The 241,289-nt window shown below is 38.4% G+C and overlaps 13 protein-coding genes across 14 annotated transcripts; 5 read left to right on the forward strand and 8 right to left on the reverse strand.

The window, feature by feature from the left end:
• The first annotated feature begins 280 nt into the window (after positions 1-280).
• LOC135476174 (cell division cycle 5-like protein) lies at positions 281-13,903 on the forward strand. Its single transcript, XM_064756108.1, has 20 exons — positions 281-409; positions 1,778-1,881; positions 2,409-2,570; positions 3,089-3,213; positions 3,645-3,741; positions 4,079-4,129; positions 4,622-4,698; positions 5,472-5,575; positions 6,308-6,387; positions 6,543-6,618; positions 6,935-7,099; positions 7,594-7,774; positions 8,236-8,381; positions 8,577-8,757; positions 9,342-9,466; positions 10,244-10,444; positions 10,921-11,118; positions 11,848-11,931; positions 12,084-12,212; positions 12,910-13,903. The coding sequence occupies exons 1-20, from the start codon at positions 365-367 to the stop codon at positions 13,009-13,011; spliced, it is 2,433 nt and encodes an 810-aa protein (XP_064612178.1). The 5' UTR covers positions 281-364; the 3' UTR covers positions 13,012-13,903.
• Positions 13,904-17,391: 3,488 nt separating this feature from the next.
• LOC135461285 (uncharacterized) lies at positions 17,392-27,422 on the reverse strand. 2 transcript variants are annotated; one of them, XM_064738297.1, is made up of 2 exons: positions 27,366-27,422; positions 17,392-20,222 (listed from the first exon to the last, which is right to left on the reverse strand). In XM_064738297.1, exon 2 carries the CDS (start codon positions 19,354-19,356, stop codon positions 17,674-17,676), a length of 1,683 nt encoding a protein of 560 aa, XP_064594367.1. In that variant the 5' UTR covers positions 19,357-20,222; positions 27,366-27,422; the 3' UTR covers positions 17,392-17,673. The 2 variants fall into 2 exon arrangements, with proteins under 2 accessions (XP_064594367.1, XP_064594368.1); XM_064738298.1 differs by lacking the exon at positions 27,366-27,422 and adding an exon at positions 26,445-26,571.
• Positions 27,423-33,528: 6,106 nt separating this feature from the next.
• LOC135461590 (uncharacterized) lies at positions 33,529-40,471 on the forward strand. Its single transcript, XM_064738755.1, has 2 exons — positions 33,529-33,756; positions 39,173-40,471. The coding sequence occupies exon 2, from the start codon at positions 39,173-39,175 to the stop codon at positions 40,292-40,294; it is 1,122 nt and encodes a 373-aa protein (XP_064594825.1). The 5' UTR covers positions 33,529-33,756; the 3' UTR covers positions 40,295-40,471.
• Positions 40,472-56,014: 15,543 nt separating this feature from the next.
• LOC135482098 (uncharacterized) lies at positions 56,015-57,391 on the reverse strand. Its single transcript, XM_064761937.1, has one exon. The coding sequence runs from the start codon at positions 57,088-57,090 to the stop codon at positions 56,065-56,067; it is 1,026 nt and encodes a 341-aa protein (XP_064618007.1). The 5' UTR covers positions 57,091-57,391; the 3' UTR covers positions 56,015-56,064.
• Positions 57,392-58,757: 1,366 nt separating this feature from the next.
• On the reverse strand, positions 58,758-61,111 carry LOC135482099 (zinc finger protein 593-like). The gene is made up of 3 exons (XM_064761938.1): positions 60,870-61,111; positions 59,477-59,539; positions 58,758-59,051 (listed from the first exon to the last, which is right to left on the reverse strand). Exons 1-3 carry the CDS (start codon positions 61,061-61,063, stop codon positions 58,904-58,906), a joined length of 405 nt encoding a protein of 134 aa, XP_064618008.1. The 5' UTR covers positions 61,064-61,111; the 3' UTR covers positions 58,758-58,903.
• A 1,338-nt stretch (positions 61,112-62,449) lies between these two features.
• LOC135476605 (IST1 homolog) lies at positions 62,450-67,223 on the reverse strand. Its single transcript, XM_064756688.1, has 3 exons — positions 66,820-67,223; positions 65,746-66,172; positions 62,450-64,166 (listed from the first exon to the last, which is right to left on the reverse strand). The coding sequence occupies exons 1-3, from the start codon at positions 67,086-67,088 to the stop codon at positions 63,759-63,761; spliced, it is 1,104 nt and encodes a 367-aa protein (XP_064612758.1). The 5' UTR covers positions 67,089-67,223; the 3' UTR covers positions 62,450-63,758.
• Positions 67,224-69,316: 2,093 nt separating this feature from the next.
• On the reverse strand, positions 69,317-76,501 carry LOC135461484 (uncharacterized). Its single transcript, XM_064738610.1, has 10 exons — positions 76,404-76,501; positions 74,587-74,749; positions 73,520-73,688; positions 72,866-72,923; positions 72,527-72,590; positions 71,694-71,849; positions 71,358-71,416; positions 71,090-71,195; positions 70,679-70,738; positions 69,317-69,693 (listed from the first exon to the last, which is right to left on the reverse strand). The coding sequence occupies exons 2-10, from the start codon at positions 74,727-74,729 to the stop codon at positions 69,507-69,509; spliced, it is 1,002 nt and encodes a 333-aa protein (XP_064594680.1). The 5' UTR covers positions 74,730-74,749; positions 76,404-76,501; the 3' UTR covers positions 69,317-69,506.
• A 1,798-nt stretch (positions 76,502-78,299) lies between these two features.
• LOC135480497 (nuclear migration protein nudC-like) lies at positions 78,300-84,832 on the reverse strand. Its single transcript, XM_064760345.1, has 10 exons — positions 84,713-84,832; positions 83,677-83,754; positions 82,694-82,909; positions 81,418-81,489; positions 80,839-80,946; positions 80,506-80,574; positions 79,967-80,092; positions 79,672-79,755; positions 78,816-78,934; positions 78,300-78,496 (listed from the first exon to the last, which is right to left on the reverse strand). Exons 1-10 carry the CDS (start codon positions 84,791-84,793, stop codon positions 78,445-78,447), a joined length of 1,005 nt encoding a protein of 334 aa, XP_064616415.1. The 5' UTR covers positions 84,794-84,832; the 3' UTR covers positions 78,300-78,444.
• Positions 84,833-84,955: 123 nt separating this feature from the next.
• Positions 84,956-91,592, forward strand: LOC135461884 (uncharacterized). The gene is made up of 4 exons (XM_064739155.1): positions 84,956-85,074; positions 86,154-86,812; positions 87,940-88,084; positions 88,755-91,592. Exons 1-4 carry the CDS (start codon positions 84,992-84,994, stop codon positions 88,906-88,908), a joined length of 1,041 nt encoding a protein of 346 aa, XP_064595225.1. The 5' UTR covers positions 84,956-84,991; the 3' UTR covers positions 88,909-91,592.
• A 1-nt stretch (position 91,593) lies between these two features.
• Positions 91,594-105,770, reverse strand: LOC135461885 (midasin-like). Its single transcript, XM_064739156.1, has 22 exons — positions 105,687-105,770; positions 104,962-105,207; positions 104,266-104,403; positions 103,516-103,648; positions 103,132-103,274; positions 102,289-102,459; positions 101,589-101,733; positions 101,139-101,284; positions 100,747-100,860; positions 100,161-100,319; positions 99,602-99,703; positions 98,957-99,073; positions 98,539-98,736; positions 98,197-98,388; positions 95,774-95,857; positions 95,098-95,213; positions 94,101-94,275; positions 93,641-93,714; positions 93,172-93,286; positions 92,827-93,039; positions 92,310-92,357; positions 91,594-91,910 (listed from the first exon to the last, which is right to left on the reverse strand). Exons 2-22 carry the CDS (start codon positions 105,163-105,165, stop codon positions 91,773-91,775), a joined length of 2,925 nt encoding a protein of 974 aa, XP_064595226.1. The 5' UTR covers positions 105,166-105,207; positions 105,687-105,770; the 3' UTR covers positions 91,594-91,772.
• A 1,376-nt stretch (positions 105,771-107,146) lies between these two features.
• On the reverse strand, positions 107,147-213,419 carry LOC135482159 (midasin-like). Its single transcript, XM_064762018.1, is given in 84 exon segments — positions 107,147-107,152; positions 107,281-107,472; positions 107,769-107,856; positions 108,759-108,874; positions 109,306-109,411; positions 109,998-110,103; positions 110,302-110,398; positions 111,299-111,348; positions 111,614-111,764; positions 111,997-112,149; positions 112,378-112,482; positions 112,786-112,895; positions 114,275-114,431; positions 114,727-114,850; positions 115,163-115,257; positions 116,070-116,165; positions 117,109-117,267; positions 117,649-117,731; positions 117,955-118,234; positions 118,579-118,834; positions 119,137-119,333; positions 119,591-119,680; positions 120,229-120,480; positions 121,902-122,093; positions 122,887-123,277; positions 123,507-123,700; positions 124,088-124,210; positions 124,639-124,967; positions 126,988-127,280; positions 138,297-138,451; positions 138,934-139,064; positions 153,977-154,089; positions 154,506-154,650; positions 157,875-158,197; positions 158,433-158,647; positions 158,894-159,166; positions 159,651-159,735; positions 159,923-160,039; positions 161,964-162,135; positions 162,574-162,675; positions 164,419-164,581; positions 184,531-184,659; positions 185,707-185,940; positions 186,225-186,305; positions 186,697-186,804; positions 187,160-187,267; positions 187,679-187,876; positions 188,279-188,401; positions 189,649-189,854; positions 190,669-190,875; positions 191,062-191,234; positions 191,796-191,992; positions 192,563-192,587; positions 193,614-193,882; positions 194,337-194,466; positions 194,772-195,051; positions 195,808-195,955; positions 196,375-196,521; positions 196,797-196,913; positions 197,401-197,432; positions 197,435-197,491; positions 197,684-197,834; positions 197,836-197,863; positions 198,281-198,546; positions 199,154-199,229; positions 200,433-200,618; positions 201,502-201,606; positions 202,441-202,577; positions 203,149-203,249; positions 203,380-203,464; positions 203,743-203,857; positions 204,164-204,224; positions 204,997-205,148; positions 205,931-206,043; positions 206,177-206,354; positions 206,930-207,102; positions 208,209-208,323; positions 208,589-208,824; positions 209,484-209,702; positions 210,846-211,029; positions 211,481-211,588; positions 212,146-212,276; positions 212,830-212,929; positions 213,406-213,419. Coding segments are annotated over 84 exon segments (12,588 nt in total).
• On the forward strand, positions 172,623-184,102 carry LOC135461883 (uncharacterized). The gene is made up of 3 exons (XM_064739154.1): positions 172,623-172,975; positions 173,606-173,689; positions 181,869-184,102. The coding sequence occupies exon 3, from the start codon at positions 181,911-181,913 to the stop codon at positions 183,135-183,137; it is 1,227 nt and encodes a 408-aa protein (XP_064595224.1). The 5' UTR covers positions 172,623-172,975; positions 173,606-173,689; positions 181,869-181,910; the 3' UTR covers positions 183,138-184,102.
• A 2,564-nt stretch (positions 213,420-215,983) lies between the features above and the next one.
• On the forward strand, positions 215,984-232,662 carry LOC135468233 (calcipressin-2-like). Its single transcript, XM_064746370.1, has 4 exons — positions 215,984-216,408; positions 219,911-220,084; positions 229,743-229,914; positions 230,377-232,662. Exons 1-4 carry the CDS (start codon positions 216,229-216,231, stop codon positions 230,505-230,507), a joined length of 657 nt encoding a protein of 218 aa, XP_064602440.1. The 5' UTR covers positions 215,984-216,228; the 3' UTR covers positions 230,508-232,662.
• Positions 232,663-241,289: the final 8,627 nt, after the last annotated feature.

Raw genomic sequence — 241,289 nt, forward strand, 5'->3', positions numbered from 1 at the left:
AGCATGTAGCATAGCCTCAACGATGCGTCTTCACTGGGTCTTAGCAAACCGAAACTACAGAATACCTGAGAGGTAAGCTTTGTCAACAGAACGAAGCACAAACCATGGCGATTGACAGCTGTCTGCTACCAACATATAAAACCAATTCTCGCCTATTATTGTTCTTTTTGCACCTTCTGATCTTTCAAACCACCTCACTGTTTACTCTTCCACAGCGCCATAGGACCACGTGGAAATTTGCTGACTGCAACGAGAAAACGCGAGACCTTTCACCATCGTACATATTGTGTTCGGATGGTAAATGCACGTTTTACGTGCCAGGATAATAGTACACCGTACGACCGACTAGCCACACATATCAAAGATGCCGCGAATCAACATTAAAGGAGGTGTTTGGAGGAACACTGAGGTATGTATCATAATGGCACTGTAATCTTTGTGTTTGTATCTTTTTCACGGTCTTATGTTAAAACTTTGTCTCCATAAGTTTGATAGATTACACAGTGCCCACTTTCCGTGACACAATAACTACATGCTTCACCAGCTGTTCATTGTTTACTGAGACTTTGAAATGTGAAATAATTTTTTCGTAATTACCGACAGTGACTCTAGTCGAGCGTGTGGAGTGTAGTTTTGAGCGAATTGGTCAATTTGATAATCATGTCTCGTGTTTCTTCTCTGCGATTACTCTGACGTTCGCTTTGGCAAAAGTTTGTCTCCAAACCAACGTTGTAGCGTGCTCCATTTAAAAAGCCGCTGCAGTTGCTGCGGCAGTTTCACACTGCGTTTGTGACAAGAAGTATCAGTAAAACTAGATTCCATGGCATTAAGTTTGCAGTCACATATGTTACCCACCATTTTGCCTGTTGAGTTACCACAAGCACAAGAACGACCAGTCATTCCCAATTTTATTTGGGACAGAGATTCATTGGTAGTTCGCAGAAAGACCCACCGTACTGCAGGCCTCGACATATTTGGCAAGGGCAGGTACTTGCATAACTGCATCAGGTTTTCAAATGAAGTGCGTTCTGATGTTGGGTTGTGGCACACTTCGTGGCACAAAGTGCCTTGTGGAATGGACCCACCATGTTTTTGAATTCAGTGATTAAATGTTGAGGCAGGTAAATATTAGAAATTGGTGAAACTAGACCTCATCATTTAACTTCTTGCATCATTTAATTTCTTGCATCTTTTAATTTCTTGCATTGATTAAAAGAGTACAGATCAATACTGGGCCCAGCTGTTCAAAACTGGCGTAAGGCTTAATACCAGATTTAACTTTAGGCGAAGTCTTCAATTCTGCGCTTAGCCTAAATAAAAATTGTGTAACATTATATCAAATATGAACTAAAACGGCTGCTGTTAGACTTTGGAGAACCGCATTTGGTTGCTGAGTTTGACTAAAAAATTAAATATAAAATATGACTTAATACCAGTATTAGCTAATACGCTTTAGAAGAACTGGGCCCTGCAATCTTAAAAACTCCATTTCCTACTCATAGTGATATAAAAATATAAACAATATTTACCCTTCTATGGTCGTGATATTGCAGAAAATGATTTAAATGGGGACCAACATATATATTTCCAGCTAAGCGATCTAATCTTAAGATGTTAACTTTTGAATTTCTTGTACAGAGTAACATACATGTACTATTGATGATGTAGTTTACACTGCTACTTTACCAATGATATAGATGAATGGTTCAGAAGACGCAGATTTCACAGCTGGAAGGTACATTGGGATTGTAATAACAAAAGCTGCATTCTTTTGCAGGATGAGATTCTCAAGGCAGCTGTGATGAAATATGGCAAAAATCAGTGGGCACGAATCGCTTCCCTTCTGCATAGGAAATCCTCCAAACAGTGCAAGGCCAGATGGTAGGATATTCAGTTTTAGCAGCATTTTAAGGTTCTACCATTATGTGTCTGAGTCTGATGCTAAATTTATTCATTTTCATTTATTTGGAGTCTTGAAGTAAAGCATTACTGAAGACCTCTAATCATGGTAACGCATACTAATGTATTGACACATTAAGAACATACTTTTATACAGGGGTGGGAGGTCTGCCAGCAACCTGTGGATGGCCGTGGGTTTCCCCTGGGCTCTGCCAGGTTTCCTCCAGTCATAATGCTGGCTGCTCTCATTGAAGTGAAATATTCTTGAGGATGCCATGAAACACCAATCAATCAAATATTTTTATACAATATGTGCACTTTGACATACACTCATGGTAAAAAGTGGAGAACAGTTACCCTAATTTATCTAATCTTGAAAGAGTGTATGGGAATTTAGGTTGGTCGACTTTACGTCATACACAGTTTATGTGTGGTGTTAAGTCTTTTGTAGAATGACTTGGAGAAATAAACATTGAAATTAAGCTTGATTGTGAATCACCCCTCTGCAGGTATGAATGGTTGGACCCAGGTATCAAGAAAACAGAGTGGAGTCGTGAGGAAGAAGAGAAGCTGCTCCACCTGGCCAAGCTGATGCCTACACAGTGGAGGACCATTGCTCCCATCATAGGCAGAACAGCTGCCCAGTGTCTGGAACATTACGAGTTCCTTCTGTAAGATATCTGCTGATTAATCTCGTGTCAAAAGGAAATAATTCTTCTTGGTTACCATGAATATATCATAATCCTTGTGGTGTGTGAATGCAATATCTGAAGTGATTGGGTTTGATTTTAGGGAACATCTCTTATGCACCTTATTCACAAAATAGACTTTCCTGGATTGATTTTATTTTGTGCTCTAACTCATTTTTTCATTCTTGTCGTACTCCAGTCCTGAATCGAACAATGCCTAGGAGTTTAAAATCAGTAATCTTGAAACCACTTGCTTTGTATAATAGGCATAGACCGATTACTGGTCAGTCCAGTGATAGTATCCAGTGAGACAGAACTATGAATAGGACGGCGTTGTGACCATCCTGCTATAGAAACAATGTTATAATATTATCCAAATAATGTTTAAAGTGGTTGATTAACCTTAATCAAACAGTCTTCTCAAACTTCATACTTAACTGATTATGGGTAAATTAAAATTATTTTGTGAAGTAATGTAACATAGAAATATATTTTTGCAGAGATAAAGCCCAAAACAGAGATCAAGACAATGAAGATGACCCCAGAAAACTTAAACCAGGAGAAATCGACCCCAATCCAGAAACCAAACCTGCTAAACCAGATCCAGTGGATATGGATGAAGATGGTGAGACTTGTTTCAAAACGCATTTATTGTCAAGTCCACTGAATGAGGTGGAGAATGTCATACATGTTCACAAAATTACTCCAAATTAGTTTGGTTCATTGTTTTGCCTTCAACATTGTTTATATATAATGTAAAATTAAGTAACCAAAATAAAGTGGCTGCTGGAGTATCACAAACAGATGTTCTCAGTATACCTAGGAGCACTCAATACTTTGTATAGCGTAGAGGCGAACCAGCACAAAATTAACATGGCTGAAAAATTATTAGCTAGACTTTTAGTTCGCCTGTATAAAGTGCAAAGTGTGGAAGTCATAGTATAATCCATGTGAAGATAGACATTTAAATCTTTTATGTATTGAGCCGAAGGTTTGGATAGAATTCCACCAGCTGGCAGTGTTGAAGTTTGCTGTTTAACCACTTATGTGCTACAGAGCTGGAGATGTTGTCAGAGGCTAGGGCAAGACTGGCTAATACACAGGGCAAAAAAGCAAAGAGAAAGGCCAGAGAAAAACAACTTGAAGAAGCCAGGTATGTAAACTGTAATTGAGTGTTGTCTTTTTTTTTTAAATGTTACTGGCTGAGTGGTTAGTGTGCACAATGGCTTAGTAACCTTCTTACCAAAGTGGTTACTGTGGGTTGAAGTCCAGGTGAAGCTGGCTTCCACTACGGTCCTACGTGGGAATGTCTTCCAGCAACCTGCAGATGATTGTGGGCCTCCTGAGCTCTGTTTCCTTCCACCATAATACTGACCACCGTCGTATAGGTGAAATAAAACACCAGTGACACTGAAATTAAATTTCAGCGATTTATTGGTTGCGATTTAGAGGCTTAATGGTTGATATGTTTTCTCTTCCTCGGTTTTCAGACGATTAGCAGCCTTGCAGAAGAGACGAGAATTGAGAGCTGCTGGCATAGAGTAAGTTTGATTGTACAGTCATGTGTCCTCTGCCACTCATTTGACCTTTTTGTAATTTGAAAGCGGGCCTTCGTCTAGAGGTTAAAGATGCTCGCCTTTCAGTAAGTGGAATGCATAAGGTGGAAGTTCTAACCTGGCGTCCGATACAGAATTTGTAGATCCGCCTCTTCTTGCTGTATGTTGACAACTTTTCAGTGACTATTTGGGCAGTCTAACGCTCACTGAAGACTACTTGACTTCCACCAGTATGGTGTGCTTACCTGAGAAACAACAGTCAAATAAATAAATTTTTGTAATTTTCATAGTGTATATTTATCCACCAGTAATTGACCTTTTACTAATATTTCCAATGAGAATTCTTTCTGATCAGTGCTAAGTGTTGTACTTCATGTGACTTGAATTCATCCAACATTTTCTACTGCCAGTGTTGGAGTATACTGTAATGATGTTTTAGTCATACAGAATTACTGATTTTTTTAATTGATTTTCCAGAATCAAGAAACAGCGTAAGAAAAAACGTGGAGTTGACTACAATGCTGAAATTCCTTTTGAAAAGAAACCTGCTTCAGGTGAGAGTCACATTTGTGTTATATAATAGCCTGATAGGCCAAAGTTTCATTCTTCCTACATACCACTGCACATGTATGTAGTCAAGATTTATCTTAACAATGTATATTCTGTGCTGATGGGTTCTAGGTATGTTGTGTATTGAAGGTTTAGAGAAGTCTAGTTGTTATCAAGAAGATTCAAGTTTCTTATCTATTCCTGTAAGGAATTTATAAGGAAGGCTGGGCTGATAGATGAGACCATAACATACATGTACTTCTTACATCATTGTATCAAGATTTGGGCAAGCGTTCTGAAATGAAAAGCAGTTATCACAAAACTATTTGACCAGAATTTGAAATCAGGGTTTGATGCGTGTTCTTGCCATTTTATTGTTAGTCACCTTAGTTATCATGTCAAGGCCTTGCTGACCAAGTGGTTATTGTGCTAATGTAGCTCAACAGTTGAGGAGCCTCTCACCAATGTGGTAGCTATAAGTTCAAGTCAAGCTCATGCTGTCGTCCGCTCCAGCCACAGGTGGGAAAACCTGCTAACTGGTGGTTGTGGGTTTCCCATGGGCTCTGTCAGCATTTTCCTACTGTAATGCTGGCTACCGTCATATATTTGAATCATTCTTGAATATGGCGTGAAACACAAAATCAAATAGTTATCAACCCCCTCATTTCTTTGATTTTAATTTCAATTTAAACACTAAAGAACAATGACAATAAAACCATTCTTTGAATTTCAAGTAGTCTGTGAGCAGGAGATAATGATGCTTACTATGTATTTTCAGGGTTCTATGATACATCTGAGGAGGTGTACAAACCACTGGAACCAAACTACAAGAGGTTACGACAACAACAACTGGATGGGGAAAGGAGACAGGACAAAGAAGAGGTGCGTTGTGGGTTGGGTTTCAGGCATTTTGTGATGAAGTGGGCAACTATGCCCAAAGACCATGCATCAATAAGTTTCTGATAGGACATAACCTTGTTCATGTTTGGTTTCAGGCATTGTGTGATGAAGTGGGTAACTATGCCCAAAGACCCATGCATCAGTAAGTTTCTGATAGGACATAACCTTGTTTATGTTTGGTTTCAGGCATTTTGTGATGAAGTGGGTAACTATGCCCAAAGACCCATGCATCAATAAGTTTCTGATAGGACATAACCTTGTTTATGTTTGGTTTCGGGCATTTTGTGATGACTTGGTAAACTATGCCCAAAGGCCCAAGCACATGTGAGTTAAATAGGGCATAACCTTGTTTATGTTTTAACAGTATACCTGGTCTTGGGATTCCCTCACATTCACTGTTCCTGGGAACTTGGTGACAGCTCATATGACCTTCTGCCAAGCACTTAATGAAGACCACTTGTCTTACATCAATATGCTGTTCATCAGCATACCGTTTTCCATCAGCATATCATTTCCATCAGCATACCGTTTCCACCATATAAGTGAAAAATTCTTGATTATGGCAATAAACAAAAGTAAAAAAAAAATATATAAATTTAAAAGTACGGAATAGGATTTTTTGTCTTTTTTTGTTTTTTTAGAAATTTTGTACATCCATGTCTCTGTTGGAAATCACTACTTATCTCACAACCATGTCTTGCTATAATCTTCCAGAGAGAGAGGAAAAAGGATAAACAAAGACAAAAAAAGAGGAAAGAAAATGACCTGCCTGGAGCTATCCAAGGCCAAACAAAGTAAGGATCTACCTGTATATATATGAATTGCCACTCTTGTTAAAGTTAAAAGTGGGTCTTCATTTTCTTGTTTTTCCATTTATTGCCTTTTGGTACATTTGTGAAATGTATGTAAATACATGTTACAATAGTTGTTAACCATTTACACCTTCCAGTTTCACAGAGCCTCAAAAGAAAAGATCAAAACTGGTTTTACCAGCTCCGCAGATATCTGACGCTGAGTTAGAAGAGGTGAGATATAATTTTACAGAATTTCACAATTTGGTGCTTACTATACCCTTTATCATTCAGTCATTTTATTGTAATTGTCATGTATCATTTACAGAGGAACAGAAGCACGTACATGTATGCAGTTTCTTGATTTGTTTCTCACTGGCAAGTGCAAATGCCTCCACGACTAAAATAAATTCAGATTGACGCCACAGTATTCTAAAAGCATGACAATTCAGTAGTAGTGTACTAAGTTGTTTCTTGCGTAATCTCACAATAAATGTTTCAATATTTATATTTTTATATATTTAGTTATGTGATATGTCTGGTGTTCCAGGTAGTGAAGGTGGGTCAGGCCAGTGAGTATGCCAGGCAGCAGGCTGAGGGGTCAGGAACTAAGGATGGAGTGTCTCAGGGTCTACTGTCAGACTACTCTGTCACTCCTAATGCTGCTAACCTACGTACACCCAGAACACCTGCCCAACAAGATACCATACTGCAGGTAAGTCTGTCAGATATAAACCCTGGCTACAGTGAAAGGTAAGACTGAGGGGTCACTAACTAAGGATGGGGTGTCTCAGGGTCTACTGTCAGACTGCTCCATCACCCCTTATGCTGCTCACCTATTTACTCAGATAGTTAAACCACTGAATCGCTACAACTGTCAGGCCATTGACCAACTCTCAATGCTTCGGCTACTGCAGGAAGTTTATCCAGTTCCAGACAGAAGTTTTATGGGTTACCCCATGGATTCTGGTGTCCTGCACCCATGGACCTGACCACTGTCATGATACAAGTGATGAATACAGTGCAGGGTTTAACACCAGTCAAATAAATAAATAATTTTTTTTTTAAAAAGTAAAATGTTGCATTTTTCATCACTTACATCTGTCCACCTGAATTTTTCTGAAGAGTGTACATCAGTATATCTGTGAACTAGTCAGTCATGTTTAATGAAGCGTTCATCTAATCACCATTCTGCTGTTGTTCTCTCAGGAAGCTCAGAACATCATGGCCCTGACTAATGTGGACACACCTCTGAAAGGAGGCCTGAACACCCCACTACACAACAGTGACTTCTCCAGTATCACACCTAGACACCAACCCTCGCAGACCCCCAACACAGTGCTAGGTACACCCTTCAGAACTCCTGGGGGATCCTCGGGTGAAGGAGATGGTAAGTGCTGCAGAATCCTTTAAAGGCTGCTTGAACAGTTATCCTGATAAACAACTGTCACCAGCTTGAGCTGACCAATCAGCGAACAGTTCTTAAGAGAAGCACTATATGATTGGTTAGTCAAAGTGTAGTTTCCACATAATTTATGCTCTATACATGCATATTTAACACTTGTGAATATAAAAGAGCTGGTGTAAGCACAATTACCTGTGTTAATCAGAATTAAAGTTTTAACATAGTTCTGACCACCTGGCAGGCTCTGATCATAAGGGCCTGATTTATGGGCTGTGTATGAAAGTTAGTTCAAATTTAAAACCCTGGATTTGTCACTGTCACTGTGTCATATTATAAAGCAGTAAGACATGTGACAGGATTGCATTTCAATTAGAATGCCTCTATACATTATGGTTTAATATCATTGTCGTGTGATAATTTGTTTTGTAAACTGTCTATATTATCAGGTATGACCCCACGTGGTGGTCTGACCCCAGCCCAGGCTATGGCCCCAAGTGCAATGGGTCCAGGCCGTACACCCAGTGTCAGGGATAACCTCAACATCAATGCTGACCAGGACTTTGAGGCTATGCACATGGACAAGTATTATCAGGTACAGCAGTGATAGATAGAAAATAGATGGCTAGTAAATACATATGTTTGTATTCAACATTGAATATCTGACTGAAGTGAAAAATTATTGAGTATGGCGATTAATAAAAATCAATTAGTCAGTCAGTTTATAATCAGAAACAAGTAGTTAGCAGTGTGTGCAAGTAAATAACAGTAGGTTATTATTGTTCCCCAGAGAGACATGAAGGAGCAGCTGCGGCAGGGCCTGGCAGGGTTACCTGCCCCTAAGAATGACTATGAGATCGTGTTACCTGAGGACGAGAATCAGGACATGGAGGAAAATATGGAGCAGGAGGAGTTTTTGGAGGATCAGGCTGATATAGACGACAGGGCCGAATCAGATAGGGCAGCAAAACGTGAGCCTCGGGCCTAAGACATGGGTTTTCTACATTCTCCTGCTTTTGCTATCCATGGGGCATTGGTGACAATAAAGCAGTGGGCGACGCTCATATCACCTGTTTACAGTCTAACATTAGCTAAGACCAATTGTCTTCCACCAATATGATGTTCATATCTGTACATCCCATGTTGTTTTTATTTTGTAATCAGTAATGTGCCAGAGGTCATTATTTTCCTCTGAGGACTGACAAAAGCTGAGTTTCTTTCACCCATAAACTTACCGCCTTTGTGTAAGTGAAAAATTCCTGAATATGGCTTTAAACAACAATGAAACAAATAAATAAAACAAAAGTGCACGTCCCAGGGTTCCTCCACAGTTTGTTGTCTGTGGAAGTTTAAGTGAGGAAACAGAGATGTACACGTTCATTGGCTGACTTGGCCAGCCCTTGATAAGAAATGTAATATTGTTTGTTTTTGTGTTTTTCATATTTCTGCATTTTCGTGGCTTGTTTAAGTTGTGTATTTGACAGAGGTATGGTATGCTTTTGGACTATATCTTATTATTGTCTTGACATATCGTATGTTTACTTCTTGTCCCTAGGCCTAAAGGAGTTGAAGCTGAGATCCCAGCCTGTTCAGAGAGATCTGCCTAGGCCCCTGGATGTTAACATGGCTAACTTGAGACCCCTTAATTCTGGAGACGCCCCCCTTACAGAGCTGCAGAGGGTGAGTGCTGCTTCAGTAACATTTGTCCTAACAGATGGGTCATTCAGATGACTTTGTCCTATTTGCAGAGCATTGAAAATGGTCAAGTGATAAGAAATTAACACCCAGATATTTTTAAATAAATATGTTGTGTTGTCCCCTTTCCTTTTACCATAACGCTGACCGCTGTTGTGTAAGTGAAATATTGTATCACATATAAGTACCAGTGAGATACATAAATCAAAGGCCATACTGTTTGTGCTGAGCTCCGAAAAGTACAGCAAGTTTCCAGCACTGATTCTGTGCTTCTGTTGAAATAGAAATACATGGAAACTTTGGCATGAGTTTGTAACACTTAACTGAATACATTTATTGTCCACCAAAGACTTAAAAATGATACCTGTTTTTGTATAATGTAACTGAGTGTGACATCTTTCACATGATGCTTCATTGGCATCAGCTCACATGGACTCACCCTGCCACAAGAAGACACAGTTTATGTACAAACACCTAATAACGCCTCGTCATCATCATGACAGAAATATTCCAAACTCTGGATTAAAACCCCAAGCCTACATACATGCATTCATGCAAGTGTATCCATCAGGTGCAATTTTTCATGTGTAATACATGTTGTCATGCCTTTCATTGCCATAACTGTGTTACACTAACAATGTGTTACATAACTTTGTTACACTAACAGTGTGTTACATAACTGTGCTACACTTCATTGAATACACATACTATCCCTCTACAAACCTAGACGAGTCAGTGAGAATGTGATGCTGGTTTCTGCAGGCTGAGGAGTTGATAAAACGTGAGATGATCGTGATGCAGAGGTATGACTCGGTGTACAGCCCGACCCTGGCTCAGATGGGCATTGCCCCTGGCAGTAAGAAGTCCCAGCCTAGTCAGAAGACGGTCATCAACCAGGCGCAGCACCTGGCTTACTTGGAGCAGCACCCCTATGAAAAGTTCACAGAGGACGATCTCAAAGAGGTAAGCAAGGTATCAAACATTTACCGTGATGAATTGTTTAAAGACTACTTTCCATCACAGCACAAACCTTTGTTTTTTCTGGTGGCATTTTACATTTTGGTTACATAACTGCTGGCTTCATAATGATTCATTTATTTGATTGATGTCTTACGCCGTACTCTTCATAATAAATTATCATGCAGAAAGGCTAGTCTCATTTATATGCTCTAATTTCTCCACCCCTAAGCTTTAAGCTAAACTCAAGTGAAAATATGAGCAAAACAAATATTTATAGTTTGGAACCTAAAATCCCATTCAAGGTATTCATTTTGCCTGATTCTGAGAGTTTTGTTCAACTTAGAATGGTGTGTTGAGATTTGTTCGAAAGGTAGGATGATGGAAAAGTGTTATAACAATAAAAGGCACTTTTGGGGTGGGGGGGGGGGGACCTTTGCTGTGAACCCAGCACTGGTATCTGTTGTTGCTGCTGTCTGCAGGCTGATGAACTGTTGCGTGAGGAGATGGAAGTTGTGAAGCGAGGCATGGCTCATGGGGACCTGACCCTGGAGAATTACTCACAGGTCTGGCAAGAGTGCTACTCCCAGGTCCTCTACCTCCCCTCCCAGAATCGTTACACCCGTGCTAACCTTGCCAGCAAGAAGGATAGGATAGAGTCCCTTGAGAAGAGACTGGAGGTGAGTAATGTCAGTGTACTTAAAAGAACTTAAAAGAAAACTGTAGCGTGCAACCATGCACATTGAAACAAAAAAAAAAGCAAGAAAAGTAGAGATGAAGTAATTTTGTCAGATAAGTATACTGTATAGGGAAATTTGTTTTGGTTGTCAAATCAAATTTTGATCTGAAATGTTTTCTTGGATCATTCAGGTTTCCCATGAAAGCATTTTTCAGGCTTGGTTTCAATTCAAAGTCTAGTGCTCAGTTTGAATGCTCTAAATCTGAGTTTTTACAACAAAACGCTGGAACCCAAAAGTATATATATAATTATGTATTTAGTATACTGTATTATGATGTGGAGAAAGGTCAAGTAACTATACATTCCTGTATAAGAAAGTATGAGGTGCGGATCACCGAGGAATGTACAGTTACAAGGTCTTTCTGCTACTTAAACGTTTGCATTAGTGTTACATAATAAATGATTTCCGTGTTAAGCAGTGGGAGGGAGTGGGGATGATAGCACATGGGCTATGTTTTAGTTCCAGTTCTTTATGTATGGTGACATGGCCAAAATATGCTCGGCTAGGCAATTCAGATCTGCCAGAGGAATTTGGAAAAGTACGGCTGCTGTACTTTCCTGAGGGAGAAATGACAGTTTCTGAATAGAGTTTCGTCACCACAAGCGTTTAATATGTTAGATATCTGTATGTGTGTGTGTGCTTCAATTTGGCTTTCTTTTTCATTCACAGACCAACAGAACATTTATGACCAAAGATGCCAAGCAGGCTGCTAAACTTGAAAAGAAGCTAAAAATTTTACTGGGTGGTTATCAAGTAAGTAGATAATGTCAAGAAATATTTAGTTTTGTCTATTTAGTCTTTAAATAAGTCAGCTGAGTTGCAGATTTTGAAATGTTTTGGATGTAAGGAGGTGCTGATATTAGTAGTGTTCTTCAGTAAATAATGTGCTGTGTTTCATTGGACAGTCGAGGGCATCTGGGCTGGCCAAACAGTTACATGACCTGTATGAACAGATCGAACAGACGTTTGTAGAGCAGAAGACTTTTGAGAACCTGAGGCAGCATGAGATAGGAGCTATTCCCAAGAGAATGGAGGTGAGAGAAACTCCAGGCCTTTCCTGTTTGGTTACGTGAATGAAGCACCTGGTATCATCTGTGAACCTCGGTGCTTATTTGTGTCCAGCAAGGACCTTACAGGGATACAGAATCAATTCTGATCCGCTGATGTGAGAGATAGGCAAGTCCAGGCTATGCCTAGACTCAGCTGAATTTTAGGAATGGCAGATTTATTTAAGTGTGACCAAGGCTGGAGGGTTTAACCCAGGAAACGCTGTCCCTACTGTCAGCCAATCAGCGTCGGTTCTGTATCCCTTTTACCAGGCACAAGATGTTTCCACCTTTCCATACCCACCATCATAAGACCTGATCACTGTGAATCTTTCAAATTTGACTACTATGAATTGGTGTCCATAAACTTGATCATAGTAAAAGCTGTGAATGCTCTTTTTTTTTTTCGATTACTGCGAAATCTGTCAATATAACTGCCCTGTAGAAGTCCTTTGCCGTGATTATACTGTTGGACTTGAATACTGTGACTGCTGTATCAGACTTGGTTACTGCAAAAGCTGTCTCGGGTAAGACGACTGAATGCTGTGTTGATAACAGGAGAATCGTGTTTAACTGTTTTATGTTCTTACAGTTAATAAATTAGAATTTAGTTAAATGTGGACCGTGGAGAACTCTTTATCATTAGGAAATTGGTTATTAACCTTTCCTTTCCTTCTTTCCACAGTCGCTGACAGAAGATGTGCAAAGACAGACAGACAGAGAACGAGAGTTACAGAAGAAGTTTGCTGAACTACAGCATAAGAAGGACCAGCTGAAAGAACACTAGTATTAAATGAAACAATTTTTTTGTCTTCTCTTTGTAGATCACATTGTTGTTGATGACAAGCCCCAAAAAAAAGTCATTCATGAATCACAATTCTCTGTTGTGATGTTCTGCTTAGTGCTTTGCCACAGACTAGAAAAGCTCGGACTTCCTGTCATGCTGATATGTTCGGTCTTGTCAGTGGTGTTTCTACTTCCTTGGATAATCGTGACTTTTTCACCTGAAGCATGTATTGTGGAAGTTGACAGTAAATTCTGCCATTTTCAACTGATTGGGAAACATAAACAACATACACAATTTCATGTCTGAAGGGATGGCATTTTTTTTTTCAATGTAAGTGTGGTGTGTTTATGAATTTCACTGGTTGTTATAAACCAGATCTTTCTCAGCAGTCAGCAATATGCGTGGCATAAGACAGAGCCAGTGACCACCTCATGCAGAACCCTTTTTCCCAGATTTAGGTTCCTCATTGTTAAATTGACTGTTTCATGTAAATACAGAAATCAGCAGAATTTATCAATAAAAATCAAACATTTGTGGAAGACAACTCGTCAAGCCATCATTTCTTTTATCGGGTTTTCACCCACAACTGGAAATACAGATCCACTTTTCCCAGTGCCGTGTTCTGTGCTCTGATTTGTCTAGCAGATATTTATACCAAACTTCTGACTTGATGAGCTGATGGTGGGAGATTGTGAATTGTTCTTTGACTACATACATGTGGGTGAAGTTAAGAAGTACCTATCGCCATGAACAGCTTTCATGATCTGTGTCAGTAGGCAGGCCTGCATTGAATACTTCGTAGATGTATCATGTAAGTCATACTGATAACGCAGAGTACTGTTTTGTGTGGACGTCTGATTCATATATTTTAAATAAACCTCGAAAAACTGAACATTTCGCCTTGGTCTTAATTTGTATGTATTTAGTGTTGTTAGTTTCTTCAGTGAATGCATCTATTCAGCGATTTCAGCTTGGACCTTAAAGCCCAAATTTTTAAGTGATTCAACGTAAAGATATAGCGAATGCTCGCTTCGGTGTTTGTATTCAAATTCCAGTGAAAGACTACTTGCGTTCTCTGGGATTTCAGATGGAAAAATTAAAGAACTTTTCCATTGATAAAGTGAACAGTTGTCATGTGATGAAGTATAATGACGTAATATGAGCGACAGGATAATTGTACATTTTTTCCTGTTTTCCACTTCAGAATGTATTGCCTTAGGTATTCTTGTGGACGCATGGCCACATTCAAACACTTTTCTGTTAAAACTGGATGCCTTAAAACCATGCCAAATGACATGCACCCACCCACGTCTTGTTTCACCAGAGACGTTTCTGTAAAGAAATTCCAGGCCTGTTTAGTCGACCCTCTTGGAGAAGTTTGAAATCACTGAAATCTTTGTTTACCACGAAGACATATCGTTTTACATACTTAAAGCAACGATTTCCACCTGACTTCTTACAAAAGAATGCGGTTAATAACCTGGCTGAGTTTTTTTTTTCATTGCTAAATACAATTACTATCTTGTCAAGCGACAGTTAGGCCCTTGACTAATGAGGTGTTTGAACCCAGCTCTCGCTGTTCGAGAGGTTTGCTAGGTATATGACCAAGCTGGGCGGTTTACTCCGGTTTTCCTCCGCCCCAAAAGCTGACTAAAAACCAAAGTGAAATATTCTTGAGCATGGCGTTAAACGCGAATCAGCCTGGGAGCAGGATGTGCTGGATTGGTTAGAGGCGCTTGCCTGTCAGTCGGGGTTCAAATCCGGCTCAGGAATTTGTGGATTACCCACCTTTCGCCTGTGTTTAGGCCTTGGTGAGAGTAAGTGCTTGACAATGTCTGTTTCCATTTGCGCGGTCCAACATTAGTTGAAGACCTCCACTTCCTCCACTGTGGCTTGCGTATCTGTACCTCAGCATAGGTGGTGAAAAATCGCAAATATCTGGCCAAAGGGTGTGGGCGCATCGGTTTCCTCCAGTACAGTTCTAGGGCTAGCCCTAGACTTCTGCTAGGTTTCTTTCAGCCATTAAACTAATGGCTAAACCAGTCGTATGACAGTAAAATCTTAAGTATTGCATTAAGTAGCAATCAAATAGACATGTCAATAAGTAGGTCTATAGATGTCTATTATTGAAGGTCTTTAATTGAAAGCCTTTGGTGTGAGCACCTTTCCAACATTGATACTAGTATTCTGGCAATATATTCACTTTCCCACACGTTACCTGTTCCATACGTACTGGTACATCATCTGTTTTAGCTAAATTGTTTTGAGTCGCACAGAGCTGTGGAAAGACGGTCCTGTTGTTCTTGATCTTGTTGCTTTGGGTGTTCTTCTTGATCTTGTTCGTGTATTTTGTCCTTCTGGAACATGTAAGCGCCAGCAGCGACATTCCCCAGTCTGGATTATTAGAACAGAACTGTCAGTTAAAAGAGACTGATGTACTTGCAATAGGCGCCTTTGATTTTGACCACGTCGCGGTAATTTTTTTTCTTGCTGCATGATTTATGACAGTTTCTTATCTGGATGATACTCATCAGTGTAACAAATTTTATGTCATGCATAAAATTACAGCCTTCATCATAAATATGCCATCAATTTTGAGATAATCTTGAATGTGGATGAGGATTTATGGCTTGCTACAGCTTAAGAGGGTTATTAATACTGGTTAATGAGGATTAGATTTGTGATTGTGTGACATAATATGTAGGTAATGTGATCAGAACCGAGCTGTATAGTACCTCTTGCCTCGCTCTGACGACATGCTGTTTACATAATAAGTGGCAACAGCTGTTGATCGTATTATAGACCGTCAAGTTTCTGTTAAAGCACTGTCCAGTACCGCCCGTAGGCGATAGGAACATGTATATGTACATGAGTTTTCGACTGTATCAGGATAATGGCCAATGACCACGGATACGACACCGAAACACAAACGCAGTAACGTTACTTTCAATATTTCGTCCCCACTAGAAGTGGCATACATAAGGAAAAGAATATCGGATAGTCCACGAAGAAACAATAAGCATCTTATAAATTCGCAAATATTCTAGTGTTGACTTACATCACCTTGGGTTTTGCACATTACATGAAAATTTCAGTATCATATATGCATGTATTGATTGACATCAATCCACGGTGTGTCTTTGATGCAATACATTTTAGGCTATTGCTATTGTTTAAATGCCATTTTATCTAAAATTATCATGCTCTTTGTCGAATATCTGTTGAATGAAAGACTGTCAAAATATCAAACTCTTACGTTTGAAACGTTTTGAATAATTGCATATTTATTATACAGAGTGGCATCACGTCGTAGATGTGGACCATTTCATGCATATACGCCTACTTTTAAATGTGTTGCTGTTTTAACACTGTTTCGCCCATAGTGCTGAAATGTTCATAAAAGGTGTGTGATATCCATGTGTGTGAAATACAAAGACTCACGTTTGAAACATTTAGAACAATTGCATTTTTAAGACCGTTGTTTTATGGTCCACGCGATATACACGTATAGTCAAAACCCCATATGACACGTGGTAACAAAACTGCTGACAAACTATAAATGGTATGTCATTTTAGTAAACAGGATAAAAATATACGAATAATAAAAGCGTATATGATAAAGATTTAAATACCAAAAAAAAAAAAAATTCTCGTAACGTTTGCCGTAAATGGGGTGGTTAGAATGTCCTAAGCTGATGAGACATATGAGAAAGGTTTACGAACAAATCGATTTGAGAAATTTTTGAAAGTAGAACAATTTGTGCTCAACAAAGTGGATTTTACTAATATCATTTTAACTGCATGCGCCGCGCTTGATATAAACAATCATGTTGTTTTAAATGGCATGGCGTGAAAAGCTAGCGGTTTTTGGTTTCAAGTGGCGAATGTCTATATAAATTGAAAAAAAAATGATCATGAATAAACTTACAGACCGGAGATTGGAGTTTTTTCTTGACGGATTCATTTGGCCTATTTTTTGAAATCCTTCCGATATTTCACCGACAACGATCACGTCGTGACACAGGCTGTTGATCAAGCCAGCGAATTTAAACCATGTACACTTCATCAATAATGAGACATGTTTTCACGCCTAATGGCGACTCGGATCCAAGCTGTACATGCCATTCCTCTCTTGCGAGCACTTCGTTCGCTGTAAATGAAAAATACACTAATGAACATCGGACGTGATAGTTCAATATTTCTCGCCCGAACATGCCGGATCCAAGCTGTGTATAAACATATCATTCTCATCTGTTACCACCTGTTTGCTTTACGGCCATACAGAACACTGCCAGACCTTCCCACGTACGGCCGGAGAGGAAGCCAGCATGAGCTGGACTTGAACTCACAGCGACCGCATTGGTGAGAGGCTTCTGGGTCATTGCGCCGTGCTTGCGTGTTAATCACCTCAGCCACGGAGGCCCTCTAACGTCAGTAAGGTTTATTTAAGAAAACACGCGATCCCGTTTAAAGGCCTCGTGCTTGTAAAATTATGCTTTTTAATGGAAATATGCATATAATAAATATACTATCGCATTCTTCAGGAACAGTCGCATGCAATGCATGTAAACTATTGAATAATAAAGTATTTACTTCTCTTGTTTTTCAGTTTACATAGGATATGATGAAAAATTGTCCACATAAGCACTGTATGACATACAATTACGATGGCGGTGATCCATGAGTTAGTTTTAATTCAATAATTTTCCCTTTGTGATCACGGAAACAGTTTTTCACCCAGTTTCCAGTCTGGCGAAATTTGATTTTACGGTCAGGTGAAAATGACCTCTCTGTCGATTTTTCCCGCGCGAGAACAAGAGACAAATTTCGACTGTGTCTGTTTTTCTCCCTTGATGTTGGTCGAGATGTGGACCGTGAGGTACATTCGGAATTAGACACTTCTTGATCCTGGTCCGTTTGACCATACACCCCGAAGCCTTCGAACTGTTTCGTAAGCGGAACGATTCCAGACGTCCATCCACATTCTGACTCGCCATCCACATTGTCGAAGACACTTGGTAGACGAATAGCGTTGACGGCGTTGAATGCTGAAAGGTTGACGTCTGCCAGCTCGGTCAATGAGTTCTGGTTTCCGGTGTCATCATAGTCTTTGTTGTGGTGTACGGTATTTTCATTGGTTTCCACTTTGTCGTCTGCTCTTCCGTTCACGACCTTTTCCGTAATGGCATTGTCAACTTTGTTCGTCGGGAAAGACTGAAACGTAGCAGACTGAAATTTTAACTTTCCAAAATATTGTTCTGGTGAAGAGTTAGTTGTCTCTCTGTAGGACAAAAGACTCTCTTCTTTCCTGGACTCGGGATCTTTTTCTACAGGTTTGGCATCGTCTGCTTTCGGGTTATATCTCGCTGCTATAGAAGCTAATGTGTCCATTTTCTTACTGTACCGCCAATCTTTCCGATTCCTACGTCCTTTATCCGTCATTCCAAGCGGTGACACAGATAAAGAACGGTCCTTTGCTTCCCGGATTTTCGCTGACCTCATGTAGCGCCGTGCCGCTATGGGAGAACGCCTGGAGCTGATTCCAGTATTACGCTCCGACTGTGCGGACACGACACCACGACCCACGTGTTTACCGTCCGTATGAGCTACCGTGAAGGGACGAGGACGCGAAATTGACACTTGACAATTGGATCGAGATCTTGGTTTTGGGCGTCCCTCATCCTGGGTGTCCAGAAACTTCACCACTTGTTTGATATTTAGCTTATCTGGGTCGTACTCAGACATTGGGGTGCAGCTTCTTGGAGGAGGTTTAACTCTTACCATGATTTTGGGGTTTTCGTCTTGAGCGGACTTCGTTGTGTTAGGTCTTTGGCTATTTGCAGATCTCGCCTCCCGACTACTTCCACTCTGGAATGATGTTCTACGTGGCCTCTTCCAACCCGACCATTCTAAGTTCAGCTTGGGCTTCGGCAGGACTTTGGTCGAATTTTCGGCCATTTTAGTTATGGTGGATAGGTTGGTCACAGGCCATACTGGAAGAGACGACGTTCTTGGTGTCTCACTGTTTTGTTGATCACTTTCGGAAACATCATTTTTGGACGTTGCATCTCCGTTAGTCGAACGGTGGGAAACCGACGAAGACCTGGCGAGTTTCTCTCTGCTATATCCATGTGAGGAGGACGGCTTTAGGCGAAATGTCTGTTTTCTGGGGCCTATTGCCTCAGACACTGTCACATAAGGCATAGTTTTGCTCCGGGTCACAGCTAAAATCGGGAAAGATCTGGAAAATCTGTTCGAGTCCATCCCATCTTGATTCGTCTTAGTGGTCAGTGGGAACCCAATGCGGATCACTCTGGGCTGCCAATGGTTCTGGACCACATTCATCTTCTACATATAACTCAGCCAGACAGCCCTTACACCAAGACCTTCATCCGGGTCTTCGTTAAACTTACATCATCATCGTAAAATACACCATAGTCTATGTAAAACTTGTCGTTGTTGTTGTTGTTGAAAACCTGTATTGTATTCAGTGTAAAACAATGAATCATCGGCTGTGAACTGAACACACATTGGAGTACACGTATGACCGAAGCCTCGACGCTGTACTACCAAACGTCATGTGTGGCAGCAAACTCCGCACCATGTGACACTTTAGTATCCTCACAGATTTCGTTTTAGGGCACTCACGGGAGGTATTCAGATCTCAACTGTTTTCTGTGAATACCGTTGCAGACGTTTGTGCTTCGCGAACTGGGTTGATTTTTTAATACATACACCCTGCAGCTGTGTGCCTTTCTGCATTCACGTCACCCAAATCATGTTAAAATATCTGAGGCAGAGTAGTTTTTGGGACATAAAAAGCTATAAACTCAATGTCTAATGACTGTTATTCCAGCATGTCACTCTTTCCCACTGGTGCACGATTGGTGCAGATTGAAGATCCACGATGCTGGCTCAATCAATGATATTGGTCCTCTCTTGGGATGAATTTGTCTAGCTGCAATTCGCCTGTAACTTAATTTCTTCTCGTACTTCCTGAAATTTCCTCAACCATTATGGACGATGTACTGTTGCAGTTTGATGATGATTCACACACCCAAACTGTTTATGGACTCTAGAAGATCACCGGCTGATTACAGGATTCGTATATAGACCTAGTACGACTCCCAGACTGACGCGAAAATGGAGTCCCTCGCTGTTACAGAACTCCGTGTGCGTGCACGGGAGAAAGTTAGACCACCTTCGGTTACCTGTCAGGAAGCAGAAAAATAAGGAGGTTAGCATAAACACAAAGCCGATTTACCTTCAAGATCAGGACTAATCTGTTTTGAGCAGTCCAAGTGGTGGACACAGTTGAGCGATAAAGGGCTTTTTGGTGAACTAAAGAATACCCGCCAGAGAAGCAGAGAAAGGCGTTTTTGTTCACATGTTTATACCTCAGTGCTGTTCACTTCAGAACGTTTTGTTAACATATTAACCACTGCCGAGTTAACAGGTAGTTCATAGCGGACCTACCGTAAATAAATGCCCAACTTTCCTTTATGTATGTGCCATTCTGTATTTTGTTCGTGCTGGGGTTCTGTCACATGCCATATTGCATACCTATCTGCTTACTATTTAAGAGTGCTTTTTTTAACTATTTAGTTTGCCTAAGCTAGCAGTAGAAGGCAATGTCACTTTGACATATGTATTTTCCAGTTCCTAATAACAGGCAGATTCACTTGCAGGGAGGTCCGTTTCTACGACGTATTAACTGCAACGGAATCGTAAAAGTTAACAGTTAGTTTAACACAGATTGCATTCCGATTCAGGATTGTGTTCCATAAAGACTGCAGTGGTAGGGAAGTCCGGAATTATAACTTCTGTTCTTCCAAGGATCCAAATTTTACTTACATAAAATACCATATGCAACATGATAACTATACTGTGCATATTTCACAGTAAAATAAATTGAGATTATTACACAAATACGAGTCAATAACACAGTATTTATGGTTTTACTTACTTCACTGTCTAACAAAGCCTTTTTTTAGTTGAAACTTAAATAATGATAAAAATACAGATTGCTTTACTGTTGTTAACAGTGATATGCGTTAACGCTTAAGATTAACACTTTTGCTTCACCTAATAAGCAAAACACGTTGCAACAAGCATTTCCTGTTACATTGACTTTCAGCGGTATGGTATCCTATCAGTTCTACGTTGGGAAAATGTCTTACCACGATACAAGGAAATAGTTTTCATGGTAAATGACGCGTCTTACATGACGTCCTTACCCAAAATCAAGTTATGTAAATTCTCATGCTTATTCTCCATGGATATATAATGGACATAATGTGACGCTTTTATGACATTACAACATGCATGGCCGATGACTGCACCATGAGAAGACAACCTACCAGTGTTGTATTGTGTTTGTTATGACAACGCAGGCTAGCGTAAATTTTCTCTGTCTGTTCTGGATGACCTACGAGATCAGAAGAACCTGAATTATATATGGTGCATATGTCTGCACATATCCTTAATTCATGTTGTTTCATACGTCAAATCGACGTACGCATGTTTAATCTTGTCCGCATCATTACACAATGCTCAGCGCCACCGCGATGAGTAAAAGATATTCCCGTTATTTTGTTTTCCCTACCTCTATTCGGGATTCACTCGACTACGTATAGGGTATGTCCTCTATCGCTTTTGAAACTCTTCGTTGTGGATTCCCAGGACTTCGTGCCGCATTTCCTATCCCTTTCATAATTATGCTGGATTCAGGACATCTTGTCCTGTTTCTTGTCACTGTTTAGGACCTTAGCTGGGGTGGGTTTTTTTTTTTTTTTTTTGGTTTAAATTTCAGTGCATATTCTCGTGCCAGTATATTTCGTCGCTGGCCTGACTCCTGAATCCGGCTATAACAAATGGCAATTTTCATTAGTTGCGTCAACCACAATCACAATTTTACACGACTTGGATATAAACAATCATTTCTTGAGTAGACGAGAGCAAAAAAACAAAAAAGAAAACTGAAAAATTTGTAAAAAAATTTATGAAATTACCTCGACTATTTTAAACAGGCAACAGAAACTAAACATGATGCCGGAAAATCCTGAGCCCAACTGACCTGTAAGGTCTGGAGTTCGATCCAGCTGCCCTTAGTTCGAATGCGGATTTATACATTGCCGGTTTAAACAAAGTACCTTATAAACGAAGAACGGCTGTTTCCGCGTTTCCCCACCTTTCGTCAATACACGAACCTGACCAAAAGGTGAACAATTCTTTACTAGGGCTCAGAATGCGTTTCAAATGAAAAAATCCACATAATTTTCTTGTTAGAGCATGTTGCCTATATATATAAGCCTGCTATAACTGTTCATATGATCTGTTCATGATAAGTAATATGCCACTGTCCCCTGAGAGCGTGTTAATAAATCAGCCAGTTACATCGTCTGTACTGTCCATATAACAAATGTACAGTGTAAATGGTTAACCACGTTATGACGGATATTTAAACACGATGATGGATCGAAACATTTCGCTTTTTGACAGTCTGAATTTGCCATTTATCTTCGATATCCTGAAATAGCTGTGTCTATAGACATTGAAGTCGGAAGAATATTAAAACCTTTGTGATCAAAAACGACAAAGATTGATCAGCGTATTTGAAGTAAGAGGACTTTCGTGGTGATAAGTTATATATATGTGCTGGGTGTGTTTGTATTGCGGACCTGGCTGAGGGCTTGGTCAATGAAGACTATCGAACTGGATGATATGTATGATTGATTATTGAATTGTGCTATAGTATGTATATGGGTTATTTTCGTGAGGTTTATTAGGTCTATCTAAGGACACATAAATCACTCAACCCTTCGGGTGTCTTCTGTGAATAGGCAACATAAAAGCGACTTTTCACACGCCTTATTAGTTGCATTATTTTGCTATCAAATTCAATGTCAAACAGGTCGTAAGGGCGCATGCAACTGAGGTGGTAACAAGATAAGGACAGATAAAAAAAAATAACTGTGATATGAAACGATTATGAGCTTAACAGGCATGCTTCGGTTAACCGATATGTGCAAATTGTACAAAATAGTTCTTGCGACAAGATATACGCAAAAAGCATTAAAATACTTCTGAAAGTAGAAACGATGAATGTATAACCAGTGTTTAATGTTATTCATCGCTAAAAATTGCTTTAACAGATTATAATTGCTTGTAACATATTTATATAAGATTTTATTTTTAAAAGCAAGAATATTGAAATAATGCTGTATTATTATTATTAAAGAATTATATCGTTTGACATTTACTGTGCATCTAGGTTCTGTAAATACTGAATTATTCCTGAAAACACGTTTTGCTTCATTTAAAAATACTGAATAAGTTAAATTAACGGTATTGGGGAAATCCTGAACTTTAAATACATTGCTGAACGTCGCCATAACTGAGCTGTCTGATGAATTGTCTCAAATATAGCATTTTATTAATGAGGGCGTTCGAATCCAAGTATCGGTTGTTTGGCTGCGGCTTGAAGTCATAAGAATCTCATGTGTGTCTGTATGGTGGCGTACGGTGACCTCCAATGTAGGGCCCTGACGTGTTTTCTATACCCATATATAAAGCTAACTCTTTTTTGTTGACTTATTGAGACTTATATACTCAAACAATTTTCACTTACATAACAGCGGTCAAGTTCATTGGTGAAGGAAAATAGGAAGAGACTGCCCTTCGGGAAATGTGCAAAACCTGAGTTACAACCCCATGCCAACCAACGTGAGCTTGATTGATGTACGCCACTTCAGTGGTCAAAAATGGACTTTCGTCAGACGACATCAGATGATTCATTTAACATGAAAGGTGAAAATGGTTCTCAGTTTAAAGTATAATGATTGTTTCACCGAAAGATGGAATAATATACAATTATTGCATGTTTCAGAATGAAACATCGTGATTTGTCGGCTCGACACAGGTGATGTACAACGAGCATCATCTGTCGAGAGCCGACAAATAACAATATTCCACTCTGAAACATGCAATAATTGTTTTGTTATACAGGATAACCCATCACTCAAGATTTTAATTACGTTTCCATACGTGAATTGGTTAGGGTAGGGAAGTATTTGAAAAGACTCTGAAACATGCAATGATTGTGTTACTAGTATTATACCGGATAACTAATCATTCCGGATATTATTTACGTTTTTGACGTGAATGGGTTAGGATTGAGAAGTATTTGAACAGACTCTGAAACATGCAGTAATTGTGTCACTAGTATTATACCGGATAACTAATCATTCCGGATATTATGTACGTTTTTGACGTGAATGGGTTAGGGTAGGGAAGTATTTGAACACACTCTGAAACATGCAGTAATTGTGTCACTAGTATTATACCGGATAACTAATCATTCCGGATATTATTTACGTTTTTGACGTGAATGGGTTAGGGTAGGGAAGTATTTGAAAAGACTCTGAAACATGCAGTAATTGTGTCACTAGTATTATACCGGATAACTAATCATTCCGGATATTATTTACGTTTTTGACGTGAATGGGTTAGGGTAGGGAAGTATTTGAACAGACTCTGAAACATGCAATAATTGTGTTACTAGTATTATACCGGATAACTAATCATTCCGGATATTATTTACGTTTCCATACGTGAATGGGTTAGGGTAGGGAAGTATTTGAACAGACTCTGAAACATGCAATAATTGTGTCACTAGTATTATACCGGATAACTAATCATTCCGGATATTATTTACGTTTTTGACGTGAATGGGTTAGGGTAGGGAAGTATTTGAACAGACTCTGAAACATGCAGTAATTGTGTTACTAGTATTATACCGGATAACTAATCATTCCGGATATTATTTACGTTTTTGACGTGAATGGGTTAGGGTAGGGAAGTATTTGAACAGACTCTGAAACATGCAATGATTGTGTTACTAGTATTATACCGGATAACTAATCATTCCGGATATTATTTACGTTTTTGACGTGAATGGGTTAGGGTAGGGAAGTATTTGAACAGACTCTGAAACATGCAATGATTGTGTTACTAGTATTATACCGGATAACTAATCATTCCGGATATTATTTACGTTTTTGACGTGAATGGGTTAGGGTAGGGAAGTATTTGAACACACTCTGAAACATGCAGTAATTGTGTCACTAGTATTATACCGGATAACTAATCATTCCGGATATTATTTACGTTTTTGACGTGAATGGGTTAGGGTAGGGAAGTATTTGAACAGACTCTGAAACATGCAGTAATTGTGTCACTAGTATTATACCGGATAACTAATCATTCCGGATATTATTTACGTTTTTGACGTGAATGGGTTAGGGTAGGGAAGTATTTGAACAGACTCTGAAACATGCAATAATTGTGTTACTAGTATTATACCGGATAACTAATCATTCCGGATATTATTTACGTTTTTGACGTGAATGGGTTAGGGTAGGGAAGTATTTGAACAGACTCTGAAACATGCAGTAATTGTGTCACTAGTATTATACCGGATAACTAATCATTCCGGATATTATTTACGTTTCCATACGTGAATTGGTTAGGGTAGGGAAGTATTTGAACAGACTCTGAAACATGCAATGATTGTGTTACTAGTATTATACCGGACAACTAATCATTCCGGATATTATTTACGTTTTTGACGTGAATGGGTTAGGATTGAGAGAGTATTGCTCGTCAACTCAGTGTCATGACTTTGTAGGGTGGCATGTTAACAGACTCTCGGTGACTTGTCAAAAACAATGACTGTTAAACGCTTTCTTCACACGATTACGGGTGGAATGGTCATATTACCATAATGTTAAACGCTTTCTTCACACGATTAAGGGTGGAATGATCATATTACCATAATGTTGAACGCTTTCTTCACACGATTAAGGGTGGAATGGTCATATTACCATAATGTTGAAGGCTTTCTTCAAACGATTAAGGGTGGAATGGTCATATTACCATAGTGTTGAACGCTTTCTTCAAACGATTAAGGGTGGAATGGTCATATTACCATAGTGTTGAACGCTTTCTTCACACGATTAAGGTTGGAATGGTCATATTACCATAATGTTGACCGCTTTCTTCACACGATTATGGGTGGAATGGTCATATTACCATAGTGTTGAACGCTTTCTTCACACGATTAAGGGTGGAATGGTCATATTACCATAGTGTTGAACGCTTTCTTCACACGATTAAGGGTGGAATGGTCATATTACCATAATGTTGAACGCTTTCTTCACACGATTATGGGTGGAATTGTTATTTTACCAAGATGTTGAACCTGTACAGATAAAACGAGAATGTACATTTTGGCATAAAGCGCATGGTCTGTAATCCTGTATATGCATGTACCGAGGGAGCGCTGTGTCACGAGCAGAAATTTACAAGGCTGTAAGTTTCCAGCGAGCAAAGACAGGGATCGGAAATGAAATAGACCAGTTGGAGACACCTACCTTTCATTATCACAGGTTATTTTCCCCGTCGAGCGTCAGTGTAGTGTCACTCCACAGACTGCAGATGATCAAACTTCTATAGTATTATATATCACAACTAACTCGTCTAGCCTGTGCCCTAAACCGTTCCGCAAGCCAACAGCGTGTAAACCATAAGGTTGTCGTATTACTACGCCATGCTGGCATTAGTCGCCTCGATAGGATTGGCCTAGATCGAATAGTCTGTTACCCAAGCAAATCTCTGTACACCTAACAATACCATCACAAACCACTACACAGCAATATTGGTCAACTGCGACTATATATGTACCATAAATTATATAAGTCTACTGGCGTTTTATCGATGGTAGGCCCTATATAGCTTTAGTATTTGTTTATATATAATATATTGCGAAGTCATAATCTGTGTATGAGACAGTGTCAAAGGTGGCACACGGCTAAGTCCTACCAAGTTTACTGCTAAGTTATTGTATATCTTTTTGTTGCAATAGGTGTATGAAGAGCTTATGTCACAGATTTAACTAAACGGTTTACCAGATGACAAAGTACACCAATCTACACACAAAGAAATAGCATGCTTCAAAATAAGTGTTTTTACACAAAATGGCAGCAGCCGGGTACGAACTCAGACCTGGGAAACATAGCTGAGGTTGGCGGAACTACTTGTATAATATCCAAGACTGGTTTATGCGTCAAGTAGGCTTATTTGTCTCTCACTTCACCGTAGTCACTGCAAAGTTTCAGTCTATACAGCAATACATATTATGCACAGTCGGTTCAAGGCCCAGTCATTCATAACGTCGATCCATTTTCTAACGGTACAGTTCTCAAGCAAAGCAAACTAATGCTGTACTTCTGACAATACTCTGTAGATGACATGAAATACACGTTTGATATACTGCAAGCGATATAGGTGCCTACCTGTTTTGTCATGTCGATCTCGTTGGCCTGCTTGATGCATTACACAAGTAATTGCACAAATATGAAGTGTAGAGCAGCGCAACAGCACACGCTGGTTGACCGCTAGGCTCCTGTCTACCAGTTGACAGACTGGGATCATGTCACCTATGCGCGGCATGCGCGGCAACCAGCCGCAGGAAAAGGCATGCCCTTAATATTCTCTTGTGGTGATTAGTTATTGAACTCCGAGCATTGAAAGCGCGCACACCTTTCACAAACTAGACTGAAGAGAAAAACGTCAATAAACTTGACGATTTATTAAACCATGGTGACATGGGTAAATAATGTCGACAAAGTTGAAGCGGAACTAGTAACCCTGATACAGTTTTACGTGTTTAACAAACAAATATTGCACGTACTGGCTATCTATTATGTCTTTGACACAGGACGTGAAAGTCTTCTGATGGGAACTTAGATTGACCCTTGTTTTCCCTGTGCTTTTTTTTTTGGGGGGGGGGGGGGGAGGGGGGAGTTACACACGTATGGACCAGAACTAATATGAGCACGCGTAGGCGTGCAAGTTTCATTCATACCGTAAACTATGGAAACCATGATACTGAAAGGTCCACTTTGGGCTAGAAATGAATTGCAGGCGCCATACAATACTCAAGCTCTTCAGCAACTGAGTTCTGTCGCCATAAAATTGATCAGTTCCCCTAATAATTGATGATCGATACATTGTAATATTACACTGTTTGTACGTTATACCAAGCATAGACTCTCACTGGAATGAAAAAGGTCTCCCAAAATAAAGGAATCTGTAGAAAGACTGATTGGCCTACCATGGTAGTTAATCATCATGTAACCCAGAAGGCTCTCTCAGCTAAACGGTTAATGATCCAATGAAGTGGAATTAATTTGTGGGCGAGACACACAGAACAATGCCTGCTATTGGACTGCAACTTCATGACTGAGGACCAGACCATCGTGATCATTGTATGGTGATGGCGACTGAGAATATGTTCATGAATTAACACATCCATTAAACGAACAGAAATGTTCTCCTATATGATTTTCGTCACAGAGGATTTGTATGTACCACTCAGCCTGGTGTACTGTTCCACTTTATTGGTCGTTAACGTCGTGCACTGTTAGGGAGAATATTTCGCGGAAGATTCGTTGCGACTATTGATGGTTCTGTATGGAAACATAGCTACGTCTAATTACGCAAATAAGGCAAAGAACCCTTTTATGGAAGGACCAACTGTAATCGGTTACAGTAATAAGGACTAAATAAGGCGTCCTGGATGGCTATATATACCTGTATTCCATAAATTTATGGTACAGCTGAGATAGTTACTAACAGCAGACAACGACTGCATATGGTTCTTTGGTTATAGAGCTTAAATCAGAACCCTTTCAATGTATCTAAAATGGTTCTGTCTCACGCCATAGAACCCTCTATAGGTTCCATGTTGAACGTTTTTTTTTTCAAATGAGTGTGACAAAGAATTTTTCATTTATACGACGTCGGTCAAGGTTTTGGTTCATCATAATTAAGCTTTTTTAGACGTCAAGTTATCCAGGTCTTTGAAAACTTATGGTCAATAGTTGATGTAGCACATGTGCACTACGAGAGAGCATTGCATGCCGCAGATAGTTATCGAAGTACTATAATTGCGGTGTGAAGAAGTAAAAAACCATCAGTTTACCGTGGTACAGAAAACCAGAACTGCCTGTCATCATGACAGAAATCAGCCAACAAGACATTTGGTCAGTTCAGAATCTTGTTTCAGATGATCGCCATCAGCTGTTGTTACAACAAGCTTTTGAGAAAATTAATTCCAAAGCAATCCTTTAAAACATCCAAAAGTTTCTATCACCTTTACATATACAGATTCCTTTATTTTGGGAGACCTTTTTCATTCCAGTGAGAGTCTATGCTTGGTATAACGTACAAACAGTGTAATATTACAATGTATCGATCATCAATTATTAGGGGAACTGATCAATTTTATGCGACAGAACTCAGTTGCTGAAGAGCTTGAGTATTGTATGCGCCTGCAATTCATTTCTAGCCCAAAAGTGGACCTTTCAGTATCATGGTTTCCATAGTTTACGGTATGAATGAAACTTGCACGCCTACGCGTGCTCATATTAGTTCTGGTCCATACGTGTGTAACTCCCCCCTCCCCCCCCCCCAAAAAAAAGCACAGGGAAAACAAGGGTCAATCTAAGTTCCCATCATATATTTGTGTATATTTATGTATATTTAAGCAATTATTTAACACTGTATATTGCTGATTTAAACAAATAAACTCAAGAGTATTTAGCCTGTACGACGGTATTAATTTATGATGTCAACCTGACGGGAAGAGCCCAACGGAAAGCAACGAACGTCAGCAACTAACTGTGAACTCTCTTCGAACTCGGGTAGGCTTGCATGTAAATTTACTGCAAGTTCTATTCGTAGTAAATTGGTATTTATGGATATTTCCATTCCTCTTACGCGGAGCGTCAAGCTTGCCGATTTTAAAGTCTAAGATATGCTCGACTTTGAACTTCGAATCAACCCCTTAAAGGGCAGACTCTCTGTATCAATATATACGTGCTACAACACCCGGTAATGTGGAACCTTTTTCCGTCTAGTAATTTGAACCTTAGTCCTGTCGTTCCTGCATATACAATGACGTTTTGTGGGTAATGTGGTAATTGTATTACTCCTTATTGAAAGAGAACAATGGTCAGCACAGTTTCTTCTCAAGCCGACATTTCGGGAGGTTGCACACTCCCATTTCACTGACCATTTCACATGTTTAGCCGCAAGAGTTCTCCCCCCTTACAACATTGACTTACAGATTTACTGGGGAGTAGTCTCTAATACTTCGGGACTAGGTAGACTATACCTAATGGAAGATCAGAAGCATAGAAAAAAAATAATAAATAAGTAATTAAAAGCAACCGAGGTCCCCAAAATACATACCATTCTTACTTGATCTCTCGAGCTTTTCATAACCGTCAAACTTGTCTCCCGGATCGGCCACAGTTGTGGTCAGTGTCATGGTATTTGCGTTTATTAGAACACCAGGCACTTCGTACGGCTGCTGAAATGTGCATGTACAGCGGTGGTGAAATTCTGACATAAGAAACAAAACGTTGCTTGAATTTGAAAGGTAACGGTGTAATGCGTGTGAGTGAGTGAGTGAGTGAGTGCTTGGGGTTTAACGTCGTACTTGAAGGATAAGAAACATAAAAATGAAAGAAAAATCAAATGAAAGAGCGTCAAAACTTATTTGCAAATATGATCGTTAATATTTTGTTGGATTTTTATTTCAAGAGAAAAAGGGTATTTGAAAATATTTTTCTATGGCGGGTATTTGGGACCAACTTTTTGTATTTATCGTTGTTGCATAATAATGTTCTAAATAAGGATGTGATGCCTGTCTAATAAATTTATTGAATGTAAATTTGTTGTTTATATCGAAAAATATGCATTTAACCTAAACAAGGAAAATATTTATGAACATATTAAACTATAAATATGATCAAATTGAGCTTTAATACATTTGTTAGCTGAAAAGAACAAATTCTAGTGCAAAAATATTTATTAAACCTGTGTTACATCCTCATTTATGACATTATTAAACAAAGACTATAAATACCAAATGGTGGCTCCAAATACCACCATGCAAAAATTATTTTTTAGTCTCTTTTCTCCTCAAGGAAAAAACGGAACAAATATTGAAAAATAACTTTTCACACTCTTTCATCTGAACTTTATGTTTTCTCCACCTTTAACAATTTTTCAGTCATATGACGACGGAGGAATCCTTAGAGTGTATGTAATGTGCCTCCTTGTTGCAGGACGGATTTCCACCGCTTTTTTATCTAGTGCTGTTTTTCCGAGACGACTTCCCGAAGTTAAGTAAGCCACCCGAGCCATTACACTGATACGGCTCAGGTTTGACCGTGGATGTACCGCTCCCGAAGCGGACTCTCTACCAACTGTGCCAACGGGGCCGGTGCAATGCGTTTGTCCTTGGTCAGTATTAGCCTATACAGTAACTATATGGGCATTATTAATGTGAAGAATATTCGCTATATTGGTTTCGTCGATGCAGCCAAAAAGAGCCGCCCAACACAGCAACTGAATATCGAAGAAACAGAAAGAGTTCGGTCGAAGCGGAATTTGATACATTATCTAATGTGGTCAATCAATAAAAACTGGACAATGGGGTTTTAAAGGGATCCATTGCCCAAAACTACCATGAAACGGTTCAATTTTAACGGTTTAATTGTTATGCCGTTAATCCATAGGCAAGCAATGAATCAATCAGACAGTCAAAGCAATACTAACAACTATACACTCATTTTAGCACATGCACACGTAATGCTAAGCTTACACTAATGAAGGAAATACATTCTAGCAACAGACTTTCTGTTAACATCAACAGATTAACCTTGTGAGTGCACCTACAGTAAACATAGGGCTTGTACACCTTAGCACTAGAATAGTTTATGGCTAGATAAAACAATAGCTTCGGAGAAACAGCATTCCCGCCATGATATTCCTCGTTTTCAAGAGCGGCCGTACAGACGTAGGTTAAACTTCTTACACATTGGTCTTGTTTATCATAAAGGCGTAAGCTGTAACGGGCGTAACTACGTTCGAAACTACCATCTGACACAATTCGTTTCCATGTAGTGTTGTGGTAAGACTGGTGTTAAAACATCACCTAGTGTTACACCATATGTAAAGAAGGTGTGTGTTATCATTGGCAGTCGACGAAATCAAACATAACTTAGACGTCTGGCATAGCGTTTAAATCCAATATGTGCGTGGTTATATGATGTGATGCTGTGCGCGTCATGAATGGAGGATGATAGCTGCGCGTCGCTGCAGGCCTCAGTTATCAATCAGTGTAAGGGGCCTCCGTGGCTCAGTTGCTCAGCGCGCTAGCAGAGCGTGGTGACCCATTAGTCTCTCACCAATGCGGTCGCTGTGAGTTCAAGTCCAGTTCATGTTGGCTTCCTCTCCGGCCGTACGTCCGGAAGGTCTCCCAGCAATCTGCGAATGGTCGTGGTGGTCGCCGTCGTATAAGTGAAATATTCTTGAGTACGGCGTAATACACCAATCAAATAAATAAATGAATAAATAAATAAATAAATCAGTGTACTTAGTATGCATACATGCACCAAGTTGGACTGGAAATGAATGCTTATATTGGTTTGATCGCTGAAGAATGAACGCTGATTTTTACGTGAAAAGTGTTAAAACTTAATACCATTTGCATAAATCCTACGGGATACATATCTACTCTGACCAGTGAAGTAAAACCCTTCAGGGGTGTAGCAATTTTCAATCTCATAACAAAATTTTACGTCGCGTTCCAACATTTTTTGACACTATTACATTCACAAACATACAACCTCTTCTCCATTTTTGTAATAAGGAATTATTAACAGTGGGGGAGGGGGAGGGGCAATTATGGACAGGCTAACATGTAGTAAGTGTAAAAGATCTTGAGATCTTAGCCTTACATAATGAACAAAGGGCTTTTTTATATGCTGTGGAGCACGTGATGGGTTAATTTATTCGATAGGCCTACGTATTTCAAATAACTCATAAGATCGAATGTCAACCGTACGGTTGCCTATAAATTATTTTCCACTGTAGATTTTTTTTTGCTACCAGTGTCAAATTCATTTCTACCTTCGTTGTGGTGTGGAAGCAAATGGATCAATTAGGTTAGATATAAATACATATGTATTCATTGGCCAGCACATAATCCAGATCATTTTGTTGTGTTCAAGTTAATGAAATGAATAGAGCCAATATTTTCGCTTCATTGATTAAAATGTTCTTCTTCATAAGGACTATATAAACAGGTGATCCTGTTGTACGCCGTCAGCTTTGTGTGCTCCCCGGTCGTCTTTGTGCAGAGAACACATATTGACAGGTTTCTATCAAATGGTCATGAAAACATCGGTGTATGTTTAAGTGTACCACTTGAAAGGATTTTCTGTACACCTATAATAACAGTACGGAATAAGGTTATTGTTTGACTGGCAATCAGAGCTTGGGGCGGGATCATGCGGTGCGTGTAATGCCTACCCTTGCATAAAAGCCGGAGTTGTTAGGGTAGCGGGTTCCATTAGTATAAGTGCAGTTATACGAGTCTCTTAATGCCATAAGTTGTATACAGGCGTTGTAATATGTAGCCTACATACACTGTAGATATACACGGACAAGGTAAAAACCCAGGTGCATTAGTGTAGATCTTATACAGCATATCCGGGATGATTCAGAGTCAGTATAGCAGTGGCTGTACCTGCCGTGTGCGCTTGGTCATCGCGTGGTTTTCCTAACTCCTGTCTTTGGAGACAAAAAGCACTGTCTTTAGAGCTTAAGGTAAGGCTTTGTTACCTACATATACACATAGTTGTCATGTTTAATATACTAAATCTTTAATGTACTCAGCATTGAATAACAAACTTATTTGCTTGACTTATTGCTTGATTGATATATACAAAGATCACTTAATTAGCTATTTTCCCAGTGTTATCTAACTTACATGTATTAGCTTTTAATTTACATGTATACGGCCAAGGTGTGACTGTAGCTTAGCATGGACACAGTTAGAACTAGCAGGCCACTGCTGACAGTAAGGCGAGAGAAATAGTTTATTCTAAGCCCATGCCCATCGTCCAAGCCATCCGGACCAAGCTAACACTTCAGGGTAATGTCTGACAAGCTTGACTTTGACGACCCAGTTATTTACGTTATCTCCACAAAATGGCTGTGGATTCAAATCATCCAGTACTTTTGCTTGACAACACAAATGTCTGGACATGCCTAAGCTAAACGACGTGCTAAATGTCACCAATGTGTTTGGCACTGATTATGAGATTAATGGATTGTTGCTTAAGCCTTGCAGGCCTATTGGCGATGTGAGTGTGGAAAGAGTCCAGAGGCAGCATTACTTATTCCACAAAATACACCTAGTCTGTGGAAAGAAAATCTAGTAAAACATCGTGGGTATTAATCTTTGTCACCTGACTAAAATCATTTTTGGCAAAGATTTCCCCGAGGTCTTATCTCGGATTGGCACTAGGCCACAGTTTATATAGTTTACCCGCAGGTAGCAGCGAGTAATTTATATTTCACCGTTAGGTCCTGGTGATTTAAGGTGGTCATATTTTTGTAGGCATGTATCATGGCTCTATTTTCATATCCAGATGAGCTTAACGTTACCACAATTCATCGTAAATCTAAGCTTTAATTCCAATATTCTTAGCACTTGCCAAGTATTTGAGGGGTGTTCAATGCTGTACAGGAAGAATAAATAAAATTGTATCCTGGCTGTACCGAATTTAGACAGATTTGTTTATATGGGCAATTCTTACTTTGTTAAAATATCTATTTCATACAGTATCCTCCTTTTCGGACTGACCTGCCTCTGTAAAAGACAGTCGTCACATCTGTCAACCGAGTGAAATTTCTTTTCATGTATTAATGACCTGTATCATTTCCAATGAAGTAACTTTGTTTGTTATTTTTCAATGGCAGCACAGTTGGGGTATATTTATTCATTTATTTGATTGATGTTTCACACCATGCTCAAGCATATTTCACTCATACGACAACGGCTAGCATTATGGTGAGAGGAAACCGGGCAGAACCCGACCATCCGCAGGTTGCTGGCAGACCTCTCCACGTACGTAGTTGGTTAAACAACGGTATGTGATAATTGATAATGTGTATATGATACACCATATCCCACAGCGACTGGTCTGAACATGCCGGTACGGAGCTGTCAGATAACACCTACTGGTGCGCGGTGACATACCAGCACTCGCTAGTTTCTTGATAGGTGTTCTGTGATTGACACCAGCGAGTCGCTCAGCGTCGCATGTGGTAGAGTGATAAATCAGTGATGTTTACATCGTTCTCAGGATATAACTAAGTGAATATTATCTATAAACTTAATGACGTTAACAAAGTTAAAAACATTTGTGAAATTCAGAGTCACGGAGTGTTTTGAGAACACACATCTAGCCAGTCTACAGTCCAAATAGGTGCTGACGCGTTGATCTTCTTTGATACATAAAAACACACATTGGAGTATATAACGTTCGTAGGAGACCACCTGTTGTCCACCAATATGGTGTGCATACTTGTAAGTCACATGCGAGAAAGTTCCTCAGAAATTTGCCTAAAAAGTGGTGGTTTTACCCAGACACTGCAGTTTCCGCAAACCACAATCCTGAACGCCATCACACATGTGAAAAATTCATAGCGTATACTTGGCGTTAAACAAACAGATAAATTAATTGAATTATTTTTCACTGTTATATATATCCCACATTCGAACCTCTAATCAGAACAAGGGAGTGCCAGTATCAGAGAGTATAAGACGTATGCCACATATTTAATTAAAACTGGTGCAACCAATGTATCCAGGATACCAGAATATTAATTTATGTATTTATTTGATGGGTGTTTTACGCCGTACTCAAGAATATTTCACTTATAGGATGGCGACTAGCATTATGGTGGGAGGAAACCGGGCAGAGCCCGGCGGAAACCCACGACCATCCGCAGGTTGATGCCAGACCTTCCCACGCACCAGAAATCTGTCTGTATTATGCCCTACATACAGACTATTCGCGAATCTTCAGTGACTGCATAGTTTTGATTCACTATACGATTGTAATCAATCGAATGTACCAAAAATTCTTTACTGCGGATATTAGAGGTCTATATTTCCTTGTGCTCTTTACTTCAAGGATAATTCAATATCATATTTCGGAAAACCGCATTTTAACAATATACTGTTAATAACTGAGTGGGCATGTATAGACGCCCCATACCACAGTGGTCACAGGTACAAAACTGACTATATCATCCTTCGTGAGATGGTCAATAGTGAGTATAGACGGATGACAAAGGACGGATAGAAAACCCTACGGTCTGTTGACTTTGCATTGGTCCATGTACAGTACTGTTATATTCGCCAGAGCGAGGTTTAATATGGGCGAGGTTTAACATTGGACGTGGTTATTCCTTTTACGTAGAATCATCATGACAGAACACGTCAAGTCGTACAGGATGTTAAGGCTTGATTTATTGCACTCCACACTAATGTGTCCAAGTCAAAATGATATTATTACCGGTATATCCATACAGATGCGTAGGCAAAATAGACTGTGGTACTGCTAAAGCATGGAGAGTTTGTTAATGATCGGGCCTATGTATTTCAATCTTGGCCGAGGGGTTAGCACCCTAGAGCGGGACAATGACACACGAGTTTAAAACCAATTCGGTTGCTGCGAGGTCAAATCCAGCTCATGCTGGCTTCCTCTCCGGCAGTATGTGGAAAAGTCTGGCAGAAACCTGGTGATGGTCGTTGTTTTCCCCCGGACTCTGCAAGGTTTCCTCCAACCATAATGCTGGCCGCCGCCATATAAGTGAAATATTCTGGAGTTAAGGCGGAAAACACCAATAAATGAATATATGCAATCTCTGGCATCCTCAGGTAAACGCAAGCAAGCAGCTGGCCATGTGGTTACATCTGAAAAGAAAAGAAAAAAACACCATATTAAATAAATATAGTTTAAATAGATGTACCACATATCGGTTTAACTATTCATGTTTATATTGTGTTTTAATTTAACCAGTTTAATATCTCGAAGTTAGTCAATGAATTTTCATTGAATCCACCTAAAATTAATGAGCAAAACCCTGTTCTCATAATTAAACAGTTCTGCAGGTAAGCAGACATACTGGCTGGTAAAGGTTTTGGTTGGAATTATTTTACAATTATGTTTAATAAGGGTTTTAGTGTACTGTTTAGGTTATAAGCAATTTCGCTATAACCAGTATTTACACAACTTATTTGCACAACGTATCGTGCTGAACGATCACGGTGTTGTCAATGTGCCATTAAACATAAAACCCGGCGTACATTCCGCACTCATAAAACATTTGCACGTAGGCTAAAATCAAAGGTCAGAATCTGTAAAATGGCACGCGTATTTAATGACTTCTCCACCAATGGACGTTGTGTAAGCACGCCACATTAGGTCAGCCAAGTTAAGTGCCACAGGGAATGTTGCTTGAAAAGAAATGTGAAGCTATGAAGTAATGGTCTCACACCCGTTCTTGCACCTGTGTGACAGGCCCAGGTGGACTTTCATTTTAAGTGACTCACGAGAAAGGGATCGTAAGAGCACAACACCAATCTGTCAACCTCTGGAAATCCGATAACAGTACTAAGAGTCTTAACCTCCTCCCCCCCCCCCCATCCATCCCCCCCCCCCTCCAACCACCACCACCACCACCATAATCTACGGTCGGTAAAACCGTTGTGTAATAAGAATGTAACTAAAACTTTTCTTGTTGGCAGTGGATAAATTTATGATGTTTGAGTGACCAGATAGATAAAGCGTCCGGCGCTTACCGACGTTCAATGTCGGATATTACACATAAGGTTCGTGTCTTTCATTGGCCAGGACACGTGAGGTGCAGATTCAGACTAAGCCTTGGGCATTTGTAGATTACTTTGCTCTCCTGGTGCGTGGGACCTTGGGTACAATGCGCTGTTTGCAATCTAACGTGCACTGAAGATGGCTGGTTTATTCCATAAAGCTGACCAACATGTATGATATAAGTGGAAAATTGTTGTGCATGCCTTAAAACAATAATGAAATTTTTTTTAAAAATCATATATCTAAAGCTGGTACCTTTTGTAGTATTGGCATTTCTGTGCTCGGTATTGGGCATAATGGTACAGGTCAAGTATATCGTCCAATGTTATTATATTGTGTGACAAGGTGAAACATCATCTCTGGTTTCCTTTACATGGCATTTAGTGAAACAAGATACAACACAACTATACCGGCCTTCTACACGAAATATTGTTGAAATCGATAATAAAACCCCAATAAAGAATCAAATCAAATCAACTTGTTTCACTTTCATCTCAATCTCAGTCCACAGATCCTTTTCCCGCCGAAAAAAACCCAGAAAGCGTCACTTACGAAATAAATTCAGAAGTACACTTACGATGCTTTTCTGACATTCGCAGCCGTTATCAATCTCATCTTCGGATATTCACCACGATCATCATCCACCAAACTCTGGGAGTTTTCTTACCATTGTCTAACTAACTCCAGGCAATAAAAAGTTGCCAGACCAAAATACTTCCCTCCTTTTAACGCCATTTTGTTTCAGAGGTTTGTATCGCCAGCGTCAACGAACTCCTTTGAGCAGAGTTGTCTCCACCATTCGTCCCTTATATGTTATATTAAGAACTATCACCCCTGCACCATTTCGTTTGGAGATATGCAACCACCATCTACCGTTTATACCCATCCCTCTCCACTCCACACCTGAGGTAAAATTGCATCCATCAATCACCGCCTTCGTGGAGATTTGAACCCGCCCTCCATCACATGATGAAAGATTTGTACAATGCCGACGAGGGAAAGACAAAAAAAAAACCTAAATAAAACTCGTAATTTTAAGTTAACCCAAAGTAGAGTTCATAGTGTGATAGTTGATATTTGATCACACAGTGTGATAACTGATATCTGATCACACAGTGTGATAGTTGATATTTGATCACACAGCTAGATAACATATAAGTACGCCCTTGTCACATTTTACCTCATCCATGTTCTATCCTTATTACGTTGACATTTTACTCTAGCCATGGTATTATGAGTGTAAACTTCTAGTATAACATCAATGTTTTGCTTTAAACATTTACTGACTTCGTATATTTTTACCATGTCACTCAATGATATATTTGTATTATACACAGATGACGGCCGACAGCGGAGTATCAACCAGTCGTCCTCACACCCCGACATCCGGTTTTCGCGAGAGAGTCAATTCCTCCGCCTCTTCCATTCTCAGTGTTGATGACATTGTCAAGTGGGCAGAGCGCACGCGCGTGTCAAGTTGCAGGCAGAGCCGACAGAGCACGGTAGAGGTTGTCCAGTCGTTCATGTTCCGGGACCCCAAGAGGATCACACGACCCCAGACCTGTAAGGAGAGAAGGCTTAACCTTAGAGAACGTCCTCTGACGGCCCGCAGTTTGTGTAGTGAACCACCGGCCCCTGTCACAACACCAGTCGCCTTTTCCACGTTAGACGACGAAGGCACCGATGAAGAAAACGACGGTAACAACACATCCAAGGCATGGATCTCTCAGCAGTGCTGCGAGCTCTTAGGACCCAGCGTCTGTCAGCAATGTGCCAAAAATCTGCGCGTCCAGAAACAACGTCAGAGGTACGAGCGTGGTTTTCGGAGTTTGAGAGCCTCGGAGAAGAACTTCACGACAGCTGTCCTCATGAAGAAAAACATGCCTCATTTGACATTATCTCAGATCCAGGACAAAGTGGCCGGTGGGAAGGTGTCACAACAACAACTACGGCGACTGCACGAAGTCCGCGAAAGCCCGGAAGAGATTGAGAAGCGGAGACTAGAAAAGGAAATGAGGGAGAAAGAACTGTTGAGCCAAAGAAAGCCGAAAGGCAACTACAGTCTTCGTGAAATGAATCGGCGCTTGGCAGAAGGAGATACCGGTTTTCGGAAAAAAAGACACGGTCGACCATCGATCACAGAGACGTTGTTTCCCTCGTTCGTGAGTCCGAGAAAGGTGAAATATGACGAACCCATGTTTCGAGTGTATTACGAACCTCCATTGGTCGCCAAACATCGACAAAAATCCGAACCCACATTTTTCGCTGGGTCAAACTTTGACTACAAGCTTCCAGACAGATTACCAGACAAACTAATTTTTACAAAACTTGCCAAAGAACCTGAACCTGTTGAAACGGAGACAACGTCAACGGTTCCACAAGCCGAACCGTTAGACTATGAAGCCACATTCATTGATAGTGTGGATAATTTGATTAAAGAACATTTGGAAAGGGCCTAAAGCAGAACAGAACAGAACTACCTGACTTGATGGTTTGCACAAAATGTCATTCTTTACACTCCGTATTCTCACAAACCATGGTACGGTAAAACGTTTACAATACACGTAACACTTACTTAAAAAACCTATCTCTGAATCAGTTGAAACAAACTTTAGCAATAAAATTTGTTTATATTCGAAACCTTATTGCGGATTTTCTGCTTTGTCTGAGTGAAATTAGCGGATTCGTGAATTCTTTTTTCCCTCTTCTCCCTCTCCGGAACTTCGTCAGTTTGTTCCATAATGTTTTCATTTCTAAGTGGTTTCATCTAGGGTACATTCCGGATTAATTGCTCTGGATCAAGACGTCAAAACAGACATTCGTTAACCAGAAGTCATCAATGCTCCGAGTCAGTAATCTCAAGACCAATTTCTGGATGGCGATGGTAAAAATACACTCATTTCCAACCAATTGCAGTTGGATTAAATGGTATGAGCTCCTGTCTTTTGCAGCTTTATGTCATGAAGTTTATCGGGTACTTGCTAAAGGAGAAAAAAAAACCCTAAAAACATGACACTATAGGCTGAAAAGAGCACATTTGGTGGTGCTTGCTGCATAATTTTGCCATTTTTTCTCGCCATACACGTAAAGCCTGAAAACGGCAAAGCTGGCATAAATCGCTGAGTCCATCGCGTCCTCCATCTTTAACATCCTATAATTTATGCTGGGGGTGTCTGGCCTCTCAGCCAGTGAGAGTCGTTAAAACTGTCGGCTTGTAAATTCGGAACCTACGTCTAACATTCCGGTTTCCCGATCGCCAAGCCGAAAACGAACTGTACTGTTCGCTACATTCTGGGAAGTTGAGTTCTCCGGAAATATACGAACTGCACTTCGGCAGTTTCCGACAGAAATTCTTCTCCTAACACAGAAGACTTCAGGACTAGTTCTTAGGCAAAAAAGAGTCGCCCACAGCGGATTTTGGCGCTGACTTTATTTATAAATTATCAACTTTAGGTATGTCTTAGAATTTTTATGGTATGCACCTGCGAGAAAGAGCATCCTCTATTCGAATGGTATTTGATTCAAATTTAAATTTTCTTCTCTTGTAAGGTTTAAACAATGTAAAACATCAGCCTGCAACGTAAGGATGTACAAAGAAGGGCATTCAATCCAATATAATCCCGCAAAATCTCGCACTGTTTCCTGTCTGCTTTTTCTTTATCGTTGTTTTTGAAAACAGGCATGTATTTTTGCCTCAAATCGAGGATTCATGTTCGTGTTGTGGTAGCCCTTATGATCAGTTAGTTTTATATTAAACATTTATATCGTTCAATATCTGTCATTCTGTGACAAGTCGTCCGCCGCCCATTCAGATATTTCCATTTTCAATAATCTAAATCTTGCAGTTTTTGTTATTGTCCTTCAGAACTTTGTACCATCATCCATCATCCATCTATCATCATCCTCTTAGCTGGTAGAAATCATCTCAGTAAAAACGCTTCTTGTTATCATTCGCCAAAATTCCCTGGAACTATCATCTCCTATAACCACTGAGACCTGTAATCGTTAACATCAGCTCGTTGATCATCGCACACATCGCTACCCACGCAATACACATAATCCATTGACAAAAATCAGTCTCTTCGGAGGATTATACACACACTAGCACAACGTCTAACTCAGATCATGTTGGTGCCATGTGTTCAACCTAGGAGAAACGGAACAGACTCAACTTTACGGGTTTAACGTATACATACCAATGCCACTCCATGCCTTTGGCTGTTGCTCTATTTTTGTCAAGCATCGATGTCCCCCCTACTAACAAGCAAACGTCGTATTATTGTGACGTCATAACATTGTGCAAACGGCATCCGATTGAGCATGTCCCTTATATCCAAGGCGATATTTAAACTTCGACACAAAAAAGATCATGATATGTTTAAACTTTTTTGTAGTCCTCAACGGTTTGCGCTATAGATCATCCATCACGTTCACGGTCATGTATAGGCTAGACATCATCCATCAACTTCTCCGTCATGTAAAGGCTATATATCGTCCATCACCTTCTCCGTTATGTATAGGCTATACATCACCCACCACCTTCTCCGTCATGTATACGCTATACATCACCCACCACCTTCTCCGTCATGTAAAGGCTATATATCGTCCACCACCTTCTCCGTCATATATAGGCTATACATCATCCACCACCTTCTCGGCCATGTGTAAGCTATACACCATCCATCACTTTCTCCGTCATGTATAAGCTATACATCATCCACCATTTTCTCCGTCATGTATAGGCTATACATCATCCATCACCTTCTCCGTCATGTATAGGCTATACATCATCCATCACCTTTTCCGCCCTTGTACGTGTATAATCCGCCCCATTCTCTGTGATCGGATCCGCCTATGTATATAACCCAACACATTCATGGAGCCGCCCGAGTACGTCTATAATCCACCACCTTCTGGGTCATCCACCACATTCTCTATCATTCCCCATGTTTTCGAACATCTACATTCTTGGTCATCCACCACATTCTCGAATCTGCCTTTGCATGTCTATCATCAGCCACCTTCTCGGTCATCCACCACCATCTCGGTCATCCACCACAATCTCATCCACCACATTCCTAGTCCTCCATCACAGTATCGTCCACCACATTCTTGGTCAATCAACACAATATCGTCCACCACATTCTTGGTCATCCACCACAATCTCATCCACCACCTTCTCGGTCATCCACCACAATCTCATCCACCACCTTCTCCGTCATTCACCACAATCTCATCCACCACCTTCTCCGTCATTCACCACATTCTCGGTCACCCACCACAATCTCGTCCACCACATTCTTTGTCATCCACCACAAGCTCATCCACCACCTTCTCAGTCATCCACCACAATCTCGTCCACCACCTTCTTGGTCATCCACCACAATCTCATCCACCACCTTCTCGGTCATCCACCACAATCTCGTCCACCACCTTCTTGGTCATCCACCACAATCTCGTCCACCACCTTCTCCGTCATCCACCACCTGCTTCGTCATTCACCACATTCTCGGTCATCCACCACAATCTCATCCACCACATTCTTGGCCATCTACTACAATCTCGTCCACCACATTCTTGGCCATCCACCACAATCTCACCCACCACCTTCTCAATCATCCACCACAATCTCATCCACCACCTTCTCCGTCATCCACCACCTTCTCTGTCATCCACCGCCTTCTCCGTCATTCACCACATTCTCGGTCACCCACTACAATCTCATCCACCACCTTCTCCGTCATCCACCACCTTCTCCGTCATCCACCGCCTTCTCCGTCATTCACCACATTCTCGGTTATCCACTACAATTTTATCCACTACATTCTCGGATCCCACTGAATTTACCTACCACTGTGCCACAGTTGTTAACAAACTGAAGTTTCCTCTGCTAATCTCTGCTCATAATTTAGTGCATGATTTACAAGCTTATCTTACCAACCATAATCTACCTCCTTTGAGGTTTTATCCCCCTTTGAAGTCCGTTTTTTTTTTCATGTACCATCTCCCTCTGAAGTCTTTACCCACCATTTACCCAGCACCTCTGAAGTTAATACCCACCATTCACGACCTCGCCGGAGAATGTGCATACCACTGTGGCGCAATCGTTGACAAACCATGTTGCAATGCTCCGCCGCCTTTCACTGTTGTGCTGGTTGATGACAAACATTCTACCTTGACAAAGCTATAACGTCAACTCATTGTGACGTCATTGCTCTGTCCGATGAACGATTCCTAGCCTGGAACGTCCCATTGGTAATCTCCGTCTAACTATGCTTGACGTAACGTTGTCTGCACTTTCGAAATACTGGGGCCAGAGCCTATCAAATATTTGATCATTTCAGTCTAACGAAATGCCATTTACGTCTTCTTATATAGTAGATTAGCACTAAATTCACTAGGTAAAGAAGGACCAGTACAACTGTACACATTTTCATTCTCTATATTCCTGAGCTTTCAAGGTACTATTGACCCTATTATCAAAGATGTGGCTACTGCAATTTACGATTATACACTTCATTTATACAAACTAGCTAAAAAGTGTTGACATTGACACACACATAGAAAACATAGAAAAAAAAAACATATATAAAGTGAGCACTGTTCTATATACAAACACGTGTCATAAACAGTACAACGTGAGTATAAAGTGCACAGGCTTACACGGTGAACAGTTTTAATGGGACGGGAGCCACATTTTTGTTTAGGTTTGGCCTGAGTTTAGAGATATACAAAGACTCTTTCACTTGCACTTGCTGAATGTTATAGACCTAAAGCAAGTGTCCCTTAAGATGCTTTATTTTCTAAATGAGAATTTCTAGATATGATTCGGAAATATTAATAACGATATTGAGTAAGGTGCACTACAAAATCAGCTACGGCAACACAAAACCGGTGATTGTAGCCAAACCATTTGCAAGATCTGTTGATCCTCATCTAATGGTACAAAATGACTTAACCACGCTTTGTGATCTACACAATGAATACGTAAACACTGTGTGCACATTTATACTGACACGTCTGTAATCAATATTTGTAGCTCGTTTTACCAGAAGATTATGGCTGTAGTGCTTTACTGGTAGCTGTTGTAAATCAATAAATATACCTACCATTATGGCCGGGTACTGCCAGGCTAAGTTAGCATTCATTTATGCATAGACGGAAATAATTCGTCGGTACCTGTTATGGGATAAATGTTAAAGCGACACTTTTTCTTGGACTGTCGTGCTCGTGCGGATAATTCTGAATTCCGAGATAAAGAGGGCATCATATATACAATACATATTGGTGCTGAAACAGTCTTCCAGCAAACCCACGGATGGTCGGGTGTTTCCCCCGATCTCTGCCTGGTTTCCTCCCACCATAATGCTGGCCGCCCTCGTATAAGTGAAATATTCTTGAGTACGTCGTAAAACACCAATGAAATAAATACATAAATAAATATTGGTGCTGAAATTCGCAGCGCAAGAGCTAGTGATACAAAGCTCATTTTTATCTGATAAACCAACACTCTGGTGGTATAATGAAAATACCATAGTAATATCTCATATGATCGTGATGTATCTGGGAAGATTTACTGGTTTCCCCTTGGTTTCCTCTCGGAAGTATATATATATATATATATATATATATATATATATATATATATATATATATATATATATATATATATATATATATATATATATATATATATATATATATCCATTGTCTCTTCCATGCATTTATATGCCAGTATTGCTGATGTGTTGCCATCCTTGCATCCGCTGAGTTGCCATCCGCTGTGTTGCCATCCGGTTTGTTGCCATCCGGTTTGTTGGCATCAAAGAGTAAAATGTTAGAATGCTACATATAAAATGAAAACAAATGTGAGAAAAACAGACAATCAATCAGAACGATTCCTTTAGAGCTATTTGTCTTACCTATAACTGCGAACATTCTGGCCCTAAATAAACGATGAAATACCAAAGAACTATCTTAGTTTCTGGAGTTACTTCCATTCTTAGAGGTAATTATGAAGGAACACACTTTACTCGGCATTAGGGAGCTCGCCGTGCTTTCCTGTATACAAAGGGAGCTATTGCCCAGACATGTTTGATTGCCGGAATGGAAATGAAAGACTTTTCGTCCAAAGCGCTTACAGACAACTTTGCTATAGTCATAGTATTACTATAACTGAGAAACAGCAGACTTCGATATGTATATACTGTAGAATTAAGGTTTACCCGAGACAAGTCAATGCGTTTGTGTATAGGCCTATGATTTGAGTACCCTTCAAAAACGCTGTCATATTAAGCCTAATAAAATTAAAACTCATTATGTATAACTATACAAGAATATTGGTATAAAAATACACAGACTTGAAAAAAATAACAAATGAATGGAAAATATATAAACAGAAAGAAAATTCTTTCCAAGGCGTTCTTATTTTAATTTTTTTAAATTCACTGTATGTTTATTCTGATATCTCCTTGCACATTATACGGCACAACAATTTGTCAAAGCTTACCATGCGGTAGTAGGCCTATGTTCTTAAGTTATCCATATTGGTTCGTATTGGTAGTAGCGTTACTAATAACTGTCAGTAAATAGGTTGGTATCGCGTGTAGATAAGATGGGTCGAGTACTAAACGCTACTCGCTGGGGGCATGTGAATGATTTATAATGTCAATAAAGGAGTCGAGCGACAGCGTAATCCATTCCGACGCCTTATCGAGACACGGGTGTATAGATGGACAGCGCAAACGTATTAAATCAACCCGAATACAACCCGAGGTCGCTGAAGGTAAATACAGTAAGATGTATAATGTATGATAAAGTGATATTATCTACATATATAATATAAATAGGATGTAATAAAACGTATAATAGGGTAAGGGTAATGAGATAATGTGTTTAAAGTCTCAGATTACAGAGAAGGTATTACATGGTATAGAAGAGAAAGTTAGCCCAAATTAGGAAACGAAAGCAGCACTCATATTAAAATATTAAAAAGGGTGATAGCTATCTAAGTATATTGTTGGTGATTATGGATCATACACTAGCATAAATGTAAGTAAACTATGACCGGGAAAGTCAATCCACCAGTCCAGCTATAAATCATTTTCAGGTATTGCAGCTTGCAGCAAGGACAGTTTATATTCGTATAACTGGAATAATGCAATCAAAGGGATAGAGCCCTCCAGTTTTTCATGGGGTACTGAAGACGGGGGAGAAATCGCTTGTTCTACCATGGAGACGTGGATGGGTGGAGGAAACTGGTTATTGGAGGAAACCAAAATCCTTCACACAGGGTAACCAGCTATAGCTGGATTCGAGCCTGCGGTCACATTGATCAAAGTCTGATGGGATTCAGTTGGAACAACGTTTTAGTGGAATCCACCATTGACAGCTCGTTTGCATTGAAAGATATATCACGAATAGCATATGCACAACTCAATATGTGTGGTGGATGGGGGAAATCGCTGTGACCAGAGTAAACCACCAACCCTCAGCAGGTATCTGACTAAATTAAAGCCGCAAGAGCTGGACTCCAACAGGCGAAATCATCGATTGCTCCCGAGTCTGATAGTCACAGAGATAGCGCTTTGACCAACTTAGCCAGCAGCTCATCAAAATAACGCTTGTGTCTAATTTTTGGAGACAAAGTGATCAGAAGGATCTTTCCTCCAAAATTACGTTCTCTAACCCCATTTCAGAAGATATGTCTCTTCAGGTTTGTGGTAAACTTGATTCAATCAATACTGACAGGGAAATAAAATTGTGCAAGTAATTATTTGACATTACATCACGCTTGTGGCAAACACACACTTTAAACATTTCTTCTAAGACATCACAAAGGGAAATCATACATATAATTACTTGTTCACTCTTGAGAGTTGTGTCGTTATGACATACAACAAACAACACTGCACGCGAAGATGTTGTCAAGCCGTTTTGGAACAAAGCCATTTATTTATAGACGATCTGTGCTGTTGTCATTTCTGGGTACAGACTTCCTTCATTATCCAATAAATAAAAGAAACAAGAAACATAACGACTTTAAACCCAATTGAGTTGAGATAATGGGACAAAATAATAGGCTTTCCCGATAAAATTCAGTAGATTATCCAATGGCTTCAAGACATCAGGCAATATTGCACCAGTAGAAATGAGATCCTGAAATTTCCGTGGCAAGACAAAAGCCGTAAATCGAAGAAGATCTTAAAACAATATTTACTTAAAACAAGTAGTTATGAAACCACGCAGCACCTTTTTTTAAAAATTTTCATTGTTTATCGTCATTAAGCGTGGCTTTATTACTCAAATCTGAAATCTCCTGGACTGCTTTGCGGGGCAAAAATGACTATAACACACTGTATAATTGTTCAAGTACACAGACTTAGTTGTTCCACTGCACATGGTGAGTTGTTCCAATATACACGCATAGTTCTTCCAGTACACACCCACAGTTTTTCCACTATACATGCATGCTTTAGTGTAGCCCACTTCAACATTACGTCAAGTCTCTGAATCATATTCATATATTGTATCGGAAACACTGAAGCGTACAGACCTTTGACTCGAATGAGTTGATGCAGATCCAAACAGACGATAGTCTTTACGACGTTTCACCTCAACCGGATGTTTATTTTTTGTTATACACGTTTTCAGGCTGCTAATTCCGTCGAATGAAACGTCTTTTATGTTCTTACCCGCCGGACGTTTGTCATCGGGCTCTTTTGCTGGTGTCAATTTTATGTCTTTTTCGAATTTTTCCCGAATACGTTTCAGGATGGATTTCCCGCTCGATTTCTTGGAACTAGCCGAACTGGTCTCTCTGTCACTACACCATGGTTTCTGTGTTACGTCCGAGTTGACCTTTCTGTCGCCACACAATGGTTTTTGTGTCACGTCCGGGTTGGCCTTTCTATCACACAATGGTTTTTGTGTGACGTCCACGCGGGACACGGCACTTGTTGCTTTCTTTTGTTTGGAGTCTTTTATTATAGATTTTAACTCCATTGCATCTTCGTAAACGCTATTTGCCACGCCATTAGGAGGTGCCTTACTTTCAAGCTTGTAATTTGAAACAGAGCGAGTAAACGACAATGATCTACGTACTGGTACACCGTTACTAATGAGTTCTGGCTTCAAGTCACATGATTTGTCCACGTGGTAATTATCCGGATGATTCCGCTTTATGTAATCCAAGCGTTCGTAAGCGAATCTGTGACGCTGGCTCAATGTCGGTGACGTCATAACGGCAGTCGTAATTTCCAAACAAGTAAGATCAACGGCATTGACACGTGGTGGCATCGTAGCCTGTGTCACCTGCAAACTGGCCAACGCCGCGGCATTTGCCGAACGTGGTTGTCCCAAAATTCTTCTTCCAGATAGCTGTCTTCGTTTGGCCTGTTCTCTCCCGACAGCGCTGTTAGAGCGGGACAAAGCTGGAAGAAGTCCCACACTAGAATGATTCATCCTGTGTTGTAGCAACCGCTCAAATTCCGTCTTTCTCTGGAAAACACTTCGCCATGAGAACTGAGAAGCTGAAGAGCCATCGAAGACAGGAACAACATCTGTTAGCGATTTTCCACGGCGAATGGTCCGAGCATTGACGGCCGGTACTTCGGACAGCCTCTCCATGTCTTCCTTAACAACCCAATAGAAACTATATTGATCACAACTTTTACCCGTCAATTAGCTGGAGAACGCTAAAATACATCCCGCGCCCGTATACGTGAAAAATTGCGCCAATAAAAATAGGTCTTGATGCTGATATGGGTGGATGGAGTGGTTAGACCATCTGTGGTGGTTCTCCTGTTATAATAACTTTACACGCTAATATTACCCTTAGTCACCTATAGCCACTGTTGTCTTCCACGTTGTTTTACGTTATACCCTATACCCTCACGACGACGAACGAGAACTTTAGCTGCTTAAAGCCTCATACATGTTTTACGGGTTTCAAATGGGGACAATGGGGCCATAAATAATTTCTCTGACATTCCAGTAAGATCACTGGAACGTCAGCGGATGGCTATAACTCCATGCTGAAGACGTCCTGGGTTTAATGCCCACAGTCAAACATACAATTGCTAAGACCGAAATAGCTTTCTCTATATATTTATTGTCGATGCAGTGTTGATTTTGCCTCTGTAAAATGAACGAGGACGATGAAAGGATGGGGACAGGAAGTAAGAAGGGAAACTTTCATCTGGCAGAAACGATTTCTGTTTTTCATGGCGGTGTGTTCTGACCTTTGACGCTATGACAACCAACATCTCCACATTAAATAGTTTGCATTTTAACAAAACCTCGCCAAATAATTCACCTTACTCTGTAAGTGTCATGAAAGTAAAACTATAGATATATGAATATGTGCATATAGTTTAACAGTTTTCGTACACAGAAATGTTCATATATCATCTAATACGGGATCATGCTGCGCAGTAAAATCTGACTTTAAGTAAACATATCCCTGTATGATGATAAATAATTAGGTCTAACAGAATTATACACGCTCCTTCAATTATAGTCCGAATAATAGTAGGACGATGCTAATTAGACAATGTCAATATCTTTTCTCTGTTGCCTTTGTCAATACGCTGGGACGGCTAACATCGGTCATTGTGTATATCCGATTCAACCAGGCTGACCTGTAATCAAATGTGCTGGTCAATACAGCGGTCTCTAACTGGGTCAAAGAGACCGATGCTCTTTGCAAATTATAGGTCATCGATTGACTTACGCTATTGTCTATGTATACACCACAAATTATTCCGGTTTACACAAAAGACGCAGAAAAATGTATTTTGGTATCGACCAAAACTCATGTTCTCTTTATATCATAAATATTCATGTCCTCTTTGTGATATAAATATTCATGCATGCATCAGCGGAGAGTCGCTACTTCTGCTTTCTGTAAGCTTCGACCTAGCATTTGCTATTCACATCATTACAAGATCATGCATTTTATATATATGTTTTTAATTATGCCATACAACACGATTATTCTTTAATCTAGGCGCGAAAACAGACATTCTTACTAGCTGTCAACCAAAATGGACGCTCTGGGTCAAAAATCCCAAGGTCAGTTCCCAAAGCAACTTTCAACACGAATCACAAAAGAAGAAAAGAAAGGAAGTGTATAAATTACGAAATTTGAACTGATTACTGAAAATAGAAGCAGTCAACAGTTTTCATTGGTGAGGGAAAGGTTCGAGGAATATTCTAGGCGAATGAAATGAATCAGCGTACCGGTAGATAAATATTGTGCGTGCTAGTTCATCTTGTCGATGATCAAAATATGTTTTGATCTTTGATTGCAAAAGATTTTGTATCCAACGTGACGATCTAATTCCATACAGTGAATTTATTCGGCCCTTAGCCATATATTGATAGGAGTATTTATTTATTTATTTATTTGATTGGTGTTTTACGCCGTACTCAAGAATATTTCACTTATACGACAGCGGCCAGCATTATGGTGGGTGGAAACCGGGCACAGCCCGGGGGAAACCCACGACCATCCGCAGGTTGCTGTCAGACCTTCCCACGTACGGCCGGAGAGGAAGCCAGCATGAACTGGACTTGAACTCACAGCGACCGCATTGGTGAGAGACTCCTGGGTCATTACGCTGCGCTAGCGCGCTAACCGACTGAGCCACGGAGGCCCCTTTGATAGGAGTAAAACGTTACTTAAATAAATACAACACTATACGCAATCCCTAAGTTGTTAACGGTTTTCATCTTCAGTCATGCAGTAAATAAATGAGAATGTTTACACCTTACTATGTCTCTATCACGTTTTAAAACCAGATAAACATTTGATTGGATTTATTTACCTGGCTTATTACGCCTTACTCAAGAATATTTCACTTATACGACGTCGGCCAGCATCATGGTGAGAGAAAACCGAGCAGAGCACTGGGGAAACCCACTACCATCTGCAGGTTGCTGAGAGACCTTCCAGCGTACCATTTGACTTGAATCAACATATCCAATTCCATGTGCCTCGCTAATACCAATCCACAAATATTTACTGTTCTTCATTTTTGGGGCCTCCGTGACCAGAGCGTGCTATAGTGCAGCACAGAGGCACAGAAGCCTCTCACCAATCCGGTCGGAGCGAGCCAAACTCACGTTGCTTCTGTTTGTTTCCTCCGGGCTCTGCCCGCTTTACACCCACCAAATAATGCTAGCCGCCATTGTATATATATATACGTGAAATATTCTGCAGTACGGCGTAAAACACCAATCATAAAAGTAAATAGCAACAGGAGTTCAGGTGAACACAATATACGTATAAAACAACTTCATGGGTATTGATGATAGGTTTTAGTATTAAAGTATAATCCGAAAAGTTCACATGAAACATCATCACGTCTGTATCTATGTAAAAAAAAAATGCATATGGAAAACAATAGGAGATATAGCCCGGACACAAATACGGACTAACAGACATATGTGGGTCCCGACAAATCTTCACCTCTGCATCTGTGCATCCACCAAGAATAAAATTTGAATATGGAAAACCATTAGAGTTGTAATCTGAACACTAGGTTTATGCCAATATAGCTATATACTAGACATCAGGGAAATAGAAATCTGGTTACCATGGCAACCACAGAAATGGACAAACGTTAATCGCGACACATCATCATCTGTGTATCTATATATCCACCAAAAAATTGAAACTCTATGTAGAAAAGAGTTGCTCTAGTGATCTGGTGACCATGGCAAGCGCTGAAACGGACGAATGTGAGTCGCGACACAATGTCATCTATGTATCGACAGTTGCAGTTGCAGGCCCGGAGTATATAATGGTGATCTGGTTACCAAGACAACAGTGGAAATAAACGAACGTGAGTCATGGCACATCACACATCCGTAAATACATGCATGTAGCCACCAAAAATTAAAACTGCACAAGGAAAACAGTTTGATATATAGCCTGGACACAAATACAGACCGACAGACGGACGAAATCGCTATAATATAAAACGGTCCGCCATATAAAAAGTAAATAAATAAATATTCGACTGTTCTTATGACGAGCTCAGATTTATTGTAAATGAACTTGCAAAACGGTTCACATCAACGTGTTGGCAGAAAAATAAGAATTTGTTAGCTTGATGTTCAACGTCACTTTCGACAATAGGCTACTTCAGTCCTATCCCGATTGCGCTTCCTTAACCTGTCTCATTGCGGACATGTCGATACAAAACAAATGGCATTTAAGTCTACACTAAAGCTGACACGGGGCTTATGTCCCGTATTCTAGACTTTTGAACAAGTGGCACCAGAGATTTAACTGACCTATCCCCTATCCCGCCATACAAGGGGGTTACCAAGCTGGTCAGTACCTATTTTAAAGCCACGGACATGCGTACGTTTTACATGCCTGTAAAATTGTCGTTCTCAAATATTTGCTTTTCTTCATAATGAACCCCTAGGTTGAAAAAAAAAACAACAAAAAAAAAAAACAAAAACAAATATAATATCAGCTCACATTGTAGATTTGGAATAGCAAGGTTACCAAAGAGCTTGTCTGTCGGAGGAACATGAACGCAAAACTTCAACTCAATAAAAGTCTTAATATTTACCTTATCACGTATTATAATACACAACAGAGTTCCTGTGCTTTACATGTTTTCAAAACATGAGCTCAATACTGGAGATACAACTTCTAACATTTACCTTAATATTGACTCTACTATACACAAGACACTAAGTCGTTAATTTCATACAAATTACACACGATTAATAATATGCACATAGGTCATTAACTATGGAACATCCGTCTTGTGTTATTGTGTTTTACAAATATGTAAAACTGGAGATCGATACATACAATACTTTTTAAGACACTACCCCTTACAGTTACTTTAACATTGCATGCATTCAGAGTTGTGGTACGATAAAATACACAGAGATGACCATACAAGGCCGGCGTATATCCCGAAGGTATCTGTTGTAGCAGACCAGTCCCAAGGCTTACTCATTTACAGTACAGGCGCTATACTGCTTCGTTGGAGCATCATGAAGAAGACACCAGACATGATGCCATATACAGTAAATATACACATGGACATCGTTTCGACGATGACACTTGGCCAGTAACCACCCCTTACGCTGAGCAGGTTTTATTCCAATCATGAGAGTATGGTGAGATGGTTATCTGATTAGATAGTAACGTTGAAAATGGAATTGCTGTTCTGGGCCGTCTCATGAAGGGTACTTGACGTTATGTTGAGCTTAGCTAGGTGCATTTTACATTTCTACAACACATAACTCGCTCTACACATTTTATTATCATGCAATTTAAACACATTACTTGACAGTGAACGGTAAACATATACCTGGGAAATTGACACAGGTTTGTTAAATTTTTATTTACAGTTTTTTCTTTTATAAATGCAAGATAAATTCAGACACATTTTTAACACGGACAGATTTTTTTTACATAAAAGCACTTTCACTGGTACATGATTTGTGAGGCATATCATATGCAGAATTGTGGGTACAACTGGCGTAAATTGTAAAATCCCCATTTACAGACCGACTTCAACATTCTACATGAACATACGAAATTTTCAAATGGTCGAAATTCCTTTAAAAAGTTTACCATCAAGAGGTCAATTTGAGTCACACGTAGTTTTGGATTCCTGTAAGAAAAAGCCCTACTTCGAAATCAAACGAGTACGTTTACATTATATTTTATAAATCATAAATTGCAGATTATTATAATTTACAACTTATAATTTCCTAAACGAAATTTAAGAGAGCATTATAATAAGTTCTTGCTTGAAGTAATATACATCACGCACGAAAAATAAAATATTTCAGCTTTAAAATGATCTCGAAATAATATTCGAAAGTATTGTATATGCATAAACAAGCAAAAAGTTGCAAGAAAATTGTCGAAGTCGAGTAAACAGATGCATACAAACCCCAAAAAACACTTCTGGGGCCATACTTAGCTCATTCCAATTATAAAGTAAAATTTCAGTAGAAACACACTTCGTTAAGATCCTATCAATAAGTTAAGGACAGAAAACAATGCGTCTAGGACCAGATTGTCAAAATTCATTGAGTTCAATGTTTTCTGAAAACCAACGAAAGACAGTATAACTCGAAACTTGGGGGATACTTATCATCTATCAGCCCTACTTCGAAATCAAACGTGTACGCTCACATTATAATTTATAAATTGCAGTGTATTACGATTTATAACTTATAAGTTCCGAAACGAAATTTTAAGACAGCTCTATAATCAGTTTTTGCTTGAAGTAATATACATCACGCACGAAAAATAAAACGTTTCATCTCTGAAAGGATCTCGAAATAATATTCGAAAGTACTGTACATGCATAAACAAGCAAAAAGATACAAGTTCATGTAGAATTGTTGAAGTCGAGTAAACAGATGCATACAAACATCAACAAACACTTCTGGGGCCATGTTGTAAACCATACTTAGCTCATTCCAATCATAAAGTAAAATTTCAGTAGAAACACACTTCGTTAAGATCCTGTCAATAACTTAAGGACAGAAAACAATGCGTCTAGGACCAGATTGTCACAACTCATTGAGTTCAGTATTTTCTGATAACAGACACCCGATCCAGCAAAACACAGTAAAACTCGAAATCTGGGGGATATTTATCATCTATCGGCGAAAACGAAAACACAGTACAGGGAGAGAAACACAGATGATAAATATCTCACAGCGCACGAAAAAAGGTGACAAAACTTAACAAAATTGTGTCTTTACAGAAATGACGGCCAGCCATAGTACAAAGATCGTGCGAAAATGATCAACTCATCCTGATCACAGTGACACATAACTTAAAAGAAACGAAAGACCAGGAAAACATGAAATACAATTCAGCCAACGGAAACAATCGTAGTCGAAAGTTGTTCGAATAAACAACAGAAATGTATATCATTCCAAAAACGAAAGATTTCTTACATAGAAAAAATGGAAATAACTTGAAATGTAAGTAAGGGCTGCAAGAATATGCGAGAAAATAACATATCCCTTTCCTTATCTGTGATTTCGATTTTCAAGAAAAGCACTTCTTGCCATCCTTTGCAAGGGTTCTTTAAATCTCGGAACACAAATATTGCCGCAACTTTGTAAGTTAGCAAAATATCGTTAACGAAACCAACAAACATAATATTTACATTGGCACGTAAGAGTTAAATAATCAGGAACAAAGGACATTTCTCCTGGACTTCTCTCAGAGGAAACTGGTAACACTGGTTTGTGTGACGGTATACTTGTCTCTGTTTGTCACTAACGTGGACGAGCCGATTCGGGTGGAAATGGGGTCCATGGGAGAAAAGTGTCGATCCCGTGGGCCATTCATCATGTATATTCCCGAGTCAGATTTGATTCGGTAATAGGAGTTGCCACTCTTTCCAGACGTGGAACGTTCCTTATGGTGCCGAAGTCCATCCAGATATGCACAAACCTTTTCCTGGTAAGAATTCTGTTCCAGAGGAATTTGTGGAAGAAATGACTTCTCATCTATCTGACGTTTCCTAGGGAAGTAGTAGTTCTCCATCTCTTCGGGGTTGTCAAACATCCTCGGTTGTTTGTGGTTCGTCGCGAAGTTGTTTCTCTTGTTCAAATAGTCTGTTTTAACGTTTAGGTAATTATTAACCTTGTCCACGTTAAGGAACTTTTCTGTTCTGGCGCGGAAAAAGGCGGATATTGAACTATCAGATTTACACTTGTTGAATTTGAGAGAAGCAGACGACATAGTGCTTGAGACTTCATTCTTCTTCTGGTTTTTGATGATTTTTCTCGCGGGAAAATGCGAAGTGGCTTTGTCATACGACGGTCTAATGGACATGTGGTTCTGAATATCAATCTGATTGGTCACCGCTTTCGGTTTGGTAGAACTGGACATACGAGGAGTCATGCTGGCCGTATTGTAAAACGATATGTTATTCCGCAATGGCTTTTGCTGCTTTTGTTGACATTTTATGGACAAATTTTTCGATAGATCCGCCACTTCTTGTTCGCGACATCGCTGAGAAATGTCGTGCAGCATTTGCTGGTGCTTGCCCAAGCGTCGCTTCTCGAAGCTGTCAGAAAGTTCCAAAATGGCCGCCTTTTCTGGTGTGGGTAAACGACGGTTCCGTGCTCGGATTTCGTTCACATCGTGGATCAAGTTACATTTCTTTCGATCCGAGTCATTCCTTGGCGATGTCGGTGGATCATTGACCGGAATGGTGGTTTGGAACAACTTGGCCACCATTATGCTCGGATTTCATCAATTCTTTCTTTTATCCAGTTGCGTTCGGTGCCTTATCCAATATTTTCCCCAATTTCCAGAGAGTACATATCGGTAGGTTTTCGTGTACATTACACCTCAGCCTGGTAAAAGCGTATAGGTCTTCACTGTTGGATAGCTAAACACAAACTGTCGCCACTACAAACTTTGGCTATGCTGTACGCCAAGATTAACACAGCATTCGTCGGTCAGATTACACGGGATTTAAGAACAAAGTCTTCAAATCTACTTACTTAACGGACCATAGACTAAGTCCTGAACGCTCTATGTGCTAGTTTGCAGCAGGTTTCCGTGTAACTGGAGGTCACACACAACTTAAAGACGCAAGGCCATGCAGGCTTTTACCTTCAAATTAAACAACCAATCTGTTATATATCCACTTATATATATATCTTTGCCTTGACTCTGGCTTATTATACCGGATAAACCCGTAACTTGGTGTTTTCGTGCACCATACATTATATAAAAATAACGCACAAGTAGTTTTACCAACACAAAACATTCACTAGACCATTTTATGATTCACAAATGAACAGCAAAAGTGAAAGGCTAACCCATCTCATTTTTTGGTACCTGACAAAGTGAACACAACATTTTCCTACACAAATACAGTTTTCGCTCTTTATTCGTTTGTTTTTGCATCTTGTTTTATGAAACAAATCTTCAACAAATAAAATTTATTTACGATTTATTTGACTTTATTTTTACACTGTACTCAAGAATATTTCACTTATACGACGGCGGCCAGCATTATGGTGGGAGGAAACCAGGCAGAGCCCAGAGGAAACCGACGACCAGATTCCTGGCAGACCTTCCCACGCAGGGCCGGAGAGGAAGCCAGCATGAGCTGGATCAGAGGAGGTACAAATACAATAAGACGTTCATGTAAAGTTGAAGTTCATTATTCTGGGATAGTCTTCCTTAAGCACATGAACATATCTTAACACATTCTTTTCATCAATTCAAATGACCAAATGACTGGCGTCAAGAATATTTCATTTATATGAGGGCGACAAGGCAGTCAGAGTGCAGGAATTCGCAATGGCGAATACCGAGAGTAAAGCGCCATACTATTCATTTTTTGCTCTGTTCTAATCATGTCATATTATATATCATAATCATCAAGAGCATTGGGCAGTTGGTCAGGTATGCTGGAAGAGAGTCAAGCACATCAGGCTAAAGCTTGTAATCAGTAAATCTGAATAGAAGCAAAAGGAGGCAGATTTTTTAGCATACCTTTAATAAATGTACACCCATATGCAAAGATTAACCTACTTATGATTAACATCGACCAATAGACGTTGTGGGAAAATTCTGAATTGCTTAGTACAGCTACACATTGTCTGCTCTAAATAGAAGTCTTCTTTTTGTCTCGTACCTGTTGTTCTGATGATCTGGGATGGCTGATACAAATTAATTACCCACAATAAAGATTTCAGCATCATTGCTGTACATGTACAAAGCATCAGCATCTAACATTGGAACTGAACATGATCAGTAAATGAGGTGTCTGATATCCCGTACACTGCATCAGTAATATAAACAGACCAGATATTGGGCTGTTTATTCTACATTGTATATTGCACTGCCTAGGTATCCATGAGTCCAGTTGATTCTGCACTGTATATCGTACTGCCTCGGTATCCACGGGTCCTGTTGATTCTGCATTGTATATCGTACTGCCTCGGTATCCATGAGTCCAGTTGATTCTGCATTGTATATTGTACTGCCTAGGTATCCATGAGTCCAGTTGATTCTGCATTGTATATTGTACTGCCTAGGTATCCATGAGTCCTGTTGATTCTGTTGCATCTTTTGATGGCTGTGTTTGAACTTTGACCTTTTTGGGAGCCATGTAGGATCCCATTCCGGCTGCTCTTTCCGCCTCTTCCTGTGTGTAAGGTTCTATCTGCAGAGCCTTTATCCTGCATGAAAGACATTGATTTACTTGTACAAAAAACACAGTAAGTCAAAAACAAACACACATATCACCAAAATTTGGTTATCACGAGCTTATTTTAGGCTGATAAAGATAAAATACTGCTTCAGGATCACACCCAACACAAAATATACAAGGAGACAAGTAGGTAATACTTGTATCTGGGAAGATCTCTATACACAACTGTGCAGGGAGTCATATTTTGGTAAGACTTTACATGGTTTACACATCAGTCAACTTTTCTGTCAAAACATCTTGATTATGACATGTACTGTCCTTTTATAAGTTGAACACTGCAGGATGATTCTCACCATTTCAATGACAACTTATATGGTATCAACAATCTCATACCTGTTATATCAAACCAGTCATATTTATTCTATTAATCATAAATACACAAATTAAACATACCTCCTTTTGTGAGGCTTACTCCTAAAATGACTTTCTAAAGCAGCCTTGCTGATACAGTACTTCCTGGAAAGACAATCATAAACATCAAAACAATGAGCAACTTTTAGACACAGAAATACTATTTTCCACTTGAATTCTTTATACAATTTTCTTGTGTTGCTAACGTCAATGGTAATATATCTTCATACACAATCATTTAAACTTGCAAAACAATGAACCCTCTTTAGGAATCAATCATTTGAAAAAATAATCAAAATTTAAATGAATTATTCATATCAATAAATATTAAATGAATCATCAATATTGATAAAGGAAATACTGATATATATATTAATAACTGAAATATCTATATTGATATCATTAATTGAATTTTCAGTATTGGTTCAATGCTGGTAGTGTGTCCCCGCACCTTTCAACTGCCCTGAAGCAGAAACACTGGGAAACTCCGCTCCCCTAACATGTTTTCTCCACACCACCGCTGTAACTCACTAGGGATGAAATATCTCTCACTCTCTCACCTCAAAAAACAAATGAACTCATGTTCACGATACAGGATGCACTATTGGCAATGGTAACAGGGTATGTCATCTTAATTCCACATGGAATATGGTGATTTACGAATGTTAAAGATGACAACATGGTGATCACTTACTTGTTCACATGAGCGGGTGGTGGCATTTCGTTCCCAGTAAATTATAGCAGCGAACAAGGGAATACATGCTTAGGAAGCAGATTTTCCCCGTGTTTCTACTTCACGTGATGTGCACACTTATAGCGACGCCTAGTCCATCTAGATGAACTAATTAAGCGATAGCCCGTCCTAATTGAAACGAACTTCCAGTTTTGAACCGCATACACGATAGCATTTGCGATAATGGTGCAAACGTTAGTTCAGTAACGGTTGGAGCAGTTGTGCAGCGGTTATGTCTTCATAAATCATAACTTATGAACAAGGTTAAAATTTTGGAGACTGGAGGCGGGGGTTTTCAGCGACATTGTAACTTGTTGATCTGAGTCAGATTCATATATTTATCAGATTTAATTGATGCTAAATGTGGAGTAATTTGCATTATCTACGTCATCGCTTGACACCTCCTTGTTTATGGCCCAAAGCTAGCTGGACGCTCCTACCGTAATGCCCAGCTTCGGTCATATAGACTTCCCACGCGGACAATTTCACCTTAAAAAAAAACGGCTCGAACCCTACCTTAATTAATTTGCTCTCCACCGATTCCCTAAAATGCCCGAAATGCAATGCGTCAAAGCCAGCATTGGTAAAACATCTTTCAGCAGTAATCCAGCCGTTTAAACTTCCGAATGGGACAACTCACATCAACGGCTGCCATGTTTGGAATATTTTTTTCATCTTCTGGCTACCTGGTTTAGTACTTACGCGCAGTGTAGACAGTAGAACTGGCCAGCGCCTGCCTTGTCTAAATCAACGTCCTGATTCAGCAGCCTCTCACTGTTCTCCGGTCGCATGTCCACATGAATTTGGTCTAAGTCCTTGGTTTTTCGCTTAGTGCGATATTTCTCCTTCAACGGTTTGTCACCTTTATGTTGTTTTTTCCTTGCTATTCGTCCCATGTTTGTTCAGAAATCTGAACAACCGAACCAAAATGTGCGTCGAAATAAACCACGTGGCGGAAGTTGTGAAATTTGAAGGTTGCAACCTCACTTTCACAAGATCATTGAAAGGGGGATAACTCTCAATGCCTGACATGAGTCGTCAGTGACACATACCTATCTATATATCTGTTGGTGATGGGGAGTAATACGAAGTATTTTATGCTCTGTGCAAATTTCAACACAAAATTTGAACTTCCAAGTTTCTCGTGTTCATTAGTACTTTTTGTAGCACTTTTGACAAGTAACGACGTACTTTAGTTTCAGAAAGACTAATTTTAATCTATTTCTTTATTACCGGGTATGGGTACATTTTACACATAATAAGGATCTTTGCTTTATCTGTGAGGTCTCCTGTTTGAATTTAGCTCTCTTGGGTTTTGCCAATTGACAGACGTGACATATTGGTTTGTTTTTACTTTAGGCCGCTGAACTTGGGCTGCAAACATTGACAAAGACCATGATCACATTCCCCAAAATGAAATGGTCTAAAAAGAATGGCTTCTTTCGTTTCTAAAGCATATACATCTGAGCCAAGCTTCACAAAGATGTTGCACACGAATGATAATCACACATATAAGACAATGGTACGGTAATAGTGATGTACAAAACATCGCACGAGAAATGTACAATAAAAAAATGCCGTACGCCACCTTGCACAGGTGTAGCTAAGCCCATTTTCTGCAGAGTTGCTTTTCAGGTTTTCCTTTTATTACATGTAGGCCAACATATATATATATATATATATATATATATATATATATATGTCTGACTGCCCTCACTTCAGCATTGATTTTATGTATTTATTTATTTGATTGATGTTTTACGCCATACTCAAGAATATTTCACTTATACGACAGCGGCCAGCATTATGGTGGGAGGAAACCGAGCAGAGCCTGGGGGAAACCCAAAACCATCTGCAGGTTGCTGGCAAACCTTCCCACTTACGGCCGGAGAGGAAGCCAGCATGAGCTGGACTTGAACTCACAGCGACCGCATTGGTGAGAGGCCTCTGGGTCATTAAGCTGCGCTAGCGCGCTAACCAACTGAGCCACGGAGGCCCCCGCTTCAGTACTCAAGTTTTCTGTTTGAATTTAGGTCCCTTGGGTTCTGTTCACCTTTTTTCGTTCTTCAAGATGGTCACTGTGACATCAGTAAAATAACTTTTTATTATGGTAGGAAAGACCAATCAAATAAATACCAATAAAGGTCTCCTGTTTGCATTTATCTCCCTTGAATGCTTGCACACGTTCTTCATAACAATAACCACTAACACATTAATGATCAAATACCTTTCATAACTGCTGAAAAGAGCAATGAAATAAATGAAAATTATGGAGCCACAAATATAATAGCACGTATGTGTCCATTTACTTTATTATGTCAAAAATGAAAATATTTACAGATGCCAAAATTCTCATGTTTAGTGAAACACACTGTCCAGGCACAAACATATTGAACACGAAGAGACAATTCTGCTCACTAAAAGGAATTATATCCTATCTCATAGTACTTCTTTAACTAAAACAACTCTGCAATCAGGATGACATCACACATCAGGATTTATCACAAATAAAACTTAACTAGCAGAACATTATGTTATAATAGAAAATAATTGTGCTTTATAGATCAGAAGTAGGTTGAAGGTTAATTAGCCAGTAGAAGAATATATATATATACATATATGTAGTTTATGCTACCACTACATTCCATTAAACTGTATTGCCATACAATGAATTTTTACATGTAATTCTATTGATACAACTTTATTTGTAACATCGACCATCATTCTCCACTATGGCACTGCATTTTTTGTGTGCTGGTGACTTTGTGAGAAAAATGGCGTAAATGACAGAAACTATGATAGGCATGCACGAATGACGTCTACAGCTATAGTGCCATAATGTTACAGACAGGAAGGTTCACATTTAAAGCAAAAATTTCTATGCGTATCATACGAGAAAATTAATAATAACACCCCAAAAACTTATGAATGCCACGTAAGTGTTTGAATTTGAAAATCTTGTATAGCCTGCTTTTTTCTTTGATATAGAAATTTTGCTGTCCAAATGAAAAACAACCTGAGATATTGGTAAAAGGCTGGCTAAAATGTACTGTACTAGTACCGTAAACTGTTGGCAAGTCCCAGTACATTTTGTCAATATATTTTGTCAATATAACATATGGTAAAAATGAAACAATGTTGCCTGCAATTTTTTACATTCCATTTTATAATTAAGAGGTCATTTAAGAAATGGCCTGTTACTGGTTGTGTTTGGTCTGCTGTTCACCACTGGCAAGCTGCCATGGCTTGCCATGCAGAACGCGTGATCTGGACAAAACAAGGGGAAAATCGCACCCTGTTTAATACAAGAATTGGCTCATCTGCAAAAGACTAAAAAACTATAGATGATGATGCTAACCCATACAGAAAACAATGACCTGACACAAAGTAGGTTTGATTTCGCAATATTCGACATATACAGAGGTAATAAATAATAAATAATCAACTGCTACATGAATTTCGTATGTGTGGAAAATGCCACATTCATTAAGCAGATATTTCTGATTATTTCCAGTTCACAGGAGCACATATTTAATACATATTTTTAAATTATATACATCAATGTTATATAAAAAAGTGATCATTGAACGTTTATTTTCGCTTTTTCAGTTCTTCAAATCTTCTTGTAAGATCATCAAAATCTACGTCCTCGCCTCCAGCAGACGTCGTCCCAACAGAGTTGGGCAATGTGTTGTTAGGTACAGATGGCAGCTCTGGAAAGGTATCATCTGGTTTTGGCACTGTGGGCAGTTTTACTCCTCCTACTGGAGGTTTGAAGGCTGCTCCTGCAGCTGGCTGATTGTTGTACAGGTCATTGTAGGATGGGACAGGGTCGGCTGGGATGTTGGGTGGGGAAGAATATCCACCTGCTGCAATTCCTGGTGGGTATGGGGCATTGTAGCTGGCTGGGCCAGGAGGGTAAGGGGGTTTCTCAGATAAACTACCACCACTTGGAGCTGATGAGGGCAGGGGTGGAGGCACTTTACCCGCAGGAAATCCCTACAACAAGAAAATATTCACACAAAATGTATCTTCTGATCAGAAAAAAGTATCACTTACCTAATTTGTTTATATGAGAGACTGGATTCTTTTCCACATTTCAGTTACCAGTATTGAAATTTTATATTTTTCTAGATACACCTGTAATGTTTTAATCTGCAGTTATATTAGTTCAAAATTAACGCTGTCAGAAAGCTTAATGTAAAGTGGTCTTTCTATTCACAAAATGGTCAAAGGCTTGTATGATTTATAATTATTCAGTCGTAGGTTTCCCCAGCACTCTAGCTGGTTTCCTCCCACCATAACGCTGGCTGCTGTCGTATAAGTGAAATATTCTTCAGTATGGTGTAAAACACCGATAAAATAAATAACTCAATCCATAACTATCACAGACTTCTTTTTAGTATTTATATACAATAAACAAACTTTCTTGACTTTTTTTGTGACAGCAATTCAAAAAAGAGCGATGAGACCTTTAATGTAGAATGTACGTAACACTGAGAAGAACGAAAACAACAGGCTGATCAAAAATGATTCCAACGTTTCATGAAAATAAAAATGGGGCTGAAGAGGCTGGGAAATGAGAAAAGCATATTTCTGTTCTCTTCTTTTTTTTGCCAAAGCAGTAAACTTTTAGGGAATTTCTAGGGAATTCAGGTGGGATAGCAAATCTTATATACACAAATGAGAGACTCAAATCAAAGCCATATGTTTAATAATGTCGTAAGGTAGCATACATTTTTAGTTTCCAGCCATCCATAAAGTACTTTATTCATTTCAGGGCTCCATCCTACTGATGGGTATTTGCTCATCTATTTCAAACATGAGTAAAATGTGTATCAGATGAGTAAACTAAAATGGTTAATTTGTGATTTGAAATTTTTGTAACAGCATAAAAGTGCTTCATTTGACACGATTCTGTATTACTCGCACTCAAATACACAAGCTATCTGGAGCCCTTGTAACTGATATAAAAATTTGCCTAAACCAGTCTATTTTTAGAGGCAAATACATTAAATAAAAAATAGATAAACACAGTTACTTTTGGTCTTGAAACATACACCTTCCAATCGAACCTCAAAACACCCTTCTATGATCAATAGAACCCTTAGGTTTGGGCAAAATGAGGGACTCCATCATGGACAAAATTTTATGTCAAATACAGTGTAACTTTTGTTAATCAAACTTATGAATTGGAGATAATAAGGCACTATCTCACCTAAGTGCATCTATATACCAACATTATACACTGACTGTGTATATTTGAAAGTTTTGCGCATATATTACCTTTTGTACATCAGGTAAAATTGGAAATACCAAAAAAAAAACTTAATTATCACGTAAAAGCAAAAATACCTTGCCAGAGAGAGGCATTTCACGAAGGTGACTAAGCTATTAGAGGAGAGGTATAGAAAATTAGTTTGGATGGCTGGAGCTGATATAAGTACAAAATCCACTGTATATTCTCTTTAAGTTAGCTTCATGATCCCAGTGCCTTCCACCGAGGTTCTCAATGTTTATTTTATGAAGTAATGCAATGTTAACCTGAAATCAGAGCATGCAGTACCAGGTGCTATACCTGTGGCTGAGGATAGGCAGCACCTGCAGGCTGGGGCTGCATGACGGTCATACCACCCCCACCTCCACTGCCACCCCCAGGCTTCTTCCCATCATCCTGAATGTCAATCAGCAAATTCTCTGCCGCATATATCTCATCCTGCTGCATCACTGATGGATCGGGCTCGAACGGAACGCTGTATGTCCGTGCAATTTCAATCATATATCTCTCCACTAAGATCTTTGGAGGAGCCTGAACACCCAGCTTGTGCATGACTTTTTCACTGACATTACTCAGCATGTTCGCCCTACAAGCCTGCTGGAATTCCTTCCCGTACTTGGCTCCAAATTCATCAGAAATAGCTTTCATCTCTGGCACATCTGTTTGCAAACGAGGTGTGGCCCAGATCAAGGTTGCTATGGATTCTTCAAGCCCAGGATCTAGTTCTCTGGAAAAAAATAAACAACAAGAAAATCAGACTTAGACTTACCTGACCTGATATCCACAAGACCATTTTTCCTCCTATGCCTTTCCATATTACCATAATTGACAATAAAGAGTATTTGCCTTCTGCAGACATTCTGTGACAGCTATGGGGTTTTATGAGCAAGAGTAACTTTCATTTAGACATGCACGGAAGAATATGAATGATTTATATCCTCATATCAGTTCACAACTTACAAGTACTCTTAGGTATGTCAAACCAAGAAATGCAGAGTAAAGTTACCTGCCTTCCCAGATTCTCTTATCCCCGCCTACTCTCAATATCAGATATTACTGATTATGTTTGAGTTTCTTATTTGGCCCAGGAATGACACATAATACCATGGGCGTATATAAATAGATGGAAATCTATTTATAGATCTACCTAACAACATAATGACAATCATTTCCAATAGCCACTCTTTTAAAACTCCTTTTAACCAATGGACATCATTAATAATTTATGTTGATAGTCACAACATCTTACCTCATGAAAAGTAACACCTATATCTGAAGACAGGTCTACCACCTTTTCACAAAATTAGCAAGGCAACTTGTCACACTATCTTAATTGTTACAGAAAGTTAAATAAAACCCAAATGAAATACGTACTTTTGTGTTTGAATCAAACCGAATCTGGCCAGAAGCAAATCGCTGTACATTTCAAGTAGCTCCATAGCTTCCACCAGATAATCCTCTCTGATGATGTGTTCAACTCGTATCCTCGCACGGTCTTCTTTTCCAGCCACAATATAATCAGCGATTTCCTTCCGCGCTTTTTGCGCCAACTCGGTTTTCTTCTTTTCCAGTAATTTCAGACGGTTGATCGTCAACCGTAAATTTGTTTTCAGTTTGTTGTAGTTAGCGCCGGACTTAAACATTTCGACGATTGGTTAGTTCACTGCTTTCTTCAAAAATGTCTTTTTCAGGATATAAAATCTTCTGATGAACTGTCACACTATAAAATGTCTCACCGAGATCATGTGGTGATGAATCCTGTTGTTTGGTTATTGCATCTGACGTCACGCGCCTTTCATTTCCGCGTGCTCCGCAGAAAGTGAATCGACGGTTATCTCCCTTCCAAAAGTGACAGCTGGCAAAACTTGTAAGCTGATGTTGTTTACTTTGTGAGTCTGTTCTCAAGGGCAAAGGTAAATTAGCACATTTTTCTTGGACATTGAATTGCGAAAAGTTCCAAGCTAAAAGCTGCTTAACATTTATTGCCTATAATGGCGTGAGTACTGTGTATCAACGGCTGGCATAGGTCACGCGTTATATATACGATCGGCTCACAGGGGTTCTCATCTTCTCGTAGCAGTATTCCAATATTAGATCGTTCACTATGTGTTCAGAGATACATAGTTTAAAAGATGAGAACTCCTGGGTGAGCTTGGCTGACGGTCACTTTTTGTTCGTAGGTCTACACGTAATTGGTACGTGTAAGATTTGTCATTTATAGATTTGTAACAAGGTGGCCTACCGAAACCAAACTGGTGTTAGGCCTAGTTGCGGAATGTATAACTCTTAAATCGAGCTACACGATTTAAGATTTACATTCCGCAACTAAACTGGTGTATAATAATAAATTTGGATGATGTCTTGTGTGCCGGTAGCTCCACGAGCGAAGCTGACGCCTGATTTAATAATGTAGGCTACTAACGTACCGAGCAGGTCAATACTGCTTGGTGGTTAGTAGGCCTACATGGATCACCAGATCAGCCGAGACACACGTACAGCTAATGTAGGCCAGGCGTGACCCGACTCATGCATGATTCACAAATATATATTGTTTTGTTTGATTTTCAGTTGAAATCTTTCCTCGTAAAAAAGCAAACGAAGGACTCGATCATGGAATTTGTTTTCGAAGGCGTCAAACCTGAATGTCTCTATGGCCGTTTTTTCAACGCAGATCTCGACAGAGACGCTGGTATTCTTATGATAAAAGAATTTTTTCAACAGCATAAAGCTAGCGACTCTGCTACGAGTATTTTGGACAGAAAGAATATCAAAGTTACGTTTATCAAAATGGAAGAGGATTATTGCAAGACAAGAATCGTTGGGAAACCTGTATGTATCGGATGTCGTGATTGTTTACTTCTGTTTCAATACATAACAATTGATTGTCGTTTTATTCGGTTTTTCTTGGTGAATGTTTTGGCGGGAAATGTTATATATTTTGAAGATACCCAGCGTTTTTTTAACCGAGACATGGCATCTGTAAGCCCTTTGGAAAGTATCGTATGTCCTGACAAGAAAACCATTCTCATACGACTGCCACAAACAGTGCTGACATGCCGAAAATGGTCCAAACTGATGCAGGTTGAATATTCCCAGGCACCCTCACGGGTGCAGAACGTTCCAAACGAGGTTAACAAAGATGGCAGCTTTTCTATTTCCGGTACCGCCTCGTCATGCCTTAGAGATCGGAAGTTTCAAGCCATTGCCGCTCATCCCACAAAACCATGCCTTGTCTTTACAGCAGTGGTGGACGAGTTCTGTTCCAAATGCAAATTCACCGTTCGTGACGTGTGCTCGAAATCCATCATACTGGAGAAAACTCAACGCCTTGGCGAACGGTCGAGAACTTACCAAGAAACTGACTCCAACTCAGATTCGGATGAAGAGGAAACCTATTTCCTGCTTCATCAGTGCACGATGACATCGAGTAGACAAGGGGATATTATCGCTCTCTGCTGCTTTGTCGCCGACAACAAACAGACTACTTTCATCAAACTTTTTCTGTATGAAACCGAATCTATGCACTCTGTCGCAAGCCATGTGATCAAATTGGAGTTCGTGTCGTTGCCTCTGATGAAGACAGAGTTTTTCTCTCCTGTCATGTCCATTTGTGACGAAACCTGCTCGGTTTGTCATTTTAAGCGTGGTTCGGTTGCCATGAAGTCACTGTGCACTATCAGTCTGCCTCGTCTGCCGAACCTCATGAGGTTGTGTAGAGCGGTAATATTGAGGACTACTCCAAACCTCGGACTAGCCAGTCTACCTCTGCCAAATAAACTGCTAAGGTTTCTACACTTTAACAGTGGTGCAAAGTCACGTTGAAACTCTGGTTACAAAACGAAATAAATGTCTGTAATCGCATTTACCAGTTTACTTTTCAAATCTTTATTTTAACTGTATTTTACAACGTGACGTGTATTACATGATTTCTTCGTCAACAACAAGCAAACAACCAATGAAAAGCAAAAGGTATTCAGCTCATGAAAATGCATGCTTAACAAAAACAGAAAAAAAATCTTCAAAAACATTTCTCCGCACATCTCGATACTTTGGCGAAGACTTTAATTCGTTTTCTCTTTTTCTGACGCGTCCAGAAATCCCCACTTCTTTTTCAGGGTCTCAATGGTGACTTTTGTTTCACTCGGTCGTGATAACACCTCGTTCTGAGCATGTAATCCAAACCGAGGCTTGCTAAATTCAAAGTTATCAATATACCGTGGATCAGCTGGGTGACTCAAAGGCTGCCATCTGGCGGGAAAAAATCAGATAATATTCAGACATCATCACTGTGTATACTTGGTCAAAGAGTATAACTGAACATTGGAATTTCCTGAACGAATATGATTATAAAAGTACATTTCGTATTAAACTTAGGAGTCTCGGACAACAGGATAGGTATTTACAGAAAAGGCCATTGTCTTGGATGAAAGTTATCAGTTAAAGTCGACTGTTACTGTGAACGACCAGTTTTATGTCTCGTTAGAGCATCTGACTCAAGATGATTGATGGTTAATTGATGGTACTTTTATTACACGTCAGTTGCTCTTTGAGCTTGCACGGAAAATGTTATCGTAGATCAGTGCAAAGAAAAAAATACGTTTATTTCCATGCCGTTTCTTTGTTGAGTTAGTACATAATTTAAGACATCTTGAGAACAGAATTTGTAAGGCTGAATGCAAATTCTGTGATTTTCTAAAAATCAGAAAATGGGAAACTTTTCACGCGCAATGGCTACTCGGGTCCAAGCTGATTCGATCATTGTTCCCTTCAGTGCGGTAATACGTCTGTTGTTCATTCCTTTGACGTTTTATGAATTATAAAGCGTCATTGCTGTAAATGGAAAGGTCTGCCAGCAAACTGCGGATGGTCGTGGGTTTACCCCGGGGCTGTGCCGGATTCCTCCCACCATAATGCTGACCGCCGTCGTATAAGTGGAATATTCTTGAGTACAAACACCAATCAAATAAATAAATAAATAAACAAAGCGTCATCGCAAATGAATGAACAACCTACTACGTATAACTGAGGCCCGAATGAATTTGGGCGGCAAATGTTCCCCAGTTGCTCTCAAAATAAAATGTCAGTGTTGAGATAAGGCACCTTATCGGTTGATTTTTTTTTTTCAGGAACGAACTCTCCCAGGTGTCTTAAACATCTGATGCATAATCAAAACTAAAGATAAATCGCAATAAACCCATGCGTACGGAATGTTATAACTGTTATAACAGCTTACCTTGTATCGCAGCTAATTCGGACGTAGTTGGTCAGGTTAGCAGTGGACATATGTACAGTCCTTAAATCGAAATAAAATTTGCTATAATAATTAGTCAGGGCATAGTTAAATTCTGAAGAAACTCAGTTGATCTATCCATCAGCATTGATGACTGAGTTATCATTTTAATATTTCATTTTGAATAAATGGGTTTTACAATGAGGAAGAGAAAGTCTGCAAATGCTGGCGGTAGCATTGTTTCTGATCAGTGATGTGAAGAACAGGTTTAGAAAGTTTAAGACAGTTTAACTCCTTAAAGAACCAAGAAAGAAAACAAAGAAAAGTCCGCAGAAGACAAGTAATCTACAGACTATACTTAGTCTGCATTCTGGATCATCGTCTTGAAATGCACGATAATCTAGATAAACACACCTCATTGTGAAGATCAGGACATCTCCTGCTTGGAAATCTGTTGTCTTCCACTGACCACCGAAACGACGGGTGATCTCAAACGGATCTTCAGTAAACCAACCAGTGCCTGCAGAAATTTGTTGACTATCGGTATCAAATTTAAATAGTCATGAAAAGTGTTATAAGCACATTCGTGAGAAACCTCCTGCAAGTTTGAGGTTTGCATTATACGCCTATGTTTGTAGCGTTCAGCAGTTTAGGGAGAATTAATGAAGGTTAACGCTCCTACCTTGTAGATGGTCTCTCTCCACATCCATATTCCCGTATGTCTCTTGAAAATGTTGAAATCTGTAAATATCAGCAAATACTGACAATATTTACTCTAGGAAAATTTACATTATTTCTATTCTCCACAGCTATGGGTATAACATACACCATGGGAGTATCATCATAGTGACAATATAATTATTGTGTCAAGCATCTGAGATTATCTGGCAGGCAGGTGATTGGTTGACTGACTGGTTGCTTATTGTTTAACACGATTTGGTCATTCAGCAGAAGTCGTAAACAATACTTTGCCGTTACATAACCTGTATTGAATGGCATTAGATATAGTCGTACTCACTCGGGTAACTTGTGTGACCTTTCACAAACCGCTAGCGTGCCCATTTCCACGCTGACATCACCAAATGGTGTCCACATTGTATACAACTCGTCTGTACCACGTGACATGTATACGTTGTCCACGTGCGCTCCGGTGAATTCCTTTCTGTTAATCCCTCTGTTAAATCAAAGGAGAAAATGAGGAATATATGACTGTTAAAATGTATTTTTCTTATCAGCATGGAGACAGTTGATGTGTATTTGTGTTGTGTAACATTTTCATACACGATCATATCCTAGCGTTTCCATGGTTCTCAAATCTTTGAATGGTTTTCAAGTCCTCGAAAGTCCTGTTTTACTACTGAATATCGTATTGATTTATGCTTAAAATGGACGGATAAGTAAGCCACCGAATCTTCAGACAAAGGATGGTATACTGACGCTAAATGGCCTCTGAAACTATAGCAGAATATGGATACAGCTCTATAAAAATGCACACTACATGTGCTGGTGAAGGAGCGGATTTAAACAAGCATTAGATTGTGGAAACGGTCAAACGACCTATTGCTACCAAGGTCCCAGGAACACTGACAGATGGACAATCCATCACAGATTCCCTGCCCACAACGGGGCCTGAACCCGCATCCCGTGTCCTATATATAGTGAGGGACAAGCAACTTAATCACTCCGTCCCGACTTCGCACAGTTAGAATGGCACGAAACACTGCACGGCTGTTTATATTGTACGACTTCCTAAATTGAATACATGTGAAGTATTTGTAATGAGATGAATCCGAAGACCTGATAAATTGCACAGAATGATATTACAATAATGATCGTAAAAAGAAAGAATACCGTAGCCATTTGTAGTCAAATGTTCGAGCTTCCTGTCCAAGAAGATTCTTGAAGAAACTAAAGGCTGTGAAAAAAATAGTTGTGTCAGATTGTTGTAATCACACTTATTTCTTGATCATGTAATATACAAAAATAAAAAAGTTTAACTAAGTTAACCTGAACTTGAGCAGCGATGATGACGCTAGCTAAGCAAATTAAAGATAACTTTGCGTATATGGAAAGGTCATGATGGATAGACAAACAGGTAATTTTTTCGTTTTATTTCAGACAAGATGTCATAAAGATGATATGTTCGCAGTAAATGTATATATAATGATCATCCTGTTTAAATGTACTTACGTCTGGGTCCTTCCAGAACCTTAGAAACCGCTTCAACATGAGTTATTGGCCTGACACCCTATAAATAACGTAAAACAAAACAAAAACATAAAACAAAATCTATATTTTATCAGAGATGCATACTAGAACGAAACAATCCCCTAGCCCTAACCTTCTGACCAATCCATTCCTTTAAGTAAATGCTGGATGAAGATTATGTTGGAAGATCAAGCTTCACGTGCATCCCCACGTTCATTACGCCTACAGTTCACTAGTTGGTGGAGGGCCAATGATTTCCGTACTTTTATAGAACAAGCACTTAGATTGTGGTTAATACCACATTTTACATAAGCTTCTGAACAAACTTCGTAGCAAGGTTAATTATCCACAACACTGGGCGAAAACCATAGAGGACATTACAAGGCCATTTATTTTGTTCTTTGCAGTGATACATTTCACCACCATACTATGTGGACCAGATGACACGTAATAGATCTTGGAATTTGAAAATTCAGAAGCACTACACCTGTTTACCTCCATGATCACACGTGGTTTAGTTCGTCAGTATCTTGCCAAATGTTAATGGTTTAATTCCTCCAACTATAAAAGTGATCGCCACTAACTTCCTTGAGTATGACGTGGAACAACAATCAATCCACACTCATGGAATCTTACCTCCATGAAGGGTAGACACCCCCTACCACACTTTTGGTCTAACACCCCAGCCTCCCAGGGGTGACCCGTCTGTAACTTTCCCTCCCCGGCCTCAAGGATGTACTCTAACACGGCAAGCCTGGCTTGGGCTACCTCTCCGGGGTTGTGCAACCCGCGGATGAACAAATACCTACATTTCAATACAGATTATCAGATGCATTTATTTGTGAAGGAAGTCGTGGTACATGAGCGATGTACTTACTCTCTACACCACATAGTTTGTATCAGGCAAACACAGAGTCATGACAAATCTGACCACATTCGCAGTTTGTACACCTATGGTGGGTGCTAACAGAGGTACATCAACTACAGTTGCATTTTTCGAACACAGAGAATTTGTACCTCTATATTCAGTGGGCAGCTCTATATAATGCAAAAAATGTAGGTATCAACTTTATTGTAGTTTACTCACCAGTGTTAGACTCGGTTCAATTGAGCAAGTCATGGCTTACTCGCAGGCTTTCGGAATGATCTTATATAACATGTAGGTCTACAAGCTTATGTTAATATGCGCCTTATCTTAATTTTTTCTTTATCTCATCTTAATTTATTCACTGTCAAAATAAAGGTAAAAAAGCACAGAGCACACTTGGAATCTGCTCGAAACAGCCTTTTAGATGTAGGTGATTTAATGGTGGTCTCTTGTTTTAAGAAAGCGGTTTTGTGTTTCTCGTGGCCGGGGTTTCTAAAACCGTTCATTTGTAAGAGCTAAATGTCTGTTCCGTTCGTCTTGTTTTCATCAGTACCTGGAAGAACAAGCTGTTTTCAGATTAATTTGTGCAAGTTTTAAGAAGAACGGAAAAAAGACAATGTAAAATTATTCCAAACTGTTTTGATATGCATATGAATGATTGAGGTTTCATGCCTCATTAGCAAGGCTCCGCCATATTATCGTGCCTGACGAGCTTTTGTTATGTAGGCTTAATCTTGAAATCGGAATCTTCCTTCCCAGTATAAGGTTGCCAATGCATAAAATGTCCATGTATGGACCATATTCTACAACAGTTATAACTATACTATAACCATACCCTTTGTCTCTTAGCTCCTCCATCAAAGCCTGGCTGACCCCCAGCAGGTGATTACAGTCGTGCAACTGACACAGCTCCGCTGATGGGAAGGTCACATCTCGCGTACCAAGGCGGACAACTCGTGCATCTCCGTCTGACGTCATGTTGGTTATCAACGTAATGACTGCGCCGAAATGAGTAAATCAACAAATTAGACTATTAGAGTGTATGATTGATTGATTGATTTCTGAAGAAATTTTCACACATACTATGGCGGTCAGTTTTGTTGAAGAAAGGCTAGGCCTACTCAGCAAATTCCACGATTGGTCGTAGTTGACCTATACTGGTTAATGTATCACTACAAACTACAGACCAAAACAAGGACGAATGAGCTTGTAAGGTCCTTAAATGATTTAGCAACGAACTGAGCTCGCATGATTAATCTATGCGTCGAAACAGACATTCGTGTACCAGCCGTCGACCAATAAGGACGTTCCAGCATAATAATCGCAAAACTACGTAAGCCTATAACACAAACCACCAATGAGCTAAGAAAGTATGTAAAGTATGAAATTATGCGGGACTCATACGGAGAGAAGCAGTCATGAGTTTTCAAAGATATTTGAAAGACGCAAACATGTTCTAGGCGAAAGAGTGAAATCGGTCTTGAAATCGTGTACCATGCTAATGGATAAGCCGTCAATAATTCAACAGCTTGAGAACAAATGTGACCATAACCACAATCTAATCACCGGTACATGCACTATAAAACAATGACAGGGTAAACCACAGACTTGTGGCAAGTTATACTGACGGATAGATAGAGGTGCACAGACGATTTTGATGGTAGATGCAAGTAGTCTTCAACAAAGATTAGAGTGCGCAAACGACCACACAAGCGCTATAGACTGTTTCATACCGTCAAGACCCCGCGAACAGCGAAAGTGTTGAAAATCTACAAATTCCTGCCCAAGGCCAGTGTTGAACCTGTGTGTCATAACCTGTAGTCAAATGTGTATGAGGTGCGTTGGTAAGTTATATATACCTCGTACAAACCCATACAACTGTTAAATCGACGTGTTATATGCTGTCTGAAAAAAAGGGTATCAGAGTTTACAGGACATATGTCAGAGCGTTCCCTGATAATATAGGCTACAGATCAGAGAAAACAAAAAAAAGACTACGGTACGCTATAAAATTACGCGCCAGTGCAGCTATAGCCCTACATGTGTAGGCTTTTCAGCACTACCAACGTGCCAAAAATTGTGTCACTGAGCATTTGTGTTATCTACAATCGTGTGACGGACAATCGGTAATCTCTGGTAAAGTTCTCATCCTTGTAGCTTTAACAAAGATATTTTTTGCTATTCCACGCAAGTTCAGAACTAGGCTCTTATGCTTTTCTCTTGGGTCAACTTTAATGATACACTACTTAGGGCAGCCAAATTAAGATCTATGAGCCTCTGTAGAGTAGGTATACACTTCTTTAAACAATCGAGGAATATATGTATAAGAATGTGGTTGGCAGTAATGGGCCACTGTATATAGTAAACATCTTAAGTCTATTCAGCCTGCTTTAACATCTGTAACCTCACCCAATGCACGCGTCCAGGATGAGAACTTAATTCCCTGGAAATCTATATGTATTTCTAAAAGCGACTTCAATCGCTGTATGTAGGCCTGTATATGTGTCCTAGATTTGTATCAGCCTTCACAAGGGACTCGGTACTACATTTCGGTCAGCAGTATGTAGAGTAAGTGTCTGAAGACTTGGTGTAAAGCTGCACTATTTGACGGCAAGAAGCACTTACAGTCATCAAATCGAAGTGGTTTCTTACCTTTTATAATAACACCTGTCACAAGTCGTTTTTCGTCATCAGATCTACGTGTCGAACAAACGCGGTCACAACAGTGTCTGCGATCCTATTTTTGAATTGATATTGCTTGGGGAGCTATACACAGTGCTCTACTTTCGAGGTGTCGAAACAAAGTATACACCTACAGCTTCTTACGCCTACCCGATGACACATGACGTGCGGGTTCAAACCCAGCCTTCAACAGAGAATTTGTAGATTCCCTCGATCTGACTGCTTGTGGAACCTTAAGAAGTGACAATAAACGGTCGACGGCAATGTGTCTGTTTCTCGTCCACCAATATGGTGTACTTAACAATGTCAGGTGTGGGAAAGATCGTCAGAAACTTGCCTGTGAAGGTCGGAACCCAGGGTTTCCTCCCTCCATAAAACTGACCACCATACATTGTATAATCCTTGAGTATATGGTGTTCAATAACAATGAAATACATAAATTTGTAAATATTACTGGAAAAATATATGGAATAATACAAGGAAAGAACCGTTAGGACACCGGTACTCTGAGACTGTCAAAGACGTATCACACTAACTCGTTTTAGACTTTTACTTCTAATCACTGAATTAAATGTAATCAAACCAGCTATTTACAGCCAGAAATATGAAGGAAACAGATACAGTTTAAAAAGAAACCTAATTCACCCAACTGTGAAGTTTTGTACGAAATTTGGAATTCATCCACATGTATAAACGGAATGACTACTATTGCAAAATGGCAGCATACGCCCTACGCCATTTTGTGACGCCATGTTTGGTTGGCTACTTGCTTCAGGCTTCGCTTTCAACATTATTTCGGTCATATCACCAAAGTATCTCCTCGAAGCAGGCCAGACCCATTGCCTACATATATATAGTGGTGTCTCAACGGAACGCCGAAATATCGAAAAACAAAAAACAGGCGCCAGAAACAATACACTGATGACAGGCCATTACAGATATTACTTTCTGCCCAGTCAAGATTCAGCTGGCATTTGCCGTTTTGTATACGAGGCAGATGCTCTAATCCTAACCTGGTAAAACGCGAGTACGGTACAGCTAGCCTACGCACCTCAACGTCACATGAAAAATATATAAAATGCAGTAAAGTTACTCTAAAAGTTGACTTTCACACTGTCCAAAATATCTGCCATGTCTCCTTCAATTCCTGAAAACATTCTTGACATCGTTTCTTTTAGTTAGGTTTGTGGAAGGAATTCGATCGGGTCGCTGACTGTGGACAATTCAACTGATTTGATGTGTTAAGATCCACATAGCACTTATTCTTACATCGCAAGAAACAAGGCTAAAGATGAGACAGAACAGAGCAAAAAGTCAATGGACAAAGGTTTATTAATGACTGTTGACAACCATTCAATGTTCACTGCCATACTGTCATATAGACATGACACCATGCCAAACCTACAAGTAACAACCTTAATTTCAACACTGCCAAACACCATCTGTACAACTGGCACAAAAACATCCAGGAATGACTTGTAAACACATTAATATCTGAGAATATAAAAAAAAAATCAATGTGCCTTTTTCCGATCATCTATACTGTTATATAAAGTTAAATCATGTGAATACAAAAAGTGTACATGTAAATGCAAAGAGCACACATGTAATTTCTTCACTTTAGGAAAACTATGTTTGAATGTCAGGTCTATAGGACCGCTGAGACTACTTCCATTCCCAGTAATATTTGTAGTAGGTACAATATTACAGAAGTACATACACATACTCAGTGGTCTCATAATATGAGATGTTAAATTGGTGATAACCAAATAAGCTCAATTTACTTTTCGTATTAATTTCTCAAGCTCAAGCAAGTTCAATGTATCAGTTGATATTGTCTTTTGATATCAAAAAAGAAAAGTGTCTTTTCTTTCCTTATTCTTCAGTAGCTGATGTTTCAGGCTCCACACATAGAGTCAGGTTCAGTTCATTAAAATGCCAGTGGTCCATGAATACGTGAAAAATGCAGCTCTGGGTAGCACTTTTAGAAGCCTTTCCACACGAACACTTTTCAGTTAAATTTGCATTTCGAGAAATCCATTTCTGGATGTTGTGCCATAAATCTGAAACAGAAAAGTAGGTGTAGGATATTTTTCTACTTTGAAACATGGATTCATTTTCTTTTTTGAACATCAAACGATTTTCTGAATATTACACTATTACACAAAATATGTAAAAATAAATAATTATTAACCCAATTTTTTCTGGACTGCCCTGAACAGATTTATTCCATGTTCATGTAGAACATTCTTTCATCATCCTCAATATTAGTATTACTATACATAGTAATAAATAATACATTTCTAGTCACTGAATCTGAGTTCATCCATATGCAAAACAGCTGTGCACATGTACACTAGACAGAAATAAAAGATATCTCACTTCTTGAGGACATCTTGTTTCTTCTGTTCATCTGATGTTGGCAGTCCCATTTCTTTCTGTCTCTGGTCATACATCATTTTCTCCACCATGGAGCGCGTTTCTCCATCCAAATCAGACAGCTGGCAGAAAATGATAAAACCCAGTCATTAAAACGAAGGAAAATATTTACATAAATAAGGACCTGCCTCGCAAGAAACACATGGTCCCTGATGTTATTCTTTCTGAACTTTCTTCACAAAATCCCATCTATTGTTCCCATACAACAGCTGGTTAAAAATACAATCATTTGTGCAATAATATTACTATTATTTATTTAGTTACATAAATTTACTTAATTTATCTGAATGTCATGCTTAAGGATTTTTTGCTAGAGTAAATAGCTTTATGGAATTATTTAACAACCAGTCATGTGAAATTATACATGATTTACATTATTATGACAGCGGTCAGGTTCATGAATAAATTGGAGGAAACGAGAGTGCCCACTGAAATCCAGAGAGCTCACAGGAAACCAGATTTCCCAGAGGAAACCAGAGTTCCCTGAGTAAGCCAGAGTTCTCAGAGTAAGCCAGAGTGCCCAGAGGAAACCAGAGTGTCCACAAGAAAGCAGACTGCCCACAAGAAAGCAGACTGCCCACAGGAAGCAGAGTGCCCAGAGGAAACCAGAATGTGCGGGGTAAAGCAGTCAACTTTACCAGATGCCTCATAAACATCCAGACTGGAAGCCGCTGAGTAACACTGAGAGCTAGATTTGAGCACCTGGCCGCACTGGTCAAGGTCATGATAGTTGCATCTATTTATCAGTATTATGTAGATTCTTTGATAATATGCCATTCAATTTGTCACACACACAAACCTTAGAGTTTTCTGGCTGAACTTTCTTTGTGTTGATTTCTGGATCTGAGGTCACCAGTCGGCTCCACCACTCCATTTTGTTCACCTGAAAAACAAAACAAAATCATTACAAACTAGAAAATGTATTTGATTTCACAAAAACATTGATGAATTTAGCTGAATTTCAATTCCATAGAAAGTAAAGAACAATATGTAGCAAATATGCCTTCATTGCTTTATCCAGTCAGTAACTGCTTAAGTGTAGAGAAAAAGCTAAATAGAGTGAAAATGAGCAGATTTTTGATGGAATATCTTACCTTTTCCAGGTTAATGAGTAACACTTTTTTGTCTTCCAAACACCATGTTGTCTCCTCCACTTTAATTTCTTTTGGGAATTCCCCTTGTAAGATGGGTGGGTGACCTTTTAAACCTGCCTTTATTTTCTAAAATCAGAAAAGGAGAGTAAGACTGGATTAGTTGTCTGAGCCAGATATTCAGGGACTTGGCAACAGCAACTTAAACTTTTATCATCTGATATGATGAAAATATATCTTAAGAAAAGTAGTACTGAGAAAAATAACTTCAAAAGAATATTGTCAATTTAGAGGTTAAGAAAAATACAGTGTTTCTGCACCTTAGATTTTTTTCAAGTGACCAATTCTGACTGATTTGTACACCTTATAGGGTCATTTAAAGGTTTTTTATTAAGTCTGATTAATTTTTTATCAGAAAAAAGTATCAGTACCTAAAGTATCATTTTAAAACCTAAAACTGATTCTGAAATACAGTACTTCAGATGTCCAAGAAATATTAGATTTAAGGATTTAATGATGAAATGTAAATGTAAAGAACTTGCCTTTTTTTCTATGACAACGTCCATATCTTTGCCCTTCAGAGGAAACTTGACATTTAATGGAATTCTCACCTGCAATATGACATATGACGAAAATGTTCAATGTACACAGTATCGAGGCTGCAAGAGATAAGTCATTTTTTCTTCACAATTTCATATCTGATATACGCTTCCAGCTACATTATCATCAAACGTCAGAATGGAACACTTACATATATGACAAAAACCATAACAGTCATAAACATATTTACGAATTCCATCACCTTTCAACGGATGATTTACACTCAGAGATTTTTACTGCAGATTTGCCTGAGATTAAAATCCTGGCTATCTGACCTCGACTTCTTCCAGTGTCTGTGTCCACTTGTAGTTGGGTAAGTCGGCGCCATTACCAGAGTTAGGCTTCAGTTTGCCTTTGTCTGCTTCATCTTCTTCATCATCATCCTGAAAAGTTTTACACACCAGTTTAGTAACAGTATTGATAGTTTTGTAGCTAACACGGTGATTACAACCTAGTAGAACACATGTGCATTGACATGCAAAATTAATAAATATTTAACTTTGTATAAAAACTCACTTAGAGAGAAAAAAACTTATATTTAACAATATTCAAGCTATGTATTTGGTGTATGTTGAGCATATGATGTACATGTACTAAGGGTTTATTTTTTTATATGACTGTTGTTTAATAATATACTCAACAATTTATCAGTATAATATATGACTGACAGTTACCTTTGAACAGGTGAAGGAAACTGGTGTGCTTCGGGTACAAACCATCCTTCCTTGAGAAAGTTACTGCCAACCTTTTTTCCCTTTCAAGCTAAACCATTATTTTCTGTTCTCTATAAAAGTTTGAATTCAGTGTAAGATCAGAGTACCACAAAGAGCATGGCAGCTCAGCTCAGCCCTTACCTTTTCAGCCTTGTCACCATCACCATTCTGTGCACCAGACTCGTCATTTGTCTCCGATTTAGCGCTACTACCCTACAACGAAAATTATAACAGCTTATTAAAATAGGTTGAATGAGTTCTGATTCATGTAGAAAATTATTAACCATAACTTATCTCATCATGTATTTGTGCGATTTATCTATTTACTTATCTAACTGGTGTCTTATGCCGTACTCAAGAATATTTCACTGATACGACGACAACCAGCATTATGGTGGGAGGAAACTGAGCAGAGCCTGAGGGGAAACCCACAACCATTAACAGATTGCTGGCAGACCTTTTCAATATCAGCTGGAGAGGAAGCCAGCATGAGCTTGACTTGAACACACAGCGACTGCTCCTGGGAGGCTCCTGGGTTGTGTTTGTGCTATTTTGACTGCACAACAAAATTTGTCAGACAGGAATGCATGAATGGGAAATGGGTCTCACAAAAACCATGACTGCTGAGTTAATATCTAACTAACAAAAGGACCTAATATCAAAGGTGCCATAAATACTGCATAAACCGACCATGCACACAGTATACGATGGCGACCAGCATTATGGTGGGTGGAAACTGGGCAGAGCCCGGGGGAAACCCACTACCATCCACAGGTTGCTGGAAGACCTTCCCATGTATGGCCGGAGAGGAAGCCAGCATGACCTGGTCTTCAACTCACAGCAACCGCATTGGCGAGAGGCTTCTGGTTCACTACGCTGCGCTAGCGCGCTAACCAACTGTGCGGGCACATTAGAGGAAGGTTATCTAATCTGAACTGGTTATTTTACATTTCTGTGAAGTTCATTTCAGAACAGTACATTTTATTCTTCAAAAAAGTGTCGTAATTTGTTATCAAATTGCAAATTGAGAATAAAAATTTTCATTTTTGATGCATGTTATACATGTCTTTACAACCCCTCTATTTTATTTATATTTTCTGCCAATGGTCAGGAGTTTTGCCAAATAACTTCATCCACGACCATACTGGAAATGCAGGATCACTTTGGCACCCCTGTATTGGGCTTTCTCCCCCATTAAAAATGTTCTGACAGCTATCATCATTGACGTCACCACAGAAGGCTCCTTAATTTCTGAATGGAAAGCCTTAGAAAAAACTAATTTAAGCCCTGCCCCAAGAAAAAAGCCGAGAAAGTTTTTTGTATTTTATATGATAAGCCACGTCCATATTATACAATAAAAACCTATTGTTCCAAATCCTCTTTTGATGTTCACACAGATTCAGCTTGTGAGCCTCACCTGGTCCAGTTGTTTCTGTATCTTCTCTGCCTCTTCATCTGTGATTTCTTTGATCTTTGGTTCCTGCTCAGCCTCCGCCATCCTCTTGGCTTCCTCTTCCCTCTTCTTGGCTATCCGCTCCTGACGACGTTTTTCAGCCTCCTCACGTTCATCTTTGTCCTTCTCCATCCTTTCCTTGGCAACTCCTTCATATTTTTTGAAAACATCTGTCACAAGCTAAAGACATATAATGTGGAAATTTTAGACTCAAATCATCCAAAGACAAAGTTTAATTCTTGAACAACAGTGTTAAAATGTTGATTCAATAAAATAACTGTAAATAAAGTTGCTATAGGATCCACAAATATGCCCATTAATTTAACATCAGAATGTCATTTAAGTCACTTAATATGTTTCATAGTAATGTTTGTCACTGGTGCTTCAAGTGAGATATGAAATAATCAACACTATGTGGAAATATCTTATGCCTGACTTCAACTTGTGATACTTCAGTCAATAGTTGATTTTTTGTAAGTATGCTTTTCATTAGAATATCTCAAAAAAATCAAAAATTCAAGTTCGTTCAAAATGAGAAAATGTGCAGCTTCATTTCCGTTCTTTAGACTAATTAATTACAAACAATCATAGTAAAATCCCACTGCTGCTATAATTGTGCATAAAATGTTAGGCAACCTCTGTAGACATTAATTTACCGACCACTTGTCTCACCATGTTCCAGTGCCACAGGGGACACCTTTTTCTTTTGGAAACTTCCCAAATTCAGCTCCTTAATTTTTTTCATCGTTTGTCTGCTCTAAATAACTGTGTTCAGACATCCATGTTACAGTAAATGAGATCTCTCAATAGTTACCTAACATCTTTGACACAGGACGACTTTTTTGTCTTTAGCAATAAAAGAGTTCATAATTGAAACTCCCACATTATGTGAGAATGCTGCTATGAACCGGCTGCTCACAATCAGTGTTGCAACATCATACAAGTACCTTAAACGCTTTGCCTTTATCTCCTCCAACATAGAAATCTGTTTTCCTTGAAAGGAAATTAAAAATGACATCCAGCAACTACAAAAAAGCAAATTAATTAGCTTATTAAGATTTATTTATTGGCGTTAAATGTTATGCTTAAGAATCTTTGTTAGCGGTCAAGTTTATGGGTGGAGGAAACTGGAGTGCCCGGAGTAAATCACAAGCCTTCAAAAGGTGCCTGACATACTTCCTGACTTAAGGACCCCGGCCGAAACAGCAAGAACTAAGTATTGGAATCAAACTTGCAATCTGATTGGTCAAGAGTCTGACAGCCGAAGAGAGCCTGTGCCTTCAACATCTGAGCTTGGAAGAAACCCATTTATAATCAGTTGAGATCTGTCTTATTAAGACAAAAGCTACGTAAACAATTGGTCGGCTATTTTAAAATTTTGACACCTGTTTTGCACTGCATGCAGACATCAATTAGAAAGGATTATTCTGTGCAAGATGGTGTAACTGTATAGTTTACCATAGCTTGCTGCCGTGGCTACGATACTCCGCCAGCCTAGTATATAGAAATCAGTTGATTGAAATAGCCACCTGAGGGCTAGAAACAGCTCTCGATGACTATGATCGCATATGCGAGCGCCAGTTCAAATAAATAAATAAAAAAAAAAAACGACCACGGTCATCATGAGCTAGCCTATAGTAAGAAGGTTTAACCAGAACACTTAATTCATCCATGTAACCTTTCTATTCTATGTTCTATTCTATTAATGAAAACAATCAATAATCACATTCCAAATCAGTAATCAATCGTCCAATGTCTCGGAAATCAACATAATTTAATCACTTTCGGTTTCATATCATACTGTACCTCGATCCCGACCCTATCATCAACAATTCACAAACGCAGATAGTCACAAGTTGTAAGCACCACTGGGTGTTCAATTTTCGCTATACTTTAAAATCAGCCTTGTAAGGAATCGTGCCATAAGATAATCGTGTACAAAATCCATACAGCAAAGCAAATGTGTATTTCAACATCACAAACCTCCTGAATTCCTCCTGGGCACTGCTGTGCCATAGCCAACAGCATACCATCAAATCTTTCTGGATCCGTCTCTGAAGCCATGTTGCGATGAGCGTGTTCTACCACGTTCTCTGTAACCCCGCTTCCTCTACCTCGTTGACATATGATAGGGTGCAACTGCCACTTCTCCCGGAAGTGGCTATGAAACCGAGGTTGAACATGTTTACACATGCGTTGTATCCAGAGAAGCTTTATCAGCCAAAACTGAACGGCTGATGCACGAAGGTTGGTTCACCAAGGATGATGTGTTCGACGGATGTTTATGAGCGCTTTAATCCAGACAGAGACTTTGTTTTACATGGGAACTCTCCTCCTTCCTTTTGGTGAGATTCTTGTTGCACATAATTATGTTTACATCATTTGAATGTCAAAATATGCTACCGGTGCCCGAACTGTCAAAGTTTCTTGTACTAACTTGCACGCGCTCTTCCCTCCAAATGCATTAACATATCGATATACAAACAGGCCTATGATTTATAAAAGTGTAAAAGTAAGTTTTTAAAGATCTGCGTTTTTGTGTTTTTCTCTTTTACTTATTTTTTGCCATTTTTTTTCTCTGTGTTTGACATTTATTGTTATAGTGTTCAATCAAATCAGGGTGATAAGTTATGCTAGTATTTTGTATTACCGGTTACCCACTTCATTTTTACTCTGAGGCCACACCAAATGTAATTGTTGTTTAAAGGGTATAAAACTAAAAACTTGAAAACTATCTAATTTCCCGTTTTCCTGTTGAGGACATATTTACATGATTGGAAAGCCTAGGAAAACAAAGATATCAGAAAAATGTGGAGATCGAACAAAATCGAAAGGTGGAGTTTCAGTTTAATCTTTATTCCATTTTTAGTAATTATTTTGTGCCGGCTCGCTCATTAAACATAAAAGAAAATTAGTGTACTCTTACTCTTATAAATAAATCATTTATAATCAGCTCAATCAGCCTGTGTGTGCATGAAGATGTGGCTCTCCATTCCAAATCTATTGATCCAGCTGTGTTCTATCGTCAATTATTTATGTTTGTTGTGCAATGAAGTGTGTATAACAGGGTAGGATAAACTGAACAAAATACATGATGATTGATGTAACTGAAGGAGAATGTAGCACTTTGTGTGTACCAAGGCAACCAACCATTAATAAATTATGCCAGTGAATAATCCTGTGCCAGGTGAAGTAGACAGTATGTGTCATGTGACTACACAGGTAAATTATATTTTCAGGATTGTGTTTCAGGGAATTCAGGATATCAGAAACAAGTTTGCATTTTCAATCAGTGCAACAGTTTCATGTTAAGGATATTTGGAATTATGTGTAAATATATGTATAGTACCTGATACAATATATAATATTACACACCGGTACATACATTGTATATCTTTGTCAACCCTTCTTTTTGTAATTGTAGTGATCGACCAGGCAATCTGACAAATTCACAGAATACCACTACAACACTAAATCTGAACCAAACGTCTGGCTATCGGCCTAAAAATTACACGGAGGAGCTAGTCAGAAGTCATGATTCAGGCCTTTCCAGTCTAAAGAAGGGTGACACCATCATGTCATTTGGAGGTCGACCCAAATCTACGTCTGACAGTAGCTGGTATACAAACCCGGTGCATTTATCTGAGGAATATGACCAGTATCCACTGTTCCGCAGTATGGGGGTACCAATGAGACATGTAGCACCAGTCAGTCGACCAGTTGGATTTACGGGCATTTCTCTGGCCTCAGAAAAACCCAAGCAATACGCACTCCGGAGCACTGAGGAGATGCAAGATTATGTACGATCACATCTGGGTAAAGATGAAGTCCACCATTTCCCTGTCACGATGTCAGCCTCAAAACTGGTGGGTCCAGAGCCTCCTTTGGTTAAGCCAACAGCTATATTACATCAGCACGGTATTGCCCAGAAGCTGGCACCCAGAAGATCACGATCGCCTACCCGGTCCAGATCTCCCATGCGATCAAAATCAGCTACAAGATCTCTAAGGAAAGACCAGAGCTTTGATGCCACTAAAAACCTGGAAAAACTGTACCTTATGACTTCTGAAGCACCAGCTATTGGTAAGTGGTCATTTACACATGGACTAAAATTTGAAAACTAAGTTTTAATTAGCCATAAAAGTTTCATTGCCGAGTCACTATTATACATGTATTTATAAATTCCAATGTGAGGAAAGGAGTGATGAAAGATGATAAGTGCAACTGAGCATTCAGCTATATTCATGTTGGCAGTTTGAGTTTGCATTGATGGCACTATGCATGTATGATGTGGTCCTTGAATGTTGCTTCTTTTGGATGGTAAATCATTCTCAGTCATGGTTCTTTCTTCTGCCATCTTATTTTTTGCTCTATAATGTAGTTGAAAATTACTTTGAGCATTATTTTGGTCTCATCACATCAGTGTATTTGCACAGCAGTCGGGTCAAAATGCTATGCAGAAGAAACTGGACACCCTTCCTGGTCACCGAACACCAGCAATTGACCAATAGTGTTTAGTAGCAAGGCAGGAATTGGGGATCCAGGATTGAACCTGATTTGATTTATTTATTTATTTGATTGGTTTTTATGCTGTAGTCAAAATTATTTGTACTTGTATGACGATGGCCAGTATTATGGTAAGAGGAATCCAGGCACCGATGGCTCAGTTTGTAGGGCGTCAGCTTCGAGGGTGGTAGATCCAGGTTCAATTCTGGGTCGGGTCACACCTAAGACTTTCTTGGCATTCAGCATTAAGGGGAAGTGCAACAACTGGTTGACTCAAACCAGTAAAATGGCTCAGGCGGGGCAGTTTACTTACTTTCAGTAAGTCATCTCAGTGAAGCTGCACCAGATAAAAGAGTGGTGGAAATCCGTCCTGCAACAAGGAGGCACATTACATACTCTCTTAAGGACTGCTTCATCGTCATATGACTGAAAAATTGTTAAGTATAACATTAAACCCCAAGCACTCTCACTCACTCACTCAAATGACTTAAGTGCTGTAATAAATTGAAGTGATTATGGAAATACTGCATTATTGAATGTGGTATAATCTTTCATAATACATGTAACTTTCTAATACACCAATGAGGCAGAACCTTATTTTTGTCAGTTGTAATGTACTGTTGTATTTAATGTTGTTTTTATTTCTCTGTTTATCATCTGTATGTATGCAAATTTTATTTATCTTTTCTGCTGTATGATGCCAGGTTCTGCAGATGTGTATGTGACATCCCCGTACCAGCAGGAGTTGTCTCGCCTGCGGATGGAGCAGCTGCGTTTGGAGGAGGAACAGTTGCTAGAGATGAAAAGACAATCAGAGCTGGAGAGAATACGAGGTCCTCGACCCAAATGGTAACTTTGCCAATACTTCTAGATGTCCCGTACTTCATCTGAAGTTTAACATTTTTTAAGTGACACAATTTGCTTCATTCTGATCGATACTTTCATCTTACGGGGACACTTAAATAGACTTTTGTGAACTTTGATTTATTTCTTATTAGAAAAACTCATGTGTTTGCATCAAAAAAGTATCATTTATGTGATTCGGAACCTGTATTTGTACATACCAAACTTCAGGTGAAATACAGTCCTCAGTGGTTTTGCTATGTTGGAGCAGAATTCAGGAGGAAAAGTGAGCATGGCTCCATATAGTAATAATATACAATTTCTGGACCAGGTTGACTAACCCTCATACTTTGCATTTTATCGGATAGACTTATCACTTGTCAGTACTATCATTTTGATGGAAATCCATGTAGATAAGCAGGATTTCGCATTACATGAACTGTATCCTCAAATCCAGCCCATAAAGCAAAGGGTCACCGGTATGAATAATCAGGTACAACCTGAAGTGTCGTAAAGTGGGATATATATTGATCAGTTTTGGTAGATTTTGTCAGTGCGACATTAGCATATTCCTACTATAAGGTTGAATCAGTCTTTGTGGCAAAAATGCAGAGAAGAATTCTCTGTTGGTTTTATTATCTGAAATAATTCATACTTTTTATTTTCTTCTCCTCAGGTATGAGATGAAAACTCCTGAATTTCACTACGAAGCCCACAAAAATACAGAAATGTTGAAGAGTAAGAACAGCTGGAATGACTTGCTACGTTACAGATCTGACCTAACTCAGGCATCTAAGGATTTCCAGATGTCACTAGGAGAGGTTATTTAATGTCATGGTGATGCAAACAATCATTCATCTGTGTACCTTGACAAACTAACATCTGTGGTAAATCAACATCAACAAAAATCTTTAATATGTATGCAAGAAGTATTATTATTCCGCAGATCACGAGTATTTAATTGTGTTACCCAACTCGAATGCAGTTATATGTAATAATTTAGCGATCTTGTGAGATGGACAATGTTAGACAGCCCAAGGGTTTTGCTTTTGGAACAATCAGTGGCCCCCTCCTGCTCTCTGTTTAGTAGAGTCTCTACTGTAGGAGATATTTTAACAATTCAGCATTTACTTCCTCAGTTATTGTTTTGTCATTTATAGTCAGTATATATTTATACTTGTCATTAACATGGCTGTGCAGTACCGTCATAATTATGTTTGTCATTGGACTGATTTATGTACATGTACAAATACATGTACATATACATGTGTACAGTTTCTGGGGCATCTTCAGAAACCTACCCAATTACATTCAAACAATAAAGTGTTCTATGGCTTTACCATCGAATGCTTTTATTATCATGCATGCCTAGCTAAACTGTTACAACGTGAAGGCAAGACTGTCCCTAGTAAATTTCAAATAGCAAGTTCATCTTGCATGTAACTTGTGCCTTTACTAATGATAACTCATATACCGTAGCATGTACATGGATGTATTTTGATATCTTGAATTTCAAAAGTTATCCAAGCTGTTTGCCTGCTCAGATTCCTCGTCAGTGTCATGAGCTGTGAGTTTGACCTTATCATTTTGAGGTGGATGCCTAAATGTTTTATGCGTGTTATGCATTACATTTGTGCCTTTTCCATGGTTACTGTACATGACCTAAAATTTCACCCCAAAAGTGAACTTTTAGATGCAAATAAATGTTGTCAAACATCACCTTTGGTGCTATAAGTTACATTTATCGAGTATAAGATATTATCCTAATATCCAAATTAAATTGAAATGCCTTTTTAAGATCAACAGAACTTTCAGAATCAGGTAAAATACAGAAGTTTGTCATGGGGAAAATTTCAGGTCCTATACCGTACTTTGACCCACCACAATGTGTATATGAAAGCATCGCTACTGAATGCCTTACCTACTTGTACAACAGTATAAGCTTAAGCTTAATTATCCTTCCACATCTAAACTATCAATGCTTTATTTTTAATGACTTTAAAATTGTCAACCTACAAACCTACAATACCCCTTCAAACCAGGTTTGTCTTAGTATGTGTACTATTGGTGTGAAACACCGTTGTTAGAATAATGCTGTTGCTGAGAAACTCCTTTATGACACTAGTGTATTACAACTGTGAAACCCCCTTTGTTTCACTATGTGTACATCTCTGTGAAACAAACATTTATAAAGCATGTGTATCATCACTGTGATAATGACTTCATATTACCCAAAACTGTCAATACCAAAATTAAGTAACTTCCCCTGGTGTGCCTTCATTGCCCATTGTTACCCCTAATGCCATAATATCCCCAGTGCCTTTGAAAAACCTTCCAAAATTTTGACTTTAGATCTCCATAGCGCATGTTATATTTCGATGTGTTTAAATATCCCTTTTTATCCCTATAATGATTTGAACATAAAGTTTTTTAGTCTGTGAGCGTATAATCTCAAACACTGTCATATACATGTATTGGAGCAGTTGCCAATGGATAGGCCAGTAGACAGTCTACATCTTAAACCTGAACCCTTGTATTGTTCACTAGAGGGCTTCTCTGAAATTACTAACTAAATACTAAAATTAAGGCATGCTGATTAAGCCAATCAAATCACGCTCATTTTTACAGAATGCTGTGTCAGGTCGCTCCCTCTGATCCATGTGTACAAGTATCTGTGTTTTGCCAAGTAGAGAATAAACAGAATGTAGGAACATTGTCTTGTAAGTGTTTGTGGATCTCTATCCCCACTAAACATTTATTTTGTATTTTACGAAATATATTGCAATATATTTTGTCACAATGGTTTTCAGTTCATTACATCAATTTACCTGACCAAAGCATTAACTGTTAACAATCTTCATATGTAAGTTATTTATACATATCTTAAAAACAAAACAAAAAAAGCAGTGGACAAACAGACATGTTAAGCCAGAACAAAGTTTTGACATATTATTTACAAAGTTATTATGATGCTGAATGCTATCAACTTCCTTACAATACGTAAGTCTATTATTCGTAACAATCCATATAAATAAAATTGCGTAAGCTGAATGGATGTCTCAACACAAAATCAACCACAAATACATGGCAAGCCAATATATACACATATAAATTCTCTAGGAATATTTTTTTTTGTGTAAGGAGTCAATTACCCAGAATCAAGTGTGCACTACAATGCGAGAGCAAGGTAACAAACTGAACCTGATAAGCTGCCATAACCCAAAAAATCAACTACATGATGCAAGTAGAATTCCTTAATATCTGTGTATCGGAACATTTGTAAAAAAGGCGGAAGCTTCCACACATAATTGCTTCATTCTCAAACACCGCCTCTATACAGCATCATTCAGATTCAAACAACGTTCTTAATATAAATTAGACGTACACACTGTGTAATGAACATGTATGCCCATGTGCATAGTAAGACATAACAATGGTACTGTCATTTGTGTTATTTACAAAATACAAGTATACCTATTTATGTAAAGTACATAATAATTTTAATGCCAAAAAACAACAAAATTTGCAAGGCACATAATACTGAAGAGAATGAACATCACAGCTCGTATTACAGCAGTCCACCCAATTAAATCCTGCATCAAAATGTAAACAGCGTTAACCACAACACAAAAGCAATGATTGGTTCCTTCAGAATATCATCTACCCCAATCACAGTCACTGTAAATTTGCCGCATTATCTGTCAGAGGCTGTGACCAACTCAAACCACTGTCGTAAGGCATCACTCAGAGTGGATGGCAAGGAGTTGATGTCACGCAAGATCAGGTAAAAGGGAAAGGGAAAGTGATCCATGTATGACTGGATTTCTGGCAGCTGGAAATGGAAGAGAAAATGGAGTCGAAACTTAAATGTTTATTTCACTTGTTTGCTACTTGAAAGAACTGCAGAACGGTCAATGCTGAAACAATTCTAACCAAGGCTGAATTTACAAAGTTCAATAGTTTTCTGCAGTTTTCGGATACTAATCAATTTGTGTTTGATTCAGTTTGGTTTTATGTTGCCTGCTAGCCATATACAAACTCATCAGTTTAACACTCTTCAAATGGTGATTGTACATAACAAAGAAACAACACGTCACTTTTACATCTTTGTCACATGCAATGTCCTAATCACACTATAAACTATTAAGTGTATGATAGACATGCTGTCACCATTTTCTCATTATGGAAACAACAACAGACTAACAATGGAAATCTGGGGCTGAATGCTTACCTGACCGGAGCCCTTGAAATGTGGCACTTTGATATCTAATATGGAATCCTGGGGAAATATAAATACAGTTTTCAATCTGCGTAAGATAGATTCATGATTTTTATTTATTTACATGTATTTGGCTGGTGTTCAATGCTGCGCTCAAGAGTTTTTTTTACTGCCATGACACCAGTCATGCTTGCAGGTAGAGACACAGAAAATGAAATACAGCACTGTAAACAGGTACTTGACAAACACCTCTTTAAAACCAGTGAAACAGTTCCCGACATGTTGGAGGGAACTTATCTGTGCATAACAAGCTCTGTCTGTGTCAGCTGGAGTGGTGATGCAGTTGGGATAATACAATCTGTTCACCACAAATCTTTCAGTTTGCTACATCTAAAGCGAGACTGTCTCCTTGTTTTGATTCAATTGATGCCTCTCTTGGCACAGTTCTAGCACATATTCAGAACTCTGAACTTGCCCTTAGGCTTATTAACACTTACCCCCCCCCCCCCCCACCTCCCTGTGTTCTCACCTTACACTGAGGGTTGTCAATGATGACAAACACCAAGAAGATGTTAGCAGCCCGCGCCTGTCTGACAGCAGTCTTCACCACATCCATGCCCTCCATGAACAGTCCTCGGCCATCAGACACAACCAACAGGAGCTGAGCTGTCTCAGACCAACCGGCAGCACCCAGCTGTTTGGTTCGTGCATCCAACATCACACCTGTCACTTCCTTCAGAAGCTGCAGCATTAAAATAACATTCCATGTCAGAAATATTCAAGTACAAAGCATCATCTTCTCTCCACAATATTATTTTTTATTTATTTGACTTAATATCAAGCTATTTTAATACTAACAGGATACAAAACAAACCTGAGCAATCTTGGTCTTTTTCTGTTCAAATGTAAACTGCTGAAGAATCCTGGCTCCTGATTGGCTGGTGAACTGTTCTGTGAATGGGTGTAACACTTTCACGGACTCCCCAAAACTAAAAGTGTCAAATACATGAATCTAAATTTGGACCTTCATTTCTCATTGAGTTTCTGCATCATCAATGCTTTATTTAAGGTATCCCGATCACAATTTGTAAAACCTCAAGCAATGAGAATACCTGTGACAATCTATTCCCACAACACTATTTTAACAAGTAAAGGTTGTCTATTTTAATAAGAAAGTTAAGGCTGTCTATTTTAATAAGAAAGTTAAGGCTGTCTATTTTATTTTGAGAAAATTATGACTAAGGTCTTACAGGACCTTAAAATTCATCAGAAACTAGTTATGCACACTTGACACTTTCTGTATATGCAGTATTAGCATACACATGGAGACTGAGTATTTTTACCTGCAGATGCCCAGCTGTCCAGCCTCCAATAATGACAGGGCATTGGATATAACGGCTAGAGATTCAAATGCCAGCTGTAAATGAAAACACCCAATACTTTATTATTGGCATAATTTTCCAGCTAAATGTTATGTATACTATCACATTAATTGTTGACATTACCCTGACATGCATCCATACAGGCCTGCAAATTACACTTACATATACATGCATATGCATAACAATACATAGATTTTCAATAGATGTGACATCCAGTGAGTCAATGTCGTTTTTCGCTTACGACCGACCAACTGACAAAGCCATGTATGGAATGGCTTATCGATGCTAAAAACATACCAACATGTGCAAACTTATATAACTGAGACACCCCAAAGTACAGGAATTGCACGATATTAATAAGCTCATCCCGACTGTTTTTCTACCAATGTTAAATAGCTATTATGGACAATGCCAGCCTCACCTGTTTAGAGTGATTATCCATCATACTGGAGGAGTCGTCCACGGCGACTAGGATCTGATACTCCCTCTTACTCGGTTTCGTCCTCCGTAACCAGATCTTGTCTTTGCGGAACTCGCTAGCGATGTATGGAATCACCTTCCTCATATTCAGACGTTTTCCTGTGCGGTAGTCTCCCCTTAAAAAAATGTATTTATTTATTTATTGGATTTGTGTTTTATGCTGTACTCAAAAATGTTTCACTTATACTATGACGACTATCATTATGGTTGGGGAAACCCATAAGCATCAGCAGTTTGCAGGCTAACCTTCTCAAGTATGACAGGAGAGGAAGCCAGCATGAGTTGGACTTGAACTCGTAGCAACCACATTGGTGGGAAGCTTCTTCGTGCTGAGCTTGCACACTAACCTAGCATGCCAAGCAGGTTTTATAAAAAGATATAAGTTAAAATCATTAATATACATACAATTAGTTGTAAAACATTTCAAACAACTTATTATATAAAAAGTTATATTGATTTTACACTACGAAAAAATTCTTCAGATTGTAATATACAGATACTATAAACTTTCTGTGAAAAACATACCTACCGTATATCAAAATTAAAATATCAAGATGGGTGAAACATTCCCATCAATATGACTAAACCATTGATTACATAACTTTACCACACTGATCTTTTATTGCTTACTCAATTCCATTTGATTTTCTAATCTTCTAGTATTTGGTAGCAGACAAAAGTGTATGAAAGCAGCAAATGGATCATGATATTTTTTTTTTGCAATTATCTTTACAAAGCAGACAAGCCCATGGCTGCCACTCTACAGAATGCAGTAATGTAATGTAATGTGATGTGATACAATGCTATATCGAGATTTAATAACATGTAAATCTTGCACTGAAGCATTGTTTCACCATACATTAACTTTATGCCCACTCTGGCAAAAAGGCCCACCTGTCACAAACTAACATTACGAGGATTACAGATGAGCGACTTACTTGAGCTTAGTGGCCTGAGTGGGTTCTAATACCAGCCTCAATTGTTCACAGAGCTCCTGAGAGAGGCTGGAGGTGATAGTTTCATATCTGAACCATGCCTCCATTGCTTCATTTGACTGTAACATACAGATGACATAAACTTAGCATTCATCACATAACATGTTCATGGAGCCTTCAAGTTCATTGTTCTACTGTTTTGAATAGAACAAATTTAGTATTGTTTTTTAGTTAATTAGCGTCTTACGCTGTAATCAAGAACATTTCACTTAAATGATGACGGCCAGCATTATGGTGGGAGGCAACCGGGTGAATAAACTCATAACCATCCGCAGGTTGCTGAGGGACCTTTCCACATACGAGAGAGGAAGCCAGCACGCACTCATGCTGAACTCACTACAGCCACATTTGTGAAGAAAAAAAAATGTTGAGGGAATAAAACTCTGCACCCTCACAACTGCAAAAGTGATATTGGTTTCTATATTTCAGCTTTAATAAAAATAAATATATAAAGCTGTAGTCAAAAGACTGGCTATGCTCAAAATCCATTAACATATAATGCAAAGAACACAACATTTAGTATCTAAATAGACAGCTGCTACTTTGGCCAAGCTTTTATCTTGGGCTAGCATACAAATGTTTTATAGGTTACATGTTAATGTGTAAAGGAAATACTCACTGTGTGTAAGGTTTGTGTTTGGTGCCATGCCGGAAGACGCTCCTCTAACTCTGATCTCAATTTCTCAACATCTACATTTTCTTCCTGTTTGTACAGAATAAAGAATACATTTACAATTAAAGTTTATTTATTTATTTGATTGGTGTTTTATGCCATAGTCAAGAATATTTCACTGGGAGAAAATCAGGCAGAGATCGGGGGAAACCCACGACCATCCACAGGTTTCTGAAGATCTTCCCAAGACCTTCCCTCGGCTGTGCATGGGGTGGATTTCAACTCAGAGCGACTAATGACAGGATTAAAGAACAAACTATTTTGAATAAAATCAAAGTGGCTAACATCAAACTGAACCAGCCTTATCTATCTCCTATTGAGCCTGCTAGCGGTATCTTGTGGGATAATGAAAATACAATGTACATGAAAAACTGCTTGGCTGGTTTCCTTTTCCACATGTACAGATTCTAACAAGGAAAGTAGGAAAATGCTACATGCTTGCTGCAAGTGTGCTCGTGGTGAGCTAGCAGTATGCCACAAAGAACCCTTATCCTTGTTGGTACTCTGTGTTTGCCACAAAGAACCCTTATCCTCGTTGGTACACTGTGGTATGCCACAAAGAACCCTTATCCTCGTTGGTACACTGTGGTATGCCACAAAGAACCCTTATCCTCACTGGTACTCTGTGGTATGCCACAAAGAACCCTTATCCTCACTGGTACACTGTGGTATGCCACAAAGAACGCTTATCCTTGTTGGTACTCTGTGGTGAAAGGCCATTTCAGTAGCATACATCTTGGTACCAATGTAGAATTCCACAAATGTTACAATACATGTACACATACATGTTGTCCTCTGCATGACAGATGTCTGAAGGGGATTACACTCAGCCATCAATCCACACACAGAGTTATCCTCTAGCCTTGCTTCACACCTGTGTAGTCATGGAGACAACCACTCAGATGAAACCAGTGAAGGCAGCAACAGTCAAAATGTATTTACCTGATTGATGTTTTATGCCACACTCAAGAATTGTCCATGTGATGAGTGGGATATAGAATAACATCCCTACAGTTTGCCTCTCAACACATCTAACATGTAACTCTACTTAATGCTGTTTAGGAATAATCTGAGACGCAAGTAAGGATAGATTTTCTGCAAAGTGTGTCCCACATGAGCCTTTCATGGTGGGATCAAGCGATTTATTACAGCTTTCTGTACGCATATGACCAGACACAACAAACTCTGCATCCAGTTACATTTAATAACAAGATGAATGAATGAGTGTTCGTGGCTTTATGAATTGTGAAAATACACCAGTTAGCTGGCTACCACTCCCACAAACCACTCTCACTAGAGGAAGCATAGGAGAATGTAAGATGCCTGATGTAGGTGATGCTTATGGTGCCCTACATCTAGTGGCATGCCAGTGACAACTTAACCTTTATACAGCTTACTTGGAACTGCCACAGTAGCCTTTTATTTATTTATTTATTTATTCCGTTGTTATTTAATGTCATATTCAAGAAGTTTTCAGTTATATTCAGTAATATAGCGGTCATGAGTTTTATGAATGAAGGAAACCAGGCTGCCCTTGGGCAAGTTACTAACAAACTTTCCCACCTGTGACGTACAGATCTGCATATCGGATTGCAGAAAGACAGGTGCTCTACTACAACCTTATCTCTGACCGTTTTTTGTCAAGAAGGCCTCATCAACAAAAAGAGTGGAGGAATCTACAATTTCACTGTCCAAAGGTGGGTTTGAACCCACACATTGCATTAGCATTTGAAAGGCACCATTCAGCCATAGAAGCAATAGAAGATAGTGTATGCTACCGATACCGATTCTGTTATGTGATGACAATGTTATCACAAATGTTACACTTCTGTAGTGACATGTACTTGTATGTATGTTGTCCTCTGCACGACAGATGTCTGAAGGGGACTACACTCAGCCATCAATCCACGCACAGAAGTTATCCTCTAGCCTTGCTTCACACCTGTGTAGTCACGGAGACGACAACTCAGATGAAACCAGTGAAGGCAGCAACAGTCTTACAACATCTGTTTATCTCATGGGTGTTTTATGCCACACTCAAAACTATTCTTCTTCAGGAGTGGATGAAAATCACATGACAACAGTTTGTCAGTAACTCTACTGATTTGTAGTTATATGAGACTTTCTGCAGAGTGTGTCACGCACAAGTACATTCTACCCTTTGATGGATATCTTAAACCAATGATTACCACCTTCCATCCACATGTCACAAGAAAATGTGCATTCAGTAACTTTAGAATGTGACACTTGAGAGATCCATTTGTTTATTCTTTTTTTTTTTTTTTTTTTTTTTTTTTGAGCCCGGGCATGGATAATGAAAACCAACCCTCTCATCAACAGAATTTAACATGTAATATCCCTCAAATTACCTCTATGTTAAGATGCTCAAGGGCTGTATGGATGGTAGATTCAGGTCCTCTCTCAGCGGTCATGGTGAGCACTCGATCTCCAGTAGAAACATACTTCTGTGCTTCACCAGAGTCCTCTCCCTTGCTCTCACCATCTTCAGCTTTTGGAGGTTTCAGCTTGCCTGGTTTTAGTTCTTTGATTGCTTCTTGGTCCTTTGTAACACAGAAAACAATTCTGAGAAGGGCAAAAATATTTATTAACAATACAAGAACAAATGTGCTCAGTTTACGAGACATACATCATCAATTTTCTTAAATTATACTTTTATTTCAGAGGACTTTCATTTCTACTTCCAATCTCACCTTGTTTTCCTCTTGTCTCTCATCTGGTCTGACAGACTCTGCCTCCTCTTCCATTGGCTCAGCCTCTTCCATGTCCTTATTTGGTATGGGCTGCTCCTCCTGCTGGTCTGATGTGGCCACGTCTAACGTCTGCATGTCACTGTGAGCATCAGTGTCTTTGATGTGCTCAAACAAATCAGCTCCATCTTTTTGGGTGTCCTGTGAGTACAGTCAATATCGACAATTTTGTTCAAGTGAACGGTGATATGCAACCTCGTAAATTTAATTTTTGACATTGTTACAACCAAACGAGCTAAGGTGAGACTAGATCCCCGGCTGGCTTGTTACAGGATTATTGTTCATAAAGTTGGAGACCATCCTCACAAGAAACAGTAACACATCATCTCATCTGCCACCTGGTGACAACAGTTTAACTGACCTCATTTTCTTCCGCTTGCTCAGAGGTGTTGTCCTGAGTTGTGAGTCGTTTGTACTTCTCCTCTACAGAGCCCAAACTTCTCTTACTGTCACTCACACCAGGTTTATGCTTCTGCTTCTGAAAACACACAAAGTCAATCAGCACTGAAAAATCTGCTTTGTATAAACATGATGTCCACTTCAGAGCGAAATGAAAAAGCCCTAAATGATTCAAGAACTCTTCTGTCTATTTTTTCTGTTAATTTCTGTTAATTTTCCTTGATACAATAACTGATCCATCAAACATTGGACAGAGAAGCTTTTTTTTTACCACCCTAATTCTTCTAATTTTTGCGACAGATATTAGCAGTGGTGAAAGTAAAATATTACAATCTTTACCAGCCTTTTGGAAAAGTAAAGATATGAATGTGTTTTTCATTAGATAGTCTAACGATGTGACAAAAAAAGAAACTCAATATTCCTGTTACAATTACATATATACTGGCTGAAATGAGCAGACCAGGTGTTCCAAAAATTAGGAGAAATAAGGTATAAGGTTACCGTAGATGATGCGTGTAATGTATCTGTAGTAAGCTTTCTACAGGCAACTGATCAAAACCTGGCATGACCACATCCTAACCTCCAATGTAAACTGTCTGATGTTTACCTGTTTATTCTCCTGTGTAGAGCCTCCCTGGCTGACCTGTGTGGACGTCTGCCCCTCATGACCCTCACTCAGCTGTGACACAGACTGACCTGTGCCATCACTCTGAATCAAAAATAATTCAAAGGTATAATATTCAAGTTTTACCCTTATAAAATTTTCATGTACATCTGAGTCCGGTGCTGAATTTGTGTTCAGAATCAAACTCCTAGCATGGAGAACTGAGTTTCTTTTTTCATTAGTGTAACAATATGATCACAGATAACACTGAACAGGATAACTCCCTCACTATGCGAAGTGTGACATGAGCCAAAATGGCAGTCCATACAAATGCTAGTAGAAAACATGCTTTGGAATAAAACCCTCAGTGAAACAATGGGCGAATGGAATTGTCACGGCTCAATGCACAACCATGTGTAGTTCTTCGAGTTAACCTACTATTATAAATTTCACTTACAGCGTAAAACCATAGGATGCATGCATACATGAATTCCCCTGGAAACTGAAGTCAGATCATTCATAGCTAATAGCTAAAAAATTTCAGTTGAAGAATGTCCCTCACCTCATCTTGGTTGTTTTCACTGGTCCCTGCTCGATCTTTGGCTGTCTCTGACTGCTCTGTCTCCTCCACACCATGAGTTGTCTGCCCTTGCATCTCTGCCATTTCTGCCTCCTCTGACTGAAGACTGTCCTTGTGATGTACCTCTTCTTCCAGGTTATCCTGAATATAATAAGTTTGTGGTATGATTTATTTATTTATTCCATTGGTGTTTGATGTCGTACTCAAGAATTTTGCACTTACATGTACACACAACAGCAGCCAGCATTCTTGTGGCAGGAAAGGCCAGAGGCTTGGGGGAGACCCACGATTATATACAGGTTGCTGCCAGACCTTTCCACCTTCCCAGCAGAGAGAAAGCCAGCATGTGCTGGAGTTTGTGGTATGAGAACTTTATACCATATACCTGGATACAGGTTATTCAACAAAGAAAATCCTTGTACAGTCTTTAATAGTTGCCAGGATAAAGCTTCACTGAGAAGTAAGATAAAAGGTTAATGAAAACAAAGTTGCCAATTTCTATTCCAAAAATAGAAATATTTTTGCTTTCAACACAGGTAAGATGCCCTTTTCACTACCAACTACTCACCTGTGGGTCAAGGCCTTCCTCGTGTTTACCATCTTTGTTAGTCTCAGAGTCATCAGGTGTATCATCCTCAGCCAGTTGTTGTGTGTCCAAGCTTTGTTCTGTATCCATATCCTCCTGGAAATATATCACGTAACAGTTTCAAAATCTCCCCAGGAAACAGGTCTATTGACAGTCTAGTATCCAAAATCTAAACTGTAGATCTGTAGCACTACATAATCTGATAAAGTCCTAATGCTATTGCTGGAATACATGCCACACTAGAGGGGAGACAGACGGCTAGATCAATTACATAACTAATAAGTGTAAAAAGTCTTATTCTGTTATGACCGCCTGTCTGTTGGCTGGCCCAATGAGCACCATATTCATTTCACTTCAAGGACACAAACATTCACCTCAGGCTCACGTGTTGTTGCATCCTCAGAGTCTCTATCTTCAGGGTTATCCTTTTTGTCCTCTCCTGCTTTGTCCTCTGAATCCTCAGGTTCGTCCTCATTCGTATCCTCGGGAACATCTGGTATATTTTGTTCCTCACTTATTTCTGCAAGTTGGGAAGCACTGTGCATTAGTCAACAACAACAACAGTTGGCCAGCTCTACATCACAACCTAAAGGAATTGTTCCAGGACCCATGCTCGCAATCCTATTCTTGAAAATTAAGGCTATGCATTCTATTTATTTATTGGCATTTGATTGGTCTTTTGTGCTGAATATTTCAATTATACTATGGTGAGTGGAAAACCGAGGGAAAATCCACAACCATCTGCAGATTGCTGGAAGACCTTCCAACATATGGGAGGACTGGCTATACATTACACAGGCTACCAATATATCAAAAACACTAACCATGTTCCACGGCCTGCTTGTCCTCACTAGTCTCCTGACCTTCTTCCTCATCAAGGTTAAGGTCATCAGGAAGGTCAAGGGCATCTGGCTGTTCTTCTGGAGGTTGTTTGTTGTGAGGATCCACCTGGTTGTCATCATACTCACTCTGCAGCCAAAACATTAAACAAGGTATCTTCAGCTAGGTTTACAAAACTTTCCAAGGAAGCATATGTGTGAAGCTTTGTCTGGGAGGTAAGACAACATCCTACTGAATAACTGTACTGGAAAAACATCCTACTGAAAAACAGTGAGTTTCAGCACCAGGTACTATTTTATGATATTTACTTTTCTCTAAAATAAACTCTTTGGGAGAAATTTTAAGTCATTTACCATACTAAAGATTTACTTTCATCACTTACATGTATACCTTTATTCAAACTCAAAAGCTTCAATATTATTTTGTTACTTCAGATCTCCTTTCAACACTTTCAAAACTTTCACCTTTTAACAAACTTTGAAACCTATATCCAACATACCCTTTCAGACAACCAGCATGTTATAGTGTGCGCATATCATGAATAATTCAGCCATAAACATCTGCCTACTCTTCCATGTAGTCAAACACTTGTATGTTTCTTGAGAAAGTGAATTTGTTAGATTTAGCTTAAAGCTATATGAATATCCATTGATCATTTTGTGAAAAGCACATTAGTTGGCTAACCTCATCTAGCTTTTCCAGGTTGTGTGACTTCTGCTCCTCTGCCTCCCCATCCTCAGGCTGGGGTTCCATCTCCCCCTCCCTCTCCCCTTCTCTCTCAGACTTGTCAGGCAGGTCGTCCTTGGCAACCAGTTCACTCTCGGTCTGCTTACCTGCCCCTGGGCCAGTCTCTTCCTTACTATCCTGCTAATTTCACAGAGCAAATCTATTACAATGGCACAAAGGTGTTCCAGCTATCTAAAATTTTGATTAGAAGACTCAGTCAATTTTGTTGAAGACTGAGATACTGATAACCGACAAAGTAAGGCAAAGCCCAGAGGTTCCTTTGGTGTCCTTATTTGTTGGTGAAATAACCTTTTAATAGTTAAGCATAAAACTAACCAAATTCATACACTTTTCCTACATGCCTTTCTGATATAACTGACAACTCTTTTTAGCATGTATTCAGACTGAAGCATTGAAGGAGAGAATTGAGACAAGGGTAACAAGGGGCTGAAGCACTGAAGGAGAGAGTTGAGACAAGGGTAACAAGGGCTGAAGCACTGAAGGAGAGAGTTGAGACAAGGGTAACAAGGGGCTGAAGCACTGAAGGAGAGAGTTGAGACAAGGGTAACAAGGGGCTGAAGCACTGAAGGAGAGAGTTGAGACAAGGGTAACAAGGGCTGAAGCACTGAAGGAGAGAGTTGAGACAAGGGTAACAAGGGGCTGAAGCACTGAAGGAGAGAATTGAGAGAAGGGTAACAAGGGGCTGAAGCACTGAAGGAGAGAGTTGAGAGAAGGGTAACAAGGGCTGAAGCACTGAAGGAGAGAATTGAGACAAGGGTAACAAGGGGCTGAAGCACTGACCTTGTCCTGAGCATCCTCCTCCTCATTATCACTGCCCCACATCTGCTCATCTAGTCTGTCTGCTCCCTCCCCGTCCACATCACCCAGCTGCTTGTCCAGCTTCTCTTCTTCATCATTACCATCATCCTCATCCTCCTCACCGTCTGACATATTACAGAGACATCAACACATTAGGTATCACTTCATGACTCTACAAGTTTTAATCACCGTACAACTTAATGCCCTTGAAAGTCTTAATCAACGAATCACTTAATGTTCTTGAAAGTTTTAATCACAGTACAACTTAAAAGATATAAATAAATGGATCACTCAACAGCCACCAAGCAGCTTGATATTAAAAAACCTGATAAACACAATGTGGTTAAGGTCAATCAGTTATCATACCAGCTGGGTCAAGGTCGTGCATCTTCCCTTCAAAGTCATCAGACATCTCAATGGCGTTGTCCTCAGATGGGACATCTGGCTGATCAGATAATTCTTCTTCCTTCTTCTCCCCTGCCTTCTGAGCCTCGTGTAACTGTGGCAACGGTAACAACAAGTTAATATCACAGCATATTTTAGACTTTTTAGGAAGCACTTGGAAATATAAATTTTTAAAAAAGTGTAAATCAATGGAAAACAAATTGCACAGAAAGTGTTATTTGTTAACTGTTCATATGGCTGACAGTTGCTGGATGAAGTGTAAATGTACTTCAGTATTAAACTCTTTAAACAAAAATGTCTGTGGAGAATGTACAAGCAAGCTAACTTCTCAACTAAGCAGAAGTAAAACACTCTCCGATTGGCCAATTATCACATAAATCAGGCTGGACGTGAGATCACACGTGAGTTGTGTATTATGTCTTAAGAAGTTCTTCATATACTTCTTTAGTAAAATTTTATCAATTAACAACACTCTGCAAAAGTTAGATCATTATTAATTATTTCTTTTCTGTTTTCCATTGTACTGAAGAATATTTCACTTATACGATGGAGATCAGCAATATGGTTGGAGGAAACCAGGCCACGCTCCGTGAAACCACGACCATCCGCAGGTTACTGACAATCATAACAGTTATAAATAACATCATTGTTTACTTCTCATAATACATACATGAATTTCTTTTCATTAGAATGAGTTAACATCCCACTAACCTGATCTTCATTCTCTATCTGGTCACTGACATCCTTGGTCCCCTCTCCCTCTCCAAGTCCCCCACCCTCAATGTCCTCAAACTCTGTGGCCCCACTTCCGTCCATCTCCCCAGCAAACTCTGCTGGCAGGCAGAAACCCTAGTAACAAAAAAAAAAATAAAAAATAAAATAAACATCAACCAAATTTGTTTGTCTGATTGGATATTTATGGTGATTGATGCACTGGAGAATATTTAAAGACAGTTGTCAGGCCTTCTCCATCCAGGACAATCTTTCACATCACAGATAAAAATATAGTAATAACTGAGATCTAAGAGCTAAGGCCCATGATGTGAGACCAATCAGATCACAACCTTTACATGTACATACGCATGCCAGCACAGAGCAGAAAAATTATAATATCTTCACAGAATGAAAACTCAATGCTGAGGATTTAGAGCTCACTCATTTATGCCATTTCTCCATTCCATTGCCCATTGAACCTCAAAAAGTTCTTTTCTAGAGCAAAAACATGTCACTTTTGGCTGACATTTCCATCGTTCTAATAGGATATCAACCTACTTTCCAAACAAACTTCAAAAGACCATTCTAAGATCAATCCAGCTCACTATCAGGTTACGTGTTCAATTCTGTCATGGGAGAAATATTACGTGATTTTGTTAGCGTACATTCCATTAAGAGGCTAACACCACTGACCTTGACAGCAAGTTCGGTAAAAACTTTAAGGAGTACAGAGAGCAGCTTCCCAGTGACCCTGTGGGTAGAGATGACCTGGGCTAGGTAGAACTCCACGAGGGTTGAGTACTGCTGCAGAAGGGGTAGGCACTGAGTGAGGCGCAGGAGACAGTCCTGTGGGGTGGGGACAGTGGGCTGGGATGTAAAACACCTCACACTGTACATGGATCGGATCTGCCCTACTAACCTTGACAATTCAGCAGTCACCTGAGAAGCCCAAAACACAAAACTGATTCACTGATTTATTTATTCACTGATATAATGAACATTAATTTTCTCATGGTACATGTATACCACATGCCTTGTTGGTCAAAGATAAATAGCATCCACTAAAAGATCCCTACAACAACTGAGCCACTAAGGTCATGCTTTAGCAGTCATGATTTCTCCACCTGAGCTTTCTGAGTTAAGACATACTTTGTTTACACACACCACATGACGCCTACATTTTACATGATACTGAGCAGGGCAATGTTTTGATGAAGGTCGGTGAATTTAATGAGGTTTCTTGAAAATGTTCTTCGTTTCTGATTTACACATGACAAAATGTATCTGAACTAACAATGATATCTATGTTTCTTAACATGCTACCACAAGTAGATCCACAAAATTAACATTTTTCCTCTCTATGACAAATCATAAATGCATATACAATTATAACCACACTATGTTCAAGGAAAGCACACCTTCTGACAGTTGAGAGCAGCCAGATCCTCCTTAAGGTAAGAGTGAAGGTTACAGGTCAAATGTTTGTCCTTCAAAGTCCCAGAGTCTTCTGCAACCCCAAACACAGGTAATAGCTTTAGTATTGTCACGGCAGAGCAGAAATTTTCAATGTGCCCAAAATGGGCACAACATTTTATATTTTATATTCTACCACTTTTACACTGAAGTTAATAATGTGAAATACAACTACAGCTATGTTCAGAAAATGAGTACTTACCATCTTCATTAGGATCAGTTTGACCTTGTTTTGGTTCATCACTGACCCTTTTCAACACATTCTGAATGGCCAGTAAAATGGTCACCAAAAGACTTTCCATAGATTCAGCAAAGTCTTGGGAGTTTGTTCTAGTCTTAGTGCCATCCACTTCAGCTTCAGAAGATAGGCTCTTCTCCCAGTCCTTAAACTCTGCACATCTTCCTGTAATTTCCTCGCACATGTAATACAGAACTTCATTCAGACAACAAGCACAGCCACTATCTGGGTCATTGAATTGCTCAGCAACAGTCTCCATCTTTGGTACTGCATCTTTAAGACCAATTATCTCCCTCGATAAGGTACTAACATCAGACCTGTACCAACAAAGAATAAACTATCTGTTAATCTTACTAATATTAATAAACTTTATTTTTTGTACAATATTTCTGTACATGAACTCATTTATCTTCAACCATAGAAAAAATAGATAAATGCCATACAGACTGCAGGGAGTTAAACCACTGACCTTTGGCTAGTTACTGAAGAACTTTCTCACGTTTAGTGGAAAACCTTATACTGCGACAATGGTCACACAAGCATCAAGGTTCAAGGCCCCAAGAACATGAAGACTGGGGGAATCCACCCATACCTTATAAAAGGCCAGTTCTGATCCCTCACTTTTGTTCATCTTAGAGAATTGAAGATGATTATTTTAACACATCTGTTACAACCTTTTCCCTGTTAAAATTTACGGTAATTCTTCAACCTTTTTGCCTGTTTGCAAGATGTTATTACCAGTATATTCTAAAGGCATATTTCTGTGTAGGCTGATAAAGTTATAGTTTTTTTTGTGAAGCCCTGAAATTGGCCAATCGACCTCGTGTTTTGTCTTTATAATCACACGAAAAAGGTGCATAAATTTTACGCAAAGTTGCTCTTTCATATGTGAAAAGGTTGAGGAATTAGGGTGCAGCAGGCATTTAATTGCATGTAATTAAATATTCCTCACCAGACAAACAGCTTCTTCCCCTCCAGTTCTCTCACCACAGAGAAGGACTTCTCCACACTGTGCTGTAATCCCTGTCAACAGGAGAAATAGTTCGCATTATGATTACATCAATGACAAAATTTCTTTACCTAAAATCCTAAATTTGTATTTACAAGTGCAGAATAGGAAAAAAAAAACATTGCACGAAAAAAAAAAAAAAACTACAATGCAAATCACTACAACTAAAATCACCATAAATTATAAATTATAACATATGCATGTGATTTCTTTTTGTATTTTCCCACATACATATATCACTTTGTATTAACATATCAATCATATTGAAAATCCAAGGTAAGAAGAAAATTACCTCAATACAATCTACCATTTCAGTCCACTTCTCATCACCCAGCTTCATCCTTGCTGTCAAGGGGAGCAAACTCAGCAGCAGGGGGGACGTACAGGTTTTAGTGACAGAAACTGATTCTGGGCAACACTGAAGGATGGCCCCAAACTGTTTTAAACCTTCTATCACTGTCAACAACAGTTTCTTTGCATTATCCTAAAAAAAAAACACATAAACGGGTCCTTAGGCACTCTGCTCCTTAAAATAACCAAAACATTAAACTTTAAAGTTCTCTTTGCAGCATCAAGAAAAGTCTATGTTCAATCAACTGTCCAGTTGCATTAAAGCTAAATTTTGAGAGGCAGATATTTGTAAACAGAAAAATTTACTTTTGATCCAAATTACTGGTAAATTCATAAACAGACCCATGATAAATAAACTGGACAATTTATAGAAATTGCAATGCACTAAATCAGCACTCACTGGTATAAAATGAAAATCATGATACTCACAAGCCATGCTTGACATGCATCCTGCGGTGGAAGGCCTTCATTGGCCGACAGCGGACCATTCAAATGGCTTAACACATAGGTTAGTTTCCTACAGACAGAGATGTAAGCATAGGATATCAAGCAAAATGGAAAACATTTATGTTCATCTATATATGTATATATTTGACATCAGAAGCTCATGACCTACAAGTATGCAACTTCCCTATAGCTAGTCTCAATGGCACACACGTTACATCATCGGTAGAAGCTCGTGCCCCCTGGTGGAGAAATATGCCAACCTCTTCGGTGGAAATTATGACCTGAATCATGGGAAATCTAATTGTAAACAGCTGCTACAAAAACTGGCCATACCTTGAAACCGAAACTGCATATTTAAAAACTACGATTTCGATAATCAACGTTAGTATACATGTTATAAACCCACTGATTATATTTATATTTTCAAGCAACTCTAATACAATTTCTAGCAAAGACACTTTTGCCCTTTTACAAAACTTTCCGTTGACGTAATTGTTTAAAGTCTATTTCAACACAACCGCGCTTGGATCCCATCATGCATCAGCCGTTTCTCGTTACATTATCTGCACCATAGAGAGAAAAAAAAATACACGGCTGCGCAGATACGTCACATAATGTGTTAAAGATGGAAGAAAAGTGTAAAGTTCTGTGGAGACTAGCATTAGGGAAGTTGCATACTTCTAGGTATGGACTTCTGGTAACAGAAATCTTTATATCTTAACATCTTCACAGTTCCAAAAGATATTTTTTTATCGAAAAAATATGAGAAATTACAGAAAACCTGACCCGCATGCAATCAGAATGAAGTAAACAAATAAATGTGCAAATCTTGTGTATGGATATGATTGTTTTTCAACTTTGATTTGATGTCAAGTAAACTTGATCTGAGAGTTTTAATACTTAATGTAAAGTGTGAGTTTCAGGATTATATTACGGGTAATTTTCAATAGAGGGGTCAAAACAAGAACTTACATCAAGGTGCTATATGCCCCTGCTAGAATTGCTGTCTCTCCCTGTTTTTCAATCAGGATAGCCATCATTTGCTCAGTAAATCCTCGACATCTGTCAATATTTCTGACTCCCAGCTCCTGTAGTACAAGACCATATGATAACAAATGCAAATCAATGCATCATCCAATTTAACTGGATGTTATACCTGATGCAGAACTTTAGCCAATCCAACAGAAACTGGATTGGAACAAGCAACCTCACTGGTCAAGGCTATGTACCTCACCAGTCCTAATTTCTGATGCATGACTGCAGCCAATTGGATAAGAGCTGGAATCAAACGAGCAACCTCAATGGTCAAGGTTCAGTGGTTTGAACTGGCACAACTATGCCAGTGGAGAGATACATTAGTTTTCATGTTGCTTATTAGCAGTTAGCAATATGGCACTCTTTGTAGTTCAGTAATGGCTTAAAAGTAAAACTAACGGAAAAAACTGGTACAAACATACACCTTTTGGAAGGTATATGACACATATCTTATCAGTACATGGAGATGCATATAGTGGGTTACCTGTGAGGGTGCTTCCAAAGCTGCCAGTAACTGAGCTCTTCTGGAAACACATCTGTAGTAGTAATGAGAACATCCCTCCCACAGCCTGGCAAGTCTCCTGCTACCACTGACAACACAACAAGTATGCAACCTGCTGTACACGTATATAATGTCTAAAACTGAAGATGTTGCAACCTACACATGGCTACTCATAATTAAAGTCTAATAACCTTAACTACAGCCATCATTAATACAAGATTATTCCATAAAAGAGACAACACGTGTATTTATTTTCACAGCCAGATGCATCTTCGGCTGACTGAACTTTCCCACATTTAAGAAACTTTAGGATTGCTACAGGTATTTCATCAATTCATTCATTATTGAAAGTTCCTTGGAACAAGGGATGTAATCAGTGGATGAAAAGAGCAGAGAGGAAATTATTTATTTATTTATTTATTTGATTTGTGTTTTATGCTGCACCCAAGAACATTTCAGTTATATGACAGCAGCCAGTATTATGGTGGGAGTAAACTGCGCACAGCCAAGGGAAATCCACCACTACCTCATGTATGACTGGAGAGGAAGCCAGCATGAGCTGGACTTTGGACTCATAGCGATTACCTTGGCGCCGTGAGAGGCTCCTGAGTCATTGTGCTGTTCTGGCACGATAAGCTCTTTGCCAAGGAGGACTCCACTAGAGAAATGCTTACCTGCTTAGCTTCCCAGTGAGCACTGCAACATCTACTGGTGGCACACGTAAACAGGCTGTTTGGAGCTCTTCCGTGTTTAGAGTTAGCCCCTTTCTGTATGACAAACCTGTTAAATTATGACAAATACGTGTCAATAATTCATCAAAGGGGCATGTTTATTTACAATGTTCGTGTTAGGAATATGGTGCCATGCATTTGGAATTACTGTATTAGTAATTGCTTATCGATACGGAAACTGCGATCATTAAACTATGAGTAAATGATTTTTAAATTTTATCTGTACTAAATGATAATTAACCCTTACCCAGTTCTGCAAGACTTTTGAACAGATCTGACAAAGCTTTTCTCTTCCTCAAGTTGATGCTCTTGGCCTCAGATTTCTGCTTTTCTTTATCAACCTCCTGAAGGAAAAATTGGAATTGAAATTACCCCAGAGAGAGAGAGAGTGATCCACAGCAATATTACACACCCATATAAACACTCCCTCTCATTATTTACTTACAGGTATTTACTGATTTGATGGATGCACTATATGCTGGATAAAAAGCCACTAAAAACAACAGTACTCAAATTCTTCAGCCGTACGCATGTTTGTGAGGTGTTTATTCAAGGTGGCTTATAAAATTACACTTTTGGTGAAGCCCTGAGACTGGCCAATCCAACCTCTGTAGTTTTGTCTCCAAAATCAAATTAAAAGTGTGCATAAATTGCACTGAAATTTGCTTTTATATATGCGAAAATGTTGAGGATGTAGGGTACTCAGAATTATGTTGGGGAAACTAAACATAGCTTGGAATAATCCAAGATTAAAACCTCCCTTGGAACAGCTACAAGCAAGGTGGTCTTGTTTTCTGTAATAAATACTTGCACATTTACCCCAGGTTTTATAACATAACAAGTCGGACCTAATGTTCTTCTAGACTGCGCCGCTTGTATTATAATGCCATTTGTCTCCCTGTGGGGCAGGTTTGGAAGCAGTGTAATTCTTCAAGCTTTTCAGATGTTTGCAAGGTGTTTATTCAACCATATTCTGAAGGCAACTTTCCGTGATGAGTGAAAAAATGACTTTCTGTTAAGCCCTGAAATTAGCCAATCCAGCCAATTTAGTTTTGTCACCAACGAATGATCAAAAATGTGCATAAATTGCACTGAAAGCTGCTCTTTCATCAGCGAAAAGCCTGCTAAATTAGGATAGTCATGTTAAATATGATTGTGTTTAGGACGTTTGATGAAAGGTTAAGGTATCAAAGTATATGTACACTTTATATAATAAAGAACAGGAAAGGCCTTTACGAGCATACCTTATTAACTTCCAGAGCTTGCAAATCTTCAATGGCTTCAATGACCATCACTAAAGTACAAAAATAATATGTCAGTATAAGAATATACATGTATGTATATCACAAAACCATGCAGACCTCATACATATGTACAAAAACCATTGTCTACAGTAAATACATAGAATATTACTTTTTAACAACTGCTTGGAGGTGAAGGACTTCAAAGGCTTCATGGTTTATATAACCATGTTAGCCATTTCAAGAAAAAGGCATCAACATTCTCAGTCTACAAGAACATGAAGGATTCAGATAGAGTGACTGAAGCAGTGTTAGAACCTGTGTATTCATCCAAGCTGTTCACATCCTGCTGGTATTCGGCTGATGTGGTGATCTTTGAACAGTGGGTGTTCATGCGGCGACACAGGCTGGCAGCACGGCTCTGTAGGGGCATTTCATCCAGTACTGGGAGATTATCATATGAAGAAATCTACAAAAATGAGACTGAAATGTTAACCATGCATCCAGTAACCATGCAATTTGCTCAAGTCAGTTCATTTCAAATTCAGAAAATCCATTTATTTCTGTAAATATTACAACTCACAATAAAAGTAACTTTACCTTATCTTTAAGCTTATTTTCCACACCTTAAATTTACATTTTTGTCATATTCTGAAAGAAAATGCTCTCAAGTTCACAATTTCAAAGCAATCATTTTTTACCTGTGAAAGCCGGTGCTTCTTCCAATTCTGCTGAATCTCAGCATTGAAATTTTCAACAATGTCAGACCAATTCTCATTGGCCGGATTGTGCAGTATGTCCAAATTTGATTGGGACTCCACGAGTAAGCTCTTGACTGGCTGAGCTAGGACAACCTGCAATAATATGCTATGACAATGCTTATTGTGGTTGTGAATATAATTTACTGCTGCAGGGTGGAAAATATTAAATGTACAATCCTGTCAAGAAAATGATCATTTCTGGAATCCGCAATAAACTTGATTTACTCTTTGGTCCAATACCCATTATGTTCTATCAATAAATGGAAACAATAAGGAGAGAGTTAAATGGGAAGAGGGGTTCATGAACGGGTCCTTACATACCTGGAAGGCTTTCATATGTTTGTGGATCGTACGATGAGTTTTCTCTGTGTTCTGCCTCAAGGCCCAATAATTGATGTCATTCCATCGGGCAATTTTTACAAAACCCTTCAAATAAAAACATGTACATAAAATAACACACATAATAGATATGTTTTGTCAATTAACTTTTCAGCAATGAACTTTCAGTTGGAGAATATCAACAACATCCATCGAAAGATAAATCTTGATACACATACTTTCATTCTGTGATTGATGTTTAATGAAAAATGCAGTTAGCATACCCAACAATGACAAATTTTGTTTCGTTTACAATACACAAAAAAATCTTATACTTGTTGGAATAATTCTTCAACGATTTGCAGGAGTACAAGAACTAACTCCTATCTGAAGCCATTAACATAAATTCACCTTCAGCTCTTTCTCTATAGGTGTCCTCTGTCTGGTCAGTTCGTCTGTGACCACAGGTAGAAACTGCTGATAAAACTGATGAAGATTCCACAGTATGTTCAACAGCCACTCTGAAAGCAAAGACAAACAAGCCAATCCAGAGACTGTATAATCCTTACAAAATAGGCAAAATGCATGCGTCAATCTGTTTCCAAACTTGATCTGAGGCTACAAAAAAAGATTAGACCTATCAAAATTGGAAAGTATTTGGTGAGTGTGCTTGGGGTTTAACGTCGCACTTAACAATTTTTCAGTCATACGACAACAAAGAGTCATAAAGTGTGTGTAGATATTCTGTCTTCTAGTGGTAGGGTGAATGCATGACGCCGAAGTACTGCCGCCACTGGAGTACTTGGGGTTTAACATCGTACTTAACAATTTTACAGTCATACGACAACGAGGGGTCATAAAGTGTGCGTAGATATTCTGTCTTCTAGTGGCAGGGTGAATGCATGACGCCGAAGTACTGCCACCACTGGAGTACTTGGGGTTTAACATTGTACTTAACAATTTTACAGTCATACGACAACGAGGGGTCATAAAGTGTGTGTAGATATTCTGTCTTCTAGTGGCAGGGTGAATGCATGACGCCAAAGTACTGCCACCACTGGAGTACTTGGGGTTTAACATCGTACTTAACAATTTTACAGTCATACGACAACGAGGGGTCATAAAGTGTGTGTAGATATTCGGTCTTCTAGTGGCAGGGTGAATGCATGACGCCGAAGTACTGCCACCACTGGAGTACTTGGGGTTTAACATCGTACTTAACAATTTTACAGTCATACGACAACGAGGAGTCATAAAGTGTGTGTAGATATTCTGTCTTCTAGTGGCAGGGTGAATGCATGACGCCGAAGTACTGCCACCACTGGAGTACTTGGGGTTTAACATCGTACTTAACAATTTTACAGTCATATGACAACGAGGGGTCATAAAGTGTGTGTAGATATTCTGTCTTCTAGTGGTAGGGTGAATGCATGACGCCGAAGTACTGCCACCACTGGAGTACTTGGGGTTTAACATCGTACTTAACAATTTTACAGTCATACGACAACGAGGGGTCATAAAGTGTGTGTAGATATTCTGTCTTCTAGTGGCAGGGTGAATGCATGACGCCAAAGTACTGCCACCACTGGAGTATCGTGTTGGTGGCACCATACATCACACCCCACCCAGTCCCATTATACTGACACCGGGCCAACCAGCCTGTTTCCTTGCTTTAGCAAGTATTTGGGTGATACGGGTTGTTGCACTATCCCCTTCATGCTGAACGCCAAGCAAGTATTTGGAGCTGATAAAACTAAAACATGACAACAAGACAAAATGGCAGACAGACAGACCCAACATCAACTTCATAAAATAGTATCATTAGCATGATGACCAAAATATTTTAGTGGAATACCAACAGGAGGAATGTGGAAATGCTCATTGATAGTATCTTTGTTACCTTGTTTATCTGATGGTTTTACGTGGACCAGCTGACAGTGAAACCCAAACACCATGTCCAACCTAACAGAGAACTCTCCCAGAGGGGAGCTCTCCAGAAACTGGGTCAATGTCGACACAACTTCCTTATCTGTTTTCTTGTCTTCTGAACTGACAGACTGGTAACAAAACAAATACTACACATGAACATTTTTAAACAACATTCATAAAGGTTATAGGGAATTTTAATATTTACAACCTTAAATGTTACAGAAAAACAAACAGAATTTTGTCTGAACTGCGAGGAATGAGATTAAAAAAATTTAATAACATGTTTGGGAACCATGCTGAATTTTTTTTAAAAAACATTTGAAACTTATGCAGATTGGCTCCTGACTTACAAAACTAGACAACACCCTAAAAAGACAATTTTTCAAGAAAATTGAAGACGATCTGATTATTGCTGGTCCTCACCTGAGTACCGTCCTGTCGTTCATCGCTCAACACGGATTCCACCAGCTGGTACAGATAGAACCACCATTTGTGGGCCTTCTCCTGAGTCTTCACCAACACCATCTCCATGGACTTGTTCCAACAACTTGAGACCAAAACATTTTATTATCTCAGTGAAACTGGTTTTACAATGAAAAACTTTTACTACAACGTTTTCTTTCAATTTACAACATGTTTGTTGAAGTTGAAATGTTTATTCTTAAGCTATAATAACCATCATATTTAAAACAGTTATCTGTAATAGCGAAAAATCAAAGAACAGTGTATGATTTAATTTCGCTATTTAAAGATTTAGGCTTTCTCTTCCAAGACAAATAAATTATTATGAATAATAAAATCACAAATCCACACCAGTATTATGACAGTCAATAGATTCTCAAACGACAAATATGCCCACCTCAGTTCCAGTTTTCGCCATTCAATGATCATGTCAGTCACCTCTCTGAGCTGAACTGATATGGAGACAAAGCTAGCTGCATTACTCTCCCAGTCCTGGAATTACAATATATGTTTCATCACATCTGCGTCTAGATGACAAGCAACAATGGGAATGCAGTTAATATCATTATGTTATTGTACAGATCAACATTCATTTACTTTTTCATTGAAACAACTTATCACAAACTGATTTATTTGATCTGTGTTTTACACCACACCCAAAAATATTTCAATCATACCACAGCAGTAAGCATTGTTGTTGGAGGACAGCATTACAGTGAAGGAAACTGGGTAGACCCCAGGATCCACGATCATTTGCAGGTTGCTGGCTGAACTTCCCATATATGACCGGAGAGGATGTCAGGATGAGCTGGACTCACAGTGAACGCATAGGAGAGATGCTCCTGTGCCAATGTGCCGTGCTTGCCCACTAACCACTCGGCCATGGAAGCCCTCACAGATTGATAGACTTTATACATTACAAAAATATTACACTTGTATAGATGTACTTAAGAAACAACAGAAGCAGTAAATTTGACCCCTGTATGCACAGCTTAATGAACATATTGATTTATTTATTTACTTGATTGGTGTTTTACGCCGTACCCAAGAACATTCCATTTATACGACGGCGGCCAGCATCATGGTGGAATGAAACCGGGCAGAGCCCGGGGGAAACCCACGACCTTCCGCAGGTTACTGTCAGACCTTCCCACTTACAGTTAATGAACATAAATGTTAGCAAATTAAAGCCTGACTTTTATTAACATACAAAGGTCATTTATTTATCCTTACATTTGATGAAAGCTATGGCTCCAGAAGAGAATACATCTAGAACTATTGTATTCCGCTGCATTTTCACCAACCTGAGCCTTCTGTACAAGCAGCTCCAGACCTGTGAGAAACTTCATTACAGGGCAGGTAACTGAGAATCCCAGAATCCTCTGTACAATTTTGTTCAACTGAAAGTAAAGACAGGAGATGTGCACAAACAAACAGTACAATGTAAATAGGCTAACACTCCTTAACATGATTCAGCATTCTTTTTAATACCACATGTAAATGTTGAATAGATACAAATGCTCACACTATGTGTATGTTTATTCTTAAGACAAAATGAGAATTTAGTAATGACTACACGTACTTCCTAAAATAAAGTTTTGAAAAAAAAATATACACACTGTGCAATGTACTCAAAACCTCTCAACCCAAAGTCAAAATGTTTACAAGAAAATGGAAGGAAGGGAGGGGGGTTCCTCATGACACAGTGCAAGTGTGGTTCAGGTTCGATAACATTTAGTTTGACAGTTCAAGAAACACAGAGTGCACCAAGAAATGACCGGACATCCAAACAGACTAACGAATGACCACGGAAATTAAATATGGTTCATCTAAAGGCCTAGCTTTACATGTTGTGTAAGTTTAGTAAGCTTTGGTTACAAATTTCTAGAGATATAATGATAACAAGTCTTTCACAAAACTTACCTTTTAATGACCTCAATGAAATTGAAAAAGTGGGTTGTCATTAAAAATCACTAGGGTTTTCCCTCGAAGAATAAGTGTATGTTTGGTGTTAGACTAGTGGACTTGAGGGCCGTACTGTTCAAAAATTATGGTGTTAACAAGCCTTTAAAAAGGAAGTTGTAATGACCTCAATGACCTTGAAAAAATATGTTGCTGAAAATTGATATGTTGCTTTTTTCTTCCATATGACTAAGTGAAAGTGTGGTGTAAGTTTGGTGAACTTGGGTAAACTGTCCTGGAGATACTGTGTGATGAATGATGGACAGTTACATGTATCTATATATTGGTACTTACCAAAAGTGTGGTAAATTTGAGTAATATAAACAGAGTTAAAGCTCTGATTAAAATATCTTCAGATGTCAAACATTCATGTGTTTATACCTGCTTTAACGTTGGATGATCTGGCCAGTCCATCTGGAGTTCATTCACTCTTATTTGAAATCTCTCCAACAGGGGGCGGCACTTCACCACTTCAGCCACATTGGAATCATGGTAAATGTCATATGGAATGCCAACAACTCCTGATTTCTTGTTTAACTCCTGTAATTCAGGGTGAAGCCATTTAGTTTTAAGAAGCATACATACCACGGACTTTATGAAAAGATGCAAACATCAAAGTTAAGATTTTAAAATGATACTTCCATTTTTCCCAGAAAACCAAGGATATGTAAAGTCTGCGCTGAAGAATTGACAGTTTATTTATTTGCTTGGTTTATTATTTGACTGGTGCAATACTATACCTAGGACGTTTTCTTTGCAATTAGGTTAATTTATGGGCACAGAGAACTAGAGTGCCTGGAGTAAACCACCACTCCTTTAGCATATGCAGGCTGATTTAAGAGTACATGTAATTTCACTTATTTCCTTTTTATCTGTTATGCTGATATAGTTTGTGATTCACAACAACAACAAAAACCTCACCTTTTCATGAAGAGAGGCTGTTTTCTGTATGGATGTGATCATAGCTAGATGACTGCCAATTAATTCTTTATCCATGCCATGATCTGAAAACGAAAAAGGAATTTCAATATTCCTGCTGTACCTCTACTGTACTTGATATTACATCGACACTTTAAAAATATCACTTTCTGAAAAAATTAATGAAAAATCTTATTTAACTTTCTTCGTTAGCTGTTCACGTCACAGTTTGAATAAATCTATAAATGCATGGTGTTTTGTTATCAAGATAATTTTTTTTCAGAACATATAAAATGAATTTATACTCACACATTATCTTAGCTGCCTTATGGCCAATCACTGCAGCTGTTTGATAACAGGACAGGAATGGCTGGTGATCTTGCACCTCAGGTGCTGTCACTGGCGGTTCTTTCAGCCAGTCAGATTCTGTGAAACAAGTAAGGATGGTTTGGTGCGTGTGCCAGACTTGAATCATTTCCTGCTCAGAGATTCCAACAGCAGAAAACTCTTCCTCTGATAACTCAGCATCTTCTGCCATGGACTTTGGGCCATCATCAAGACTGCGTTTATCCAGGACATCCACAAATTCCTTTTAAAGATCAGGAACAGTTTAAAAATTAATCATGGACGTTACACCTCATCTATTCGAAGAACTGAAGAGTTGCAAGAGATGGGACTGGAGGATGAGCTACACAATGGAGTGTATCTTTCAAAATGTACGACTCAGTAAATGAAACAAAATACATTTAACATAATATTTTTTTTATTACATAATAAGTCAGGTCACCAGAGGTTGGATTGGATCATATCACGATCAAATACAGGTTCATCATATTTAAGCCATCTACGTCAGAGAATCTTAAAGCTTTGACAAAAACCAAGACACAGTAAAAATAACTTCAAATCTACAGATGTTTTTAATTACGCAGTTACCTGTTCATAGTGAGGGAAAGCTTTCCTGAAATCTTGCTCATTTAGCTCGTCTTCTGTGAGCTCCTGCCCGTAGGTGCCCTTGTACCTGTAGAGACTACTGTCCTCTTCCTCCTTCTGTCTACGACTTGCCTCCTGCTCTCCCCACAGGGTTACAAACACACCCAGCAGGTGATTTAATAATGATAACACCTCTGAGGGGAGAGTCACACACAATACAGTATGCTGACGGAGAATCTGTATTGCACTCAACAAGATCCTGAGGCCAAAAAGAATGCTGACAATTAATGCATACAACAGGCAGATAACTCTATAAAACATACGCACACGCAACAGACCAGTGGGATAATTTCAGCCCTGATTACATTTTGTTGTCATAACTTCTAAAAAGCAGTCATGAAAAAAAAAAAATTTTGTCACGAATTATTATGCACAGGTTACCGAAGCTACGTAACATTTTAAAACTAACAAAATTTTTTACAGGCTTGATGGTTTGTCATTTCTGTCCATTAATTCTGCTTTAAAATTTAAACGTCTCCACAATAAATTGGCAAAACTTACTTTGACACCAGTCCACGAGAAACAAGCATACTGTCTGTCCCTGCATGACCCTCCTCAGCTATGAACTTTACTGTCTGGAGAAAGGACTGTGAACTAAGGTTCTCTACCAGAGAGATCAGCTGTGGAGTCCTCCGGGAAATGCTCGGGAATTTCCCTAATGTTTGCAGGACATCCTCAATCCAATTAAGCCTTGGTAACTGCAGTTGAGAGAGACACAGGCAGGTGCATAAGATACAGTTCTGATATATAACAGGGTCAACAAAAGAGATGGGGTTGGTTTCACACACACCCACATGGACTGTGAAGGTCAATACATACATTACTTTGCATGCAAGAAAATGTTTGGTACATGTATATGCAATATTCTTTTATGACGAAAAAAGAAGACAGCCTAAAATTCCCATCCACTATGAAATGAGTGCATATGCCACAAAAACAGCATTAAGTTTTATACCTGAAGGTTTGTAGGTAGATCTGTAAACCACAATTCCCTTTGGTGGTGAATTGAAGCAGACTGACTGACCATCCGCATTCCATGTTTCATCTGGGGAAAACAGACACATCAAAATCAGTGACTGAAGTCTGAACATTTAAACAAATTTCTCTGTACTCAGAGGGCAAGCTGCATGAACAAAGTTATCCAGAAATCAGCCATTAATCTCATTCTGTAAAAGACATAATTGTTATATTAGTCCTGTTACGGATTTGAACATATATATTTTTCATCTCCATTTTTAAAGAGTTGCAACTCTTTAATTGGATGGTATACATCCACATGGATTTAAAGCAGAATCACATTACTTTTAAACTAAGCACATTTTCTACACCATGATTATAGCATACCAATAACTAGTTATTCCCTATAGCTTAAAGGAAAAAAGAATGTGCATTTGGATTGCAAACAACATTAAGAAAGCCAGTGCGAATACAAAAATATCCTCGAATGCAAAAATATACCTCATGTACGCCCAGTACAAAATGGCTTCCCTTTATTTTCTGTAACATGATCATAGCATGCAAATAACTATTCTATTTTCAAACATTAAGAAAGCCAGTGTGAGTACAAAAATATTATTGGATACTACAATATACCTGATGTATGCCAAGTAGAAAAGGCTCGAGCAGGTCTCTGTAGCTGGAGTATTTCAGTAGGATGGAGTCTAGGAACTTCTGTAAACTGGATTGCCACATTTGTTCCTCGTTAAAACACCTGAGCTGTCCTCGCGTTGAGTGCACAGATTGATTCTTGGTAACACTGACTAATTTTTCCAGCAGACTGATGATAGCCTCTGGATCACCCATGGCACTCTGGTAGTTTGTCACTTCTTGGATCAACAAGTCAAACTGCACAAGAAAAATCGCAAAGCATTTATTCAACGATTTATTAGTTGCTCCCAATGTCACACTCAAAAATTCTAAATATATATATGTGAGAGCGGTCATGTTTATAAGTGGAGGAAACTGTAATGCCTGGAGGAAACTGTAATGCCTGGAGGGAACTGCAATGCCTGGAAAAAAATGTAATGCCTGGAGGAAACTGCAATGCCTGGAGGGAACTGCAATGCCTGAAAAAAAAATGTAATGCCTGGAGGGAACTGCAATGCCAGGAGGAAACTGTAATGGGAACTGCAATGCCTGGAGGAAACAGGAATGCCTGGAGGAAACTGTAATGCCTGGAGGGAACTGCAATGCCTGGAGGAAGCTGTAATGCCTGGAGGAAACTGTAATGCCTGGAGGAAACTACAATTCCTGGAGGAAAACACTGATCTTGGCCATATGCCTGACAGACCTCCTGGCCTGACTATAAGATGTAGCCGAGCAACAATATTATAGACATAGACATACACTGTGTGTATGATGCTTCAATATATCACGAGATAATATGGTCGTGGGTTTCCCAAGGGGTTTCTTCCACCATAATGTTGCCCGCCGTCGCAAGTGAAATATTCTTGTAGTATGGCCAAAACACCAATCAAATAAATAAATAAGGCATTCAGAGAATATCTGTATCTTGCCTGACTGGGCAGTATGTAAAACTGCACAATGTTCAAGTCATGCGATACAAATATTGACCTCAAAACCCAAATAAAAAGTAGAATGATTGACACTGTCATACATAGATATTATCCTCTAATTACATAGTGCTAAGATCTTGCCATTTAAATCAACAAGAAAGGCAAAGATTATTATACTGTTTCAACTTTGACTCTTTACTGTATGCGTATGGATTGCAGAGCAATGAATTCATATGTTATGGAGTTGAAAATCATTGTGGTGGTAAAAGACACTGTGGGGAATGAGTGCAAAACTTTCAACAGAGGTCTTTGATATGCCAATGATGATCTGCATTTGGCAATCTATGTACTATGGGACGCAACTACAAGCCTGTGAATAGTTGAATAAAATGTTGAGTTATGAGGTAAAAGACTTCCTTGATATTTGATATGCAAATTGCTACAGTCGGACGATTGGCTGTATGTGTACTATGGGGTTTCCACTGCAACCCAATGATAGCCCAAAAACTTTAACCAAACTGGACACCGACACTGCCCCCGACAACATCTGAACCCCTCTCACAATACCTCTACTTACTTCATAAGGCGAGCTAATAAATAAATGAATAACAACAAAATACATGAATTTACCCAAAAATAGTTACACACTTTCGATTTTTATTTACATGCTTGCTACAAAAATGCATTCATGAGAGACCACCTTTGTTTATGGCAAAAAAGCTAAATACCCTCACGTCTTCCATCATTTACCTGTGCAGGCTCCGGCCTGTATGCCTGTTGCTTCTCTAACTCTGCATGTCGCGTCAGCAACAACTTCCGTCGCCTGAACAGAGCCAGAACCCTGGGATGTAGAAGGTCCTGTCTGGACTCATCCAGCTTTGATCCCGTCATTACCCATTGGTTCAGATCTCTCACGGACAGTTCACTCTCTATTTCCAACAGCTGAGAATGGAGAGATCATTAACATGGAAGGGTGTTCACCAAGTTGTTGCAAAGTCGATTAAGGAAAATTACACAAAAAATTTGAAAATTCAGAAAATTAACCATAAAACTTTTCTGTCTTATGGGAGAAGCAAATATCTTTCTTTCCTGCAAAATTACAAAGTTTTTCTAATCAAATACAAAACTTCTGAGCTTTCACCTTCAGATATTTGTTTTATTTATTTATTTATTTGATTGGTGTTTTACGCCATACTCAAGAATATTACACTTATACGACGGTGGCCAGCATTATGGTGGGAGGAAACCGGGCAGAGCCCGGGGGAAACGATATTTGTTTTAAATACAGTACATGTATACTAGAATTCCTAATAAAATGATGATTCAAATGATGCCATATTTCTAAATAAATGTTGGAGAAATATATAATTTAACTGTTTTTTTTTGAAGAAGACAATGTCAAAATAAAATGTCAAGAGATATGTGATATAGCTAAGAAAGTTTTAGGATACTTCAATAAAAAAAACAATGACAAGGTGTCATACAAAATACCATATTTCCCAATTAAAGGTCTACCAATACACAACATACTTTAACCTTTTCAACCTCTAAAGCACTTTTCTCAGAGAAATTTATGCACACAATTATGATGAAAATAATTTGTTTATGTCACTATGGAAGCTTCATACAACTGTGCAAATTATTTCTCAACACTCCACAGATCTCTTAAGAAAGTTTCCAAATATTGGTCACTGTGGTGGTTGAAAAGGTTGAAGAATTATTAATTTTATTTTACCTCTTGCTCAGTATACTGTAGTTTAATTTTTTGTTTAACTACAGGATCCACAGGCCCAGCAGGAGTGAGGAACAGTGACTGTGACAGCCCTACATATAACCAGGTTGCTCCCAGGGTAACAGGGAGGATGTCTGCTGAACAAAACAGCTGGTACACGTGATCCAAACTTTTAAGCAGGATGTTCTTGATTGTGCTCTCCAGGACAGAGGAAAGGGAGGTTTCAATAATTTCCGTCAATCCCTCAGCAACCCTATAAAGTTTGTCACTTTTTGCCATTTGGAAATCTTGAAGAAGTTGCCTCCAGGCAGATGATTTTTCAGTAGAGAGCAAAGATGACAAGCTTTCCAACAATCTCTTGAAAAGCAGCACAATCTTTCTTCTTTCGACATTCCTGAAAAACCAAATCCACATTTAATTAAACTGCTTAGGAATTTTGCTTGAAAAATAAGACCTTGGCAGGCGACTTTATTTTGTTAAATGCATTTTTTTCCACAGATTATATATTTTTTTTCATTTGTAGTTATCAGTCTTGTCCATTAAGAGCTTAAGTTTTTTCATAATGAAAGGTTTTATTTCAGGAACTCAAAGGTGCACTAAAGTATAATCCTAAAAAGTCTTACAGGAAATCAAACACTGGACTGGAGAGGGCTGCACTATGTGACCATAGTAACTGCTGTACATCTTGCAGCATTTGCTGGGACTCTTGGAAATGTCCTAAGGATATGTTGTCTGATGTTTTCCCCTGATACTTATCTGGTCGCAGCAGGCTGAAGGTGAAATTTGTCAGGGGAGACAACTGGAAAATTCCTGGGCCCTGAAGAAATAAGGCAAAATGTGCAATAAAAACAGAAGAACAGAAATAAAGCTTGATTCTTCTGTTTTGGATTCACAGTAGAATAAAGGAGAAGAAGCCTTCTCAACATAGATATGCAATAATCTGTGATGTTCCGATGCATACAAGATGGGAAATATGTTGCCTAGTGGGAAAATAAAATTGCACTTAATTATTTCCCTTAATTTGCACTTTATTTTGCCAAAGAGTATATGATCAAGATTAATAAAAAAAATATATCTCTTAACAAACAATAGAATACCTTTCAGAAAGAGAAACCTACCACATTTTACGGCATACACAGGAAAATGCTAATTGAGCCGTTTACCAAATCTATCTAATTAATTAGTGATGAAGTGTACAACATACCTTGTTGGTGACTTCTGTGAGGCAATCCTGTTGGTCAGCCTGCTCTAGTTCATTACCCAGAGATCCCTTCCAGAGTGCATCATGGGAGATCAGCAGACAAGACAGAATCAAAGGCCACTTGTCCTGGGTAATACGTAAGTAAGATAACTATTAATATTTACTTAAATTTAAAACTGGCAAACTAGGTTATCACTAAAAATTATTTATGAAAACAAATTCTGAAAATACAATGCCATTCATTTAGCATAATATAACGACTCAAACTTTAAGGCAACCAGACGAGACTTTCATAACAATTTCAAAAGATCCCATTATCAGTACAATTGTTTTCTCCTTTTAGCACTTAGTAAAAGAAACTTGTTAATGTACTCTACAATAAATCTGACAACCTTATGAGTCAAGTTATACACAGTCTCAAGCTTGTGAGTGTTCATTCTCTGTATATAGAAAAGTAATAATATATATTTCTACTCCACAAAGTTCTTAATTTCTCAAGAAACACTATTCTCTAGTACTTTCTGTTTACATAAGGATTACATAATATAACATACTTTATTCTGAACAAGTTGAACCTGTTCCAGTAAAGACAGCAGCTCTGGATTTGGTTTGCCATGCTGAAGACAAAAGTCTGTGAACTCTTCTGCTCCTTCCATAGACTGACCATCTTCCAGAGCTTTAACGCACAGATACTGCTGCGTCATCAACACCATCAGGTCAAAGAGAGGCTCAGATCTCACCTTCATCTCACCGGCTGGACAGATCTCACCACCAGGTGGTGCTGTGAGGCCAAATTTTTCCTCTGAGACCATTGGTTGATCCAGACTTTCAAGAAGGCCTGAGAGAAGAGCTTGGATCTTCTCAATCTCCATTTCTATTGCGTCTATTAAGCAAATGAAAACAAGATTTAATTTGCTAGTTTCCAGTAACTTTTAACTTAAAGAATTAGCGTCCAGTGTTATTATTATTATTTATTTGGCCTAGTGTTATTTATTCATAATAAGCTACCCCTGTATATATTGTTAAATTGAGAGTAAAAAAATTTTGGAAAAAAATACAGTAATCTGAGTGATATGGCAATAAAATCACTAGATAATGAGGCTAGGTTTATACATTTTTCTCTGCCAACACTTGGTAGTGTCCGCCGAAAGTCCAACCATTGCCAGCTGTCAGAGCTTCACCATTTAGTTCAGCGTTAAAAAGCCACACAAGTGACAACAAGCATATCAAATTTCTCCACAAAATGCTTAGCTGTTCTACATACGGTTGTAAAAACAGGTCGTCAAGGAACCCTGGAGTTAGTTTTTTTCAAGTTTCCAGATGGCCCTCAGGAAAGTGTGGTTTCACAGCACAAGATGGAAGTGTTTTATACCCACCAAAAACTGCCAAATTTTTGCCGGGCTGGCAGGAGTTGGGATAAGAAATCCTGGCGGGCAGCTAAATTTTAACAGCATGGAGGTAAAACCAGGCTTTAAATATATGTATATAAAATCTGGTGATAGGGCTTGGTGGGTGCAAAACAAAGCGGGAGTTCGTTTGTCATTAGTTGGATCAATCTTCGGTATGCATGAAAAAAAGAGTGAAATAGTAGTACACGCAATCATTTGATGGCTTCCAATGAATGTTGATTTGATACACACTATCCCATTGGCTGTGTCTCTCCTGTGGACCAATGAGTGAGTTTCTAACATATTGTGAACTGTGTACAAAAAAAAGCAATGGCCGTTTGACATCTACGGCAATGTCAGCAAAAACTGCTGACAGAAGATGATCAAAATTGAAAACAATCCAAAAGACATCGCTTTGAATACTGCTCAGGGTAGGTGCGTAAGCAATCTTATAGTGATAAAGCATTCCCCCATTGTTTTGATCTCCGATCCAGATAGGAAGATCAGCGACACCGCAGGAAACAAAACAAGATTAAAGCCAGCCTTCATAATACTTGTCTGACATGTTTGAGTAATTCCAGCCATAACACAACTAGGAAAATTAATTCCTGCACACCCATTTTTGAAGTAAATCCACTCGGGGGAATAGAATGTTATTTAATGTGAAGTGGACGGAAGCAAAGAATAGTAAATATTAAATCTGATATACACATGAAATGTAGACCTACAGTGTAACCCAGGATAAAGCTATAGCTTACGGTTCCAAAGTGGTTGGAAACGCCTGGACAAAGATCAAATTCAACGTCTGAAAACTCGGAATCTAAAGTCTGACCAGAGATGTCAGTGTCATAAATCAGAACTTCAACATCGTCCACTATGGGTTCAAATTGATACAGCAGTATATTTGTTTCTGTGTAGCTAGAATCCATCTCGAAAATGGCAAAATTTTGATAAGAATTCCCAGATTACATAGGCCTGCTAGACTTGGGTAGGCAATCCATGATGTCAACTGCTCAGCTTTACGCACTGGAGAGCGGCTAGGGTAGTAAATCTATTTTTTTTGGAGGATTTAAAATCATAATTACAATTCTCAGAGGCCCTTTTGTTAACATACTGTTAAACAGGTTATAATCTTTATACTTAAGACAACTTGCTAAATCTGGACACTATTCCTTTAAAACCTGGGCTCAGTTGCCTGCTTACTATAGACATATGACTTTGCTGTGACTGACGGATGCCAAAGTTGTTCCATGGAAGTTAACTGTTCACTCTGATGTGAGGAGGCTAAACTTGATCTTGTTTCAAAGAAAAACTGTATAAATTGACAAAATAACTAAAAACCTTTTCCTTAGGCTACTGGCACACCGAAAAAAAGGGCAAAGTGTGTATAAAAAAATTATTTATAGTAAAGTAAAGTGACAAGCGGGTAAACACTACTTTTTCCATTAAATTTCATCATGTCTGAACAGAATTCTTCCATAAACAAAATTGTCATTCCTGTCAACATATTATTACCGTATGCAAAAATGCCTTTTTGCAACAATTTCCCGAAGACTGCCACCAACATCCTGGTCGCCAGGTTTTTGTTTTCTCTGGAACACTTCACTTCCTGTGGCCTGGGGGAGGATTTTAACAATGCATTGCAGATGTTTTGCAGAGAAATTCGTAGTTCAGCTTCCCTCTCGGATCCACATGGCTCAGGGTGGCCATACCTCCTCCACACAGCTAGAAACAGCCTACCTCTCCCACTGTCCTGTCCAAGAAGGCTGTCTAAGGAATTTAGGACTGTTTGCAGCTTTGCTGAGGGCCTAAAGGTAAATAAGATCCAGGCATATCCATTAGAACTGTGAAGAACTTCCTATTTCAACCATGGCTTACTTAACACAAAATTCCGGTTTCCTCCACATATACATGGGGACTCATACAAGTCCTGGTAACTGATACAATCTGGAGAACGATGCTAAACACAAACCAAATGTATAAATAAATACTTAAGCAATATGGAAAAAAAAAAATATGCAGCAGTTACCCTAGATGACCATAAATTTCATCCATGACTAACCTGCCCATTTTTCCTGATTCTGAGAGTTGTATCGAGTTTGGAAAAGTGTTTTGAGGTTTGTTTGGAACATGTGATGATATTCTCCTGGAAAGTTTCAGCATCAAAAATAATACTGTGTGACACATACTTCCCTCTATAAATGCACTCTTGTGGGCAAAATTTTCGGTCATTTAGGGTGCTTATACTAAAGTTTGGTAGCAAGATTATGAAAGAGCTTGCTTGTAGGATACACATGAATGCAACAAAGTATTGAATCACTTACTTTCACATGAATTCTATTTTAAAAAATGATGTGAAGGTCCTGAATTTCATTGTAATTTATGGTAATTAACGTAAATGCAGACCATGAACAATGGCATACCTCCCTCATGTTTGTTTATTTATTCATTTGATTGGTGTTTTACGCCGTACTCAAGAATATTTCACTTATACGACAGCGGCCAGCATTATGGTGGGTGGAAACCGGGCAGAGCCCGGGGGAAACCCACAACCATCCGCAGTTTGCTGGCAGACCTTCCCACTTACAGCCGGAGAGGAAGCCAGCATGAGCTGGACTATAACTCACAGCGACCGCATCGGTGAGAGGCTTCTGGGTCATCACGCTGCGCTAGCGTGCTAACCGACTGAGGTGGTGCTTTACATGTACATAAATCCTCAGCTTTTAAAGGTACTACCCTTTAACATTTACCTTAACAATGATTCTAATATGCAGTACATACTTTCATATATGTCATGAATTTTGTAATTTAAAATAAAGATATGATACATTATTTAATGACAAGCTCAGGACATTTTATCTTATACTTGTACAATGAAGGTCAGTTTACGGAGTTGTGGAAACCAAAGTGCATGGCGCAATCCAATGATCTTTACATACAAACTTTCCCACTCGTGACAGATACATATCTCAAAGATGAAAAATGTAAAACAATGTACAAAATAGCCTTGTAGCCACCAAAAGAGGCTAAAATCCCACTCACTGCTATCTAGTTACAACCCCATTTGGAGTACATGAATATGACTTGAAACGTATGATGCACAGAGGGTAGGGATGTTTCTATATACTAACCACTATTCTCAAAGAACCATCCCCTCGCCATAAATACAAATTCTTCTTGCTATAAATATTTAAGGAGATACACCTACTTTGGCCATAAAAACCAAAGACACATCTACTAAAACAAATCGAATCTATTCAAATAAGTATGTTAATGAATATTTTATAGCCATCTATAGTGCAGGAGAGTATAAAATCTGATCTCACTGATGCATTTCTGACAGCTTGGGTTATAAATTTAGCATGAAACTACCATTCACCGACACTTAAACATTTCATGAATTTGTTTTTCCCTCATAGTTGGCACTTTAACAGTAAATTTTTCAAGACATTTATAGACAGCTCTTAAAACGGGGAAAGTTTTCTCTTGTCTGATAATAGAAAAATCAATATGGAAGATAGTCCTGATCCATTTATTAGGCACGCATCATGACCGTGGCATTATGTGCTGGAGAGAGCACAAGACTCACGGCAGAAACCGTTTCTATTACAGGAGAGAAAACAGGACAACTTCGATCCATTTCAGCTTTTACTTCCAACGAATGTCTAAATAGCATATCATCTTACACAGCCCTTCAATTACGTGTTTTTCGCTGTGAAACTCGAGAGTGCCCAACAGCAAGTGAAAAAGAGAGAAAAAATGGTGCCTGGGGATAGGGGGAACATGGAGAGCGAATAACGAACAAATGAGTTGGACAGATAACATAAATAGACTAGATTTTATTCAGGCAGGAGAATAATTCCTGTGGGACAGGACTAAAATATACAAGAAATGTTTCCTCAATGATGATGCGTTACACCAGAGTGCCATGTATAGTGACCAGAAACTGATCACAAACAAACGCCATCTGCCTGGGCAGCGTTTCCCTAGCTGGTCGCCAATGCTTTGTGACGTTAACTGCGTTATCAATAATTTAGTGATTACACAAACAATGATAAGGACATAGCCATCAAACTAGATTGGCCAGTTATGGGCTGTGGCCCGAGCAGCCTGTTGAATACGGCAGCTTGTTGCTATGAAGCTGCCAATGTAGCACAGACTGGCTGGCACCTTTAATACATCTACCAATAGTGAGGAATTCAAAGTGTGCCAATAAAATCAGAGAAGAAAATAATTCCCAAGGAAACGTCAAGGTTTTGTGGCACCAAAACGGCTATCAGCTCATACAATCTAATAATTTTTTTTGTTTTTCGATTTAAAATTTTAATGGAGCTGCAAATTTTGATGTATACTATGTGTGTGTGGGTGCAGTAACAAAGATTTATTTACAGCAGAGGCTAAGGACCAAAAGTTTGACAAATAGCGGTATAATGATTTTAAATGACTTTATCACGGACAAGCCATTAGAACATAATGATATATACAGGTGGAGAGAACAATCCATAGGCGGAATATTCTTAAATCCGAGCCCTTGTGTGTAGCACAACTTAATGTGGCCCTTGTGTGTAGCACAACTTAATGTGGCCCTTGTGTGTAGCACAACTTAATGCAATGTGGTTACCTGACATATTCTATGTACCTTGAAAGCGATGTTGGTTACAAAGCTATCTGCCTTATGATTGGCCGTGCACATGTTGGGAATGTGAAGCGTTGCAAAAAAACGTGGAAAAGGTTTTTGTGACATCCAAATGCTGACATTTCCAACACCACAAACTTAGGTTCAAACAGATTAGTACGATGTCATGACCCAATGACTCACGGTCAGATCTGGTGTGAAGAATTTATCTTGTGTCTGCCACTATGGCTGAAGCTATCAGTTCCACATGATGTCAGAGAGAGATCAAACAACATTTACACAGTTAAAATCACATAAATCTTAAAAATTTTAACCTCAAACTGTTTGTACAAATTGTTCACATCATCTTTTAATTTCTGTCATCAACCTATTGAAGGAAGTACTATAAGCCACTTTCATTACCTGTTTCTATAAATACTACTGACTTTCTTTAATCAGGCCTGTACTAAAAGTGGGCTTTCACCTGTTAGCCCGGAGTATGAGAAACCACAACCCATTCAGAACGTTTATGTATGCACATTATGCTTGGGGTCTGAACGTCATACTTCACAATTTTTCAGTCATATGACGACGAGGAGTCACAAAGTGTGTGTACACATATTGTGTGTTGTGGCAGGGCACCAAAGTCCATGCCACCAAAATCCTGCCACCACTGAAGCATCATGCCGAAGACACCAGACATGACACCCCACCCAGTCACATTATACTGACACCGGGCTTACCAGTCCTATTTCCTTACTCTAATCTCTCAGGGTTGAGCACTAAGTGAAGAAGCAAAAATCACCATTTTTTCACATCTCCATTCAGGAGGATTCCAGTGTTTAATATAATGTGTCTTAGTACTGCCTTCGCTCATTTCACCTGTACATGTATCACATAGATGTACATATATTTATACATATATATATATATATATATATATATATATATATATATCTGTTATGGACCAAGAGTACCACATATGCCTACATGAAGCTTGGCTGACCACTTTGACTGAAGAGTGAGTGCTTGAGTGAGTGCTTGGGGTTTAACGTCGTACTCAACTTTGACTGAAGAAGATTACTTCTGTAGTGTAACAGGTTTAGGCTATAACAGATTTACATAAGACTTCACTTGCAGGTTTTCATTTCACTTTTCACCTTCATGCAGTTTTTTCCCCCCTCTGAATCAATGTTGTGAATCCTCATTGCCTTACAAATAACTGATAATATCTAGCAAGATTTGAATTAAATATAAATCTCTCTTTAATGTCTCGTCGTCATATGACTGAAAAATTGTTGAGTACGACGTTAAACCCCAAGCACTCACTCACTCTTTAATGTCAGATTGGTGGGTTTCAAAAAATATTGATAAAAGTTATATTCACCAAATCAAACAGTATTAGCGTATTCGATTCTTTTGCATGAGTTTTTGAAGATCTATAATAAACGTTAAGTCTTGGATCGCCCTAAATGGATCAAAAGATGTAGTGAAAAACAACTTTTTTTAACATCATTTGTGTGCCATGGGACAAGGTGTTCAATGAAAATTTGACTGTTGCTTAACACCACACTGGTGAATAACCTTTACTTATACAATGATGGTCAGGTTTGGTGGTGGTGGAAATCCACCATGAACAGATCCACCTTTGGCAAGTTACAGATGAACTTTGCTACCAGTCATGTACAAGTGGCCTTGCATGCCATAATGATGGAAGACACGAACAAGAGATCATAAACGAACCTAATACCAAGCAAATTGTGCAATCAACCTCATATTGTCATGAACTCCAATCAAAGATTCAGCAACGAGGAATCCAGCAATTCCCTGTCCAAGACTAGGAAAGAACCCGCAGGGGATGCAAATGCACATTCCACAGATCTTAAATCCACAGAAATGATGCATGTAACTGGAAATTCAAAACATTTTCCTTATTGTCTTGAGCCATTTCTCTATCAAACTTCTACGACCGTATACAATGTATTAGTGTACGCTACATGACAAAGTACATATTATGATCAGCGACCAAACTAATCAATCTTACTATGTGTTGTACTTTTGACAAAAACCAATCTCAGGGCAGGATAATCCAAATAAAGAACATATTAATCAGATCAATAAATAATGGCACAAAATAACAGACTGACAAAGGCTACAACTTAACATAATAGCAATCAGAGAGAAAAAAAAACTCACAAGAAAACAGGAGGACTATTTACATATAATTTGGCTTAACAGAAAAAAAATAATTAAATTATGTATGAAAGGGCCTGGGATCATTAGGGACAAGAGAAAATATGATTGATTGTCACTTTATCGATTACTTTACTATTTACTTCATTTACATTTCCCAGGGTACTAATGATTATATCACTCATACAGTACATGGCAACCAGGCAGACCATAGAACATATGAATTCTATGGCAAAGAGGTTTTGAGCCAAACAAGCTTCTTTACTGAGTACATCGAAATCATTCTCACTTGTAGTCACATTAATGAATGAGCTGTTCTTAAACAGTTATCATCATTACTGTCTATCATACTATACATATGTACATTTATATTCGTTTATTTAAATATTTCATTGTTTTTTAATGTCTTACTGAGGGATTATTCACTTAAACAAATTCACTTATTTGGACGAAAATCCAAATCTGTATTAAACTTTAAGGGTACATGTAAACCACAGCCTTTTGGTAAGTTACTGATAACCTTTGCCTCATCAGATGTTCACACCATTCTGGAGAAGAACAAATGGTGTTTAATGAAGGTTAACACATAAAAATGGCCCAATGAGCAGTGCAAGCCACAAATTCCCTATCCAAATGGCCCCATGAGCAGTGTGAGCCATAAATTCCCTATCCAAATGGCCCCATAAGCAGTGTGAGCCATAAATTCCCTATCCAAATGGCCCAATGAGCAGTGCAAGCCACAAATTCCCTATCCAAATGGCCCAATGAGCAGTGCAAGCCACAAATTCCCTATCCAAACGGCCCAATGAGCAGTGCAAGCCACAAATTCCCTATCCACATGGCCCAATGAGCCATGCAAGCCACAAATTCCCTATCCAAATGGCCCAATGAGCAGTGCAAGCCACAAATTCCCTATCCAATTGGCACAATGAGCAGTGCAAGCCACAAATTCCCTATCCAAGGGCAGGACTGAGCCACCCCCTCATGCCTCCTGGCTAGCAACTGACGGACAACCATCTTAATCACTCAGCCCAAACCCCGATCCTATCCTCATATACAGCATGTACAAGCATAAATATATCATCTCTATTTACATCAACCACAAAGTTTCCGGCCATAGACTAAATGTGTGCGGTACATTGGTACAGATATGGGTGAGGAATCCGTCATAAAGTTTGCCACTAATCTGATGCATGAAAATTTTAACTAAGCTTCGCCACACTGACCAGCTTGAGTATGGTCCACAGAGCAACTATAACTACCCTGTCTAGACCTGATATGACACCGCTTATATATTATGCACAAATCATGCAAGATAAAAGATTAATAAACTTCAGAAGTTATTCCCTTACACCTTAAGTCTCCTTCTAAATCAATATTAAGTGTTTTGCGCTATTGTGTAGAATATTTCACTGTTAAATATAATGGTAGTCTAGTTTTGGAAATCTTGTTCAATGACTTTCAACTTTAAAACATACAATCTGTTAATAAGGTAATTCCTCACCCTTTTCGCATGTTTGCAAGGTGTTCAAGCATGTTCTAAAGGCATTATTCTGTGTTGGCCGATGAAATCATACTTTTTGTGAAGCCCTGAAACTGGTCAATCCAACCAACATTGTTTTATCTCCAAAATCAAATTAAAAATGTTCATAAATTGCACTTAAAGTTGCTCTTTCAAATCAAAAAATTGAGGAATTAGGGTACAGTGATTTGATATATTTATATCAGCAGATGTTTATACACATTAGTAACCAAAAGGTTACATTCCTCAGGGTTCCTGTGCTCCTCAGTGCACTGCTTGTGGATTCAGACACATAGATAGACCACACAGATTCCTGAACCCCAAGAGTAACAACTGTCAGTACTGAATGGATGACTGACTGACTGACTGATTTGTTCATACCAGACTCTTTCACTTATATGATCTGGGTCTGGACTGAAGTACTCTAAATAAACCACAAACCTTTGGCATGTTACAGACAATCTGTCCCATGTGTGATGTACTGACTTGCACAGCTACTGCATGGTTTTCAACACATGTTAGACTGCGCAAACAGTGATTACTGACTGTCAACCACTTATTGTTCACCATGGCCCCCTACGATCAGCAAAAGCATGATAATCTAAAAATTCCCTGTCCAAAGCCAGGATTGAACCCACATCTTATGTGCCTCATTGTTATAGGGTACGCGCACCTTACTGAGATATGACATTATGGCAACAAAGTGATACAAAATTGTCGCTTTACGGCATGGTTGGGTCAACCGGTCAATTTTAACAGTAGGTGGTATACAGACTATAGAAAACTATTCAAACATGATGACACTGATCTTTTGAATTATCTTCATGGGTGGATTTGGGCTCCCAATATTGCACACATAATGATATTCTGTCAATAGTTATTTAAACATGAATACCACCATGATCAAAGGTAGGAATGTGGCCTTTAATACTGTACCGAAAAGCAAAAACAATGGCATTTTTGCATTGGATAACGACGAAACTCGAAAATAACGTGTTACAATAATGTAAGATAGGTAGCATAACCACAGGCCAGGACAACTTCAACACAATCACTCCAAACCCCTAAAATCAATCAGAGTAATAAAACATGGTTGACAAGAGCAATAAAACTTGATCAACATTTAGGAACTTCGGGCTGGAAACATGATCACTAATAGAAGCTGGAGGATTCAGAGTGGTCGATCAATGTAGCTTAGCTATTAGGAGTTGGCAAATAAATCTGATCACAGCAAGGCTCAATTCAATAGAGTTTGATGAGATTGCACAGCATAGTTAGGTTCTGTGAATCTGAGTAACTGGGGGTATTGTGTTAGCAGCGATAGAGATTAGAGAAGTTTGAGTCTTGTTAACAGAACACAATGGGCTTGTGTAATCCACACAGTGACAAGGACAATCCAGCTGAACAAAATTTTATCCTATAGCTGCCCTAATTATTATGTCAGTTAAGGACAATGTCAACAAGTTGGCAAAACAATAAAATTATAACCCAGCCTTTTGGCACAAAGTACAGTTCGAGAAGTATGATTCTATACTCATACAGCCTAATGACAAATAGTCCAAAAGGAAGCATGCTGTAGGTCGAAATTATTGCAACAGCAAAATTTCATTTTGTTCCCTTTGGAAAAGTAGAGATTTTATCAATATTCTTTGGAATGTGTTACTTTTTGCCAAAAAGAATCAAAGAATGTTACACTCTGGTGGAGCTAAAATTAGGCACACTACAGTACAGGTATAAGAGAGCAGCACCTTCTGGTGTCATCTGATATGTAACTGTTGTAATAGTTTCTCCAGGGCACATGGCCAGATAAACACAGGCTGTTAAAGTTCACATTGCACATCTCGGTCTGACAAGGGGCCCAAAGGATAGGCCATTTCCCGAGGAGTGCCCCCTAAAGTGCTCGCTCATTTCCTGTCCGTCTTAGAAAATGGTTTGAATCAATGATCTCGCTGTCAGCGCTGGGCCTGCAGGCCAAATAACAGGCTAATCCGGCCAAATAACGTGTTCCTGGAACACATATTCTTGCTGAGTTCCCATGGAGCTGATAAACTACCTCACCCAAGCCATTCACAGCTAGTCATCACAACAAGATAACATAATAGCTAAAAAACTAAGGGCAAATTTAAAAGATAGAAAATTCAATCTATGGCTGCTTGTTGATTGCCGTTTGTAGTACACGGATCTCTGAGTTCACATAGAGATAATGTTCAGATCTGGATCTTTTTTTCATTTTTAACAAAAACAAATTTGGCACGCATGAAAGGGTATCACTGCATTTGTATGATCTTAAACTTAATGACATGCTGAAAATGAATTCCTTTGTTTATCTTTACACTGGGTTGATGATGAGATATTGACTCCATCAAAACAGTAAAATACATGTATTTAAAGATGCTTTTTTAAGAATCCAAAGACTATCCACTGTGATGATGATATCTGCTTTTGACTAAAAACCGTGGTGTCTGGGGTGGGGTAGTTATCTTTTTAAACTGCTTCTTAGGACAGTTATCATGCTTAGCGCCCTTAAAAAAACACACCCACCAAAGGCACATCTCAGTAATTTTTACATGATCAGGCTGACCTTGAACACTCTGACCCATGTGATCACCAATTCCCAACACCCATTATCCATGAACCCGTTATTCATGCACCCAAAGGAAAAACAAAAAGTGCTTATTTCTTTCCTTTTGGAAAATCATGGTTTTAAAGTAACCCTAGCTCAATCACATGGTAGTCAGTGGCTCTACTTTTCCTTTTTAATTATGGTTTCATGCCATACTTTTCACTTATATAAGGGCAGTCTGTGCCCACTTTCGCAACTTTGTAAATCAATGTTTTGTAACTTTTCCTGTAAATGACGTCGCTTTCATTAAATATGGCACTATAACCAACACGTCTTTTACAAAAAAAAGTTATGACAAATTTGACTTCTGTTCTAAAATAAGTCTTTTGAGTGGGCCCTGTATATTATAGGAGGTGAAAACCACAAATAACCGCAAGTTATAGTGGTGAAATCAAAACAATTTACCCACACCTTAAGCAAAACAAGTGGCATGAACTCAACAGTAATGCAAGAGGTAACAAGACATCAAGACGAACAGCAAAACAGACAATGCCGTCTGGCAAGGTGTTAATGGCTGTGAAATTCATGTAAGGCAAAACCACGCTTTTGAGTTAAAACTGGATTTTAGCAGACAGACTTGTGTCAGTCCTATCATTTTGAAGGCAATTCATGCTGACAAGTGTGATTTCACACTAGATAAACTGTTTCCCTCTTGATGACTGAAATACATAGGATGGTCCTCCTGTGAACTCTGAAGTGAAGCAGTTCTTCAAATACAATGTTGACAGGCAAAAACCTCAACATACCCTAATTCCTCAACCTTTTCATATATGAAAAAGCAAGATTAAATGCAGTTTATGCACATTTTAATTTTTTAATTTGGAGACAAACGACACTGGTTGGGTTGGTCAATTTGAGGGCTTCACAAAAAGTGTAATTTTATCAGTCTACACAGAATAATGCCTTGAGAATATGCTTAAATAAACATCTTGCCAACATGCGAAACTGTTTGAGAATTGCAGTATTACAAAAAGTGGCATAACTTTAAAGCCATAACCATAATTTTAAAGCCATGGTACTTGTTAATAACAGGCTCCTGCTGGGAAGGTAGAGACAACAAGTTAAAAATTTATGTACTGCGGATATACATGCAGTTGTAAAGACAATAAGGGGGTGAGTGAGTGAGTGCTTGGGGTTTAACGTTGTACTCAACAATTTTTCAGTCATATGACGACGAAGGAATCATTAGGGTGCATGTACGTTTAATGTGCCTCCCTTGTTGCAGGACGGATTTCCACCGCTCTTTTATTTAGTGCTGCTTCACTGAGACGACTTACCGAAGGCAAGTAAGCCGCCCCGCCCGAGCCATTATACTGATATGGGTCAACCAGTCGTTGCACTATCCCCTTCATGCTGAACGCCAAGCGAGGAAGTTATAACTTCCTCTTTTAAAGTCTTAGGTGTGACTCGATCAAGGATTGATCCTGGATCTACCGGTCCCAAAGCGGACGCTCTACCAACTAAGACAATAAGGTTATGGACTGATATGTGCACAGACAGATGCCATGGTATAACACGACCCGACAGTGTACAAAAATGGATGTCTGGAGTGGGATCTCTCAGGGTTTGCTTTGCACATATGTCAGTCTATTACAATCCCCATCCATCAAAACACCAAAGACTTGGACGGCCAAAGTTTGAAACATGTCAGATAAATTCTTCCTAACTTCTCTTCAAAGTATGATCTAGCAGTCTTCAACACCAATTAGCAACTCATACGTATGACCTTTGAGGTAGATGTTCTCCTCTTCATTAAAAGTCCAATAAGTCCTTCTCCCTCCTCCCCCACCCGTACCCCTGCTTCCCCTTCACCCCACCCCCATAAGGCTGCTTTACTTGTTCCGTTACAACACAGTCTAATTCATACTCACTGGTCTGAACAAGAGTCCCGTAGGATTGGCAACGTCTTGGAATAAAACCAATTCCAATGCAAATGAAGCTGTGGCAAGACACTTTTGATACCACACAGAGCTGGTGTTTTACAGAGATCAAGGAGACGTAAAAACCAACAGAAAGCTTGTTCAATCTGCAAAACATACAAAAAAAACTGCTTGGTACTTCCTTGTGTCTTGCAGTAGTTTTTAACACAGAAAGAGAAAAACAGAAGGATAAGTCATGCAGGAAAAGAAAATGTCACACAAGCCATTCCTTTCTTGAATAATGCAAAGGGAAGGCAGGAAAACATTTGAAAAAACAACCTAGAAACATCAGACAAAGAGCAAAAATGTAAAATTCACAATATGGGTCTTCTTTTCTGTTTATTTTGGAAACAGATACAAATTGAACCTGGCACGTTTTAACACCTTTAATCCTGCAAGTCTGGGAAAAAAATTAAATTGTCAATTCCACTACAACACTGAATTTTAGGACACATGTATATTTTCCTGTAGAAGGTCCTGTAGGCAAAATGAATTGGGCTAGAACAAAGCTTTTTGCCTGGAAAAAACATAAACAGGAGTGCCAATGATCAAACAGGTAATTACCTGTGTCATCAGATCAAACACTCACCTGGTCCAGCTTTCCATCATCAAGATTGGGAATGGTAGGTAAGGCTGAATGCAGGTAAGTGTACATCAAAGTCAGCAGGGGATACAGGTGGGGTAAGGCGGAGTGCTCCAGGGATGTCCAGCCTCTTGTACCTTCAAGACGAGATGGTTGAGTAATTATATTTATTTATTTCTTGGATTGGTGTTGAACGCCATACTCAAGAATTTTGCACTTACACATATGTAAGGGCCGTCAGAATTTTGGGTGGTGGAAATCAGGAGTGGCCTTGAGCAACAAACTGCTCTATACCAGGTACCAGATAAATCTCCTTACTAAAAGCTACAGTTAAATCAGTCAGTGAGAAGTAAATCCTGCTGAGTGATCTCCCTGGTCAGTCACCACCTGGCAGCAGGCAAGAACAGCACTTAACATGTAAGTGAATGAACCTTCCAGGTCCCCTATGTGATCACAGCTTCTCACAGGTCCCCTATGTTATCACAGATTCCCACTTGTCCCGAATGGGATCACAGATTCCCACAGGTCCCGTATGTGATCACAGATTCCCACAGATCCTCCATGTGATTACAGATTCTCACAGGTCCCCTATGTGATCACTGATTCCCACAGGTCCCCCATGTGATCACATATTCCCACAAGTCCCCTATGTGATTACAGATTCCTACAGGTCCTCTATGTGATCACAGATTTCCACAGGTCCCCTATGTGATCACTTATTCCTACAGGTCCTCTATGTGATCAAAGATTTCCACAGGTCCCTTATGTGATCACTTATTCCCACAGGTCCCCATGTAAACACAATCCCACAAGCCCCCACATCTTCAGATTCCCAGAGGTCCCCTATGTGACCACCAATTCCCATTGGTCCCCTATGTGATCACAGATTCCCACAGGTCCCCTATGTGATCACTGATTTTCACAGGTCCCCTATGTGATCACAGATTCCCCCAGGTCCCCTATGTGATCACAGATTCCCACAGGTCCCCCATGTAATCACTGATTCCCACAGGTCCCCCATGTGACCACCAATTCCCAACACCCATTATTCATGCACCCAAAGGAAAAACAAAAAGTGCTTATTTCTTTCCCTCTGGAAAATCATGGTTTTAAAGTAACCCTAGCTCAATCACATGGTAGTCAGTGGCTCTACTTTTCCTTTTTAATTATTGCTTCTTGCCATACTTTTCACTTATATAAGGGCAGTCTGTGCTCACTTCCGCAACTTTGTAAATCAATGTTTTGTAACTTTTCCTGTAAATGACTTCGCCTTTATTAAATATGGCGCTATAACCAACACATCTTTTACAAAAAAAAAAGTTATGAGAAATTTGACATCTGTTTTAAAATACGTCTTTTGAGTGGGCCCTGTATATTGGTCTTGTGTTGGTGCCATAACCTGCAGTCTTACACCTTATCAAACATCACTGATAATCAGACAACCCATCACTGATTCTTATAAATTTTCCACTGCCCGTATGAATAAAAAACGCAGCTTAAAATATTTCCACACAACGCACATGTTAGTAAACAGCGCCACTGTCAGTCACGAGTAGTCCAGGGCAGACTTGCCCCTACTGGAGACACCTATACTCGGAAACACAATCGGCAGTATGCCCGACTGACACTGCTGGAGTTGCGCACGAGCCAGTCATTGAAATCAAGGAACTGCAGTCATTCATCGCTAAAATGACACTTGCCTGGCATCTCTAATGCTTTTTTTTTTCACGCACCAAATCAGTCTCAATGACTACAGCGTAAGTTCTTACTATCAAACCAAAAAATGGCGATCTTAGAACTCTGGCGGAGAAAAGGAAGTCTGTAGTGGCGCAAAACTATGACCACTTCCAGCCGCTTTCGGTGCATGCCCGTTGCCAGTTGATTCACAGATTCTTACCTCCCAGTAACTTTCTTCACAACTAAATCAAGTACTTTTAAGGACATTCACATAAAAATGGTCAAATTCAAGCACTGTCCAGTCCTTGAATTACCAAAATAAAATTCAAGTACTTTCAAGCTTTCTAGAACCCATGCGAACCCTGTATTTATCTGATTGGTCTTTTATGCCCAATTCAAGAATATTTCTCTTATATGACAGCAGCCAGCATTACGGTGGGAGGAAGCCAGGCAGAACCCAGGGAAAACCCATTATCAACTGCAGGTTGCTGACAGACCATCCCACGTATGGTCGGAGAGGAGCCAGCATGAGCAAGACTTGAACTGGACACCGATGTCACATTGGAGGATCACACGCAGTCTCTAAAGAACTTCACGTCAGACAACCAAGGCCAATGGCAACAGGGAAACCTGGAAAATTCACCGAGTAAGAATGGTACTGAACTCTTGCCTTCTGTGACTATTACAATTGAATGACTGATAATCATATACTTAATTAAATGCAAATGGAATGATACATTCACAGTACCACTGCCATATAGAAGAGGGAGAAAGTTTCTCAACACAATGATATCTTAGATAAATGTCCTTATTCAGGCAAAAGAAAACATCATCACAACAGTAAAACACATTCAATAACTTCAAATTTATGAAACAGCCAAAAGATAACATTTCCACGTCTTCACATCTCTTCCATGTTTAGCTCATTTTGTATCTTTTAGAACTGTTCAGAATGTGATGGCAAAACCAATCCCGGAGCATTTTATACATGCTGCAAATTTCTAGCTCAAAAACTTTTAAGTAATAATTCAAAATTTATAAAGTTTTTGTAACGTTTCAATAATATCTCATTTGCTAATCTCATTCTGCAACATTCAATTTTTTGTCTTAAATCATTTGAACGACTGAAGAAAAGTCTGAAATTAACTTTGGATGTTTCCAGCATGAGCAGAATATGACTGAAAAATGACAATCTAATCCAATCCATTTTGATAGTTATAAAAAACGTAACAAAGTCTAAAATTATTCTTAAATAACTGATAAAGAAATGTTCACTGAATACAAATTGAAATTTTTCAGTTTCATCGGTGTAACAGGCGATCACCAGGGGAAGAGTATGGATAAATTTTTACTGTCGGAAATCTCTTGCAAATCCCCTAACACCCCCCCCCCTCCCCCAACAATGCTATCAAACAGGTCCAGTGATCCAGGGAGCTTCTCTAAGGCAAAGGTAACAATTTATTTTGCTTGGGGAGAGAGCTAATGGCGACAGACGGGTGAAGATGACGAACTGCAGGGATGAAGACAACCCCATTGAGCTGCCGAGGTCTAGGAGAATTTGTTGATGGCGTAATAGCTCTGACAATTGCTCATCAATTACCAGCCATATCGCATTAGGAACACGGGGCATGTCACAACCCTCTATTATTTACCTCTTCAATCAATATTAAAGGGGCTGTGGAGGGTCCGTTATGTATATAAGATGTGCTCCTGAGCAAACTCGCATCAGGCCGGCAATTAGGCTCAGCGCACTACACCATACGCCGGCATCACGATTGCAACAGGCACAGTGTCGCCGTGGAAGCGCTCCGCTTCTGGAGTCAATAGCCAGTTTAAACCCTTTACTCTAGCGCAGGGAAAACCCCCATATATCAGGCTTAAGGTAAGTCATCCAAGAACTATTCTATTTGACAGTATAAACATTACAGCCTTTGTACCTTTCTTCAAAAGCTTTCCATGCACCTCTAGAATGTTCACATACAATGGAATTCAACATTTATACTGAATTTCTCCTACTTTTTATCCTCTCGGCTTTTACTGCTATTTTAAATTCTTCACAAAACCACAAGAATACTGGGACTTGCATCATTCACCATATACATTTATGCTCGTGCTTATTCATATATACACCATTAGAAAAAACATTTCTCATTTTGAAGTCAATTATTATGACAGTGACATGTCTGTATGTGTTTGTTAAGTCTATGAGTACATAAAGTGGATATCATAGCCATTAAAACCTGAGATCCTCAATTTACCTATTCTGTACCATTGCAGAATTCCAAACCTATACATGCACATCTTCTCCATGTTTTACCAATGATAAGTACATTACATGAATTGGCCATGTAAAGAGCTTGATATCAATATATAGGTTGGCTTGACTGTAAATTTTCAAATTTTTCGACATCTAAAGCACTTCAATCAGTTGAATTTGTGCATACAATTATTTTGAATAAAAAATTAAACATAATAAATTAATTAAAAATAATTTGTTCCTATCATTAAAGATGCCAACTTCTCTCAGAATGTTTCAAAACATCGGTGGCAATGGAGGATGAAAAGCTTGAGCATTAGGGTAGTTGCCTTTTTCTTGAAAAGCATCCAGATTCGCTCAAACAATCTGTAACAGCACACTCGGTATTAGCACAGTTTTTAAATGTCATATTCTTCCATTTTTTTCTTGTCATTTTACTCTCCACTTTGACATATTCAATCATTTATATTTCCTTTCCTTTTTTCAACCCTTCACTAAATTGTTATCTCATTCAATCAGCGCTTTAATGCCTTCATGCATAAATGTTTCTTTTTCTGCAAGAAACTTGCTGGAACAAGCCCCTTTCCACATAAGGCTCAGCCAAAATTAGATGGTATTCATTTCAATGCCGCTAATACTTCCGTTCAACATGGCCTTTTGCGGCAATATCTGCCAGGTCATTAACGTCTTCCCTTTTTCCCCCTTCACCCATGTCTTAGCACCTTGTCATTGCCATGCCAACTGTGCGTCTATAAAACCATCATTATGACAGCCTTACCCATAATCAGGGTCGGAGGCTATCAGCTTTGACAATGGCACCCTGACAACAGATCACCATCGATACGAAGATAGGCTTGTAACGACATATGTCAACACTTCATCATGGGAAACCATCGCCTGTCAACATTGATGAGCTTGATGATAGTAACAGGGGATAAAGTTCCAAGAGGCGGGCAGATAATATCCCAAAAGAAAAGGAAATCTCCATCAAAAATAATTTCTATTTGGAAAGGTTAATACATTCATCTGACTGTCAAAGGATTTATTTCTCTTCTTAAGTGCTGAAAAAAATTAATTTTAACATCTGTAAAACATTCTCAGCAAACTGTTCTAAGGCTTAATTCCAGCCTAACTAAAATAACAAATACATTTCTTTCTCTTCCATTACAGTGAATATACATGTAGCTTTCTTTTTTTATTTCTGGCTGGCAACCACCAATGCTTTATTTGACATACATAAAAGACTGCTGTAGAAAAGCTGTATAGATTTACGCTGTTGCACTGCAGCCTGCATGGCAACAGACGGACAACAGTATAACACTGACATACACTTGGGATATTTTCAATGCAGACAGAAGGAATCATTTCCTCAATAATCCCATGTGCAGCAATATTTTTTCAGCGAATTCCGTGTAAACCCTGTACTCCCTTGAGCAGTGTTAGTTATACTGTTGACGGAGTTGTGAAAATCAATTCTCAGCAAACAGAGACCCAGGCAGACTTTACTGAAGTTTTCGACCGAGCTGATCTAATGACAGGCTTTGTTACATCAGAGTATGCCATGGGTCTGTGATTGTTGAGCAGACTACCTGATCATTTGTACCCACACAACACACAGCACATCAGTCCTGCCTAATTTTTGCTGTCATCTGCGTGAGTGCATGTGACAATGCATCTAATGCATGTACACGGCAGCATAACCTATTGGTACTGCTGCACATGAAGTATCCCGTGTATGTGTACATTCCCAAGACAGGAAGAAGACTGGCCAGATACGAATCATTCTACTACAGAGACATGTACATTCACAGGCAAATGTATAGCAACAAGGCTACTAAGCCACACACCTGTACACTGTAAACTTCAGAAGTTGACCACTTAATAATAGATGCAAAAGGGGGCCTTTTATTACCTTCAGAGATGAAGGATAGACAGGTCATTTTACTATTTTGACAGATGCAGGACTAGACAGGTAATTTTGTCATCTTGACAGATGCAAGACTAGACAGGTCATTTTGTTTACCCTCACAGATGCAAGACTAGACAGGTCATTTCATTACATTGTACCTTGACAGTTGCTGAATTAGATAAGTCATTTTATTACATTGACAGATGCAATATTAGATAGGCCATTTTGTCATCCTGACAGATGAAGGACTAAGCAGGTCATTTTGTTACCTTCACAGATGCAGGACTAGACAGGTCATGTCATTACATTGTACCTTGACAGATGCTGAATTAAACAGGTCATTTATTGCCTTGACAGATGCAATATTAGATAGGCCATTTTGTTATCTAGACAGATGAAGGACTAAGCAGGTCATCATGTTATCCTGACAGATGAACAACTACATGTAAGCAGGTCAATTTATCTTGACAGATGAAAGATGAATGCCATTTTGTTATCTTGATGGATGAAGAACTAGGGAGGTCATTTTAATAATAACATTGACAGAAAATGGAAAAAACAGACCATTTTGTTATCTTGATGGATGAAGGACTAAGCAGGTCATTCTATCATCTTGACAGATGAAGGACTAAGCAGGTCATTTTGTTATGGTGACAGATGACAGACTAAGCAGGTCATTTTATTATCTTCAAAGATGAAGCACTAGACAAGTCATTTCGTTATCTTGACAGATGAAGGACTAAGCAGGTCGTTTTGTTATGGTGACAGATGACAGACTAAGCAGGTCATTTTATTATCTTCAAAGATGAAGCACTAGACAAGTCATTTCGTTATCTTGACAGATGAAGGACTAAGCAGGTCGTTTTGTTAGGGTGACAGATGAAGGACTAAGCAGGTCATTTTATTATCTTCAAAGATGAAGCACTAGACAGGTCATTTTGTTATCTTGACTGATGAAGGACTAAGCAGGTCATTTTGTTAGGGTGACAGATGAAGGACTAAGTAGGTCATTTTGGTATATTGACAGATGACAGACTAAGCAGGTCATTTTATTATCTTCACAGATGAAGGACTAAAACAGGCAATTTTGGTATGTTGACAAATGACAGACTAAGCAGGTCATTTTATTATCTTCACAGATGGACGACTAAATAGCCATTTTGGTATGTTGTCAGATGACAGACTAAGCAGGTCATTTTATTATCTTCACAGATGGATGACTAAACAGCCATTTTGGTATGTTGACAGATGACAGACTAAGCAGGTCATTTTATTATCTTCACAGATGAAGGACTAGACAGGTCATTTTATTATCTTCAAAGACGAAGGACTAGACAGGTCATTTTGTTATCTTGACAGATGAAGGACTAAGAAGGCCATTTTGTTGTGTTGACAAATGACAGACTAAGCCGGTCATTTTGACAGATGACAGACTAAGCAGGTCATTTTATTATCTTGACAGATGAAGGACTAGATAGGTCATTTTGTTATCTTGACAGATGCAGGACTAGGTGGGTCAGTTTGTTATCTTGCAGATGCAAGGCTAGGTGGGTCAGTTTAAAAACATGGCAGCTGAAGGACCCAGCTGGGCCCGGTTTCACGAAGCACTCGTGAACATTATGTTCACTTAACTATCACAGCAACTAATATGTTGTCAAGGTAGTTGCTAGTTTGTAATGTTAAAAGAGCTTTGTGAACTGGACGCAGGCCATTTTATTAACCAACTGACATAGGACTAGAACTGTCCATGGCCATAGCTGGTGGAGGACTAAAAACAAAAAACCTGAAATAAATGCAACTTCGAATAGGACAATCGAAAAACGAATATTAAACTGTAGGAACAAGAACCAACTCAACCATGCCCGTAAATGGCCTTCACCCAGATCCCATGGCTCAAAGTGTACAGTTGTATCCAACTCTTTGACCCACGCCTTTCATCCAATTACAGAACAGCAATGGAAGTTGAAAATCTGTGTGAAGAAATTTCTGCTGAGTAATAAAAGGTAAGCATGAACAAATAGAAGAAGAATGGGGTGAGATTACCCCATTAGGGAGCTGTAGCGCCCTAATGAGGGTCTGCGATCAGGCGTTCACACCCAGACCAAACCACATCGACCGCCCTGTGTGGACCTGCTCCACGTGAGGGATTCTAGGAAGCATTTTAAATCTAATTTTTACCACTCACAGATAATATCTATTTATAGTGTACAGCCAATTTGCCTCCATCAGTAGCCACAGAGATGCCGGAGACTTAGTTAAGTCCCAGATCCAAGGGCTCTGATGGAAATCTGACCCGCTCAGCGCAGCCTTGTACAATGACGACGCAGCTCTAAATTACTGCACCTTCTACTAGTGTCATTTCACATGTAACCGGAGAAGACACAGTGACATGTTCCAGCTGATTCCAAAATGGCTGGGAACAGTTTTACTCCTAATGATAAACTAGAACAGACACCGGCTCCGAATAGCTGACGGCCAAACTAGAGTGTTTGTGATAGGTTCTTTGAGAGCCTGTTTTTGAGACTTTTTTCTTATTTAGATTTATCAACTGTAGATGTACCCTACACTACTGACATTTTTAGTTTGATTGGTGTTTTATGTGGTACTCAAGAATATTTGACTTAAACGACGGTGGCCCGCATTATGGAGGGAGGAAAACCGGGCAGAGCCCGGGGGAAACCCACGACCATCCGCAGGTTGCTTAAAGATCTTCCCACGTACGGCCCGAGAGGAAGCCTATCACATTATCTAGTACAGATGAACATGATAGTTACATTTTTGGAGTCAGATATCATGCTAGCTTCCAGACAAATTTAAAATATTTTGTATGGCCAGAAGAACTCACGGAATCAGGCAGAATAAGCAACTTTAGTTATTGGCAAAATTTTAGGTCATTTACATTAACGGTGAATAATTTGGGTACAAACTTGATGAAATGTCAATATGTACCTAATAATTGATCTTAAAATGTTAAAGAAATCTCAAGAAAGCACATTTGCTCTCACTGAAAAAAATAACCAACAGAATCAGAATTTGGATAGTAGCTGTTTTTCTTAAAAACAAAACTGAAATGACACACACTTATTTAAATATTTATTTCAATGACTGGTGCTTTGCGACATTACACCCAGGAGTACTTATAGCCAGACTTGGGAACAGAAGAATCTAGACAAAGCTTGTAGGGATCAATACCACATATCAATCTAACCAGCTACACGTACGGAGCAGGATGTGGTCGTATGATTCGGGTGCTTGCTTTACAATGACATGGACACATGAGGTACAGACAAATCTGTGAGTGGGCCGTGGCCGTGTGGATCAGGTGCTTGTGTTACAATCACTTGGACACATGAGGTGAGGGATATAACTCAGCAATGCACAGGGAATTTGTAGATCCCCCCCCCCCCCCCCATTTTCTGTCACTTGCCATTTATGGGGACATGGTGACAGCAATTGGTCAACACACTCACATGCGGCTGTTTGTACATTTTAAGTTCTGGACCACTTGTCTTCCACCAATATAGTACTGCATTAATAAATAAACACATGAAAAAATTCATGATGTAAAGTGGCAATAGACACAGGAATCAAACATCCGACCTGATTGGACGAGGGCCAGTGGTCTTTTCTGTAAGTCTGGATGTATTTTCAATAGTTTGCCAAAAGAGGTAAACTTTGTGATGAACAAGCCTCCTTAAAAACTTTGCACAAAAATTTTAGAATATTCCAGTCGAAATGAAAAATTATGATCCAATAGTATAAGAGGGTTAAACTTAATATGTGCCAACAGCACACACTCTGTACATGTATTAAGACGAAAAAGTGAACAAATTGCATGTGGCTGTTTTCGCACCATGTAGTGCTTTATCTAGTGAAATGGCATTTTTCTCTTGAAACCATGATCAATATTTCATCAGCTTACAGAGATGTGTTCCAATAAAACATGCCTCCAGAGGACAACTAATCAGTTTATTCGGGTGATAAACACCGATTTCTGCAAGAAACTTCTATCTAGTTGTCAAAAAGTGCTACTAATTGCATTTCAGTTCAATTTTCCTTGCACAAATGAACAGCTTTCAATATTTCAATCCAGCCCCATAAATATGACCTTACAGGCACATAAATTCAATACTGATTGGCTGAACAGGCTGACTGGATTATACCTAGGCAAAGTAGCAATTTCGTAAAAATATGACAAGCTATATATGTGTGTTGCTAAACATATGCGGAACGGCATATTTAATGTAAGTTTAAGTATTTTATTGTGGTATTTTGTATAGCTGATGAGTGGCCTCTGTAGCCGAGGTGGTTAGGACGCCAGCACGGTGCAATGACCCAGCACAGTCACAGTGAGTTAAAGTCCAGCTCATGCTGGCTTCCTCTCCAGCCATAAGGGGGGGAAGGTCTTGCAGCAGCCTGCGGATGGTCGTGGGTTTTCCCCAGGCTCTGCTTGGCTTCTTCGCACCATAATCTTGACAGCCATTGTATACCTGAAATATTCTTGAGAATGGCATACAAACACCAATAAAACAAAAAAACAAATAAATATACAGTTGAAGCACCGGATACTATTTTCAAATACTGCATGACGCATCATTATTCTTTGTTGCATGAGGACATTGCATTCCCCTGTCCCGACTTTAAATGAAACTGACAGAAGGAATGCAGGGCAAGAAAGCGTAGCAGTAAACAATAATAATTAAGCTAGATGTATTCTAAAACATTACTGATTTGTGATATAAGTTAATAAAGGCTTATCACAAATCAGTAATGCATTTAAGTTCAAATTCCTCTGAATCAAGACAGAGTTCCAATAACAGATCTTTAGTTAGAATTTTAAGGTAAACATTCAAGCTCACCAAAACGAACAACTCAGCATTCATAATTTCTTTTCGATTTCAAAATAACAACTTCTAAAGCTGACACACAAGTCACATACAGTTGTAAAACATAGGTTCCGGTCTAAACACCAAAGACTGAATGGTTGTTTTATAATAAGGAACATTTTCAATAGGTCACATTCAAACAAATTCATTCCGGCATTTTACATGCTAATCTGTTTATATTAGAACCCCACACCCCCACACCCACCACCCGTTGGCTTTTATCGAGCACAAGACAATCTATTCAAAACCAAGGCAGCTTAACAGTCAGCAATAAACTAAATGGAGCGGAAATGAAAATGTCATGGCATACTCATGTGCTGGCAATAAATCAAATAAATGCCAACAAATTTATCTTCAGTAAAGCAAATAAGACAGATGACAAATCAGGGAATATGATTTTCTTGGAAAGATAGCCTGGGTCTAGGATAATGCTACTTAACACAATAATGTCTGCTGCCAGGTAGCATCTTGACTCTTGTAGAAGGATGCATTGTGTACACAGATTGGAACTGAAGATAAATTTCTCTTATCACAAATTATACAAACAGGTGACAACTAGTTATGAAATCTTACTTTCAGAGCCGAAAATTCTTGCAATCTAATATACAGTCACGGAAAAAATTATTAGACCACTCATATTTTCTTTGGTTTCTTGTTCATTTTAATGCCTGGCAACCCTAAAGGTGTATTAACCGAAGATTACAATGAATACGACAAAAATCCAGCTGATTCCATAATACTTTGTCGTATTTGATATGCTTTAAGGTCAGTTTTATTCCTAGGGTGTATGCGAGGCAATTTCATGGTTTCCATTTACATGGAAACTTACATAAAGAGTGGTTTCCTGTTTACATGTAGGCTTACCTAAATAGGGGTCTCTTGTTTATATATTAAGACGCAGCACAACTCGGTAGTTGTCAGCTCTCATAATGCCTAAAACGAAAGAATTATGTGGAGCCAGAAAGGCAGCCATCTTGGCACAGCTGGATACTGGATTGAGCGAGCGACAAGTGGCCAAAAAACTGAAGATCTCTAAGACAGCAGTTCATTACACCAAGAAAAAGCAAGCCGAACATGGTACTACAAAACTGCTAGCTGGTCGAGGCAGGAAACGTCTTTCTATCCCACGAGATGACCGAGCACTCATCCGGTCCTGTATTAAGAATCGTCGTCAGACCTCCAGAGACCTTACAAATGAGTGGGCATTGTCAACAAATGTGACTTGTTCAGCAAGAACAGTTCGAAACCGACTTCTTGAAGCTGGTCTAAAGTCGCACAGGGCACGGAAGAAGGCCCGCTTGCGTTTTGCGAGGGATCACAAGAATTGGACTGTTGATGATTGGGCTAAAGTTCTCTTCAGTGATGAATCCAATTTTGAGTTGATGCCTACTCCAGCCAACTTACTGGTTAGGAGGAAGCCTGGGGAAGCCTACAAACCAGACTGCCTTGCTCCTACTGTAAAGCATGGGGGTGGATCAGTGATGATCTGGGGTTGTTTCAGTATGGGTGGAACAGGACAGATGCAGTTGTGTGAAGGGAGAATGAACCAAGTCACATACAGAGCTACTCTTGAAAACAGTCTTCTTCCATCAGAAGAGGAAATGCTAAACTCTTTCCTGGCTCGAATGACTGGATTTTCCAACAAGACAATGCCCCTTGTCACACGGCAAGGTCAGTTAAAACCTGGATAGAGAACCGGAACATTCGAACCATGAATTGGCCTGCTCAGTCACCTGATCTGAATCCAATTGAAAACCTGTGGAATATTATCAAGTTCAAAATGGAGAACCACAAGCCCAAAAACAAAGCAAATTTGTTCGAATTTTTGCAACAGGAATGGGCTGCTGTGACCGCAGGGCAATGTAACAAACTGGTGGAGAGCATGCCAAGGCGCATGGCTGCAGTCATAAAAAACAATGGGCATGCAATCAAGTACTAACTCCCGTGTGAGACTGAGAGTCATGTGACTACGTGACTAGGAGACAGGAGAAAAAATGAAATGCCAAAATATTTTTGAGAATACAGTTGCCACATCTACAGATGTATGAACTTAAGTGATTTTGGTCATTGTCAAGAAAGTCATAGAGAACTGATAGATATCACCTCTTAAATAAAACCCTTATGAACTATTTCTGTTTTCATCACTTTCTTTGCCCAAACAAATGTTCCTTCAGTTGTGCAAGGTTTTAAAATGAACAAGAAATGGGAGAAAGCAAGGGTGGTCTAATAATTTTTTCCATGACTGTATTCTATCTACCAAGCAAATCTCAAATCTCCATGTAGCGTGTTCTCTATCAATCACTACGGATACAATTTCTACAAAAATGGCAAATACAAAGTCCATGCCAGCAAAGACGATTGTTGACATACTGACATGCATGTGGATGTGCAATGGGCTATTCCTCTGCATACACTGTGACTTTTTTGACTTTAATTCGAATTTATTGCTATTCAAAGCTAAAATTTCAGATGAATATATACGTAACGGTCAGGAAATGTTTGGAAATATCTGTGGAAGATATTTCTTCATGTTCACGCATGATACATAAACACATTAATAACAACTATTGAAAAATTGCATAAATATGATTTAAAGGCATACAGAATCGATGCTGATTGGCTGGCAGAGGAGATAGGGTTTCCTGGGTTAAACCTCCAGGGTTCAAATAAGTCATTTTTCAACGTACCAACCACTACTTTATGGGTGAAACTGAGTTTTCCTTTCAACTGATATTGAGTTTTTCTTTATTTTGACAGACTGTTTGAGATACTAAAATTTAGTGTTTTTGTACTTTACTATCCTTCACTGATTAAAGTAATTACCACTGCCTATATATGAACTCAAGCTAGCTTCCTAGTTGTTACTGCAAACTGATAATCAATGCACATATCAGTTATTGTATATCAGGATACCAGTCCAGTAAAGTGTAAAGGACAACCTGCACAGAAAGCTTACAACCTAGAGCATCAGTCTACACTGACTGAAACTCACAACATGAGCAATTGGTTTTGTCATCACTCTTCAAAAATATTCAACAGTCATAAATCATGACAGAATGGTCATGCATTAATGACTTATGGTATATGTGGTTTTCACTCTCAATCTGTAAAAGGCCATGTGAAACATCTAAAAATTGAAAATCATGCAACACCTTACCGTATGTACTGAAAACTAATCTCAATACTGCATCCAGATGAACATTCTGTGCATTATCTGAATTCTCTCAAAATGTTATCCTTACTTGTCAAAATAAGCCAAGGTTTCAAACAACAAAAGCAGTTCAAAACATAGTCTGATTTGACTTATTGACAGGTTATTAATCTCATGAAATTTACTGTGAAAACCAGCCGCCGATAATGACAAAATTAAGAGACTCACAAATAGTGAATTACCCCATAGAGTATTTACTATAATGATTTTTAAATGGAGATGGTAAATATTTAGAGAGAAAAAAATACACTGCTTCTTTATGTATCAATGATTTGTCACTTTTTCTATGTTGAATATGACCTGAAGTCATGTCTGCCACACATCTCCATGTTCAGTCTTTGAACAGAAAACGCACTTTTAGAGCCAATCGATGTCGCTGGTAAAGGTTCATATCTGGCAAAGAACGTTTTAATATTGCTGCTATATGCCGTTTATCAAACTTCAGAATCCTGATGGAAAACGAAACCTGGATGCAAAATGTGTGTTTGTATTGAGAGGAGCTGCAGATATTAGCGCCACCTGACATCAGTAAAACTGCGTGCGCTTGCATGCAGTCACTCGTGTTAGAGTGGGTCAAAAATAGAATGATAGAAGCCGAAGTGGGTCAAATGTCATGCTTAATTTCATATGACCCTCCGCTTCCAAAAAATTGCCTTCTTAGATCTAATCAAAGCAGAAGGTCATGAAGATTTCTGTAAAAGGGAAACTTGCAACGCGAACAGGTTGCCTTGTGGAACTTTTTAATATTTCTTTCTATATTCAAATTGAATAAATATAACCATTTATAGAATTTTTCATTCAATCCATGGACAGAAAACCAGCTCGTCCAGACGACTTCTATAAACCCCTGAACCCTGCAGCCAAATGGGCCATACCTAAAATTTAGCTCAGGCTTGGCAACAGCCAATCAGAATCTACATTAAAGGATATAGTATCGACGCTGATTGGCTGAAAGTGAAGACAGGATTTTCTGAGCTAAACTGTGCACTCTTGATCATGCTTGAATGAAAGTGCCATGCCCAAAAATTCAGCTTAGACTTGCCCATCTCTCAGAGCAGCCAATCAGTACAACTTTGTTTCCCTTCACAGGGCTAATTACACAAACTTACCTTGATGGTAGATGACAGATAGTCCTAAAGGTGATCTGTCTTTAGGGCTCAGGTTTGATATCCAAAAATCTTCCACTGCTTTCTTTCGCGTTAATAACTGGACAAGGTATAACCTGAAATAAGAGGCCATTTCAGAGTAAGTGAGATACATGTAAGTTGTTTACGCTTGCTGACATTTGTTAGACGATCAGTTGTACCAGTAAAAGTCTCACAGGCTGCTGTCCAGATCATATAGCACGAACATCCATAAACCCTTCCACAACAAACTTATTTCTTGAGTGGAAACGCAGAGGGAGGTTTGATCATTATGATACATGCCATCTCTAGACATTCCAAATCATCTCTGGTACACGGGTGGTATTTCTGAATTTCATTACAGATTTATTGATCCTTCTCACAATACATATGTGGTAAAAAATAAAAAAATTAAAAATATTTCTGCATATGCAAATTAGAGCAGAATTTTGTTTTCATATTTCTATTTATATATATGATTACATTAATTCAACAATGTATAGCTTTTAGTTACCTGTTCTGGAGACTTTCAAGAGTAAGGCGTAATTCTGACGCAAAGTCCACCCCATGATCGCGGCATACCTGGCGCATAACCATGATCAAACATTGCGGGTTCCATCGGGGATCATGAGCCTCATTTCCCAATATCTGCTGACATTCTGTGAAAACAAACAACAACAAAACATTATCATAATCTATTACCCAAAACTTATTAAAACATACCTAGTTTCTAGTTCGTTTAAATGTTTTTTATACTTAAGCAAAGAAGGTCACAGCATATACACTGATATTTAGTACAACATTAAAATAGCTAAGTGAGCAGATGGTCTGTTCTGTAAGCGGGCGATCTGGGTTCAATCCAGTCAGGTTTAAGACTGTAAAACTTGCCATCTCCTTACTTCTCTCAGTCAGCATTCAGCATAAGTAATGACACTGTGCTGATTACACCAGAACAAATACTTTAAATCCTCAACAGAACATTTTTAGCAAATATTAAAATTTCCTGGATAGATCTATTTTAATGCAGGTGTTGCATTAAACATAAAATCAAAGAAATAGCCAACATGTTCATGAACTTGTAACTTTGACAATGAAAGCTTGCTGAATGGAGTAATCCAAAATGTGTAACTTCAAATTTAACAGATAAAATCAAAACTACTTAGAACCACAAACTTTTGGTCAACCATGAGAGAGAATAGTTTCGTCTTCCAGCAAAAAAAAAAAAAAATAAACAACACTGCATGCAATTCATAAAACTGCCATGCTGTGATGAGGGCAGAATTAGGACTCTACACACTTCATCAGACATAGCACCTCAAGCCAATCACTTGGTATTGTAGTCTCCTGCTTAAGTTCGTACTAAACTCTAATGTGTTCGCTTATTGCTTAGATGTGCCCACAGCTTGTTTAATTAAACACATGGAAGAAGTGCCAAGTAGTCACAAAAAGAACTTCCTTTGCCGTTTATGAGGCAGCAACACAAATTGGCTATCACGTTCTTTCGCGCTTCTCCATGGGCTAGGAGGCATTTCCTGATTGATTAGTTACTGGTATGGCAATTCAGCAATACAGCAGGTGATTGGTTTAAGTCCATCACCAGTTACTATCTTCTTGGCCATTAGCTGTTAAACAGATTGTCCCGATCAGCTGTTCAGACCACAGTGGCTTGGTTCAGCCCATAATTTATCAAGACTCCATCGTAAGACTGTTTCATTCTACAGCTCTTGCTGCCAGAACCAAGTGACAATTCCACAATCTGCCACAGCTCTGGGTGCCAAAATAAACTGATAAATTGACACAGCTTTGGGAGCCAGAACCACCTGACAAATCCACACCTTGTCACAGCCTTAGGAGGCAGAACCAGCTGTCAAATCCACACCTTTTCAAAGCTTTGGGAGCCAGAAATAACATACAAATCCACACCTTGTTACAGCTTTGGGAGCCAGAACCAACAGACAATTCCACACAGCTTTGGGAGACAGAACTAACATAAAAATCCACACCTTGTTACAGCTTTGGGCGCCAGAACCAACACACAAATCCACACCTTGTTACACCTTTGGGAGCCAGAACCAACAGACAATTCCACACCTTGTCACAGCTTTGGGAGCCAGAAATAACGTACAAATTCATACCTTGTTACACCTTTGGGAGCCAGAACCAACAGACAATTCCACACAGCTTTGGGAGACAGAACTAACGTACAAATCCACACCCTGTTACGGCTTTGGGCGCCAGAACTAACATACAATTCCACACCTTGTCACAGCTTTGGGAGCCAGAAATAATGTACAAATCCATACCTTGTTACACCTTTGGGAGCCAGAACCAACAGACAATTCCACACAGCTTTGGGAGACAGAACTAACATACAAATCCACACCTTGTTACGGCTTTGGGCGCCAGAACTAACATACAAATCCACACCTTGTTACAGCTTTTGGAGCCAGAACCAACAGACAATTCCACACCTTTTCACACCTTTGGGAGCCAGAACCAACGGACAAATCCACACCATATCACACCTTTGGGAGACAGAACTAACGTACAAATCCACACCTTGTCACAGCTTTGGGAGCCAGAACTAACGTACAAATCCACACCTTGTCACAGCTTTAGGAGCCAGAAACAACAGACAAATCCACACCTTGTCACAGATTTAGAAGCCTGAACCAACACACAAATCTACACCTTGTCACAGCTTTGGGAGCCAGAACCAACAGACAAATCCACACCTTATCACACCTTTGGGAGCCAGAACTAATGTACAAATCCACACCTTGTCAAAGCTTTGGGAGCCAGAACCAACAGACAAATCCATATCTTGTCACACCTTTGGGAGCCAGAACTAATGTACAAATCCACACCTTGTCACAGATGACACTATTTAAAATGGTTTTTTAAGTCTTCTTCCAATACCTATGCAGGATCTAAACGCTGAAATGATCACATTCATCCTTTCTTGACAAATACAATCTTTGCTACTTTCAAGTTTCTCAAATGAAAATATTTTATTCAGTATATGAGGCATGAATAAATGCGATCTCTCACCAAGATACAAGATACAGAATAATGCATAAAAATGTCCATCGCCAGAAAATCAATAAACAAAATAAAAACAAAGTCATTTGAGTCATTCACAGAAGGAACATCCATTCCAACAGATAATTCTATATGACAATTTCCATGAAAAACAGCACTCGTGCATGTATTATCTCTTAAATACCAACATATTCAAAGTCCATCAACTTTCTTTCCTTTCATAATGATGGCAGTTAACACAAATCAACTATGGGCTACTAACTTATACATGTACCTGCCAATGAAAGAACAGTATGGACTATATCTCTTTCTAATTACATGACAAATTACTAATTTAAGGACAGTTGGAATTGTTCAATCAACTTTGCTATTAACATTACATGTATACTCATCCCAATGTAAATACCTAGCCTAATATAACCAATGTTCGCTTTAAATCCTCATAAATCCTTAAATCCTTTAAAATCCTCATTTTTCAAAGGCTACAAAGAGTACTCAAACAGATTTCTTGATCCTCTCTATCCCTTCTGATGGACAGTTACATTCTTCCGTTTATTACATGATTACACTGTGAAAGTAGTTCAATAATAATATAATTATAGATACAATGTAACCATTCTGTTATCTACATATGATAGTCTTTGATAACATATTTAGTTTATTGATATTTCCACAAGCAGAGCCAACTGCTACTCAGTCATACCTGCATTTCAAACATCCAAGCACTCAGTCAGTCAGAATTTCAGCCAGCTAATGAGGGATGAATTCAATGTCTACATCGTAAATCAATATGACAAATGCTCTGGCTTTCATGGTCTCTGATGTAGTCCTGAAGACTTACCTGGATTAAATTTCATCAGAAAGATTTCCCAGTCTTTGGCGGCAGAACATGTGAGCAGCGTTTCTACTTCCTTCTGAACGGTTTCCATCATTTGTGTGGCTAACATGATGGACTCCGGGTTTGAAATGTCATTCTTAGACAAGCACTGCTGCAAATCTTTGTCAACATTTTTTCTTTTTTGAAAGAAACTTTTAATCCAACACAAAGAAAGTTGCCAGCTGCTTAAAGACATCTGTTCAATGAAAATCTTGGTTCCATACTTCATTAAACTCAGTGTCTCCTGTATTTCCTCCACTGTTGTGTTACACATCGCTCTTTCCTTTCTATCAACGATGAGAACAAGAAAACGGATAAAACTTTTAGACGGAATAAATTCAAAGGTAAACATTTACTTGAAGAAAAAATCAGAAATGTAAATATTTCCACTAAAACCCATAAAACTCCACACTGTTCATTACAAAGTACCCACTTTTCCCGACTGAGATTTCAAAGACATCTCCCCCCAAACCTACATGTGTAAACTGTGAAATCTTGAACACTAACCCAGATCATATTTACCTTGCTGAATATATAGAATTTAGTTTATCCCAGGCATGAGTTATCATTGTACAGTTCTTGATGGTGTTTGCCAAGGTGCAATCCTGATTGAAATCCTCTATGGTCAATGGTGGATTTGGCTGCAAACCAATCTCTGTGGACATTTCATTGTTAAAAACACTGCTGTCATCTGTTGCAAGAGCTTCAAACTTCCTGTTAACTAACTGAAGCACTTTCTGCAATAATAAAAAAAAATCTTCAAACCAAAATCATATGATTTTTTTTAACTGGATGATAATAAATAAAACCAGAAAATTTATCTCAATAAAATCACATATAAGTACACATAACTTCATATATCCTATTAAACAGAGAGTAAAAATGAAACTTTCTGCATAATAAACAATTGATAAGGGCTATCAAAGAAAACAGAGATAAGTAGATTCAGAGGTGAACAGAACATCCTTTTTTCAGACACTCACTTTTTTTGTTGCAGTCATTTTCAAACCGTGGACATAAACGTCCAAGCTCGACGTTTTCAAGGCTTTCAGCAATGAAACTCCCCTGTCCACTTTCTGCTTTAACACCAGAGCCAAATTTAATAGGTGCTGAACTGTTGGTCTTTCACCACCAATCAAACTTTCCTTTACTTCTTCATGCAACTCAATCATCCAATCAGTGACAGCTTTTCCTGCCACACCAATTCCATGAAGAACAGTTTTCACATCCAGGTTGTCATAGCAACCACCTTCACCCTGCAATGCACAAAAAACACATCGATAATAAATATATTATGCCTAGTTCTTTACAGGTATTTTTAACTACATCTTTTCAGTAATCAGCTGGTGTGACAGTGGTAACAGTGGTGAGATACACACAATTGTAAAAGACATCAGCTATTGTTATTTATTTATCTGATTGGTGTTTTATGCCGTAATCAAGAATATTTCACTTATATGACAGCGGCCAACATTATGGTCGGAGGAAACCGGGCAGAGCCCGGGGGGAAACCCACAACCATGCGCAGGCTGCTGGCAGACCTTCCCACTCTCGGCCAGAGAGGAAGCCAGCATGAGCTGGACATGAACTCACAGCGACCACATTGATGAGAGGCTAACACGCTAACCAACTGAGCCTCAGAGGCCCCTCATAAGCTATTGCTGTTTAAGTACAAACTAAATGCCAGGCCATAGTGAGATAGTCCATGTTCTTGAACTAAAGTTGAAAGATAACACCAACCTCTCCCAGGATATAAATTTCCACTCCTCGGTTTCGCATAGCACGAGAAATTTCTCCATACTTGGGGTCCATGGCTAGGAATAGCCTGAATACAAAATGAATGACTGAATTCAAAACAGGTACTAATCCAACATGTTTTAACATTCCTTGTGTTTCCTAAAAGTGGAGATTTGGGTTATTCAGAGTGTCTAATATGCATCTAAATTACGTTAAGTATGTCTCAAACATAAACAATAGAACCAGAACGGCACACGAAAATGAATAAAACAGACCTGAAATTTGGGTGTGGTTTGATGACTGGCACTTGTCCATCAACCACACCTCTTTCGTTGACAGACAGCACTCCATTCGGTTCCAACAAGGCATTCAGTCGATCCAGGACAGAAGCACTGAGTAAAAAAAAAAAAAAGAAAAAAAAAAAACAAATATTTTACCGTTAATAGCTCCCTTTTCTCTAAAATCTAACCAAATGAATATGGCAAATATATGAAACAACCTCTCATGCACTAGATAAGAATTATATTTCCTTACTAGAATGTCAACAAACATGTCTGCAAGTATCAGTTAGTTCTGTTTCTTCAAACACACCAATTGGTCAATATTTATTTATCTGTCTCGTGTTTACCACTGTTTTCAGGAATTGAAATTGTGAATAATAGAGCCCCAATACTTCATTACTCACAATTAGGAATAATTATCTAAATTCTATTTGAATTTGCAATCACTGCTGCCTTAGTGATTTCCCTTTAATGACATGGAAGAAAGAGTTTGCTGTGACCACACCAGAGTTTGCTGTGTGGAACATGCCAAAACCTTGTGATAATCTGATCAATACATCCACACCTTTTGACCCCAACTCTACGGTGGTTTACATAACACGATTTGCTCGATCTTGCCCTGGTACTAAGACATCAGAACTGATCTACAGCCGCAGGCCGGTGAGGAAACGATGCAACAAATGCTCCTTCACCACTAACACCTAATGGCCCATCCAAAAATCAAATTTTTCAAAGAAACATCAACCACAACCTAGCCATAGCCAGTCCTAATTTAATTTTCTCCAATTAAGTCCCTCTATCAGCAAATATCTCTGTTACTGTAAAAGCCAGCCTTTCCACTCCCTAGAACATGAGTTGTACCCTAGTGAATCAGGCCTGCTCCTTGATAGAAATTATATCAATTATGATAACAAGTTTCCCCCATTTGTTCTCTTAGATAAGCTATTTGCCAGATGACTTCCTTGGGGACATTATCTACCTCATTAAATTCAGTCTTTGACAAGTCCACATTCGCCTGCAGATGTGGCAATAACAAAATACGTCCAACTGTCAGTAATTTACAGTGCCCATGGGAGTTACCACTTGTATCCACACCAAGAGAAAGTGAAGACTTAATTTGATTACATTAACTTAGATTCTAACAAGAGTAGAAAGTTAGCTGCTCTCAAAGCACAGTTTTTCAATTTATCTGCTCCACAACGGGCAATATTTCAATCCATCTGCTGTACGAAGAGCAATTTTTCAATTTATCTGCTCTGCAAAATGCAATATTTCAACTTATCCCATTTACAAAGTGCAAATATTTCAACTTATCTGCTCTACAAAGAGCAACATTTCAATTTATCTGCTCTACAAAGTGCAATATTTCAATTTATCTGCTCTACAAAGTGCAATATTTCAATTCATCTGCTATACCAAGCCCAATTTGTCAATTCATCCGCTCTACAAAGTGCAATATTTCAACTTATCCACTCTACAAAGAGCAATATTTCAATTCATCTGCTCCACAAAGTTCAATATTTCAATTCATCTGCTCTACAAAGTTCAATATTTCAATTTATCTGCTCTACAAGGTGCAATATTTCAAACTATCTGCTCTACAAAGTGCAATATTTCAATCTGTCTGCTCTACAAAGTGCAATATTTCAATCTGTCTGCTCTACACAGTGAGTTCAATATTTCAATACAAAGTGCAATATTTCAATCTGTCTGCTCTACACAGTGCAATATTTCAATCTGTCTGCTCTACACAGTGCAATATTTCAATCTGTATGCTCTACACAGTGCAATATCTTAATCTGTCTGCTCATTTATGAAGAATAACATGTATACAATTATATCCTGAGTCTCTCATCAAAACAGCAGACAGTTGGGATAAACAGAAACCAACTTTGCCAAGCAATGGTAACCTGATAGGGAAAACTAGGTACATTGCTCTGAAGTGACATCATGTAATACATTTATTCTGCACTGAAATTAGGAAAAAACAATCCTGAAATCCCCTAAAAAATGGTTATTAACTTTTGGTCCTCACCTGCAGAAATTTACGTTATCAATAAGCAGCCAATCACCAGAATGGAGAGCTCTGACTAAGAGGCTGTCCACCCACTCAAATGTACCCCCACGTTTCTTCCCAGGAATTTCAAAGTTTCTTCCCAGCCTAACCAGTTCTTTCTTGATCTCTGTAAGTCTGTTTCTGACAACTTCTGTAAAAAAAAGAATAAAAGTAAAACAACATTACAGCAATTAAGCTTTGACTTTAAAAGATGTGAAGAAAGTGTTATCACAAACAAAGCAAAAAAAAAAACACAAAAAAAAAAATTCCACGGCTTTCATCATGGTTGCCAACTAAATTTTATACCATGTTTTTTCTGTAATCTTTATTGAACAAAATTTGAGAAATTCTTCTCTATAAACTTCAAAATATTCTTCAAAGCTAGGACTGATTAGTTTAAGACATTTTTAAGTAATGACATTTGAATAAAACAGAATTATTTGTTGGTCTAAATAAAAACAGAAACAGGGGCTAACAACGAAACTGAACACACTACTCTTCTTCATGTATTTTACACCATTTCACAAACCCACTGAAGAACAAAATCAACCATTCAGCCTTCACTCAAAACACAGAATACTGTACTTACCAGAGCCTGCTGGTAGTTGTTCCAGTGTGTCCACCAGGATGATGAGCTGTTTGACCTGGCCTCTCATTAGCTCTTGTTCTGCTGTGCTTGAAGACTGTAGACCTGGGACATTTTAAACAAAACAGCTTCATTAAAGAAACAACTGTGACTGAGTACTCATTATTAGTTACAAGAGTTAAAGCGGTTAAAACCCTTCAACCTTGAGCACATGTACAATGTAATGAATAGATCCAGCTTAACGGTGGTATGTCATAATGTGTAGATCTTCTAGGAAGATCTAGGAAGTGGCATTTAGGAAGTTGTGAAACATGAAGCAGAATACCTTTCCAGGATAACAACTTTTTTCTTTGTTTTGAATGCCGTAAAATTTAATTTAAATGACCCCTATGATCTTGAAGACAGCTCACGATCACTGAAAATCAACAGGGTTCTTCCTTATACCAAAGTGTAAGTGTGGTGAACTTGGGCTAAACCATTCAGGGGTAAGAATGTTCACAAGCCTTTTAGAAAATTTATGACCTTGAAGAAAAAGGTCAAGGTTACTGAAAAACAAAAAGGTTCTTTCACAAGACAAAGTGTATGTGTGGTGTAATTTTTTTTTTAATTTGACATAAACCACCGGTGATATCAAATCTTCAAGCCTTTTATAAAATTTAACCTAAATGACCTTGAAGAAAAAGGTCAAGGTCGCTGAAAATCAACAGGGTTCTTCCTCAAGACAAAGCATGAGTGTGGTGTAAGCGTGGTGAACTTGAGTTAAACCGTTCTAGAGTGTACAAAAGCCTTTCATAAACTTCACTTAAATGACCCCAATGACCTTGAAGAAAAAGGTCAACATTGCTGAAAATCAATAGGGTTTTTCCTCATGCCAAGGCGTAAGTTTGGTTAACTTGGGCTTAACCATTCTAGAGACAGAATGTTTACAAGCTTTTTATAAAATTTAACTCAATGACCCCAATGAACATTATGAAAAAGGTCAAGGTTGCTGAAAAACAAAAGAGTTCTTCCTCATTAAAAGTGTATGTGTGGTGTAAGTTTCATGAATTTGACATACACCACTCTGGAGATATCACGTTTGCAAGCCTTTTATAAAATTTAACCTAAATGACCCCAATGACTTTGAATAAAAAGGCCAAGGTTGCCAAAGGCCAAAGTACTGGCTGCTTCTACAAAGGGACTAAACCACACCACTACCTTTAGAGCATAATGACTTGTTTATAGTTTCCAAGAAGAAAGTTTCACGAAACTGTTAAGAAAGGCCCTTTGTTATAAAATAAACAATAGCAAGGAGATGAAGAAATATTCAATGTGCCATGAATACAATCCGCTTTCAGGCATCTAGCGAATACAGAAAAGCAGCTGTGTGCATTGAGATATAATTTGTTCATGAAAGATGATGCCGCAAAGCACTATCCACAAAACTGTGAAATCCTCATTTTTAATGGCACTGTCCACACTTCCGACATAGCAGTTAAAAGCTATCCATTACTTTACTTCTGTAAATTATTCATACTAAGATGTCTCCTGACACAAAAATATGGGAAGCAGCTGTTAAAGATTGTCAATACCAAACTGACACTGCATCAGATCAAAAGAGCACTATTCACGTTGCATTCATACAAGAAGTGTCAAGAGAATGTACTCATCATTTGCAGTGGTTAAAGTAAACAAAGAAATCTTTACACAGAATGGATTTCTAATTCCTCTCAAAAAGGGTATGATTTACATTCCAATATGACTGAAATAGAATCAGGAAAGACAAATATGAGAACATTTCTTCAACACTACTGTTAGTTTGTATTAATAAGTAAATGTTTCTTTCTGTTAGAGGGTATTTTTACTAACCTGTTGTTGCCATGGTAACATACTTTCCCCAGAGACTCCACAAATTACATATGGCTGACAGCTGCACTTGATCTGAGGATCTCAGCAAGAGGTGTGTTGATATCTCTTGAATATTCGCCTCCACCTTTTCGGCAACATCATCAATGTGGCGACCAATATCGGCCTATCAAACAAAAAAATTTTAACTGAAAACAAAGTGAAGCAGGTTACCCTGGTTAAACTGTAAGTGATTTGGCTTACAAAATTTTATACACACTTTACTCACTTTTTGCTGTTGTTTTAAAATTCTGTTGTTTAATGCCATACTCAAGAAATTCTTAACATTAATATGATGGAGATCCGTATATTACATGTGGATAAATCTGCAGAGCCCAGAGTAATCCAGCCAACCTTTGGCATGTTACACTGACAAACTTTTCCATGTGTATCTTGACTATTTCACTTATAGGAAGGTGAACAGCGCCCTACATAAACAATCGTTGTATACAACCAGATACCTGATATTTGCTCACATTAAACTTGCAGACCATTCACTGGATTATCACATGTGTATCTCGCAAGTCAAATGTCAACTCATGGGAGAACCTGGTACCTTGCTTGGCTAATCTTGTTGTACACAAGGTCACCTTGTGTGACCCAGCAATATATTTTATTCTTACCAGCACACACTTCAGCACCATACGTGACTTGATAGAGCACCAGGTAAGTAAGCTGTTTCTACCCGTCTTTGATGGTGTACGTTTTCATAGCAAGACTAACACGAACAAATATTCTTGGCCAATGAAAGTGTAACACAGCCATTAACTGGTTCTGATAATATACAAGTCTCAATTTAAAAAAAAAAAAATTAAAATCATGCTAACTGAATTTAAGTTCCAAACTAATCTTAGTAAAAGTACATCTATCAATTGTCAACATTTGAATGTGCAAATGTTTTAATATATATTTTTTTTTTTTTTTACTTTCTGACAAAACAACTATGAGTCAAAGCCTATGTCTGACTTTCTGACAGGACAGATACTAGCAAGTTGCCCGATGCAACTTAGCACGTAGACATGTACATGAGCGTTTCAACTAAAATGTCAATTTCTCCTCAAACAATGAATAGAAATTATATAGCCATTACATGTACTCTAGCTGCCCAGTCTGGGATAGCTGGATCACACTGTAGAGTTTTTCTGCTCCATGTACCAACAGCCAGTTATTTCCCACCATTAGCGCTATCACAGGGTTTCTTTGTGGTATGTTCAATCCCATAGAAAATGCAATAATTCACAATATTTTAAAAATTATTATCAATGCATTTTCTTCCTTATTAATCTCTTTTTCAGCGGAAGAAAAGAGGTGCCCAAATATTTGGTATGTCATTGGAAAGCAATTCTGAACGAGTGACTGTGGTGAGCGTCACAGCCATCCTTTCAGAAAGGCAATTTCTGTTATTGATTTTGTTCAACACTTTAAAAATCAGTGTACACAGTTCTGACAACACAGGTGCAGGTTGTTGCCACAGTCATGACCTTGAAAAAACATCCCGCTATTTCACGTGTTTCACACCACTCTAGAGAATACGCAGTTAGATTGACACATTATATCAACACGGCTGCACCCAATTCGGAGAAGATGGCATTGTTCAGGCCAAAACCCAATTATCCTAACACTTTCTTGAACCTTGGAAACCTAGAAGAGCAAAGAAGCCGACGGCATAAAAACAAATGCTTCCATTCTGCCAGACTGGATTAACTATCAATCCATCTCTTGCTCAGAAATTTCAAAATATTACACGCAAAAAGGGACATATGCTCGGATAATGATTCTGAAAGCGCTAAGGGCAAGTGGGCAGCCACTGAGCCACAAGAATCCAGTCAGACACACCAAGTTAAAATCACTGGCTGAGAATTTATAATCATTAGGCTTTTCTTGTCAAGTGACATTTATTATGCGACGTTTTAATACGAAAAGAAATCCCGACAATGATCACAAATGCCAGCCCGCTGATGGATCAGTTTTCACAGCCCTTGAATCACAACTAAATAAAAAAGCGACCGAGGCAAAGTAAGGTATTATACAGCTGGGAGGCACTGAGCTTGGAAAACAGCACAAATTTATTAAGCACCCTTCGTCCATGTCAGACTCTTCGACAACAGGAGGTAAAAAAGCTCTGCGACTAATGACTGAGCTTTACAATAGAGCCCCTTCGATCCAATCCAGCCTCAAAAGGCATAGGAATTACATGAGACTATAAATCTGCTGTAACTAGCTCTGAAACCTAGCCGTATTTCCAGATAATAAACCTCTGCTTAAAAACACATCAGTATACATCAACTAATTAAACTGCCATGCCACAGAACCAGGCAGCAAATGGGTTCCACTAACAACTCACCTTCAGTTCTTTTTCAGTTGAGAGTTTTTATACATGTATCCCATAAAGCAGAAAATCACTTGCACCATTTGCTTAAAACAGTAGTCAAAACAACAAAGCCTTAAGCCTTACAGGTGTGTCTTTGTATTCAAACTCTTCAAGCATTTTTAAGAAACAAATCCAACAAAAAAAAAAAACACTGAGAAAGTCTCCTGCAGTCAAAAAATGAATTTATGGCACTGTCGTTATTCTAAGAAAAAAAAAACCCTGTAGGTTCACGGAGTCTTCAGCTTTAATTTTTTATTCATTTGATTTTCTTGAAGAAACATATGAAAATTAAAAAAATACATTCATTTGATGTTCACATGAGCATCCACTTCAGAAATGCTCTCGGGTCGTTGATCTAACGCAGTAAATACATAACCACAAATTCAGCACATTCGGCATCACATACTTTCAGCCTGCATTGCAGTGGTCAAGAGGTTACATCACCCTAATAAGCAGGAGACAGGAGTTCAAGCCTGACCATTGACCATTTTATCACTCAAAATATTAGGATACTCCTTGAAAGCAAGTTTACTGATTTGATGTAAAACAGTACACTGGGCCATCATGTTAAATGTCCTTGGCATGGTGTTCCAGTAAGGCAGCACAATAATTTATGTATCTACATGTACTCCATACATCTGATTACTGCATTTCAGAAGTACCTTTCGCTTATACAAAACAGGTCTGTTTTATTGGTGGAGAAATTAAACCAGAGTACCCAGATTAAACCACTTTCCCTCGTCAGGTGTAGGTGCCTGTGATAAATCTCCTGACTTGGAGTTATTTTTTTGATTGGTGTTTTATGCCATACTCAAGAATAGTGTGTATTTTGCTTATTGTAAATGGTGGCCAGCGTTATGGTTGGAGAAAACTTGGGAGAGCTTGGGGTCCTGATGTTAAAAGGGGCAGTACTATAAACATGTGAACAGTGAGACAGGACTGTTACAAACATACGCTGAACAAAGCCTTGTGACAGAAATAATGGTGTAAACGACAAACAACAGACCCCTACCTGTATGTGATAATGTTCATAGTGCTACAAAGACATAAGCAATGAAAAAGATGCTGGTTGTCATGGCGTCCTAACAATGCTGAATGTCAGGTACAGTGAGTTCATATGTGCATGTGTTGACATTGCAACCAAAACCTATCCTGAAAATAAGGGATTAGTCACTTAAATCCTGACTGACAGAGTGGACCTTGTGCTTCAAATGCCTAACAGGTGTACACACATTGTAACGTCGAGCTTGGGGTTATCACCTGACTTCACTCGACGGCTGGTATCTCCACATTACACCCAGGCCCTGATCACGCTAGTTCCTAATGTAATAACCCGCTGTCTCCGGGGATCGCGTCCAGCGATGTATTCCCAGCAAATGGGGCGTGTCACAACCTAGTATAAATCAGTGACACTGTAAATTGTGTTACATCGCCATCTTCCCAGAGCAACATTGTTTTCATCCCGTGCATAACATTATTTTCCAGTGAGTGCGTTTCTAAAACACCATTATATTTTCCAATGACTGCATTCCTAGGACACCATCATGTTTATTTGGGTGTGTCCATATTCATTTGTTCCTGTGCTCTTGGCATGAAATAACAATCTAGGACCCTGAGAACAGGACACATTAACATGCGACATGTATGAACTTTTCATATACTTACCATCAATGGTGAGGTACAATTCTGGCTCTAGAGTAGACTAACACAAAGTGGATTTGTAAAATTTTCAAGTTCTGAAATATGTAAATTTTCTCCATACAAACTTTCACTTCAAAAAATTTTTGTGTAAACTTTCATTACGATGATACAATGATTTGTTTATAAATGTAAAACTGAAACTGAAATGATTCTGATTAAAGATTTTGTTAGATAATCACCCCAAATCTAACGAAGCCAGATTATAAAGAATGGCTATACTCACGCATCCTTGATCAACAGACAGTAGACAAAAACCAGGTTCAGTTTACGGCATTGAAAAGATTTCAATAAAAACACTAAATTTATGAATGAATGGTTACTCAAGGAAAAAATCCATTCCAGGACGACAGAAAAAATTAACACTTAATTGCAAACACATGAACATTTAATCTGATTAAATCTTGAATGAAACAATGAGCCTGTAGACAACACTAGAATGCCAGAACCAACGCTCAGACCTGCAGAACTGACAGCCACATGAAGCATGACTATGATGTGACAATTTTGCTTGGAAGATGGCAAACACTCTTAAAGGTAGTCTCAAGAAACCTGAAGATAAACATAAATGTTTAATGACCGTAGAAACTCAATAGGTGCCTGGGGAGGAAAGAAGGTGGGAGATTCATGGGCACAACACAGGCTTGCTGGCAATATTGAGCTCATCCAGAATAAATCCTAGGTGATAAAATGTGTTCCTATGTGCTTTGCTCTTTACTGCCTGCCCCAAACCCCCAGACCTCTTGACATAAGACACCCAGGGATTTAGTCAAATAGGCTAACAGATGGCTCATTGACCACATACTCTTAAAAGTCTTTTATTACCGCCAGAAAGCAGATTTATCCCCCCACTCAGACTATTGCTACTTAAACAGGCACTGAAGTCTAAGACAACCCAGTCATCTTTACCCACTCCTCTCCCTGATTCCTTATAACCCAGGACTACTCAGAATGTGGGAGACAGTTAATGGTGATCGGAAACAAGCTTTTTGTTTAAAGAAAGAGAAAAAAAGAAGAAGAAAAAGAGCAAAAGTACTCCCTTGTTGCGTTCAGTTTAAGTCCATTTATACATAAAGTTGCTGTCTTTTCTAATCCCATATCTCCATGACAACATGTAACACCACCTTGATGCCATCTGCCATCAATAAGGCTTTCCATACCACCACACCTGATGAATATTTTACTTGATTGTTTATATCTGGAAGGTATCAATGTTAGAAAGATAACAGGTACAATACCTGCTGCCACAGAGATGCAGTTGGTAAAACTAGGCTGATTACATTAAGACTATAACATTAACAAAATAATGAAACATTTGACAGTTGAACATTTAGAACTGTTGGTTTTTCTTTACTTCTGACAACTGTTTGTAACCACTGCTAACAGAGTCCTCCATCCACCTACACATCCATGAGTGTGTAGTCAGTTCTTTCTAGCTTTGTTTTGGTCAACTACATTGTACAGTGTGTAGTAATGAGACAGGGGTTCCACGGACTCACTGATTGGTAGGAGGAATCTTGGCAGGACATACATCTATGTCAGTTCTCCTACCACAACAACTTGCACATCAAGATCTGGAGGGAAATTCTTTGCCCTTAATTTACCCATATCTGTGATGCCGTGATCTGCATATACTATACAGGCATATATGCTAAAATTCACACAAATCTGTGCAGCTTAAGCACAACTACTTTTGGCATTACTTAAGTCAAGAAATTAACTTTAAACTGACAAATGAATAGGCCTCCAATAAAAACAAAGCTGTTTGGTCAGATAAGGTCAACATGTACTCCATATACCAGGTACATATAAGGGGGCAGGGTGGGGGGTGCAAAAGTGAAGGGAAGACGAGAAAAAAAACCCCATCTAAATGTAGTCATGAAAAATGACACCTATATAACACATGCTCATCTGAAATATACTGGGCCCAGTCCTCAATCAATACAATTTTGGCACAAGGGGATAAAAATAGTTATGTAATTTTCAATTTCCTAAAATTCTAAGAAAAGCATTCCCATGCCTATACATATCAGCAATGGCTGTAAAATATACCTTTTTGTGTTTTAACCTTTAAGCATATATTTATTCCCTAATAAAGGATAGTTTTGTACTTATCATGGGTATCGAAAATATCGCATCTTTATTCAATAAAATTAAAATTTTATTTTATTCTTTCATGCTTTGGACATTTATCGTAGTCAAACATGGTCAAAACAAATTTCTGAGACTCCATGTAGTTCATTCTGGAAAAATTTGCCAGTATTAAAACATGGCTTCATGAATGCTGATCACACACACACAAGCACCTGTTTATGTAGAGATAGGCTGACAGGATTTAATACAGCCTGGTTTCTTTGAGCACCAGAGCACTCTAACATGGACCAGGCTTTGATCAGTGGAATCTAGGGACAGTTCAAAGAAATCAGGAAGTGTTGGCAAGAGGGGATAGGATCCAGGGCTGATCTCTCAGAAGATTTGGCTGATAAACATGAGAATAGCACCTGTATCCTGGGCAGTGCACAACCTGATTCCCAACCCACAGCCATTTTCTCAGATCTGCCCAGGCCATTAGCACATCCCACACTTACACGCCATCACATCAAACAACCACTTCTGTTTCTACTGCTTTAATTTCTTTCCGAAGCTGGCCATCGATTCAGCGGTAACTGGTAACTTTGTCTTAAGCTCTCTGTTTTGAGGCTCACATCCTGACGCAGCGTTCAGCAGGACGGTAGGAAATATGAAAGCTTAGTACCCTACAGATAATTCTGATTTTTGTCCATTGTTCTTTATGCATGGATAAGCCAGCTGTTATACAAGGATTACCAAACCAGTTTAGTAGTTGCCCTTGCCATGGCAACAAGCAAAACAGGTCACTTCAAATGGATATCTCAGCAATCAGTTTTACTGGCCATATAGAAGTCCTGTCTCTGCCAAATGTATTATGGTAAATATTTTTTAGTTTACTGTATTTCACCTAGAGTACAGTGTTCTTTAATGTCGCACTGTGCTTGATTCTGTTTGAGTCATCCACAGAGTAGGCTTATTTACGAGGTTTTTTTGAAGAATTAATTTCTTATCAACATCAAATGTATCATTTTAATGCCTTCTGAAAGTGCATTTTTCTACACACCTAAACTTTAGGTTACACTTATACTTATACATCACTTACTCTAATTCTTCAAACCTTTTCAAATGTTTGCAAAGTGTTTATTCAAGCATACTCTGAAGGCATTATTCTGTATAGGCTGATAAAACTATGTTTTCTTCGAAGCCCTGAAATTGACCAGCCCAACCGATGTAGATTTGTCTGCAAAATCAAAGTGACAAGGTGCATTAATTGCACTGAAGTTGCTCTTAAATATGCGAAAAGATGGACGAATTATGAAATACTCACTATGTTTTTTTTCCTTCAAAATTATTTTTGTTTACTGTTGTAACATGGACTAACTTTAAACTTTCTTTTAACATTGGGAAGAGGGACATTCTCACGCTCCAGGAAATCTGGGAAATGAAAATGAGAATATTACCGCTAAATATGCATGTCAGTTTCTCTCAAGTCAATACAGCTACCCTCGCCTTTATTATTGTTTTCATATCTCTTCTTTCCAGACTTCCACTTTCTGGGAGCGTTGAGAGAGACGCCTGACCAGTCATCTTCACGGAAGATTAGAGTGGATAATAAAGGTTGCCAGACAATGGGGCCATCACGTCAATTGTGGGTGAAATCCAAAAGTGGAATCAAGGCCAGCCTCTACTCTTAATTAAATACTGGAACAGGGACTCTAGTTCTGGATTAAGAATCGGGCAGACAATTTCCGGGCACAGCGCACAGACAGGATCTACCGACGACTAACATCAAGCAGATTCCACGCAGCCTCTCTTTCAGCTTTGACAGCACTAACTCAACAGATCACGCTTAAAGATAGACGACGGTCTTGATACCACTTTGGTCCCAGTTCAGAATGTCACAACGGAGTAATTCACCTGAGGTCATGTCTAACACGATCAATCCGTGTCAGTCAGCAGACACTCCCTGATCCTCCTCTGTGGTCCACAGCCACGTACCCACCAGCTGACATATCTCCAGTCACTTGGTCCATTAGTCACTCGCTTGGGGAGCATCTGAGGGGACCTAATCGTTTTACAGCCTTATCGAGACTTTATTATTGCAGCTGCTGTGTGGGATGACAGGCAGGTGTCATGTCACTCGGAAAGTCACTGCTTTATAAGCAAAAGTTCAACAAACTGTAACAGCATACGAGAATCACAGTGTCCTCATCTCATGTGTTACAAGATATTTGGTGTGGAAGTATACCAGAAATATCCCCAAGTTAATTTTCGAGGAACATTTTCTTCTTGGGAAAATATTACCTGTTGGTCAAATTACACTGGCTAGTTCAAGGTACCAGTGTATTGATGGTTTTTACCAACTTCTAGAGAAGACCAAAGGTAATTTGAAGACATTTTATATCCTATTGGTTTGTGTTTCAATTTAATTTTACTCAGTTGTTTGGCTTGTACTGGAAACCATCCCTTGTGCAAACTGGCATCAGAAGTTTCTCCTTGGCGTCTGATCACTTATGTCGATTAAACTGACAGTCATATCGTCTGAGACTTCATTAAAAAAACATGCTTCTTGAAAAAAAAAAGAGTTCATTTTGCTTTGCAGAGTTCTTTTTCAAGCTAAAAGTAATTAGCCTTAAAAACATTTTCTTTAGGACCTATTTGCTGGAATGCTGCATTTATTGGCAGTAGGAAAATGGAAGAATGATCACATGATCAAAAGATGTGTGTTTACCAAAAAAGGGGGAAAAATAAGCTCTGATCATAAACTGTCGGCATAAGCCATCCATTCTCCCTACAACTGACAGGCAATAAGCAATTACCTTGGATTCCCAAAACGCAAAAATTGCTTCATCTAATGCTGTAGAAGCCAGCACTCTCTGGAATGAGGTAATTTCATGTAATGGTGATGGAATACCACTTAACAACATTGTGACGGTAATATCTATAATGATAGACAGCGGCAATGTATAATTTTCAATACCATTCCTATTTCTTTCTGTCTACTGGTTGCAGATACAGACTTACATCCGACTCTTGCTGAACACCAGCTCGTTCAGGGATAACCATCCTCTACTCCAGGAGTACCTTGTTATGGAGGTGAGCAGACAATACCGCTTACATGTAATCTACAACATTCATTCCTCATCACAACCAGTTTAATTGTCCAGTAACTCCTGGGATTTGTATAGCTAAATAAATTAGTAGATGGTTGGGCAATATCAACGGCAATGGTTGTAGAATGGCCAGAATAACATAAATGGTAGATACATGTATCAAAGTGACTTTGAGCAAGTTTTGGAGAATTGGTCAAAAAACTGTAACATAACTGTTAGAATACATGTACATACTCTATAAAGGATACAATTAACAGTGTTATTTTATAAATACACTGGTAAAATGACACATTACCATCAAACACAAAGTTAGAGTAGCAACCACCAAAAGTACCAATATTTGTTTTGGGGTATATTTATGTTTTTAGTATAAAAAATAAGTATAATTTTTACTTATGCTTCTGAAAGGCTTAAAAATCCTGTCTACAAACATTCTGATTTGAGCTTCATACACGGCTTTTCCTTTTATTTTAATACATATCTTACTTAATTACTTACTTACACATTTGCATTCAATCATTTTATGATGTAGTGGAAAATAACGATAGCAAATTATAAACAAATGATGAATGAATATAAAGTATTGGTCGAGAACTTCAGATCCATTTGGCAGGTCTAGTTGGAAATGAAGTTACCCTAAATGATCACAAATTTCGTCCATGCCTAACTTTCTCATTTTTCCAGATTCTGAGAGTTCTATCGAGTTTTGCGTGTTTTGAGGTTTGCTTGGAACATGTGATGACAATCTACTGGAAAACTTTAAGTTTCAGCACCAGAAAAAAGACTTTGTGTAATCTATTTGCCTCTAAAAATGCACTTTTTGTTGGATGAAATTTTAGGTCATATAAAGTATATATAATCAAATCCAATAATCACCCTAAAAATACTGTATTAACTCAAACAGAAGTTCAAAAAGTAATTCTTTGACATCTTTACATACCTTATATCCTCAAACTATATGTAAAGACAACTATGGTGTCTCAGCATATAAATTCCATGGTTTTGTTTCAAATCAGAATTGTCGTTCAGTTTCACATCAAGCAAGAGCTTGTTTACAACTCAAACTCTTCCGATCTCAATCATCATTTTTGAAACAAATCCATGGTATGATATACCGATGTCAGTTCTAGAATCCTTTTTCTTCTTTCTCTAATTTCACGGTACAATTAGATGGAGCAAAATAAATCAACTTTTGCCAGAATTGTAGGCACCAAATTTGATCCATTCCTTGTAAAGTGGATCAGATAAAAGTCATAAAAGCTAAAATGCATATGGTAAGGGTCTAGAATGTACTTCCAGAGTGTATATAATGATACTTTATTAGACTTATTATGGTTTAATATGTAACATGAAAGACTACTGCATAGAAAATAAGACCAAATGTGCGTTGACCGTTGGCAAATGGTCACACGTAACCAGTGAAATATGTGATAAAACACCCTAACATGTGTGTAACATATGGACAATAAATACATCAAAACAGGACATATTTTAAAGAACCTACCTTAATACATAAGTACAAAACTGTGTGCATACATTTAGATCATCAAAAGTATTTATTACCTGCTAAATGCAAAGGCATTTACAACATGAAACAAGTTTTTCCTCATTTTATGTAATTCTAATCAACAAATATGAATATCCAAAAACAAGAACATAAGGACCTTCAGAGATTTTCACAGAGACATGGTTTCACAAACTTTCACCTAAAGGCTTTTCATAATTTGGTCTTCTCAACTATATTTAAAACAATGACATACAATCATCATGGAAAACAAACATCACATAAAATGCAGGAAACTGTAGAACTGTTTGTCTTCCACACTATAATTATACTTATTTATTTATTTATACCCAAAATCACCATGTCAAAAAACTTAGATGTATTAACAAGGCTATCAAAGAGCTCTCCAGTGTTGGAGACAAGTAAACACAAAACTTCAGCTCAATACATAAATAACATGAACTTTGTAATTTACCATAACATACATGCCTGGCACCAACGATGGAACATCCTCTTCATGTTTACTGTGCTCTAAATGCAGGTAAAGCCTGAATTAAATACATGCAGTATTTTTGGAGAAACATTTACCTTCACTTTTATTCTTACATACAGGAGGCTAAATCATGAATGTTGTAGTTTATGGTAATTAATTTGCACATCGTGCATCGACAGTGACCCCCCCCCCCCCCCAACCTCTTGTTATTGGGCTATACATGTGTGCAAAATCTGAGCTCGATACAAGAAGCACTTTTTAAGATACCACTCCTTTCACCTTAACACTGCCTGCCTTGTAATTGGACGCTCACACCTGGAATATGGCAAAAGCTATGCCTGCATGTACAAGCTGATATGAAAATCAGATTTTGTGGGTTAATACACTGTAAGTCCTTTTCATGGTTTTGTTTCGAATCAGACTTGCCAATTAGTTTCACATCAAGCCAGAGCTTGTTTACAGCTCAAACTCTTCCGATCTCACTCATCATTTTTGAAACAAATCCATGATACATGTACCAATTAATTTCTGTAAGTACTAAAATTATTTTCAATTTAAGCCACAATTAAATTGTGTAAAATGAGTCAAATTCTGAGAGGAATGGAGGAAATGATGGATTCATTGTAAAGTGGACTACAAATCAAATAAAATACAATATGTACAGTAAGGATATACTTTTGGTATACAGTATACAAAATAATCCTATGTTAAACCAAAAAAAAATATATGGTTCAAAAATACGTAAATCAATACAGGACATATTTTATGGAGCCTGCATGATTTATGTCAATAAAAGTATTTGCTGCATGAAAACTAAAACAGGCACAGGCAATCACAAAGGAACCGTGAATGTTTTATCCCTTTTTTCATGTCACAATGTAATCCACGAAGAGAAATATTCACACGAGACATGGTTTGGAAATTCTAGATACTGACGATTCTCCTAAATAAGTTGTCTTGAAAATTTAAAAACACTGACGATCTTGTCAAAGAAAAGAACTATGATGTCACAAATGATGCCAGAGCCCACAGAAATTCATACTAACTGTAAATGTAGTCTTATTTGTTTGTACCCCAGTCATCAGGTCAAGAAGATAAGAAAATCATATTTAAAAATTAACAGAAGTTTTTCTTTGACATATTTCGTACCTTATATTCCCAAACTATATGTAAAGACAACTATGGTGTCTCAGTCCAAAAATTCCATGGTTTTGTTTCAAATCAGAATTGTCGTTCAGTTTCACATCAAGCAAGAGCTTGTTTACAACTCAAACTCTTCCGATCTCAATCATCATTTTTGAAACAATACACATGTAACTGTGATATGTCCTTGGTGTCAGTACTGGAGCATTTTTCTATATCAATTTTTTTAAATACATGTAGATTAAATTTTGAGAATGGTGAAATAATGATGCTTTCTTTGTAATGCAGACCAAAAATCATACAAGCTATAAAGGTATGTAAAATATGGTTCTACATCCATAATGTTATCGTCTTACGTCAGACAAAGAGTGATTCATTTATATTTATTTGATTTATTTATTTGATTGCTTTGATTGACGCCGCACTCAAGAATATTTCAGTTATAGGGCCAGCATTATGGTGGCAGGAAACTGTACAAAGCCCTGGGGAAATGATTTATAACAAAATTTTGAAGCAATACATGACTTATTCTATTCAATCCATGTTTATGCATGCATGTATATGTATGTTTAAAATTGTTGATATGCATATACATCAAAGTTTAAGTCCATACTCTATAATATAATATAATATAATATAATATAATATAATATAATATAATATAATATAATATAATATAATATAATAATATAATATAATATAATATAATATAATAAAACATGATATAATATAACATAGTACATAAGACCACTCTCCCTTTCATTACATGAAACACTGTTCTCCATATAAGGAAGGTGTGAATATTAACTATCTCATATTTTTAAAATTTTTATTTTGTTTTGGCATATGCAAATGAGTTTTTACACAGTGGTATCTTACCCCATGTAATGACAAAAGCTGAACTGGCCACTGTTCTCAAGCAGAAGAAAATGTCATCATAAAGGCTGACATAAACAAATGTCATCATAAAGGCTGACATAAACAAATGTCATCATAAAGGCTGACATAAATATAGGCCACATATCTTAGGCTGAATTTCAGAACACTAAACTTGTCATACATTAAAAAATGACAAATATTTCAAGATGCCACAGAAAATCCCTTTTTCATGCCAGTGATGAAAGGTATCTTTGTTGGTACCCAATTCATCATGCCATTAAAACAAGAAAATCATGTTTTAAATTGGATGAATTAAGAAATTACAACAGCTTGAAGTCACTTCAGTGACATTTCACCCCTTTTTACATTAGCAAAGGAAAATTCATCTATGTTTCAAATCAGAATTGTCAGTTTAGTTTCACATCAAGCCAAAGCTGGTTTACAACTCAAACTCTTCCGATTCAATCATCATTTTTGAAACAATAACCATGTTACATGTGCAAAATATATTATTTTCGACCTCATTATTTCAACTAAAATCACATAACAGAGACATAATCAAGGGGTGAGTGAGTGCTTGGGGTTTAATTGGGGTCATTTTGAGACGCCTTACCGAAGGCCAGTAAGATGCTCTGCCCGAGACATTATACTAATACAGGTCAACCAATCGTTGCAATATCCCCTTCATGCTGAACGCTAAGTGAGCAAGTTACAACTACCTCTTTGAAGAGACATAATTAAAGGAAACATTGACAAAAAAACATTCAAACGTCACCCAGTTTTACAGAAATAATTATGACGGTAGCGCAGGTAACATTTTATAGCAGGATTTATATTTTTATCAAAGAGAGACAGATAACTTGGAGAACAGAGCTTTCTTGATTTCCTTTCATCATTTTTTCACTTGTAGTCCTTTCTCGCCAGGGATTCGATGCCAAACATATAGTAACTGGACAATGATAACAATTAGCCCTACACTTAGATGTTACAAACAGGCAAGAAATAATAGACATTTCAGCTGATAATTGCCACAGAAACAGTGGTAGTGTTTTCATAGAGCTGGACCCATATCTCAACCCCTGGCCTTTAATAGAATACACTTCATCAGATCTGAAGAGTGCAATATTAATGATCTAAAAATGTCTTTCAGGGAAAACAAATTTAGCTGAATACTTCCTTTTTCATAATTCAAAACCATATTCTAGCATGTGACTTTATTACCGTAAGGAAAGGAAGAGCTGATTGCTTTACTTGTAATTTCCTCTGAAATGTGGGCCAACAGGATGTATACATTAAGACATGTATTTATGATCCAAACACGGTAGAAAGACAACTTGAAAATATTACCCTAAGTGACCTAAAATTTCATTCACAAAAGTGCATTTTTAGAGGCAAATAAATGTCACAGAATATTATTTTTGGTGCTGAAACTTAGTTTTCCAGAACATCATCCTATGTTCCAGGAGGCCTCTGTGGCTCAGTTGGTTAGCGCACTAGCGCAGTGTAATGACAGAGCAGTCTCTCACCAATGAGGGTCGCTGTGAGTCCAAGTCCAGCTCATGCTGGCTTCCTCTCCGGCCATACGTGGGAAGGTTTGTCAGCAACCTGCGGATGGTCGTGGGTTTCCTCCGGGCTCTGCCCGGTTTCCTCCCACCATAATGCTGGCCGTCGTCGTATAAGTGAAATATTCTTGAGTATGGCGTAAAACACCAATCAAATAAATAAATAAATAAATAAATCCTATGTTCCAAGCAAGCTCAAAAAAACTTTTCTAAAATCAATAGACCTCTCAGAATCAGGAAATATGGGTAAGTTAGTGATGAACGAAATTTATGGTCAATATTCCCTGAAAATGTACAATGTAGACACTGTCTCCAAAATGTTACTGACTCAGAGATTATTTTGAAAGAAGACCTCCCATATTTTAAATACACGTATGTAAGGCAAACCAAAATGCAGGCAATAAAAAAGTCCAAAGCCTAAAGACATAACAACCATTCTCAAAAGAAAACAGTATGAACTTGGGAAACGTTCAAAATTTGAGAAACATAGTGTACAGTCCAACCACCAATTGTTACTTATATCAGATAATCTATATTGTATATTTTCCTAGTGTATGGCATTCAAATTACGCCTTGCCATGTGCTGCAAACTTAAGTATGTTACTTAAAATTACTGTTAGTTCATTCTTTACTTCATGCAATTGTACAGCAATGCCATCCATATATTACAATTTGTACTAAATGTAGCAGGACCACAGGCTGCAATCTGTACTACATGTAGCAGCACTACAGGCTGCAATCTGTACTACATGTAGCAGGACCACAGGCTGAAATCTGTACTACACGTAGCAGGACCACAGGCTGCAATCTGTACTACACGTAGCAGGACCACAGGCTGCAATGTGTACTACACGTAGCAGGACCACAGGATGCAATGTGTACTACATGTAGCAGGACCACAGGCTGCAATCTGTACTACATGTAGCAGGACCACAGGCTGCAATCTGTACTACATGTAGCAGGACCACAGGCTGCAATCTGTACAACATGTAGCAGGACCACAGGATGCAATCTGTACTACATGTAGCAGGACCACAGGCTACAATCTGTCCATGTAACTCCAATATAGTATGTCAGTCAACACGCACATTTTGCTTCTTTACAGTTTGAACTGTTCTCTTATTGCAGAAGAGTTCCTTTTCTCATGTTTTTATATATCGGGAACCTCCATTAGACACAGGAAACATACTCCATATGAGGTTTCTGAAAACCACCACGATTTACTTTTACCCCTTCTCAGTAGCACTGTGTGCGAGTCTGGCATAACAGGAGACAGGATTTGTCTCAGTTGTTATCACATTAGGAGATCACACAACAATGTCACTGGCTTTATAAACAAAATGCAGTTTTGCCCGAGACGTGATTTATGTGTCGCCAGCGACAGATGAGATTATTGTTTTGCCTTTCACCACCAAAATCACGTGATCTATGGGTGGACACGTGGAAATTTTGAGTCCTGTGACTGTAAGGGGCTTGTGTTTACATGTACATAAAACCAATCTGTAGGACTACAATTTCATCTGATGAGAATCGATTAAATATTAAGTAATCATGTTTACGGAATATGGGCACAAGTTGATAATTCTTTCAATTTACACTAGAATGAACATTTTAGTTGCAGTGGTGCAAAGGCACCTGTGTAGGTGTCACTTTGATCGCAATTTGACATCTTCACCTCATCTGCTGGTAGACCTAGTTTGCAAATATGGATTGGCGGTGTGCTAAATTGTGTTACAGCTTTGTATATGGAGAGCTCTGCAGTTTAAAAACGGATATTTCACGACACTCTAGATGCATAAAGGTACTTGGTAGTCACGTTTAATCTCCACAGTTTTCTCCCAAATTCCCATTTATCATACAATAATGATATTAAAACACTCAACCTGCTGCAAAGTGCATGTACTATAATTATAATGATTGAACTGTTGGTGGTACGTTGGTGATAGACTAACTGCTCAGCGAAGCATGAGCTTCTTTATTACATTTTTGAACTGCGCATTTTCTCCTGCGCAACTCCGTCAGTAACAACCACAACCAACACAATGAATCCTTGGAGTCCTTGGGCGAAACTTTAGATCACTTACTGCACATGCAACAATGGAAAAGGCTTCAATTTGTACATGTAACAAAGGACATAGGCCACAATTTGTACTACATGTAGCAAGGACATAGGCTACAATTTGTACTACATGTAGCAAGGAGACAGGCTACAATTTGTACTACATGTAACAAGGACACAGGCTACAATTTGTACTACATGTAGCAAAGACATAGGCTACAATTTGTACTACATGTAGCAAAAGACATAGGCTACAATTTGTACTACATGTAGCAAGGACACAATTTGTTCTACATGTACATGTAGCAAAGGTAGAGTTCAGATTGTGAAAAGACAGCTTTAACCCCTCAGAAAAAATAAGTACGTCTCTGGTTTGATTTTGTTTCAAATCAGAATTGTAACTGAAAGTTCACATCAAGCCAGAGCTTGTTTACAACTCAAAGTCTTCCGATCTCAATCATCAGTTTTGAAATAAGTAATCTTTTCAAAAGACCTGATGTTTATTTTTCTATTTTCTTTCAGGTTTAAAGGATTTTTCATAAAACCTAAGAGAAGTCTTGCAAGATGAACAACAAGACGACCATGTTACTCTCCATGCCAGCTCCAAACAGCCACAAAATAGAGGCGGGACTTATGTTCACCATGGCTGCAGTGGGCGGAGTTGGCAACCTGTTTATTGTTATGGCAATACTTTGCTGTCAAAAATTCCGCTCTTCAGTAACAGCTTTTCTGTGTCACCATTCCATGCTGGATTTCCTAAAGGCTATTTACTGTGTTCCTTTTGGTTACAGTCTCCTTCATGGCCGAGAGCCCAACCACTGTAATCTGATTGGAGCGTCTTACATCGTCATAGTAACCACTTCTGCTTACAATCTGTTGGGGCTGATTGTCAATGAAGAATATCAGCTGACGGATTATGGTCCAAAACGCCAAAGTAATTATTGCTGCGTTTTGTTTGGAGTTTTCATGATTTGGTTTTCTAGTGTGCTCCTTAACCTTGGTGTTGCATTTATTCCAGGAAATCCTGAATATAATTATGATATTGGAAATTGCATTTTCACATATGGAATTCCTAACAATTTCGTTTTACATGTCTTGTGGATGGTACTTATGACGGCAGCCATATTGTTGGCGTATTTGTGCTCGTTCATACTCTACCGGAAAATAGTCCGCAGGTCTCGTGGCCACAAGTGGGCCTACATACATCGCTCAGTTTCAAGGGAGATAAATTCAACATCTGGTTCCACTGAAAGTATCAATAATGCAGATTCTGATGATGATGTGCTTCAGCCTAGAAAATGTTATGCTCACCTCCATTTGCGAAGAGTTATTATAATGGCCTCTCTAATCACAGCATTTGTGGTTTTCTGGTATCCTGTTTTTATTCTCACACTGGCAGATCCCAAGTATCGAGGGCCTAAAAAACTCTATCAAGCTTTAACAATCTTGGCCTGGAGCCAGCCAGTGATTACACCAGTTTTCTCTATTCTTATTCTTCACGACATTGGTTGCATTCACCACATGTCACGTGATGTATATGTAAATGAAATCCCACTGCACACCACCAATGACACGATAGAACAACCTACTGGCCATCTGACATTTTCATGGAACGCTGCGGATAACGTGATATTTAACGAGCACTTTGTTTCGGAAAATCAGCCAAATATTGTACTCCCGCCTCGCCTAGCAACCGCAGAAAACAGCTCCCTTGGGACACCAACTTCATCAATGACTGGACGGAGGCCATCGTCTTTAGACTACAGACCCAGCACAGCAAGCATTAACTAACCTGACAAGCCTGTCTTGTGCCTATCGTCGTTAGCGGTTGACAAAGAAAACATTAAAGTTTAAATGATGGATAACAGTTACATGCACCTTACCGTAAACATGCTGATAAATACTGCTCTTAGAACACATACTTCCAAAAGGCCTCTAATTCAACTTACTTTATGTAGCTACAAGCCAGTCATATGAAGAACAAATGCTAATTTTTCAGCTAACATGTACAAACAGCACCGAACAAGTATGATATACAAATCCCACTCTAAGCAGGATTGTGATACAAGTCATCCCAGTTTGATTTATATTAATAGACTGTTCTTACTATACCAGCACTCTGCTTTATTGCAATTCTAATACTTTTGTATAGATGTCAATTTCTCCATAATAAAACAACTGTTGAATGCTTGATCAATGTTTTCACTTAAAAAAGTTTTTCTCTAAGGTATTTGCTGGATTACAATAGTGAGTTGTGTTTTTAAGAAAAAATGGATTTTTGTTAAATCTGCATATATCTTACTGTAATAGGCTTGTCCCTTCTTCAGCTATACGGAGGTTAGAAGCTGGGAAGTTTTACATTTAAAGAGGCTACACCAAAGATTTTTGACAAAAAATTCAAATTTTTTAATCAAACCATATTTACAAAGAATAGCTCAAATGACTGGTTCTCAGTATATATCAGACTTGTACCTGAACTATTTAGAGTGTTAAAATGATTCTAAAGTTTGAAAAAGCTATAATGCCATCTGTTTTTGGGAACTTTATTACCAATTTTGAACGGTAACACGTGCATAGACAAGGCTGATATTTTGTGAAATGTAATTATTTGGGTCATTCTAAAAATAATAGCAAAATTTCATTTGGATTTGCACTGATAAGATTTTTGTCAAAAATCCCCGGTTTAAGCTCTTCAGTATCTAAATTGCTCTGTCTATATTGTTTATGTTTTAAAGTTAAACTGAATAAAACATGTCAATTCCTACTCAAGCTATTGATTTCAACTAACATATTATCAAAACGAACCATTGTTCGCAACTGGGTCATGAATATCTACATCTTGATTAAGTGGCATGAAAGAAGATAAAGTATTGCACTACGGCAGCTCCAACAAATGACATAAGGTAATACATGATCAAGTAATTTGTTAGAGTTGTCACAGTGCTTTACTTATTTATTTGATTGGTGTTTCATGCCATACTCAAGAATATTTCACAATTATATGACAGTGGCCAGCATTATTGTGGGAAGACACCGGGCAGAGCCCCAGGAAGTCCACTACCATTGGCAGGTAGCTGGCAGACCTTTCTATGTACGAGGAAACATAAGAAGATAACAACACTCACATAAAGGTTCTCCACGATTATGTACAGGACAAGAAGTTTCATTCTTGTTATTAACTTACCTGTTCAAATCCTCCCAGTAACTCGGTGGTGTCCATCCCACTGTTCATCGCCAGAATGTGCAGGGTTGTGCCGGTCAGTTGGGACAGAAGCATCACCAGGCTGGTCTTGCCACTGGATTGACGCCCCACCTGAAACACAAGCACTGGTCAAATACAAGTTTCAACATTCAGGATATGCCATTTAATTTGATTGTTTGTGTTTAAAACTGAACAAGAATATTTCATTTCATTTCATTTCTATAATAATCCCACGAATAACTTATAAAAGTCTTCCGGCCATGCTCATCTAACAAAAGTTAATGTGGTAAATCTTATTGGTTAAGTATCACAGATATTAGCTCTGTAGGGCTGTGATTGCGTATGCTATCTTGTCTTGTATCAGCCTTGTCTTGTTTCATAAGCTTTCCTTGAAAACCTCTGTACTTCCCTTGCTGGATTCAGCATACTACTGCAGAGCACCAAATAATTTGTCTGTCCGTAGTCACAGTCGTCTCAGCTATCAATTCCAGGTAGGTGTCCCCATGTGTCATCACTAGTAAATCCACACAAGCATGAAATTAACTGGATAAATTCGAACTCCAACCACCATGTTTGAATGCATACTCCGCACAGCCCATACAAGGGAGATAACTACTGACACATTTTGTACTTGTTTAATCTTTTCTTCAATTTTGTTTAATTTATTTGCAAAATATTTTTAGTGATCAATGTTGACTATGGCTCCCTCTAAGTCATTACTGGTGAGACTGATCCTAAACAATTAGCCAGAATGCGTCTCACAAGGTCTAACATGGAGGTTGGTGTTTTCACTTTAGTTTCATGCTTGTGTGGGTTTACTAGCGATAATACATGGGAACACCTACCTTGAATTGATAGCTGAGGCGACTGTGACTACGGACAGACACATTATTTGGTGCCCTGCAGTCGTATACTTAATCCAGCAAGGGAAGTACAGAGGGAAGAAGACAGGGCTATGATTGCATATACTATAGTATACACAATCACAGCCCTACAGAGCTACACTGATATACAATTTTATGTGTTTATGGGGCACTTTACACCAGTTGTCCGGCGAGGATACCCCATAAACTGAACTAAAAGCAAAGGAGAAATTTTAAAGAACAAGAATATTAAATTAAAATAAAATCATATGAAGTGAAATTACATATGTCTTACCAGAATTGCCATCCACTTCATCTCTACACACTTCATCAATGATTCAAGGGGAGCCAAAGTGTGATGTAACAGAAACAAAGGAGACTTCCTTTGATTGGATGCAGGCTGCTGATGCCACTGTCTCGGGAGAAATGATTGGTTAACTTGAATATGGTAAGGAGAGATCTTTACAGCTCCACCTGGAGAGTAAGGAGCAGGTAACTCCGCACAAGTTGCTTGATAGAGTTGTAGAACCTGAAAGACAGTAACAAACTTGGAGCGTAAATCATGAGAGAAAAGGATTAAGGGATACTATGCCCGTAAATTTAAGTAACATCAATCACAACTGGCACTGTTTCAAATCAGACAAGTCAAGGTATTTTCAGGTTAAGCTCAACCTCTTCCAATCTCAATCATCATTTTAGAAACACATGCCAGGAGATGGTAAAACTGCACACAGTTGAATAACATCTACAGTTTAAATGAGAATGGTTTTTACATGTTTAGAGCATGTGCAGAAAATTCTGTTCTGTGCTTACCTTAGCTTTGTCTGCATCTGTTCTCATCCTGTCCCCGTACAGTAAATTCACAAACTGGCCAATGTCTAATGCCACAGGAACCTTCATGAAACAACCACAAATGAAGGTTAATAATTTTTACATTGAATCTTCAGCTAATGGACAACAACACATGCTTTAAATGTCATTTATGCATCTAATTTGACATGTGAAAATACACCACATGGGTAGATAATTGTTGGTTAGTCAGCCAACTTTACAAGAAATGTTGAATGATCTGGTGGAAATGTGTACAAATACACAACCACAGGGATAAATCCACTTCTTGGTACAACACACTCAAAAGCAACAAGATGACTAATTTTCGTCAAGAGAAAGATGAGCGATTAACTAACCTGTGTTACTTTGTTTTTCTACGATGTATACCACATGCACATGCAAACAGAGAAAATGAACTGAACATGAGCTGACCTATGACATTTACGACCCCTACCTGATCATGTACCAGGAGATCACACCACCTGAAGATGTCCCGCAGGTTGAACTCCCATGGTGCACCTCTCTGACCCCAATTACCTTCAACCATTACATTCTGATTCAGCTGGGGAAGATATGCAAAATTATTTATTTGATTTACATATCACTAAATATTTCCAATTTGGTTTTTACTTGTGTACATTCAACTACTGAAGTTTTCAAAAATCTGTAAAAACCTTTCAGTTCTGATACACTCGCTTGTAGAAAATAAAACCTGAATTCCATTAAAGGGGCTTGCATTAGTAAAGTACAAAGTTACGTTAATTCTGACAGACTTATTTTTTTTTTATCACACAAGAGTCAAACAAGACATAAAGCAACACCTTTACCTAGTTAATAAATGAGAGTTTACTCCACATCAGCAATATCAGTCAGGTTGTAACAATGTTTCTAAATAAGCAATCAGCATTAAAACATACCTGAGAGTTAAATTCCACCATTTGAGAGAGAAGATGGTGAGGAATCATGGGATACATAGTTGAGGTGATGAAGAGAAGGTCAGTCCTGCTGAGCGGTTCTATATACACCTATAACATCAAGTACAGAGATATTTTACCAAATATATCAAATACATCAATAAATCTGAAGAAAGGACTATCTAACAGCAAACGAATTAAACTGTAAGTAACTTACAGACTAATTCATTGGTTGATATTCTCTAAACTCTCTAATACTTAAGAGTTTTTTTCATATGTGATGCAAGTCAGTTTTATAGGTGTCGGAAACCAGTGCCCAAAATAAGCCACTGACCTGTTGCAAATTACACATGGACTTTTCCACATGTGAAATGTTCAGCACAGTTTTCACTGTGTGATTTCCAGTGTCTTTTTAATAAAACAAATATTTTCTTCTTTATAACAAACAGTAAAGTATAAAAATTTGCAATATAAAATTATTTCATTTTGCATATCTGCATGTAATTATCCATAGCCAGATACCTGTGTGAATCTGTTCAGAAAAGAACGAGGGAGACCCTTCCTGCCTCCACCCTGAACCAGCGGATTCTGACAGGCAAATATCCTTGTTTTCTCGTGCTGGATGCGGAATGTTCTCCCAAGCTCCGGGATGTACACCTCAGCCCTGTGATCCAGGCAGGCATTGAGGCCCTCCAGTACAGACTGGGATGCCAAGTTTAACTGAGAAACAAAGAAAGAATCACATAAGAAAAACACAATGAAGAATGAATATACTGCAGAACACTGCTAACATACGACTCAAAGGAGATTTCTGGTTAAAAAAATCAATCACTGTAAATGTAATTGAAATTGTGCGGTTATTTTAGAACAGACAAAATAATTACCATTCATAAAATATCAACCTTGTCAGTACCTAGCACTATGAATAGTACAGGTACAAGTCTGCTAATTATTGAAAGACAATAATTTAAGGTATTCTTGGTAAATACAGGAAATTTGACTTGATTAGCAAATATGGATTTTTTGCTAAAAATCTCCAGAATAGCCTCTTTAACAAAATTCAAATCTAAGATGAAGCACTCCCAGACTCAAAATTATGATGCTGATAAGTAGGTGACTGACCTCGTCCAAGACCACCCAGTGACCTTCCTTCAGTGCCCTTAGCAAGGGCCCATCCCTCCAGGCAAACACTCCCCCTTCTGCACCCTCAACTGGCAAGTCAGCCCCAAACAAGTCTGTCACATCCTGTACATTGGAAATAATTCTATCTTCACGTTTTGTTCCAGTAACAAGTCCTCTTATTTTGCATATCAAATATTTCATGGTCAGAACTGCATCACTGCTAACAAATAAGTACTTAAACTGATGCTCTTCGGAACATCTTCCACCCAGCTATGCATAACATTGCACTCTTCTTCATCAAATTCCAAAATTGTTCACTTTGTTCTCAGATTTATTTCTTATGAACCCCTTGAGAATTTTTCACCTATATGCTGGTGGTCAGATTTTCGGGGGAGAGAATTGGAGGCAGGACTGCCTGGTGTAAACCACTGACTTTCCATTGGTGGGAGACAACCATGGAGGCAGGACTGCCTGGTGTAAACCACTGACTTTTCATTGGTGGAAGACAACCATGAAGGCAGGACTGCCTGGTGTAAACCACTGACTTTCCATTGGTGGAAGACAACTATGGAGGCAGGACTGCCTGGTGTAAACCACTGACTTTCCATTGGTGGAAGACAAATATGGAGGCAGGACTGCCTGGTGTAACCCACTGACTTTCCATTGGTGGAAGACAACCATGGAGGCAGGACAGCCTGGTGTAAACCACTGACTTTCGACAAGTTGCTGACCAACTTTCCCACAAATGCAGATTTGCACACCACATTGGTGAAAGACAACTGGTCTGCAACGACCGTTAGACAGCGCAAGTGCTCGTATGGGAGTCGCCAAAATCCAACAAACAGTGACAGTGTGGCAAAACGCTCAAATTATGATACAAACATATCAGAAGCAAGAGTTCTGGTGAACACAACATACAGCTCAACAAATGCATTTGTTTGAAATGTATAAAATACCAGCAGCATTGTGGTGAGTATAATTAACCCCTGAGGGGAATGTTCATGGGTGTTGATGATAGGTATGTGGTTACCATGACAACCGCGCAAGTCAATAAATGTGTCCATCACAAATGAAAACTTTATGCAAAAAACAGTTGGAGTTGTAGCCCGGAAACAAAATCCGCTCAATTTATATAGTATATATAAGGAAAATGGCTATCTGGTTACCATGACCACCACGAAAATGGACAAATGTGAGCCACAACACATTGCCATCTTTGTGTCTATGTATCGACCAAAAATTAAAACTCTGTGGAAAACTGTTGGAGTTATAGCCTGGAAACAAATACAGGCCACCAGACGGACAAAACTGATATGAGATAATACGCTCAACCCAATGGCAGGGGTGCATAAAAAGGTTAAAACACATACCGTTTGTTCGGAAAGATTGATGCGGATAAGCTGTCTTCCAGAGGCCATAGCTAGAGCTGTAACCAGGCTGGTTTTCCCCACTCCAGGGGAGCCTTCCAGGAGGAGTGGACGGGGCAGCTGTAAAGCCCTCAGTACCCTCTGTCCATTCACACAGGGTGTTGGCGCTAGCAAGGTGAAGTGGATCTCGGCCTCACAACATACATCACCTGCCACAATAACAACAAGAAGTTAATTTATTTATTTCACAGTATTTTTTTTAGCTTAACTGCGTATCATTTCTTTTTAGTTATAAACCAGAGAGCAATCTGGTTTTGTAACAGCCAGATTTTGGATCAGTACTCAGAGATAAAGTAAAATGTGCAAATAGATTAAAAGTTCTTATCGGCACTCCTTTAAAATATTTCACAAATGTTTCGTACAAACTGCTTCCATATTACACCTTAACAAATATGACAGAATCATGGCAAGAAAATGAAAAATGGAAGAATAAATCTTTCCCACTTAAGAGTTGTCAACAGTCTGAGAAATGTGTACGACAATTTATCTGGACAAGGGTCTCTTGTATAGTAAGCAGACTTGAATCTTAATATCAAGTCCCCATTGACAACAAATGGAAGTGTAAAACAAACTGAAGTTAAACCAAGCATTAAAACTTCATCAACTTTTGATCAACCAGGTTGATAGGAACATACTGCTCCATTAGTTTGGTGTTTGATGTTCAATCTTAAATAATGCATAGAAAAACTATTTCAACATTCCACTGAAATGTGAAAAGATGGCAGCACCTGATTACCCTAAATCTTAAACCTTTTAATCACCTCTGCAACCAATATTTTGAAACATTTTGAGAGAACTAAGGGGTGTTGAGGAATAATTTGCACAGTTTTATGAAGCTTGAATCTTTGATGACACTAAAATAATCATTTTAACATCATTTTCAAACTAACTGTATACATCAATTCCACTGAAAAAACATACTTCAGTGGTTGAAAAGGTTGAAGATTTACAGTGTCTACAAACCTTTAGGAATGGAAAATGGTGGTATGGAGAAGGAAAATTCATCAGATTGCACGGCGTTGTTGTTGGGCAGGGTTGACTTGTCCAGTAGTCCCAGTGATGCTGTGTCAAACTCCAGACCAGTCAGTAGGTTCACCTGATCAATCAGATATCCCAGGCATCTCTGTCGGGCTGACTCAAGAGCTTGCGCGCTACCTCTGTTAGTGACACCTGGTGAGGAAAAATGGACATCAATCAGATTTGTATTTTTCATTGATCTGAGGCCACACCAACTTCAAGTCTTGCGGGTGAGTTGACTTGTGTCAAATATAAAGCTCCTTACTGGCTACATCTAGAAAAAAAATAAAATTGGACTTTAAGTAACAGCTTTAGTTAGTTTCTGTGGGTAAAACTGACCTGATCCCAAACCATCAAGAAAGACCAAACACGCTCCATGGATATATGTCACAGCTGATTCCAGGTGGCCTCGTGCTGCTCTGGTTACCATGGTGTCACTCTCGGCCTGTGTCTCTCCACACTCATTCATGAAATTCACCCAGGACAGGTAATCACGGATGCTCACTGTACACCTGTGATCATGAAAAATACAGCAACATTAAAATTGAGCAATTTTCTGAAAAGTGTCATTTGTTTTACATGCATGTGTTTCACCTTGAAAGTTTGTTCTTTATCTTTGTCCATTTGAGCTTAATTTGAGCTGAAAATGTCCAACTGAAGTACAAAAACTTGGCTTTACATCTATATATTCAGTAGAAATTACACATACAAGGTAAATGCCTGCAATAGAAACCAAAAAACTAACTAATCAAGAAAACTCCAAAAGTCAATCAATTCTCATGGTTTTTGAAGCAAAGCTTCAGGATAAATTTGCCAAAGATTTGTGCATTAGTTCTGGAGACAGCGTAGGGAAAAAATCACAGCAGGCGATTTAAGAATTTAAGGACAATGAAGCGGTCTTAGACTTAAGCCAATCTTAACTTTCAAACTGTTACCAACCATAAAATTGTAAGTTCCCTGAGAAATTTTTGTTTTAATACTTTTAATACTCAACTGCACTCCCCACTCAAACACTTAAATCAAACACAACACAATATCGCAAATGGGTGGTACAAAGAACTACAAATGACTACCTTTTGCCGAAGTCTTTGCTGGTGAACCAGTTGACAAACTGTACCATGGCCCTGCCTATGCCTGTGGTACAGTCCTCCTGATTGCCCAGCTGTAGCCCTATATGCAGGTTGTGCTCTATGATAGAGATCAGGTCCTCTCTCCCACTAACTTGGGGACACCACAGCTCTGTGAACCGGTTCCTCAGTGCAGGGGACAGCTGGTGATACAGAGAGAGAGGAAGGGGTACAGATAAGAAACAATACATATATCATCAAGGCAATACATGTATCAACAAGACAACACATGTATCAACAAGACAATATATGTATCATCAAGACAATACATGTATCATCAAGACAATATGTGTATCATCAAGGCAATACATGTATCATCAAGGCAATACGTGTATCATCAAGGCAATACATGTATCATCAAGGCAATACATGTATCAACAAGACAACACATGTATCAACAAGACAATACATGTATCATCAAGACAATACAAGTATCATCAAGGCAATATGTGTATCATCAAGGCAATACATGTATCATCAAGGCAATACATGTATCATCAAGGCAATACGTGTATCATCAAGGCAATACATGTATCATCAAGGCAATACATGTATCAACAAGACAAAACATGTATCAGCAAGACAACACATGTATCATCGAGACAATACATGTATCATCAAGACAATACAAGTATCATCAAGGCAATACATGTATCATGAAGACAATACAAGTATCATCAAGACATTTCATTTTTGTAACTACTGTATTTCACCTTAAGTTTGGCAGGTAGAAATCCACTTTCACAACATATAAAAGACTTGAAATGACACTTTTAATAACAACATTTCACATTTTTCTTGTAAGCAATTCAATAAACTTCACACACAAACTTAAAGGTGGATGAATCAATCAGCATGTGTAATCTGAAAAAAGCTAAACTTTTGGTGAAATACGGTAACTGATCTGCTGGGGGAAATAAAAGTCTTAGTATTATCAGAAGTCCATTACCCAGAAGTATGCAAATCCTCTTTGGCCTTCCTCCACAGCACTTGACACTTGTCTTTGATCTCTCACATATTATGTGACGTGTGTGCAGCCATGCATTTTTTCCTCTTTCCACTGTACAGTAAACATTTGTGAAATGGCTAATACATGGTGGGAAAAATGTTTCAAACGTGGTTGTGTTGAAATACTTTTAAAAAATTACTACAACGGACAGTTTCATAAAAGGACAACAATGTCTTTGACAGTAATTGTTTTAGAGTTGCTTGGAAATACAAAAATAGTCCATGGGTTCTTAACTGCATAGCAACAGTGATTAGCCAAATCACAGTTTTTAAACTCGGGAATTTCAGTTTCAAGGTGTGGCCAGTTCTTGTAGCAGCCGATTACAAAATGGCTTTGACCTTGAAAGTTTCTCAGCACATTAAACTATCCACGATTCAGTTCACCATTTCCACCCAAGAGGTTGGGATATTTCTACACCAGGTGGCTCGAGCGTCTACAGCTGACGTAACATGTGTAATGTGCCATGGAGACTAGCTATAGGGAAGTTGCATACTTCAAGGTAATGAACTTTTGGTATTATTATATTATTATTTAACCAGCTTAAGAGTATCATTTTCCAGGGGTGGGCAAAACTAGAATGCTTAGGGTGAGTGAGTGAGTGATTGGAGTGTAAAGTCGTACTTAACAATTTTTCAGTCATATGACAGCGAGGAATGCTTGGAGTGCTTAAAGCAATTCTGGTTAATACAAACTTTACTCCGAGCGAATCATGGAAATGGCGATAATACGACACATGCACCAGCCTGTAGACTTACCTCTTTCTTCCATAGTCCCCTCCTGGGTTCATGGTGGCGAACACCTGAAATCCCTCTGCTGCGGAGATCTGCTCCACGTCTGTTCCTGTACCGTCTCCTCCACCTTTCTCAGCCAGTAACAAACTTCTCTCTGGCTCTAACACGCTGTTCAGACGTTCAAGTACAGAGTCGTCAGCCAATGAGATTTCATCTATTAGGAACATGTGACCTTGTGTCATGGCCAGGACTAGAGGCCCATCCACCCACTCAAATAGTCTTTTGTCATCACGCTAAAAAACAATCCAGTAATCATAATAATCAAGTTTTCTATGCCCACTGAAAATAAGTCCACTAGCATTTTCTAGGAAATGTTAATATCTGTTAGGGCTACACAAATCACATGCATAATACACATGTACATTATATGATGGAATTAATTTATGGATCAGGGATGGAAAATTCATCGTGTATCTATTTCAAACAAAGCTGAAAGTTTACAATCTTTCCTGAGTTCTATGAACAAGACATAACATTGGATATATATAGTCCAGCTACAAGAAAAATCTGTCGTAATTGTGTGAAATTTATCCTCAAAATAGTAAGAAAAACTGAAAACCACATTGCTCCCACTACAATAACAAATCTCAACCTTTAAACTTCCTAATTAGGTGGCTTCAATATTCTCTAGTCCACCACATTGTGTAACGTACAACAGCCATGTGAGAGAGTAAGTATGCTACAAACCTCAGGTGATCTGACAGGTCTAAGACCCCCCAGGAAGTCTGCACTCTCAGAATGCATGTGACAGTTGACCGCATGGAGCTGTGATGACTGGAGCGCAGCCAGAAACTGACATACAGTAGTCTTGCCACACCTGTACACAAACAAGATAAAATACAAAATAGAAACATGCATTACCAGGTGGAATATGCATTAGCATAAAAGACAAACACCTTAAGAGATCAAACAAAAAGAATTTTAAATCTTTCAAACTCATCATAACCAATATTTATGACAGAAAAGTCATCCTAGAGAATCTTTTACTTTTACAACTTTTATAACCATGGAATGAATGGAATGGAATACCACAATGACAGTGTTTCACTCTATTGTGGTCAGAGGATGTACCATGGACCACCTAAAACTGAAACTTTATTACTGAACACAGAAATCCCTTACCCTGTGTCACCCACCAGTAAGACAGGCTCTTTGTATCTAACAGCCTGTCCCACTAGTACAGCCAATCGTCTCATGTTATACGTCCACACAATGTGTTCAAAGCCCTCCGCTGTCTGACCAATTAGATCTTTCAACATGGCCGCTGTTGTCAGCGAGGTCTTGTCTGACAGACTGAAGAGTTTGTCAGGGTCAACTGTTCGTTTTAGGTGCTTCTGAATCACTTCCTGCACAAGAGCGCCCTCTTCTGGCTTTCGAACACGACCAGCCAACAACATGTATCCTGTAGGGGGAAAATAAACAGAGATTCTTGAAACTGAAAATTGGACGCATTTCTCACTACTGTAAGACTTCAACATTTCCGTATGTTTGCATTTTGTTTATTCATGCATATTCTGAAGGCATTACTCTGTATAGACTAATAAAATACCTTTTGTGAAACCCTGAAGCTGGCCAACCCAACCTATGTAGTTTTGTTTTCAAAATCAACTTAAGGAGGTGCATAAATTGTATGGAAAGTTCTTTTTTCATAGGCGAAAAGGTTGAGGAATTAAAGTAGATATGTGTGTTTACTTAAAACTAAACATTGATATTTAAAAAATTTTTGGCACATCTAAATGGATGGACAGACTGAATACAAACACTGATAAGATTTGATCTTATTTCCTCACATTTCATTTTGCCCTACATGAAAAGATATGGATGACAAATCACATACATACGCTTTTCTATGAACAGGTTTCCCGCAGCATATTCATTATTACACATTCTTTTTCTGTTTTGTTTATTTTATAAATGACTTATGTAACATTCAAAAATATTTCATTTGTGTAACAGCAGTCTGGTTTACTGGTGGAGGAGACAGAGCTGAAAAGATGCCTTCTTTGCCATGCACCTGACAAATTTCTTGGAGGTGTTACCAAGTCTATAAAACTTTGGCCAGAACACAAACTCAGTTTTTGGTATCGGATAGCGGAGATGAAACGTGAAAATGCAGACGAGTTACCCAGCATGCACCTTTCTATCGAATCACACCCACCATGATCTGCCATGTGCTGATCCCAATCATAAAATCTGCCTTTGGTTACATCATCGTTGCTATGGTAACGGCTGGCCCAACGAAACAGGTCACGTAAAGTCATGAATCCTTGCTTGCCAGCAAACACACTTGATCCACGACGTCTTACCTAAGAGTGGAGAAATCCAGGAGAAAGCTTTAAAGTTTAATTAAACCTATATATGTATGTACAATGCACATGTTGTTGTTGTAGGCTACATGCCCATGTTTAATATACTGACATCTTGTCTAAACTGACATTTTTATTCGGTTCCGAGTATGGTCGGTTTAAAGAGAGTCTACTGTATTAGTTGTGTTGGAGTTTCGCAAATAATTGAAACTAAGTTCAGAATAATACCACATGACAAGGCCATGTGAGTTGAAGACAGCTTTGCGATCCTGGGGTAACTATGTTATTTACACCAACAATTCGTGCTTCAATACTGCACACAAAGGCAGACTGTTCATGTATTTTACATCTGTAAATACATCTGTACTTGTATTTTAGCATAAAACAATAGACACGGGCTGATCAAATCTCACACTGACCTGTAGCTCTAACATAACAGCGACCAGTTTACGACCAAACGATAACGGCAGGTCACATCGCTTGTGAAGGATGGTTTCCAGCTCCTTACTGGGAATCTCATCAAAATGTAACTCGACAAAACGGTTACGAAATGCTCGAGATAAAATCTGAAATGGTAAGAATAGGTTTTCCCTGTTGACATCTGAAGTTTACAAGTTTAGTTCATGAAGAACTTGAAGATGAAGGCAAATTTTCACAGAAATTGGTGCAGTACTTGAGGAGTTGTGGGAACAAAATTGTGTCTATAAGTATAAATCTTTCAGTGCATTACATGCATGAAAGAACATCACTAAGAGGGGGAAATGCAAGTCCCTTTTCATGAACAGAAACAAAGCTCCAAGCAGCTTTCAGGTTTACACAACTTCTCAAAGCTGCAGCTCACCTTGCGACCTCCGTAGTGTCCTGGTGGATTCTGGGTAGCAAATAGCATAAACTTGGGGTGAGCCCGCACAGTCTCCTGGATCTCTGGTATGAACAGCTCCCTGTTATCATCCAACAGCTGCCATGGCAAGCAAGAAACAAATTACTTTCATTTATTTATTTCTTTGACCAGGCAGGGGCCAAGGGGAACCCAAGATGGTCCACAGGTTGCTGGTAAACCTTACTATGTACTGCCAGAGAGGCAAATATATTTTACGATGGTAAAATATAACACTGCTGTCTTAAGATAATCTACAACAGCTTCAACAAATGAGGTGCAATTCACTGATCTCCAAGAGCAACAATGTTTTCTACAATCTGTAAGAAAATCACTTTCTGGTTCCCGAGAGAGAAATAAATCTTAACATTTTCCCCATGAGTGCTGATATTCATTAATCTTTACATTTATTTGACGGACATTTATTTAACTCAATACCAGTATGTAAATCGTAACCATATGGTGGTTACTAATTATCACAAATAACCAAGATCTGAGCAGAATTAACATTAATGCAATAACTTTCAAAAATTTAAGCATGATTTAAGAAAACTAGCACTGCACTGACCCTGTTAAGGGCTTCAAGGACATCTGAAGGGCAAGGTTCAGTTCATCCAGTATTATCCAGTGACCCTTTCTCATTGCATCCACTAATACACCTAAAATATCAAACAAAATGAGGGACAGCTTAACAACACTGTATCGCAGCCTTATCATGGCAAGCAAATGCAACAAAGAATACTACATTTGTTCCCCCCAAAAATCTAAACTGATTACTTACGCTTTTTTATATCAAAAATCATACTAAAATAGTATTTTATTATACTATGATTAATATACCTAGACCTTACCTTCCTTAAACACCAGTTTGCCATGTTCATTAGCTGTATAGGACCCAATATACTCCTGAAGGTCTGTGTGCTCGTGGTTGTTGACCCTCACACAGAAGTGACCAGTGGCCTTAGCTAGCCAGCTGACAAGACTGGTCTTCCCTACAGATGTCCTCCCCCTGGAGCAACACTGGGTGTTGGCTGAAGAGAAGGAAAACAGTAATCTCAGTTCCAAAAAACTTAATGCCTTTCAGATTAAAATTGTTGACTCCCAGATTAACACTAGTGACTCCCAGATTAACACCGTAACTCCCAGATTAATATGGGTGACTCCTGGATTAACATGGGTGACTCCTGGATTAATACTGAGGAAATCCCAGGTTAACACGGGTGACTCCTGCATTAATACTGGTGAATCCCAGGTTAAGATGGGTGACTCCCAGATTAACACTGGTGACTCCCAGTTTAACCCTGGCGATTCCCAGATTAACACTGGTGACTCCCAGATTAACATGGGTGACTCCCAACTTTAATGTTTGAACTGGTGGTTCCTACAGAGGCTGAATAAGACTGATTTATTACAATAATAACTTATGTACATAAGACAAAATATCTCACCCTGCTGAAACAATCCTTGCTAGATCTTTGAGGTTGCCACGCACTGATGGGGTAAGAATGTAATTCTCGGGAATATGGGGGGACAGTTTGCCCAGGGGGAGCCAGTAGCCCTGAATATTCACATGCTTGCCACCAGGAGGCTCTGGTAACTCATGCTTCAGAATGGACTTGATGTTGGCCTTTCCCAGCACATAGTGACACACAAGTTGTTCAACAAGTGGGTGTGAGGAGCGGTTGAGCTGGGTGAGAAAACTTAAACAGAAACCCTTAGACAGGGCAAGCAAAGAGGGCAAGTGAGTTTATATGTGTAAATTATTTCCAGATTTACCTGAATTTACAACATTTTCAGACGATGAAATTTGGGTGCAATGTGCAGGATTGCTCAACATTAACTCTTTTCCTACACTTACGAGCACAGACACAATGACATATTTCAGAAAAGAACTAAGTGACAAACCACCGGGACTAATTTGTTCTGCTAGGCAGTGTTCCCCATTTATGTATCTTAAAGACTATTATTTTATTACTCATTCAAATTTTTGCTATCCTTTATTACGTTTACTCTAATTCCTCAACCTTTTCGCATGTTTGCCAGGTGTTTATTTAAGCATATTCTGAAGACATTATTCTGTGTAAACTGATAAAATCATAGTTTCTGGGATGCACTGAAACTGGCCATCTGATCAATGTAGCTTTGTCTCCAATATCAAATTTAAAATGTGTATAAATTGCACTGGAATTGCTCTTTTATATGCGGAAAGTATGAGGAATTAGAGTAACTACTTTTTGACTAATGCTATGTTACCGTGATAGTTATTTCCATGTGGCACTAAATTCGTAAACAATGGGTATTACACACATCATTATTCTTACCTCATAGAGAGACCTGGACACCTGAACACAGGGATTCTTTGCAGCATATCTTACAGCTCTACACAAGGTTCGCAAACTGAGAATAAAGAGTTAAATATCCTGAATATAAGATTTTAAAGGAAACATTGAAAGGTACCATAAAACAAAGAAAATGGTTGTAAGAAAAATGAAGAAACATATGCTCACAAAATGAAAAAAAAATCAGGTTTGAGGAATTTTATATTTCTTAGTGACCCATCCATTTTATGCATATTCTCTGTCAATGGTGATTTGGAAATGATGTCAATGATGAACATACTCGGAATGCAAGAGCAGTTCGGCTCCCAAACAAAGTTGTTTTCACAGCTATCACTCTTGATATACACTCCAATATACATGACTAAAAGGGTAAATATATGTCATCTTAGTGTAAAACTGACGACAGATATATATGTCTTTAAAGAGGAGAAATAATATTCCTATATCACAGTGGGGTGTACAACTGGTGATATGCAGATATAATATGCTAACAGTATTGCTACATCACAGAAGGTGTAAAACTGGGGATATGCAGATATAAAATGCTAAAAGTACTGCTACATAACAAAAGATGTACAACTGGTCATATGCACATATAAAATGCTATAAGTCTTGCTACATCAAAGAAGGTGTAAAACTGGGGATATGCAGATATAAGATGCTAACAGTATTGCTACATCACATAAGGTGTACAACTGGTCATATGCAGATATAATGTGCTAACAGTATTGCTACATCACAGAAGGTGTAAAACTGGGGATATGCAGATATAAAATGCTAAAAGTATTGCTACATCACATAAGGTGTACAACTGGTGATATGCAGATATAATATGCTAACAGTATTGCTACATCACAGAAGGTGTAAAACTGGGGATATGCAGATATAAAATGCTAAAAGTATTTGCTACTACACAGAAGGTGTAAAACTGGTGATATGCAGATATAAGATGCTAAAAGTATTGCTCCTGTTGATAGTGTGATGCCATAGTCAATTTACATACTTTTTAACAAAGGTGTAATTTTATCTCAGCTTGACTCTAACTGATGGGTTCTTCATTCATTTGAATTCCTACCTTGATTACATAGTATATATCTATATTTTCATTTTTATCAGTAAATCTTAGATATCACTAAATTTTTTTATGATGCAACTATGATAAACTCTGTATCCTTGATAACAGTTCTCAGCTGTTTGTTGTACCCGGGCTCTGCCTGGTTTCCTGCCAACAAAAAAACCAAAGCTCAATTTGTACCCCTACCTGAAATGTGGTCTGTGTCCTGTGCCGTCTGTCAGGCGCTTGTCTGCCTCTCTTCTGACCGCCAAGTAAAACTTGACCACACCGTCCAGCTGAGATGAGGACAGAGAAAGCCCCTTAAGGTACTCTGCAGTCAGGATGGTCAAGTCTGACACTGAGACCACCTCATCAACATATAGCTCTGTGAATCTACAGAACAACAAAATAATATCTTATATTTATTTGATTGGTGATTTACGCCGTAATTAAGAATATTTCACTAATGCAATGGCGGCCAGCATTTTGTTGGCAGGAAACCAGGCAGAGCCCGGGTACAACAAAACATTATAAACAGAAAGTAAGATGAAACATTTATAAATGGGTAAAATGCTTTCTGCAGTTTGGTTCTCAAATTTTATTATTATTTTTTCTACATCTTTCCTTTCTTTCATTTTTTGCCTCAAATATCTATATAGTCATAGCCTACATCATGTATGCAAGAAAAAATTCAAATATGGACTTACAAAATTAAAAGCATATGCAAATTACCTACACCATTGCTGTAGTACCCATACAAATATTCTACCAGCAGACAAAACAAGTCACATTTGCCAATTATGGGAACAGTACTCCATCACAGCACACAAACAAGCTGAAGTGTGTACAAAATTTTACAGCTGCTTTCAGCGATATATACACAGATGTATTGAAGTCAATCAGAGTATTGTTCGGTGAAGTACACTGAACATGTGAGGTGGAATTTGATGTCGAGCCAGAAGTTATTCTTTAAAAGCTGCACTTAGCAGACAACAAAAAGTGGAAAGGCAAATAATAGAAAAAAGAAAAACAAATATCACTATAAAACAATTATTTTTCTCACATGTAGTGTTTTCTTGCTTTTGCATAATACTATATTTCAAGTAAAGTTCATTTTGATGAATTTCTTATCAGAAAAACTGCAAAATTGATGACCAAAATATCACTTTTATGCCTTTGTGCTTCTGAAGGTGCATTTTTATATATTAAACTTTAGGTAAAATACTTAGTTTACCACAACAAAATTAAGTACGCTTCTAAAGCAAAATACACCTACCTGTTTCTAATACCCAATGGCAGATCTTTTTTGCCGACATCAGTGGCTGGGTTCATACAAGCAAACAGTCGGAAGTTCTCGTGTCTAACAACTGGCTCAGTGTCACTGAAAAATCATACAGAACTTCTCATGTAATCAAAAAAAAAATCATATTAATAATTTGGGAGTGAGTCATATGTCTTATTTGAATACTTAGTACACATGGTACATGGACAGTCCCGGTGTTCGCCTAGGCCACTAAAACCACTATTCTCCACCAGAAGTATAAGTGAAATATTCTTAAATATGGAGTAAAACTCAAATTAAATACATAAAATATTTGAATACAGTCACTTTAACTCTCAGAAAGTCTGATAAAACTGGGTTTAGGGCTAGTTTAAAAGTGGAACGAGGTACAGACAAGTTTTCAGCCATTCCAAGCGAACTGGTGCCCCAAGATGTGGGTCTAAAATAGAGAGGGGCCAAAAACTGACAAAAATTACAGAAGAGTGGAAATCAGCACGCAGAGTTAAGGAGTCGTGACTCAAAACTGGAGCTCTGGATATAAAAAGTAAGGCCCAGCTTTTATATGACAGCCACAGACAACGTATTCAGCGAAATTTTTTCACTATGTAAGAGTGCTTTATCTCATCAGCAGAAAATAAACAATTTCACTATTCTTAGTATAACTTGAATAATTACTTATTTCAAATTATTCATGAAAACCAAAGAGAAACTTGCTCTAAATTTAACCAGCCAAAGCTGTGTATTTATACTGATGCAGTTATGGACAAATAAGAATAAGTCACCTCTGCAGGATATACTTCGCATTTCCTGCTGGAAAAAATTCTGGCATATAAAAAGTGGGGAGCCCAAGCATACTTGGGATCCCACCACTTGAAAAGTGGGCGTGTCCTGGGCCCCTGTTGTTTCAATGTCACTGATAGTCAGCTTACGTACCCCCGCTCAGTGAGCATCACAGACCCCTGCTTACTCTCCAGTAACCCGCTCAAACACTCCAGCGTCTCTGCAGTAGCAAGGTTGATCTCATCAAGCAACACCCAGTCTCCCTGACGCAGAGCACTCACCAGGGTGCCCTAGACAAGACACAAACATTATCAAGATCTAATTCCACATTTACTAAGTTGAAATGTCATTGTGATACACAACGTTGAAGAATATGCAGGTTCTTCAGAGATGAAGATTAAATTCAAAGTGATTTTTGTTTGGTTTTAAAAATCAGGAAAAAATGGGGGTACTGTCATTCCTCAACTTTTTCGCATGTGAAAGAGCAACTTTCAGTGAAATTCATGCACATTTTTAAGTTGATTTTGGAAACAAAATTACATTGGTTGGATTGGCCAATTTCAGGGCTTCACACATGACATAGGATGAATGATAATCAGGTAAGGCTACATAGGCATTATCACACAGTAGCATATTTTGGGATAAAACTTATTCTGGAATAAAGCCTCATCGTGAAAAATTTGTGACTGTCCATGAACTAGAAACAAAATGCCTACAGTGCATTACCTTCAAAGCTAAAGACATTTCTTCTGAATGGACTGTTTGAAAGTGTTATTAAATTACAAGTGATTTCGCACAGAAAATCTGTGATAAAATTTCTAATCACTAAATAAAAAGAAATTTTGATGAATAATACCTTACCTCTATAAACTGAAAGGCTAAAGCCTTCTCTGTCTGGGTAACTTGAAGCCGCAATCTGTGCAATTTTTCCTTCATATCCTTCCATTCTTCTTGTTGAGGATCTGAAGTAACAAAGAATTAAGTCAATGAGCTCTTGCCGAGATATTCATATGAAAACTTCTATTTATTGCAAATTTATCTCAAACAAAACCTTGACACCTTCTTGTTTGTGTCATCCAACCAAAATCTTACCTGACTGACTTTTCTTTAGAGCAGCCTTCAATGTATGTTCCAATAAAGAAAACAGGTCTGTCCATCTTCTCTTTATAAAACAATCCTACAAACGACAACAGAAATCCTGTATCAGATAAAAGCTCACAAAAACTTACGGGAGAACTCCTACTACATTCATTTCTTGATAACAGAATTGTCTTCTGTGATATCAAATTACTTGCAAAAAAAAAACAATTCACTGAAACAATGGATAAACTGCAGAATTTTTTTTTTTACACTCAATCACAGTTCGCTACTTTGGTCTTGGCTTACAAACGCTCTCTGAATATCCAACTGAACATCATGAACATTTTTTTCTTTCTTGTATAAAATTTACTCCACCTGCATGTGTTGTAGAAATTTGACATTCTGTTTCCTAGAGAACGTCTTGCAGAATAACAGCTCAAAGTCATCTTTAAATGGTCTGACAACATGGCGAATGTCAACGGGTTTAAATCTGTAAAAAAATGAAATGAAGATATAATTTGCTTCATTCTGTTTACAATAACATATTTCAAACAAACAGGTGTTACCGTAATTATTCAACCTTTTCACATGTTTGCAAGGTTTTTATTCAAGCACATTCTGAAGGCATTTTTCTGTGTTGATTAAAAAAATTATACTTTTGTGTGAAGCCCTGAAACTGGTCAATCCAACCAATGTAGTGTCAAATTGAAAATGTGCACAAATTTCACTGAAAGTTGCTTTTTCATATGCGAAATGAGGTTGAGGAATTAAGGTATGTGAAAATGATATTACTTACCCTCCAAGTAAATCTGAGCTATCACTCTGCTGATTCATGTTGATAACCTTCAACTTGTGACCTTCAACAGACAGTATCATGATTTATTTATTCATTTATTTGATTGGTGTTTTTACACTGTACTCAGGAATGTTTCACTTATACGACGGCGGCCAGTATTATGGTGGATGGAAACCGGGCAGAGCCCAGGGGAAACCCACAACCATGCGCAGGTTGCTGCTAGACCTTCCCACGTACGGAAGGAGAGGAAGCCAGCACAAGCTGGACTTGAACTCACAGTGACAGCATTGGTGAGAGACTCCTGGGTCATTACGCTGCGCTAACCAACTGAGCCTCAGAGGCCCCGACAGTATTATTATTTATTTATTTGATTGGTGTTTTACGCTGTACTCAAGAATATTTCACTTATACGACGGCAGCAAGCATTATGGTGGGAGGAAAAAGCGCTGAGCCCAGGGGAAACCCATGACCATTCGCAGGTTGCTGGCAGACCTTCCCACGTACGGCCGGAGAGGAAGGCAGCAACAGTATTATGAAGGGATGAGATAAAACATATAGTGTTCAACATATGCAATCGCAAGTCTTAAGAAATACTTTTCCCATTTATGTTTGTATTTAATAGGGTTGGCAAAAAACTATGATATTCTTAATCCAGTTTTCTTTTGCAATGCATTCCACACATTAAATATACATACACATATAAGAAAGAACAGATTATAACAAGTTAAACTGTTCTGCATGTAATCATAAAAAGAAAAACTTTTTTGTTCATACCGGAGACGTAAATATAAAATGCTACAAACTGTAGCCATTAATAAAACCCAAAGATTTACCAAGTTGCTGAGCCAGGAACTGTACACTGGAAGTTTTGCCAGTTCCTGTTTCTCCCACCAGGAGGACAGGCTCACTATCAGCCACACACACAGCCACTCGCTCCAGTAACACTGTAGACTGACGCGTGAAGGCAAAACTTCCTGATGACGGTCTGAAACGAAATCAACAACAACTGACAAGTTGAGAACTTGCTGGAGCGACACTGAGAAGATGAGATAAACAACAAAGTGGTTCTGCAGCTTCTATATGCTTAGCAACTTTATATATTCTGTATAAGCTTATGCCATGCATGCAACTTTGCATTTTCTAACAGAGTTGATGATGACATACCAGTACATAAAAATCAACATGATAATTTCAGATGGCATAAAAAAGTTAAGTTGACAGGATAATCCATTTATGGGACAAAGCCATCTCTGACTTTAGTCAACATTTGCAAAAAAAAATTATTTTTGTTCTTTAGAAATTACAACTTTGTCTACTCCATGAATGTTCTCCTCAGATAAATGTGACAAAATTTCAACTTCAATACAAAACACTAAGCATTGTGAAGAGGTTTTAAATTTTGACATAAGTCAGAAAATGGCTTTGTGGAATCGGACCCAGAAGATTTTCTAACTTACAGCAAAATGTCTGCCAGATATGCTCAATATGAAAAGAGAATACCATCTCACACCAATATGTCATTACAATGTAATAACATCCAAACACAAAAACTGTAGGTCACGACCTCACGTCGTCATATTAACTCACTGGACAAGTGAGATGACAGAGGTTATGACCTTCTCACAGACCACGCTCTTGATGTGAGCTTACATGTACATGTAGCTTTTGTTTAAGCAGTGGAATGTGGGGGGATATTAATTTATCTGTTGAGTATATGTTCTCACACAAAACTGATACTGACATATTGCAATGTGCAAATCAGAATACCTTTTCAGAGAGATTTGGTCTTCAATTTTCCTTGGTAAATCTACCCTTCCAACAGTAAAGCTTGAGGGCTTGATCTCAACACTGGGTTTGTATTTCGTGCAATAAAACTCTGCCTGAAAATATATAAATGATATTTTAAAACCTACAAACATTTCAATTTTTCTTATTTGCATTTATGGTCACATTGAACATTTTAACATGAACTGCTTCTTAAAAATCACTTACTTTGACTATGGAAATACTCACTTTATCTTTGCTGATGTTAAGTTTAGTTGCAATAGCAACAGCCACAGCTGTTCGTTTTTCAGGTTGTGAAATGCTGGCACAGAAGCAATCCAGGGCGTGCTGAAAAACCATGGCTGCGGACTCAGGACTTTTTACATCAAAGCTTCCAGCTATCCGTCTGCACCATGTCATCAGGTCTCTGCAGGCCAGAAAATGTGTTCATTGCCTTCCATGTCAATTTAGACAATCTTAATATGATATGTCTACACTTACCAAAACAGAAGATGTTCACTATGAGGAAAAACAACCGGTCGAAACAGGCGCATGTTGTTTGGAAAAAAGGCACAAACATAATCTGAATTTGTTGAATTTTGATATCCCTTTTACGGTTAGCAATATACACATGACAGATACATCATACAACATTTCATTATTTGAGAGTTTATTAATAACTGTCAAACTTTTAGCGCAAAGTCTAAGACCTACAGTTTTAGAGATCACCAAGCTATCTCAGACTTAAGACAAAATTTCAAACACTGAACTTGGTATGTTTCTTTTCGTTATTTACCTGAAATTTGTTTTACAATACCTTCCCCAAAATTTATGTTGTCAAACAATATTTTGATAGAAATAACACTCTGAAAGTGATTTGAAATTTTCTTGTTTTTTTTTCTGTCTGAGATCGTTTCCTGATCCCTTCGTTAGCTTCTGGTCACAACACCTTTAATCGAGAACATCTCACAACAGTAACTGTGCCAAAGGGAGAGAACCTACCGCATAGATATCAGCCTCCCCTCATGAGACAAGAACTTTCCAACAGTCTCCGTGTCCACATCTGTGTCCATATTATCACAGGACAAATCATGTTTGCCTGCTGACAGCATGAAGTAGATATCCAACAGCCTGTGTACAACTGTAGACAGTTGAGGAAAACGCCTCACTATCACCTGATAACAAAGAAAATCCACTATCAATCCGAAATCCCCAAATTTCATCAACAGTTCATCAATGAAGAGCTTATTTGATTGGAGTTTTATGCTACACTCAAAAATTTTTCACTTCTTCGATGGTGACCAGCATTAAGGTAGGAGGAAATATTATTATACTGGTGGAAGATCAGTGGTCTTCAGCCACCTTCCTGTAGGACCATACTCGAAAGCACTGTTGACCACTTCTTATTCAAGTGTTGCACATTTGAGATGGATAGTCTGATTGGTAACATTAACTTTTTTGGTTGAAATGTGTTACATTACTGTCCAAAGAGGCCACGTTGACCATGAACGAATGATCTCTGGTTTTAGAGTGAGAATAGAATTCTACGGCATTCCACAGAACTCCTCCATGATTACCACCACAATGGTGTCCATGCGTCCAAGCAGTAATATGGTTTATGTTGCAGAGCATTTAACAAGAAAGCTGAAAATGGCTGAATGTGTGCATTTATTTTAAAAGGCAATAGACAGGTTTAAAGTGAAAGACAACTGTAGGCCAAATATACATATTTCCATCGATATTCTATATCACACAGGGTTTTGTGACCATATCCGAGAGATCTCAGGTAAAAGTAAGCCAAATTGCAAACAATGCGAAAATGGAAAGTTATTTCTATAACCCGAGATGGCATGTGTTTTCCCTGATATCGTGTCATGTTAAACCAAGTAGGAACACAATGTCGTGGTATGTGGCTTTGTGTTTCTGCTTGCTTTGACATGGTGCAACTCATGGCCTAGGAAGAATTCCGGATTGTATGTTCCGAAATATCTAATGTGATATTATTTCTTATCTTTTGTTTAAACTGAACAGAGGGACCTACATAGAGCCCTGATAGACTCTGACCACTGGTAAATCCTCAGAAACCATAAGCGAATACAGTAGCACATGATTAAGCACTTTTTTCCTTTTTCCAAGCTTAACCTGCATGAAACCCTCTTAACATTACAAGCATGCCAATGCCACGGTGATGTACTGCTGACTGTGCTGTCTGTCATGGTGGTCACATGCATGTTAAGCTAAGGTTGCGTTGTGCATTATGGCCCGGAATGATTAACCTCACCTGTTGTAGTTCTGCCCTGGACAGAGATTCCACATTGATCTGTCTCCAGAGTTTCTCAAGCAAGGCAGAGTTAGAGCCTGCCTGACTGTGCCAGCCTAGTACACCATGCAGCAATCTGTCAAACACATAAAAGAGGTTTCACGTTTTTAACCGCACATTAATAACTCAAAATTTGAAGTTCAATTCAAAAAGCATTAGTAGTATAACGTACTTAGGGAGTGCTCAAATTTTCTTTGATACACCACTGTGATCAGTTGATATATTTTCCTTGAAACTTTGATATAGGTCTTTTTCAAACTGCAACATAATGTACGAAAATATGTAAATTTAACAACTTTCAACCAAAAAAAATTCACCAAAGTGTGTGAAAAAAAATGCACCTTTGAGTGAAAAATATCTGGAAGCCTGGGGCTGTGTGCAGGTTGCCTCCATGGCCAGGCAGGGACAGAGCGTGGGTCTCTAGCAGGGGTAGCAGTACTGACAGTACCTCCATAGGGGCGTAGTCTATGTCCTCTAGCAGCAGCCAGTGTCCCCCCGTCACAGCCTGAGTGAGGACCCCGGGCTGCCACACGAACTCCCCAGGGATGTCAGTACATCTGTATGTCCCCAGCAATGCCTGACACAAGCAGCATTAAGAGAATAAGTATGCATTTTCTCGCTCATTTATTGTTTTATTCACTCGACATAGATATATCACTTTTATCAAACTCTTAATCACTGTTTTTGAAATAGTGAAAATCCTTGTACCACTGTGCAGCACTTGTAGTTTTCAACTAAGAAATAACCAAGGTTGTCTCTGGACAGGATCATTTAAGTAGTTGAAAAATGTTTTGCTACTTATTCAAAAATATTTCAGGATGGTCTGGCTAAGATGAAGGAAATCTCAAAACTTCACAAAAGAATTTTTCACTTAAAATAACGTAGATCACATTTATGGGCGGCGAAAACCATATTGCCTAGGGTAACAAATGTCCTCACCAGGTGTCTTTACAAACCTCTTGATTAAAAGCAACAAACAAACCGAAATCTGAATATGAGTCTGAAATGTGTTTGGTCAAGTGATGATCACTTGCAGCAGCATAACTGAACTAACAAGGAACCAGGGACGTTCATAATTTGTTTACAAAAGCAACTACTGAGTGATTCAATTCATCTTTTTTTCAGAATATCCCCATCATAAGATAATCACCATATTTGCAGACAAGAATATAAGGCAATGTCTAGGAGAATTTACCATTACATAAACACTTGAATCTGTATTTTGACAAAACTCACCTTACTGTCTGTCTGGTCACCTAACTGTAACTTGATGAACTGTGGAGCCTGCCCTCTGCCGGTCACCCTGGCCAGATATTCTACTAGACTGGTCTTGCCACACCCTACTGGCCCCTGGAGCAGGACAGGCTGGGAGGAGGCCACAGCTAAGGCCAGACTCCTCAGGGTGGACAGAGTAGAGGCTGTCATTACCAGCCCTCTATCATCATCAAGGTTGTGCTGTCAAAGGCATATAGAGTGAGTCAGAATTTGAAATCAGTGTTTCTAACTTTTTTCCACTTTTTCTCCTATTTTCCATACCTTTGTCAATTTAATTTTGCTGGAATAGGCTGTCTCAGACATTGGCTAAACCTATGGTAACAGGCGTGGTTGCATGGCTGCAATGCTGTAACAATAATCTAGCTGAAATACAAATTCTTGGTCTCAAAGCAGGAATATTGAGAAATATTAAGTCTGCTTTCGTTAGGATCCATTTGATACCCAAAATGGTCCCGTGGTTGTTAAAAAATGTATTGAAGTGCTACAGATAAGCCCTATATTAACTATAGTCCGGATTAAAGTTAATTTTTATATTAGGCCCAGACTGTTATTAAGATTTAAGCCTGGATTAGCTTTTAATACATATCTGAACAACTGAGCCCTGGCATTCATACATTTCAGTGCGAGACCTAAAATTTGACAGGAGCCAAAACAGAAATTTAGGAGAATTTTGTTCCTTGAATGCTAGATACCCAAATATGACTGAGAAACAATTACAGAATCAGGTCAATTTACATCACAAACAAGGTTTAGGGGTAAGAAGCTCAAAATTATTAACATTATAACATTATTATACACAAGCAAAATTCTCCAAATAATACGGATTAAAGTACCTGCAAAGGAGTATAACCGTTTTGTTTCAAATCAGACTTGCCAATTAGTTTCACATCAAGCTAGAGCTTGTTTACAGCTCAAACTCTTCCAATCTTATTCATCATTTTTGAAACAAAAACCATGATATGTTTTATACTATCTTATTTCTGTGCAAGAAAGTGAAAACAGGATTACCAAAACTTACTGGGGGTGTACAGATAAGAGTATTTTAAACCATGTTTCTCTTTTTTTAATTAATTTTACTTCCTAAAAAACTACTAACGTCATGCTTTATCATTGTTGCATTTAGTTCCCACACACTGGACCTGCACATTCTGTGACACACTGAGTCACATCCCGCTTTCTGTTTCCGATTAAGACAACATCACTAATCAGCGAGCAAATGATTAGTGAGGAAAGAGCGAATACAAACAAAAGTGTGAAATTAGCCTCAAAACAAAGTAATTATTAGAAAACAGTAAAAATTAAATATTTGTAGGTCATACACACTTCTGGATTGAGGGGAGATAATCTAGTCAGAAGTATTCCATTCACCGACACCACACCAGGGCTCAAGTCATCTGCAGTAAGAGAGTGTTTCGTGTATTTCTCACTGGACGGCAAACTCTGAAGGTCACACAATGCCTCCATCGCCTTGACGACAGACTCACCTCTGACCTCCACCTCATTATGTCTAAAGGAGAGTAGAGGTAAAACGGGTTAATTTCTGAATTTATTTATTTCATAGCTGTTTCACACCATATTGGAAAATATCTCACTTACATGAAGGTAACAGGAAACCTCTCAATTTCATATAATGCTGAGGTCTGGAAAGTAGGAGATGGATTTGAACACACAACCTCAGGTTTTTCGTTATACATGAAAGCTTTAGTGTAATAAATGAACATTACCATATCTGTACATAACAGTGAGACAGAAAAGAGCGTGGCATTCACATTACATTAGGACTTTCAATATAACATTTTCATAAAAACCAAAACAAACAGTTCAACAGAGATAATAAACCTTCTAGAGAGATATACAAGAGGAAACAAAAAAACAAATAACTGAAGGACTTCTTACATCAAAACTGATAAAACAATATTTTGCTGCAATTTATGTCAAAAGAAAACTGTTACAAGTACCTAATTGTCAGATCTTCATTTTCTTCAACTGAGAAAAATTTTGTCCTCAATTCTTCTTTTTGGCCAGGCGACATTCCCATTACCTCTGCAGTTGTCAAAAATGCATACCTGCAAAAATAAATCATTTTCCACTGGATATGGAAAACCAACACTTATAAAATGCTTTTGATTCAAGCTTCTTCATTTTCACGGCCTGTTATCAAGTAATATAGCACTAGAATTTCTTTTCCTTTGGAACTGCAAAAGTAGTCTAACTTTGTATGTATATACGTATGTAAGCTTTGGGTTTTAGGTTGTACTTAATAACTTTTCAGTCATATGACAAGGAGTCATTATGTACACTGTATGTGTACATATACTTAGACTTCTTATGACAGGGTGAGTCTATGTCACCAAAAGGCTGCTACCACTGAAGACACCAGGCATGACATCCCACCCAGTCACATTATATAGACACCGGGTCAACTAGTCCTGTTTCCTTGCTCTAACCTCTCAGTACTGAGCATCAAATGAGGCAACAACAAGTATCATATTTTTTAAGTCTTGGTAAATTTATCAATCACACTGTGGAATTACAGAGCCAACATAATTTTGCTCCACTGTCTGATGAGAGTATACTAATAGCTGAAGTGCGTAGTTTATAGCTGATAGGTTCATATCGATACCAGCGAATGTCTTTGTGAGTGTGGCTGAGATATGGCAAAACACTCTCCAACATCTGGGTTGATCCGGCAAAGCTGACGGCATGTCGGGAAAATCTCCATGCTGCCTGACAAAGCTCCAGGTCTAAAGCTTTCTGCAAATAGACCACATAACACCATTATCTACAGCTTCAGCAAACATGGCCTATTACTATAAAGCATTCCAAAACTACTGTACACCAGATCCTAAGACCTGCAAACACATCAACCCCTGAAGAACTTCTTCACACAGCATGTAACCATGTAGGTTGAGAATATCAGGTAGTTTTTAACAACTCGTTAACAACTGGCTTTGATTCTTAACCATAGATGATTTTTGCCTCAGATTTGGCCACATGTATTCCTTTACAATTAAAAAAAAAACCATAAAATCCAATGTGACTTGGCACAATCTTTCTAGATTTTTTCCTGTGATGAATTTTTCAACTGACCATTTTATCGGTAAAAGGAAAATGGGGTGCCTGAGGTAACAATGCCTCCCTGCTCCCCCTACCACAAAACACAAACAACCCATCAGATACTGACAAAACCCAAGATTAACACTTATTTCTTTCAGAGTAGCTGAGCAAGAAATATCCATTAAGTACCATTACTTTTGACTTTGCAAATTATTTTAGCCACACAAAATACAAAGATAAATGAAGGTACCTCACTGTGACTGTCACGTCTTCTTTTCTTACTGGCTGGTTCATTGTGTCCTGGGTTTGTCACAAACAGTCCATACTTATTTAGGTACTCTGCTGCCAATCTAGAGAGTAGAACATCATTGAAATCAACATGATCCCTATGGCCTGTTACAGTCTGAGCTAGAACATCACTGAAATCAAAATGATCCCTATGTCCACTGTAATGGTCTGAGCTAGAACATCATTGAAATCAACACGATCCCTATGGCCTGTTACAGTCTGAGCTAGAACATCACTGAAATCAAAATGATCCCTATGTCCACTGTAACGGTCTGAGCTAGAACATCATTGAAATCAAAATGATCCCTATGGCCACTGTTACAGCCTGGATACAGTGTAACAATCAGATGAAAGATTAATTTTCAGTTTATAAATTTTTTTGCTTTTTCATTTGGAATGAAAATATTCATTGATTTCTTTGATTAATGCTTAAAACTGTACTCAAAAAATATTTGACTTATACAACAGTGGCCAGCATTATTTTTGGTGACTCCAGACAGAGACCTGGGGAAATGATGACCATTTACATGTTACTGACAGAGCTTCCCACATATGACCAGAAAGGAAGCAAGCATGAGCTAGACTTGACCTCATACAAAATGCATTGGTGAGAGAGCCATTGTGCTAGTATGCAGCTGGACTAATTACAGATAATATAAGTAAACCAATAAGATTCCACACTACAAAATTACACAATAAATTAAAATTAGACTCACAAAATACTTTTTTAGGAAAAAATCTTTGCAAATGATCTTGCTTAGGACAGGAAACTTTGTGAAAAAAGCTCCAGACTTGGGAGCAGTGGTGTTTAGAAAAAAAAAAGCCAACTTATTCAGTAACTTACTTTCAAGTCTGGGCAAATGCATAAGGCTTTGCTTATGGCAATACATAAATGAGGTTTGGGAATGTTGGTCTGCTCTATCAACAGTCTCTCTGCCCTGTAGACTATTTCTAAAATGATGCATCTAAAACTCCAGCATATGTCCTCTGTACAGTGGAAGTCTAGAAACAGCTCTGACAGGTAATTCAAAATGGCTTGTCTGTCAGCTGGGGACCATATCTAAGAAACAGATAAAAAATGTAATAAAATATTGAGTTGGTGTCCCAGGTTGATGGCATCCTTTTTCTGCATATTTACATGTACACAAAGGCATCAAATGCTTTAGAAGTTTTCTTAACCTCAATGCAAAATGCTACTTGAAACCTGAATTCTGTATTATCATCTAAAGTGCCTTTTTACAACTACAATACGGCAGGACTTTGTTTATTGCTCATATAAAACTTTTAATTATCACATTTATTACTTATTTTGTATCTGAATTGTATCTATTTCTTACCTGCTTTGCCATGAAGTTTTGAAGTTTGAGGGAACACTTGGCATTACGCTTACACAGCTGATCCAGTCCCCTTGTTATATGGACCGTGAAACTGCACTCCCCAGAGTCAAAACCAGTTTCCATCTTCACACAGCAATTACACACTCATTTTCTGGAAGTTCTGGAAATAAAGGATACACCTTAAATAATGCATTATTGGGATGGCCTAAACTGAATGACGAATCAAAGTGAATGACGAATGACAAGTCATATTCCTATAGCAACTTTGGATGTGGTGTAGTGTGAAATGGCAGTTGATATCATAACCATTCCATGTAATATCTATGTCATTCCATGTGATATCAGTACCATTCCATGTGATATCAGTGTCACTCCATATCCCTAGAACTGCTTTGATTGGTAGTATGTGGTGTTGTGTAAAATGACAGGTGACATCAGTGTCATTCCATATACTTAACTGTGTTTGGGCCCCTAAGTGTTATGTAGCGTGGAATGGTGATATCAGTGTCATTCCATGTGATGTTAGTGTCATTCCATGTGATATCAGCATTATTCCATGTGATATTAGTCATTCCATGTGATATCGGTGTTATTCCATGTCATATCAGAGTCATTTCATGTGATACCAGTGTCATTCCATGTGATATCAGTGCCATTCCATATCTCCATAGTAGCTTTGGATGCGAGGGTGTTGTGTATTGTGAAAGGAGTGACTGATCGGGCTTGGTAGGTTAGTAATCAACTGTTTTTCGAAATTTTACAATACTTCCCACTGGGAAGAAGGGGACCCAACCATGATTACAGAAAGTAGAAAAGACAAGTAGAAAAGAGCTTGGCGTAGTCATCCAGAGCTAACAATCTACAGAAACCACTAAAAAAAATGGAGAAAAACAATCACAATTTACCTTGCCACAATACAATCCATTATTTGATTTTCTAATTTTTCCTAACCTTATTACTTTTGAGCCAATTCGTTTACTTCGGGTGAAAATTCCAATCCATGTGTTTCCTAAATACTAATATACGTAAAGAGGTCCTATAAAGGCTCCAATTTTCGAGATGTCCAGGCATGCATACCATGTGAATATCATGACCAAGAGTCAAGGTCATTCCAGTTTCTCATTTCATTACTATAAATAAAGATAAATATCTGGTGAAAAGTGTCACTTCGACACATTAGGTCGACGTCACATACTGTAATCTTCCATTTGCTTGTTTCATAGACTTACCGAGTGGCGTGCTATCGGAACCACGTGTTGGTTTCATTCTTGTGGCAATAGGATTATCTCCCTTGGAAAAGTAAGCCTTCATTTGCAGAAAGTTGTCATATTTTTCTTTTCTTTCTTTCTTTTTCAGTTTTATTTACGATATCAAAGTACATTAAATTTTATAATCATTGCCAATTGTGAATACCATTTACAATTGCAATTTAGGACGTTAACAATCAAAAATGTAATAAAACGAAATGAAACCTATGCTGTTTTTTTTTTTTTTACATCTAAACTTCTCTGCCATTCATGCACTTCAGCGCATTCGTTGTGAACTATTTTATGTCTTTGAAACAAAACTTAAAACTTAAAAGGAATATTAAAGTGAGTTTGCTATAGACAGATAAAAAAATCTTCCAGAGCAACGTACGTGACAACACTCGGGACACAGGAGTTCGAATTTTTTGGGACAAATAGCTATCTGCATGTCACCTTTACGGCTAAAGATCATTGTGTTAGCATTTGAATGATTCAAGATGATTCAGATGCACGCACTTTCTTTGTACAAGGGGAGATAAATTTGTGCAACAAATCCTGATGAGTTGACAAACTAGTGAGAAAGTGAAACGCAGAGAAAGTGCCGGCCACCCTCCGCTTTTTCGGTGAATAAGTGTGGTGTTTACGCAAGCAGCCATTTATGGCACACAAGAAAGTAGTTACAGCTTTATTCTGTGGTCACTTTAGAAAACGTGTTGTAAACGAAACCGTCGTCTGCTGAAATCGACAGTGGCTTATAACACGTTGGGCCGAGAGAAAATGGCGGACACGCCTGACAACGGGAGTCAGGGACAAGATGAAGTCAACGACGTTATTCAAATTGTTAATGAAGACAATGGGTTTCACTGTGACATAAACGAAGAAGAAACACATGATCTCCCGAAGTCGTTGATCGTCACAAATGTTGCGGACGAAGTGTATGAAAGCGATGAAGTGAAAGTGAGTACGGCGTCTAAAATCTCGAAAAATGGACCCTGTGTGACCTTTTAATATTGCCTATTGCACTGATGTATTCATGCCCCCGAGATTTGAGGATCAGTGGAAGATTTTATGGGGAATTTAAATTTGAGGCTGCTGTCATGTGATCGAATGACGTCATTTTATTGAAGAACCAATGGATCTCAAAGGAGGGTCCCAGTGACTGTAATTCGGCGAGCTGAATGGTCTTCCTCCCTGTTTAACATTCTGACATTTACCTGGTCCATACAGATGGACTCAGTGTGCTATTTTAAAATTCTGACATTCATCACAACACTGAGTCCATCAACACCTCTCAAAAAACATGGCGCACATTTCAAACTCCCATCTCCTTCCCACTCATCGCAATCTAACTCACCTCCTCTGCTCATTTCTGTGTAATTTTATAGTGGAATCTCTAATACTATCCTCTTAATTCACTATCCTCACCTATGAAACTAATTAACTTGCTGACTGGTGGTCACATTGACTGCTAGAACTTCGGTACCAAGTCAGCAGCGGTCAGCAGCCAGTTAGAAGTGTCACTTGACCTACTTCTAGGTTTGAAATGTGACTTAGTTTTTGTATTGAAATTCTCAAAAAAACTATTACATTTCAATTGTCGTCTGCAAGAACAACTTCGAACTTCTTAATTCAATCCAAAAAGGCATAAAAAAGAAATTGTCTTTTTAGTGCAGGTAAGTTTGGGTGCCATGAGCACGGAACTCGTTGAGTCCGTCTCCATCGTGTTGGAGTGAGCAAATGTGCAGCCATTTGTTTGAGAGTCGCTGATGGACTCAGTGTTACAATGAATGTCAGAGTTTTAAAATAGCGCACTGCGTACATCTAGATGGACTAACATTTACCTCATCAGTCGACATTTAGCTGGCCTCCAATTCTTTTGTGTGTCTGACTCCAAACACACTGACCTGGGAAAAGGGCACATCAAAAGTTGAACTTAGATGGGAAGCCAGCTAGGACAACTAATTTTTTTTTCTCTCTGCTCATGCAGTAAAAATTTGATTAATGCTTTAATATTATACTTTGGATTTCCTACTGCATGCAACTTTGAACATCAAGGGGGAAATCAAATATTCGCTTCGCGTTGCGACTCGCCTCACAACACAAGACCTAGGGCAAAGTCATTTCAAAGAAGGGGATTCTCACAGGTGTTCATCCCACTTGTCAATAAAATTCATTAACATAGACGGCACGAGAATAGATTAACAACACAACATGGCCGCACTTATAATTGATTTGCTGCATACATACTTCACCCCTTGAGTTGAAGTGGGAAATTGGTCATTTTCAGAGGCTCGCACATTTGTTGACAAGAGAATGTGCGTAGCGGCAGATGGGGAAAAGGATGTTTATTTGTGTTTTGTTTGCTCTCTTTTTTCCAGCCTAATAGATGTGTAAAAGTTTAAATTAGGCATAAAAGAATACAGATAATGACTCTTTATCTGGTCATTGTTGTTCACTTTAGCCCAGTAAATGTGGGAGAGTTGAAATTTTAGAATTTGGATGCGTACGGCACCACGTTCTACAATTTCAACTTGTATAGTTTTCCACTAATAAAATAACTCCATGTCTTTTAGCAAAATGGACAGAAAAATATTATCAAACAAAGACATCAGCAGTAATGGCTTTAAGAGCAGTAATGGCTTTAAGTGTTTTTTCAGGACGTGGACTGAACAAAATTTCCAACGATTACTTCCTTTCAGCACTCTCAAGTATTTATGTCCGGTTTGGTATATTTTACATTTCAAAATTTATGTTTCACATTGAGGGGTCAAAATGACTCCAAAGTGTGCTAAAATGTGGATTTTTATGAATATTTCTGGTTGACAGGACATAGGTTATACGTTAGACACAGTACCAGGTTGATTAGAGCAACAGAGATAGGCTTTATCAGCCAAGTAGATTTGTGTTCATAATTGCATGTGTCACCAGTTAAATGTCTACCCACCGAGTGAATGTCAGAAGTAATAGCCTATATAAATATGGAGGTAGTACATTTATTGTTTTTGAAATGCATTGGCTAATGAAAGGATCAACCTTGTCTTTGTAACTGCTGATTTGATTAGTCCTCTACAGGTATCTGATAAGCGAGGAAAGGTAGAGGTTTCAGGAGATTTAGGCGCGATAAGGTGGGGGCTCTGGCAAACTACTGTGGCTAAAAGACTTGATTTTATGATACCTGCTAACGACGCAGTTGAGCCAACAAACATGACTGTGCAAGTTGTATTCCACATCCCAAATGCCATAAAATCATGCCTTTTGTATTGCAATGACTATAAAGAGTAAAGGAACATAACATAACCTTTGTTTTTTTCAGGGCATAATTTAATCAGTATCATTGTATGAAAATTGAGTGAAACAGAAATAAAGATATGTACATACATTTTACGACTAGGTTGTTTAGCAAAAATGCAAAATGGCATGAAAAAATTAGTGAGCTATTAATTTTCAATTTAAAGCTGCCACATCTTTATGTAATAGGAAGAGAGATAGGAGTATTTATGGTAGGTTGCTGTCATGTTGTACAGTGACGTCGATGCTTTTCACAGTGAACATTGAAGGAGAGGATCGTCAACCTTGTATTTACACAGGCCAAAGAGGTATTTAGACACGAGTTTTGCAGAAGTCAAGAGCTTTTCAGTTCACTTACAAGTCTGTGTAGCATATGGACCAAGAAAACCTTATCAGTGGAAGGCATTGCCTGAACACCCATGAATATGCCTCTCATAGTCTTGATCTCAAATTGTTAAACCAATATTCATTTGTTTTGACCTTTCTCTAAATCATGTGCAGGTTTCAGGATAGGATATAAAGAATGCACCCACCTGTACATTGGCGTGTGTTGGGTACTCATTAATTTAGTCTGTGTTACATATCTTTCAGTCCTGTGACAGCCACTCTGTTGAGAAGTAATTTTCTGAACTTCTATTTTTTGAAAGTGACTGATTATATGTGGTTGAAACTTAGTACATCATCACCGGGACAAGTTACGGGTTTAGTTCGTGTTTCAGGTCGTAACATACATGTTGTTATTATTCTGACAGCTAAGACAATAGGGACATATAATGTAGCAGGTGTGCTTTCAGAATGCTTATTTAATTCAAATATTGTAGTGGTTTACAGCTTGCTCTATTCTAGGGCCCACACCTTACAACAAGGTATTGGCCTTGCACTTGTCTTTATTTCCTCCACTCATCAAGGGAATCCTTAAAGCTGTACATGCTTTCCTTGTGGAGAATTGAGAGATGACTGTTCAATAAAAATAAATAAGTTTATCTGGGTCAGAACACTTGAAAATTCTATTTGTGTAAGGTTTTGTAAGCTAGTTTATATTTAAGATCTGTATAAGTATTCCAGCCATTAAAAGTATGTATTATGACATAGTGTTTTATAAATAATCAACATGTATTGGCTATTACAGGATATTTTATCATTCTGAATATACATGTACTTCTTTTGACAGGCAGAATTTGAAGCCACATTTAGACAGTACCATCCAGATGCCACTTTCAACTACCTCAAAAGTTTTCGACGAGCACGGGTGAATTACACATCAGCTGCCGTGGCAACGAGGGCAAGAATCCATTTTAATGAAAATCAAATTTGTGGAAAAACTGTCAAGTGCTATTTTGTACAGGTAGGATGGATTGTCATCATTTAAAGTTTTGATGTTGATCAGTTTCGATGTTGATACATGCATGTATAAATACCCTACTTCCTCAACCTTTTTGTATAGAAAGAGCAACATTCAGTGCATTTTATGCAGATTTATAATTTGATCACAAAGACAAAGCTACATTGGTTGGATTGGCCAATTTCAGGGCTTCACAAAAAGTATCATTTTATTATTCAACACAGAGTAATGCCTTCAGAATATGCTTGAATAAATACCTTGCAAACCTTTGAAAAGGTGGAAGACTTACAGTATTGTGACTTGATAGAGACTCAGTCATTAAGACTGTAGAAACTAAACAGGTTTACTAATTCGCATTACAATCTAACAATATGACCTTATCATTGAACAGGCATTACATACTTATGAAGTATTTTAGTTTGCTCTTTGAAGTTTTAATTTCTCCAGAACATTTAATTTATATGATGTAATTTGTTCTTTGGTGAAATGAAAGATTCTTTACTGGGACCACTTTCACAAAACATTGGAAATCACTTATTGATAACTTTTCTCAAAAATGACGTCGCTTTATGGCAATGTCTTTTACGAAAAAAGTTAAGAGAAATATGACTTATGAAGTTTTTGAAAGTGGCCCCAGATTCTTAACTATTCAAGGTCAAGCACCACGCCTTTGTTATTTTCTATTTTGCCCTAGAACTATTACGGTTGAGGTAAAAAGAAGGTTTTTCATGGTTGATTATAAATGGCGTCTGTACACAGATGTATTGCAAGCTAAACTTTGGGGAGTGAATGGGGTACAATGTAATAGAAATTTCAACCTTGGTAAGTTTAGTTACCGTGTTAAAAGTTAAGTTTCAAAGAAAGAATTTCAAAGAATTATGAATTAATTTAAGCTTAGTTGCAGTAAAATAAATGTGGCATGGTTATATTGCCAGTAATGTGAATTGTTTTATTCATGGGCTAAGTAGTATTGTGATGGTCCTGTCTGTCTCTTGCCCGTCTGTCTGTTTATCGCACATCTTTATGAGTGCCATATGTTTGAACCTGCTAACGGGAAAGTCATGAGCTTTAACTGCATCAGATGATTATTGGGTCTCGTGCATGTCTATCCTTGCATTAATTTGCATATAAAACAGCTTAGTATGCACAACTATCAACATTTTGTTCACCACTGTATCGCTATTAAAACATATTAACCTATCAACCTATTAAAAGAAATTTCATGATGTTTTGTAGAAGTGATAATTGTGATTCTTACTTGTGCCGTTTGACCTTTTTACCTTAATTTCAAATACATAACTGGACACTTATCTGTTGTCAATTCATACTTCTACCTCATGAGTCTTGAGTGTTGATATTTGTGTTTAAAATCAGCATAAAATCATGTTTAACGTATTTGTGTGTGTATCTTTAACCAGCTAATACTTGGGCAAAATTAAGCTGGTTTAAATGCGAAAGTGGCTTTGAGCCATTTTGACATCGCCCACGTGGCAAAGCAGGGGCAATTAATCTGGTTTATTTGCCCCTTCTAGCAACGTGGCTTTAAGCTAGTGTATTTCTCCTGTGTGAACGATAACTGGGTCAAATCACCTGAATAGATATTTTTGGATTGATGTTATTACTAAACTGGCTTAAATCTGACAGTGTCAATGGATAAATTCCTTAAAATCAGCTTGACTTCATTGCCACGGGAAGGCAAGCATTTTTATAACTGGCACAATCAAGATCAAATCTAAACCGGTGTAGCCAGTATTAGCCAGCGCCTAAATTGTTACCATGTGAAAAAGGTATAACTTTAATACCAAATAGTTTACCCTATGTACATTAGGTCATCAAAGAATAAATCACTGATTTTGTGTTTTGGAAACATTAAAATGAGTGTAGCCAGTATTAGGTAATTGGGGAGTTCAGAGCTGCGAAATCTTGCAGCTTAAATTTAAAAGTAGACCTACGTGCGAAAGTGTAATGCAATCTTTGTTGATATTAATTTACCAATAACCCGTATATTGTTGTGTTCCAGACACCTCTTTCCTCTATGAACGTCTTATTTTCATAAACGTTCAGCTCTTCAGTTTTCTCCATTGTTTGCCGGCCTCTGTGGCTCAGTTGGTTAGCGCGCTAGCGCAGCGTAATGACCCAGGAGCCTCTCACCAACACGGTCACTGTGAGTTCAAGTCCAGCTCATGCTGGCTTCCTCTCCAGCCATACGTGGGAAGGTCTCTCAGCAATATGCGGATGGTCGTGGGTTTCCACCAGGCTCTGCCAGGTTTCCACCTACCATAAGGCTGGCCGCCTTCATATAAGTGAAATATTCTTGAGTACAGCGTAAAACACCAATCAAATAAATAAATAAATTCTCCATTGTTTGTCTACTCTAAATTGCTTTTCATGAAGTCTTTTTCAAACGGCCGTGCCTTGATAAGTATGACTTATTTAACATTGTTGACTGGTCAAATGATCAGTTGGCTTTTTGTTACCTTCAGTGATCAAAGGGTTTGAACTTGAAACTCCCCTATTCAAAAGTTCTGCCTAGATCAGAATACATACAGATACCGGTACATGTACATGTAAACTTCTTTGACACTGAGGCTTTATTGCTATACATGATTCATGTGTGTAGGACTGTTTTGATACTCTTTATTGCTACATATGATATATATGTTGATGTACATACATCTGTATGTTTTACTGTTAATGGAAGCAGATCTCCACAGTTTTGTGCTTGCTTGTTTATATGTGCGATAAAGTAGGAATAATTGTTTCTGAGTATAACTGTCTAGGTATACCAGAATAGATCCGTGGGCGTGTTAATTGTCATGGCTGTGCCACACATGCAATTTCTTCCCACAAAAATTCCTGTTTACTTCTGTTTATCTTCAAATCAATTGTGTTATCCTTGGCATCCATTGTTCACTTTTGTAAACAAGTGACATAAGTTTACTGTGACATGTTGTTTGTGCTTCATGTATAATGACCTGGCAGCGCTGTTTTTTTGTGAACTTCACAACCTTAATTTACTTATTTCAAGCTGCCATTTCATATTTGCCTTAAATGGAAGCCATACAAGCGGATCCCAGGTTTAATAAGGCAGTGGCCGAGTTAAGGTCTTGTGTCTCGTTACTGGTTACTTAAAGATAAAGAGTGGGCTTAATTTATGACATTAAATGGGCTGCCACTTTCTACCAAAAACCGAAAAAGGGTTTTTGCTTTAAAAAAAAGCTCCTTAAAACCCAAGCTAATGAATGTTCAGAGATTAGGTTAAGCTGTGAAAAAGAACCCCTAGATACATTTTAATGGGTGCAGAGTTTGGTATAACTACGCTGATGACTTTATAAACAGTTTTTACATGTAATATGGAAGAGAGTAACTACTTCATTCATGTAAATGGTTTGTTAGAAGATGAGGTCTCACTGCAGGGTTCGATTTGAGACCGGAATCTGGAAGCCGGAAATCACCGAAATATTTTCGTCAATAAAAGTTCGGAATTGTATTTGGATTCATTCAGAGGGGGAAAAAATCTGACGTACAACTGGACATATTAGTAACTCAGTTTAACGGTTGTTTGTTGTTACAATTACATATAGCTTCAGATTGACAAATGATCAAGTTTGATTTTTAATTTTCAGTGCTGCTCAATCTCATTCTTTAAATGATCTGATTTCACATTTGACCGAAGAGTTCAAGTTACCCAGTTTCAAAGTATAGTTCTCATTTATTTTAGGGTTAAACCCTAAAGTAAATGTAGGTCTAGATTCAAATGTTAGGGTATTGCGGGAACCTAAAATTAGATTCCCATGATTTTGCCTTGAGATGAAGTTACATGATTGAGGCAAAATTTCGCATATTTATAGAACTAAAACGTAGTCTCTTCGTAAGTTACAGTATTACTGTGTGGCATGATTTGCACCAGTTCATAAGGTCATTGAAGGACAAATTTAATGCACACATGCAATTTGTGATTAAAACGAATTTGACTTTAAACATAAAAAGTTAAACATAAGTTCATAGAAAATATTTTCTGATCTGTCTAATGGAATGTTCATTGTCAAAGTAATTACTGTAAATGACATAACATTTTGGATGAAAAGGAACATTTTTGGAGGAAAATAGATGTTATCAGATATTTACTACTTTCGTTGTTGAAACTTAACATTTTCCCACAATCATATCATCCTACTGTCCAAACAAACATCAAAAAAAACTTCTAATAGGAAAAGAACTCTCAGAAACTGGAAAAATGAGCAACTCAGCCTTGGACAAAATTTTCGGAAATTTAGTGTGTGATAGATTAACAAAATTATATGAAGCATCCATTAACACATGGTACTAGGGTAGTCAAGTGTTGCACAGCACTATAGTATAAATCATGTTAGTGAGGTGCTGTTGCAACAGACACTTGGCAGAGATCATTACTCTTAATCTTGTGAACTTTATTTATCAGTGTGACTGCGATCAGACTATCGTGCCAGAAATGTTTATGCATGATAAGCTACAATGTAGCTCAGTTGCCTAAAGCCTTGCAGTCCCGTGGCCGATTAGGCTTTGATGAGTGAGGTCACGTGCTCAAATCTAGGCATCGCTGGTAAAGGTGTTGGGGGGGGGGGGGGGGGGGCTACTTGCCTTTAGTAAGTCGTCACAGTGAAGCAGCACTAGATAAAAGAGCGATGGAATTCGTCCTGCAACAAGGAGGCACATTACATATTAACTCTAAGGACTTCTTCGTTGTCATACGTCTGAAAATTTGTTGAGTACGACGTTAACCCCCAAGCACTCACTCAACTCACTCAGAAGTGTAAAGGAGGTTCAAATGTCTGATAAATACATGTGTCTGGCATAGGTCGATGTTTTTCATTGCCATTGAAGTGAAATATTCTGGAGTACAGCATTAAACCCCAGTCAGATAAATAAATATGCACGGATTTGAACAGTACTTGTACATCTTCATTTAAATGCAAAGAAAACACTAAAATGAAGTACTTGTATATATATATCACTAATCAGGTGAAAGAACATCAGGCAGTGTATGGGAAAGAAGATTGATTGATTGATTTATTAATTGAATTTTTTTTTGTTTACTAAATTGTTTATGCTGAGTGAAATGCTTTTGAAACATGAGATTTTGCAGTGCTCAGATGAGGCTGATATGTTTTATGTTTGACTTTGTTCATAAACATACATGTATGCATGTATGTACGCATCTGCATAAACAATATATTGCGCAATGCCAAGTTCCAATGATTGAATGTGTAAATCACTACAATGAATGAGACCAAGATTGGTAATGTAAGCATTTAAATTCTTTTTCTCATGAGAGAGATCTATTCAGTATGTCTAAAAGAAAGGCTTGCAGTGGGACTGAAAGCATGCATGGATAGACTTGTAATATACACAATATCACAAATAGGGAATTTTGTTTGGAATTAGACAGCATTATTTGATTCTCTGCCTCCATGCAACAGCCACAGGTTTTCGTTTATAATTTTGTTTTTAATACTCCTCAGGAGTACAGTATAACTTTTCAGAAGAGTTTTGAGTATATTTAAGTCTTTGAATCTTCAAGATGAGGATAATTTTATGATTTTTATGACTTATACAAAGGTGAACTATATAAATTTCTTGTAGTGATAAAAGTGTATTTTGCACAGTTTATAGATATCATTTTTGTATTAACATTTTTGATATTTTACATGTCACCCAGGCGCCATGAAGTGAAAAAGGGAGACATTTGTTTCATGACATTTCAGTCCTGAGCTCAGTGATATCATGTCACAAAACATTTAGTGGAAAATTTTACATTTCTTCATCATGCAACATTAAGACACAGCTTTGAAATCTCTGCAGGTCAACTGCAATGGCCCTAAGCATGTCGTTTTTTAATCTGAAATGCAATGACATCTGGGGAATAAGTGAAGAGAACGGCAGTATGAAATATATCATTTTTTGCCATTTTCTGTTTGTTAGGATAGACTTCAACACCTTTGTCTTGGTGTGTGTTGTGTAACCCGATACTGCTAATCCTTGTTTACTCAGGTATTCTCGGGCTACACAATAAACACCAAGACAACAACACCAAGACAGGGATATTTAACCCTTAAACACTGCTCCTGGAAATCGTTCTTTTCTTGTTACATGTATAGGTCAATCAAGCATCTTTCAGGTCAATCCAGCATCTTTCCCATTTTTTGTTTAAAATCCATCTAATGTTAAAAATGCAACAAAAATGCAACATATATTACTGCAAAGCCCCCAGTCTATCACAGATGTGAGCCTCTATTGATAGTATTTATCTTAAAGCATTCAGGAGAGCTCTGTCATATTTGGGAAATTTGCTATGGTTGACGTGGTGGTATTGTCACATGACGTCACATAAGTGCGTAAGACACAACCATGGTTATGTAAATTCAATCAACTCAGATTATGCAGTTGATGCTGAATACAGTGTACGTCATGTAAATGTACTTCTGCTTTCCTAAACAACATCACATTATTATAAGATGTACCAAAGCTACCAGTTTAGTGCAACACTAATCGTGAACTTTATCATGTTTTGATTACATATCAGTTTGAAGTACATTTTCATAACAGCGATAAATTTGGATGGTGTGTTATCCCATCCTGATACCAATCCCTGCTTGTTGTCTTACATTAATTCTTGACCAAGCCATGTTCAAAGGTTGCCAGTAGGAAGCATTACATGTCATAGCTAAAGTCAGAGTTAGGTGTTGTTGCTGTGGCATGAACCATGCCATATCAGCGCTAAGCCACACGTTGGCATGTTTAAACATAATTACAAGAATCAGAATAGAAAATACGTCACCCAGGAAGAAGTATTGCTGAACTGTTAGAATAATTACATTCAGCCTTCACAAAAGTCTACATCATAACAAACAGTTATTGAGGAAATCATACACCTACAAAGTGTCTATATACATACTTTATATATAATAACTTAAGATGAAAGTTTATGTACATGTACATGTACAAGTTTGCTGACCAAACAAATTATAAACCCAACACACCCAAATATACACTAGAGTACTGTGGTGTTATGATGTATGGGACTGTCTTTGTTTTATTAGTCCAACTATAGCTTTACACCTCGTCTGTCTGTCTGTCTGTCTGCTACAAATCAGTTTTACACACTTTATTCAATATGATTCATCATATTCTCAAAAATCTCCTTGGGTTGTCTTGAACAAACTCTGACTACTTGAACAGGAAAAAAACACCTTTTTTATATCTCATGAAGTAAATATGCTTTATTTAGGGTGGACAAATTTTCCCCAAAACGTCTACATGCGTGCAAAAAAAAAAACCCAGGGAGAAGTCATGTGTATTTACCTGGCCTTCTCTTTTCCAGAGGCAAAGAGAAATTTTTCAGCAGTTATTTTCTATTATTCGTTACCACAAGACCTAGCAGGTGCTGTTTTTTGGTGGATGTTTTAATTGTGTTTGTCCCCAGCTGTCTTTTATTCTGATTTCAAGAGACATCAGGTAATGTAGCTCTGTATGTAAAGATTCAAAGCAGTGACAAAGATAACCCTCGCTGAACACCTCTTACCTCTTGCCGTGGAGATTGGTGTGAAGCCTAAGATTATAGTGATGACGCATTCCGGCTCATTAGTAACACTATAACAAATTGACGTTGGAAGAGCAGTGGCAAGTAGTCAACCTTAGCTGTAACAACACTTGCCAATTATCACGTGGACAACCCGGTGGAGCAGGAAATGAGTAGGCGATACTCATGCATCACTTTAATCTAGGGCCTTATTGACTATTTCAGAAAACTCTCATGCGTGCTTTGATGTATTTACCAGAAATAGAATGCTTGTATAAGTCGTGCTGACGTCCTTTCATAACTGATGACATGCATGCATAGTCCTCCAATCCGACTATGTATCTGTAGGTATATTTATAAGGGAAGTCCCACAAGTAATGTAGCATTTGTCAGATTTCTTCAGTCTCCATTGGTGTCTCAATAAGCTACCATTATCTATTGAGTCCAGAGTTATAGCCTGTCGTAGAACTTGAGTCTCTATATCACATCGGAGTGATTGTTATACAAGGTGTTGTATCAGTGATCACTTGTGAAGCCTGCATAATTATGGTAAGTTCTGTCTCTGCATATTTGTACAAGCGGGGAAATCAGGTTTTTACATGTTTAGCTGGAAATTCATGCTTATATTACTGATGGAGAAATTGCTCTCAAAAGTTGAAATTTACATTGTGGCCTGACTTTTTTTGTTAGAATTTTCATATTCTACACTTTTACTGTGGGGCTCATTTTGTATATTTATTAGTTTGTTTATCGAATGCAATTACATGTATGTAAATATGCACGCTCTGAATTCCAATGAGATACGTGCAGACCTGTTTATGTCTTCACAGCAGTCAGGCTATATGAAGGTTGTTATTTTGCCCAAACTATAAAATTGAATTCCATAGAGTGTATTATTAAGCCTGTCAATTAAGGTTCTGCCAACCATCATTGGTTCTTAAAGATCTGTACTGCATATCTGATTACATTGAATAATGCTGAATGTTTCATGGGTGTCTGACCATACTGTAGTCTACATGTATAGTGGGGTGTCATGAGACTACCCTGCAGAGCTAATACAATCACCACATGTTATGTGACTTTATTAGGGCAGGTGTGACACACATGACTTGAGCCTTTATTGTAAGTGAAATAAACAGGTTACTTATCGCTGATATTAGTGTCACAAAGTCATGTTTATTGACATTAGTGATTTGGATTAATTTACAGCTGTATAGAGGAACCAATCCTGTCAGTTCAAACTTTGTGGTGAGGAACTTGTGATATACATGTGTACTGATAAGGATATGTACATGAAGTATTCAGTGTCCAGTGGTTAGCTGTGACATAATGTATAAGATCTTTTAACCCGAAAGTCACTAGAAGAGCTAAGGAAGGATAGTTTTGCCCTGCATATGATCTCAATGGGGAGTAAGGTTGGTAATCATATCCGGGGACAGTTTAATAGCAAATGTATGTTTTCAGTTTTGAACACCATAGCCTATTGTATAGTCCATTACAATGTCTTCAAAGCAGCTATATCTGCAGTGTTCATGTGTGTAACTCGTAGGGCTAATTGGCCTAAGAATGTTGAATATGTGTATATAAATACGTTCCCCAGCAGCTCATCAAATGTAAGTGCAACGTAGGTACCTGTATATATACATGTAAGGGGATAACGTTGTATGGATGGTTATTGATTTATTTTATTGGTCCTCAAGTGACGCAGATGTGAATCTAAATGACTATGACGACAAGCTAGGTGTAAATACAGACCCCCCACCCCTCCTCTCCTGTTATTTTTCCAATAGTTGTTTTGACAACATTTACAATTTTAGAGTTGATGAAGACTTAATATCTTTTAAGGCCATTTATACTCTTTAAAAAGAAAGCTTATTTGTATGGTTTACAGGTTGCAGAAGAGTTTTCAGTTTTCATTATTATTATTTGAGCTAGATTTTGTTTTACTTTCTCATCTTCTGTGGCAAGATTAAATTATGAATTCTGAAGGTAAAATGATATTGGTGGTGACAAGAAATGAGTATAATTCATCCCAAATCATCAACTCTTGGTATGGTGGTATGCTGGAACACTAATGGGTTTGTGTTGTTTTTGTTGTTACAGCCTAAATCTGAGCAGATGTCTAACACAGGCCCTAACCTGATGCCCCCTGCCCCAGAGAAACAGTTCCTCATATCCCCTCCTGCTTCCCCTCCTGTGGGCTGGGAACCTGTGCCCGAGGCCTCACCTATAGTCAACTACGATCTCATAGCGGCTCTCTCCAAACTCACTCCAGGTAAGGGTTACCAGATTTCATTGCATTTTCATTATTACAGTCTATGTTGTAGCCACCATCTGAATACATATCTCTGTATATGACTAAGCATTTTGACCATGAGTCTTGGACAAGTTACTCACTTTACCTGATTCTGTTTGTTTTAAAAAGCTTTCTTTGGAAAGAGAAAATTTGAGTTTCAGCATCAAAACTAAGTAATATTTTATTTATTTGCCTGTAAAAATGCAGACTAAAGTCTAATCTTTGTGTATTTAATCCAAAATGGCTAGAAATTTAACCATAAAGATATTTTCTTGAGCCTTTTAATGTTTTAATATTTCTGTTTCAAATTGAAACAACTATGTTTTAATAATACACAATAATTCTTGAGCATGTTAAGCATATTTTAGAATTGGCTACTTTTGTTGTCAGTTACCTTGATCGTTTCTCACCTTTTGTTGTTTATTGTGTTGTTGATGACAGGTGAGACGCATGAGCTTCACCCCCAATCCAGCAATCAGCCAGGTATTGTAGTTCACCTGTGTGAGGAGCAAGACCCCTCAGTCTGTCCCCGACCCACAATTGTGCAGACACGCTGTCCAGACAGATCATGAGGGAGGACCCAAATGTCTCCCAACACTACAGATAGGGCATAATGATGACTGCTACTCAACCAGCTGCCCATATCATCTCGGTTAGAAGTTTTGTCTTCTTTAACAGATTCGCAGCGTGGAATTTGTTGATTCTGAAAGATGATTAAGGTAGAATAGTTTTTCTGGATGATCAACACTACAGCGTGGTTTTCCCTTGACCTTGGGCATCTCAGCTCGGTTTTCCATGATTTTCTCTGTGATGAGGTGTTCAGCCTGGTTTTCCGCGTAGCTTCTGGAACTGAATTTTCCAGATGGTGAATAATTCTGCTTGCGTGTTAAGGGTTATCATGGTTGTGAACAGTTCAGTTTGGTTTCCAATGGGTTTTCAGGCGGTGAACAGCTCAGCTTGGTTTCCCATGGGTTATCAGGCAGTGAACAGTTCAGTTTGGATTTTTATAGTTCTCTTAGGCTATGAACAGTTAGCTTGGTTTTTACTTACCAAACAAGTCAGCTTGTTTTTCAATGGTATTCAAAGTTATGAAAATTCAACTTGTTTATCCATTGTTTTTCAAGTGATGAATTGTTTGGTTTGATTTTCCATGGTTCTGTTATGGAGTACGTACATATACATGTTGAGTGTACCACTGAGGACAAGTACAGTAGTCCGTTTGGCACATTTGTGAATGACATTTGGTGCTGTTTGTGGTGAAATACTGACCACAGTTAAGTTCATTACTCTTGTCTTTAGGTGTGGCCTACAAGGTTTCTTTGTAACAGTTTAATGGTGTATGAGAACAGCAAAGTTTAAGTCTGGATGCTCTTTTTTAGTTTTCTCTGTCTCATTTTATTTCATTTCATTTGTATTGTAGTCTGAATTTCTTTCAGTATCTTCCTGTTAAAATCCTCTGTTAAATTTTATTTGGCAGAACGAATTATTGGTCTTACTTTTTATTGTTCTTTCCGATTTCAAGTATCAAGTTTAATTATCTCACAGGTAGTTGTCTCCTTTTCTGTTAGCATGGGATAAAATAGGATACTTGCCTTTTTTGATTTATACTGGAGCTAACTTTGTATGATACTTGTACATCATTGTAACATGTGTCTCATATGCAAGATACAATTGTCTCAAATGCATTTGTTTCACCCAGAAATTGACAGTTCATTTCACTCATTGTTTGTCTGTTATAGACTGGGTGCATTTATTCTCAAACCCAGATGTGTGATCATATTACATGCAAGCACCTTTGCATATTGTATATTCATGTACATATACTTATGTTTTGCATTACTGTATCAAGTGATGTACAGTGTACTCACTACATTGTGTCATTGCAGCGCTTTGTTCATGGATGCTAAATATCATTTTCTGCAATTAATTGGATGATTTTGTTAACATTCAAAATCTGTTTAGAAGTGATATCTCCGCTTTTGATATCTTTAAGTTGATAGTGAAGGAACTGTACTGTTTAGTACTTCTGATACAGGCGTGAAGGAGTTTTACAAGCTCCCCATTGACTTTGTGGTTGAGAAGTTTCGTTCATTGATGTATAGTCATGTACTGATGAATCTGTAGTTAGCAATGTAACCTGACAATCTAATTTGACTCCCTTAATATTTACTTAATTACTTATGAGCTATTTATTTTTTCATGCTATTTTGCTAATCAGCATTATATTCCTTGTCTCAGAGACAATAAAAATCGAATCTTTCAAATAAGATTTTTGATTTGTCTGTCTGTGTATGGGGTGAAATGCAATGATTTTTGTTTGTATGGTAACTGTAATGTAGCTGTTTTCATGAAGATTGAGTTCTTTTTTCCACATATGAATGTGTGTACATATGTTCCTACTCTCAAAAGGTTTTATACAATGCCAATAAACTTGTCTCCTGAGATTTTATTACAAGACTATTATTATATTAAACATGTCAGAAATCACCTTCTTTTGAAGTGGATATAGAAAGAAAAATCTGTTTTGTTGTTTATTTTTTTGATGAGCAGCAATCTTATTAAACTCCCCATGATGTGTAGTTACATCACCTATTACTAATGTGTCTACTCTACTTGAGGTGAGGGCATATTCCTTCACATAAAATATTCTAAATAATGATAAAGGTTCTAGGAAATTTTGTACAAAAACAGTGTTTTACATCCTAAATAGGGGGAAGCAGAAGACATTCTGCAATTTTATAATAAAGTACAAAAACTCCAGTTAAATCACAGTCTTAATCAGAGGTAATACACTTAGGCCGTAGGCTAACACGTTTCACTTAAGTGGTATTTACTTGTGAAGATGTATGCCCTTAAGCAGAGAGTGTTGAGTCCTCAGGTTTTCTGCATTTACAATCCTTCAGTAATTGTCCACAGAGAAAAAAGTCTATAGGCACCGCAGTCCGCATGAACTAAGTCTGTTAATGGGTCAGGTACATATAATTCTCACTTTCCACTTTGGCTTTGCCTTACACTTACACCTTTCATAAATGTGAAGCAACAAAGACAGCAAAAACAAACAACTTACAACAAAAAACACAACTTACTTCAGGAAACAGGCTGGTTTTGCCTAAATCTCTGTTTATATAAGATTTACCAAATAATGTTTGTTGATCTCATTGAGCATGACCATCACACCATGTTAGAATTCCATGTGGTGATCCCTTCCTGACTACACAGCAGGACAACCACATGTAGAACACAAACATGACATTTGTGTGGAATATTTGTCAAATTCAACTTCTTAATGAAAATAGGATGCTGTTTCATGCAATTTGTAACATTCAACAATCCATACCCACAGCCCTGTTCCATCCACCAATCCATTCCCACAGCCCTGTTCCATCCACCAATCCATTCCCAAAGCCCTGTTCCATCCACACACCGGTTCCTCCAACCCTGTTCCCTCGCCTATCCATACCAACAGCCCTGTTCCATCCACACACCTGTTTCCCCAACGCTGTTCTGCTGAATCACCCGTACCCACAACCCTCTTCTACCCACACACCTGTATCCCCAACCCTGTTCCCTCTACCTGTCCATACCCACAACCCTGTTCCATCCACACGCATGTACACTCAACACACCTGTTCCCTCTACTTCTCCATACCCTGTACCCTGTTCCCCTCTACCTATCCATACCCACAACCATGTTTCATCCACACACCCGTAATACCAACCCTGTTTCCACACCTATCCATACCCACAACCCTGTTCCATCCATCCACCCACCTGTACCCCAAACCCTGTTCCCTCTACCTATTCATACCAACATCCCTGTGCCATCGATCCACCTGTACCCACAGCCCTGTTCCATTCTCACACCATTATCCTCGAACCGTTTCCTCCACCTGCCAATACCCACAACCCTATTATCCTGTTATCCAGCTCACTCCATCCAAGCAGACCCCTTAACCCTAGCCCTAGTCCTAATCCTTATACCTCCACCCACACAAACCCCTAACCCTGTTTCCTCCACCCATTCATGCACCCATACCTCTTATCCTGTTCCCTTCACCCAGTGACTTGTGCAAGCCAAATTCTATTCCCTCCATCCACCCATGCTACTTAATCAACCCTTATCTCTCCACTTACTCCTATCCCCAGTTACTCCTATCCTCAATTCTGTTTTTAAACTCAACTGCGTTGTGTGTTTATATTTCTGGTTGATAAGCAGTGACACTTTTGATTGGATTGAATTAGTGTAATTAGAAGAAAGTATAAGATTTTAGTATTTCATTATTTCTATTACATATGCACCCAAGTTGAAGTTAAATGTTGAGAGATTTATAGAAAATAAGTGCAATATAAAATGTTTGTCCCATTGCAACAATACTCATGTCTGAATGCAATATCACATTCCTGTATCACTCAATTAAATGTAAATTTAACCAAATACTATCAGGCCTGTGTAATTAGTCTTTATCATCTTGTTAGGAGTTTGTAATAAATCAGCTTTACTTTTTGATTGTGTTTTCTATGATTGATGCCTGATTTTTTCCTTGAATAATGAAGATTTTGTTTGCGGTCTGAATTGAACAAACATTGGAAGCATATAGTAGGTTTTATTCATCAAAAGGGAATTTTATCTACTGTTATGTTTATTTCATTTCTTTGTATTCTTGCATTCATTTAGGCAAGCTTATGTTTTTTAATCCTCCATTAGGGTGCAAGTTAATTTGTTTGCTTGCAAGTTTATTATTGGTTTATTGTGAACTTCTTTAATTACCATGTACATTGTATTTAGTTTTATTATTGAATTAAACAGTAAAATTTTTTATCAGTTTGTTGCTGGAGATGTCGCCTCTTTTGATCCACCTCCGTCCTCTGCAGAGGTTCCTGCTGCATGCCTTCTGTGATCGAGCACATCTCCTGCAGGTGGATCACATGATCATTAATGTGTTTTGTTCGGTCAAAGATTCTCATAATTTACGGTACTTGCATGTATACTCGTGCCACGACAGTACGCTCAAATTGATATCTGGCCTAACACAAGGAATCTCTCGCTTTCATTAATAACAGGGCCTTGGAAACAATAAGCAGTTGACAGCTCTTGTAGAGCCATTTCTGCAGTCATAGGTTCCTTGAAGACCACTTACCTTCTGCTAATAAAGCCTGCTAGTCTGAACGTCATGCGTGGGACATGTGTGTAATTTGCCAAGGGTATAATTTATACCGTTGACATGGATGTTTCCTCTTCCCATAAAACTGGCTGCCTTCATTTAAGTGAAAAATCCTTGAGTATGGAGTGTAACAACAATCAAATGAAATTAAATGTAATGAATATTAGACTACACACTGACATAGTTGATGGAACTTATGGGAGGCTTGAAAGTTGGGAATAGTTTCATAAGGCTTTGTTAGTATTTACATAGCAGCATGTGAACACAGACGTGTAAAGAACCATGGAAATTTTATGCTTTCAGTGCTAGTGGGATAGTAGTTGCCTTGATCGAAAAGCCTTCGAAAAATGTTGTGATCATTTTATTAAGTATAACACCTTACAAAATTGTTTTGCTCAACGGTATACAAGGCAGCTGGCCTAACTGGAAAAATTAATACCTATGATATTGAAACAGATAAGACACATTCCATTTATTGGCAATGAAAATCATGGCATACTCAGTATGAAACTATTTTATTTATAAGTGTTCCAGAAAACAAAAACTGACAAGAATAAATTACCCTACCACTACAACTTTGGATAGGGACTATTATCAAAAAGTACATTGTACCAATACTTCCGTACACAAGTCCCACGGAGTTTCCTTAAATGAGGTTTGGGTGAATTCATTGTCCTTGGTAAACATTCCTACTGTAAAGTATAAACTATTAGTGTAAATGACCTAAAATTCCACACAAAAAAACAATACTGCAATTTTTCAAACCTTTCTTGCATGTTTGCCAGGTACTTATTCAAGCATATTGTGGCATTGTTCTCTGTACCCTGATTCCTCAACCTTTTCCCTGATGAATGAGTAGATTTTAGTGTGATTTGTACCACTTTTTTATTGATTTTGGAGACAAAACTACATGGGTTGGGCTGTCCAATTTCAAGGCTTCGCAAAAAGTACAATTTTATCAGTCTACAAAGAGTAATGTCCTTAAAATATGCTTGAACTGTTAGCAACGTGCAAATGATTGTGAGTTTCCCCCGGGCTCTGCCCGGTTTCCTTCCACCATAATGCTGGCCACTGTTGTATAAGTGAAATGAGTATGGCGTAAAACACCAATCAAATAAATAAATATACCGTAAAATATTACTTTTGATGCCGAAAGTTACATTTTTAAGCAGGGTAACATCCTTCCTTCCAGATAAACCTCAAAACACCTTTGTGAGATCAACAGAACTTTCAGAATCATGCAAAATGTGTGACTTGTCATGGATGAAATTGTAGGTCACAGTACACTGTAAATAGAACACCAATTACAAATGGATGAAAATCAAGCCTTGGTAACATGCGAGAGACAAAGCACAGTATGTCATATTTCATATCGAATGAAGTTTATTACTTTATTATTTATACAGTGTTGAGAATTATGGTACTGTAAAACACATATATAGTTGACTAAAGTACATGTATAAGTATATACAATTTATAACTGTTCCTCTCAGTAAGGGGTCTGTTTCTGAAAGTAGTACATGTAATCTCTCTCTCCAGATACTGTAATCCTTCATCTCGGACATGTATCAAAGATTTTGATATATGGTCCCCAGAAAACAGAAATTTTATTTTCAGCATGAAAAGAAAAAGACTCTTTATATTTCTGACCACTCATATGTCCTTTAGTTAACAAATAAAAATAACTCCTCTTACTTAACAAAAAGAAAGAAAAGTAAAACATTTTAATTGATGAAAATATACATATTCTAAAGTCACAGTGCCTCATACATGCACCTCTACGCAGATTCCATATGTAAAGACATAATATTCATCATCACAAAATACAGCCAGCTGCATTAACTTTGTGCCTTTTATACAACATAACCAGATGTCTACAACTGCATTAAAGAGGTATAGCCAGTTTTCACGCCTCTTATTCCTTGCACATATAGAACCAACAGTACATGTACAGTATGCATCATTTACATTGTTGGTACTGTAACCATCTGGTCAAGTTCTGTGCTAGACAAACCAAACAATTCATACATGTATCAAAAAAAAAAAAAAAAAAAAAAAAAAAATGGGATAATGTCAACAAGATGTACATCAATACCAGTAAAACTAGTTTGCAATGTCTGAAGTCGTCTGCAAATTTTTATGGAATCGAACAACTCTACCACTATCAGGTTATAAATGACTGAGTGAAATCTATATTCATCAGCATGCCTACGAGGACAAGACTATTAAGAACAAATATCAAATAGTCTCCATGGAACAAGATAGCATATCCTATTTCATGCAAATGTCATAAAATATTAAAGAGCTACTCCAGTGTTATGACCTGTATGTCTTAAAAGCTTGTTTAAATGATATTGGAAGAGACAATCTGAAATTCTTTCCTATATAGTGAAAAAATTGCATTGTATTAAAACTGTTGTTGTTATTTTCAGAGTATAATGCGAAAAAAACAGTTTTCTGTCTCTTCCAATTTTGCGTGCTGTGCTGTCATGCAACAACTATTGGTGTCACCTACTGCTGACGTGCATGTATGACCACAAATGACCTACTGTCAATTGTGCATGACCTCCCTCCAGAATAACTGACTGACCCAATGTTACATCTGCCTCATTCACTGTCACATAGTGAATATTAACACATCACATCAGGAAAATTTTACGGAAACTGACGAAGATTTTATCTTTAAGGACTCTTCACTTACAAGGGTTAAGTTACAAGTCTTCATGAACTGCACTGTTAGTTCTGTTCCATAGGGTATCTCTCACATCAGTGTAACATTTCTGCCTGCTATCCTGTGGGACTGAAGTGGCACATTAAGATTTTAGGTCTCAAGGACAAAAAGGCCTTTAAAAAAAGAAACAGTAATGTACTTGCTATTGGAAATATGGATAACTGTTCTATGAAGCCACTAAGTGTGTCGTGATAATTAGCAAGATGACCACCACCATGGCTCACATGCTTCGTTAAGTGTACCAAATCAGGAAACAATATGGACAAAGATGATCGAGGCATCACTACATGTATGGTACGTTGCAACCCCCCCCCCCTCCCTCCCAAAAAAAAAAACAAAAAACCCAAAAAACAAAATGCATGTATCAGCATGAAGAACTCCACATTGAAGATCCATGAGCCTGTGTGTCTATACACATACCTGCATTTCAAGCAAGCCTTTATCATCCTTGTATAACAAAATTAATAGGCCGACCACTGCCCAATAGGATACATTCAGATTAAAACAAGAAAAACAATAATACACCTGTGAACTGCAAACCGTACAAACATGGTCTGGTGCATGATTCTACATGTGCAGATTTAATATGAACCCAGCAACGGCTTGAGCATCAGAACGTCACTTGCAAATGTGTCTTACGAGAAAGCACTTTACTAGGGTTATTACATTTTCTTCCTATCCTACTACAGCTCTCTATAATCAGTGACAATAATTCTGTGAATTCAAGTAAATGTCATCAAATATGATGGTCCCATCAAGTCACATGTTTGAAATATAAAACCACCACTCCCCTTTCCAAAAATAAACTAATTTTCTAAGAAATAATCAAGACTGAATCATGCTCTCAAAAATGTGCTACTTTTGAAAAACTGAAAATACAGAATAGCTATTTATATGAAGCTTAACAGACACATTGGTAATGGTTCCGGCTTTACAAATGGACAGGCTTTCAATATTTTATGTATTAGAATGTTATGCAAAATAAAAAAAATGAAAAATCTTTTTATTTTTTCATATCTTGATACTTAAAACTGTCTTGATACTGGTACTATCATTCAACACCACTGACATCAAGCCTGCAGAATGCTTTATTTTCGGACTGAACGTTAGCGATTTGGGACTAGTTTAACTAGTTTAACACTATTTTCCTGCCCCAGGAAGAAGGCTGAGAAGCTTTTTATTACCTTATTAGTTGAACACATCCTATGAAAAGCTGTATATGAAGAAATTAAAATGCAACATTTCATGTATCCTGTTAGTGTCATTATTTTGACTCCAATTCATATCCTGTCATGTGGAGTGAGACTGGACGAGAGAGATTCACACAATTCCATGACAAAAATAAAACTTACAATAGTAGAATGAAGAAATACAAATCTGAGTGCTTACACAGATCTGAGTATACAAGATAAAATAACAATAGCCTTATACAAACTTAGCCTGATAATGTATTGACTGCAACTGAAAGACAAGGATGCCATAAGCGTAAGTGGTGGCCATTAAGAATATATGATATACCAGTGTGCTGTAAAAAAATTTTCTTTCTTCTTTAAAATCAGCATTTAATGTAATTTATACAATAGAATAGAAGTGCGAGGCTGAAAGGGTGCCAGGCTGCACAAGTGACAGCAGAGGTTCATAAATTTAATCACTTATATAAACTTCAATCATGAATTAAAACAAGGACGTACTTTCTTGTAAAGAAATAAACTTCTACATGTAGGACGTTTTTCTGTAAATAATATTCTTGGACATTTCAGTTATACGATTTCAGCCAGCATTATGGTGGGAAGAAACCGAGTAGAGCCTACGGGAATCCCAGCCAGCATGAGGTGGACTTGAACTCACAGCGTCTGCATTGGTGGGAGGCTACTGGGTCATTCAGCTGCGCTGGCATGCTAACCCCCTTGGTAGCAGAGGCCCAACAATGTCTTAGGATATGGTTTTCTGTGTGCAAATTGTATTCTAGTATATATTTTTCTATATAAGAATATACACTTGCTCTTGGACATGTTTTGCTTAACATTTTAGACCACTTGGCCATGCTTCTGGCATATTATTTCACTCTAATATGACACTATTGACAAGGGAGATAATCAATGACATTATTTGCAAAAATGAATATCATGAAGACTCGTGGAGATTTCTAGGATATTTACAATTTGATTCAAAAATGTAACTTTGAACTAATCCTTGAGGAAATAAATGAACATTGTTCGAAGTTTAAATAAAATTCATGCCAAATGAATCATCAAAGTCCCGCTTCAGATTAAAGTTCACAGTGAAGTTTTGCCATAATTTATAAGTGTCAAATACCAATCTACCCAGTCTTCATCTAAAACTAAGTTACATGTACATGTAAGCCTGGGGAGTACAGCTAAAACTACAAAGAATAATGACCAATCTTTCTCTTCAAAATATACATAACGATAGTATTTGACAAAATTCTCTCACAAAATACTGGCAAATAAGATGGATGATGTGTGTATGATATCATGCATTGTAACAACAACTTCCTGGAATCTACATGTGCTTGTACCCCCACAGAATATATATCATCTGGAATTCTTTGAGCCAGTTCCTTCATCTAATTATTTAAAATAACAAATGACGATTTTACATTCTTTTATTTGCCAAAATCTCTAAAAAAAAAGAGGATGAACCTGCTAGACATTGTTAGATGTAGACATGAAATCACAGTAAAACTATTTTGAAAGGCTGTTTAAAACCTGAATACCACCTTACTTCTGCATTTCCTCAATGTGTTCGATCAAAGAGGGCACATCACAAAACATGGTCAATCATCTTAAATCAACAATGCTGAACCTCATAATTATCACTTAACCTAACATACTTACATTTACAGTAGAACTCTTCTTCCCAGAAGGTTGCGAACAGTAAAGTTCGTTCTCCGCTTGACGATTGGGAAACCGGAATGTTGGACGTAGGTTCCGAGTTTACATGAACAAGCCGGCAGGTTTAACGATTCTCACTGGCTGAGAAGCAACACCCCCCCCCCCCCAGCATAAATTACAGGATATTTCAGATGGAGGACACCATGGACTCAGCTATTTATGCCAACATTGCCGTTTTCAGACTTCATGTGTATGGGAAGGAAAAATCGCAACATTATGCAGCAAGCACCACCAGATAGAAAAAAATGTGCTTTTTTCAGCCTAAAGTGTCATGTTTTTATATTTTCTTCTCCTTTAAAACACAGTATCAATTAGACTCATTTTAATTCTTAACCACAAACCAGTACTGAACTCTTTTTCAAGTAAGATGTAAAGATCTCCAGGTTAAAATACCCTGGCTCAGCTGAACGATCTGTTAACCCGTGTTGGTAAAACCTAAACAGCACTATACAGAATACAATTTATTTATCATTACATGTACATGTACATATGAAATATATATGTTAACCTTTTAAAACACAAGACATGGCAAGATCACATCTGAGG

This window comes from Liolophura sinensis, chromosome 1 (assembly GCF_032854445.1).
Source record: "Liolophura sinensis isolate JHLJ2023 chromosome 1, CUHK_Ljap_v2, whole genome shotgun sequence".
Classification (NCBI taxonomy): domain Eukaryota; kingdom Metazoa; phylum Mollusca; class Polyplacophora; order Chitonida; family Chitonidae; genus Liolophura; species Liolophura sinensis.

Coding starts and splice junctions, on each gene's coding strand:
- LOC135476174 (XM_064756108.1), top strand. CDS start 365: ATGCCGCGAATCAACATTAAAGGAGGTGTTTGGAGGAACACTGAG. Junction 3,214..3,644: donor AGTGGATATGGATGAAGATG/GTGAGACTTGTT, acceptor TATGTGCTACAG/AGCTGGAGATGTTGTCAGAG. Junction 6,619..6,934: donor CTGACGCTGAGTTAGAAGAG/GTGAGATATAAT, acceptor CTGGTGTTCCAG/GTAGTGAAGGTGGGTCAGGC.
- LOC135461285 (XM_064738297.1), bottom strand. CDS start 19,356: ATGAATGTGGTCCAGAACCATTGGCAGCCCAGAGTGATCCGCATTGGG.
- LOC135461590 (XM_064738755.1), top strand. CDS start 39,173: ATGACGGCCGACAGCGGAGTATCAACCAGTCGTCCTCACACCCCGACA.
- LOC135482098 (XM_064761937.1), bottom strand. CDS start 57,090: ATGGTGGCCAAGTTGTTCCAAACCACCATTCCGGTCAATGATCCACCG.
- LOC135482099 (XM_064761938.1), bottom strand. CDS start 61,063: ATGGGACGAATAGCAAGGAAAAAACAACATAAAGGTGACAAACCGTTG. Junction 59,540..60,869: donor TTCTACTGTCTACACTGCGC/GTAAGTACTAAA, acceptor TTGTCTTTCCAG/GAAGTACTGTATCAGCAAGG. Junction 59,052..59,476: donor AGTAAGCCTCACAAAAGGAG/GTATGTTTAATT, acceptor TCTTTCATGCAG/GATAAAGGCTCTGCAGATAG.
- LOC135476605 (XM_064756688.1), bottom strand. CDS start 67,088: ATGTTTAAGTCCGGCGCTAACTACAACAAACTGAAAACAAATTTACGG. Junction 66,173..66,819: donor GGTTTGATTCAAACACAAAA/GTACGTATTTCA, acceptor ATTTTTTTCCAG/AGAACTAGATCCTGGGCTTG. Junction 64,167..65,745: donor CTGCCTATCCTCAGCCACAG/GTATAGCACCTG, acceptor TTCTTGTTGTAG/GGATTTCCTGCGGGTAAAGT.
- LOC135461484 (XM_064738610.1), bottom strand. CDS start 74,729: ATGACGTCAGACGGAGATGCACGAGTTGTCCGCCTTGGTACGCGAGAT. Junction 71,850..72,526: donor TTTGACTACAAATGGCTACG/GTATTCTTTCTT, acceptor TTGATTTAACAG/AGGGATTAACAGAAAGGAAT. Junction 71,417..71,693: donor AGGTCACACAAGTTACCCGA/GTGAGTACGACT, acceptor TGATATTTACAG/ATTTCAACATTTTCAAGAGA.
- LOC135480497 (XM_064760345.1), bottom strand. CDS start 84,793: ATGGCTTCAGAGACGGATCCAGAAAGATTTGATGGTATGCTGTTGGCT. Junction 80,947..81,417: donor ATGGTGACAAGGCTGAAAAG/GTAAGGGCTGAG, acceptor AAAACTTTTCAG/GATGATGATGAAGAAGATGA. Junction 78,497..78,815: donor AAACAAGATGTCCTCAAGAA/GTGAGATATCTT, acceptor TTTCTGTTTCAG/ATTTATGGCACAACATCCAG.
- LOC135461884 (XM_064739155.1), top strand. CDS start 84,992: ATGATGTGTTCGACGGATGTTTATGAGCGCTTTAATCCAGACAGAGAC. Junction 85,075..86,153: donor AACTCTCCTCCTTCCTTTTG/GTGAGATTCTTG, acceptor TTGTAATTGTAG/TGATCGACCAGGCAATCTGA. Junction 88,085..88,754: donor CGAGGTCCTCGACCCAAATG/GTAACTTTGCCA, acceptor TCTTCTCCTCAG/GTATGAGATGAAAACTCCTG.
- LOC135461885 (XM_064739156.1), bottom strand. CDS start 105,165: ATGTACAGTGTGAGGTGTTTTACATCCCAGCCCACTGTCCCCACCCCA. Junction 100,861..101,138: donor CAACAACACGTGAGCCTGAG/GTGAATGTTTGT, acceptor ATATATTTCCAG/GAGGATATGGATACAGAACA. Junction 94,276..95,097: donor ACTCAGGCCACTAAGCTCAA/GTAAGTCGCTCA, acceptor CATTTTTTTAAG/GGGAGACTACCGCACAGGAA.
- LOC135461883 (XM_064739154.1), top strand. CDS start 181,911: ATGAACAACAAGACGACCATGTTACTCTCCATGCCAGCTCCAAACAGC.
- LOC135468233 (XM_064746370.1), top strand. CDS start 216,229: ATGGCGGACACGCCTGACAACGGGAGTCAGGGACAAGATGAAGTCAAC. Junction 220,085..229,742: donor TCAAGTGCTATTTTGTACAG/GTAGGATGGATT, acceptor TTGTTGTTACAG/CCTAAATCTGAGCAGATGTC. Junction 229,915..230,376: donor TCTCTCCAAACTCACTCCAG/GTAAGGGTTACC, acceptor TGTTGATGACAG/GTGAGACGCATGAGCTTCAC.